Genomic DNA, 218081 nt, shown 5'->3' on the forward strand with positions numbered 1-218081 from the left:
TCAAGTATAGTTGATACACATTGTTACATGTTTCAGGTATACAATACGGTGATTGAACAACTCTGTATCTTAGGGTGTGCTCACCACAAGTGTAGCTACCATCTGTCACCCTCCAACACTGTTACAATACCATTGACTATTTTCCCTATGCTGTACCTTTTATTCCTGTGACTTATTCATTCCATAACTGGAAGCCAGTACCACCCACTCCCCTTCACCCATTTTTGCCCATCCTTCCACTGGCCTCCCCTCTGGCAACCATCAGTTTGTTCTCTGTATTTCTAGGTCTGATTCTGCTTTTTGTGTGCTTATTCATTTTTTTTTTTTAGATTCCATTATAAGTGAAACCATTTTTGATATTAGTTTAATCTTTGGTTGAGGTAGTGTCTGCCAGATCTCTCCATTGTAATTTCCTTTGTAATTAATAATTAACGATTAATATTAATATTTAATAATATTAATTATTAATATTAATAATGGAAAATTAATGATTAGTCATTGCTAGGGAGATGCTTTTGAGATTGCATGAATATACTGTTCTCCAAACATTCAGCCAACAGTTTTAGGATTCATTCATGGTTCTCAATTATTACCATCATTGTTACGAAATAGTAGTTTTTCTATTTCTGTTACATTTTTAGTTAGCATTATTTTGCAAAAAAGAGCTTTCCCTTTCCCCCACATCAGATTTAAACATGATTTTTTAATTGAGATGTAATCCACATACAGTGAGATGCATATATAGCTTAAGTGTTCAATCAGTTTTGATGAATTAACACACACAACTCAGACCACTATGAAGACAGAACATTTCCGTAAGTTCCCTCATTCCCCTTCTAGTCAAGCTATCTCCTCCAGAAGCAACCACTGATCTAATTTCGATCAGTATACATTAACACTGCTTATTCTAGATCTTCATAGAAATGGAATCAAATGGTATCTATTTTAAGTCTAGCTTCTTTCCACTTAGTATGTTTCTGAGATAGACTCATTTTTTTTTTTGCATTCACACCTTTTAAAAATTTAATAAATTTGTATGGACTTATAGATTTTTAAATGTACTGTTTTATTCCTGCCATACATTTCGAAGTCCAAATTTTTCCAAAATTAGCTAGTGGGAGCCTTGTGAAGCTGACGCCTGTGTCTTTCTGACTTGCCTCCATTAGTTTTCGTGAATTTCTTACTTCCTGGCAAAAAAAAAAAAAAAGTGTGATCCAGGTTTACCTGTACTTTTCACGTCTCAGTTATTGGTTCAGCACATTCTCCAAGAGGTTTCAGTGGGGAATGGTATTTAGAAACCAGGATCTAGGTGCTAGGTGAGCGCCTTGCTACAGGAATTTTTTTTGCTTGCAGGATATTTGAGAGGATGTAGCTATATGTTCAAATACACATACAGAAGCCTGTGTGCACACATACAGGCACACAGCACAAACCTCTAAAAACCAGTGAGTTTCTTCTTTTCCCCCGTTCTGTGTTTGCATCTCCTTTCCCCCACAGTGAAAACCCTGGTCCCCACTCCAGCAACATCAGTGATTGACTTGCCAGCTGCTACAACACAGACTAGATACTTTTGGAATTGTAGTAATAATATCACCATTAACAACAAACTTGCTAAGTATAGCTTGAGATTGCTTTTTGAATTAATTTTTTTATCCTTAGTGCCTACAGTGACAGCACTGTGTGTTAAAAATTTATTGGGATGATTTTTTTTTCTGTGTGATTAGTATCAATATTCTATATAGTTAGGTTCATTTGTATTTGTATACAATTTTGTATTCAAGGATAGGGGGGAAACCTATCATTTTTTATTTAATCTTCGTTTTTGAATCTGCAAGTCATTAAAATGATTCGAAACGTAAAACTATTAAAAGGTGTATTCAGAGAAGTTTCATTCCTTTCCTGTCCCTTTAACCCTGTTCCTGTTCCCATAGGTGACGTATTTATTAGTTTCTGGTTAGTCCTTCTTGTATTTATTTTTTCAAAGATAATCAGATACATGTGCATTCTTTTTCTTTCTTACAAAAAGTAACATTCTATATATGCTTTTTCACACTTGTTTCATTTAACATATTCTGAAAGAATCATTCACTCCAGATGAGTTTTTTTTCAGATGCATAGAACTTTACCCTTTGGATGTACCGTAGTTTGTTGAGCTATATTTCTTGTGTAAACATTTAGTTTTTTCCTCCAGTATTTTAATAACTAACTTTGTGCATATGTACTTTATTATTATTAGTGGTGTATCTTCAGTGTAAATTTCTAGAATGGGTTTGCTGAGCCAAAGGATAAATGAATATTAGGTTTTGCTCTATACTATTAAATTCCCTTCCACAGGGGTTGTGCCATTTTGCATTTCTACCAGTAATCTATAAGATAATTTTTAAAAAAGCTTTAAATAATGCTAGGCAATAAAATTCCTATACCAAAATGACAGGAGAATGAGACGGATGGTTTGGGGAAAGTTCAAGAGTCAAAAATTTCAAATCTATGCAAAAACAAGGTCTCAAAATGCCCCATGACATAATAAGTAATAATTTGTTATGAAAGGAGACCAAAAAAAAAAGTTGTTTGGTCTGTGCAACTAGGTTCTATGGATGACCTAAGAATCAGCCAGTTGCTAATCTGTAAATTGCAACTTAATTTGTCTGACGGTATTACTCGTATTTTGGGTTAGATAAGATTACTAGAACCCAAGGAAGGTTGTCAAATAATACCTGGCAGGAACAGCCTAAACCTAGAAACAAATGAAAAACTGAAACCCTGGGAAACTGTTCAAATAAGGATATGAAAAAAAAATTAAATCCATGTAGGTAACATTTTAATGGTTTTGGTATAATTAATATTCTGGGTACATTTTACCTTTTTTTTTTTAAGATTTAATTTATTTGAGATAGAGAATGAGAGAACATGAACGGGAGGAGGGGCATGGGGGAGAAGCAGACTCCTTGATGAGTGGGGAGCCCAATGTGGGGCTCTATCCCACCACTATGGGATTATGACCTGAGCTGAAGGCAGAGATGCCCCTTTTTTTACATTTCTTAAGGTATTTAAAATATTTAATACAATCTTAAATTTTAGGCTTGTGATTTTATTGAAATGTTTAAATCCGAAATCAGTGCTTTAAAGAGTGGGGGTATCTAATTTTAGAAATTCCTAAGCTTTTGTTCATTAGTTTCACAGCTGTGAATAATTAAAGGAATACTGGCTGCTTAAAGAATGCATTTCTTCAACTAATAAATTAAACATTAATCAAAATACAAATAGTAATGGATATATTTCTCCATGCCCACAAGGCCTTTGGACATGAGAATCTATCAACATGGCAATCCTTCAACAATCTGAAGTTCTGAGAAAGTCACACAGATTTTAATGTTGAGCAGCACCTTTTGCTTTATTAACTTTAATATATTCAACAAATATTTACAATGTGTTACAAAACACTGTTCCAGGCACTGGAATCAGTAGACGATCCATGTGCTAGTGACATTTCTATTGAGAAATCCTGAATAAATAATTTATTATCATGTGTAAGCTTAAATATCTCTTTTCATAAAAGAAAGCCAATGACACCTGGTTGGATGGGCCAAATGAACTAATGCATGTGAAAGGGTAATGTCTTGCCCTCGCAGACAGAAATAAGTCATAACTGACGGGTTTTTCAATGAGTGCTATTCCTCTGGTTTCTCTACTCCAAGAGCAAGTATTTTGATGTCATCAGTATACTTAGAGTTCACTCCTTAACTTGCAACATTTTGAAGAGAACAAAGGACATGAAAATAAATTCATCCCAGAATGACATAGTTTACAACTGAGATAAGCATCATCATTTATGACCGTAAAGAATATTTAATAAGCTTCTACTTTTATAATTCCTGTTTATTATGAAGAATTGGTAAAAATCTTTGGCCAACTGTGGTCTGGTTCAGTCCAGACTCTTCTTTTCTAGGATTATCCAAGTTCTGCTGAAACTCTTTGAAAATCCCATTGTTTTCATTTTTCACCTGTGTCGATACACTGCCTGTATGGGAGCCCTTAACACTTTTTGTGGATACGTCTTTTTTTCTTTTCTTTGCTGGTTGCAAAATTAAACTTTGATCAAAGCCTTTACCAATTGTAATTAATCATTACTTCTTTTAATACATTCCTTTACTGCCTAAGATTTCACCTTGGCTCACTCTCTTTCTGAAATCTGAGTACCCTTCTTAAGGCAAATGAATGTTAAATGTAGCTCATTTGGGTGAAGAGATAATTTCCAGAACGGACCTGCCCTGAAAATGGATCCCTACTACACGGATATTTGAACACAAAATACTGTTAAAAATCCTTCTTGACTATAGTAACTCAGGATTTTATTAACTATTTCACATTCACTGATGCGTGGGGCATAAACGTACTTTGAAAAGTTTAACGTCTGTGACGAAATGAGTTCATTATTTTCTTTGTTTTTAGTGTTTTAGGTTTTTAAGTGTCTTTAGATCATTTCAGCTTTGACCCAAGAACTTTATAAAATGTAGTCTTTCAGAGGGAAAAAGTCAGAGAAGTCTTTGAGCTGGGAGCTATGTTGGAAGAAAAAGGGTGAGGAAGCAAGGGGAAATGCAATCCTACCTTAGACTCATGGCTTCTTCAAGCCATGCCTGAGGAAAGAGACAGACAGAAAATCAAGAAACTGGAGAAGCCCCATAGGTGCAGATATCTGTGGCTTATGACAGTTTACATTTATAATGCTTTGTAACATCAAAATGTGATTGTTTGCTCAACAGGGCAGTGTTCACGAAAATAAAATTTAACCACCTTAAATTCTTTTTGGAAAAAGGTGTTACATAAATATATTTCAATAAATAAAATACATTAGTAAGCCAATTAGTAATACTTTCTTTGTTGTTTATATAAGCCAGTTGGGCTCTTCCCTGGTTCTTATCCTTATCATCGTACCACAGCTTAACATCTGGTATAGTCTCCTACTTCTTGTCTTTCACAGTTGTGCAGGGAGCTGTAGGGACTCTCAGCCCCTGGTGATTATAGAAAAACAAAGCAACACAGAACAACAACAAAAAACTCCTCTCTGTTCAAACCCACAAACATAGCAGAAATACCCATTTTAGTGAGAGCAATCTATTTGCTATAAGGAAATTTAAAACTAGAACAAGAGGATAGAAAAGTAGACTTCTCTGAATCACTTTTTAAAGTTCATCACTATGACCCTCAGTCTCCTCCAAGACTCTTCTTAAAGTGATTCTAGGGCTTGTTTGATGAAAATGCAAAAGTTGCTAAAAAACAAACAAATCAACAAACACTGTCAGATCCTGTCACATTGTTTCTCAGATGAAGGTACAGAAGATTTAGGTGGTACATCAAATGGATATTTTTAATTTGGAAGTTAAATATTTTGATAAGTAAGTATGTTTGTTTATTTTAGAACAAATGTAACTGACATATAAAACTCATAATTTCCACAAATACTATTTCCTAGGACAAGATTAAAAATTCTGAGTCCCTTTAAAGAAAAATATTAAGTAAACACTGAATATGATAAAAACTGTAAAGGAAACACACAAATGACTGAAGTTTGAGAAATATTGCTTTTATGTTTATTTCAAGTTTATGTGACTGGTTACACTGCATCGTTGCCTTAATCAATGTTTACATAATTTAAAAACTTTATATCATAAGAGTTACAGGTGAATAATTACAGATTATTGCCTATAAGATTTCTGGTCATTAAAAAGAGTTTTATATCAGATTTGGAACATGACTCAATTTAATTTTATAAAATAAATTATTTTCACTATCTATAACCTCTCCTGGGAATATGCTACTAATTTAAGACCTAAATTTATTTAGTTTCTATGCATTAAAAATTTATTTATAAGCTTTCTCTCCTCTATGAATAATTTGATATTGAATGGGATGAAAAGATCTGACCAAAAGTTTTCCCAGATTTATATATTCATATGATTTCCCCCCCATGAGTTATGTGCTGCTGAGTAAGTGAAGGACTGGGACTTAAGGTTTTCTCGCATTTATTATATTCACATAATTTCTCCCGAGTATGGATTTTCCTATGCTGATTAAGGTGTGCACTTTGGCTAAAGGCTTTCTCACATTCATTACATTTATAGGGTTTCTCTCCTGTATGAGTTCTCTCGTGCTGATTAAGATGTGTCCTCTGGCTGAAGGCTTTTCCACAAAAACTACATTCATAAGGTTTCTCTCCGGTATGAAGTCTATGGTGTTCAGTAAGGGATGTGATACGGCTAAAGGCTTTACCACATTGATTACATTTATAGGGCTTCTCTCCAGTATGAATTCTCAGATGTTGAGTAAAGGATGAATGTTGACGGAAGGCTTTCCCACATTCATTGCATATAAAAGGTTTTTCTCCTGTGTGAATTCTCTGATGTTGAATAAGATGTATCCTCTGGCTGAATCTTTTCCCACATTCATCACACTTATAGGGCTTCTCTCCTGTAAGGACTATCTGAGGTTGAGTAAGAGATGAGTTGTGGCTGAAAACCTTCCCACATTCACTCGGTTTCTCTTCAGTATGAATATGATTGGTAAGAAGAATATGCTGATTGAAGATTTTTCCACACTCATTATATTCATAAGGATTCTTTCTTACATAGTTTCCCTGATAGTAAATCAAGTCTGAATTACGTTTGATGCTATTTCCTTGTGTGTCAGAATTAAGGGGTGTTTTAATGGAAGGAATTCTCTGATGCATAATAAGGTTTGAGTTCACATTATAGTTTTCTCCAAATCTATTACAGTCATGGCTTCTCTCCTGTGTGATCTTTTTGTGGGTGAAAGATACTTGTGCTAAATGTCTCTGCTGGTTTTCTTGGTTAAACTCTAACTGGTAATCAAAATCCCAGAGTCCTCCCAAGATGGAGTACCAGAAACTATCTCCTGTTAGTCTCTCCATTATCATGTCATGATTTTGATTTTCATCAGAAATATTCTGGTTTGGAGTTGATTTTTTGATTTCAGGTCTACTCTCCCCATCTAAAAGAAATTCAGAACATACAAATATTTTGCCATCTTCTCTGTTTTGAAAAAGAAATTTTTGCACAGTGAATTTCCAAGTGAAACTTTTAGTAATGTGGACAAGGCATATGTGGCATAAGTTTTAAAATATGGCCGTGGAACCAGGAAGACTAAAAGGATGACAGAAAGCAGTGAGCAGGGGGAAATTTTAAAACCTGTATGGTAATCATAAGAAGAGATCATCCAGGAGTATCTATGGCAGAAAGAAAAAGGAAAGGAGAGTGAGAAATATCAGAGAAAGATCTGTGCTTAGAGGTGGGAGATGTTAGAGGAAAGACTTGGAGAAGACAGGTCCAGGATTATTCTATTGTAGTGCCAGCTACTTGTTTATTTAAAAAGTATTTCTTCTTATTTTCAATCTTTTGTTTAAAATGATAAAATGAATACTTGCTTATAATAATGCATTCAAATAATGTGGAAGTGCATAAAGGAAGAATTTCACCCCGTTAGAGGTCAGTATTGTTAACAGTTTGGAGCCTGTCTTGCCAGATTTTTTCCCTGTTCATACAAATATAAATGTAAATCATGTTTTGAACAACCATGAATTGTGATAAAAACAAAATTTCATTTCAGTGTCCTACCACTTCTTTAAACTTAATGGGGGCATTCTCATTCTGCTTCTGGATGAAGATTTGGGCAGGTTTGGTGGTTCCCCCTAATTCTTAGATAACCGATACTCCTACTGTTACAGTAAGTTACAAACACAGTCTCTATTCAGTAATTAAAATGTTCAGTTCACCTGTTTAATAATCAAAACTCCAAAATTAATTCATTTTCCTTCCCCTGGGCTGTTAGAGTCATATTCTTCCTTTCTCCCCACCACCTGTGTCTTTTCTCCACCCTACTTTCTTCCTGCTGGTTTTTTCCCCTATTCTCTCACTTCTTTTCCCACTTTAACTTTTTCCCAGGCCACTTCTTTCTTCACTGTCATTTAGTTTCCTTCTTTTTTGGAGGAGGGAGGTGCAGAGGGAGGGGGGAGAGAGAATCTTAAGCAGGCTCCACACCCAGCACAGAGCCTGATTCTGGGCTCAATCTCATTACCCTGATATCATGACCTGAGCCAGAATCAACAGTTGGACACTTAACTGGCTGAGTCACCCAGGTGCCCTGGTTAGTTCCCTTCTAACAAGAGTTTGAGGATAGAAGCTGTGTGGAGGGAGGGATTAAGAGACAGGCCCATTTTGGTGTGACTGGGTAGCTTCACATTCTCACCTTGGCAGAAGATTAAATAGGACTCACTTTGGGAACTCTTATGACTCTTGGGAGGTTTTAGCTGGACCTCTCTTTCTTCTTTCATTTCCATGATCTGGATAGATAAATCTCTATTTTGGATAGTCCCTTGGGACCAGCCCTACAGGCATGAATCCTATTGGACAAGATCGAAGATGTTGGATGACTCATAAACACTCATGATACCTTCTCTTGACCAACTTGGGTAGTGCAAACAGATCCTAACTCAACCGTTTCTCCTGGCTCACCTACAAAAGTCATTTCATCAGTCAGCTGTTCTTGGGCCTTGGACTGCTTTAGCGTTCTCAAATGTAAGTCCTGCACTAGTCTTGGTCTTTCAACCATAGGGAATGTATATAAAAAGCTGAAGAGTGTTTCCTTGAAGCTGGCACATATGATTATCATCCTAATTAGGACATTTGACAGTAAAAGGGAGCACCATTAATAATTATGCCAAGAATCATCCTGGAAAAATAAAATGGAATTACACCATAATACTGTTTTGTGTTTTTCTTTTTCTTTTTTTCTTTTTTTTTTTTTAAAGAGAGCGAGAGCAGGGGAGGGGCAGAGAAAGAATCTTAAGCAGGCTCCACAGTGGGTGGGGAGCCTGACATGGGGCTTGGTCTCACAACCCTGAAATCATGACCTGAGCCAAAATTAAGAGTCTGGAGCTTAACCAACTGAGTCACCCAGGAACCCCTGTATATTTCTTTTTTTTCATTACTGCATATCATGAACATATTTTCATGTCGACAAATACATTTCCATAATTTTTAAAGTTTGTAAAATACCCAATTTTATGGATATATCAAAGTATTTTTAATCAATTCACATTTAGGTTGCATTGGACTTACTGTTACCACAAACAGCATGGCAAGAATAGTTAGTTGGCCAAACATGAAATAGAAATTGTAGGAAGAAAAAGAAAGAAAATTGTGAAAAATAGATCAATATGCTTAAAGATATACAAAAAGATGTACAAAAAGATATACAAAAAGATAAACAGAACTTACTCTGGTCTAAAATTATATGTGGAAAAAATAGTGATTTAAAAGATTTGTTTTAAACCAATTGACCGATTCAACCAAATTATCGACTGGATCACTATTTTCAGCCAAAATGCTTTTGTCTGCCTAAGGACTTTGGCTCTGGCTCTAAAATGTTTAGAATGACTGGCTGGAGTCGGAAGACACAACTCCTTCTGCCTAGGAGTAGAATTCAGGGCCTTCATTCCCTATGGCCTAGCTTGCAAAACTTTGGTTTATTCCTGGAAACACTGCAGCTTGATCAACACACTCATGGCCACTTTTGTTGACTGCCTTCTTTCCATGTCTTGCTTCTGAGTGAAAAGGGGAAAGTGCTGCTGGTTGGCAGACTTGTCATCTACTGATACCAGGAGGAGGAGTGACAATGCATGGATTATACAGGCATTGTTCCCCCACTGTGGATACCCTCAAGGCACATCAGATCTTCAACCACAGGGCTACCTATCTACATCCCAGTGGGATGCCAAGGTAGAGTCTAGACTCCAGGTTGAGACACTGATTATCTTGGGCTATTTGTGAAGAAAATTTGTGAAGAACAAACTCTAATCCATTTGTTCTAGCTCCTTACCTAACTAAGCCCCCTTGTTAGTAGATGTGACTGCAACTTACCTTAAAAGCAGGGTGGGCACTTATGAGGATGAACACGTTCATCAAACTATGTATATGAGAGCATGTAGAGGTGCTGTGTTCTCTCATTATCCACTGCCTACGTTCTTCCTGGTTTGGCCTTACCTGGCTAGAAACCCAGCCATTTACTGAAGCTCCCAAGTCTTTTTTTTTTAAAGATTTATTTATTTGACAGAGAGACAGCCAGCAAGAGAGGGAACACAAACAGGGGGAGTGGGAGAGGAAGAAGCAGGCTCCCAGCGGTGCAGGGAGCCTGATGTGGGGCTCGATCCCAGGACCCTGGGATCACACCCTGAGCCAAAGGCAGATGCTTAATGACTGAGCCACCCAGGTGCCCCTGAAGCTCCCAAGTCCTTCTTTATACTTCTGCTGAGTCAATCCCCTATGACATCTTATATTGCCTATGCCTCTGTTATCTGAGATTATAGAAAAAGTGCTACTTGGGAAGAAAGTGTTTTCAGACATGGAAGTAGAAGAGCTTCCTGTGCCTACACTGTGAGAATGACATGCATTCTATTTTGTGCCCAAGTTCTAAATTAAGTAAATGCATGCAATATCTTGGTCATGGCTACAGAGTAAGGCTCTTTAGCTCTACTGCAGGAGTTCATCAGGCTTTCATCATTCTTGTAGGAGCCTAAGGGCTCTACATCAAGAAAAACCGGGGATTTGCATAGACTTCTGCAGGCTCAGTGTGGTTACTATTTGTCCCCACTGACTCCATATTCCCTGGATCAACTCTTGGGGTTATGAGCCTTTAATAAAATTGGATTTCTAGGGTACCTAGACCTCTGATGTCCTTTGTATCTAGGAAGGGGTACCTTCTAGATAGGATCTTTTTTTTTTTTTAAGATTTTATTTATTTATTTGACAGAGATAGAGACAGCCAGCGTGAGAGGGAACACAAGCAGGGGGAGTGGGACAGGAAGAAGCAGGCCTCCAACGGAGGAGCCTGATGTGGGGCTCAATCCCAGAACCCTGGGACCACGCCCTGAGCCAAAGGCAGACGTTTAACAACTGAGCCACCCAGGCGCCCCAAGATAGGATCTTAATATAAGCATCTTATGATGCCACTGGGCAACCACAACATCTTGAAGGGCCTTCTGCACTACTGCACACATCACCTAGCAGACAGCTCACCCTGCTCAGCCTCATCCAGTGCCTTTTGAAATAAATTATTTTGAAGTAGGAAGAAAGGAAGCGAGAAAGGAAAGAGGGAGGGAGAGAAGGAAGGAAGGGAGGAGGGAGAAAAGAAAAGAATTAGGGACAAAGGGAGGGAGGAAAACATTTTTAAAAGTTTATCCTTTTTTTAAAAAAGATTTTATTTATTTATTTATTTATTTATTTATTTATTTATTTGGTTAGTTAGTTATGAGAGAAAGAGAGCACAAGCCGGAGGAGAGAGAGAAGCAGGCTCAGTCCCAGGATGCCAGGATCAGGACCTAAGCCAAAGGCAGACACTTAGCCAACTGAGCCCCCCAGGTGCCCCAAATTTATCCTTTCTATGTGTAAAGCACTATTAGCATTTCTGGTTCTCTTTTAATTAAAAAATATAGTGGGTTATAATATTAATTTAGTGGATAGAACAATAAATTAAAACTGAAACAATAGGCTAAAAAAGATTAGAAACTATCAGAGTTCAGACATAGCAGTAAGGATAAATGTTGTTTGGTAAGACTTTGTCTCAATTTTATAGATCATACAGATCTTACGGGTTGCAATAAAAATGAATTTCTTAATGAGAGTGGTGGTTATAAATAATTAAAAACTAGTGTTTGGACAGAGGTTGGTAAGTTTTTTTCTGTAAAGGGTCATATAGTAAATATTTAAGGTTTTGTGGGTCATATGGGCTTTATCATTTACTCAACTCTGCCGTAATGGTGTGAAAGCAGACACACACAGTATGAGTGACAGAGCAAGTGTGGCTGGGTTCCCATAAAATTGTTTACAAAAACATGTGACTGTAGACAATGTTTTGTTCATCCAAAGAGTCTACAACACCACACAGGGTTATCTGGAAAGGGAACCCCCCTTGATAATGTAAGACATCCTTATGTTGCCCGGTGGTTCATCTTACACTAGCAATGTAGGAGAGTGCTTTCTTCCCTACAGTCCTATCAGCAGTGTGTGCAGACTAATTTTTGGACTTTTGCTAAACTGATAGGCAAGAATGGGTAATCTGTATTTTCAATTTGTGTTTCTCTTATGAGTGAGGCTGAACATTTTTTCTTGCATTAAACGTATTTGTATTCCTTTATCTAGGAACTGTTCAGACATGTGTATGCTTCTGTTGGGCTGTTGGCCTCTCACTGATTGACAGGAGCCTTTTATTAATGGGAGCTTAGCCATTTTGATATAAATTGCAGATATTTCCCTTTATTGCCATTTGCCTTTTTACCCTGCTTATTATGCTACCCCATGCAGAGTTTGGGTATTTGTATCTGTTGAATGTATACACCTTTTCTTTTATGGCTTCTAGACTTTGAATCATAGAAATGATTTTCCTGTTTCAAGGTTATAGAAGATTTCTCCTGTGTTTTCTTCCAGGTCTCCTATGGTTTCATGTTTTACATTTAAAGTCTCTGATTCCTTTGGAGTATCTTCGTTTAAGGGGTAAGTTATGGATCCAATTTTATCTCTTTCCAGATGGGTACTCACTATTCATTAAAGGGCTACCTTTTATAACTACACTTGTGGTGAGCGTAGCATAAAGACTGATCGCTATGTTGTGCACCTGAAACTAATGTAACATTGTGTCAATTATACTTAAATTAAAAAAAAGGTCTACTTTTTAAATACCAGTTGTCTCAATACCATTTTATTAAGATGTCCACATTTTCCCTCCTGATTTGAACTAATGCCTTTATCGTATACTAAACTCCTGCATACATCTGGGTCTATTTCTGGATTTCCTATTCTGTTCAGTTGATCTGCCTTGTAGTAATAAAATTTTATTGTATATTATCTAGTTGAGATAATCCCTCTTATTGTTTTTCCTTTCAGAGTTTTCTAGATTATTTTTGTTTGACTTTTATTTTTTCTCTTATTTTTTTAATATGTTCAATTAGTCAACATATAATCAATTTGAACTTTAGAATGAGCTTATCTAGAGCCCTCTAAAATCTTGAAGGCACTTTTTATGGGATTACATTACATGTATATTAGGGACACTGACACCTTGGTATGTCCATTTATTCAAGTTTATTTTTGTGTCTGTCAGAGTGTTTTCAAGTTTTCCTCATGCAGGTATTGCACATTTCTTGTTAGAAGTTTATTTCTAGTGCACTTAATTTTGCTCCCTAATTGTTTTGAATTTCTCTTCCATTTGAACCCTGTATCCTGATGGCAGGCCTTTATTTCAAGCAAGCACTGGAGTGTGTGTGAGTCACAAGGTGATTAATTTTGGCTGTGTGTAGATTGGGAGAAGGCAGAGAAATGCTCCGCCTGGCTTGTTTCCACGTGGGCCTTTGTAGCACTGGGTCTGCCTTCCTTCCCTGAGACCTGGTGGCTCAGAAACAATAGATTCTACTTCATGCATAGAGTGCTCGTTTTCCTGGGAAATGCCTGGATTTACTGTACTTGGAGAGAAAGAGAGAGAGAGCGAGCGAGAACAAGCCGGGGTGGGGCAGTGGCAGAGGGACAGGCAGAAGCAGGCTCCCCACGGAGCAGGGAGCTGATGTGGGGCTCCATTCCAGGACCCTGGGATCGTGACCTGAGCCGAAGATAGACTGAGCCACCCAGGCGCCCCATCCACATTCTTGATAACGGTTCTACAGTAATCTAATGTATGTGCATGCCATAATTTATTGAACCTTGGTCAACATTTAGGTAGTTTACAGTCTTGTTGTTTCCCCCAAAATGAATATCCATGTCTATAAGTCAGTTGCCACATGGGACAGTTCACGTGGGTTTTGATACATTGTTCATAGGGACTCTGAACACGCAGTGCTTCCTGTGACTTATATTTATTTTGTGCATAATGACGACTAGAAACCAGCCAACACCATAAATATCTTGATTGAGTAATAAAGGATTTTCTATCAAAAGCAAAAAAAAAAAAAGTTTATTTTCTAGGTGTTTTATTTTTTAGTTACTATTAAATGGGCTCTTCTCTTCCATCGTATTTTCTAACTGGTAGGTGTTTGTGCTTTCGTTTTCACTCCACTTCAACAATTATTTACCTGGTTAGTACAGTTATACTCTGAATTTAGATCCATATAAAGACTCTCAAACTCAGTGTCACACTCTCTTGCTCCGTGAGTAGACTATGCCCTTATTCACATTCTACTTTCTGATCTCATCTAGAACTCCACTGTTTCGACTCTTCCATTGTTTTCTAGTTTCCAGTTTTCTTCAGGCCTTATTTTACTTCTTGTCACTTCTTGGACAAGTGACAAGAAGTAAAATCACCTGAATTAACAAACCCTCAGTTTTTCTCCTTTAGTTCCACCCATCTAACAGGCCCTCAGCCTGAGCTCTACAAAGCCTTTCTGGTGCCGTGTGGAACAGGAGAAATGGCATATGCATGGTCACTGGAAACCACAAATGCATAGAAAAATCTCATTTGGATCCTCAAAGCTGCCTGGTAATCTCTTGATTCATCTTTGGTCAGCTTCCATTGACCTCAGTAAGCCAGAGCAAGTGTTCCTCAAGTTCTGTACTTATCCCCCACCATTCCTTTACATTCAATAGGGGACCTTGCATCCAACTTTACCAAGAAAATAGAAATAACCATGTGTGAACTCCTCCAAATCTCCCACCAACTAACTTATTTACATACAAAATCGCCCTTATCTCCTTCTTTCCAATCCAACACCCATCTCTTCTAGAACCTTGCTCCGTATTTTGTATCTGTTTTCTACTTACTCCCTCTTTTAACCCCTCCCCTTCAGTATTAAAAACAAGCTAAAACCATTCCTGCTTAGAGCAATCCTCTTTTGACATTACCTTCTGGTCTCCCATATATCCTCTGTTGTCTCCCTTTCTCATTCTAGCTTCTTGTAACAATACGGCGTATTTATCAGGTCTACCTTTTTACCTCCTGTTCACTCAACAATGTACTGATTGTTCTTCTAATTACTTCCCTGTTATTTCCCTTATTAATATAATTACTAACCTCTTTGTTGCTAAATCCATTGGACACTTTCCAGGTCTTACCTTTGTGAGGAAGAGGTTTCTAAGTAAATAGGCATCAGTAGATGCCAATAAAGCAAGCAGTACCTCAGAGGGCAAGCCAGAATTAGATGCATCCATCAACAGAAATGTTTTACCACATCCTCATAAGAGGAACCAGTCACTGTGTCCCTGTGTCTTACAGGAAAATGCAAAAATGCAAGCTGTCTCCTTGGAGGAGACTGCCAGGCTGCTTACAACTGACAAGGAGGATATGAGGACATCATTTGTTCAAGCTGACCTGTGAACCAAGAGCCTGAGGCATCCACAAAATAAGTTCTGGAAATTTTCTTAGGTTAGCAATTATTTTCTCTAGCTAGGGATCTGTGGATAGGGACTTAATGGGAGACAGCTTGGATCCTACAAATGGATATGCCTGTGGGGAAAAAATACGTACCTGAGGGAAAGAATAGCTTTGCCTTCTGCTGTAAGTGCCAATGCTGGCAATTCACCTGGGAAGGGAGTTTTTCATTTTCTTCCTTTAGTTTCCTGCTTCCCAGGTTTCAGGGTGTGGAGATTCATAGAAATAGTGTCACCTACTGTTGTCAGGGAAAGTGTTAGGGGTTCCCGAAAAAATGTTTTATTAGCTTCTACCCATGGAATGGCAGCACTCGTCAGATGAAAATTCAGGTTCATTGAGGCTGAAAGAGGAACAGGTTTCCCACCCAAGATGACCTGGAGTGCTAAAAGCAAGGACAGCCAAGTCAAAGCCACCTTGAAAAAGAAGCTGAAGTTTGAATGACAGAACACCAAGTCCAAATGGGAAAACCAGGTGCCAAAGCAAAGAATCGGGGTGGAAATTACATAGAGATGGGGGGCAGGTTAGCCTGGCTTAATAAACCAGGGTGTAAAATACCTAACTCAGTATCTGACATACATTTAAAAGTCAACTACTTACTAATATAACCAGGCAGAACACTGTATAGGTGGTATTCCAACAGAAGGGAGCTAAGGTTTTGGGTTTTGTTTGGTTTTTTTTTTTTGGGGGGGGGTTAAGAACTCTCATATTTAATGGATGCTTTAAAGAGAGAGTATAATGTCAACAGATCCAGGTTTTGAAATAATTAAAATGATAGCATGACATTCATAAGCGAAAATATAACCTAAAATCTGGGAAGAGAGTGTGGGTGAAATCCTGAGGCTAAAAATATAGAAATGGGAAAATGCCATAGAAGGGTTACTTAAAGGCAATGTACTACAGAGATGAACACCAAGTCTATAGGAATACATGCTTTTAGAAGAATAAAAAGGGAGAGAAAGCAGTGAAGGAGCAGATAGAAATACTGGGCAAAGACTACAAGAGGCAAGAATTGTGTAATCACAAGGCAGAGTGGAAGAAAATGTCAAGAAAGTAAAGTCAACACAATCCAATGCAACAAGATGAGAGGAGACAGTAACTGTTTTCTTTTTAAGCCACTGGATTTGACTGAAGGAAGTTATTGGTAATCTCCAGGAAAATGATTTTAATAGTACAGAGAGGATAGGGGTCATATCATAAAGGTAATCAAGAGAATTAAAATTGAGGCTATGGGTTTTAGACAGGTTTAAAGAGTTTGATAATAAAAGGAAAAAGAATGAAAAGTAGATAAAAATGGCAGAAGATCTTTGATATGGAAAAGAAAGATTTAAAGAATACTGAGAGGATGTATGAATAAAAAAACAAAGTGCTGTGTGGAGATTTGCAACAGCAAGGTATTTATGAATGTTAAAATTAATACCTTCACACGAACTTTTGTGTGAATTTTTTAATAGTAAGTATATATTATCTGTTTAACTGGAAAAAAAATAAGAGGGCAATTTCCACTTTGGAACAAAGTCAAACAGAAATTGAATTTTTAAAAAGGCCTCAGTATTCTTAAAATCCCAGAGGCAGAGACCTGGAGCACAGTCAGTTGAATATTTCAGAAGCGACTGCTTCTCTTCGCCGAGCAGCAGATACCCAAGTGCTCGCTCCTCACCTGCGTGAGTGTCCAAGGGGCTGCCTCTTTCCATCACCCACTGCTCCTCTTGCTCCAACTGGGAGATCACCTCTGGCTTATAAAGTTGATGCCCTATTCATGGAAAAAATGTATGTCATAGAAGTCTGTACTAGGAACAGAAATTTCTCTCAGAACTCATTTCCAACATTTTTCGTCTTTAGGGCCTCTGGATTTGGAAAGGGGAAATTTCAGAGGCAGCAAAATAAAGCTACCCACCTCAAACTCAGCAAAGTCATGATCTTTTACCTGAGGACAAACAGCAGGAAACAGAGGTCCTCTGTCTCCAGAACTGAGTAGCATTCCGTCCTGGCCTGAACTATACTCACTGAAGATTTGGAAATTTTCACTACTTAAGGAAATACACCCATTTAGAATGGTTTCTAGTTTTACAGGGACAACATCCTTACCCAGTGCTACCAGATTCCTGTAGTTCTCCAGCATCACGTCTCGGTAAAGGTTCTTCTGCGCAGGGTACAGCTGGTCCCACTCTTCTCTGGTGAAGTTCACAGCCACGTCCTGGAATGTCAGTGATTCCTGAAAATACCAAGTACATCCCTGCTTAGCCGGAAACCAGTTTTTTACAGGGGCCCTTAGGGGAAGGGGCAAAGGTGTAGTAGTGGAAAAGGTCAGGATGTCTGAGCCGTTGTGCTGACAGTCTTTAGGGCTCCCTCCGAGTAATCTAGGTCAAAATTTTTGAAACAGCAATTAGTATCTATTTATCTTTCAAGTCAGACATAAAAACATTCATGGAATAATGCTTGCTTTTAAGCTTTTTACAGTTTGTTGCAAGGGATAGATTCTCATCATCTAAACAATTAAAAAAAACATATGGGAAATTTATGCTGTAAGATTTCACAAATAAAAGAATTCATCGGTTGAAATACTGTAAGGAGGTGTCAAGTTGGTAGATTTTGTGTATCCTTAACAGATTTTTAAACTCTGGACAGAACTGGAGAGATGATATTCCGGTGGGTTAAAAAAAAAAAAAAAAGAGCAACAAGGGCAAACAGGCTGAGAGTAGAAGACACATGAGGCAGTAAAAGAGACTGCCGCCTTACAGTTAGGAGATTCAAATAAAAAAGGGTCCCCTCTAAATTTTCTCTACTGTAAATGCTTTTTAATAATTCTTTTGCTCTAAGAGACACACAGATACAAACACAGGCACATAACGACCAATATATACCTCCCCCTCTTCCCTTACTACCTAATCCCTCCAAAATACCACCCATTTCATGGGTATAATACCTCAACTCTTCAGAATGAGTGTGGGGTTATAAGTAAGCGCTTTCCCCCATAAGTTAATAGTCAATATTTAAGTACAGTACTGGCACTTTACTTAAATTTTCAAGCTTTGATAACATATCTTTCTAAAATATATTTCAGTTAAGTGACATAGGCAATTTACAGATGAATCACCAAGGCTGGAAGAAATTAATTTATCCAAGGACATATAGCTAGTAAATAGCAGGGACTGCATTTCATCTTTGATCTTATTCTAAAGCCTGTGCTCTTTCCATCATACCACAAAGATGTCTTTTCTGCATTTATGAATAATTCCCCTTCGTGACTTTTATTTTTAATTTCCATTCTACTTTCCCCATGCTTCTTGAGGGGTAGCACCAGGGTGAGGAAAACGAGGAATTTATAGTCTACATTCTTTAATACTTGCATTTGTAGTTCCTTTTGTCTGTGTTAATCAGTACTCTCTCTTTCCTTCTATATCTTCTAATGATTATCTTGCACTTGGGTTACCAGTTTCTTCTCTTCTCTTTTTTTCTTCTTTGAATTATATTTTTAATTAGAATATTACTATATATTAGTATAAAAACATATAAAAAAGTACTTAGTAAAAAAACAAATCTCTCTCCCAGGCTTCTTTCCTCTCTATCCAGCTTTTACTCCTAATCACTATTTATAGTTCTTAGTGTATTACCCCAGAATTCTTTATGCAAATATGAATATAGATTCTCATTTCCTCCCACTTTTTTTTTTAACCTCAGAAGTAATGTATTGTATACATTGTTTTTTAACTTAACAATATAATGCTGGACATCTTTCCATTTCAGACATATTAGGATGTAGCTTCATTATTGTTTTTAAACTCAAAATATTTGGACATAATTTCAGACTTCAAGAAAAGTTGCAAGAATAAAAAAAATTCTTCCCTCTCCTCTCCCTTTTTCTTTCTATAATTTTTCTTTTTTTTTTTTTAAGATTTTATTTATTTATTTGACAGAGATAGAGACAGCCAGCAAGAGAGGGAACACAAGCAGGGGGAGTGGGAGAGGAAGAAGCAGGCTCATAGCGGAGGAGCCTGATGTGGGACTCGATCCCAGAACGCCAGGATCACGCCCTGAGCCGAAGGCAGACGCCCAACCGCTGTGCCACCCAGGAGCCCCTATAATTTTTCTAGACTGTTTAAAAGTAATAAGTTGCAGACTTGACGCCCCTTTGCCTCTAAAAATTCAGTGTTTATTCTCTAAAAGCAAGGCAATCTCTTACGTAGCAATAGCACAGTGATCGAAGTCAGGAAACTAACATAGACAATGATACAGTACTGTTGTCTAAACTATACACATATTCAGATTTCACTAAATGTCCTTTATAACAAAAGAAAATTCAAGACCATGCACTGCATTTGTCTTCTACCTTTTGTCTCCTTTGATCTGCAACAGTTACTGAGCCTTTCTTTACATTTTATAACATAGATATTTGGAAAAGTTAGGCTAGTTATTTTGACGATAAACCTCAGTTTGGGCTTCTCTAGTGTCTCCTCATGAGTAGATTCACTACACTTCTGGCAGGGATAGTATGGAAAGGATACTGGATTCTTCTCAATGAATCATATCAGGAGGCACACAGTATTGACTAGTTCCATTACTGGCAATGTTAACTTTGATAATTTCGTTAAGGTGGTTATCTACCAGTACTTTCCGCTGCAAAATTACTATTGCATCCTGTAATTACTAAGTATCTTGTGGCGGAGATACTTTGAGACTGTGTAAATATTTTGTTCTTTCTCAAACTTTCATCCACTAGTTTTAGCACTGATACTTCTTGCCTGAATCAATTGTAATTATGATAGTTGCTAAATGGTGCTTTTCTAAATCCATCATTCTTTGTATAGTTGGCTTTCTACTGTGATGAAGAGGTTTCCCTCATTAATTAATTAATTAATTTATATCGGGTGAATGTGTTCACTTATTTTATTCAATACGTTATAATCATTTATTATCACTACTTATTTTAATGCTCAGATTGTCCCAGATTTAGCCAGTAGGAGCCCTTCAAACTGGCTTCCATGTCCTTTTGACATATCCCTATCATTCTTTTGAGCGTTTTACTTTTGGGGACAGAAAAACATTCCTTCGAGGTACACTTTGTGCTCTTCTGCCTCACAGCTAGAATTAGCCATTTGTCCAAGATCCCTGTTTCCTTCTAATGTTCAAATACTGAACATTATTCTAATGTTTCTGCTTCTAATCAGCGGATCTGCAGGGTTTCAGTCTCATGTTCTGTTCCGTTGGTCAAATACTGAGCATTACGTCTAGTTCCTTTTAATGGAGAATGGCGTTTAAAAATTTAGATGTGGGTACTAGATGTGTTCAATGCCGCTGGAATATTATCGCTTCTAGGCCCTCTCAGTGGTTGTATCTGGGAAACAGGTATGTGTGTAATGATGTATGTATACGTGAATACCCACACAATACCATAACCATTTCTGTACACAGCTATATGTGTTAAGACCCGTGAGTTCACACGGATACCCTTTAATTCTGATCCAACGTGGCAGAGTTCATTCTATCCTCCTCTCTTTTCATGCTAACTCACGCCTCTGCACAAAAGAAGCCTACCAGTTCCGTGGTCAGTGTTCACAGTTGCTTTGCTCTCAGCCTCTGTAGTAGGAGTCCAACTATTTAGGTTTAAAGGTTAACTCCTTTTCCTGTTTCCTTCAGTGTGGCCATACCAGTAATTTGAAAATACAGTTTGGTTCATTTGTTTTTGTTTGCATTCAATTTTAGGCCCTCGTCCCATTCTCCCTCCTTTTCCTTCCCTCACCAACAACCCCCAATCCTTCCATCTATCTTTTTCACCCATTCTCATTCAAGCCCTGTTGGCAACCAATCTCAGACTGAATTTCAACCCTCTGGTGTTCCTTTGTGCTCAAATGAGCAAATACATGTATGTATATATGTTTTTATTTCCTCTTCTTTTTTACACAAAAAATAGTGCACTATAGATACTCTTTTGCATTTTGCTTTTTTCACTGAACAGTTTATCCTAGGAATCAGTGCATGGATATCTTCCTCATTTTTTTTTTTATAGCTGCGTGATACTCTATTGTTTGAATGTTACACAATTTATTTAACTAGTCTATTAAACATTTTAACTGTTTTCTACTCTTGCTATTATAATTAATAGTACAGTGAATTGTCTTGTATGTATATTGTTTTGCAACTGTGAACAAGTGTACCTGACGAATCAATTTCCCAAAATAAGGTATCTCGTAAAAGAACATATGGATCTGGAATTCTGACATATATTGCCCAACTGATCTCTTATAAGGGTTCTATTAATTTACATCCTGTAACAATAGATTGTTACTACCCCAAACTACCCCAAAATTTAATAGCTCAGAACAACCACCACCACGTATTTTGCTCACAAAATCTGAACACAGGCGGGACTCAGTGGGACTAGCTTATCTTTGTCCCATTTGGTTTCAGCTGGGGTGGCTCAACTTTGGGCTGTAAATTCAATTTTAAGATGGCTTGCTCATATGGCTGACAAGCGCTGCTGGCTGTCAGATGGGTGCTCAGTCAGGGGCCTTCGTCTCTCTCCGTATGGGCCTTTGAACAGGCTGCTTCTTCATGGCGTGGTAGTTGGATCCCGAGTAAAAATTCGTAAGAGAATCACCTTTTACGATCCAGCCTTAGCGGTCACATCACTCACTTCTCCTAAGTCACAAGCCTGCCCAGATCCAAGGGGAAGAGACAGTCCCTCACCTCTTGATGAAGTTTTTAAGTTACATTATAAGAGGAGCCTGTGGGATGGGAGAAATTATGCCATTTTTGGAAAATACTCTCTGTCACAGTCTACCTTCCAGAATATAAAAACTCAGGGGTGCCTGGGTGGCTTGGTGAGTTAATTGTCTCAGCTCAGGTCTTGATCGCAGGGTTGTGAGTACAAGCCCTGCACTGGACTCCACTCTGGACATGGAACTTACTTAAAAGAAAAATTCACATCCTTCCCACATGCACAAAACACCCATCTTCTTCCCCAAGACACCCAAATTTCATTCCATTATGGCACTGGCTTGAAGTCCAGGATCTTATCATCTAAATTAGGTCCACATACCAGATCGGGATCTTAGAGTGCAGAGCCTCAGGTTATGGTTCCTTGAATGCTTTCTCTCTATGCCACAACCTGTGGACTAACAAAGTAGTTATTTGGCCCCATCCTCACCCCCGCCCCCCAATTTACAATGGTGGGAAAGGCACAGAAATAACCACTGGACACACCCCCCACTCAAGTAAACAGCTGTTCATCGCAATTCTACAATGCGGCTGAACTGTGCACATGTTGAGAGGTGTGAATGAGAAAGTTTTTTTCCAAACCCAGTAACTCCTAGTTTCTTTATATTTAACAGTTCTTTTTTTAGCCTGTGCTTTTTCTTTTATATTTAACTTAGGTATCCTGAACCCTAAAACAGTTGGGGCTTTAAATTTTCTACCTGAAAATCTCCTTCTATAGATAGATCATTGAGCTTGTAAGTATATTTTCTATTTTCCTTGTTATGAAGATGATAATGTTGCTCAATATTTCTTCTTTGAAGGTCTCCTTTCCCCCAGCTTATAACAACATTTTCTTTACTAGCTTTTAAGCCCTGACAAAGGTCCTTTAGGCTTCCACTAACTCTCCTTGAAGCCCTTCATGATTTCACTAATGGTATTTTCCTTTCTATCCTCTGTCCATTGCTCAACTGGCTCTGTTTAAAAGCCAATGACATATGTTCTAGGTCTCTGTTTTGGCAGTACCCCACTTCCAGGTACCAAAATCTGTAACAGCTATCTATTGATGTGTAATAAACCACGCCAACATGTAGGAGATTAAAACAGCAATTATCATCTGACTTGCTTACAAATGTGCAATTTGGGCGGGACTCCGTGGAGTCAGCTTGCCTCTGATCTATGTGGCATCAGCTGGGAGGGCCTGACTTGGGATTGAAGAAACCACTTTTAAGATGGCTTAGTCACATGGCTGGCAAGTTGGTGCTGGCTTTCAGCCGAGAGCCCGCTAGAGCTGGGAGCATTAGTTCCTCTCCATGGGCTGTCTGGCTTTCTTCGGACAAGGTAGCTGGACTTGGAGCAAGCATCCGAAGAGAATGAGGTGAAAGTCTTACTGCTTTCTGACTTGCCTTGGAAGTCATATAGCTTCACTTCCACTGGTCACAGGCTTGCCCAGATCGATCGGAGGGAATACAGACCTCAATGTCTCTAGATGCAATGTGTATCAAAGTCACATTGTAAAGAAAGTGTTTCCGATGGGAGACGTTTTGGCCGTTTTTCTGAAAATGCAACTTGTCACACACTCATAACCAGCAGAAGAGAGTGCCTGTTTCCCCAAAAGCTTTGCGAAGAGACTAAGTTATCAAGCTTGTGGAAAATCCCTAGCTCATGGCACATTTCAGTGATAAAATATCAAGCTTTCTCTCGTTTTAATTTAAATTTCTTCTTGTTATGAGTATAGATGAACATTTTACTTGTGTTTGAGATCTGAATTTTCTTTCCTACGAATTGCCGTGTTATTTGTCAACCTAATTGGACTCCTTACCTCCTACTGATTTAGAGGAGTGTTTTATATATTTCAAAGATTAGCGCACAGTTAATTTGAGTTGCAAAATATTTTTCTTCATTTGACAATGTCTTTTTACTTTGCTTATAGTTCCTTTTGTTACGCAGACTTTTGGATATTTTTAAGGAGTTGAACCCATCAATCTCCTTTATGGCTTCCGGATTCCCAGTAATTATAAAGTCTTTCCTCAGTGAAGGTTATCAAAGAATTCTCCCATTTCTTATTGAAGTATAATTGAGATACATTATGTTAGTTTCAGGTGTACAACATAATGATTCCACATTCGTATACACTGCAAAATGATAACCATATTAAGTCTATTTACCATCTGTTACCATACAAAGTGACCACCCTTTTTTTCTGATGATGAAAACTTTTAAGAATTACTTTCTCAGCAACTTTCAAATCTGCAGTACAACATTATTGACGATAGTCTCCCTGCTATACATTACATCCCCATGTCTTATTTATTTATTTATTTATTTATTTATTTATTTATTTATTTACTTATTTGCATTTTCTTTTATTTAAATTTTAGGTAGTTAACATACAGTGCAGTATTGGTTTCTGGAATAGAATTCAGTGATTCATCACTTTATATACATCACTAGTGCTCATCATAAAAAGTATCCTCCTTAATACCCGTCTCCCATTTAGCCCATCCTCCACCCACCTCCCCCCATCAACCCTAGTTTGTTCTCTACCCTAAGAGTCTCTTATGGCTTGTTTCCCTCTCTTCTTTTTTTTCTTTCCCCCTTCCCATATGTTCATCTGTTTTCTTTCTTGAATTCCATATATGAGTGAGATCATGTAGTATTTGTCTTTCTCTGACTTATTTCACTTAGCATAATACACTCTAGCTCCATCCACATCATTGCAAATGATAAGATTTCATTCTTTTTTTTTCTTTTAAGATTTTATTTATTTATTTGAGAGAGAGAGAGAGAGCACAGGGAGAGGGAATGGGAGGCAGAGGGAGAAGCAGGCTCATGGCTGAGCAAAGAGCCCGATGTGGGACTAGATCCCAGGACCCTGGGATCATGACCTGAGCCAAAAGCAGATGCTTAACTGACTGAGCCACCCAGGTGTCCCAAGATTTCATTCTTCTTGATGGTTGAGTCATATTCCATAGTATATATGTATCACATCTTCTTAATTCATTCATCAGTCAGTGGACATTGGGGGTCTCTCCATAGTTTGGCTATTGTTGATAATGCTGCTATAAACATTGGGGTGCATATGTCCTTTCAAATCTATATTTTTGTATCCTTTGGGTACCTAGTAGTGCAATTGCTGGATTGCAGGGTAGTTCTATTTTTAACATGTTGAGGAACCTCCATACTGTTTTCCAGAGTGGCTGCACCAGTTTACATTCTGACCAACAGTGCAAGAGGGTTCCCCTTTCTCCGCATCCTCACCAACACCTGTTGTTTCTTGGGTTGTTAATCTTACCCATTCTGACAGGTTTTGATTTGTATTTCCCTGACAATGAGTGATGTTGAGCATATTTTTATGTGTCTGTTAGCCATTGGGATGTATTTTTTTGGAAAAGTGTCTATTCGTATCTTCTGCCCATTTCTTAACTGGGTTGTTTGTTCTTTTTTTGGGGGGGGTGTTGAGTTTGATAAGTTCTTTATAGATTTTAGATACTAACCCTTTACCAGATACGTCATTTGCAAATATCTTCTCCCATTCCGTAGGCTGCCTTTTAGTTTTGTTGATTGTTTCCTTCACGGTGCAGAAGCTTTTTATCTTGATGAAGTCCCAGTAGTTCATTTTTTTGTGTTTCCCTTTCCTATGGTGATGCCGAGTAAGAAGTTGCTATGACCAAGGTCAAAGAGGTTGCTGCCTGTGTTCTCCTCTAGGATTTTGATGGTTTCCTGTATCACATTTAGGTCTTTCATCCATTTTGAATTTATTTTAGTGTATGGTGTAAGAAAGTGGTTTTGTTTCATTCTTCTGCATGTTGCTGTCCAGTCTTCCCGACACCACTTGTTGACGATATTGTCTTTTTTCCATTGGATATTCTTTCCTGCTTTATTGAAGATTAGCTGGCCATATAGTTGTTGGTCCATTTCTGGGTACTTGTTCTCTATTCTGTTGCACTGATCTATGTGTCTGTTTTTGTGCCAGTACCACACTGTCTTGATTACAGCTTTGTAATACAGCTTGAAGTCCAGAATTATGATGCCTTCAGCTTTGAGTTTCTTTTTTAACATTACTTTGGCTATTCAGAGTCTTTTCTGGTTCCATACACATTTTAGGGTGGTTTGTTCCAGTTCTGTGAAAAATGTTGATAGTATTTTGATCAGGATTGCATTGAATGTATAGATTGCTTTGGGTAGCATAGACGTTTTTTTCACCTTTTTTATTATGTTCAATTAGCCAACATATAGTACATCATAAGTTTTTGAGATGTAGTGTTCAACGATTCATTAATTGTGTATAACACCCAGTGCTCATCACCACATGTGCCCTCCTTAATACCCATCACCCGGTTACCCCATCCCTCCACCCCCCTTCCCTCTGAAACCCTCAGTTTGTTTCCTGGAGTCCAGAGTCTCCCATGCTTTGTCTCCCTCTCTGATTTCTTCCCATTCAGTTTTCCCTCCCTTCCCCTGTGGTCCTCCGCGCTAATTTTCCACACATGAGTGAAACCATATAATTGTCTTCTCTACTTGACTTATTTCATTTAGCATAATCCCCTCTAGTTCCATCCATGCTGAAGCAAATGGTGGGTATTCATCCTTTCTGATGGCTGAGTTATATTCCACTGTATATATAAACCACATATTTTAGCATAGACATTTTAACAATATTTCCTCCAATCCACAGCATGGACTGTTTTCCCATTTCTTTATGTCTTTCTCAATTTCATTATAAGTGTTCCATAGTTTTCAGAGTACATATCTTTTACCTCTTTGGTTAGGTTTATTCCTAGGTACCTTATGGTTTTGGGTATGATTGTAAATGGGATCTACTGCTTGATTTCTGTTTCTGCTGCTTCATTGTTGGTGTATAGAAATGCAACTGACTTCTTTGTATTGATTTTATATATCCTGCTATTTTACTGAATTCCTCTATCAGTTCTAGCACTTTTTTGGTGGAGTCTTTTGTGCTTTCTACATAGAGTATCATGTTCTCTGCGAAGAGTGAAAGTTTGGTTTCTTCTTGGCTGATTTGGATACCTTTTGTTTCTTTTTGTTGTCTTATTGCTGAGGTTAGGACTTCCAGTACTATGCTGAACAACAGTGGTGAGAGTGGACACCTCTGTCATATTCCTGACCTTAGGGGAAAAGCTCTCAGTTTTTCCCCATTGAGGATGATATTTGCTGTGGGTCTTTTGTATATGGCTTTTATGATGTTGAGGTATGTTCCTTCTACCCCTACTTTCTTGAGGGTTTTTATCAAGAAAGAATGCTGTATTTTGTCAAATGGTTCTTCTGCATTTATTGAGAGGATCATATGGTTCTTATCCTTTCGTTTATTAATGTGGTTTATCAAGCTGATTGACTTGCAGATGTTGAACCACCCCTGAAACCCCGGGAAAAATCGCACTTGATTATGGTGAATAATTCTTTTAATGTACTGTCGGATACTATTGCTAGTATCTTGTTGAGAATTTTTGTATCCATGTTCATCAGGGATATTGGCCTGTAATTCCCTTTTTTAGTGATGTCTTTGCTTTCAGAATCAAGGTAACAATGCTGGACTCATAGAATGGGCTTGGAAGTTTTCCTTCCATTTGTATTTTGTGAAACAGCTTCAGAGAATAGGTATTAATTATTCTTTAAATGTTTGGTAGAACTCCCCTGAGAAGCCATCTGGCTCTGGACTCTTGTTTGTTGGGAGATTTTTGATTACTGCTTCAATTTCTTTGCTGGTTATGGGTCTGTTCAGGTTTTCTATTTCTTCCTGTTTCACTTTTGGTAGTTTAAATGTTTCTAGGGATGCATCTATTTCTTCCAGATTGCCCAGGTGTTGGCATATAATTTTTTATATTATTCTCTTATAGTTGTTTGTATTTCTGCCATGTTGGGTGTGATCTCTCCTCTTTCATTCGTGATTTTATTTATTTGGGTCCTTCTCTTTTCTTTTTGATAAGTGTGGCCAGGGGTTTATCACTTTTCTTAATTCTTTCAAAGAATCAGCTCCTAGTTTCGTTGGTCTGTTCTACTCTCTTTTTTTATTTCTATATTATTTCTGCTCTAGTCTTAATTATTTCCCTTCTTCTGCTGGACTTAGGCTTTATTTCCTGTACTTTCTCTAGCTCCTTTAGGTATAAGTTTAGGTTGTGTATTTGAGACTTTTCTTGTTTCTTGAGAAAGACCTGGGTTGCTATATACTTTCCTCTCAGGACTGCCTTTGCCACATTCCAAAGGTTTTGGACGGTTGTGTCTTCATTTTCATTTGTTTCCGTGTATTTTTTAAATTTCTTCTTTAATTTCTTGATTAACCCATTCATTCTTAAGTAGGATGTTCTTTGACCTCCATGTATTTGTGGCCTTTCCACATTTTTTCTGTAGTTGACTTTAAGTTTCATAGTGGGGTGGTCTAAAATATGCCTGGTATGATTGAGGGCTGATTTGTGACCCAGTATATGATCTATTCTGGAGAATGTTCCCTGTGCACTCAAAAAGAATGTGTATTCTGCGGCTTTAGGATGAAATGCTCTGAATATGTCTGTTAAGTTCATTTGGTCCAGTGTGTTACTCAAAGCCCTTGTTTCTTTGTTGATCTTCTGCTTAGATGATCTGTCCATTGCTGTGAATAGAGTGTTGAAGTCCCCTATTATTGTATTATTATCAATGAGTTCTTTAGGCTTGTTATTAATTGATTTATATATTTGGCTGCTTCTAATTTGGGTGCATAAATATTTACAATGGTTAGATCTTCTTGTTGGATGTACCTCTTTGTTATGATATAGTGCCCTTCTGCATCTCTTATTAGTCTTTGGTTTAAAATCTAGTTTGTCTGATATAAGGATTACAACTCCAGCTTTCTTTTGATGTCCATTAGGGTGACAGATGATTCTGTACTCCTTCAATTTCAATCTGGAGGTGACTTTGAGTATAAAATGAGTCTCCTGTAAGCAGAATAGTGATGGGTCTTTTTTTTTTTTTCTATCCTTTTTGAATCCCTATGTCTGTTGATTGGAGCATTTAGTCCATTTATATTCAGAGTAATTACTGATAGGTATGAATTTAGTGCCACTGTATTACCGTAAAAGTCACTCTTCTTGTAGATTTCTTTCCTCTAGTCTTTGTTGCTTTTGGTCTCTCTTGTGCTCAAAGGTTCCCCTTTAGTATTTCTTGCAGAGCTCGTTTAGCATTCTTGAACAACTTTAGTTTTTGCTTGTCTTGGAAACTCTTTCTCTCTCCTTCTATTCTGAATAGATTAACCTTGCTGGATAAAGTATTCTTGGCTGTATATTTTTCCCATTTAGCACGTTGAATATATCATGCCACTCCTTTCTGGCCTGCCAAGTGTCTGTGGACAGGTCTGCTGTTAACCTTATGTGGCTACCCATGTAGGTTAAGGACCTTTTGTCTCCAGCTGTTTTGGAATTCTCATTATCTTTATATTTTTCAAGTTTCACCATGATGTGTCTTGGTGTGGACCTGTGTTTGTTGATTTTTTAGGGGAGTTCTCTGCCTCTTGGACTTGAATGCCTGTGTCCTTCCCCAGATTAGGGAAGTTCTCAGCTGTAATTTGTTCAAATAACCCTTCTGCCCCCTTTTCCTGCTCTTCTTCTTTTGGAACGCCTATGATAGGATATTATAATGCTTTGTGGAATTGGTGAGGTCCCTAAGTCTACCTTAGTGATCTAATAGTTTTCTTTCCCTCTTCTTTTCAGCTTCATTATTTTCCATAATTTTATCTTCTAGATCACCTATTGATCCTCTTCTTCCATCCTCATTGTGATTATATCCAGTCACTTTTGCATGTCAGTTATAGCATTTTTTATTTTGGCCTGACTCTTTTTTAGGTCTTTTATCTCTTCAGCCAGGGTATCTCTTGTGTCTTCTATCCTTCTTTCAAGCCCAGCTAGTGTTCTTATGACTGTTGTTCTAAATTTTTGTTCAGCTATATTGCTTATTTCTGTTTTGAGCAAATCCTTGGCTGTGGTTTCTTCTTGATCTTTCTTTTGGGGAGAACTCCTCCATCTTGTAATTATGTCTAGGTTTCTGTCTTTTGTGTGTTATGAAAGCTTGTTATGTCTCCTGCTCCTGCGAGTAATACTGTATTAAGGGGTCCTACACTGTCCACAACCTGGTGCCTCTGGAAGTGTGTCTGGTGTATGCTGTGTGCACTCTGCTGTTGTGTTTTGGCTGCTCTTTCCTTCAGGTCAGTCCTCTACAGAGTTCCTCCTTGCGTGCAGTAGGGAGTGCCTGGATCTTCAACTAGGTGTGCTTTGATTTGTTCGTTAAGATAAGCCTGGTTAAAAACAGAAAGCCTGGTCCTATTTCCATCAGAAGTGAAGCTGATGCTTTGGAGCACTCTATGATCATCAGACCTGGTACATTCAGGGGTGCCTGTGTTGGTCTTCTGAGGGAGAGGCCAGCTGCGCTGGGTCACAGTTAGACCTGCCCTTGCAAAGATGCGCCTGGGGGGAGCAGGGGGCGGGGTTTGCTGTAAGGGACTCCAGCCTCCACCAGAGGTGCTGTGTTTCTCTCTAAAGTCTGACTGTGCTGGTTGGCAGGGAGGTGGGTGGTGGAAGATGGTGCCTCCCTCTCTGCGGAGGCGAACTTGGGGCTGCCGCTGTTCAGGAGGCCCTCACAGAAAAGGGAACAATGTACTGTGTTCTAGGCTTTGGTCAGATTGCAGCTCTCAACTTGTCTCTGCCCAGCCATTGGCATGCCCGGTGTCACAGTTCTCCTGTGTTTCATCTCTGGCTGGTGATTGGGATTCAAAACTCCAAATCTTAAAGGGCTTGGCAAGGCTCTGACCTGCTCCTCTTTCCTGGAGGAGAGCCTCACAGTGCACCTGGCACTGTTCTGTCCCAGAAAAGCAGGTGCATGATGTATGCACAGTGGCTGGAGTCTGTCGTGATGCACAGCGAAAGCTGTGACCAGGTCTGCCTGTGCCTCTGTCCCTGCTAATGAACGGTTGCTCAATGGCTCCCTGCAGGCCCTTTGTCCTTAGAGAGGCAAAATACCCTCTTCCAAATGTACTCCAGGAAGGGGAGTGATCTCTTCCGGTGCAACCCAGGGGATCCCCTCACCATGGTGTATTGTGCGAACCCCCCTCTCTCCCTGACTTTGTTCCACAAAAAGGGTTCCCTCCCCTTTGTGGCTTTTCTCTCCCCCAATTCATGGCTCTGAACCTCGCACCTCCCATGTTCGCTCCCTCCAATTGTGCAGATTGTTTTCTTAAACCGCAGACTGATTTCCTAATTGTTCAAAATGATTTGATCTAGCTGTGTTCAAGGGACAAGACAAGCTCAGGGTCCCCCTCCTACTCCACCATCTTAAACTTCTTTCAGATTGCATTCCTTTTTATGGCCAAATAGTATTCCATGTGTACACACACACACACACACACACACACGCACGCACTGTATTCTCCTAAATCCATTCATCCACTGATGGACATTCAGGTTAATTCCATATCTTGGCTATTATAAACGATGCTGCAAAGAACATAGGGGTGCATATATCTTTATGAATTTCTGTTTTTGTTTTCTTCATATAGATACCCAGAAGAGGAATTGCTGGATTGTAAGGTAGTTCTATTTTTAATCTTTTAAGCAAACTCCATACTGTTTTCCACAGTGGCTGAACTAATTTACATTCCCACCAACAGTCTCCCAAGAGCTCTACAGCCTTGCCAACACTTGTTAATTTTTGTCTTTTTGGTAACAGTCATTCTGACAGGTGTGAGGTAATATCTCATTGTGGTTTTGGCTTGCATTTCCCTGATGATTAGTGATGCTGAGCATCTTCTCATTGGCCTTCTGTATGTCTCCTTTGGAAAAATGTCTATTCATATCCTCTGCTCATTTTTTAAATCAGATTGCTTGTTTTTTTGTTCCTGACCTATATGAGTTCTTTATATGTTTGGGGCATTAACCCCTTATCTGATATGTGATTGCAAATATCTTCTCCCATTCAGTAGGTTCCTTTTTTATTTTGTTGATGGTTTCTTTCCCTGTGCAGAAGCTTTTTAGTTTGGTGGAGTCCCATTTGTTTATCTTTGCTTTTGTAGCCATTGCTTCTGGAGTCAGATCCCCAAAAATATCACTAAGACCGATGCCGAGGAGCTTACCACCTTCGTTTTCTTCTAGGAGTTTTATGGTGTCTGGTCTTACACCTTCCATTTTTTTCTTATAAAATTTTTAAAAAGATTTTATTTATTTATCTGAGAGAGAGAGTGAGAGAAAGAGAGAGTGAGAGAGTGAGCACTAGCGCTGGTAGGGGCAGAGGGAAAGGGAGAAGCACACTCTCCTGCTGAGCAGTGAGCCCTACATGGGGCTCGATCCCAGGACTCTGGGATCATGACCTGAGGCAAAGGCAGATGCTTAAATGACTGAGCCACCTCGGCACCCCTCTTACAAAATTTTTATGGCTTAATTTTTCACATTTAAATCTTGATCCATGTGAAGACTATCCTAGTGTATTGTATGAGTTATGGATTCAACTTTAACTTTTGCCAGATGGCTCCCCAGAAATGTGAACATCAATTACTGAATAAACTACCTTTTTACCACTGATATGAGATGCCATCTGTGTAATATGCCAGTTCCTGTTTGTTCAACAAATATTCAGTACTTCCTATGAGACAATCATGGTGCTTGAGATATACCAGCAGGGGGGAAAAGACTAAAATTCCCCACCCTTATGAAACTTACATTCTATCAGGACAAAAAACATGATAACTGGGTAAATTACACATTATGTTAGAAGATAAAAGAAGAGTAGAGAAAGAGGGTCTGACAATGTGAGGGGTGAGGCAGTTGCAACTTTACATAGGGTGGTCAGGAAAGATGTCACTGGAGAGGTGACATTTGAAAAAAGACTTGCAAAGTTAGCAGTACAAAGGTCCTAAGGCAACACTGTGACATGTTCAAGGAAGAAGAATGTAGCCACTGTGGCTAGAGTGGAATGAGCAAGGGGTAGAAAAGCAAATGATGCAGGTAGAGGGGTAACAGGCCCAGGTTCCGTAGGACTGTTTAGGCCACCATGAAGACTTTGGCTTTCACTCTGAGTGAAATGGGAGCCATGCATTCTGAGCGAGCAGTGAGTGACATGATCTGATTTACCATTACCCTGCCATTTCTTGGGCTACATCTTTTTTGAAATCACCTTTTTTCTTCCTTTGCCTTTACCACTCTTGCTAATCTCTGCTGTTTCCCAAAGCAAAGCCGTCAAAAATCCACCTGTTTTTCTCCACCTTCTAGTTTTAAGCTACTATTTTCTATCACATACAATATGGCAGTAGCTTGCTCAGTGGATTTCTCCTCCTTCCTTTCTTGCTGCTCACAAATTCACTTGTCATATACCACACACCTGGGTGACTTTTTTTTTTTTTAAGACTTTATTTATTTATTTGAGAGAGAGAGCAGGAGGTAGAGGGAGAGAGAATCTGAAGCAGACTGCATCTGAGCACAGAGCCCAATGAGGGCCTTGATCACACGACCACAAGATCATGATCTGAGCCAAAACCAAGTCGAACACTTAATCAACTAAGTAACCTACACACCCCATACCTGCGTGATTTTTAAAGTAGAATTCAGTTAATTATTATTTTACTCTCCTGCTTAACTGCCTTCCAAGGCTTTCTACTGCATTTAGAATAAAACCCAAGCTTTTCTTCATGGCCACAAGGCCCTGTGTACTTAGGCCCTGCATACTTCCCCAAGCTTATCTCAAGTCATTCTCTCCCTCCCTCCATTCCAACAATGGTGGCCTTTTAACTTCTTAAATATACCCATGGTTTTTACACATGATGTTTACCACATGCCTAAAATGCTTTTTTTTTTCCCACTTAGTTTTTATAATGCTTATATATCCTTCTCATCTCACCTTAACTTTTACTTCCCTAGAGAATTCCTTCCCCAATTCCCTAAGGCACAATCACAGCACCTTATTCTTATTTTGTGTAATAAATACCTTAATTTGAATTTTTTACTATATTTGCTAAGTGACTGTTTCTGTTACACTATAGCAACTTGGATTTAGGAATATCTGTTTTGCTTACTGATGTGTATCTGAGGCCAAGCACAATTTCTGGCACATTGTAGCTGCTCAAAAAATACTTGTTGAATGAACCATTTTCTTTTTTTAACATAATAAGTGGTTCTGGAGAATTAAAACAAACTCCTTTGGCTAGAATGCCAAGAAGCAGATATATCACTTTAGTTCTTGATGTCTTTCTAATCCTATCTGTGGGGAGCCTTATAATTAAGGGTAAACTGAATAAATCTATTCCCCGCAACCCAAAGATCCCAAAGCAGTAACATACTGCTCAACTCCAGCTGACAGTCTCCTTATTGTCCCTGCTCTTGCGTAAGTTTTATTTCCTGTCTGCAATGGCCTTGTCTTCTTTAATCTTCAAGTCTAACCAATATCAGCACAAATTCAAACTCCACCTTCTTTATGAAGTCTACCATCATCCTTCTAGTCTCAATCAGATTTCTCCTTTCTCTGAGTACCTCTTGTATTTGTTGTATTTTGTTTTCTTAGTAGCATCCAACATTACACTTTTTGAATGTTGTCTGGTTTAGGTGTGTAAAAATCTCCTCCGATGAGTTTATTGGCTATCTACAGATAATGTTTATCTCATACAATTTGGAACAAGAGAAGTCCTCCTGTCTGAAGCAATTGATACTGGTATCTGGTGTGTTATGCTAAAAAGCTGGTTAAAGTTGAGATCCATAGAAGATATCTTAAACATTTTAATTTGAAATATATAATTGTATATTCATGTGCTCATCTTTTGGTGTGAAACTAAGCCTTTTCTGAGAGTGATTTTAATGACTGAGCGTCCATACCCATAATGCATCAGTTTCTGTTTCATTAAAATGCAACAAGCAAGTGACACTTGGGAAATATTACAGGTGCAGAATCCTCTAAGATTTTTATGATTTTCCTTCAGTGTGTTACAGTTTGCTCGCACATAATTTGATGGCAATTTTTAAAAAAGCGACTGGTATTTATAAGGTCTTTCCAAAGCATTCAACTGGGTTTTACAGGAACAATGCCATGTCATAGTTATACCTCTTCAGTTTACATAATACTTTTTAAAAAATATTTTATTTATTTGAAAGAGAGAATGAGAGAGAGAGAGAACAGGAGTGGGGGCAAGGAGAGAGGGACAAGCAGACTCCTCCAGGGAGCCTGATGTGGGGCTCAATCCCAGGACCCCGAGATCACAACCTGAGCTGAAGCCAGACGCCCAACCGACTGAGCCACCAAGGTGCCCCAGTTTACATAATACTTATTCAAATTATAGAACAGTAACAACAGGCTTAAACAGTTTTTGCAAGAGGTACAACAGATTCTTGATAAACATCAACTCCTGGCAGATGTCCTCAGGCCTGTTTAGTAATGCCATCAGCTCCAAGCAGTCATTGTGACCTGGGCAACATTTGATTGTCTACCGAGAGAACAGCAAGTGCTGTTTCAAGTCTGCTGAGTTGTTTAAGTGATGAGTGATTAAAAGATGGTCTTTAGTTTCTTTTTCTTTTCTTTTCTTTCTTTTTTTTTTTTACAATATCTAGCACAGACATGAGCCCATGATCTGCTAAAAATGCTGGAAGGAGAAAAGAGCTATAAAGGGTGAATGGGAAACATCCTATAGAAATTATTATCTGTCCCAAGAGCCTAAAGGGCTCTGGATTCACTTCTGAGAACTGAAAAATAAAACCGCCCATATTCTTAGAACTATAACAGCATTTCAGAGGAGAGTAAAACTGAACTTACCTGAGACCTGACTATCTGTGATCCATCATTCATTTCTTTTTCCTCCATGTTCTCCCCTTGGGAAAGTATAGCATTGTAAGAGGGCATAACTGGGAAAAAGAAAACAGAAGCATTTGGTAAGTACATGATAAGAATAATGAAACTAACTCTTGGAATTTCTGCTTCCTATTAGAATGGCAGACAGTTTAGAGAGAAGCCCTCTAAGACATAAGCTTAAAGGCTGGATAACTTACTGAGGAATTCAATGTAAGACTTTCTCTTTCTCTTATCGTGGCATATGGGAAGCTCAAGAATGCTCAGTGGTTTTTAGCCCTGATTACACACTTGGGGGATTTTTAAAAAATGCTCAGCCCCTATTCCCAGAGATTTGTTTTTTTGTTTTTGTTTTTTTTTTTAATTTTTATTTAAATTCTAATTATTTAACATATAGTGTGATATTGGTTTCAGGAGTAGAATTCAGTGATTCATCCCTTACATACAACACCCAGTGCTCATCATAACCAGTGCTCTCCTTAATATCAATCACCCATCTAGCACAGAGATTTGGATAAATCCAATATTATCCAAATTGGTCTGGGGTGGGCCTGGGAAACAGCATTTTAAATTCTAAAGTCTCCAAGTGATTCTGAGTAGGAAATGAGAACCACTGAGATGAGATGATACAGAAAACATATGTTGAGGGCCTAATCTTATTCTTTAAGGGGATAAATTCATCCCCAAACTCAAAACTCCAGAGATCTTCTCTCCTTCAGTCTTTCTAAGGTGATCTAATACACAAAGGAGATTTCACTCTTCTCATTTTTCAGAATGTTCACCTTCTTTTTTGAGTACCTGGATTCAGGCCTCCACCAGGATTGCTACACTTCTTTGCAGTTCTTAAGTTGTAATGTCATCAAAGCTTTGCTCTCTTCTAGAAGGACAGTCGGTCCTTACGTGTGCCATGTGTGGTATATCTCCCCTGCCCCTCCTCTAGAGACAATACTTACTCTTCCTTCAGGTCTCAGGTTAAATCAAGGAAGATTCTGGTATCACAGACCAAGTGAGGTCCCTTATTTACACCTTCCTGTTTTTGCTAGCACTTTTTACCACTGTAATTATTTGTAGTCGTCATCTTTATTTATAACTCCCCACTGTGTGGTGTTAACCTCCATGAGGGCAGGAACCTGTGCCCTCTTATTTACTACTCTACTTCTAATTCTCTCAGTATGTGGCTCATAGTAGCTACTCAATAATATTTGCTAAGTGAGTAAATGAAAGGATTCTGGTGTTTACTCTTCTATTTTTTAACTGTTTATTTTGAACCAATTTTAGACTGAGAGTAAAGTTGCAAAGGCAGTACACAATTCCCACATACCATTCACCCCACTTGTCCTAATGTTAATGTTTTATATGACCAGGGTACAATGATCAAAACCAGGAATTTTAAATTGGTACAATACTATTAATTCAAACCATTCCAAATTTACCAGCTTCTCCACTAATATTTTTTCTTTGATCCAGGATCTCACACGGCGTTTCGTCGCTTCCCCCCCCCCCCTTGTCTTCTCCAATCTATACGTTCCTCAGCCTTTCTGTCTTTCATGAGCTTACTACTTTTGAAGAGTACTGATGAATTATTTTGCAGGGTCCCTTTATTTGGGTTTGTCTGATGTTTTCTCATCATTGCAAAGAAGTTAAGTATTCTTAGTGCATCATATTAATGGGTTTATGATGCTGATATGCCTCATTAATGATAATGTTAACCTTTATCGCTGGATTAAGGTGATGTTTACCCCATTTGTCTACTGTAAAGCTACCATCTTTCCCTTTGTAGGTAATAAATATCTTTGGGGAGATACTTTATACAATTATCCAGATTCTTCTCAAACCCACTAATTTTATTTTATTTTTATAGCTTGCCTGAAGTTTTATTTATTTAGAAAAATTTTTAAGTTAACCTACAGTGTAATATTGGTTTCTGGAGTAGAATTCAGTGATTTATCACTTACATACAACACCCAGTGCTTCTCGCAATAAGTGCCTTCTTTAATACCCATCACCCATCCAACCCATCCCCTACCCACACCCCTCCATCAACCCTCAGTTTGTTATCTGTCTTTAAGAGTCACTTATGGCTTGCTTCCCTCTCTCCTTTTTTCCTTTTCCCCCTTCCCATATGTTCATCTGTTTTCTTAAATTCCACATGAGTGAGATCATATGGTACTTGTCCTTCTCTGACTTATTTCACTTAGCATAATACACTCTAGCTCCAATGCCACATCATTGCAAACGGCAAGATTTCATTCTTTTTGATGGCTGAGTCATATTCCATTATAGTATATATATACCACATCTTCTTTATCCAGTCATCAGTTGATGGACATTTGGGCTCTCTCCATAGTTTGGCTTTTGTAGATAATGCTGCTGTAGACATCGGGGTGCATGTACCCCTTCAAATCTGTATTTTTGTATCCTTTGGGTAAATACCTAGTAGTGCAATTGCTAAGTCATATCTAGAAAATGTTGCTACAGTTAATGTCAGAGACATTACTGCCTATGCTCTCTAATAGGATTTTTTATGGTTTTAGGTCTCACAATTAGGTCTTTAATCCATTTTAAATTTATATTTGTATATGGTATAAGAAAGTGGTCTAGTTTCATTCTCTTGCACATAGCTGTCCAGTTTTCCCAATACCATTTGTTGAAGAGACTGCATGACGCTAATTTTCTAATGATATTTAGAGTTTTGTTTTCTGTCCCGAAGTGATATACACAATATTGTCAATTAAAATCCACATTTCAAAAAAGAAAATTATATATGATAATGATATATATATATGTGAATATAATATATACACCATATTATAATATGTGTGTATATTTGCATAGAAAAAGACTGCAAGCACATATATCCCCAAAAAAGTAACTGGTTATCTCTGGGTGATGGTAGGATTTTCTTTCTGCTTCTCTAGATCTACAAAAAATTTTGTTTTAATATTTGTCAGAAAATAAAATGAAGGTATTTCCAAGCTAGAGAAGGGATGTGGAGAGAGATCACTCTGGCTACGGTGTGAAGAAAATACTGGACTCAAGTTAAGGACTAGTTCAATGAGTGTAGCAGTAGTCAAACTGAGAGAGGATAGTGGCTTGAATCAAGATAGTGGAAGTGAAGATGGAGCATTCACTACATATTTAAGGGGATAAATTTACCAGGATTTGACTTTAATTGAAGAGAGAGACTAAGGGAAAGAAAGAGAGGTCAGGAATGGCATTCAGGTTTCAGGCTTGCTGGTGCTATTCACTGAGATAGGGATTTTAATAGAGTTAAGAATAACATGTAACATATAAATATGGCTACCACGTGCTATTATGTTCTAAATGTTTTCAGAATATTCACTCACTTAATCCTCACAACAAACCCATGAGGTAAGTACTATCATTATTAGTTTTGCAGATGAGGAAAGTAAACCATAGAAAGGTTGATTAACTTAACACAACCAAACTCACACAGCTAGTAAGTTGTGGAGCTGGGAATCCAACCCAATCAGTTTGGCGATAGAGGTGGTATTCATACATACTTCACTCTGTTGCAAATCTATGACAAGACGCTTAAGAGAGAATTAGTTTTGGACATGTTAGGTTTAAGAAATCTGAGAGACATCTGCCTGGGGATGTCCAGTAAGGTGGTTGGGTACGTATGGGGTTATGTAGCTCAGAAGAGATGATCAGTGAAACCATGGCGGTGGGTAAAGCTGAAGGAAGCCACCTGAGAGTAAACAGAAGAGAATAAATACAAATACTAACAAATGGACCAAACTGTATTACAAGGGAATGACATAACCACACTGCAGGAAGTGGCAAAGAAAAAACAAACTCAAATACCTTTGGGAAACACTATCTTGGCTGGATACTATATAACTAAAGACAAAAAGAACTCTACATAAATGCTGTAATCAGTTAATAAATGTCTTTCTCACAGGGATATGAGTTAATTCTGAAACTATGTATACACTAAAATTGAACAAATAAGTAAATATATTGTGGATACTAAGAGTCAACAATTTTTTACTGTTGAAGAAAGAAGTTACCAATGAGGAAAGGAGGAAGACTAAAATGAGCCCTGAGGTACTGGATTGGGATCAGAGGTGTCAATATGAACTAACGGGATTTAATACATAGATGAACACAATAGAAGTATATATGTGTATGATTAACGTGCATTGGTATATATCTCTCCTATCTCTGCCAGAGGGCCTAGAAGCAATGATACCCCACTCGCAATGAGCACACCTACACCCAGATCTTTGTTTCTAAGCATTTCTCCAATAAAAGGAACTCAGGCTCTTAGGACAGGTAGTTGATTTCCAGGGCTGGGAAGAGGGCCTGCTTGCTTGCTTGCTTCTTTTTCTTTCTTTCTTTCTTTCTTTCTTTCTTTCTTTCTTTCTTTCTTTCTTTCTTTCTTTCATTCTTTTTCTTCCTCTCTCTCTCTCCCCTCCTCCCTCCCTCCCCCTTCCTTCTCTCTCTCTTTCCTTCCTTCCTACCCCTTTCTTTCTTTCCCTTCCTTCCTTCCTCTTTCCTTCTTTTTCTTTCTTTTTTCTTTCTTTTCTTTCTTTTTCTTTCTTTCTTTCTTTCTTTCTTTCTTTCTTTCTTTCTTTCTTTCCTTCCTTCCTTCCTTCCTTCCTTCCTTCCTTCCTTCCTTCCTTCTTTCCTTCTTTCTTTCCACTGTTATAGACAACAGCAAACATTGTACAGTTTTGGCATAATTTTGTCTGATTATTTCTTTAGGATAAATTCCTAGAGGTAGAACTGCTGGATCAAAATGAAGGTAAAACACTATTGAGGAAGGTTGTATCATTTTACTAATTCATCAACAATATATAAGAATGACCATTAGCCAAGAATAATAAGCATTATTCTTTTAAAATATAATACATAGATAGTATATAATTGCTGCTTTAATATGTAATTCTTAGATAACATGGGAGGCAGAACTTTTATATTTTTAGCTTTCATATTTCATCTTTTATAAATTACCCTTTGTGTCATTTGTCCACCTTTCTACCATTTTGCCTTTTTCTTATTGATTTGTAAGAATTCCTTATTACAAAGTATATTGTGCAGGAAAGGATTAACTGAGTGGTCTGGGTGGTCCAAACCTGGTCTGGTTCCTCAGAGATAAGCTATAATGCCTTGCAACATCCTGCCTGTTAAGAGTGTCGCTGTTTACCTGAGGCTTTCGGACAGGTCAGAAAGTTTATGCTAAGATAGGATTTATGGTGGGATTCTTGGGCCATGTGGTATTAACTTGACCTCCGGAAGGACTGGAGACTGAAGGACCAGTAACACAGGTGGTTAGCTATGCCTACATGACCAATTTCCAATAAATACTCTGAATGCCAAAGTTTAGATGAAATTCCCTGGTTGGCAATACTGCATATGTGTTATTACACATCACTTCTGGGAGAATTAAACACTATCTGAGTGCCTCATTGAGAGGAGACAACCAGAAGCTTTGTACCTGGTCTCTCCTGGACTCTGCTCTACCTGCTTTTTTTGTTGCTGATTTTAAGCTGTATCTTTCCACTGTAATACTCATGCTACTGTAAGTATAACATTTTGCTGAGTTCTATGAGTCCTTTTAGCAAATCACTGAGCCTGAGGGTGGTCTTGGGGACCCCTGAACACAGACGGTAAAGGGCAACTCCCCTGTGATAACATAAATAACAAATGTAGTCTCCATGTTATCATTTGTCTTTTATTCTTTGCTGCTTTTTTTAAAAAGAAGTTAATTTAAAAATTTTATGCATCATAAAATGTTTTTTTCTCCCCTGTGTAGCTCCTAAGTGTATGTAAGGGTTTTGTTTTGTTTTTTCCTTATACAGGTTATAGATGTTCACAATTTTTTACACATTCTACATGGAAGCATAAGTACACAAAATTTGGGAGTATATGAGTAAGACTGAGTGACCTTCAACCCCTCTTCTATTCTACTTCCTGCCCTGGAAGTAATTCACCATCAGTCATTTGGGTACATCCTTTTTCTGGCACGTATGAACGTATATAATATAACACATCCCTACTTAACATAACTCACACCATACTATGTGCCACTGTTCTGCAGCATCTTTTATTTCCTAAATATATTAGAGAGCTTTCCTTGTTTGTTAACTTCAAAATAAACTAGCTTATTTTATTGTAGTACGGTATTCTACCGTATGGATCTATCACAATATATTTAACCATATCCCTAGTGAATATTTAAGCTGTACCCATTACTCACAATGGCAAATAATATTGTAGTAAACATCTTCTTACACACCTCCTTGTGTACCTGTGCAAGTATTTCTGCAAGACTGATTCCAGAATGAAATTTCTGAGCCAGAGTGAGCTCATTTAACATTTTGGTAAGTATTGTCAAATTGTCATTCAAAGTGTCTTCCTCAGTCTTACAACTGGTGCCCTTCCCTGGGCACTTTCCTCAACGCCTTGTATATATTGCCAGGCTACTGGGTGAAAAATATCTTTGTCTTCATTTGCATTCTGTGGTTACCTAGGAGGTTAAGCATTAAAAAAAATTGTGTGTGTGTGTTTTGGTTACCTGTATTTCTTCTATAAATTTCCTATGCGTATCCTTTGCCCGTTTTTCTTTTTTCTCTCCTTCTCTCTTTCTCTCTCTCTTTTTTTTTTTTTTTTTGCTATTAACAGAGGCTCTTTACATATTATGGACATTAATCATTTGTCTCTTACACATGTTGCAAATATTTTCATGCATCTTGTTTTTAGCCCTTTGTTCTTTTTGAATACAGAAATTTAAACTGTTGACATAACCAAATTAATGGATTTTTCCCAGAGGTTTTGTGTCATGTTTAAGTAGCTTGGTATGGCTACAGCATGACGTGCAAGGGTGGTAAGCAAAACAGTATGCAATATTAAGATCATAAAGGTCTTTGAGGGCACTTCTAAGGAAGTAGACTATTACCCTGATTGCAACAGGGAAACGTGTAAAAGTTTGCAACAACACAGTGACTTTCAACAAACATTCCTCATTTAATAACTGTTTACTGAGCACCTATTAAGTACCATGATCAAATCTGTCTCTTAGAGAATTGTAATTTTTGTATCTTTACATTTTTTACAATTTCAAATACATCGAAAGAAATAGATCATTATGTCAAAGGACATAATTAAGGGGGATTTGTTCTGCCCCATGTTAAAACGTATTTTGAATTAAAACAAAATGGTATCAGGGCAGAAACTGTCAGAGCAGTGAAAGAAATTGTCTGGAAACAGATCCCAGTGTGCAGAATATACACGCCTGCAGAATATAATATAAGTGTCATTTTAATTCAGTGGGAAAATTATTCAGTACCTAACAGCAGGACAACTGGGAAAAAGATTCCTACCTAATAACTTAAAACAAAATTAATACCCAACAAAATATAGGTAGAAATGTAAAAAAGACATTTTAAAAAATCCCTTAAAAGCAGTAGAAAAAAATAAAGGTCGATGTTTTAATGATCTTGAGATGGGGAAAGGCTTTCCAAAAATGATACCCACCCTTGCTCACACAAAAATCAATTGCAGAAGATACCAGAGAAAATGTTTATAATCTTGGGATGGGGAGGCCTTTCTACCAGAGAAGGGGTGCGGGTCTCCGGGAAGGCTGAGGGCGCTGCTGGGGGACTCCGGGTCCAACGCGAGCGGCGACCGCGACCCGAGCACCCTCGGGCCGCCACCCGCCCTTCCCCCTCGCCCGCCTCCCGGCCCGCGGCTCGCCGCACTCACCAGCCTCCACAGACAAAGGGCGCTCTGGGCGGCTCCGCCCCCTGACGCCGCCGCCGCCGCCGCCGCCGCCGCCGCCGCCGCCGCCGGCCCGACCGAGGCGGGACAGGGTGATGAGGGCCCTACTGCCTGAGCCAATGACGCCCAGCGGCGGGGCCCCTGGGGCTGGACCAGCCGCCCGCGCCCTCTGGGCTCTGGCGGAAGCTTTCCAGCGATGGCGACCGCGCCGCGCTGGCTTAGGCTCCCCGATACGCATGCGCCAGCGGCAACCGAGGCGGACCGCTTCCCACATGCTGGACTCGGAACTCCCACACGCTCGCCCGACGGCTCTCACTGGAGCGGCGCTCCCCGGGAAGGCTTGGACCTCCGCCCCAGCCCTCGTAGAATTTCGCTTACGGGAGGCAGGGGTGGGGGGCCGAGTAGGGCCGAGGGCCCTCCCATAGCCCCTACCAACCAGAATATCGGACTGCCGCCTTCCCGCCCGCGTAGCGGCTGCATCCGGAGGAGGCGACGACAGAAGTCATGGCCTTCCTGAGTCCTGGGATACCAGTTTCCCGCCCCTTTTTTGTGTGGTGAGACGCAAATTATAATGATAATGAAGGAATACAGTTTTCTTTTTTTTGTAATACGGGTCTACTGATGAGAACAATGAGATTCTTTTAACAGGGGATAACATTTTGTTGCATTTTCAAAATGTTCTCCGTCACCGAAATCGATCGCAGTGGTTGATCTGTTCATGCTAATCTATTTCATCCTTGAAAACTTTTTGAATAGATAGGTACTGTCAAATACTGACCTTCGCAAGGCTATGATTTAAACTGAACATATTCATTGCTTGGAAGGCATTTATAGACTCCCCTAATTTTTTCTCTTTATATTTGCTTTAGCCTGTCAAAAATGGCAGATTAATCACTTCTAAAGGAAGGTTGGGTGGCAGCTCCTCTACTGCACGGTTAAATGGATTGTGAAATACAGAAAGCTCCTTTGCACGTGCATAAAGCCTTTTTTTAAATTAAGTGAAATTAAAGTTTAATTCCACTAGAGTTGATATTGGTTTACATTAGTTTCAGATGTAAAATACAGTGATTCAATAATTCCATATATTACTCAGTGCTTATCGTGAGAAGTGTATTCTTATCCTCTTTACCTATTTCACCCATCCCCCCACTCACCTCCCATCTGGTAACCATATTTCTTGGTTTGTCTCTTGCTCCCCCCCTTTGCTCATTTGTTTTGTTTCTTAAATTCCACATATGAATGAAATTATATTGTATTTACCTTTCTCTGATTGACTTGTATATATACACACACATACATATACATATATACATAGTACTTTATTCATTCATCAATCATGGACACTTGGGCTGTTTCCATATTTGGCTATTGTAGATAAAGCCGCTAGAAACATAGGGGTGCATGTCTCCACTTGAATTAGAGTTTTTTATTATTTGAGTAAATACCCATTAGTGTCATTGCTTGATTGTTGGGTAGTTCTGTTTTTAACTTTTTGAGGAACCTCCATACTGTTTTCCATAGTGGTTTCACCAGTTTGCATTCCCCCCAGCAGTGCAAGAGGGTTCCTTTTTCTCCACATCCTCCCCAACACTTGTTTCTTATGGTTTATATTTTAGCCATTCTGCCAGGTATGAGGTGATATCTCATTGTAGTTTTGATTTGTATTTCTCTAATGATGAGTGATGTTGAGCGTCTTTTCATATGCCTGTTGGCCATCTGGATGTCTTCTTTGAAGAAATGTCTATTCATGTCTTCTGCCCATTTTTAAATTGGATTATTATTATTTTTTTTTTTGGTTTTGAGTTATATAAATTCTTTGTATATTTTGGATACTAATCTTTCATTAGATATGTTATTTGCAAATTCCTTCTCCCATTCAGTAGGTTACTTTCTAGTTTTGTTGATTGTTTCTTTCACTGTGCAGAAGCTTTTTATTTTGATGTAGACCCAATAGTTTATTTTTACTTTTGTTTCCCTTGCTTCAGGAGACATACCTGGAAAAATGTTGCTACAGCCAATGTCAGAGAAATTACTGCCTGTGCTCTCTTCTAGGCTTTTTATGGTTTCAGGTCTCACATTTAGGTCTTTCATCCATGTTGAACTTATTTTTGTCATGTTGTAAGAAAGTGATTTGCATGTGGCTGTCCAATTTTCCCAACACCATTTGTTGATGGGACTGTCTTTTTCCCATTGGATATTCTTTCCTGCTTTGTCAAAGATAAGTTGACCATACAATTGTGGGTTTATTTCTAGGTTTCCTGTTCTGTTCCATTGGTCTTTGTGTCTACTTTTATGCCAGTATATACTGTTTTTATTATGACAACTTTGTAATATAACTTGAAATGTGGAATTGTGACCCCTCCAGCTTTGGTTTTCTTTCTCAAAATTGCTTTGGCTATTCAGGTCTTTTGTGGTTCCATTAAAATTTTAGGATTTTTTGTTCTAGTTCTGTGAAAAATGCTGTTGTATTTTGATAGGGATTTCATTAAATGTGTAGGTTGCTTTGGGTAGTATAGGCATTTTAACAATATTAGTTCTTCCAATTCATGAGCATGGAATGTCAATTTCTTTCACATCAGTGTTTTATAGTTTTCAGAGAACAGGTCTTTTACCTCCTCGGTTTAGTTTATTCCTAGATATTTTATTATTTTCGGTGCAATTGTAAGTGGGATTTTCTTAATTTTTCTTTCTGCTGCTTCATTATTAGCGTATAGAAGTGCAGCGGATTTCTTTATATTGACTTTGTATCCTGGGACATTACTGAATTCATTTGTCAGTTCTAGTAGTTTTTTGGTGGAGTCTTTAGGTTTTCTGCAAATAGGGGAAGTTTTACTTCTTTACCAGTTTGGATGCTTTTTATTTCTTTTTGTTGTCTGATTGCTATGACTAGGACTTTCAGTACTATGTTGAATAAAACTGGTGAGAGTGGACATCCTTGTCTTCTTCCTGACCTTAGGAAAAAAACTCTTAATTTTTCATCATTGAGTATGATGTTCATTGTGGGTTTGTCATATATGGACTTTATTATATTGAGGTATATTCCTTCTAAACCTACTTTGTTGAGGGTTTTTTTTTTTTATCATGAATGGATGTTGTAATTAGTCAAATGCTTTTTCTGTGTCTATTGAAATGATCATATGGTTTTATCCTTTCTCTTGTTGATGTGATGTGTCATGTGGATTGATTCGAGAACATTGAACCACCCTTGCACACCAGGAGTGAATCCCACTTAATTGTGGTTAGTGATTTTTTAAATGTACTGTTGGATTCTGTTTACCAGTATTTTGTGAAGGATTTTTTATCTATTTTCATAGGTATTGCCCTGTAGTTCTTTTTTTTTAGTGGTGTCTTTATTTGTTTTGACGTCAGGCTAATGCTGGCCTCATAGAATGAATTTGGAAGTTTTCCTTCCTCTTCTATTTTTTGGGATAGTTTGAGAAGAATAGGTATTAATTCTTCTTTAAATGTTTGATAGAATTCACTGTGTCACCTTCTATTCCTGGACTTTTGTTTGTTGGGAGTTTTTTGATTACTGATTCAATTTCATTGCTAGTAATTGGTCTGTTCAAATTTTCTATTCCTTCGTGCTTCAGTTTTGGTAGGTTATGTGTTTCTAGGAATTTATCCATTTCTTCTAGGTTGTTAAATTTGTTGACATCATTTTTCATAATATTCTCTTACAGTCCTTTGTATTTCTGTGGTGTTAGTTATTATTTCTCCTCTTTCATTTCCTCATATTTTTAAAAATTTCCTCATAGTTTTTACCACAATTCATAATTATATATTTATACAATAAAAAACAATTTTTGTTTATTTGACTCCTCTCTCTCTCTCTCTCTCTCTCTCTTTGATGAGTCTGGCTAAAGGTTTACCAAGATGTTAATTTTTTTCAAAGAATCAGTTTCTGGTTACATTGATCTGTTCTTTTTTTTTTTTTTTTTTTTAAGATTTTATTTATTTATTTGAGAGAAAGAGCATAAGCAGGGGGAGCAGCAGAAGGAGAAGGAGAACCAGGCTCTCCACTGAACAGGGAGCCCAACACATGGCTTGATCCCAGGACCCTGGGATCATGACCTGAGCTGAAGGCAAATGCTTAACCGACTGAGACACCCAGGCGCTTCTGATCTGTTCTTTTAAAAAAATTTCTGTATTGTTCATTTCCACTCTGATCTTTATAATAGTTTCCTTCCTTCTACTGGTTTTGGATTTTGTTTATTCTTCTTTTTCTAGAGCCCTTAGGTCTAAAATAGGTTGTTTACTTGAGATTTTTCATGCTTCCTGAGGTAGGCCTGTATTGCTATACATTTTCCTCCTAGAACCACTTTTGCTGCCACCCAGAAACTTTGGACCATTATATTTTCATTTCCATTTTCATTTGTCTCTATGTATTTTTTGATTTCCTTTTGATTTCTTGGTTGACCCATTCGTTGTTTAGTAGCATGTTTTTTGTTTTTTGTGTTTTTAAAAATATTTTATTTATTTATTTGACAGAGAGAGACAGTGAGAGAGGGAACACAAGCAAGGGGAGTGTGAGAGGGAGAAGCAGGCTTCCTGCCGAGTGGGGAGCCCAATGTGGGGCTCAATCCCAGGACCCTGGGATCATGACCTGAGCCAAAGGCAGACGCCCAACGGCTGAGCCACCCAGGCGCCCCTCATTTCTATGTTCTGAAACAGCTTCAGAAGGTTATGTATTAATTGTTCTTTAAATGTTGGATAGAATTCTGGGAGGCAGTCTGGATCTGGTTTCTTGTTTGTTGGAAGATTTTTGATTACTGCTTCAATTTCTTTGCTGGTTATAGGTCTGTTCAGGTTTTCTATTTTTTCCTGTTTTAGTTTTGGTCATTTCTATGTTTCTAGGAATGCATCCATTTCTTACAGATTGCCTAATTTGTTGGCATATAATAGTTTATAGTATTGCTTTAGAATTGTTTGTATTTCTTTGGTGTTGGTTGTGATCTCTCTTCTTTCATTTATGATCTTAATGTTTGGGTCCTTTCTCTTTTCTTTTTGATAAGTCTGGCTAGGGTGTTGCTTTAGGATGGAATGCTCTGAATATATCTGTGAGGTCCATCTGGTCCACTGTGTCAGTCAAAGCCCTTGTTTCTTTGTTGATCTTCTGCTCAGATGATCTGTCCATTGCTGTGAATGGGGTGTGAAAGTCCCCTACTAGTATTGTATTATTATCAATGAGTTTCTTTAGGTTTGTCATTAATTTATATATATATTTGGCAGCTCCCAAGTTAGGGGCATAAATAATTGTAGTTGTTAGATCTTCTTGTTGGATAGACCTGTTTATTATAATATATTGTCCTTCTTCATCTATTCTTAAAGTCTTTGGTTTAAAATCTAGTTTGTCTGATATAAGGATGGCTGCCCCAGCTTTCTTTAGATATCGATTAGTATGATAAATGGTTTACCACCCCCTCACTATCAATCTGAAGTTGTCTTTGGGACTAAAATGAATCTCTTGTAAGTAGCATAGTGATGGATCTTGTTTTTTTTTTAATCTAGTCTGATATTCTATGTCTTTTGATAGGAGCATTAAGTCTATTTACACTGAGTAATTATTGAAATATATGAATTTAGTGCCATTGTATTTCCTGTAATGTCACTGTTTCTGTAGATTGTGTCTGTTCCTTTCTGGTCTTTGTTAGTTTTGGTCTCTCTTTTTGCTCAAAGGGTCCCCTTTAATATTTCTTGCAGGGCTGATTTAGTGTTCACAAATTCCTTTAGTTTTTGTTTGTCTTGGAAATCTTTATCTCTGCTTCTGTTCTGAACGATAAAGCCTTGCTGGATAAAGTATTCTTGGCTGCATATTTTCCCATTTAGCACGTTGAATATATCACGCCAGTCTTTTCCGACCTGCGAGGTCTCTGTGGAAAGGCCTGCTGCTGGCCTTTGGTGTCTATCCTTGTAGGTTAAGGACCTCTTGTCCTGAGCTGCTTTCAGGATTTTCTCTTTATCTTTGTAATGTGCAAGTTTTGCTATAGTATGTTGAGGTGTTGACCTATTTTTGTTGATTTTGAAGGGAGTTTTCTATGCCTCCTGACATGAATGCCTGTTTACTTCCCTAGATTAGGAAAGTTCTCAGCTGTCATTTGTTTAAATAAACTTTCTGCCCCCTTTCCCTGCTCTTCATCCTCTGGGACTCCTATTATACGGACATGATTTTGGTTTGTGGAATCGTTGAGTTCCATAAGTCTCCCTTCGTGATCTTCGTGATCACTGATTCACTCTTCTGCTTCATTTATCCTCATTTTTATGGCCTCCACTTGGGACTCCACATTGGTATTAGCATTTTTAATTTCCTCCTGACTAGATCTTAGGTTTTTTTTATTTCTACAGTAATGGATTCCCTAGTGTCTTCTATGCTTTTTTTTTCAAGCCAAGCTAGTATCCTTATAATCATTTCCAGTTCAGTTCAGACATCTTACTTATATCTGTATTGATTAAATCCCTGGCTGTGAGTATTACCTCCCGTTCTTTCTTTTGGGGTGAATTTCTCCATGTCATCATTTTGTCCAGAAAAGAAAAGAAGGAAGAAAAAGGAAAAAAAGAAACAACAACAACGGCTATAACCACCATTACCACCACAACAAAGACAAATAAAAAAAACCTAGACCCTGTTTGTGTTTTGGTGTGCTCGTTAAAGAAACTGATCTCAAAATAAGAAAGAAAGAAGGAAAGAAAAAAAATATATAAAATAAAGTACATTGGAGGGAGACAAAAATAAAAAATATATGAAGTATATATAGAAATAAGAATTTTAAAAATAAAAAATTGAAAAATAAGGAAATATCTGAAAAAATTCTATTAAAGGACTGAGGATTAAAAATACAGAGAATGCTATATACTGTTTTCCTCTAGAGCTGAAGCTTTGCAGACCTCTGTGATCAGTAAACTTGGTACAAGCTAGTTGTTTGTGCTGGTCTTCTGGGAGAGGGTCCTGTTGTGCTGATTCTCAGGTGGACTTGTTCTAGTGGAAATTTGTCTCCAGTGCACTAGGAGGCAGGACATGGTGTAATAGGCTCTGGAGTCCACTAGGTGGCACTGTTTAGCTCCCTGAAGCCTTTCATCACTGATGGGTGGGATGAATACGGTGGTGCCCAGCTCTCTAGCCTCAGAACTGAAAATTCACACCCTCCCATTCTTCAGTGAGCCCTCACAGAAGAGCAGTCAATCACTTGTCTCCCGGTTTCTGTTAGAACTCTGTGTGCATCCTGCCTGTGACCTCGTGTTTTTATCTCAGGCATGGGACTGAGTTTCAAAACTCCAAATTTTAAGGACTCCCATGGCTCGGACCCATGCTGTTTCTCTGGGAGTGTGGTGGAGTTCTCGCCACGCTTCTGCTTTTTGCTGGACCTGTCCCACATCCCCCACTGTAGCAGACTTCTAAAAGTTTGAATTTTGAACTCTGCTTCTTATAATAGTTTGTGGTAGCCTCCATAAGCAGGTTCCCTCCCTGCCACAGTATCCTCAGCTATGTCACACCAGATTCAAGTCTCTGCACCTCCTACCTTCCAAATGGTGGTCACTTTTCTACCTGTGGACTTGCAGCGGTTTTTTCTCAGATCTCTGTTTGATTTCTTGGGTGTTCAGAATGATTTGATAGCTATCTAGTTGTATTTGAGGGACCTGATGAACTTAGGGTCCCCCTACTCCTCTGCCATCTTAACTCCTCACCCACCCTATGTCTTTTGATTGCAGCCTTTAGTCCATTTACATTCAGAGTGATCATTGAAAGATAGGAATTTAGTAATATTGTGTTAGCTATAGAGTTGGTGTCTTTTTTTTTTTTTTTAAGATTTATGTATTTATTTTTAGAGAGAAAGAGAGTACAATCAGGGGGAGAGTTGGAGGGAGAAGGAGAGGGAGAATCTCAAGCAGACTACCTGCTGAGCATGGAACCTGACACAGGGCTTGATTCCATGACCCTGAGATCATGACCTGAGCTGAAATCAGGAGTTGGATGCTTTAACTGATTGATCCACCCAGGTGCCCCTGGAAATGATGTCTTCTTGTGTTTTCTTTTGGGATGAATTCCTCCATCTTGCCATTTTGCCTATATCTCTGTCTTCTGCATGTTAGGAAAGGCTGTTAGCTGTCCTGCTCCTGAGTTTAGTGGGTATATTAAAAAGAGGTCATGTACTGTCAGGGCCTGGCAATTCAGGAAGTGTTTTTGGTGCATGCTGTGTGCACAATGCTGTTGTGTTTTGGCTGCTCGTTCCCTCAGAGCAATCCTTTGCAGATATTCTCCTTGCCTGCACTGGGGAGTGTTTGGATCTTGTCCAGTGTGTGCTGAGTTTTAAAGAGTTGTGTTTTTGGTCAGCTTGTTGAAAAGGCTAGGTCCTATTTCCCCTAGAGCTGAAGCTTTGTAGCACTCCATGCTACAAATAGATTTGGTGCCAGTGCTCGTCTTCTGGTGGAGGGGCTTGGTGGGCTGATTCTTAGGCCGACTTGTTTCAGTGGAAATGCATCTCCAGGGGGCGGTGGGGGGGTGGGGGGGCGGGGGCTTACTGTAAGCAGCTCTGGCCTCCACTAGATGGCGTGCTGTTTTGCGGGAAAAGGCTTTCAGTGCTGAAGGGCATGATGAATATGTCAGCACCCCACTCTCTAACCCTGGAGTTGAAAGTTCGTTTCCCCCACACTTCAGTGAGCCCTGACAGAAGAGCAATCAGTCACACCACATTTTTTTTTTAAAGATTTTATTTATTTATTCGACAGGATAGAGACAGCCAGCGAGAGAGGGAACACAAGCAGGGGCAGTGGGAGAGGAAGAAGCAGGCTCACAGCGGAGGAGCCTGATGTGGGGCTCGATCCCATAACGCCGGGATCACGCCCTGAGCCGAAGGCAGACGCTTAACCGCTGTGCCACCCAGGCACCCCGGATCACACCACATTTGTCTACGGTTTCTATCTGAACCTTGTGTTCACCCTGCCTGTGTCCAAGCTTTTCTATCTCAGGAGCATGACCGAGTTTCAGAACTCCAAATTTTGGGGACTCCTGTGGTATGGACGTGGGCTGTTCTCTCAGGGGAGGCTCTTGCTGCACTTTTGCCATTTGTTGGCTGGTCCCAGGAAAGCAGTCGCACGACCACACAGTGGTTCACAGTTTATGGCAAAACAGAGCAGAAAGCTGGCACCAAGATCCACTGCTTCCATGTTCCTATGTCTGGAAACAGTGCAGTAGTCACCATCCATTCTTCTTGTGACCCAGGAGATCCTAAGACCACCTTGTGACTCCTGGGATTACCCCCTGCTACACCATCTGAGCACCCTTAAGCCAGGCACATCCCCCACATTAGGGAACTTCTAAAAGTTAATGTTTTGCACTCTGCTGCTTATAATACTTTGTGGTAGCCTCCATAAGCAGGCTGTCTCCCTGCTGCTGTATCCACAGCTATATCTTCCCCAAATCAACTCTCTGCACCTCGTACTTTCCAAAAGGTGGTCACTTTTCTACTTACAGACTTGCAGTTTTTGTTCTCTCAGACCTCTGATTGATTTCTTGGGTGTTTGGAATGGTTGGATAACTATCTAGCTGTGTTTGAGGGCTGAGACAAGCTTAGGGTCCCCCTACTCCTCTGATGTCTTAACTTCTCCCCTCATCAGGCCTGTTCCCAATCTCATATATTGCACTCGTCATCTCTGATTCTTTTTTATCTCTTTTATCTCTATGATAAGAGTCTCGCTGATGGGTAATACAATGGCATTAAATTCATATCTTTCAATAATTACTCTGAATGTAAATGGGCTAAATGCCCCAGTCAAAAGACACAGGGTATCAGATTGGATAAAAAAGCAAGATCAATCAATATGCTGTCTGTGAGAGACTCATTTTAGAACTAAGGACACCACCAGACTTAAAGTGAGGGGGTAGAAAACCATTTACCATGCTAATGGACATCAAAAGAGAGCTAGTGTGGCAATCCTTATATCAGACAAATTAGATTTTAAACCAAAGACTGTAATAAGAGATTAAGAGGGACACTATATTCTACTTCAAAGGTCTATCCAACAAGAAGAGTTAACAATTGTAAATATTTATCCCCCTACTATGAGAGCAGCCAATTATATAAAACAATAACAAAATTAAAGAAACACATCAATAATAATACAATTCTAGTAAGGCACTTTAACACTCCATTCAGTGCCATGGACAGATCATCTAAGCAGAAGATCAACAAAGAAACAAGAGCTTTGAAGAACACATTGACCAGATGGACTTCATAGATACATACAGAGCATTCCATCCTAAAGCAAAGGAATACACATTCTTCTCGATTGCACAAGAATATTCTCCAGAGTAGATCACATGCTGGGTCACAAATCAGGTCTCAACTGGTACCAAAAGATTGGGATCATTCCCTGCATATTTTTAGACCACAATGCTTTGAAACTGGAACTCATAAGAGGAAATTTGGAAAGAACTCAAATACTTGGAGGTTAAAGAGTATCCTGCTGAAGAATGAATGGCTCAAACAGGAAATTAAAGAAGAATTTTAAAAATTCACATAAACAAATGAAAATGAAAACACAACTGTTCAAAGCCTTTGGGATGCAGCAAAAGCAGTCATAAAAGGGAAGTATATAGTAATACAAGACTGTCTCAAGAAACAAGAAAGGTCTCAGATGCACAAGGATCTGCAGAAAGAACAGCAAATAAAGCCTAAACCCAGCAGGAGAAAAGAATTAATAAAGATTAGCACAGAAATCAATGAAATAGAAACCAAAAGAACAGTAGAACAGATCAATGAAAGTGGGAGCTGGCTCTTCGCAAGAATTAAAAAGACCAATAAACCCCTGGCCAGAATTCTCAAAAAGAAGAGAAAGGACTCAAAAAAAACTGTGAATGAAAGAGGGAAGATCACAACTGACACTGAAGAAATATAATTGTAAGAACATACTATGAACAACTATATGGCAAAAAATTAGGCAATCTGGAAGAAGTGGATGCATTCTTAGAGATGTAAAAACTACAACACTGAAACGGGAAGAAATAGAAAACCTGAGAAGACCCATAACCAGCACGGAAATTGAAGCAGTAATCAAAAATCTCCCCACAAACAAGAGTCCAGGGCTGGATAAGTTCCCAGGGGAATTCTACCAAACATTTAAAGAAGAACTAATACCAACTCTTCTGAAGCTGTTTCAAAAAATAGAAATGGAAGGAAATTTCCAAACTCCTTCTATGAAGCCAGCATTACCTTGATCCCAAAACCAGATAAAGACCCCACCAAAAAGGAGAATTACAGACCAACACCCTTGATGAACATGGATGCCAAAATTCTCACCAAAATACTAGCCAATGGGATCCAACAGTACATTAAAAGGATTATTCACCACGACCAAATGGGATTATTTCTTGGGCTGCAAGGGTGCCTCAACATCCACAAATCAATCAATATGATACACTACATTAATAAAAGAAAGGACAAGAACCATATGATCCTCTCAATAGATGCAGATAAAGCGTTTGACAAAGTACAGCATCCTTCCTTGATAAAAACCCTCCACAATGTAGGGATAGAGGAAACATGTATCAACATCATAAAAACCACATACAAAAGACCCACAGCAAATATCATCCTCAATGGGGAAAAACAGAGCTTTTCCCCTAAGGTCAGGAACATGACAGGGATGTCCACTCTCACCACTGTTGTTCAACATAGTACTAGCAGTCCGAGCCTCAGCAATCAGACAACAAAAAGAAGAAAAATAAAAGGCATCCAAATTGGCAAAGAAGTCAAACTCTCACTCCTTGCAGATAACATGATACTCTGTGGAAAACACAAGGACTCCACCCCAAAATTGCTAGAACTCATACAGGAGTTCAGGAACGTGGCAGGATATATAATTGATGCACAGAAATCAGTTGCATTTCTATACACTAACAGTGAGACAGAAGAAAGACATATTAAGGAATCGATCCCATTTACAATTGCACCGAAAACCATACAATACCTTGGAATAAACTTAACCAAAGAGGTAAAGATCTATACTCAGAAAACTACAGAACACTCATGGAAGTAATTGAAGAAGACACAAAGAAATGGAAAAACATTCCATGTGCATGGGTTGGAAGAACAAATATTGTTAAAATGTCTATGCTACCTAGAGCAATCTATACATTCAATGCAATCCCTACCAAAATACCGTCAACTGTTTTCACAGAGCTGGAACAAATAATCCCAAAATTTGTATGGAACCAGAAAAGACCCCGAATAGCCAAAGGAATGTTGAAAAAGAAAAGCAAAGGTGGAGGCATCACAATTCCAGACTTCAAGATGTATTACAAACCTGTAATCATCAAGACAGTATGGTACTGGTTCAAAAACAGACAGATAGATCAATGGAACAGAATAAAGAATCCAGAAATGGACTCTGAACTCTATGTAGTGAACAAATCTTCAAAAAAACAAGAAAGAATATCCAATGGAAAAAGTCTCTTCAACAAATGGTATTGGGAAAATTGGACAGCCACGTGCAGAAGAATGAAACTGGATCATTTTCTTACACCATACACAAAAGTAAACTCAAAATGAATGAAAGACCTAAATGTGAGATAGGAATCCATGAAAATCCTTGAGGAGAACATAGGAAACAACCTCTTCACCCTTGGCTGCAGCAACTTCTTGCTGGACATGTCCCCAAAGGCAAGGGAAACAAAGACAAAAATGAACAACAAGGACTTCATCAAGATCAAAAGCTTTAGCAAAACAAAAGAAACAGTCAACAAAACCAAAGACAATGACAGAATGGGAGAAGATATTTGCAAATGTCTTATCAGATAAAGGGCTAGTACCCAAAATCTATAAAGAACTTATCAAATCCAATGCTCAAAAACCAAAAAATCCTGTGAAGAAATGGGCAGAAGACATGAACAGATATTTCTCCAAAGCAGACACACAAATGGCCAACAGACACGTGAAAAAATGCTCCCCATCACTTGGCATCAGGGAAATACAGATCAAGACCACAATGAGATACCACCTCACACTAGTCGGAATGGCTAAAATTAACAAGTCAGGAAATGACAGATTTTCACAAGGATGTGGAGAAAGGGGGAACCCTCTTACACTCTTGATGGGAAAGCGAGCTGGAGTAGCCTCTCTGGAAAACAGAATGGGTGTTCTTCGGAAAGTTAAAAATAGAGCTACCCTACAACCCAGCACGTGCACTATGAGGGATCTACCCCAAAGATACAAATGTAGTGATCTGAAGGGGCACCTGTACCCCAATGTGTATAGCAGCAATGTCCACAATAGCCAAACTATGGAAAAAGCCCAGATGTCCATCGACAGATGAATGGATAAAGATGTGGTATATATACACAATGGAATACTACTCAGCCTTCAAAAAAAATGAAATCTTGCCATTTGCAATGACGTGAATGGAACTAGAGGATATTACGCCAAGCGAAATAAGTCAGTCAGAGAAAGACAATTATCATGTGATCTCGCTGATAGGTGGAATTTAAGAAACAAAACAGAGGATCATAGGGGAAGAGAGGAAAAAATAAAACAAGAGGAAACCAGAAAGAGAGACAAACCATAAGAGACTCTGAATCATAGGAAACAAATTGAAGATTGCTGGAGGGGAGGTGGGTGGGGGTTATGGGGAAACTGGGTGATGGACATTAGGAAGGCACAGTGATGTAATGAGTACTGGGTATTATATACAACTGATGAGTCACAAACCTGTACCTCTGAAATGAATAATACATTGTATGTTAATTAATTAAATTTAAATAAAAGAGTCTTCCTGATGTCTTCTGTTCTTCTTAAGCCCACAGGTATCCTTATGATTGTTACTTTAAAGTATCCATCAGGCATGTTACTTACCTGTTTCACTTAGATCTCTGGCCATGGCCTTAGCTTGTTATCTCATTTGGGATGAATTCCTCCATCTTGGCCTTTTCTCTAAGTCTCTGCCTTCTCTGTGTTAGAAAAGCAAGGTATGTTTCCTGCTCCTGAAAGCAATGGCCTTATGAAGAGGAGGTCAGATAGTGCCCAGTGCCTGGCACTTCAGGGCTCAAAAACCAAAAAATGTCTCTTGAGTGTGCTTGGTGTGCTGTCTGCTATGTGTTTTGGCTGCTCTATCCTTCAGCCAGTCATCTGCAGAAGATTCCCTTTCCTGCAGTGTGCAGTGTTTGGTCCCTGGCCTGAACGTGGCAAGTTTTAACTCAGTGTGCTTTAAGTCTGCTTGATACATGGGACCTGATACATTTCCACTGGAACTGAAGCCCTGCAGAAATCTCTGTTTGGGAGATGCGGTGTGGGCAGGGGTTTGTGCTGGTGTTCTGGGGGAGAGGCCCATGTGCTGGCGCTGAGAAAGCTTGAGTGAGAAGGGCAATCCTGTGGGAGTGCAGGGGGGTGGGTTTTGGTGTTAGCAAGTGAGGCAGCCCATGTCTGTGCTGCACTGCTTCCCGTAGGTGGCTCTGTGTTTATGCTGGGGTGGGGGGTGGGGTGGGAAATGGCATCAACTGGCTCCTTTGCTCCTGGAGAGGCGTCTCCATGAACACTGCCTCTTCAAGGACATACTGCAAGAAGAGTGAATAACTCCCCACTGTGTGCCCCAGGTGTCAGGTGTGCTTCAGATCACTGTTTCCACACTGTTTGCCCCCGGTCGTTTGCCTGCCTTCTATTCAGGAACAGCTCTATCTCAGGCCTCTATACCAGCCAAGCCCACTCACCTTTAAAACTCCAGGCTTTAGGGGCGCCTGGGTGGCTTAGCCTTTAATCATCTGCCTTCGGCTCAGGGCCTGATCCCAGGGTCCTGGGATTGAGCCCTGCATCGAGCCCTGCATTGGGCTCCTGCTCCACTGGGAGCCTGCTTCTTCCTCTCCCACTCCCCCTGGTTGTGTTCCCTCTCTCGCTGACTGTCTCTCTCTCTCTAATAAATAAATACAATCTTTATAAATAAATAAATGCATACATACATACATACCAAAGAACCCTCCAGGCTTTAAGTCTCACTGGTTGCATGAACTCATGAAGTTTAGCCCCTCTTGTTTTTCAAGCCAATGGCTTTGGGGGAAATGTTTTCCTCATGTGTTCCCCTCTGTGTTCCTCTTTCTCTCTTGCCCTTCTCTGTGACCATTGCTCCCTCCCCTCTGCAGCACGCACAATCCATTTTTCCCCGAACCATGTCTCCATACTTCCTACCTTCTTCGATGCAGCCCCCTCTCTCCCTTTAACTGTGGAGTTTGTTCTGTCAGTCTTTAGTCAATTTCTGGGGTATTTAGGATGATTTGATAGTTATCTAGTTGTGTTCATGGGAGGAGGTGAGCCTAGAGTCCTCCTGCTCCACTGCCATCTTCCCCAACTCTCTCTTAATAGTTTTATTTTTAATTTTTTTGAGGAAACTCCATGCTGTTTCTTATGGTGGGCACACCAATTTACATTTCCGCCAACAGTGCACAAGGGTTCCCTTTTGTCCACGTCCTGCCAGTACTTGTTATTTCTTGGTTTTTTGATAATAGCCATTCTGATAGGTGTGATGTGATAGCTTGTTGTGGTTTTGAGTCTCATTTTCACTGGACCTCAGCCTCACACTGCAGGAACATACCCTAGAAGAGTTTGAGAGTGAAGGGAGAAAAGGAGACTGAATCAGATAAGGGGGGCACAGAGCAAGGAGAGGATTGAGGGTCAGGAATTAATGATCCAGCACCTATAAGACCTGAACTTTAGTGGCGGCTGAGAAAACAGGGAAGGGAGGCGTGTTAGGATTGACCCTGAGCAGCTGGAATAGGTAGGAGGCCAGTCAGTCCCCATATTCTGTTTTTCTGGCAGCTTCTAGAATAGCTGCTTCTCCAGCTGCTGGCATATGTAGTGGTAAAATACTATTAAGAGTATGTGCTCTCTCAATCTATTCCTTAGTAGAAGCAAAACTCCCATTGTTACAAATGTGCAAACCAGACTATCTTTTTTATGTAATATAATTGTAATTCTCTGATATCTGCAAACACAACCCAGATCATTTAAGGGGAGAAGTTCCTTCCACTCTTTTCTATGAGATTGGCTTGTATTAAGGGGAAAATAATCATTTGTTTATATAACTAACCAAGGGTCTTTCTGTCCTACATTTTTATCCATGTCACCCTCTCTAGGCCTTCTCAGGACTCTGTGGCTGCTTCCTTTTCCTGACAGACTGATCTATCCATGGATCCAGGTAAGGACTTTCCAAACCACACCTGCCTGTGTATTCCTAACCTGAAGCATCAGAACCCGACAATGCTGTGCCTACGCAGAAGTCTGTCTGGGAAGCCACCAGGTCTGAAACAGACTCTCCTATTCTCTCACTATGTCATTCAAGATCAGGCTTTCCAGAGGAAAGGTATTTGCATCTGACCGCACTGCCCAAGGGATCCATTCTAGATGCTGACTTCTGCTCAGAAATGCAGGTGCTCACAGTCCTCATTCATTTAGGAAGTACTCACGTGGGGCGCCTGGGTGGCACAGCGGTTAAGCGTCTGCCTTCGGCTCAGGGCGTGATCCCGGCATTATGGGATCGAGCCCCACATCAGGCTCCTCCACTATGAGCCTGCTTCTTCCTCTCCCACTCTCCCTGTTGTGTTTCCTCTCTCACTGGCTATCTCTATCTCTGTTAAATAAATAAATAAAATCTTAAAAAAAAAAAAAAAAAAAGGAAGTACTCACGTAAATGCCAGTCCTGTGCCAGTCAGGCTCCGTTTTGGGCAATGAGAACCTATACATAACCATTAAATAAAAAACCTGACAAGGTTTCAGTCTACTTGAACATTACAATCAGACAGACAATAAACCCCCTAAAAACCAGACATTTAATATAATGCCGACGAGTGATAAGTGATAGGATCTAAAACAAAGCCAGATGGCAAGGTTAATAAGGATGAGGATTTGCATTTTTAGCATTGTTGGTTTATAAGCTCCTCTGGAGCTTCCCAGGTGTAATCTCAAACTGGCCCGTATACACGGCAGTGGACAGGGAGAGACCTGCCCAACCTATTCCAGATTGGTAGTTGGCAGGTTTAATAAGCAAGGGAACTTACATATGAGGCTAGTCTTCAGTGACTGCAAGATGAAGAGATCTCCGCACCCATCCAAACCATCTTAAAAGTTTATATAAAGGCCTTGACTGTGTTCAGTCACATTTACCTTCCAGATTGTCTCAATACCACATCGTTATCTCAAGGCCATGTATGTCTTCGGGAAAGCCACTGGGAGCAGGAGGGCAAGTGGAATGCATGTTCCAAGGATGGTGGAGGTGGTAATCTTCAGTTGTTGGAGTCCAGCTCACGTGTGAAATGGCAGTCGCCTCTTCTCAATGACCTTCCCAGTAATCCATCCTTCATGACCAGCTCTTACAATCTTAGGTGCCCCTTTCCGCAATATGCCCTGAGAAGTCAGCAAGGTGTTTCATTAGCACAGAGGTGGCTCCTTTTGCAGCTGGGTGCATTGAAGGCAAGTGCCACAGCACAGGCTCATGTAAGAGAAAACACAGATTAAGACAGTAATTCCCAAAATCAGTGACAGTTTTTCCACCAAAAGCCCCCATGATATGAACCATTGATTTATTAAGTCCTCTAGACCGGGAGTCACATCACTCAGGGTATTCCCTTGTATCCTTGTATAAATTAATTGGAGGATGCATTAACAGAGTTCACCAAATACGAACATACAACATCCTGTTTGGATAATGGCACAGATGCCTTCTTACAAGGCAGTAGTAATGCCCAAGGCCATCTTATTTTGGAGAACAGCTTTTTTTTTTATTAGGGGCATTTCAGTGTTCAGTAAGGACAGGTTCTGTTGACTATTATTTAAACCTTTCTGGGTGAAGTTAGCAAAGGTTTCTACACGTGCTGTAACATACTCCAGGCCAATGCAGGGGAAGAAGACAGCAGCCAAATGATCATTATCGGTGGTAAACAGAACATGCCCACCTGGCCTTGAGGAGCGGGAAGTTTGCAGTTTTAGGAACTTAACCTGGTTGTATATACCATACATACTAGCTAGTGGAGGCAGAACTGTCAGGCATAAAGAGATGAACTGGGGGCAGGATATGCCAGACTAAAACCTTGATTTTCTTCCCTCTTTCAGTGGTGCATGTTCCATTCCAGGTATAGTGCACTTCACCAGGTCCAGCTTGCAGCAGACGATGTAATCCAGGGTAGAATGAGTACTTCCCCCTTTCCAGGGATGCTTAGTAATTCACCCATCCTGATGGAATGTCCCATTTTAAGTTCCAGTAGATAATGGGATTTACCTTTTTCCAGGGGTGATGGAGCTTGGTGTTCTCAGTAACATAGCACATTCATTCACCGTAAGAGCCAGGATAATGACTATTACCAAGACTTTCATACCTTTATGGTATTGGGTGCCTCAACAGGGACTCCAGTCTGACATTAGGCCCTTTTGGTTGATCAAATCTATTAAATCCTGGCACAGTACTTTGGTGCACCCAGCCAAGATGGTTTCACTTGTTAATAATTTAAGATGCTGCTTTAATATTCCATTTTTTCTTTCTACCAACCCTTATAGGAATGATGGAACTTCCATTAAATGTCATATTTAATCTTTTATTGCCCAGTCTTGCATATTATGACCTTTAAAATGTGATTCCTGATCTCTGTCTAGTTGTTAAGGATATCCATCCTGGTGTTCAGCTTTTTTAACCCCCTAACAGTAGCAGCCTGGTTTGCATGGCAATAAGGGAAAGCTTGGGTTAGTCCAGACTCAGTGTTCATACAAACCAAGTCATATTTGGGACCCTCTCTCAGAGGGAGGAGGCAAGTGTAATCAATTTGTCAGTCCCCTGCTGGTTGGGAACTTTGGTGCATGGTCCCAGATTCCTTTGGCAGAAGCCTTGGGAATTGTTTAGAAAATATAGGACATGCTGTTACCGTATTAACCAAGTCGCTGTACTTCCAAGGACAATCTGGTGCACTTGGCAATATGTAATCCCAACAAAGCACTGCAGTGACCTTTCCTTCTGTGCACCCAATGTGCTGTATCTACTGAGGAATCAGTTATTAGAGCTTACACCCAACCTAGGGCATTAGCTTCCTCACGGCCAGGGGTGTCAATGCCTTATGGGCTAGGATATGAAAAACAGTGAAGACTGGCTCTGGCTCTTGTAGATGAACTCAAATGTCTCTCCATATATCCTGACCACACAAAGGTTTATTCATGATTATACATTCCTCAGTTACCCATTGCCCCATTCAAAGGGTTAATCTCTTTAGAACGGTCCAGATTAGTCCAACCGTCAGTGTACAGGGTTAATGGCCAGGGCTCATGAGTGATCACCAGTCGAAACACTCTGAGTTTAGCCATTGACGTACTGTGGTTTATTCCTTCTTGAGAGGTTCCGCTTGGAGAAGCACTGTATACACAGCTAGGAGCTGTTGCTCTATGGGGTATATGGGTTTTACTCCCTTCCAGACAAAAATCCTAGGGACATGCTCTCCTTCTTTGTTTCTGCTACAGTGCCATCCATACCTTCTGGAGTTACAGGCACATCTAATGAAATAATAACCCTGCTTGGGAGATGCTTAGGTTTTCAATTTGCTTCATTAGTATTTTTGTCTTCTCAAAGGTGGTTGCTACTCTAATCCCCATTCCTACCTGTGCCCTTTCTTTACCAGGCAGTATAAGAGACTGAGGCACTGTGCCAGGCAGGGAATAAAAGTCCTTAAAACCCTAAAAATCCTTACAAAGGTTTGCACCTTCTTCACATTCTTAGAGTCGTATAAGCTTGCACCTTATCGATCACAATTTCTCAGATAATGCGAATCTTACCTGACTTAAGGACCCCCAAAACCTTATGGTGGTGCCTGGGCCTCGATTTATCTGTGGGTTCCCTATCCATCCTCTCCCTCCCAGATGTTCCAGCAAAGCCTGCAAAGTGTCATGTAGCAGAGGCAAGGCTTCACATGTTAACATTATATCATCCATGTAGTGGTCTCATTTTATTGATGTGAGCAAGGAGAACAGGGACAGGTCTCAGGTTCCTGTCTCATGATATATTGTGAGGCTATGCGGGTAGCTTTAGGGAAGCACATGGAAGGCTCATTATTGTCCCTCCCACAAGAAGGGAAATTGATCTTCGTTATCAGAAACCTATCAAAGGTTTCTCCTTGAATCTTCTTGATTCCATGAATCTTCCTGAAGGTTGAGGCACTTTTACAGGAACACTTTTTTTTTCTTTTTTTTGCCACAGCATCAGAGTAAAACAATAATTGTTTGCAAGTGACAAAAGACTTTAAGATGGCCGTGTTTAAAAATCTGGTGAAATTTCCTTATCATGCAGTTGACCAGGGTATTTTGGTATTCTGTGACATATATTTTAAAATTATGACTGATAACGTTATACCAGGATATATTAGATTTCAAATATATTCTAAAGAAAGTTTAGGATCACTTCTTATTTGTCGGTGTTTCCCATAAAATGGAACCTATGCAAAAAGTTACATAGTTTTAAAAAAACCTTTATAGAGAAGACTCAGTGTTCTTAATGTTCTTAACTAATCAAAGACCTCATAAAGACTAAACACAGAATCTTTGTTTTCTAGACAGATTTCATTAAGAGTAAAGAAAAATCTTTGTGTACAATTTCTTGTTATTCTCTTAACAAGAGACTTTTGTCCTTTCAACAGAAGGAAAACCCAATTCTAATTTTGCACCAGTGTACCTTTGTACCATTCTCCCTTTTTTTTCTTTTTTTTTTTTAACTCTGGGAGCAGTGTTCTGGTTATCTGCTGGGGTGTTTACATTTCGGAGACAGAAGATTTACAACTTTGAAAGACAGAAAAAGAATGCAAATTTTCTTTTAGGAGTGTTTTGGGAAGTTAATACTCAAAATTTTCCTTCATATTAAGGGCTAGAGAACATGGCATTTCTTTTTTTCATCGACCACCATAGCATTCTCCTCATCATTCTCATTATTTCCCCAGAGATTTCATCCGTTACCATCCTGATTAGGCTTTGTCAAAAGCACCTGGATCTTAATCCAAGACATCTTCTGCCCTTCTAGCTTTGCAAAACAATACGCTAATGCCTCTCATTTATCATCCTGCTCTTCCACCTTATCTGCCAGCCCCAAAGGTAGCAGAGAAGTGGACAACTTCTTGCCCTTCTGTAGTCTCAGTTCTTTAAACTTTCTAATGAGTTTTATCCTTTAGCTGGGCATCAGTGGCCAGTCAAACTGTCAACAGTAGAGGCCAGTCCATTGCAACAGCCATTTGTTTCCCTTCCCTGTGGCAGTGTGTTATACACAGTTCCTCACATGAGCCCCTTAAAGTAACCAGTGTTTTTGGGGGGGTCATATTCATACAGTGATCTATAAGCTGTGATATACAAGCCATCTCCTCCCCATACAGTCATTGATCAACTTGGGATTTTCCCTACAGATGCTCCTTTCCCAAGGCTGGGAACATAATTAAGGTTGTACCGGCCACCACTCCCAACACAGAGGCCAATGGCCAACTCAGAATTTCCCCTATGAATGACTCTTTCCCAAGGCTAGTTTCTTTGGCCTTCTGGCTGGCTTGCAAATTGTCAGTTCCCAAGCTCCTCTAGAGCTTCCCAGGTATAATCTGAAACAGGCCCCCATCTACATAGTAGGCAGGAAGAGACCGAAGAAAGAGGCAGGCCACTAAAGATTGGTAGGTGGCAAGTTTAATAAGCACGGGAAGTTACATTTAAGGCTAGTCTTGGGAGACTCCAAAATGAGTAGATCTCTACAACCACCCACCCAATCCTAAAAGTTTATATAGAGACTTTAACTGGGTTTGGTCACATGTACTTTCCAGGTGGTCTTCACATCATTATCTCAAGACTATGTATATCCTTAGGGCAGCCTCTGGAAGTGTAAAAAGCAAATGGAATGCACATTCCAAGAACAGAAGAGGAATTGAGGAGCTTCTGTGTTGCAACTCACGGGTGAACTGGCAGGCACCTCACCCTTCCCCAGTAAGTATCCTCTTGGAGAATGTAACAGAACACAGGCATAGAGAAGTGAAAGTACAAGCCATGTGAAGGTCTGGGTGAGGAGGATCCCAGAAACACTGACAAGAATGTGGAGCAACAGGAATAGTCCCATATCGCTAGTGGGAATACAAAATGGTACACCCGCTTTAGAAGACGTTATGGTGATTTCTTACAAAACTAAGCATAATCTTACCATCCAATTCAGCAGTTGTGCTCCTCAGTATTTACCCAAAAAAGTTGAAAACATGTCCACACAAAAACCTGCACACAATGTTTATGACAGCTCCGTTCATAATTGCCAAAACTTGGGAGTAACCAGGATGCCCCCTAGTAGGTGAGTGGATAAATAAACTGTGGCACATCCAGACGGTGGAATATTATGTAGAGCTAAAAAGAAAGAAGCTGTCAAGCCATGAACAGACACGAGGAAGCTTAAATGTATACTACTGAATGAAAGAAGCTAGTCTGAGAAGTCTGCATACTCTGATTCCAACTATATGACATTCAGAAAAGGCAAAATGATGGAGCTAGTGAGAAGATCAGTGGTTGCCAGGAGTTGGAAGATGGAAAGGGATAAATTGGTGAAGCACAGAGGACACCATAGTGATGGATATGCATTTACCCAAACCCATAGGCTGTACAACACCAAGAGTGAACCCTAATGTAAACTACGGCTTAGGATGAGGTGTTAATGTATGTTCATCGATTTTACCAGATGTACCACTGTGGTGGGAGATGTTGATAGGGAGGCTATGCATGTGTGGGGAGGGATAGAGAGTAAATGGAAAATATCTGGACCTTCCCCTCAATTTTGTTATGAACCTTAAACTCCTCTTAAAAAATGAGTCGAGAGGGGCGCCTGGGTGGCTCAGTCGTTAAGCGTCTGCCTTCGGCTCAGGGCGTGATCCCGGCGTTCTGGGATCGAACCCCACATCAGGCTCCTCTGCTGGGAGCCTGCTTCTTCCTCTCCTACCCCCCCGCTTGTCTCTCTCTCACTGGCTGTCTCTGGGTCAAATAAATAAATAAAATCTTAAAAAAAAAATGAGTCGAGAAAGAGAGAGAATCCAGGCAAAGGGAACAACACACCCAAGTACTTTGGGTGGGTATTGGCTTGATGAGTTCAAGGAAGAGAAAGAAGGCCAGTGTGGCTGGAGTCAATAATTAGTTAAGGACAGGGAGATAGGGGATAAAAGACAGGTAATGGTAAGGTTATGTTAAGACCTTATGACAAGCAAAGAGAAGTTATAGGTTACAGATTACGGTAAGAAGTCACATTTGTTTGTTTGCTTATTCGTTTGATGAGAAGCTGTGCCAGACCCAGTTGTGGAAATAAACAAAGACCATCTACGTGAGAACAGAGTCTGTTCATTCAGAGCTTGCTATAGCAAAAGAGTCAGCCGCTATCTCCTGTATTTGGCGGAGACTCAAAGGCAAGCAGAGAAGTGGGAAAACTTCATAGCAGAAAAAAGGAAAAGGTTCAGGCATACTTTGATTGGATGTTGTTGGCATGGAGAAGCCGGAGGTGGTATAACTAGGAGAAGGGCATCATTTTTTTTAAAAAACTTTATTTTTATTTTTTAAATTTTATTTTATTTAAATGCGATTAATTAACATATAGATATATTATTAGTTTCAGAGATAGAGTTCAGTGATTCATCAGTTGTATATAACACCCAGTGCTCATTACATCACTGCCCTCCTTAATGCCCATCATCCAGATACCCCATCCCCCCACAACCCTCCCTCAGCAACCCTCAGCCATCAAAAAAATGAAACATTAACGTTTGCAATAACGTGGATGGAACTAGAAGGTATTATGCTAAGCGAAATATGTCAATCTGAGAAAGACAGTTATCATAGGAGAAGGGCATCTTATGTGATAAGTTTGGATAGCATATTCAGCTTTCTTTGGTTGGCCCTAAGTTAGAAGATGAGGCAATTTCTGAGCCAGTGCTTTAGACAGAAATTGTGGTTTGGATTCCTGGAGAATTGTAGATCAGAGTGTATTACATATGCTCTGTCCATGTTAGTTTGTAGATTCAGTCTCTCAGTGTATGTGCCTTCCGGTGTTTTCCCAGGAATGGTTTTCTGCTTGAAGCAAATGCAGACATTTCAGGAAGATCCTCTATTACCACCTGCATTCTTGGAAGCCATAGAAGAGAGATTTTCATCTTCCCCGCAGGGGGAGCTCATTGGGATCTACTACTGATTTCATGGCAGGGGCCACACCATTGTGATGCCTTGCCTCCTTATCCTAGCACTGACCTATTGTTCCAAGTCTTCCATATTGCTCACTGGCGTGACCCAACAATACTTTGCCTCCTACTTCCTAGCTAGGCTTCCTTGATGCCTTGTGTGAAATGTTGTGAAAACACTGGGCATTCTCTACATGTGCACCAGTTTTCCAGAAGATGTGCAAGGCTGCAGGCTGTTGTTGGGAAGCTGCGGGACAGCACTGGGTGAACACTGACCCATGCTGTGGATGCTGCTGTGTTTCTCTCGGGGACTTCCCTCATGGTTGTAACAGCACTCCAGTTGGGCTTAAGGGTTAACTTGCTTCAAGTTAACACACTCTTTGCTTGCTGACCCAAGGCCCTTGATACAAATCAAGGACAACTGATTTACTCTCTTGGAGATTTGCAGACCACTGGCCTTGGGGAATGAAGGACCAGAACTTTCCCAGGCCACAGAGGCCAGCAAGTCTGTTTGAAGCCACCTCAGCTTTCTGATTAGCTCAGCAATCTTTTAGCAAAATGTTTTTCTTGAAGGTCACTCAAATGACTTTACTGACTTCCCTTTGCACATCTGTAGATCTTGCCTTCCTTTGCAGAAAGAACAGAGTACTCTTGCACAACCCCCAGGTACCAAGGAACTAGACCTTCTTGCACAACATTTGAGCACTGAGATAACTGTAGCTGGCATCATCAAGTCTGTACGTAATTGAGAAATGTCACAGACTACTGCACTCCATTAGCTGCTTAAACCTCTTTAAAAGTCGCTGGGACAGGCAGAAACCTTAGATTTGGCTTTTGGACAAGAGTCTGCCTTCTCCAGTTTTCCAGATTCCTGAATAAAGCTCATACTCCTTTCCAGTCAAAACTTGTCTCTTGAGTATTGGCCTTGTGAGCAATGGGCAGCCAAACTTGGGTTCAATAACATGGTTGCCTGCAGAGGATGTGAGGAGCAACCAGGAAATGTGAGGAGTTGAAGCCCCAGTGAGTGAACTTGAACCGGCAAAAGCTAAGAAAAAGGACAGAGATGATGTATCAGTTCTGTATTCCTTTCCATCCAATGAACTTTTGTGAAATGCAATGTTTTATAAATCATCTAGTTTATCTGGAAATGTGCCATGAGATAGAGTAAAAATGATTTCACTGAACTGGATTCTACTGAATATGAGATTCAACTGGCCATTTTGGGGTGCTGTGCCACTGAACCAACAGGAGAGAGAGAGAGAGAGAATGAATGAATTTAATGGGTAGGGTGATTGATCTACATTACCGAGAAGAAATGGGGTTGTTGCTATACAATACAAAAAGGACTATGTATGTAACTTGGAATTCTCTGAGAGTGCTCTTAGTACTTTCATAATTGATAGTGAAGTGCAGTGAAGAAAAGGAGGAAGAAGGAGGGGGAGGAGGGGGAGGAGGAGAAGATGGACGCGGAGGAGGAGAAGAAGGACGTGGAGGAGGAGGGGGGAGGGGAGAGGACGAGTGAAAAGGGAGGAGAATAAAAGAAAAAAGGCAGAATAATTGAGAACTTAAAACTTTCAGGAATGAAGATTTGGGTTACTCAACTAGGTAAAGAACATAGAGCAACTAAGCTGATGGAAAGCAAAGGAAATGTGGAAAGGGTTGAAGAATGAAGTAGTGACTATCAACTATGACCTCTTGACCAATTACAGAAAAAAAGAATGTAGTGTCTTTGCACTTTTTTCTTTGCTTGAAATATGTAGGTTTATTTGTGTGCAACGATCATTTTCTTTTCTCCCCTTCCCATGTTATTTTATATACAACTTGTTGGAGGTTAAATCAAAAGTTAGTCTCCAGGAAATCAAATATTCAGTGTGACTGACTGAATTTGAGAAGTAATTAAGAGCCAGCTACTTTTAGAATTGTGTATTTCCTTATTCTAGGGAAAGAATAAGAACTTACTTTTAAGACCGAGATCTGTATCTTGTTCGGTGAATACATGGGTTGTTTTGTTGATGTATTAGAGTTCAAACGGGTGTTCAAGGGTACATATGAAAACTGAATAGTTAAAAGAATAGAGTGTGCTAATTAACAGTGTGTTTCCTCTCAACTCTCAGTTCACTCTTTATTTTTTGCTATGTGAAACTTTATATCAACCTATTATTTTTCCTTTTCCGGCCAGTATATTAAGCTTTAGCAGCAGAAAGCACTGGAGAAATATTGCAAAAGGAAGGAGTTTTTCCTTTCTAGTTCTGGTGGCTTATAGGCCAGGATATCGGAGAGCACATCTTTTTTTCTCCACTGCTTGGTCAATGTGATTTTTCCAATATTAGATTCAGGTAGGGCACAGCTTTCTACAGCATTTGATAAATGTGTACTTTCTCCAGCCCTTGACTTGGGCAGCAGCAGAGACCCCAGATATTATAGGCTTGTACCCCAGCCCAGGTCTCTACTTCCCACACCATTTTGTGAGTTTCGTATATGTGCATGCCTGTGGCCCTATGGCTCTAGAGCTGGCTGCTTGACCTGCATTTTGAGCAGCAGCCAGTGATGTCCCAGACCAAACCATACACTAGGTTCCCACAGAGGTAGGCTTTGTAAGCTCCCAGTTCCAGCAGTACCTACAGGGGTGTCCTGTCTCCCTCTGCAATCCCACCCTTTAGTCTATACTCACCTGTGCCTCAAAAGTATGCTTCTGCTTGCCCAGATGAAGGAATGAAGGAATGAAGGAAAGACCTGCTCTGACCTAGGCCATCCAGGGCATTTCTTTATTACTGTTAAATAACGTCTGAAACAACCTTCTAAGTTTGTTCTTTCTTGGATACATTTCCTCAGTCGTAGAGTATGTTCTAGAGCTCTCTTTCCATCTTTTTACATATCCCATCATAGCTTAATAATTTCTTATATTAAACTTATTTAGAGGAGAGGAAGATGGCAGTGGAGCAGGAGGACCCGAGGCTCCCCTTGTCCCACAAACACAACTAGATAACTATCAAATCGTCCTCGATTCCCCAGAAATTGACCTGAAGACTGACAGAACAAACTCCACAACTAAGGGGAGAGAAGAAGCCACATCAAAGAAGGTGGGAAGTACAGAGATGTGGTTTAGGGGAGAAACAGATTGTAGGTGCTGAGAAGGGGAGGGAGCCGTGGTCACAGAGAAGGGCAACAGAGAAAGCACACAGAAGAGCATACAAGGAGAACGTTTCCCCAAAGCCATTGGTTTGGAAAGTGGGAGGGGCTGAAATTTCATGAGTTCTTTTTTTTTTTTTTTTAATTTTTATTTTGTTATATTAGTCACCATGCAGCACATCCCCAGTTGTTGATGCAATGTTCCATGAGTCATTATTTGCATGTAACACCCAGTGCACCATGCAATACGTGCTCTCCTTAATACCCATCACTGGGAATGAACCATGAGAGACTGTGGACTCTGGGAAACAAACTGAGGACTTCATGAGTTCTTTTAACCAGCGGGGCTTAAAGTCTAGAGTTTTATTTTACTTTTTAAATTTTTTAATTTAAATTCAATTTAATTAACATGTACTGTATTATTAGTTTCAGAGGTAGAATTCAGTGATTCGTCAGTTCCATACAACACCCAGTGCTCATTACTTCAAGTGCCCTCCTTAATGCCCATCACCTAGTTTCCCCATCCGCCCAACAACCTCCCCCCCAGCAACCCTGTTTGTTCCCTATAGTTAAGAGTCTTTTATGGTTTGCCTCCCTCTCTGCTTTCCTCTTAGTTTATTTCTCCTTCCTTTCCCCTATGTTCAGCTGTTTTGTTTCTTAAATTCCACATATGCGTGAAATCATATGGTATTTGTCTTTCTTTGACTGACTTATTTTGCTTAGCATAATCCCCTCTAGTTCCATCCATGTCATTGCATATGGCAAGATGAAGCTGGTTGGTGCCATTCCTCTCCCAGAGCCCTTTATGATTATATGGTGTCCTCCTTTGTCTCTTGTTACAGTCTTTGTTTTAAGATTTATTTTGTCTGATATAAGTACTGCTACTATGACTTTCTTTTGACATCCATTTGCATGGTATGTTTCTCTGTCCCCTCCCTTTCAATCTGCAGGTGTCTTTAGGTCTAAAATGAGTCTTTTGTAGGCAGCATATACATGGATCTTATTTTTTTTTTAATCTATTCAGTCACCTTATATCTTTTGATTGGGCCATCTAGTCCATTTACATTCAAAGTAAGTATTGATAGGTATGAGTTTATTCCCATTTTATTACTTGTTTTGTGGTTATTTCTGAAGTTTTTCTGTGATCCTTTCTTCTCTTTCTCTCTTTCATGGTTTGCTGGTTTCCTTTAGTGATATATTTGGATTTCTTTCTTATTCTTTGCATATCTTAGTGATTTTTGATTTGTGGTTACCATTAGGTTTGTATATACCACCTTCTGCATATTAATTTGATGGTTGTTTAAGTTTGAACCCACTCTTATTCTCTCCTCCCCATGTTTTAGGTATATGGTGTCATATTTTATATCCTTTTATTTCATGAGTTCCTTTACTGATTTTTTTTTTACAGAAACATTCATTTTATTGTTTTTGTGTCTCCTATTTTTATGCTGTCACTCTTTCTTTCTCCTCAAAGACTTTTGTTTGTCTGGGAAACTCTTTAAGTCTCCCTCTATTCTAGAATGATAGCCTTGTTGGAGAGCTCATTCTTGGCTGCAGATTTTTCCCCATTCAGCACTTTGAATGTATCATGCCACTCCCTTATGGCTTGCAAAAATTCTGCTGAAAAATCCACTGATAACCTTATGAGGTTTCCCTTGTATGTAACTGTCTACTTTCATATTGCTGCTTTTAATTTTTTCTTCTCTCACTACATTTTGCTATTTTATTTTATTTTTTATTAAGTTCAGTTAGCCAGCATATAGTACATCAAAAGTTTTTGCTGTAGTGTTCAATAATTCATCAGTTGCGTACAACACCCAGTGCTCATCACAACATGTGCCTATTTTAATTACAATAGATCTTGGTGTGGATTTGCTTGTGTTGAATTTGTTGGGGGCATTTCTGAGCCTCCTGGATCTAGGTATTTGTTTCCTTCCCCAGATTAGGGAAGTTTTCAGCTATTTTTTCTTCAAATAAAACTTCTGCCACCTTTTCTCTCTCTTTTCTTTCTGGGATCACTATAATGTGAATGTTATTAAACTTGATGGAGTCACTGAATTCCTTACGTTTATTCTCATTTTGCATAATTCTTTTTTCTCTCTTTTGTTCAGCTTAATTACTGTGTCTTCTAGTTTATTATTTTTTCCCTCTGCTTCTTCTAGCCTGCTATTTATTCCATCAAATGTATTTTTTTAAAGAAAGATCTATTTATTTATTTTGAGACAATGAGCAGATGAGGGGAGGAGCAGAGGGAGAAAATCTTCAAGCAGACTCCCTGCTGAGCACAGACCCCCCCACCCCCCCACCCCCCGCAATGTGGGCTAGTCCGCACAACCCATGAGGTCATGACCTGAGCTGAAACCAAGAGTTAGACACTTAACTGACAACCATCCAGGTACCCTGCCATCAAGTGTATTTTTTTTAAGATTTTATTTATTTGAGGAGAGAGAACAAGAAAGCATGAATGCTACACGAATGGGGGAGGGGCAGAGGGAGAAACAGACTCCCCACTGAGCAGGGAGCCCAATGCGGGGCTCAATCCCAGGACCCGGGATCACTCCCTGAGCCAAAGGCAGGCGCTTAATGACTGAGCCACCCGGGCACCCCCAGGATGTGCATTTTTAACTAGGTGATGCTGGTCCTCCTCCACCAGCGACACTGCAAAGCATGCACAGGTGAGGGGTGCAGTTATAACAAGGTGTGTATGTCCTGTGGCAGGTTGGGAGATACAGCATTGGCAGGGTTTGCACAGATTCTCTGGGGAAGAGGATCCACAGCTCTTGAGTCCAAGGCAGGTCTGTTGGTAGAGGCCAGGGCATGGTGTAAGCAAGTTTGGTAGTGAATACTGGAGCCTTGGTGGTTCTGGCAGGTGGCTGTGTGTTTTTGGTGAGGAGTGGGGGAAGGAAATGGCATCTTTTAGCTCCTTTATTCCTGGAGAAGCCCCTCAGGGAACTCTGAGATTGGTCTTCCTCCTGTATATCTGTGAGCTATTTGCTCTGCTGTTTCTTTAAGGTCAGGGGTTCAGCTTCCTGTCACCCTCCAGGTGTCTCAGAGCCAATTCTGCTGGTTTTGAAAGTTCCAGGCTTTAGGTTCTGCAGGTTGTAAGCACTCAGAAATTTGGCCCCTCTCACTTTCAAAGCCAGATGCTATGGGGATTTCTCTTCCCTTTGTAGGCTCCCTGGTGTGATAGTAATTTTTTCTCCCTTCTCTTGCCCGTGGCTTCCTCCCTCTGGTTGTCAGACCTATTGGTGTTTGTGTTCTCACCTAGTCCTCACCCTTCCTACTCTTTCAATGTGGCTTTTTTTTTCTACATTTAGTTGTGGACTTTGTTCAGCTAGTCTCTGGGTCCTTTTCTGTGTTGTTTTCTCTGGTGCAAGAGTTATCTAGTCATATCCATGGGATGAGGTGGATTTAGGGTCCTCTTACTCTGCCATCTTCCCTGTAAGCTCCTAAACCGTATTTTCTCAAAGGAAATTGTTGAGAAGAATTGCAGTTTTTCAAATCTCTAAAATGTTTGGCTTACTTAAAGAAAACTGGTGAAAAAATTTTAAAAAGACAGATATAGACGCCTTCTGTTGATAAACTGGAAAACTTAATATTGTTAAGATGTAAATATTATTCAAAACGACCCCTGTTCAATGTAATCCCTATCAAAATTCAAACATGTTTCTGGAAATAGGAAAATTTGTTCTAAAATTCATGAAGAGTTTTCAGGGGTCCTATATATTTAATGTTGAAAATAGGAAAAGGTTGGAAGTCTCAGATTTCCTGATATCAAACTTATTACAATACTGCAGTAATCAAAACAGTGTGGCATTGGCATAAAGACAAATATATAGACCAAAATGAAATAGAATAGGAAGCCCAGAAATAAACCCTCACATATATAATCAAATGATTGTCTAACTACAATCCCAAGAGCATTCAATGGGGAAAGAATGGACTTTTCAACAAATAGTGTTGAGAAATCTGGATATTCATATCCCAGAAAATAAAGTTGGACCCTAACCCTCCACCATATACAAAATTAACTCAAAATGGATCAAAGACCTAAGTGTGAGAACTAAAATTATAAAACTCAGAAGAATCCATAGGAGTACAACTTCATGACATGCTCCTGGAAATGATTTCTTGCATTTGACACCAAAAGCACAGGCAACAAAAGAAAAAAAATAAATTGGATCTCATCAATATTTAACACTTTTGTAGATCAAAGGACACTGGTAATAGAGTGAAAAGACAATCAACAAAATGGGAGAAATTATTTGCAAATAATTATATCTGATAAGAGGTTAATATCCAGAATATAAAAACTCATACAATTCAACAACAAATAAGAGACAAGCAGATTAAAAAGTGGGCTCGAATAGACATTTCTTCAAACAAGGTATACAAATAGCTAATAAGGGGCGCCTGGTGGCTCAGTCGTTAAGCGTCTGCCTTTGACTCAGGGTGTGATCCTGGAGTCCTGGGATCGAGCCCCACGTCAGGCTCTTCCGCTGGGAGCCTGCTTCTTCCTCTCCCACTCCCCTGCTGTGTTCCCTCTCTCGCTGGCTGTCTCTCTCTCGCTGTCAAATAAATAAATAAAATCTTTAAAAAAAAAAACAACAAATAGCTAATAAGCACATGAAAAGGTATTCAACATCATTAATTATTAGGAAAATGCAAATCAAAACCGTAAGATGACACTTCACACCTACTAGGATGGCTACTATTTAAAAAAACAGAAAATACAAGTGTTGGGAGGGATGTGGAGAAATGGGAACATTTGTGCTTTACTAGTGGGAATGTAAAATTGTACATGTGCTGTGGAAAACAGTTAAGCAGTTTCTCAAAAAATGAAACAATTACAATATGATCTAGCAATTCTGCTTCTGGGCATATGCCCACCCAAAATTGAAATCAGGGTCTCAAAAAGATATTTGCATTTTCATGTTCATTGCAACATTATTTACAATAGCCAAAGAGACCCAGTGTCCACTGACAGATGAATGGATAAGCAAAATGTAGTATATGCATATTATGGAATATCATTCAGCCTTTAAAAGGAAGAAAATTCTATGTAATGAGCACTTGTGTTATAAGCAACTGATGAATCACTAAATTCTACCCCTGAAACTAATAATACATTATATATTAACTAAGTTGAATTTAAATAAAAAATTTTAAAAAGGAAGAAAATTCTGACACATACTACAGCATGGATGAATCTTGAAGATGTTATGCTAAGTGAAATAATTCACTCACAAAAGGACAAATATTATATGATTCCACTTATATGGGATACCTAGAGTATCCAAATTCCGACATTCACAGTAAGTACAGAGATTGCCAGGGGCAGGAGGTGGGGTGAAGGGGATGGCCATTTGCTGTTTAATGAGTATAGTCAGTTTGAGAAAAGGAAGAGTTCTGGAGATGAAAGGTGGTGATGATTGTACAACGAAGTGAATTTACTGAATACCACTGAACTTAAAATGATGAATTTTATGTCATAACATAACCATATTCTAACTTAATATAAAAAAGCAAAAATAAAGACAACTCAATTACCGTATCTGCTTCTACATTCAATCTCTTGAAATATATTGTCTTGGTTGATGTTTCTTTTTTTAATTTTAATTTATTTTTATTATTTTTTTATTATGTTCAGTTAGCCACTGTATAGTACATCATTAGTTTTTGATGTAGTGTTCAAGGTTTCGTTAGTTACGTGGTTGATGTTTCTGAAGAAAATCTGGCTTCATATAGATATGTAGTGGGAGGAAAGGAATCCTTAAGTAGTTTTCTTACATAATTGTTAATGTTTTTCTTTGATACTCCACCAAAATGTGACAAGATATGTTGTAATGTAGAAGCTGAAATCATATTAAAGAACCTTTTGTTTTATTACATTAAAATCTGTTGTTCTATCTCACTCTCCAAATGGATCTTGAACTCCCGTATGACTTTGTAACGTAATGCATCGGTCATTTGGAAAATACCTGTTTACTATATTCAACCCAGTGTTACTTGGCGGAGGGTGATTTTACCCTTTAGGAAATATTTGGCAATATCTGGAAACAGGTTTGGTTGTCACACTCAAGGCTTGCTACTGTCATCTACTAAGTACAGGCCAGAGATGCCACTAAACATCGTACAGCCACTTCACAACAAAGAATTATATGGCCTCGGGCGCCTGGGTGGCGCAGTCGTTAAGCGTCTGCCTTCGGCTCAGGGCGTGATCCCAGTGTTCTGGGATCAAGCCCCACCTCAGGTTCCTCCGCTAGGTGCCTGCTTCTCCCTCTCCCACTCCCCCTGCTGTGTTCCCTCTCTCACTGGCTGGCTCTCTGTCAAATAAATAAATAAAATCTTTAAAAAAAAAAAAAAAGAATTATACGGCCTCAAATGTCAATTTTTGGGAAACCTAGTCTATTTAATGCTGACATGCTTCATTATACAATATCAAAATTTTATATTTGTTAATACTACCACTAATCTTTTAGGGCAAGTTTGTAAGCATTAGGAATCTGTCAGGATCATGATGGTGGATATGAGTGCTCTAAAAACTTTGAGACTCAAATTTTACCATTTGCAACATATATTTCCAGTTATTTTCCTTCATGTTACAAAGCACATTTTATTCATTTTCAAGAAACTGTCCTAGAAATAACAAAGCCTGAAAACTAATGTCGTCAGTTGTTTTTTCAATGGAAATTGTTGTTCCTTGACAAAAGGAGTTACTATTTCTCACATCCACATTACTTGTTTTACCTAAGACATCCATCACACTTGCATAGTATAAATATTCGTGGGTATTCGCTGCCTTTTTCTTTTTGCATGAATGTGTGAAGTGACTAACACAGTGACCAATAATACAATTTGGTGCCACTGCCTTGATGAAAGTAGCAACAGTTTTACCTACCATTGCTTTTGAACCATCAGTGGAAATGTCAACACATTGGAAAAAACAAATCACCTTCATGTTATTAGAAAAATGTTTGACCTGGGGCGCCTGGGTGGCACAGCAGTTAAGCGTCTGCCTTCGGCTCAGGGCGTGATCCCGGCGTTCTGGGATCAAGCCCCACATCGGGCTCCTCACTATGAGCTTGCTTCTTCCTCTCCCACTCCCCCTGCTTGTGTTCCCTCTCTCGCTGGCTGTCTCTATCCTGTTGAATAAATAAATAAAATCTTTAAAAAAAAAGAAAAATAAATGTTTGACCTTATGGACTCCCTGAAAGAGTGTCAGTGATCTCCAGAGTCCTAGGGAACATACTTCAAGAATTTTGGCTCAGACTTATGTGACATAAATAAACTCCACAATTGGTTTAAGGCAAAGTTAGTTAGCTTTTAAAATACAAGATCACTTGTATCTCCAGTTTTCAAGCCATCTTGTACGGGCTTGCCAGAAAGTCAGCAGTTAGAGATTCTCTTTTTCTGAAAATATTCTTCTCTTTTTTGTAGCTTTGTTAAGATGTGACTGACAAATAAAAACTATATATATTTAAGGTGCACAATGTGATGTTTTGATATACATTGTGAAATGATTATCCCAATAAAGCTACCATTACCTCACAGAGTTACCATTGTGGGGGGGGGGCAGGGAAGAACACTTAAGATCTACTCTTTTAGCAAATTTCAAGTATGCAAACACCATGGTATACAGTAGATCTCCAGAACTTTTTTATCTGCATAACTAAAACTTGAAACTCTTGAATTTATAGTAACATTTCAAATTCTGAGAGGATAGATAGAAAAAGTTAAGAAACAGTTCTTTTTTAGTGGTTTAGATGTTTAGTTGGTTGCAATTAAAAGCTGGAAATCACTGCAATTACCTATCATTAAAGTTCTGCTAAATAATATAAATATAAATAATAATAATAATAATATATACTAGACTAGAGTAAATCATACCATAAAACAGAAAACGATTTGTATTACAGGACACTATTTGCTATAAAGGAAAAATATGAGGTCAATGTATATACAAGAGAGGAATAATCCTCAGGATGTATCAAGTGAAGAAACCATGGCACAGAGCCATTCTTTGATTCTGTTTGCTTTTCTTTTTGCTATACTTGTATATAATATTTCCTTTTAAATCATGCTTCATATTCTCATATCTTTGTGCTGTACTCAGAAGTAGGGTAGCATGTCCTTCTCAGGCAGTTCTGCTTAGAAATCAGCACAAAATGCTCTTTTGTACCTCTCCTCCCTTGTTCCACAGTGTTGCAAACAGAGTGAATATTTGGTCCATAACTGGGGACAGTAGAAAGAACACCAGCTTTGGATCAGTTCAGACCTGTGTCTGCTGCATAGTTGAAATCTTGGGCAAGTAAGTTACTTGAATTTTTCTGAATCTGAATTTTCTCACTTGGCATATGGCAACAAAAATATGTGTATATGAGGACTAAAGGAGCTGAAGCGCATAAGCGCTCAGCACAATGCTGGGTGCATAGTAAGAGCGTCATAAATGACAATTGTTATTAATTTAGTTCAATGTCTAAGGGACTTGTTTAGATTTTATAGGCTCTTCTTTCCCAATTCTCCTTAAATAAGTACACTATAACACCCTAGTCTTCCCTGATAAGCTACTCAAGAAAGTTAAGTAATTATGTACTTTCCTGATTCTTTTAAGCACCTTTCAAAGCAAAATTTCCTATTTCACATCCAGATAGTACTTGAAAGAAGAATGCTCTCTGTTGTCTTGATTTCAGAAGAGAGTTCACCTTTCTTTGGATGATTTTGCATGTTTATGGTTAAATGTATCTCTGTACATTGTAAGTTAAATATTACATATTATTTATTATATAGGAACCTGTCTAGGAAAACAGCCACAATTTAAAACAGGTCAATTGTCTGGACTGAAAGCCGAAACCTGGGATAAATGTCCTATTAGAATCGCTTATTGATCTAAATTGTATTACAGGAATATAGCCTTCTAAAGTAGTTTTTAAAAGATTTTTATTTCTTCATTTTCAGCTTTTTCAACCTGGCATGGCAGAAAAACCAATGTGTATGCCCACGCAAATACCCCGTGGTGAAGATGTAGTTGAGTATATCTTTCAAATAGAACTTTACATTTTGTACTTTAATGAGATTGGGTGATTTTAAAATATTGACTCAGTAAAATGATATAGACATAGATGATACAGGCTCATGTTTGTTATGTTTGCACATGAATTAACTTTTATATTGATTGGAGTTAAATACCAATAATGGTTTAAATAACTGTTGCCTGTTTCTTGAGTTTGCAGACCTTTTTAGTAGTGCAAAAGAGTATTCCTATTTAACACCAAAGAATAACAAATCAGAACTTCAGAAATTCCCATTAGATGAGGAGAATAGCATTATTTTGATCCATGTATTTGTGGAACTTTATGTGCTGATAATAAATGACATTAAAATGAAGTTATTTTAGGAAATGGTTGAGTGACTGCTTGTTAATTTCTTTGCTTAGTGGGAGATTGAACCAAGTTTCATTTTAAGATGAGCGTCTATACTAGGGACAATATATAATAATTCACATAAAAATTTACACTAAAAAAGAGAGTAATATGTCTGAATGGGTGAAAACTCAGTTTTGAATTCTTTTTGAGCAGAATTTCAAATATATACATGAGTATTGATCTATGTTAAATCGTGTTCATTTATGTTTTTTGTAATTTAAATTCAATTAGCCAAGGTATAGTACATCTTTGGTTTTTGATATAATGTTCAGTGATTCATTAGTTCAGTTTAACACTCAGTGCTCATCATATCACGTGCCCTCTTTAATGCCCATCACCCAGGTACCCCATCCCCCCACCCACCTCCCTTTCAGCAACCCTCAGTTTGTTTCCCGGAGTCAAGAGTCTCGTATGATTTGCCTCCCTCTCTGATGTCTTCCCATTCGGTAACCCCCCACCCCTATTGTCTTAATAACTAATGGCTCTCTTCTTGGTGTTTTCTCTTCCTCCAAACATGTAGGTTTTTCTGTATCCAAACTACAACTTTTTTTTCCTTTTCCTTCTCACTGGTACTTCTCTGGAGTGAATGACTTATTCAATTTTATTTTTCTATCAGTCATACTTTAAAAATCACACTTAATCCACCTTTCATCTTCACTGTTTTTCAAACTACTGTCAAAGTTTTGTTTCAGAAACTAAACCACTGACTTATGTCCATTCCATATTATCTTTGGTTCCCCCTTAGTGTTAAATCATGGTGAACACTCCTTTGTTTACGTGATATTAAAATAATAAAATTTTTGAATTAGAAGGGATCCAGAAGGCCAATAGCGAAACTTTAATCCGATATATAAATACATGCTACACATTTTTTAGGAAGTAATCTTATAGGGTCTTTTTTGTGGAACCCTTTTGCAATTAGCAACTAGTTTATTCTCTCATTTAAATATTAAAACTATCATGTTCAAACAGTAGGAAAGAGAAAACACTTCTCTCAATCTAGTTTTTTTTTATTAACTTTTTTTTACCAGCAGTAACTAATCTTTGGACAACTTTTTATATCAGCACACAGATCAACCTCATTCATTTTAATAGCTTAGCTCTGTACTTCCTAGTACACAGTTGTTATGAAAGTACTTTTCTTCAATAACCAGTCCCCTCTAGGTAGCGATAGGGTAACTCCCGCTTTTTTTTCCTTTCCTTTTTTTTTTTAAATTATGATGTTAGTCACCATACAGTACATCATTAGTTTTTGATGTAGTGTTCCATGATTCATTGTTTGCGTGTAGCACCCAGTGCTCCATGCAATACGTGCCCTCCTTAATACCCATCACCGGGCTAGCCCATCTCTCCACCTCCCTCCCCTCTGAAACCATCAGTTTGTTTCCCAGAGTCCATAGTCTCTCGTGGTTCATTCCCACTTCTGTTTACCCACGCTTCATTCTTCCCTTCCTTCTCCTACCGATCTTCCTGCTATTCCTTATGTTCCACAAATGAGTGAAACCATATGATAATTGTCTTTCTCTGCTTGACTTATTTCACTTAACATAATCTCCTCTGGTCCCATCCATGTTGCTGCAAATGTTGGATAATCATTCTTTCTGATGGGCAAGTAATATTCCATTGTATATATGGACCACATCTTTATCCATTCGTCTGTTGAAGGGCATCTCGGCTCCTTCCACAGTTTAGCTATTGTGGACAATGCTGCTATGAACATTGGGGTGCATATGGCCCTTCTCTTCACTACGTCTGTATCTTTGGGGTAAATACCCAGTAGTGCAATTGCTGGGTCATAGGGTAGCTCTATTTTTAACTTTTTGAGGGACCTCCACACTGTTTCCCGAAGTGGCTGTACTAACTTGCATTCCCACCAGCAGCGTAAGAGGGTTCCCCTTTCTCCACATCCTCACCAACATTTGTTGTTTCTTGCCTTGTCAACTTTTGCCATTCTAACTGGTGTTAGGTGGTATCTCAGTGTGGTTTTGATTTGAATTTCCCTGATGGCTAGTGATGTTGAACATTTTTTCATGTGTCTGTTAGCCATTAGTATGGTTTTTTTTGGAAAAGTGTCTGTTCATATCTTCTACCCATTTTTTAATTTGATTATTTGTTTCTTGGGTATTGAGTTTGAGAAGTTCTTTTTTTTTTAATGATTTTTTATTATATTATGTTAGTCACCATACAGTACATCCCCAGTTTCCGATGTAAGGCTCGATAATTCATTAGTTGTGTATAACACCCAGTGCACCATGCAATACGTGCCCTCCTTCCTACCCATCACCGGTCTATCCCATTCCCCCACCCCCCTCCCCTCTGAGGTCCTCAGTTTGTTTCTCATAGTCCATGGTCTCTCATGTTTCATTCCCCCTTCTGATTACCCCCCCTTTCTTTATCCCTTTCTTCCCCTACCGATCATCCTAGCTCTTATGTTCCATAGATGAGAGAAATCATATGATAGTTGTCTTTCTCTGCTTGACTTATTTCACTTAGCATTATCTCCTCCAGTGCCGTCCATGTTGTAGCAAATGTTGAGAACTCGTTCTTTCTAATAGCTGAGTAATATTCCATTGTATATATGGACCACAACTTCTTAATCCAGTCATCTGTTGAAGGGCATCTTGGCTCCTTCCACGATTTAGCTATTGTGGACATTGCTGCTATGAACATTGGGGTGCATATGGCCCTTCTCTTCACTACATCTGTATCTTTGGGGTAAACACCCAGTAGTGCAATGGCTGGATCATAGGGTAGCTCAATTTTTAACTTTTTAAGGGACCTCCACACTGTTTTCCAGAGTGGCTGTACCAACTTGCATTCCCACCAGCAATGTAGGAGGGATCCCCTTTCTCCACATCCTCTCCAACAATTGTTGTTTCTTGCCTTGTCTATTTTTGCCATTCTAACTGGCGTAAGGTGGTATCTCAGTGTGGTTTTGATTTGAATTTCCTTGATGGCTAATGATTTTGAACATTTTTTCATGTGTCTGTTAGCCATTTGTATGTCTTCATTGGAAAAGTGTCTGTTCATATCTTCTGCCTATTTTTTGATTTGTTTATTTGTTTCTCGTGTATTGAGTTTGAGAAATTCTTTGTAGATCTTGGATACCAGTCCTTTATCTGTAGTGTCATTTGCAAATATATTCTCCCATTCCGTGGGCTACCTCTTAGTTTTTCTGACTGTTTCCTTGGCTGTGCAGAAACTTTTAATCTTGATGAAGTCCCATAAATTCATTTTATCTTTTGTTTCTCTTGCCTTTGGGGATGTGTCATGAAAAAGGTTGCTTTGGCCGATGTCGTAGAGGTTGCTGCCTATGTTCTCCTCTAGAATTTTGATGGATTCCTGTCTCACATCGAGGTCTTTCATCCATTTGGAGTTTATTTTTGTGTATGGTGTGAGATAGTGGTCAAGTTTCATTCTTTTGCATGCAGCTGTCCAATTTTCCCAGCACCATTTATTGAAGAGACTGTCTTTTTCCCTGAGAAGTTCTTTATAGATCTTGGATACCAGAATTTTATCTGTAGTGTCATTTGCAAATATCTTCTCCCATTCTGTGGGTTGCCTCTTTGTTTTGATGACTGTTTCCTTTGCTGTGCAGAAGCTTTTTATCTTGATGAAGTCCCAAAAGTTCATTTTTGCTTTTGTTGCCCTTGCCTTTAGAGACGTGTCATGAAAGAAGTTGCAGTGGCCGATGTTGAAGAGGTTACAGCCTATGTTCTCCTCTATGATTTTGATGGATTCCTGTCTCACATCGAGGTCTTTCATCCATTTGGAGTTTATCTTTGTGTATGGTGTGAGAGAGTGGTCGAGTTTCATTCTTCTGTATATAGCTATCCAATTTTCCCAGCACCATTTATTGAAGAGACTGTCTTTTTTCCACCAGATGTTTTTTCCTGCTTTGTCAAAGATTAGTTGACCATAGAGTCGAGGGTCCATTTCTGGAGTCTGTATTCTGTTCCATTGGTCTATGTGTCTGTTTTTGTGCCAGTACCATGCTGTCTTGGTCATTACCGCTTTGTAGTATAGCTTGAAATCAGGCAATGTGATGTCCCCAGCTTTGTTTTTCCTTTTCAACAGTTCTTTGGAGATTCGGGGTCTTTTCTGGTTCCACACAAATTTTAGGATTGTTTGTTCCAGCTCTTTGAAAAATGGCGTTGGTATTTTGATTGGGATGGCGTTGAAAGTGTAGATTGCTCTGGGTAGCATAGACAATTTAACTGTGTTTCTTCTTTCAATCCATGAGCATGGAATGTTTTTCCATCTTTTTGTGTCTTCTTCAATGTCTTTCATCAGTGTTCTGTAGTTTCTAGAGTATAGATCCTTTACCACTCTGGTTAAATTTATTCCGAGATATCTTATGGTTTTTGGTGCTATTGTAAATGGAATGGATTCCCTAATTTCTCTTTCTTCAGTCTCATTGTTTGTTTAAAGAAATGCAACTGATTTCTGTGCATTGATTTTGTATCCTGCCACGTTACTGAATTGTTGTATGAGTTCTAGTAATTTGGGGGTGGAGTCTTTTGGGTTTTCCATATAAAGTGTCATGTCCTCTGCGAAGAGAGAGAGTTTGACTTCTTCTTTGCCATTTGTATACCTTTTATTCTTTTTTGTTGTCTGATTGCTCTTGCTAGGACTTCTAGTACTGTGTTGAACAATAATGGTGAGAGTGGGCATCCTTGTCATGTTTCTGATCTTAAGGGAAAGGCTCTCAGCTTTTCCCCATTGAGAACGATATTCGCTGTAGGCTTTTCATAAATGGTTTTTATGAAATTGAGGAATGTACCCTCTATCCCTACACTCTGAAGGGTTTTAATCAGGAAAGGATGCTGTATTTTGTCAAATGCCTTTTCTGCATCAATTGAGAGGATCATATGGTTCTTGTCTCTACTCTTATTAATGTTATCTATCACACTGATCAATTTGTGAATGTTGAACCACCCTTGCATCCCAGGGATGAATCCCACTTGGTCATGATGGATAATCCTTTTAATGTACTGTTGGATCCTATTAGCTAGGATCTTGTTGAGAATTTGGGCATCCATGCCCATCAGGGATATCGGTCTGTAATTCTCCTTTTAGATGGGGTCTTTGCCTGGTTGTGGGATCAAGGTAATACTGGCCTCATAGAATGAGTTTGGTAGTTTTCCTTCTGTTTCTATTTTTTGAAACAGCTTCAGGAGAATAGGTATTATTTCTCCTTTGAATATTTGGTAGAATTCCCCAGGGGATCCATCAGGCCCTGGACTCTTGTTTTTCGGGAGGTTTTTGATCAGTACTTCAATTTCTTCACAATTAATCGGTCTGTTTAGATAATCAATTTCTTCCTGTGTCAGTCTGGGTAGTTCATAGGTTTTGAGGAAGGCATCCATTTCTTCCAGGTTGTTTAATTTATTGGCATATAGTTGTTGATAATAGTTTCTAATGCTTGTTTGTATTTCCTTGGTGTTGGTCGTGATCTCTCCCCTTTCATTCGTAATTTTATTAATTTGGGTTCTTTCTCTATTCTTTTGAATAAGTCTGGCCAGTGGCTTATCATCTTATTAATTCTTTCAAAGAACCAGCTTCTAGTTTTGTTGATCTGCTCTACTGTGTTTCTGGTTTCTAATTCATTGATCTCTGCTCTAATCTTAATCAGTTGTCTTTTCGTGAGTGGGTTAGGTCTGTTCTTCTGTTCCATCTCCAGCTTCTTAAGGTGAGAATATAAGGACTGCATTTTAGATTTTTCTATTATTTTGAGTGAGGCTTGGATGGCTATGTATTTTCCCCTTAGGACCGCCTTTGCAGTGCCCATAGGTTTTGGACCGATGTGTTTTCGTTCTCATTGGTTTCCATAAATTGCTTAAATTCTTTAACTTCCTGGTTTACCCAGTCATTCTTAAGCAGGATGGTCCTTAGTTTCCAAGTGTTTGAATTTCTTCCAAATTTTTCCTTCTGATTGAGTTCCAGTTTCAAAGCACTGTGGTCTGAGAATATGCAGGGAATAATCTCAGTCTTTTGGTGTCAGTTAAGACCTGTTTTGTGATCCAGTGTATGGTCTATTCTGGAGAAAGTTCCATGTGCGTTTGAAAAGAATGAGTATTCTGTTGGTCTAGGGTGTAGTGTTCTGTATATATCTATGAGGTCCATCTGGTCCAGTATGTCATTCAAAGCTCTTGTTTCTTTGTTGACTTTCTACTTAGATGATCTGTCTGTTGCTGAGAGTGGAGTGTTGAGGTCCCCTACTATTAATGTACTGTTATCTATATGTCCTTTATTCTGATTAAGATTTGGCTTATGTGGGGCGCCTGGGTGGCACAGCAGTTAAGCGTCTGCCTTCGGCTCAGGGCGTGATCCTGGCGTTGTGGGATCGAGCTCCACATCAGGCTCCTCCGCTATGAGCCTGCTTCTTCCTCTCCCACTCCCTCTGCTTGTGTTCCCTCTCTTGCTGGCTGTCTCTATCTCTGTGAAATAAATAAAATCTTTAAAAAAAAAAGATTTGGCTTATGTAACTGGCTGCTCCCCTAGTGGGGGCATAGATATTTATAATTGTTAGATCCTCTTGTTGGATAGACCCTTTAAGAATAATATAGTGTCCTTCTGTATCTCTAACTACAGTCGTTAGCTTAAAATCTAATCTGTCTGATATGATAATTGCTACTCCAGCTTTCTTTTGAGGTTTGTTGGCATGAAAAATCACTCTCCATCCCTTCACTTTCAGTCTGGATGTATCTTTAGGTTCAAAATGAGTCTCTTGTAGACAGCATATGGATGGGTCATGTCTTTTTATCCAATCTGCAACCCTGTGGCGTTTTATGGGAGCATTTTGGTCATTCACATTGAGAGTGATTATTGAGAGATATGATTTTATTGTTGTCATGTTGCCTGTGAAGTCTTTGTTTCTATAGATTGTCTCCGTAAATTTCTGTTCTGTATCACTCTTGGGGTCTTTCTCCTTTTATAGAACCTCTCTTAATATTTCTTGCAGGGCTGGCTTGGTGGTCATATATTCTTTCAGTTTCTGCCGGTCTTGGAAGCTCCTTGTCTCTCCATCCATTCTGAATGACAGCCTTGCTGGATACAGTATCCTCGGCTGCATGTTCTTCTCACTTAGTGTTCTGAATATGTCTTGCCAGCTTTTTCCAGCTTGCCAGGTCTCTGTGGACAGGTCTGACGTTATTCTGATGTTCCTCCCTCTGTACGCGAGGAATCTCTTCCCCCTTGCCACTTTCAAGATTGTTTCCTTGGATCTAAGATTTGCGAATTGTACTATTATATGTCATGGTGTTGGTCTGTTCTCATTGATCTTGGGAGGGGTCCTCTCTGCCTCTTGGACATGAATGCTTGTTTCCTTCACCGGATTAGGGAAGTTCTCAGCTACAATTTGTTCAAATATCTCTTCTATACCTCTCTCTCTCTCTCTCTACCCCCTTGGGGATGCCGATGATTCTGACATTGGAACGTTTCATTGAGTTAGTAATCTCCGGTAGTCTTTTTTTCTTGAAAGTGGAGTTTTTAAAGCCATGTTTCTTCTCTTTCCTTCTTTTCTATCATCTCTTCCTCTAACTCACTAATTCCTTCTTCTGCCTAGTTTTACCCTGGCAGTCAGAGCATCCTGTTTAGACTGCATTTGATTCATAGCATTCTTAATTTCTGCCAGATTCATTCTCATTTCAGCCCTTAGAGATAGATTTTTGTTAATTTTTTTTTCAAGCCTACACATCATCTTGACAATTGTTACTCTGAAATCCATTTCTGACAATTTGGTTATATCCATATCCATTAGTTCTGTGGCAGAGGCCATAGTCTCTGTTTCTTTCATTTGTTGGGGGTTCCTCCTCCTTGTCATTCTGATGAGGTGTGGTTGCGGGGATGTACAGAGCCCAAATTATTGACCAGAACCCAAGCAAGACGCACCTGTTTTATAGGGACCTTAGGGATGTGGGCTTCTTGTACTTCCAGCCTGCCTTCTGGGGGAGGGTCCTGCCGCGCTGATAATCAGGCAACCCTGTTTGGCCAGAGTTGCCCTACCCCCTGTGGAGGGATGGACTCAGTGAGAACTGGTTTTTTGGGGCTTTTGTTCTCTGGCGGCTTTCCCTGACGGCTTTTTGTGACTCTTCTGAGAGTCAGAGCAGCAGTGACCCTATCCAAGCCTCTGTCTCAGAACAGAGAGATCACAGTCTGCCCTCCACTGAGCTTTCCTGGCCACTTTAACTCTTTTTTTGTCAGTGCTGCAAAAACCCGCAGCGTCCCAGGTTGTGCGCCCCACAGCCACTGTCCCAGTCCTCGCTCCCAGGGCCGGCCCGTCTCTGTCCTTTGTGCTTCTAACACCACCAGCCGCCCCAGTTCCTGCGCGCGTTCCTGAGCTCCCGGTTTCAGTCTGGTTCACGCACGCGCTCCGGAGCTCCGGTTTTCAGTCTGGTTTCCTGGCGGCTACCGGTCTGCGAGTCTGGCCTGCTCCCCCATGCAGGTGGCTACTGCTTCCTGGCGCCCAAGCACGGCGGCTCCCTCCCCCCTTCCATTTATCTTCCGATATCTGCATGTAGACCCTCGGCTCCCCACTTTGTACCTTGAGACCCAGCGCTGGAGATGTTCGTTTGTAGAGATCCAGATGTATCTTCTTACGTCTCAGGCTGATTTCGTGGGTGTTCAGGATGGTCTGGTAGATATCCAGCTCGATTCAGGGGAACAGCTGAAAAAAGGTCCCCCACTCCTCTGCCATCTTTTTTTTGCCTCTCTTTTTTCCTTTCTTCCCCCACCCCCTCCTCCTCCTTCTTCTCCTTCTTTCTTCTTCCCAATTCCATATAATGCCACATTTAATATCCTTCTACATTCTTTTTCAGGTATATGTTTGAATACTTTGCTAGAAATGGAATTGTTGGGTGAGAAAATACACGCAATTTAAAATTTGATCAGTAATTGCTAAATCACTCTTATAAAGATACTATGCCAATTTATACTATAACCATCAATATGTGAGGATGCCTAGTTTTTTTTTTTTTTTGATCTCTCTCCTGTATTGGAATGTAAAGCTTAAGTAGACTCACTTAATTGTTATTAAAGTGTAATTAAGATGCAGTGTTGTATTAGTTTCAGGTATACAATATGATTCAAAACTTCAATACATTACTCAATACTCATAATGATAAATTTACTCTTAGTCCCTTTTATCTATTTCCCCATTCCCCCACCCATCTTTTTTCTGAGAACCACCAGTTCCTTCACTGTATTTAAGAGTATTTTTTGTTTGTCCTTTTTTCTTTTTGTGCTTTGTTTCTTAAATTTCAAATATAAGTAAAATGATATAGTACATGTTTTACTCTAAGTGACTTATTTCACTTAGCTTTATACCATCTAGGTCCATCCATGTTGTTGCAAATGACAACACCTCATTCTTTTTCATGGCTAAGTAATATTCCATCTCAGATAAATATACCAATCTTTTCTCCTCAAAATTAGTATTTAAATTCCAGTTAGTTAACATACAGTGTAATATTAGTTTCACGTGTGGAATTTGGTGATTCAACACTTACATACAATACTTGCTGCTCATCAAAACAAGTGCCCTCCTTAATCCCCATCACATATTTACCACATCCTCCCACCCAAATTCCGTCTGGTAATCATCAGTTTCTTCTCTATAGTTAAGAGTCAGTTTCTTGGTTTGCCTCTCTTTTTTCCCTTATGTTCATTCGTTTTGTTTCTTAAATTCCACATATGAGTGAAATCATATGGTATTTGTCTTTCTCTGAACTAACATATTTCACTTAGCATAATATTCTTTAACTCCATCTGTCGTTGCAAATGTAAGATTTCATTCTTTTTAATGGCTGAGTAATATTTCATTGTGTATATATACCACTTCTTTATCCATTCATCAGTTGATGGATATTTGGGCACTTTCCATAATTTGGCTATTGTTGATAGTGCTGCTATAAACACTGGGGTACATGTATCCCTTCAAATCAGTATTTTGGTATTCTTTGTGCAACTGCCTAGTAGTGCAATTGCTGGATTGTAGTGTAGTTCTACTTTGAACTTTTTGAGGAACCTCCATACTGTTTACCTGAGTGGCTTCACCAATTACATTCCCACCAACAGTGTAAGAGGATTCCCCTTTCTCTACATCCTCACCAAAACCTGTTGTTTCCTATGTTGTTAATTTTAGCCATTCTGCCAGCTGTGAGGTGACGTCTCATTGTAGGTTTGATTTGTATTTCCCTGATGATGATACATCTTTGCATGTGCCTTTTGGTCATCTGGATGTCTTCTTTGGAAAAAAATGTCTATTTATGTCTTCTGCCTAATTTTAACTGGATTATTTGTATTTCAGGCACTGAGTTTTATAAGTTCCTTATATATTTTCGATACTAACCCTTCATCAGATATATCATTTGCAAATACCTTTTCTTATTCCATAAGTTGCCCTTTCAATTGTTGATTGTTTTCTTCACTGTACAGAGCTTTTTATTTTGATGAAGTCCCAATTGTTTATTTTTGCTTTTGTTTCTCTTGTGTCATATCTAGAAAGAAGTTACTATAGCTAGTATTAAAGAGGTTACTGCCTGTGTTCTCCTCTAGGATCTATTTAAAAAAACTTTTTTTAAATTAACATATAATGCATTGTTTGTTTCAGGGGTACAGGTCTGTGATTCATCAGTCTTACACAACACACAGCACTCACCACAACACATACCCTCCCCAGTGTCCATCACCCAGCCACCCCATCCCCCCCCACTCCTTACCCTCCAGCAACCCTCAATTTGACTCCTAAGACTGAGAGTCTCTTATGATTTCTTTTTTTTTTTTCATTATTATGATGATGTTAATCACCTCCTATGGTTTCTCGCCCTCTCTGGTTTCATCTTGTTTCATTTCTTCTTCTCTTCCCCTATGATTCTCTGCCTTCTTTCTTAAATTCTGCCCATCAGTGAGATCATATGATAATTGTCTTTCTCTGACTGACTTATTTCAGTTAGCATAATACCTTCTAGTTCCATCCACATTGCTGCAAATGGCAAGATTTAATTTTTTGATGGCTACATAATATTCCATTGTATATATATACCACAACTTCTTTATCCATTCATCTGTTGAAGGGCATCTCAGCTCCTTACACAGTTTAGCTATTGTGGACATTGCTGCTATGAACATTGCGGTGCCTATGCCCCTTCTTTTCACTACATCTGTATCTTTGGGGTAAGTACCTAGTACTGTAATTTCTGGGTCGTAGGGTAACTCTATTTTTAACATCTTGAGGAACCTCCATACTGTTTTCCAGAGCGGCTGTACCAGCTTGCATTCTCACTAATCGTGCAAGAAGATTCCTCTTTCTTCATAACCTCACCAACACTTGTTGTTTACTGTCTTGTTGATTTTTGCCATTCTAACTGGTGTAAGCTGGTATCTCATTGTGGTTTTGATTTGCATTTCCCTGATGGCTAATCATGTTGAATATTTTTCATATCTATTATCCATTTGTATGTCTTCTTTGAAGAAGTGTCTGTTCATGTCTTTTGGCCATTTCTTGACTTGATTATTTGTTTTTTGGGTGTTGAGTTTGATAAGTTCTTTGTAGATCGTAGATGCCAGGCCTTTATCTGTAGTGTCATTTGCAAATATCTTCTCCCATTCTGTGGATTGCTTCTTAGTTTTGTTGACTGTTTCCTTTTCTGTGTAGTAACTTTTTATCTTGATGAAGTCCCAAAATGTCATTTTTTCTTTTGTTTCCCTTGCCTTCAGGAGACGTATCTTGAAAGAGGTCACTGTGGCCAATGTGGAAGAGGTTACTGCCTATGTTGTCCTCTAGGATTTTGATGGATTCCTGTCTCACTTTGAGGTCTTTCATCAATTTTGAGTTTATCTTTGTGTATGGTGTGAGAAAATGGTCCAATTTCATTCTTCCTCACGTGGCTGTCCAAGTTTCCCAACACCAGTTGTTGAAGAGACTGTCCTTTTTCCATTGGATATTCTTTCCGCTTTGTCAAAGACTAGTTGACCATAGAGTTGAGGGTCCATTTTCTGGATTCTCTATTCTGTTCCATTGATCTGTATGTCTGTTTTTGTGTCTGTACCATACTGTCTTGATGATGACAGTAATAGAGTTTGAAGTCCGACATTGTGATGCCACCAACTTTGGTTTTCTTTTTCAACATTCCTTTGGCTCTTTGGGGTCTTTTCAGGTTCCATACAAATTTTAGGATTATTTGTTCCAGTTCTGTGAAAAAAGTTGATGGTATTTTAATAGGGATTACATTGAATGTGTAGATTGCTCTAGGTAGCATAGACATTTTAACAATATTTGTTCATCCAATTCATGAGCATGGGACGTTTTCCCATTTCTTTGTGTCTTCCTCAATTTCTTTCAGGAGTGTTCTACAGTTTTCTGAGTACAAATCCTTTGCCTCTTTGGTTAGGTTTATTCCTAGGTATCATATGGTTTTTAGTGCAATTTTAAGTGGGATCAACTCCTTCATTTCTCTTTCTTCTGTCTGATTGTTGGTGTATAGAAATGCAGCTGATATCTGTGCATTGATTTTATATCCTGCCATGTTTCTGAACTCCTGTATGAGTTCTAGCAATTTTGGAATGGAGTCTTCTGGGTTTTACACATAGAGTATCGTGTCATCTGCAAAGAGTGAGAGTTTAACTTCACAGCTGCTATTTCTTCAAATAAAATTTCTACCTCTTTTTCTCTCCCTTCCTCTGGGACTCCTATAATATGCATGTTATTACATTTGATGGAGTCACTGACTTCCATGAGTCTATTCTTGTGCAATACTTTCTCTATGCTGTTCAGCTTCTTTAATTTCTGTTACTTTTTCCTCTATGTCACTAATTCACTCTTCCAGCCTGCTGTTCATTGCATCAGGCCTGTTTCCAATCTCGTTTATTGCACTCTTCATCTCTGACTGATTCTTTTTTCCTCTTTTCTTTCTGCAGTAAGGATCTCCCTGATCGCTTCTATTCTTTTTTTTTTTTTTTAAGCCCGGAGAGTATCCTTGTGATTATTGCTTTAAATTCTCCATCAGACATGTTACTTATTATCTGCTTTGCTTAGATCTCTGGTTGTGACCTTATCTTGTTCTTTCATTTGGGATGAATTCCTCCATTTGGCATTTTTGTCTAAGTCTTTGTCTTCTTTTGTGCGTTAGAAAAGCCCATTATGTGTCCTGTTCCTGATACTCTCAGGACCCCTGAATGGCTTTATGAAGAAGAGGTCATATAATGTCCGGGGCCTGATGCTTCAGGGAGTGACTCTGGTGTGTGCTGCATGCACTTGCTGTTGCTCTGTTCTTCATATCAGTGGTCTGCAGAGGCTCTTCTTGCCTGCAGTGTGCGGTGCTTGGTCCCTGGCCAGAATGGTTTTAACCAGTGGTGCTCTGGTCGTCTTGGTAAATGAGACCTGATACTACTTCCACTAGAACTGAAGCCTTGCAGAACTCTCTGGGCAGGAGACATGGTGTGGGCAGAGGTTTGTGCTGGTCTTCTGGAGGTGGGGCCTGTCACAGTGTGCTTGAGGCAAGCTTGACTGGGAAGGGTAGTCCCACCAGAGTGCAAGGGGTGGGGCTTTGTGCAAGCAAGTTAGCCAGTGTTGGCACTGTGCTGCTTCCAGCAACTCTGTGTTTATGCCGCGGGGCAAATGTGGGAAATGTTGCCAGAGAGCTCTTTTGTTCCCAGAGCTGTGTCTGTGAACAATGCCTCTTTGGTATGTGCATGGAGAAGAAGGAATCATCTCCCCCCTGTGGGCCCCAGGCAGTCATCAGACCGCTGTTTGCATGGGATCTGCCCCCGGGTTGTTTGCCTGCCTTCTCTCCAGGAGCAGCGCAGTGCCGTTGGAGCTCTACCCCAGCCAAGGCAGCTTACCCTTAAAACTGCAGGCTTTAAGCCCCACTGGTTGCAAGAACCATGAAATTAAGCCCTTCTAGTTTTCCAACCCCATATCTTTTGCAAAACATTCTCCTTGTGTGTTCCCCTGTGTGCTCCTCTCTCACCCTTCTCTGCAACTCTGGCTCCCTTCTTACTGCAGCAGCCATGATCTTTTTCTCCCCTATACCACTTCCCCACACTTCCTACCTTTTTTGATGTGGCCTCTTCTCTCCTTTAGTTGTGGAGTTTGTTCTGTCATTCTTCAGATTGATTACTGGGGTATTTAGGATGATTTTGTAGTTATCTATTTGTGTTGGTGAGATGAGATGAACCTAGGGTCCTCCTACTGCACCACCATCTTCCTCTTCCTCTTCCAGATTTACTATTTTTTAAATTGAAAGCAAAATCTATGTGTCTGGACAAGGACTTATTTGCTCACAAATTTACTTCGTTTGAATAATGTCTGAGTTATGATAATCAAATGATAATTCTAATTTTTTAACATATTAAAATTATATTTTCAAATGATATTACTAATTCTAATTAAAGTATATATATTTTTTTAAGCCCAAAGGAGATAGTGTCCGTTGTTTAACAATGCTTGGTCATTTTGGTTTTGAATGTTTGCCTCATCAGTTGGTGAACCGATCTATCCAACAAGGATTCTCTTTTAATATTCTCTGTGTGGGTAAGTGCCTGACTCCTCATTTGAATTATTACTTAATTTTCTTAATGCTCATTTCAACTTATCTTAAGTAGTATAACACTGGTGCTGTTACTTCAAGACCATGTCTGTCAATCTGGTTTTGTTTCCATCATGTTAGTCATGCTCCTTAGACTTTTTCTTTAAATGTTTCAGTGCTCTTCAAAATCTGATTATCTTTGTGTACATATTTTCTATATTATATTAATGACTGATAGAGTCAAGAGAAACTTGTATACTTTAAAGGACATTATAGTCATTGATATATTTGAGACCCTTTAAACCATTTTAGGGGTTAAGAGTGTTACTTCTCAGCCATCTTATGCTCCTAGATAATGTATCTATGTTTATTACAGGGGAAACTGGGATTGGAAAATCAACACTCATTGACACATTATTCAATACTAATCTGAAAGACAAAAAATCCTCGCATTTTTACTCAAATGTTGGACTTAAAATTCAGACATATGAGCTTCAGGAAAGTAATGTTCAGTTGAAATTAACTGTTGTGAAGACAGTGGGATATGGTGATCAAATAAACAAAGAAGCCAGGTGAGTGTTTTCTTATTTCAATTATAAAAGATTTTCTTATTTCAAGGAATTTAGTTTCTTTGTTGATATTTCCTCTGGCTGTATCTCTCCCATCTGCCTCTCTCTTCACACAGCCTTCTCTGCTCCCCTTGTGTCTCTTTTAAGGACATTTGTTGTTTGATATAAGATGTACCGAAATAACCCAGGGCGATCTTATTTATACGAACACTTTATTTTCAATAAAATTAAATTTACTGGTTTTATGGATTAGAATGCAGACATATCTTTTTGGATCTCACCATTGAATCCACTGTTCCTACTTTATAAGATAGGTTTGATTCTTAAATAATTTTTAAAATAGATTTTCCCATTTATTTACTTGTTGTTTGGGGCGCCTGGGTGGCTCAGTCGGTTAAGTGTCTGCCTTCAGCTCAAGTCATGATCCCAGGGTCCTGGGATCAAGCCCCAAGTTGAGCTCCCTGCTCAGTGGAGAGCCTGCTTCTCCCTCTCCTTCTGTCCCTTGCTCCCCCCTCCCCGCTTGTGCTCTCTCCTTCCCTTTCTTTTACTCTATCTCAAATAAATAAATAAAATCTTTATTTACTTGTTGGATAACTTGTTTTCTATCACTTATCCAAGTTATAAATAAATTTATTTCTGTAAAAATTTAAATGCACCGCACGAAATGAAAACCTACTTAGCCAAACATAAGTACTTTGAGCCTTTTCTTTTTCCAAAAATAGCCACTATTATAAGTTTAGTAAGTGTCCTCTCAGACTTATGTTGTCATACAACTACTGAATTTTTGTAATAACTAACATATGTGTGAAATAATACAGAATAAACTTATTTAAACTATATTGTGTATAATTAAGAATGCATAAAACATTTATGAACAGGTTAATAGATAATTCTGAAACAAGCATCCTATGTAAACATCTTCCTATTTAAATTAAGACCTGATGCCCATGGGCCTTCCCTTTCTTGATCACAACTTCTCATCAAACTCATAGAAGAATGTAAAATGTTTGCCAGTAGGTGGGGAGAAGGAGGAATTAAGAGTTACCGTTCAATGGTTATAATATTTTAATTATGCAAGATGAACAAGTTCTTGAGGTCTTCTGTACAATAGAAGATTTAACAGTACTTTATTGTACATTCAAGAATTTGTTATGAGAGAGTAAATCTCCTGTTAAGTGTTCTTATCACAAGTAAAAAGAAAACCTATGGGATGCTGCAGAAGTATTGCTTAGAGGGAAATTTATAACATAAAATACTTATGTTAGAAAAAAAAGGGGAAAAAAAGACAATGCCAAGTATTGTAAATTTCCATGTTAAGAAACTAGGCAAATAAACAAAAATTTACCCTAAAGCAAGAAAAAGAGAGGAAAAGTTATACTACAGTAGGAATTGATGAAAACAGAAAAAGGTCAGAAAATCAATTAAATCAGCAAATTAATTTTGCTTGTTATATACAAAGGTTGATAAAATTGAAAACCTTCAACCAGACTGAGTGAGCAAAAGAAATGAGAAGTCAAATATCACCAACATCGGGAATAAAAAAGCAGACGTTATTACTGATTTTATAAAAATTAAAAAGATAAGAATACAACAAACAATTCAATGCCTATAAAGTCAACAGTTTATTTATTTTTTATTTTTAAGATGCAAGCCACTTGGATTTGAATTTAAATTTTTTCATTATGTTCAGTTAGGCTGTGTATAGTAAAGTCAACAATTTAGATTTCATATGTGGCCTTTATTGTGTTGAGATAAATTCCTTTTATACCTAGTTTCATGAGTTTTTTTTTTAATCATGAAAGGATGTTGAATTTTGTCAAATACCTTTTATGCAACTATTGAAATAGTCATATGATTTTTATTTTTCAATCAATGTGGCATTTATAAATCAATTTGTCATGTTGAATAATCCTTGCATTCTGAAGATAAATCCCTCTTTGTCATCGTGTATGATCCTTTTAATTTGCTATTGAATTCACTTTGCTAAGTATTTTGTTGAAGACTTTGCATTTGCGTTTATTAGAGATATTGACCTGTCATTTCTTTTCTTTATTATTATTATTATTATTATTAGTAGTAGTAGTAGTAGTAGTATCAGGATAATTCTGACCATTCAAATGAGTTTAGAAGTTTTTCCTTTAATTTTTTGGAAGAGTTTAAGTACTGATGTTAATTCTTCCTTAAATGTTTATTAGAATTCAATACTGAAGCCGTATGGTCATGAGTTTCTCTGTGTTGGTAGATTTTTGATTACTTATTTAACCTCATTATTTATACAAGAATACCTCATTTTATTACTTTTCACTTAATTGTTCTTGTCAGATATGTTTTGTTTGTTTGTTTTACAAATTGAAGGTTTGTGGCAACTCTCTATGAAGCACGTCTATCGTCATGGTTTTTCCAACAGCGTTGGGTGACTTTGTGACTCTGTGTCACATTTGGTAACTTTGGCAATATTTCAAAAATTTTCATTAATGTATTTGTTATGGTGATCTATGATCAGGGACTTTTGGTGTTACTATTGTAATTGTTTTGGGGCACCATGACCTGTGCTCACAAAAGACAATGAATTTAGTTCAAAAATTTGTGTGTGCTTTAAGTTTTTAATTCTATTTAGCTAATATACAGTGTTATATATTTTGAGGTTTTCAATATAGTGATTCAACACTCCCTTTTTCTTCTTCAAATTTTTAAAGAATTCTAGTAAGTTAACACATAGTGTAATATTGGTTTCAGGAGTAGAATTTAGTGATTCACCACTTACTATAACACCCAGTGCTCATCATAACATGCGCCCTCCTTAATACTCATCAGCCATTTAGCCCATCCCCCACCCACTTCCCTCCATCAACCCTCAGTTTGTTCTCTGTCATTAAGAGTCTCATGATTCATTCCCTTTCTCTTTTCTTCCTTTGCATATGTCCATCTTTTTTCTTCTTTTCTTTTTCCTCCTTCCCATATGTTCATCTGCTTTGTTTCTTAAGTTCAAAATATGAGTAAATCATATGGTATTTGTCTTTCTCTGACTGACTTATTTCACTTAGGATAATACACTCTAGCTCCATCCATCATAAAGGGCAAGATATCATTCTTTTTGATGGCTGAGTAATATTCCATTATATATCTGCATATGGGTATTTATTTATTTTTATTTTATTTATTTTTTATTGAAATTCAATTAGCCACATATAGTAAATCATTAGTTTCATATGTAGAGTTCAATCATTCATCAGTTGCATATAAGAACCAGTGCTCATCACATCAGGTGCACTCCTTAATGCCCATCACCCTATCACCCCATCCCCTTACCCATGTCCCCTCCAGAAACCCTCAGTTTGTTTCCTATAGTTAAGAGTCTCTCATGCTTTTTCTCCCTGATGATTTCCCATTCAGTTTTCCCTGCCTTCCCCTATGATCTTCCGCACTGTTTCTTATGTTCCATATATGAGTGAAACTATAAGATAATTGTCTTTCCATTGTATATATGTATCACATCTTCGTTATCTATTCATCTGTCCATGGACATCTGTACTCTCTATAGTTTGGCTATTGTGGACATTGCTGTCATAAACATTGGGGTGCAGGTGACCCTTCAGATCCATACATTTACATCTTTGGGGTAAATACCTAGTAGTGAAATTACTGGGTCATAAGGTAGATCTATTTTAACTTCTTCAGGAACCTCCGTACTGTTTTCCAGAGTGGCTGTCCCAGCTTGCATTCCCACCAACAGTGCAAGAGGGCTCACCTTTCTGTGCATCCTCGCCAACATTTGTAGTTTCCTGACTTGTTAGTTTTAGCCATTCTGACTGGTGTAAGGTGGTATCTCATTGTTTTTTATTTCTATTTCCCTGATGCCAAGTGATGTGGAGAATTTTTTTATGTGTCTATTGGCCATTTGTATGTCTTCTTTGGCGAACTCTCTTTCATGTCTTCTGGCCATTTCTTGACTGCATTATTTGTTTTTGAGTATTGAGTTTGATAAGTTCTTCATCGGGTTTGGATACTAGCCCTTTGTCTGATGGGCCATTTGCAAATATCTTCTCTCATTCCATAGGTTGCCTTTTAGTTTTGCTGACTGTTTCCTTTGCTGTGCAAAAGTTTTTATCCTGACGAAGTCCCAGTAGTTCATTTTTGCCTTTGTTTCTCTTACCTTTGGAGATGTGTCTAGCAAGAAGTTGCTGTGGCCAGGGTCAAATAGGTTGCTGCCTGTTTTCTCCTCTAGGATTTTGACGGATTCCTATGTCACATTTAGGCCTTTCATCCATTTTGAATTTATTTTTGTATATGATGTAAGAAAGTGGTCCAGTTTCATTCTTCTGCATGTGGTTGTCCAAGTTTCCCAACACCATTTGTTGAAGAGACTGTCTTTTTTCATTGGGTATTCTTTCCTGCTTTGTCAAAGATCAGTTGACTATAGAGTTGAAGGTCCATTTCTGGATTCTCTATTCTGTTCCATTGATATGTGTCTGCTTTTGTGCCAGTACCATACTGTCTTGATGATTACAGCTTTGTAATAGAACTTGAAGTCTGGCATTGTGATACCACCAACTTTGGTTTTCTTTTTCAACAATTCCCTGGCTATTTGGGGTCTTTTATGGTTCCATACAAATTTTAGGATTGTTTGTTCCAGTTCTATGAAAAATGCTGATGGTATTTTGACAGGCTTTGCATTGAATGTGTAGATTGCTTTGGGTAGCATAGGTATTTTAATAATATTTGTTCTTCCAATCCATGAGCATGGACTGTTTTCTTTCTTTTTTTAAAAAAAGATTTTATTTATTTATTTGACAGAGATAGAGACAGCCAGCGAGAGAGGGAACACAAGCAGGAGGAGTGGGAGAGGAAGAAGCAGGCTCATAGTGGAGGAGCCTGATGCGGGGCTTGATCCCATAACGCCGGGATCACGCCCTGAGCCAAAGGCAGATGCTTAACACCTGCGCCACCAGGCGCCCCATGTTTTCCATTTCTTTGTGTCTTCTTCATTTCTTTCATAAGTATTCTATAGTTTTCAAAGTACAAATCCTTTACCTTTTTGATTAGGTTTATTCCTAGATATCTTAACAGGTTTTGGTGAAATTGTGAATGAGATTGATTCCTTGACTTCTCTTTCTGCTGTCTCATTGTTAGTGTACAGAAATGCAACTGACTTCTGTGTATTGGTTTTATATCATGCAACTTTGCTGAATTCTTGCATGAGTTCTAGCAATTTTGGGGTGGAATTTTTTGGACTTTCAACATAAAGTAGCATGTCATTTGCGAAGAGAGAGAGACTGACTTCTTCTTTGCTCTTCTGGATGCCTTATATTTCTTTTTGTTGTCTGATTGCTGAAGGTAGGACTTCCAGTTGAACAACAGTGGTGAGAGTGAGCATCCCAGTCATGTTCCTGACCTTAGAGGAAAAGCTCTCAGTTTCTTCCCGTTGAGGATGGTATAGTCACTGTGGGGGTTTTTTGTATACGGTATGTTCCCTGTATCCCTATACTGCAGAGAGGTTTTTTTTTTTTTTTAATAAGTAAAGGATACTATATTTTGTCAAATGCTTTATCTGCATCTGTTGAGAGGAACATATGGTTCTTGTTCTTTCTTTTATTAATGTGGTGCATCACATTGATTGATTTGCAGATGTTGAACCACCCTTGCAGCCCAGGAGTAAATCCCACTTGATTATCTTGAATAATCCTTTAAATGTACTGTTGGATCGTATTAGCTAGTATCTTGGTGAGAATATTTGTATCCATGTTCATCAGGAATATTGGTCTGTAATTCTCCTTTTTGGTGGGGTCTTTGTCTTATTTTGGGGTCAAGGTAATGCTGGCTTCATAGAATGAGTTTGGAAGGTTTCCTTCCTTTTCTACTTTTTGAATCAGCTTCAGAAGAAGCAGTACTACTTCATCTTTATATGTTTGGTAGAATTCTGCTGGGAGGCCATCTGGCCCTGAACTCTTATTTGTTGGGAAATTTTTGATTACTCATTCAATTTCTTTGCTGGTTATGGGTCTGCTCAGGTTTCTATTTCTTCCTGTTTCAGTTTTAGCAGTTTATATGTTTTTAGGAATGCATCCATTCCTTCCACATTGCTAATTTGTTGGTATGTAATTGCTTATAATATTGTCTTAGAATTGTATTTCTTCAATGTTGGTTGTAATCTCTCCTCTTTCATTCATGATTTTATTTATTTGGGTCCTTTCCCTTTTCTATTTGATAAGTCTGTCTAGGGGTGTTAATTCTTTCAAAAAACCAGCTCCTAGTTTCATTGATCTGTCCTACTGTGTTTTTTTTTAATTTGTCATTGATTTCTGCTCTAATCTTTATTATTTCTCTTCTCCTGCTGGATTTAGGCTTTATTTGCTGTTCTTTTTCCAACTTTTTCAAGTGTAAGCTTAGGTTGTATATTTCAGACTTTTCTTGTTTCTTTAGAAAGGCCTATATTGCTATATGTTTCCCTCTTAGGACCACCTTTGCTGCATCCCAAGGATTCTGAACTGTTGTGTTTTCATTTTCATTTATTTCCATTTATTTTTAAAACTCTTCTTTAATTTCCTGGTTGACCCATTCATTCTTTAGTAGGATGCTCTTCCATGTTTTTCTTGTAGTTGATTTCAAGTTTTAAAATTGTGGTCTGAAAATATGCATTGTATGATTTCAGTCTTTTGTACTGGCTGAGTCCTGATTTGTGACCCAGTGTATTATCTATTCTGGAGAATATTCCACGTGCACTTGAGAAGAATGTATATCTGCTGCTTTAGGATGAAATATCTGAATATATCTTCTTTGAATCTATCTGTTCCCTTGTGTCATTCAAATCCCTTGTTTCCTCATTGATCTTCTGCTTAGATGATCTGTCCATTGCTGTGAGTGTGGTGTTAAAGTCACCTACTATTATTGTATTATTATCAATGAATTTCTTTAGGTTTGTTTTTAATTGGTTTATATATTTGGCTGCTCCCTATTTAAGGTCATAAAGATTTACAATTGTTAGATCTTCTTGTTGTATAGATAGTTTTATTATGATATATTATCCTTTTTCATCTCTTATTACAGTCTTTGTTTTAAAATAGTTTGTCCGGTATAAGGATGTCTACTTCAGCTTTCTTTTGATGTCCATTAATATGATAAATGCTTCACCACCTCATTTTCATCCTGGAAGTGTCTATGTGTCTAAAATGAGTCTCTTGTAAAAAGCATATCGATGGGTCTTGTTTTTTTTTCCCCCTTATCCTATGTGATACCCTATGTCTTCTGATTAGAACATTTAGTGCATTTACATTCAGAGTCATTATTGAAAGATATGAATTTAGTGCTACTGTATTACCTGTAAAGTCACTGTTTCTGTAGATTGTATTGTTTGTTGTCTTTATTAATTTTGGTCTCTCTTTTTGCTCAATGTGTCCCCTTTAATATTTCTTGTAGGGCTGGTCTAGTATTCACAAATTCCTTGTTTTTGTTTGTCTTTGAAACTCTTTATCTCTGCTTCTATTCTGAATGATAGCTTTGCTGGATAAAGTATTCTTGGCTGAATATTTTCCAATTTAGCACATTGAATATATGATGACAGTCCTTTCTGGCCTGCCAGGTCTTTGTGGACAGGTCTGCTGCCAGCCTTATGTGCCTACCCTTGTAGGTTGTGGACCTCTTGTCCTGAGTTGTTTTCAGGATTTTCTCTTCATCTCTGAAATTTGTAAATTTCACTATTACATGTGGAGGTATTGACCAATTTTTATGGATTTTGAGGGAGTTTCTCTGTGCCTCTTCAAGTTGAATACCTTTTTCCTTCCCCAAATTAGGGAAATTCTCAGCTATAATTTTTTTCAAATAAATCTTCTGCCCCGTCTCCCTCTATTCATATTCTGGGACCCCTGTTATCCAGATACTATTTCACTTTATGGATTCACCAAGTTCTTTAAGTTTCCCTTTGTGATCCAGTAGTTTTCTTTCTCTCTTCTTTTCAGCTTCTTTATTTTCCAGCATTTTACATTCTATATCACTGACTCTCTCTTCTGTCTCATTTGTCCTTGGTTGTAGAGCCTCCATTTTTGGCTGCATGTCAGTAATGGCATTTTTAATTTTGTCCTGACTAGATTTTTGTTCTTTTATTTCTACAGTGTGGAATTCTCTAGTGTCTTCTATACTTTTTTCTAGCCCAGCTAGTATCTTTTAGTTGTTGTTTTAAATTCTAGTTCAGACCTCTTACTTATATCCATGTTGATTAAATCCCTGGCAGTGAGTACAAGCTCCTGTTCTTTCTTTGGGGGGATTTTTCTCTGTCTCATTATTTTGTCCAGAAAAGAATATTAGAAAGATACAGAAAAGATAGCCTCAACAACAACAACAGAAATCAAAACAAAACAAACTGGAAGAAAAGAAAAACAAAGCAAAATTAGAAAATATCAAACAAGAAGCAAAACAGAACAAAAGAAAGAATGGGATCCTGCTGTTTTGGTCTACTTGTTAAAGGAAACTCAATTCCAAAATAGAAAAAAATGAAAAACATATGTATCCAATGTAAAATACAATAAAATATAATGAAAAGAAACCAACAGTAATAAATATATATATACTTGTATATATATATGTATGTATACATGTATATATATGTATATATATATGATGTGTATATAAACATAAAAGTTAAAAAGGAATTAAAAAATAACTGAAAAAATACAAAAATTACTAAAAAAAAAAAAAGACCCTGAAGAATTAAAGAATTAAAAAAAACCATGAAAGCTATTATGTTTTACTCAAGAGCTGAAGCTTTGTAGCTCTCTATGATTGGTATGCTTGGTATGGGCCAGTTGTCCTTGCTGGTCTTCTCGGGGAGGAGTCTGTTCCACTGATTCTCATGTGTCCTTGCCCTTGTGGAAATGTGCCTCCCTTGCCAGGGGGCTGGGCTTTTTGTAGGTGGCTCTGTATTGCACTGTGTGGTGCTGTTTTGCTCCCTGAAGGGTTTCAGCACCAATGGGCTGAATGAAAATGGTGGTGCCACGAGAGTCTGGGATGATCTGCTTTTGTTGATTTTGATGGCAGTTTTCCATGCCTCCTGAATCTGGATATCTGTGTTTTCCCCCCAGATTAGGGAAGTTGTCAGCTGTTATTTCTTGAAATAAATTTTCTGCCCCCCTTTCTCTCTTCTTCTTCTGGGAGTCCTATACTGTGGATGATATTATGTTTGATGGAGTCATTGAATTCTATAAGTCTATTCTTGTTTTGCATGATTCTTTTTCTCTCTTTTGTTCAGCTTGGTTACTTTCTTTCATTACTCTGTCTTCTTGGTCACTAATTCATTCCTCTGCTTCTTCCTTTCTGCTGTTCATTCCGTCAAGCATGTTTCCCATTTAGTTTATTGTGCCCTTTGTCTCTGCTGTTTGTTCCTTATCTCTTTGTTAATGTTCTTACTCATGCCTTGAACTCTTTTCTCAATTCCAGTGAGTCCTCATGATCATTGCTTTAAATTCTCTCAGGCATGTTTCTTTCATTTGTTTTGCTTTGAAAGGGCTGTGTCCTTGTCCTATTCTTTCAATTTGGGTAAGTTTCTCTGCCTCCTCATTTTGTCTGCGTCTTTGTGTCTGTTTGTATGTGTTAAGAATGTCAGCTATGTCTTCTCCTCTTGAAAGTAGTGACTTTATGAAGGGGAGGTCCTGTACATCCTGCTTTTGTGTCTGAGTCACTTTTCCTTTCAGTTCAGTCACCTGAGCTGACTCTCTGCCTATTGTGGGCTATGCTTGTTCTGTATGCTGTTAGTGGGACCTAGGCAAGGCAGTTCTTAGGGATTGCACCTGCTGGAGAACTTGGGGGTGGAGCAGAAGCTTTAGCAAAAATTTTTTTATGCAAGTAGTCTTATGCTGGATCCCTTGAAGTGCTGGGGCAGCTGGGGGCTGGGCTTCAGTGTGAGAGGCTGTGGGTTGCTGGGTACAGTGTGTGGTGATAGGTAGGCATAGCTGAGTCAGGTGTGCAATGGTGGCTATGCACCCAGCAGCTGGGCAGGGCTCTTATGCAGCTTAACAAAATTTTCCCTGAGCCCAGGCCCGAGGCTAGCAGCATTGGAGTGTGGGAGTCCTCAGGAGAACTTGTGGGCATGGCACATTGCTAACAAGTTAGTTAGCTAGTGTCTGTGCAGCCCAAGGTCCTGCAGCTGGCCTGTGTTTATGCTGGGAAATGGGGGTAGAGAGTGGCACCTGCCAGCTCCCTCCTTTTCAGTGAAGTCTCCAACATGCTCTGAAATCAGTATAAACAGGTGTGTCTCCTGTTTGCCCCCAGCATTGTGTAGACTGCCATTTCTTATGTTACCACCATGCACAGGCTGCTATCTTTTAAGGGTAGTAACACAGCTATTACAGTTATTACTACCCCTCTGGGCTTGCCCAGTGCTGAGTCAGCTGGCATTTAAAGCTCCAGGTTCCAAGTCCCAGTGGTTATGCAAACTCATGAAATTCAGCCCCTCTGGTTTTTAAAACCAAAAGATATGGGGATTTGTCTGCCCTGTGTGAGCTCCTTGGTGCGAGGACCTATTTCTCTCCCCTCTCTGCACATGCAGCTCCCTCCCTTCCGTGGGCAGTCTTCCTCCACGCTTCTGACCTTCCTAAACTTTCAGAGGCAGCTGGTTCTTCTATTTTTTAAAAGATTTTATTTATTCATTTGAGAGAGAGAGAGCACAAGCAGAGGGAGGAGCAGAGGGAGAGAGAGAGGGACAAGCAGTTTCCCCACTGAGCAGGGAGCCCGACCTGGGGCTCAATCCCAGGACCCTGGGATCATGATCCACGCTGAAGGCAGATGCTTAACCTACTGAGCCACCCAGGTGCCCCAGATGTAGCTTCTTCTCTATATTTAGTTGTGGAACTTGTTTTGCCAGTCTTGGATCTCCCTCTGATTTATTGAGTTGGATGTGGATGATATCTCTTTGTAAATATGGGATGGGGTGAGCCCAGTGTCCTACTCCACCATCACCCCAAGCTCCCCATATTAACTATTTATTAAATGGTAAAAAGAGAGACAATAGGTGTTATTAACCTGTCATGCTAATCTGTTGAAATAATCTTTTTTTTTTCAGCTATCAACCTGTAGTTGACTATGTCGATGCTCAATTTGAGGCCTATCTTCAAGAAGAATTGAAAATTAAGCGTTCCTTCGTCGACTACCATGATTCCCGTATACATGTGTGCCTTTACCTCATTTCACCTACAGGACATTCTCTGAAGTCCCTTGATCTATTAACTATGAAGAACATTGACAGTAAGGTGTGTTAGATAAATGCATCAACCTATCCAAATTTGATAATTATTTTGTGATGATATATAACTTGAAGGTATTTGCATACAAGAACTTGTTATTTTTAATACGTTAACATATATTTTTTCTTTAAAAAAAGATTTTATTTATTTATTTGACAGAGAGAGGGAGAGAGCACTAGCAAGGGGGAACAGCAGGCAGAGGGAGAGGGAGAAGCAGGCTTCCCTCTGAGAGGGGAGCCCAACTCGGGGCTTCATCCCAGGACCCTGGGATCATGACATGAGCTGAAGGCAGGCGCTTAGCCAACTGAGACATCCAGGCACCCCCAAATATATTGTTTTCTGTTAATCTTTAAAGCACTGCTCCTATTTTCCAAGCGATAGCATTGCAACATACCACAAACTTAGTAGTTCAAACAACAGAAATTTATTTTCTCACAATTATGGGAAGGAGAAGTGCAAGATGAAGAAGCCATGAAGGTTTTCTTTCTTCTAAAACCTCTTTTTCCGAGTGATAGATCGCTGCCTTCTCACTGTGTCCTCACATGGTCTTTCCTCTGCACATATCTGATGTGTCTGTAAGTCTATGTTTCTTCTTATAAGCACACCAGTCACATTGGATTGGGCCTATTCTAATGACTTTATTTTCACTTAATCACCTGTTTAAAGAGTCTTGTTCTGAGATGCTGGGGGTTAGAGCCTCAACATATGCACTGGGAGAGGGATGATACATTCAACACATAACAGCATTTAATAAATTTCAACCTTAGTTTGCTTTCGAGAAAAATTTAATTAGGTATGTATTAGGAAAATAAGATAAAGGTTAAAAAATATTAAAATAAAAATTTATGGGTTTTTGTGATTAAAGTCATAGAGGTTGTGGTTCCATTTAAAAATTTGTATTTTTAAAATTGAATTCATTCTACAGTACTATAAAACAGCTCCATTAATATTTACCTGTTACCACTGATTGTGTGAATCGTGAAGTTTTCATGATCCTGGCTAGTGATCCTATCACAGAGGATTCAGAATGCAATATGTATGTATATATTTTTTCCAATAGAGGGTAAATGTACATATGAAAGAAAGTTTATGTCATGTTTTCTATACTTTATTAAGTTGAAGAGAGAAAAGTTCTAAAATTTGGTTTCTTTTTATCAAAGAAGGTCTGACTTTTGCTATGTATTGTTCAAACTGGAAAGAAATTTTGCACCTAATCTTATATGTCACCAGGTTGTTGAAAGAAGTTAGATTTCTAGTTAAAATCAAGGGCTACCTCAATTTCTTGGTTATTAGTATATTCAATCACCAGGGACATACAGTTTTATTTTTAATTTTATAGATAGCTGTTATTATCAAACAATTTCCAGATATAGAAAATTACTTTTTTTTTTTTTACAGAAACATTACGTAAAGGGGTGAGCAATGATTTGTGTGCGTGTCTTTTGTCTTCTCTTCTAGGTTGCTCAGTTCCCTTCTGCAATAAGTGACTTTCATTCCTTAATTCTGAACACCTAAAGAATTATTAACATGGAAAATTTCTATTTGTTATGTATTAAGGCTTTACTATCATTAGAAGATAGCTTTCTCAGCAAAACAATCCAAGATATTTATGTTAGACTTGAACCTACCTTACTAGTTGTCTGCTTTTTACTGTGGAAGGTATTATTTAAGACTCTAAATTAGATAAAAATTTGAAAATCAGTGTTATATTGAGGCCTTAAATTTGTACAAGGATTTTTTAAAAAGATTTTATTTATTTATTCGACAGAGATAGAGACAGCCAGCGAGAGAGGGAACACAAGCAGGGGGAGTGGGAGAGGAAGAAGCAGGCTCATAGCGGAGGAGCCTGATGTGGGGCTCGATCCCATAATGCCGGGATCGCGCCCTGAGCTGAAGGCAGACGCTTAACCGCTGTGCCACCCAGGCGCCCCTGTACAAGGATTTTTTAAAATGCACTTTGAGAATCTAAAACAAAAACAATATACCTAGAACTGACTTTTATACACTCTTACTATATTACAGAACTTGACATTGTGTAGCTATGATTTAATAAGATACTTTATTTTAACAGTAATAAAACATTTTATAATTTTACATATTTTTAATTTCTACAAAGTTTAATTATTAAAATGTAAATGCATGGAGACAGGAGTAATCCTTTTGTAGAACTAGGAAGAAAAGTTTATGAATAAAAATTTCATCCTCAAATATGCAATATAGAAATAATACCTTTTTGGGGCACCTGGATGGCTCAGTCATTAAGCGTCTGCCTTTGGCTCAGGGCGTGATCCCAGGGTTCTGGGATCGAGCCCCACATCGGGCTCCTCTGCTGGGAGCCTACTTCTTCCTCTCCCACTCCCCCTGCTTGTGTTCCCTCTCTTGCTGGCTCTCTCTCTCTGTCAAATAAGTAAATAAAATCTTTAAAAAAAAAAAAAAGAAAGAAAACCTTTTTACAAATTACAAATGAAGATATTTGTGAGCAAGGTATTATACACATATATACATACACTCAGTCTTTATTGTAACAAAAAAAAAGGCCTATTATTTTTAGGTGGCCTTTGGAAAACACAAGCAAATATATGATTTACGGAGAAGGTGTTGCAAATGAATGACAGGTAGAAGGATGAAATTAATTTAGTGTATTGATGAAAGTCCCTTCTGACTTTTAGTAAAGAAATCAAATTGATAATGAATTAATTTGACTCTCTTATTCTACTACTTACATTTTACTAACTCGAAATGTGTTGAAAGTGTAAGAAAGTTTGAGAAAAGAAATTTGAAACTTTTCCCCCCCTTTTTTTTCTTTTTATTATGATATGTTAGTCACCATACAGTAAGTCATTACTTTTTGATGTAGTGTTCCATGATTCATTGTTTGCATATAACACCCAGTGCTCCATGCAATACGTGCCCTCCTTAATACGATTCACTGGGCTAGCCCATCCCCCTACCCCCTCCCCTCTAAAACACTCAGTTTGTTTCCCAGAGTCCGTAGTCTCTCGTGGTTCATCTCCCCCTCTTCTTACCCCCCCTTCATTTTTCCCTTCCTTCTCCTAAAATCTTCACAAATGAGTGAAACCATATGATAATTGTCTTTCTCTGCTTGACTTATTTCACTTAGCATAATCTCCTCCAGTCCCATCCATGTTGATGCAAATGTTGGGTGACCATGTCTTCTTTATCCATTCGTCTGTTGAAGGGCATCTCAGCTCCTTCCACAGTCTGGCTATTGTGGACAATGTTGCTATGAACATTGGGGTGCATGTGGCCCTCCTTTTCACTACATCTGTATCTTTGGGGTAAATATGCAGTAGTGCAATTGCTCGGTCATACAGTAGCTCTGTTTTTAATTTTCTAGGAACCTGCACACTGTTTTCCAAAGCAGCTGTACCAACTTGCATTCCCGCCAACACTGGGAGAGGGTTCCCCTTTCTCCACATCCTCTCCAACATTTGTTGTTTCTTGCCTTGTCCATTTTTGCCATTCTAACTGGTATAAGGTGGTATCTCAATGTGGTTTTGATTTGAATTTCCCTGATGGCTAATGATATTGAACATTTTTTCATGTGTCTGTTAGCCATTCGTATGTCTTCATTGGAAAAGTATCTGTTCATACCTTCTGCCCATTTTTTTATTTGATTATTTGTTTCTTGGGTATTGAGTTTGAGAAGTTCTTTATAGATCTTAGATACCAGCCTTTTATCTGTAGTGTCATTTGCAAATATCTTCTCCCATTCTGTGGGTTGCCTCTTTGTTGTGTTGACTGTATCCTTAGCTGTGCAGAAGCTTTTTATCTTGATGAAGTCCCAAAAGTTCATTTTTGCTTTTGTTTCCCTTGCCTTTGGAAACGTGTCATGAAAGAAGTTGCTGTGACTGATATCAAAGAGGTTACAGCCCATGTTCTCCTTCATGGTTTTGATGGATTCCTGTCTCACATCGAGGTCTTTCATCCATTCAGAGTTTATCTTTGTGTATAGTATGAGAGAGTGGTCAAATTTCATTCTTCTGTATATAGCTGTCCAATTTTCCCAGCGCCATTTATTGAAGAGGCTGTCTTTTTTCCACTGGATGTTTTTTCCTGCTCTGTAAAAGATTAGTTGACCATAGAGTCGAGGGTCCATTTCTGGAGTCTGTATTGTGTTCCATTGATGTGTCTGTTTTTGTGCCAGTACCATGCTGTCTTTGTCATCACCAGTTTGTAGTATAGCTTGAAATCAGGCAACGTGATGCCCCCAGCTTTGTTTTTCTTTTTCAACATTTCCTTGGCAATTCGGGGTCTTTTCTGAATCCACACAAATTTTAGGATTGTTTGTTCCAGCACTTTGAAAAATGTCATTGGTATTTTGATTGGGATGGTGTTGAAAGTGTAGATTGCTTTGGGTAGCATAGACATTTTAACTATGTTTATTCTTCTGATCCATGAGCATGGAATGTTTTTGCATCTTTTTGTGTCTTCCTCAATGTCTTTCATCAGTGTTCTGTAGTTTCTAGAGTACAGATCCTTTACTTCTCTCGTTAAGTTTATTCTGTGATATCTTATGGGTTTTGGTGCTATTGTAAATGGAATCGATTCTCTAATTTCTCTTTCTGCAGTCACATTGTTAGTGTACAGAAATGCAACTGATTTCTGTGCATTGATTTTGTATCCTGCCACATTACTGAATTGCTGTATGAGTTCTAGTACTTTGGGGGTGGAGTTTTTGGGTTTTCCACAAAAAGTATCATGTCATCTGTGAAGAGAGTTTGACTTCTTCTTTGCCAACTTGAGTGCCTTTTATTCCTTTTTGTTTTCTGATTGCTGTTGCTAGGACTTCTAGTACTATATTGAACAATAATGGCAAGAGTGGGCATCCCTGTTGTGTTCCTGATCTTAAGGGAAAGGCTCTCAGCTTTTCCCCATTGAGAATGATATTTGCTGTGGTGCTTTTCATAGATTTTTTTATGAAATTGAGGAAAGTACCACCTATCCCGACACTCTGAAGGGTTTTAATCAGGAAAGGAAGCTGTATTTTGTCAAATGCCTTTTATGCATCAACTGAGAGGACCATATGATTCTTGTCTCTTCCCTTATTAGTATGTTCTATCACACTAATTCATTTGCGAATGTTGAACCACCATTGCATCCCATGGTTGAATCCCACTTGGTTGTAATGGATAATCCTTTTTTTTTTAATAATAATTTTTTATTATGTTAGTCACCATACAGTACATCTCTAGTTTTTAATGTTAAGTTCCATGATTCATTACTTGCATATAACACCCAGTGCACCATGCAATATGTGCCCTCCTTAATACCCATCCGTTTTAATGTACTTTTGGATCCTATTAGCTAGGATCTTGTTGAGAATTTTGGCATCCATATTCATCAGGGATGTAGGTCTGTAATTCTCCTTTTTGATAGGGTCTTTGCCTGATTTTGGGATCAAGGTAATGCTGGCCTCATAGAATGAGTTTGAAAGTTTTCCTTCTGTTTCTATTTTTTTGAAACAGCTTCAGGATTATAGGTATTATTTCTTCTTTGAATGTTTGGTACAGTTCCCCCAGGGAATCCATCAGGCCCTGGACTCTTTTTTTTTTTTTATTTTTTATTATGTTATATTAGTCACCATAGAGTACATCCTTAGTTTTTGATGTATTGTTCCATGATTCATTGTTTGCATATAACACCCAGTGCTCCGTGCAATACGTGCCCTCCTTAATACCCATCACCGGCCTAGCCCAATCCCCCACCCCCTCCCCTCTGAAACCCTCAGTTTGTTTCCCAGAGTCCATAGTCTCTCGTGGTTCATTCCCCCTTCTGTTTAGCCCCCCTTCATTCTTCCCTTCCTTCTCCTACCAATTGGACTCTTGTTTTTTGGGAAGTTTTTGATCACTGCTTCAATATCTTCACTGGTTATTGGTCTATTTAGGTTGTCAGTCTCTTCCTGTTTCAGTCTAGGTAGTTCATAGGTTTCCAGGAAGGCATCCATTTCTTCCAGGTTGCTTCATTTATTGGCATATAGTTGTTGATAATAGTTTCTAATGATTGTTTCTATTTCCTTGGTGTTAGTCATAATCTCTTCCCTTTTATTCATAATTTTATTAATTTAGGTCCTTTGTCTTTTCTTTTGGATAAGTCTGGCCATAAGTGATTTATTGATCTTGTTAATTCTTTCAAAGAACCAGCTTCTGGTTTCATTGATCTGCTCTACGGTATTTCCAGTTTCTAGTTCATTGATCTCTGCTCTAACCTTAATTAGTTCTCCTTTGTGCATGGCTTAGGCCTGTTAATTTTTTTCCATCTCCAGTTGTTTAAGGTGTGAGTATAGGGTCTGTATTTTAGATTTTTCTGGGTTTTTTTGAGTGATGCTTGGATGACTATGTATTTCCCCTTAGGGCCTCTCAGTATCCCATAGGTTTCGGACCAATGTGTTTTCATTCTCATTGGTTTCCATAAATTGCTTAAGTTCTTTAATTTCCTGGTTTACCCAATCATTCTTAAGCAGGATGGTCCTTAGTTTCCAAGTGTTTGAGTTTCTTCCAAATTTTTTCTTGTGATTGTGTTCCAGTTTCAAAGCACTGTGGTCTGAGAATATGCAGTGAATAATCTCAATCTTTTGGTATTGGTTGATACCTGTTTTGTGACCCAGTATATGGTGTATTCTGGAGAAAGTTCCATGTGCGTTCGAAAAGAATGAGTTTTCTGTTTTAAGGTGGAATGTTCTGTGTATATCTATGAGGTCCATCTGGTCCAGTATGTCATTCAAAGCTCTTGTTTCTTTGTTGATTTTCTGCTTAGATGATCTGTCTATTGTGATTCTTTATTTTGGTTAACAGTTGGCTTATGTAGTTGGCTGCTCCCCTGTTGGGGGCATAGATATTTATAGTTGTTAGATTCTCTTGTTGGATAGACTCTTTAAGAATGATATAGTGTCCTTGTGTATCTCTTACTATAGTCTTTAGCTTAAAATCTAATTTGTCTGATATGAGAATTGCTACCCCAGCTTTCTTTTGAGGTCCATTGGCATGAAAAATGGTTCTCCATCCCTTCACTTTAAGTCTGGATGTATCTTTAGGTTCAGAGTGAGTCTCTTGTACACAGCATGTGCATGGGGCATGTATTTTTTATCCAGTATGCGACCCTGTGGCATTATGGGAGCATTTAGACCATTCACTTTCAGAGTGATTATTGAGAGATATGATTTTCATGTCGTCATGTTGCCTGTGAAGTCCTGTTTCCATAGATTGTCTCTGTAAATTTCTGTGCTGTATCTCTCTTGGGGTCTTCCTCCTTTTATAGAACCCCCCTTAATATTTCTTGCAGGGCTGGTTTGGTGGTCACACATTCTTTCAGTTTCTCCTGGTCTTGGAAGCTCCTTGTCTCTCCATGCATTCTGAATGACAGCCTCGCTGGATACAGTATTCTTGGCTACATGTTATTCTCATTTAGTTCCCTGAATATGTCTTGCCAGCCCTTTCTGGCTTGCCAGGTCTTCATGGACAGGTCTGACGTTATTCTGATGTTCCTCCCTCTGTACGTAAGGAATCGCTTCTTCTTCGCTGCTTTCAAGATTGTTTTCCTGGATCTAAGATTTGCGAATTGTTCTATTATATGTCATGGTGTCAGTCTGTTCTCATTGACCTTGGGAGGGGTCCTCTCTGCCTCTTGGACACAAATGCTTGTGTCTTTCCACAGATTAGGGAAGTTCTCAGCTATGATTTGCTCAAATATATCTTCTAGACCTCTTTCTTTACCCACCCCCTCAGGTATCCCGATAATTCTGATATTGGAACGTTTCATTGACTCAGTAATCTCCCTCAGCTTAATTTTTTGAAATTGGATTAGTTTTACCAATGTCACCTGTTTTTCCTTCTTTTCTATCATCTTATCCTCTTAACTCACTAATTCGTTCTTCTGCCTCATTTACTCTGGCAGTCAGAGCATCCAGTTTAGACTGCATTTCATTCATAGCAATTTTAAGTTCGACCAGATTAGATCTCATTTCAGCCCTTAGAGAGTCTATATATTTGTTACTATTTTTCTCAAGCCTAGATATCATCTCGATAATTGTTATTCTGAAATCCATTTCTGATATCTTGGTTATATCCATATCCATTAGTTCTGTGGCAGAGGCCATAGTCTCTGTTTCTTTCATTTGTTGGAGGTTCCTCCTCCTTGTCATTCTGATGAGGTGTGGTTGCGGGAATGTACAGAGTCCAAGTTATTGACCATGACCCAAGCAAGATGCAGCTGTTTTATAGGGACCTTAGGGATGTGGGTTTCTTGTACTTCCAGCCTGCCTTCTGGGGGAGGGTCCTGCCACACTGATACTCAGGCAACCCTGTTTGGTCAGAGTTGCCCTGACCCCTGTGGGAGTGGGGAGATGGGCTCTGAGAATACATTTTTGGGGGCTTTTGTTGTCTGGCAGCTTCCCCTGGTAGCTTTCTGTGTCTTTTCTGAGATTCAGAGCAAAAGTGACCATATCCAAACCTCTGTTTCAGAACAGAGAGATCGCAGTCTGCTCTTCACTGAGGTCCTCAAGCCACACTGACTCCGTTTCTGTCGGTGCTGCTAAAAACCCGCAGCGTCCTGGGTTGTGCGCCCCACAGCCACTCTCCCAGTCCTCGCTCCCAGGGCTGGGCACATCTGGGCCCTTTGTGCTTCTAAAACCACCAGCTGCCCCCGGTTTGCACGCGTGCGCCCAAGCTCCAGGTTTCAGTCTGGTGTGGTGTCCAAAGACCTTTCCCTGGTGCTACTGGTCTGCTAGTCTGGCTGCTCCCCAGTGTGGGAGGCTCCGCCTTCCTGGTGCAGGAGCATGGAGGCTCCCTCCCCCTTCCATTTATCTCCTGATATCTGCCCACAGACTCCTGGCTCCCCACTTCATACTTCGAGACCAAGCGTCAGAGATGTTCTGTTTGTAGAGAGCCAGATGTACCTTCTTACATCTCAGGCTGATTTCATGGGTGTTCAGGATGGTCTGGTAGATATCCAGCTCAATTCAGGAGACTGGTTGAAATAGGGTCCCCTACCCTTCCGCCATCTTTCCACAGCTCTCCAAATTTGAAACTTCTAAACTTGAATTCTGATAAAAGATTAATCTTCAAAAGTACTAATGACTTTGGAAAGCCATTTTGTGAGGAACGTATGGTAGTAGCCAATGATTATCTAGCTGTAAGAATTTATTGTCAGAGCTTGTGAGGTTTTGACATAAAAATTCCAGGATTGACAACAAATCCTCAATGGTGAGATTTTGTTTGCTTCTTTATTTACAGGTGAACATTGTGCCATTGATTGCCAAAGCAGATACAATTTCTAAAAATGATTTACAGAAATTCAAGTGTAAAATAATGAGTGAATTGGTTAGTAATGGCATCCAGATATATCAGTTTCCAACAGATGATGAAACTACTGCTCAGATGAACTCCTCAATGAATGTAAGCTTTTAACTACTGAATATCAATTCTGTTTTGTGTGGGAATAAAAATATAATTTATAAGTAAAAATATTAGTAATAAATTGTCACTTGTATCTGACAAAGAGACTTTAAAATCTATTGTGGGAAATCTCTTTTCTCTCCTCCCCTCCACTCCCCTCCTCTTCACCCCTTCCCTCCCTCCCTTCCTCTTTTCTTCTTTCTTCTCTCCTCTCCCTCTCCTCTTCTCTTCTCTTCTCTTCTCTTCTCTTCTCTTCTCTTCTCTTCTCTTCTCTTCTCCTCTGCGACCTGTCAGACCTCCTCCTCACCAACCCCAGGCAACCACTAATCAACTTCCCTCTCTGTAGATGATTTCTTTGTTCTGGACATATCATATAAATAGAATTAATGATATTTGGTCTCTTCTTGTACTTATTGGCTATAAGCATATCTTCCCAGGAGAAATGTTTGCTTATATCCATTTAATAAGGATCTAGAAAATGGAAAAAAAGATCCATTTTTAAGTGAGCTTTGTCTTTTTATCACTGAGTTGTAAATTCTTTATGTATTCTTGATACAAGTTCCTTATGAGACATATAACTTGGAAGTATTTTCTCCCAAGCTGTTGGTCATTTCCTCACTTTCTTTTTGCTATCATTTGAAACACAAACGTTTAATTTTGATGAAGTCCAATTTATCTTTTTTGTTGTTTGTATTTTTGGTGTCATATCTAAGAATATTTCGCCAAATCCAAGGTAATAAATATTTATGTTTTCTTTTAAGAGTTTAAAAAACTATGGAAAATACACCTAACATGAAATTTACCATCTTCAATCTTCTACCGTATACAGTGGAGTGGTATTAATCATTCACATTTTTGTATGTCCGTCATCACCATCTATCCACAGAACCCTTTTCACCTTGCAAAAGTGAAAGCCTGTATCTAAGAAACAGTAACTCCACATTACTCCTCCCCTCAGCCCCTGGAAACCACTGTTGTATTTTGTCTGTCTATAATTTTGTCTATTTACAGTCTGTCTATAAATTTGACTATTTATGGTAGTTCCTAAGAACAGAATTATACGATATTTGTCCTTTAATGTCTATACAAATATCTCTTTGAGTCCTGCTTTTAATTACTTTGAGTACATGCCAAGAAGTGGAATTGTTAGAGTTTATGGAATTCTATGTTTAATTTTTTTGAGAACTGTCATACCGTTTCCATAGCATCTGTGCTATTTTTCATTAACAACTGCAGTTTATCTACATCCTAACCAATGCTGCTTTTCTGGTTTTTTTCTTTCTTAAATAATAGCTAGTCTTAATGGATGTGAAGTAGTATCTCACTGTGCTTTTGATTTGAATTTTCCTAATGATTACTGAAGTTGAGCATCTTTATATGTGCTTTTTACATTTGTATATCATCAGTGGAGAAATGTCTAAATATCCATTTTATTTAGTTGTCTAATTTGTTGGTGTGCAATTGTTCATAGTATTCATTTATGATTATTTTTATTTCTGCAATGTTGGTGGTATTGTGTCTCATTTCTGATTCTAGTAACTTGAATCTCTTTTTATCTTGGTTGATCTGGCTAAAGGTTGGTCAATTTTGTTGATCTTTTCAAAGAATCCACTTTTAATATCTTTGATTTTTCTATATTTTACTGAAATATATATATATGTCACATCTTCTCTATCCATTCATCATTCAGTGAACATTTAGGCTGTCTCAATAGTTTAGCTATTGTTGATAATGCTGCTACAAACATCAGGGTGCATGTACCCCTTCAAATCAGTATTTTTTTATCCTTTGGGTAAATACCTAGTAGTGCAATTACTGGATCTTAGGGCTGTTCTATTTTTAACTTTTCGAGGAACCTCCATACAGTTCTCCAGAGTGACTGTACCAGTTGGCATTTCCACCAACAGTGCAAGAAGATTCCCCTTCTCCGCATCCTCACCAACACCTCTTGTTTCTTGTGTTGTTAATTTTAGCCATCCTGACAGGTGAGAGGTGGCATATCATCATGGTTTTGATTTGCATTTCCTTGATGATAAGTTATGTTGAGCATCTTTTCATTTGCCTGTTAGTCATTTGTATGTTCTTTGGAAAAGTGTCTATTTATGTGTTCTGTTCATTTCTTTTTTTTTTAAGATTTTATTTATTTATTTGACAGAGAGAGAGAGAGACAGGCAGCGAGACAGGGAACACAAGCAGGGGGAGCGGGAGAGGAAGAAGCAGGCTCCCAGCAGAGGAGCCTGATGTGGGGCTCGATCCCAGAACGCCGGGATCACGCCCTGAGCCAAAGGCAGATACTTAACGACTGAGGCACTCAGGCGCCCCCCTTCTGCTCATTTCTTAACTGGATAGTTTGTTTTTTGGTTGTTGAATTTGGTAAGTCCTTTATAGGATCTGGATATTAACCCTTTATCAGGTATGTCATTTGCAAATATCTTCTCCCATTCTGTTGTTTGCCTTTTAGTTTTGTTGATGGTTTCCTTTGCTGTGCAGAAGCTATTTATCTTGATGAAGTCTCAACAATTCATTTTTGCTTTTGTTTCCCTTGGCTCAGGCGATGTGTCTAATAAGAAGTTGCAAGGCTGAGGTCAAAGAGGTTTCTGCCTGTGTTCTCCTCTAAGATTTTGATGGATTCCTGTCTCACACTTAGGTCTTTCATCCATTTTGAATTTATTTTTGTTTTATGGTATAAGAAAGAGGTCTGGTTTCATCCTTTTGCATGTTGCTGCACAGTTTTCCCGGCACCATTATCGAAGAGGTGTTTCCTTCCTTCTTTTTCCCTTTGGATATTCTTTCCTGCTTTATTGAAGATTAGTTGGCTATAGATTAGAGAGTCCATTTCTGCGTTCTCTGTTCTGTTCCATTGATCTATGTGTCTGTTTTTGTTTTGGTACCATACTGTCTTTTTCTTTTTTTAATATTATTTATTTGATAGAGAACACAAGCAAGGGGAACTGCAGAGCGAGAGGGTGAAACAGGCTCCTCACTGAGCATGGACCCCAATGCAGGGCTTGAACCCTGGACCCTGGCATCATAATCTAAGCTGAAGGCAGATACTTAACTGACTGAGCCACCCAGGAGCCCCAGTACCTTACTATCGTGATGGCTACAGCTTTGTAACATAGCTTGAAATCCAGAATCGTGATGCCTCCAGTTTTGTTTTTCTTTTAAACAATTGTTTGACTATTTGGGGTCTATTCTGGTTCCATACAAATTATAGGATTGTTTGTTCTAGTTCTGTGAAAAACGCTGGTAGTATCTTGATAGGGATTGCTTTAAATGTGTAGATTGCTTTCAGTAGTATAGACATTTTAACAATGTTTGTTCTTCAAAACCACGAGCACAGAATGTTTTTCCATTTATTTGTGTCCTCAATTTCTTTCATTAGTGTTTTATTATTTTCAAAGTATAGATTTTTTTTACTTTTTTAGTTAGATATATTCCTAGGTATCTTACCGTTTTGGGTGCAATTGCAAATGGGATTGATTCCTTGGTTTCTTTATCTGCTGCTTCATTATTGGTGTATAGAAATATAACAGGTTTCAGAGGAAGATGGCAGAAGAGTAGGGGACCCTTGTTTTTGTCTGGCCCCTGAAACTCAGCTAGATAGCTCTCAAATCTTTCTGAACATCTGTGAACTCAACTGGAGATCTAAGAAAAGAATTGCTGCAATTCTACAAATAGAAAAGCAACTACTTTTTGCAAGGAATCCCAGGCCATATATCTGAAGACAAACCACGGAGCTAGGGGGAGGGAACCTCCATAAGCTGGCTACTGGAAAGTGATAGAGCAATGGAGCACAAAATAAAAACTTGTGGACGTCTGCTCCGTGAGGGACGTTCCTGTCTGAAAGGCGCTCAGGTGGCAAAGCGGGCAGAATCCTAGGTGGAACAGTGTGGTCTCAGGATCCCTGGGGTCACAAAAAGAATGGGGGTCCCTGAGTGCTGCAGAGTTCCCAGGCATTGGAGCAAGGAAGCTGGCTGCAAACAGAGAGCCAAAGAATGGGCTGCTTGGACATGAATGCTTGTTTCCTTCCGCAGATTAGGGAAGTTCTCAGCTACGATTTGCTCAGATATATCTTTTAGACCTCTCTCTTTCTCCACCTCCTTGGGGTTCCTGATAATTCTGACATTGTAATGTTTCGTTGAGTCAGTAATCTCCCTCAGCTTAATTTCTTGAAATTGGATTTTTTTTTTCCCATGTCACTTTTTCCTTCTTTTCTATCATCTCATCCTCTAACTCACTAATTCGTTCTTCTGCCTCATTTACCCTGGCAGTCAGAGCATCCAGTTTAGACTGCATTTCATTCATAGCATTTTTAAGGTCAGCCAGATTAGATCTCATTTCAGCCCTTAGAGATTTTATATTTTTGTTACTATTTTTCTCAAGCCTAGATATCATCTTGATAATTGGTATTCTGAAATCCATTTCTGACATCTTGGTTATATCCATATCCATTAGTTCTGTGGCAGAGGCCATAGTCTCTGTTTCTTCCTTTGTTGGGGGTTCCTCCTCTTTGTCATCCTGATGAGGTGTGGTTGTGGGGATGTACAGAGTCCAAGTTATTGACCAGGACCCAAGCAAGATGCAACTGTTTTATAGGGACCTTAAGGAGATGGGCTTCTTGTACTTCCAGCCGGCCTTCTGAGGGAGGGGCCTGCTGCGCTGATACTCAGGCAACCCTCTTTGGGGAGAGTTGCCCTACCCCCTGTGGGGGGGATGGACTCAGTGAGAACCAGTTTTGGGGGGCTTTTGTTCTCCGGCGGCTCTCCCTGGTAGCTTTCTGTGTCTTTTCTGAGAGTCAGAGCAGATGTGACCATATCCAAACCTCTGTCTCAGAACAGAGAGATCGCAGTCTGCTCTTCACTGAGCTCTCCAGGCTACACTGACTCCATTCTGTCAGTGCTGCTAAAACCCACAGTGTCCTGAGTTGTGTGCTCCACAGCTGCTCTCCCAGTCCTCATTCCCAGGGCTGCCACGTCTCTGCCCTTTGTGCTTCTAACACCACCAGCCGCCCTAGCTCGCACACGCGCTCCCGAGCTCCCGGTTCAGTGTGGTGGGTGGTGTCCTAAAGACCTTTCTGGTCTGCAAGTCTGTGCCTGGTCCCCAGGGTGGGAGGCTTTCACCTTCCCAGCACAAGTTCACGGAGGCTCCCTCCCCCTTCTGTTTATCTTCCGATATGTGCCCACAGATTCTCAGCTCCCCACTTCATACCTCGAGACAAACCACCAGTAATGTTCTGTTTGTTGAGATCCAGATGTATCTTCTTACATCTCAGGCTGAGTTTGTGGGTGTTCAGAATGGTCTGGTCGATATCCAGCTCGATGCAGGGGACCGGTTGAAATAAGGTCCCCTACCCCTCTGCCATCTTTCCCCCCGCCCCCTGGTTCATTTACATTCTGAGTGATTATTGAAAGATATGAATTTTGTGTCATTGTGCTACCTGTAGAGTATGTTTCTTGTCATGTTCTGTTGTCCTTTCTAGTCTTTGTTGCTTTTGGTCCTTTTTCTCCACTCAATGAGTCCCCCTTAAAATTTTTACAGGCCTGGTTTAGTGGTCACAAACTCCTTTAGTTTTTGTTTGTCTGAAAAACTCTTTCATCTCTTCTTCATTCTGAATGACAGTTCTGCTGGATAAAGAATTCCTGGCTCCCTGTTTTTCCCACACATAATGTTGAATATATCTTTTCTTCTGACCTGCCACAAATCCGCTGTGATTCTGATCTGTCTTCTTTTATAAGTTAAGGACTTTTTTTTTTCCCTTGCTGCTTTCAGGATTCTTTCCTTTTCTGTGTATTTTGTGAATTTGACTATGATATGTGTTGGCGATGATCGGCCTTTGTTGAATTTAATGGGAGTTCTCTTTGCTTCTTGGGTTTTAATGTCTGCATCCTTCCCCATATTAGGGAAGCTTTCATCTATAATTTGTTCAAATAAGCCTTCTGCCCCATTTTCTCTCTTTATTTTCTGGGACACCCATGATGCAAATGTTATTATATTTTAATAAGTCTCTGATTTCCCTAAGTCTACCTTTGTGATCCATTACCTTTCTTTCCCTCTTCTTTTCAGCTTCATTATTTTATAATTTTATCTTCTGTATAAATGAATTGTTCCTCTACTCATCCATCCTCATTTTTATAACGTGCATCTCGGTTATAGTATTTTTAATTTTGGTTTTACTAGATTTTAATTCATTTATCTCTGTATTAAGGGATTCTTTAGTTTCTTCTGTGAATTTTTTCAAGCCCAGCTAATATCCATATAATTGTTGTTTTAAATTTTAGTTCAGACGTCTTTTTTATATCTGTTTTGATTAAATCCCTGGCCATTAGTTCTTTCTTTTGGGGTGAATTCCTCTGCCTTGTCACTTTTTCCAGAAAAAACAAAGCAAACTAGACCCTGGTTGTATTTTGGTCTGCTTGTTAAAAGAAGCTAAATTAAAAGAAGAAGAAGAAGCAGCAGCAGCAGCAGCAGCAGCAGCAGCAGCTAGATCCCCCAAAAATCAAAAACAAAGATAAAATATAAAAATATATATAAAAATAAAGTTAAAAAATAATAAACAATTAAAGTAGCAATAAAAAATAATAAATAATAAAAAAATAGAAATAAAAAGGTAGTTAGATTTCCCCTATTTCCCCTAGAGATGAGGCTCTGGCGTCCTCTATGATCAGTAGACTTGTGTGTGAGTTGTTTCTGCTTGTCTTATGGGGGAGGGCCTCGCTGATTCTCAAGTGGACTTGTCCAAGTGGAGATGTGCCTGCAGGGTGTGGGGGGCAGGGCTTGGTGTAGGCTGCTCCAACCTCTACTAGCTGGAGATTTGCTCCCTTAAGACTTTTAGCATTGAGGAGCTGGTGAAAATGGCAGCCCCATGCTCTCTAGCCCTGGAACTGAGAGTTCACATCCACCACTCTTCAGGAGCCCTTCACAGAAATGCAAACAATCACCCCTCTTGTCCCTGGCTTCCTTCAGATCTCTGCCTTCACCCTGCCTGTGTCTGAGTTGTTTGTCTCAGTTGTGTGGCTGGGTTTCAAAACTCTAAATTTTAGGGACTTCCGTGGTGCAGACCCATGCTGGTCCTCTGGGTCAGGGTCTCATGGCTTTTTACCCATTTACTGGCCCATCCCAAGAAAGTGGCCATGTTACTGCACAGCAGTTTAGAGTTTATGGCAAGGAAGAGAAGAGAGCTGGCATCCAGTGTCACGGCCCTCAGCTGGATTCCCTGCTCCTATGCCTGGGAACAGTGTAGCATGTTGGCACCACCCGTTCTTCTTGCGACCCAGGCATTCTCAGGCCATTCCTGGGTCTCTGCCCTCCTTCTCTACTGCAGCAACTTTTAGCTAGTCACGACCTGGTGGTGGCTGACTCCTAACCTTCAAATTTTATGCTCTGCTGCTTAAACAGAGCTGTAAGCAGGGCTCCCTCCCCTCCGCAGCCCGCAAAGTTCTTATCTCCCCCAGATCCACTCTCTGCACCTCCAGCTTCCAGAGGGTGCTTGCTTTTCTGCTTGAAGACTTGTAGTTTTGTTCTTTCAGGCCTCAGATTGATTTCTTGGCTGTTCAGATTGTTTTGATAATTATCTAGCTGTGTCCAAGGGATGAGGGAAACTTAGGTTCCCCTTACTCCTCTGTCATGTTAACTCCTCCTCAAATCATATTTGAAAAGATAAACCTTGTAGTTAGACTTAAATTTCAGTTCTACCTTCTGTACTTAAAAGTCGTAGCATGCTTGGAACAAACAATTCTAAAATTTGTACAGAACCACAAAAGACCCCAAATAGTCCAAATAATGTTGAAAAAGAAAAGCAAAGCTGGAGGCATCACATTTCCAGACTTCAAGGTATATTACAAAACTGTAATCTTCAAGACACGATGGTACTGGTACGTACATAGACACATAGATCAATGGAACAGAATAGAGAACCCAGAAATGGACTCTCAACTCTGTGGTCAACTATCCTTCGACAAAGCAGGAAAGGATAGCCAATGGAAAAAAGACAGTCTTTCAACAAATGGTATTGGGAAAATTGGACAGCTGCATGCAGGAGGAGGAAACTGGACCACTTTCTTATACCATACACAAAAATAAATTCAGGGGTGCCTGGGTGGCTCAGCCAGTTGAGCATCTGCCTTTGGCTCAGGTCATGATCCTGGAGTCCTGGGATTGAGCCCTGCATCAGGCTCCCGGCTTGGCGGGGAGTCTGCTTCTCCTTCTCCTACTCCTCCTGCTTGTGCACTCTCTCTCTCTCTCTCTCTCTTTCTTTCTGCCAAATAAATACATAAAATCTTTTTAAAAATTCAAAATGGATAAAAGATGTAAATGTGATACGGAATCCATCAAAATCCTAGAGAACACAAATGGCAACCTCTTTCACCTTGGCCCCAGGAACTTCTTCCTAGACACGTCTCCAAAGGCAAAGGAAACAAAAGCAAAAATGAACTATTGGGACTTCATCAGGATAAAAAGCTTCTTCACAGCAAAGGAAACAATCAACAAAACTAAAAGGCAGCCTATGGAATGGGAGAAGATATTTGCAAATGACATACCAGATAAAGGTCTAGTATCCAAAATCTATGAAGAACTTATCAAACTCAACAGCCAAAAAACAAAAATCCAGTCACGAAATGGGTAGAAGACATGAACAGACATTTCTGCAAAGAAGATATACAAATGTCCCACAGGCACATGAAAAAATGCTGAACATCACTCAGCATCAGGAAAATATGAATCAAAAGCACAATGAGACACTACCTCACACTGGTCAGAATGGATGATATTAACAAGTCAGGAGACAACAGATGTGACTCTTAGCTATACGGAATGAACTGAGGGTTGCTGGTGGGGAGGTGGGTGAGTGATGGGGTAATTGAGTGATGGGGGCATTAAGGAGGGCACTTGATATAATGAGCACTGGGTGTTATATGCAACTGATGAATCACTGAATTCTCCCCCTAAAACTGATAATAAAACTATATGTTAACTAACTTGAAGTTAAACAAAACAAAACAAAAACACCCATACCATCCTACCCACTAATATGAGTCAAGAATTCATAAGATAAAAGGATGTAAAGTATGACATCATATATTTAAAATGTGGGGAGAGGGGATAGAAATTTCATTCTTTTAAGATGGGTTCAAACTTAAGTCACCATCAACTTAATATAAGCTACTATACACATAAGATATTATATATGAAACTCATGGTAAAAAAATAAAAAATCTAAAATAGATATTAAAAAGATAAAGAAATAAAAGAATAACACTAGAGAAAAACATTAAACCACAAAGGAAGAATGCAAGAGAAGGAAGAAGGAATAGAGAAGAAGTATAAAAACAACTGTAAAACAATAACTGCCATAAAAACAACTGTAAAACAATTAATAACTGCCAATAAGTACCTATTTATCATTGACCGCCCTAAAGGTAAATGTTTTAAATACTCTAATCCAAAGACATTGAATTACTGAACGGATAAAAAAGCAAGACCCATATGTTGTCTATGAGAGATTCACTTCAGACCTAAAGACACATGCAGATTAAAAGTGGAGGTATGAAAAAACATTTAAGATGTAAATGGAAACAAAAAGAAAACTGGACTATAAGAAGCAAAACAGGAAAAACAGTATGTAAATTCCTCAGACGATTAAAAATAGAGCAATCCTATGATCCAAAGCTGCACTGTTTGGTATTTACCTCCCCCCCGCCAAAAAAAAAACAACCACTAATTCAAAGGGATACATGCACCTCTATGTTTATAGCAGCATTATTTACAATAGCCAAATTATGGAAGCAGCCAATGTGTCCATCAATAGATGAATGGATAAAGAAGATGTGGTTCATATATTCAATCGAATATTATTCAGCCATAAGAAAAATGAAATCTTGCTATTTGCAATGACATGGATAGAGTTAGAGCATATAATGCCAAGGGAAATAAGTTAGTCAGAAAAAGACAAATACCATATGATTTCACTCATATGTGGAATTTAAGAAACAAGACAGGGGCACCTGGTTGGCTCAGTCATTAATGTCTGCCTTCGGCCCAGGGCATGATCCCAGGGTCCTGGGATTGAGCCCCACGTCAGGCTCCCTGCTCTGCTGGGAGCCTGCTTCTTCCTCTCCCACTCTCCCTGCTTGTGTTCCCTCTCTCGCTGGCTGGCTCTCTGTCAAATAAATAAATAAATAAAATCTTTAAAAAAAAAAAAAGAAAGAAAGAAAGAAGACAAATGAGTAAAGGAGAGGGGCGCCTGGGTGGCTCAGTCGTTACGCGTCTGCCTTCGGCTCAGGGCGTGATCCCGGCGTTCTGGGATTGAGCCCCACATCAGGCTCCTCTGTTGGGAGACTGCTTCTTCCTCTCCCACTCCCCCTGCTCGTGTTCCCTCTCTCGCTGGCTGTCTCTCTCTCTGTCAAATAAATAAATAAATAAAATCTTTTAAAAAAATGAGTAAAGGAGAAAGAGAGGGAAAGAGAGAGAGAGAAAAGCCAAGAAACAGACTCTTAACTATTGATAACAAACTGATGTTTATCAGAGGGGAGATGGGTTAAATAGGTGATGGGGATTAAGGAGTGCATTGTCATGAGCACTGAGTGTTGTATGGAAGTGTTGAATCTCTACATTGTACACCTGAAACTAATATTACACTATATGTTAAGTAACTGAAATTTAAATAAAAACTTTAAGAAAGAGTAAAACTCTTTAAAAAATAGGCTCTTAATACAATTCCTATCTTCCCTGAGGCTGTTGACTTATATACACTATGGGATCACTAAGATGACTATTGAGGCTTCTTGTGAGGTATAAATGCTATAATCTTTGCAAAGTTCCTGATACACAGTGTCTGGTTATAACAAATAAGTACGAATTCTGTTTCTTCCATTTTCTTTTGTTATTTTTCATACACCATTTACTTTAAGACTTCACAAACTAAACAGTTTTCTGAATTGAAAAGCTGAGTAATGTAAACTTTTTATTTATCTTCTGTGTTATATTGACTTTAGATACTGTCTTAAAGATTTTGACCTCTCTAATTTTACCTCTAGGAATTCATAGGGAATACTTTTTTTTAACCAAAATTAATCCGTAAATTAAATACTGTTAATTATTAAATATTTAACATGGTGCTTAATAATTTTTATCTTTGACATTTCTTGTATATCAACCCTTCTATTCAGACAATCTATGTAACTTCTGACAGATCATGAATTTATCTTGCATATTTCTGCTGTCTTTACATCCTGCTCAAAACCCTATTTTACCTGGGATTATTCTTCTTACTTTGCTTTTCATCTTCCCCAATCTCCTGTGGGTTCCACATTAATTTTCAGATCCCTCTGACTCTCACCTCCAAGAGTGACCCTTTAATTTTATTTAGAATTCATTGAGACATATTTAGTATATTTATTAATATATTCTAATTGTATATCCATTAACTAATTATCATAGTTTTTTTCCTTAATATTTTCCATTTTAACTTGTATACTAGAGTTAAAAGTTGTTTACATATCATTTCCTCAACATATTTGTGTTTCAGGGTAAAGATAATGTGAAAAAAATTGTGTCTCGTAAAAATATTTTTTATTTGTATTCCCCACAGCAGAACCCCTTGCTTTAGGCTCTGCTCAGTAGATAGTTTTCAGTTGTGTGCATGGCCTGATGATAATGCTTGCAAAAATTAATTTGCACAAATTTACCTCCGCATTTAAAAATCTGAGACAGGGTAGATACATTTTTTGAATAAACTTACTATGATATTCTTGTCTCTTTTGATTTCCATAACAGAAATAAGTAACAGAGTAGGCCATACTGTTGTAAGAGAACATAATTAAAGTTGTTTTACTTTTAGGGACAATTACCTTTTGCTGTAGTAGGGAGTATGGATGAAGTGAAAGTTGGAAAAAGAATGGTCAGAGGCCGTCAGTACCCTTGGGGAGTTTTACAAGGTAAATGTGATGAAAGTGAGCAGGCTTGCTCTGGAAAGTGTGTGTGTGTGTGTGTGTGTGTGTGTATTCTCATAGTCTTAAAATATTTTAACTTGAGTCAATATTGGTAGTTATTGCTAAACAGTAAATTAAAGGTTACTAATGAAGAGCACAAATTCTTTTCCATTTAAGCAAATTCTTACTTTGACTATAATTCGTTCTCATAGGCGTTTGCTAGGTGGTGCTCTAAACAAAAACTCACAGAGGTTTGGTACAACCTCCTCATTTACCCCAATCTCACATTGGCAGAGTATCTCTCTATGCGTAAACAATTACATTCAGAATGTTGGAAAGTGGTTTGAACAAAAGAACTTTGAACAACATTAAAGCATAAATACCGGTGTTTAAAACCTGTTACATAAATTAATTACTACTTAATTAAGGCATTTTTAAGTGGTCACTAGACAAAAAGGATGGTAAACTATTTTTAAGATAAAAACATGTAATTTACCTTTGGAAAAATTACGCTTAAATATTTATATTAGCTATCTAACATTGTCATGAGTTGATATAACAACAGGCAGTCATTTATTCTCTGGTTTATATAGTTGTAATACAAATTATTGGGGATTGGATTATTATCTCCACTTGTACTAGTTTCCAAAATGTTGTTTTATTAATTCCTATATTAAAAATTAAATTTATGAAACACACTTAAAAACAATATATTTTAATGAATATTAAATTTGGTTACAATATCATGCATGATAAAATATATATAGTGCCCAGTAGTATGGATACGACAAACATAGGAGAGAGGCATGTAAATTTATTGGTTGATTTTTAAACTTTGACTAATTTGGTCTCATAAATACAGGATATAAATAGTATTTGAGAACTAAAACATGCATAATTTTTAATGCCTTCATGGTAGCAGGATTACATTAATGAAATTACTTACTTTAGTGAATTATATTACATTCTTTCTTAGTGCTCTGTGAAATACCTTGGGGGTAGTTTGTAAAATACTAACAGTTATTAACAAAAAACTATGCCATACAGTAATATAACATGTTAATTCACTGTTTCCTATTTATTCTGTGGCTAATACATTTAAAGCAAATTTCCTGATCCAAATATAAACTCTCCCTGTAATAGATATGTACCATATAATCATAGTTACAGTTACAAAGAATTATATCTATTAATTATAACAATCTCTCAGCTGTTATTTTAAATGTGTTTTTCATGCATACATTCACTCAGGAATACTTAGTGGGTGCCAAGGATTGATCATGAGTGTTGCTGCTTTCTTATTTTTCTGCCTAGTGGAAAATGAAAATCACTGTGATTTTGTCAAGCTCCGGGATATGCTTCTTTGCATAAATATGGAAGACCTGAAAGAACAAACCCACATTCAGCACTATGAACGTTATAGGTGCTGCAAACTGAAAAAAATGGGCTTTACTGATGTGGGCCCAGATAACAAGCCACTTAGGTGAGTGGAGGAGATCTTGTCAGAACAAGCTAATGGGTGATTTAGAAATCCCTTACAACCATGAGATTCAATCATTTGGGAATGAGAATAGCTGTACATTTCACATTCTGGGTCATCCTGAATTGTATGTTTTTTTAATCATCAGACTTGGACGGAGTTATTAACAGCAATGTAATTCAGGGGCCCATTTATATGCTCAAATATGAGTATTCAGTATGTGTATATGGTGAAATGTGTATCCAGAAGAAAAATACTATTTTGTTTTTATTTTTGTATTTCATATGAAATAGATGTTCATGGAAGAGATTTTCAAATATTGGCAAAGATTGATAAAGGCTGGCAAAGGATATTGAGAAGGATGGCAAAGGACATTGAATATTGGATGAAGGAAAGAGAAAAAGCAACCGTAACATTGTAGAAGTCAAGTGAAAATAGTTTGAGAGCAGGTGTATTTAGTTATATTTAAGAGGAATAGGATTTGTACTCTAAAGAATTACAGTGAGGTATGATCCAGGTATATCGATTTTTTAGGTACTTCGAAGACAACCAAAATTGAACTGGCTATCTTAACTGAATTGAATTTTGAAAGATGCCTGACATAACTTTCATATTTTTATTTTGGGAGAAGAGATGGACTTTTTAATAAAGATGTTGTGGAAACCGGATTTTTTCCACTCTTAAAGTCAATTTTTATTTATTTTTTATTTTTTATTTTTTATTTTTTTTTAAGATTTTATTTATTTATTTGACAGAGATAGAGACAGCCAGCGAGAGAGGGAACATAAGCAGGGGGAGTGGGAGAGGAAGAAGCAGGCTCACAGCAGAAGAGCCTGATGTGGGGCTCGATCCCATAACGCCAGGATCACACCCTGAGCCGAAGGCAGACGCTTAACCGCTGTGCCACCCAGGCGCCCCTAAAGTCAATTTTTTAAAAAAATGAAGTATAGGGGTGCCTGGGTGGCACAGGGGTTAAGCATCTGCCTTCGGCTCAGGGCGTGATCCTGGTGATCCGTTATCGAGCCCCACATCAGGCTCTTCCGCTATGAGCCTGCTTCTTCCTCTCCCACTCCCCCTGCTTGTGTTCCCTCTCTCACTGGCTGTCTCTATCTCTGTCGAATAAATAAATAAAATCTTAAAAAAAAAAAAAGAAGTATAGTTGATACCCAATATTACATAACTCTCAGGTTTACAAATAATTACTTGATAACTTTATACATTATGCTATGCTCACCACAAGTGTAGTTACCATTGGTCACCATACAACACTATTATAATACCACTGACTATATTTCCTGTGCTGTACCTTTCATCCCCATGACTTCTTTATACCATAACCAGAAGCCTGTACCTCCCACTCCCTTTCACCTATTTTGCCAATCTCCCATTACCCTTCCCTTTGGCAATCACCAGTTTGTTCTCTGTATTTATTCTTCTGTTCCTCCTTTTCTTGTTTCTTTATTTGTCTGTTCTTTTGCTTTGTTTTTTAGATTCCACATATAAATGAAATTATATGGTATTTTTCTATGTCGGACATTTCCCTTAGCATGGTACTCTCATAGTACTCTCTAGGTTCATTCATGTCACAGATAGCAAGATTCTTTAATATTCTTTACACACACACACACTCACCCACACACCCCACATCTTATTTATCCATTCATCTGTTGATGGAAACTTAGGTTGCCTCCACATCTTGGCAACAGTAAATAATGCTGAAATAAACATAAGGATTCATATATTTTTTTCAAATTAGCGTTTTCATTTTCATTAATGGAATTACGGGAACCTATGGTATTTCTATTTTTAATTTTTTAAGGAAACTCCATACTGTTTTCCACAGTGGCTGCACCAATTTCCATTCCAGCCAACAGTGCATGGGGGTTCCTCTTGGCCACATCCTCACCAAAATTTTTTTATTTTTGTCTTTTTGAGTCTAACAATTCTGACAGGTGTAAGACAATTTCTCATTGTGGTTTTTGGGGAATTTGCATTTCCCTGATGATAGTAATGTTGAGCATTTTTTCATGTGGTTTTTGGCCATCTGTATATTTTCATTGGAAAAATGTCTGTTCGTGTTCTCTGACCATTTTTTATCAGTTTATTTTTTTAGTGTTGAGTCATATAAGTTCTTTATAATATTTTGGTTATTAGCCTCTTATCAGATATATCATTTACAGTTTTTTTTTCCATTCAATTGGTTGCCTTTTCTTTTTGTTGATCATTTCCTCCACTCTACAAAAGCCTTTTATTTTGGTGTAGTCATAATAGTTTATGTTTGCTTTTGTTTCTTTTGCCTGAGGAGACATAGCTAGAAAAATGTTGGTAGAAAAATGTTGGCCAGTGTCCCAGAGATTACTGCTTATCTTTTCTTCTGGGAGTTTTATGGTTTCAGGTTTCACATTTTGGTATTTAATTAATTTTGAGGCTTTTTTTGTGTATGGCATAAGAAACTGGTCCAGTTTCATACTTTCACATATAGCTGTTCAGTTTTCCTGTACCAGTTAATGAAGAGACTGTCTTTCCCCCATTGTATAGTCTTGCCTCCTTTGTCATAGATTAATTGACCATATAAACCTGGGTTTGTTTTGGGACTGTCTACTATGTTCCATTTATCTATGTATCTATTTTTGTGCTAGTTCCATACTGTTTTGATTATTAGATGATAGTGATGATGATGATGCCTGGCTTTATTTTATTTTATTTTATTTTATTTTTATTTTTAAAAGATTTTACTTATTTATTTATTCATCAGAGAGAGAGCACAAGCAGGGGGAGTGGCAGGCAGAGGAAGAAGCAGGCTCCCTGCTTAGCAAGGAGCCTGATGTGGGACTCAATCCCAGGACCCTAGGATCATGACCTGAGCCGAAGGCAGATGGCTTAACTGACTGGCCCACCCAGGCATCCCTGCCTGGCTTTATTTTAAATAAGAACCTTATAAAGTAGAGGTTTCCCTAAATTTTATTATCAAAAGATGTGAAGAAGTGTGATATATTGAAAAGTGGTGGTAACAAGAAATCACTAATATATTTGTCTCACAATTCTAGTACTCTTTAGGCATACTCTCTATATATTATTTAATACCGCGCCTCACTTTTTTACATCTCATGATATAGAAATTTCTATTTCTATACATGAAGAAAATGTTGGTAAATGCCCTTTCATGGGACTTAACATACAATATATATATTTACAGGTTTATTTATATTACCATTTTAATATGAGAGTAATAATATATTTTTTATAGTTTTCAAGAGATCTATGAAGCCAAAAGACAAAAGTTCTATGATCAATGCCAGAGGGAAGAAGAAGAACTGAAACAAAAGTTTATGCAGCGAGTAAAGGAGAAAGAAACAACATTTAAAGAATCTGAAAAAGAGGTAAGTACACTAGTCTGGTATAATTTGTATTCATTTTTATGTGTATTGTTAATTTGGAGTTTTAGTCTCAAAGGTTTAGTTGATGATTTTGGAGAATATTTGCTGTTTTCAAAAGGTAGCTATTTCCAATATAAGTTTTGAATACAAGCTTTAAAAATTATAGTCAGCAATTTTATTTTTTTCTAGAATATGTAATTTGCTTTTTTAAAAAGTGAAAATAATTTTGTAAAAACTATTTACCTTTATTTTACAATTTGAATTTTCCTGCATGAATTTTAATTTATAGCAAATTCGAGCTATTGACTTCTATGAAGAGTCATTACTTTCTAACACTACTACTGCATTAGTAAATTTTCTTCACTTTTATAAGTAAGTGGGTAAATGTTGACTAACACAAGACTTAGAGAACTTTAAGTTGGTGAATTATGTGAGTTTCTTTTCATTTCATTCCTTTATATTTCCAAAGAAATGGGAAAAAGACTACTTATATAGTTTTGATTTTTTGCACCAATGCCTTTTAAACAAAAAATATATTTGGAATCATAAATATTGTTCTCTAAGTGAATGTGGTTTTAACTCAAGAATTTAGTTTTGAGCAGAAATAGGTAAATTGAAACATGAACTTTTTCAATAGAAGCAAGATAGTGACTAGGTGCTGTATACCAGACGTCTCAATCATGGATAATTGAACTGTATGTAATAAAAATTCTATTAGCTTAGGGATGAAGGTAAAGTTTTAGAAGTATTCGAGGGTTTCCTATTGAATCCAAGAATAGGAAGCATAGCTGGATCTTACGATAACTTAAACCCAGAGTAGAAAGTGACCAGAAACCAAATCAACCATTGAAATTCTCTGTTTTTCCTCTGCCTTACTTGTGTACATCTGCTTCATTTTTGCCCTCCGGACATCAGTTCTTCTCCAATTCTTCAGTTATATGTTCCCTCAAGAAAAACCAAACACAGTCTAAAATTGGTTGTGCAAAGTGATGAGGAGCCAAAATTCTTAACAAAGATTAATAAACGACTATAGAAAAAAATTCTGGTAGAAATAAAATGACCAGGATTGTAAAAAGCATCCATACAGAACGAAGTGAGAGGGAACAGGCCCACCAGGCTTTCTCAGAAAAGGACCAACTTAATTATTGAAAACATGAAAAGTAGACAGAAACTGGGATTAGCCGACATGGAAAGTGGAGGCTTACAGATGTAAAGGAAGCTTTTTAAGCACATCTAGCAGACGGATTAGTCAGAATTCAAAATTACAACTTTATAATTTTAAATACTTAAAAACTGGTAAATTTGTACATTTCCCACATTACTAGAGATTTGCTCATCTTTTCATTTTTTTAAAGTTTTTAATTTTAGTTAGTTGACATACAGTGTTTTATTAGTTTCAGGTGTACAGTATAGTGATTCAACACTTCCATGTGCCATGCTGTGCTCATTACAACAGCTACAGCCCTTAATCCCCATCAGTCCTTCCCCTCTGGTAACCATCAGTTTGTTCTCTAGAATTAGAGTCTGTTTCTTTCTTCCTTTTTTTTTTTTTAAGTTGTTAATTAACATACAGCTCAATATTGGTTTCTAGAGTAGAATTCGTTACTTACATAAAACATCCAAACTCATCACAACAAATGCTCTCTTTAATACCCATCACCCATCCAGCCCAGCCTCCAACCACCTCCCTCCATTAGCCTTCAGTTTGTTCTCTATCATTAAAAGTCACTTATGGCTTGTGTCCCTCACTCCCTTTTTTCTTTTCCCCCTTTCCCGTGCATTCATCTGTTTTCTTTCTTAGATTCCACATATGAGAAAGATCATATGATACTTGCCTTTCTCTGATTGACTTATTTTGCTTAGCATAAACCCTCTAGTTCCATCCATGTTGTTGCAAATGGCAAGATTTCATTCTTTTGATGGCTGCATAATATTCCATTGTATATATATATATATATACCGTATCTTCTTTATCCATTCATCTGTTGAAGGACATCTCAGCTCCTTACACAGTTGGGCTGTTTTGGACGTTGCTGCTATGAACATTGGGCGCATGTGGTCCTTCTTTTCACTACATCTGTATCTTTGGGGTAAATAACTGGTAGTGCAATTGCTGGGTCATAAGGTAGCTCTATTTTTAACATCTTGAGGAAGCTCCACACCATTTTCCAGAGTGGCTGTACCAGCTTGCATTCCCACCAACAGTGTAAGAGGGTTCCCCTTTCTCCACATCCTTTCCAACATTTGTTGTTTCCTCCCTTGTTAATTTTTGCCATTCTAACTGGTGTAAGGTGGTATCTCAATGTGGTATTGATTCGTATTTCCCCGATGGCTAGTGATGTTGAGCATTTTTTCATGTGTCTGTTAGCCATTTGTATGTCTTCTTTGGAGAAGTGTCTGTTCATGTCTACTTCTCATTTCTTGACAGGATTATTTGTTTTTTGGGTGTTGAGTTTGAGAAGTTCTTTATAGAAACAGAGGGGGAAATGAACCATGAGAGACTATGGACTCCAGGAAACAAATTGAGGGTTTTAGAGGGGCGGGGGGGGGGGGTGGAGTGATGCGCTGGCACGGTGATGGGTATTAAGGAGGGCACATATTGCATGGAGCACTGTGTGTTATACGCAAACAATGAATCATGGAACACTACATCAAAAACTAATGATGTACTGTATGGTGACTAACATAATAAAAAAAAAAAAGAAAGAAAGAAACTAGGTCCCAAAATAAGAAATAAAGTAAAATATATATAATACAATGAAAGGAAATAAAAAATAAAATAAATATATAAATTATATATAAATAGAAAAACTTAAGGATAAAAATTGAAAAAAGAAGAAAATAACTGAAAAAACAATAATAAAAAAGAATAGAAGTACAAAGGATGCTAGATACTATTTTGTCCTCTAGTTGAAGCTTTGCAGCCCTCTGTCATCAATAAAGTTGGTGTGAGAGAGTTGTTTGTATGGGTGTTCAGGGGGAGGGACCTTGTTGCGCTGATACTCAGATGATCTTGCCCTAGTGGAAAGGTGCCTCCCATGCTCAGAGAGGCAGGGCTTGGTGTAAGCGGCTCTGGGCTCCACTAGGTGGTGCTGTTTTGTTCCCTGAAGGCTTTAAGCCCTCATGGGCAGGATGAATATGGTAGATCCCTGTTCTCTAGCCCCACAGCTGAAAATTCGTGTCCCTCGCTTTTCAGTGAGCCCTCATAGAAGAGAAATTAATAAGTCTTGTCTCCCCAGTTTCCGTGAGAGTTCTGTGTTCACCCTGCCAGAGTCCAGGCTTTTTTATTATCTCAGGCACGTGACTGATTTCAAAACTCCAAATTTTAGGGACTTCCATGGTATGCATGCATGCTATTCTTCACAGAAAGGGTCTCACCATGCTTCTGTCTTCTGCTGGACTTGTTCCAGGAAAGCAGTCACACGACCGTGCAGCAGTTCACAGTTTAAGAAAACACAGAGCAGAAAGCCAGTAACTAAACTGGCTGTTCTCAGCCAGCTTCCCTGCTCCTGTGCCTGGGAACAGTGCGTCACTTAGGCACCACCCATTCTTGTGACCAAGGGGATCCTCGGATCATGGTGTCACACGTGACATTCTGCCCCACTTCACCACCTAAGCACCTTTAAGCCAGGCTTGTCTCCCACTGTAGCTGACTTGTAAAAGTACCAATTTTGCACTCCACTGCTTATAATATTTTGCAGTAGCCTCCTTAAGAAGGTTCTCTCCCTGCTGCCTTATACTCAGCTGTATCACACCAGATTCAAGTCTCTGTACCTCCTACCTCCCAAAAGGTGGTCACTTTTCTACTTGTAGATATAGCATTTCTTTTTTCTTTCCCCAGACCTCTGATTGATATCTTGGGTGTTCAGAATGATGTGATAATTCTAGTTGTATTCGAGATATGAGACAAACTTAGGATCCCACTACTCCTCCACCAAATGCATCTTAACTCCTCCCCAAAATGCAACAGATTTCTTTACACTGATTTTGTGTCCTGCAACATTTGTATTTGTGTATCAGAAATGCAACTGATTTCTGTGCGTTGATTTTGTATCCTGCCACGTTACTGAATTGCTGTACGAGTCCTAGTAATTTGGGGGTGGAGTCTTTTGGGTTTTGCACATAAAGTATCATGTCATCTGCAAAGACAGGGAGTTTGACTTCTTCCTTGCCAATTTGAATACCTTTTATTCATTTTCGTTGTCTGATTGCTGTTGCTAGGACTTCTAGTACTGTGTTGAACAATAATGGCGAGAGTGGGCATTCTTGTCGTGTTCCTATCTTAAGGGAAAGTCTCTCAGGTTTTCCCCCATTGAGAATGATATTCGTTGAGGGCTTTTCATAGATGGTTTTAATGAAATTGAGGAATGTACCCTCTATCCCTACACTCTGAAGGATTTTAATCAGCAAAGGATGCTGTATTTTGTCAGATGCTTTTTCTGCATCGAGAGGACCATACAATTCTTGTCTCTTCTCTTATTAATGTGTTCTGTCACACTGATTGATTTGCAAATGTTGAACCACCCTTACATCCCAGGGATGAATCCCACATGGTCTTGATGGATAATCCTTTTAATATACTGTTGGATCCTGTTGGCTAGGATCTTGTTGAGAATTTTGGCATCCATATTTATCAGGGATATAGGTCTGTAATTCTCTATGTTTAACTTTTTGAGGAACCTCCATATTGTTTGCCATAGTGTCTTCACCAGTCTGCATTCCCACAGACTGTACAAGAGTGTTCCACTTTCTCCACATCCGCGCCAACCCCTGTTGTTTCTTGTGCCATTGATTTTAGACATTCTGCAGGTGTGAGGTGATATCTCATTGTAGTTTGGATTTGTATTTCCCTGATGATGAGTGATACGGAGCATCTTCTCATTTGTTTGTTGGTCATCTGTATGTCTTTTTTGGAAAAATGTTGGTCCATGTCTTCTGCCCATTTTTTAATTGGATTATTCATTTTGGGGGTGTTGAGTTTTATATGTTCTCTATATATTTTGGATAGTAACCCTTTACAGATCTGTCATTTGCAAATATCTTCTCCCATTCCATAGGCTGCCTTTTAGTTTTGTTGATTGTTTCTTTCACTGTGAAGAAGGTTTTATTTTGAATTGTTATGGCCAATGTCAAAGAGCTTACTGCCTGTGTTCTCCTCTAGGATTTTGATGGTTTCGTGTCTCACGTTAGGTCTTTCATCCATTTTGAGGTTATTTTTTTGTGTATGGTGTAGGAATGTGGTCCAGATTCATTCTTTTGCATGTTGCTATCCAGTTTTTCCAACACGACTTGTCGAAAAAACTGTCTTTTTTCCATTGTATATTCTTTCTGCTTTGTCAAAGTTTAATTGACCATAGAGTTGTGGGTTTACTTCTGGGTTTTCTATAGTGTTCTATAGTTTCATGAATAGATATGGTACTTTGTCAAATGCTTTTTCTGAACATATAGTGTTGATCTGTGTATCTGTTTTTGTGCCAGTACCATACTGTTTTAATCCCTACAGCTTTGTAATATAGCTTGAAGCCCAGAATTGTGATGCTTCCAGCTTTTTTTTTTTTTTTCTTTTTCAAGGTTTCTCTGGCTATTCAGTTTCTCCGTGGCTCCACACAAATTTTAGAATTGTTTGTTCCAGCTCTGTGAAAAATGCTGTTGTTATTTTGATAGGGATTGTATTAAATGTGTAGATTGCTTTGGGTAGTATAGACATTTTAACAGTATTTGTTCTTCCAATACATGAGCATGGAGTGTTTTTCCATTTCTCCGTGTCATTTTCTTTTTTTTTTTTTTTAAGATTTTATTAATTTATTTGGCAGAGAGAGAGACAGCCAGCGAGAGAGGGAACACAAGCAGGGGGAGTGGGAGAGGAAGAAGCAGGCTCCCAGCGGAGGAGCCTGACGTGGGACTCGATCCCAGAATGCCAGGATCACGCCCTGAGCCGAAGGCAGACGCTTAACTGCTGTGCCACCCAGGCGCCCCTCTCCGTGTCATTTTCAATTTCTTTCATCAGTGTTTTATAGTTTTCAGAGTACAGATCTTTCACCCCTTTGGTTAGGTTTATTCCTAGATATCTTATTGTTTTTGGTGCAGTTGTAAATGGGATTTTTTTTTTTTTAATTTCTCCTTCTGATGCTTCATTGTTGGTGTGTAGAAATGCAACAGATTTGTGTACATTGATTTTGTATCCTGCAACTTTACTGAATTCTCTTATTAGTTCTAGCAGTTTTGGGGAATCTTTCAGGTTTTCTATATAGATTATCGCGTCTTCCGCAAATACTGAAAGTTTTTACTTCTTGCTTGCTTACTTGGATGCCATTTATTTATCTTTGTTGTCTGATTTCTATGGCTAGGACTACCAGTACTATATTAAATAAGAGTGGTGAGAGCGGACATCCTTGTCTTGTTCCTGACTGTAGGGGAAAAGCTCTCAGTTTTTCCCCCTTAAGGATTGTATTAGTGGTAGCTTTTTCATATATGGCCTTTATTATGTTGAGCTATGTTCCCTCTAATCCTACTTTCTTAGGGGCTTTTTCATGAATAGATATTGTACTTTGTCAAATGCTTTTTCTGAATCTATTGAAAAGGTCATATAGTTCTTATCCTTTCTTTTACTAGTGTAGTGTACCACATTGATTGATTTGTGTATATTGAACCACCTTTGCAGCCCAGGAAAAAAATCCCACTTGATTGTGGTGAATGACCTTCTTAATGTATTGTTGGATTTGGTTTGCCAGTATTTTATTGAGAATTTTTGCATCTGTGTTCATCAAGGATATCGGCCTATAGTTCTCTCTCTCTTTTTTTTTTTTTTTTTTTTGGAGTCTTTATCTGTTTTTATCAGGGTATAGCTGGCTTCACAGAATGAATTTGGAAGTTTTCCTTCCTTTTCTGTTTCTTGAAATAGTCTGAGAAGAAAAAATATTAACTCTTCTTTAGATGTTTGGTAGAATTTGCCTGGGAAATCATCTGTTCCTGGAATTCTGTTCGTTGGGAGTTTTCTGATGACTAATTCAATTTTTTTGCTGGCTATGGGTCTGCTCAGGTTTTCTATTTCTTCCTGTTTCAGTTTTGGTTTGAACTTTATCCATTTCTTTTTTTTTTAATTTTTATTATGTTATGTAGTCACCATACAGTACATTAGTTCTTGATGTAGTGTTCCATGATTCATTGTTTGTGTATAACACCCAGAGCTCCATGAAATACGTGCCCTTCTCAATACCCATCACCAGGCTACCACATCCTCCTAAAACCCTCAGTTTGTTTCCCGGAGTCCATAGTCTCTCATGGTTCAATTCCCCCTGTGTTCCCCACCACCTTCATTTTCCCCCTCCTTCTCCTAATGATCTCCCTGCTATTCCTTATGTTCCACAAATAAGTGAAACCATATGATAATTGTCTTTCTCTGCCTGACTTTTTTCACTTAGCGTAATCTCCTCCAGTCCCATCCATGTTGACGCAAATGTTAGGTAATCATTTTTTTCTGATGGCTGAGTAATATTCCATTGTATATATGGACCACATCTTCTTTATCTGTTCATCTGTTGAAGGGCATCTTGGCTTCTTCTACAGTTTGACTATTGTGGACAATGTTGCTATGAACATTGGGTGCATATGGCCCTTCTCTTCACTATGTCTGTATCCTTGGGGTAAATACCCAGTAGTGCAATTACGGGTCATAGGGTAGCTCTATTTTTAACGTCTTGAGGAATCTCCATACTGTTTTCCAGAGTGGCTGTACCAGCTTGCATTCCCACCAACAGTGTAAGAGGGTGCCCCTTTCTCCACATCCTCACCAACATTTGTTGTTTCTTGTCTTGTCAATTTTTGCCATTCTAACTGGTGTATGGTGGTATCTTAATGTGGGTTTGATTTGAATTTCCCTGATGGCTAATGATGTTGAACATTTTTTCATGTGTCTGTCAGCCATTCGTATGTCTTCATTGGAAAAGTGTCTGTTCATACCTTCTGCCCATTTTTTGACTTGGTTATTTGTTTTTTGGGTGTTGAGTTTGAGAAGTTCTTTATAGATCTTGGATACTAGCCCTTTATCTGTAGTGTCATTTGCATATATCTTCTGCCATTCCGTGGGCTGCCTCTTTGTTGTGTTGACTGTTTCCTTTGCTGTGTAGAAGCTTTTTATCTTGATGAAGTCCCAAAAGTTCATTTTTGCTTTTGTTTCCCTTGCCTTTGGAGATGTGTCATGAAAGAAGTTTCTGTGGCCGATGTGGAAGAGGTTACTGCCTATGTTGTCCTCTAGGATTTTGATGGATTCCTGTCTCACATCGAGGTCTTTCATCCATTTAGAGTTTATCTTTGTGTATGGTGTGAGAAAATGGTCGAGTTTCATTCTTCTGTATATAGCTGTCCAATTTTCCCAGCACCATTTATTGAAGAGACTGTCTTTTATCAATTGGATGTTTTTTTCCTGCTTTGTCGAAGATAGGTTGACCATAGAGTTGAGGGTCTATATCTGGGCTCTCTCTTCTGTTCCATTGAACTACACATCCGTTTTTGTGCCAGTACCATGCTGTCTTGGTGATCACAGCTTTCTAATATAGCTTGAAATCAGGCAATGTGATTCCCCCAGCTTTGTTTTTCTTTTTCAACATTTTCTTGGCGATTTGGGGTCTTTTCTGGTTCCAGACAAATTTTAGGATTTTTTGTTCCAGCACTCTGAAAAATGGCATTTCTTCTCAATTATCCAATTTGTTGACGTATAATTTTTAATAATATTCTCTTAGAATTGTTTGTATTCCCGCAGGGTTGGTTCTTATTTCTCTTGCGTCATTTGTGATTTTATTTATCTGGGTCCCGTCTATCTTCTTTTTGATAAGTCTGGCTAGGGGTTTATCAATAGTATTAATTTTATTTCCAAGAACCAGCTCCTAATTTCCTTGATCTGTTCTATCATTTTTTATGTTTCTATATCATTATTTCTGCTCTAATCTTTATTATCTTCTTCCTTCTGCTGGCTTTAGGATGAATTTTTTGTTCTTTTTCTAACTTCTTTATGTGTAATGTTATGTTCCTTATTTGAGATTTTCCTTATTTGCTTGTTGAGGTAGGCCCATATTACTATATCCTTCCCTGTTAGGACCACTCCAACTGCATCCCAAAGCTTTTGACAGTTGTATTTTCATATTCATTTGTTTCCATATATTTTTAAATTTTCTTCTTTGATTTCCTGTTTTACCCATTCATCGTTTAGTAGCATGTTGCTTAACCTCCATGTGTTCATGGTCTTTCCAGATATTTTCTTGTGATTGATTTCTAGTTTCATAATATTGTCGTCAGAAAAGGTGCATGGTCTGATTTCAATCTTTTTGTACTTGCTGAGCCATGATTTGTAACCTAATAAGTGATCTATTTTGGAGAATGTCTCATGCACAGTAGAAAAGAATGTTGTATTCTGCTGTTTTAGGGTGAAATGCTCTGAATATATCTGTGAAGTCCATCTGGTCCAGTGTGTCATTGAGAGCCCTTGTTTCCTTGTTGACTTTCTGTTTAGATGATATGTCCATTGCCGAAGAGGGGTGTTAAATTCTTCTACTATTATCAGTGAGCTCTGTTACATTTGTTATTAATTGATTTATATAGTTGGCTTCTCCCAAGTTAGGGGCATGAATATTTGCACTTGTTATATCTTCTTTTTGGATAGATCCTTTTATTATGATATAGTGTCCTCTTCATCTCTTATTACAGTCCTTGGGGTTTTTTTTAAGATTTTTTATTTACATATTTGAGAAAGTAAGCGAGAGAGAGACCACAGGAACAGGGGCAGAGGGAGAGGGAGAAGCAGACTCCTCTGCTGAGCAGGGAGCCTGATGCAGGGCTTGATCCCAGGACTCTGGGATCACGACTTGAGCCAAAGGCATAGGCTTAACAGACTGAGCCACTCAGGTGCCCCAACAGTCCTTGGTTTAAAATCTAGTTTGTCTGATATAAGGGTGGCTACCCCAGCTTTCTTTTGATGTCCATTAGCGTCACATAAATGATAAATGATTCTCTACCCCTTCGGTTTCAAGCTGGAGGTGCCTTTGGGCCTAAAATGAGTTTCTTATAAACAGCATGACGTTGGGTCTTGTTTTGTTTTGTTTTGTTTTAATTATCCATTCTGATACCCTATGTCTTTTGATTGGAGCGTTGAGTCCATTTACATTCAGAGTAATTGTTGAAAGATACGAATTTAGTGCTGTTGTTTTACCTGTAAAGTCGCTGTTTCAAAACCCCAGAGACAAGAAAACTTCAGAGACAAGAAAAGCAGACCCACACTGATTCTCTGGAGGAGGGTTTCCCGATGTCATGGCTAGTGCTCGCTTGTAGCAGAAGGTAGTGGCAGGATCACGCCGCAGTTTGGAGTTTATGGTGAATTGCAACACACAGCTGAGCCACTGGGGTTTGTAGCCCTCAGCCAGCGTCTTTGTTCCTGTACTGGTGGGCAGGACCTTTCGATAGTGCCCTCAGGGTCCTTTGCCCATGGCGAGGCTATGTCACCTCTCCCAAACTCACTCAAGCTCTCAAGCTGTGGCTGCAGTTGGCTTGTTACAGAAGGCAGTGGTGTGGGAGTGTATGGTAAATTGCAGTACACAGCCAGAACTGCCAGGGTTTGTAGGCCTCAGCCAGCATCTTTGTTCCTGTACTGATGGGCAGGATCTTTTGATGGCACCCACGGGGAACTTTGCCCACGGAGAGGCCATGTCACCTCTCCCAAATGCACTCCAAGCCGGGGAGTAAGGGTGGTAAGGGTCTCACTGATGTCTTCTATTCCTTTCTGAAGCCCAGTGAGTATCCTTATGATTGTTCCTTTAACTTTTCCATTAGGCATGTTACCTATATCTGTTCGGCCTAGCTCTCTAACTGGACTTTATCTTGCTCTTTCATTTGGGATAAATCCCTCTGTTTTGGCATTTTGTCTAAGTCTCTGCCTTCTTCTCTGTGTGAGAAAGTCCAGTTATGTCTCTTGCTCCTGAAAGTAACGGTCTTACGAAGAAGACATGTAGTGCCCAGGCCTGGCACTTCAGAGAGTGTCTCCAGTGTGTGCTGTGTGCACTCTGATGTTGTGTTGTTGTTGTTGTTGTTTTAATTTTTTATTATGTTATGTTAGTCGCCCTACAGTACATCATTAGTTTTTGATGTAGTGTTCCATGATTCATTGTTTGCTTATAACACCCAGTGCTCCCTGCAATACATGCCCTCCCTAATACCCATCACCAGCCTATCCCATTCCTCCACCTCCCTCCCCTCTGAAACCCTCAGTTTGTTTCCCAGAGTCCATAGTCTCTCGTGGTTCACTCCCCCTTCTGTTTACCCACGCTTCATTCTTCCCTTCCTTCTCCTACCGATCTCCCTATTTCTTATGTTCCATAAATGAGTGAAACCATATGATAATTGTCTTTCTCTGCTTGACTTATTTCACTTAGCATAATCTCCTCCAGTCCCGTCCATGTTGCTGCAAATGTTGGGTAATTGTTCTTTCTGATAGCTGAGTAATATTCCATTGTGTATATGGACCACATCTTCTTTATCATTTCGTCTGTTGAAGAGCATCTTGGCTCCTTCCACAATTTAGCTATTGTGGACAATGCTGCTATGAACATTGAGGTGCATATGGCCCTTCTCTTCACTATGTCTGTATCTTTGGGGTAAATACCTAGTAGTGCAATTGCTGGGTCATAGTGTAGCTCTATTTTTAACTTTTTGAGGGACCTCCACACTGTTTTCCAGAGTGGCTGTACCAACTTGCATTCCCACCAACAGCGTAAGAGGGTTCCCCTTTCTCCATGATGTTGTGTTTTGGCTGCTCTCTGCTGGAGGTCATTCATCTGCAGAGGCTGTCCTTACCAACAGTGCGCAGTGTTTGGTCTCCGGTCTGAATGTGATGAGTTTTAACTAGGTGTGCTCTGGTCTGTTTGTGAAATGAGACTTGACACCACTTCTTCCAAAACTAAGGCCCTGGAGTACCCCTTGGTGGGGAGACATAGTGTGGGAGTGGGTGGGTGGAGTTTGTGCTGGTGTTCTCAGGGAGGGGCCCACCACACTGGGACTGAGGCAAGCTTGACGAAAAAGGGCAGTCCTGCCAGAATGCTTGGTGTAAGGAACTTTGGCAGCCAGTGTCAATGCTGTTCCAGCAGGTGGCTCTGTGTTTATGCTGAGAAACTGGTAGGGAAATGGTGCCAGCCAGCTCCTTTGTTTCTGGAGAGAAGTCTCAGTGAATGCTGGCTCTCAGGTATGCACTCTGAGAAGAGCAAATAATCTTTCATCTGTGTGCCCCAGGTGTTCTTCAGATTGCTGTTTTCAAGCCATATGCCCCTGGGTTGTCTGCTTGTCTTCGCTCCAGGAGCAGGGCTGTGCCCTCAGGGCTCTAGCCCAGCCAAGACTGTTGACATTTAAAACTCCAGGCTTTAAGCCTCACAGGTTGCAAGAACTCACAAAGCTCAGTCACTCTTATTTTCCAAGCCAATGGCTTTGGTGAAATGTTCTCCTGGTGTGTTCCCCTGTGTGGTCCTCTGTCTCTTGCCCTTCTCTGTGACCACAGCTCCCTCCCCTTCACAGCACCTGTGATCCATTTCTCCCCTAAATCACATCACACTTCATACCTTTTCAGTGTGGCCTCCTCTCTCCCTTTAGTTATGTAGTTTGTTCTCTCAGTCTTCCGGTTGATTTTTGCCATATTTAGATCGTTATTTCGTTGTTTGTGGGATGAGGTGAGCCTCTGGTCCTCCTGCTCCACTGCCATCTTCCTTCCAAGCCTCACGTTCCCATGTTTAACTGAAACTTTTTCTCACTGATTTTGCTCTCATTTATAGATACCACACTCTCTCATCCCCAGCTTTTTCAGTTGTGTGTAGATACTCATTTCCTTCTCAGGCATGAAAATGTAATTCTGAGAGATACCAAACTTCAGCAGAGGAAAAAGAAATCTTTATTTAAAACCATGGCTCTCAAACTTGGCTGCCCATTAAAATCACCTAGGAATTTCTAAAAGCAGTGATGCTCGGGTTTCCACTCCGGGTAGTGTGGTGCAACTGATCAGTGTGCAGCCTGTGCGTTGGGAGATGGGCGAGCTGACCCAACGATTCTAATGGCCACCTAGCGTCGGGAATCACTAGTGTTAACGTCGCGCTTGGGTTCTTCACAGCCATATAAGCCAGCTAATTAATAGTGTGGCAGTTTAAGCTCCTAGTCCGCTTGTTTTTCAAAAAGTTAAACTGAAAACAGGTCTGTCCTTCATACTTCTATGCCATAGTAGCTATAGCTGTAAAAATCATAGTCCTCTGATGCATATAAGCAATTCTTATGTTGAATAAAGTCATGCTGAAGACCTTCCTCGAATGGAAACTAAGGTGATATTATCTCCTTATGGTTAATTAGGCTCATTTTAAGTCCCACAGATCAAATAAGATCTCAGAAGCAAAAACAAAGTAACTGAAGGAGGTTTTTGTTTCTTCCTGTAATTACGCTAATCTTACTTAACAAGGAAATTATCAGACTTTCTTTCGATATGCCTTTATCAATTAAAGTGTCAAGAAACACTTTATAATCCATGTCATATTTTAATGTATGTATTTTTAGTGGACATGGGTCTATCAAATTTTACTGAAAGAGATTTATGGGAAAATGTAGTGTTATGGGAAAATGTAGAGTTAAAAATATATACCTCATTAGGAAAAATTTCTACAGTTGAGTGTTTTTCATAACTTTGTGTTTTATTGCATTTGGTTCAATGGGGACACATTTAAAATTAAAAGAAATTCCATATCCGATTATTTACTTTAAATATGAAATGTTGAAACTGTTTTTAAAATCAAGCTCTGCTATAATGTAGGCTATGTTTGATAATCAGTAGAAAAGACAAACATATTCCTGGGAAGGTACCACAATAGTGTGCTTCAAGTCATAACTGCACATTTGTTTCACAGCTACAGGAAAAGTTTGAGCATCTTAAAAGAGTCCAACAAGAGGAGACAATGAAACTTGAGGACGAGAGAAGACAATTGGAAGAAGAAATAATAGATTTTTATAAAATGAAGGCTGTTTCTGAAACATTACAGACTCAAGTGTGCACCAATGTAAAGAAGGAGAAAGAGCGTAAGAAATAGTCCTCTCTTCCCTTTCTGTATAGGGTAGAACCCTGTCACTCTCCATTCTGTCTTCCTGTGAGACGATCTTTGTAGTTCTTAACTGTACTAATTTTTAAAATATGTTTTCTTACTGTGTATGTTCCCCAACTAGAATGTTGCCTCCTCAAGAGCAGGTACCCTGACCATCTTGTCAGATTTGGTATCCTCAGTGTTTATAATAAAGACTAGCGCAGAGTTTCCACTCAATAAATATTTGCTAAAATTAAAAAAAAATCAAAGGCATATATAGCACAGTGTAAATAGTGTTGATTAGCTGTGGGATTTTTTTTTCCATACCTCTGGCTGTACCTCCAGTGCATATTTTTAAATATATCTAAATATAAGTCGGGGATTTGTTTAAAAAAAAAAAAACTAGGGGATTCGTTCATGAGCCATAGGCATAAAATATGGTGTAAAAAGGTAATCTTAGGAGAGAGGAGTTAAGATGGTGAAGGAGTAGGGGGATTCTCGGCTTTCCTTGTCCCTCAAACAAAGCTGTATTTGGAAATACAAATATCTGGAATATTTGGAAAACCAAATATTGGCTTTTGGAAATCCAGGAAATCAATCCGAGGATTGGAAGAAGGATCTCCACAGTTGGAGGCAGGTGCGAGGTACATGGAAGTGAATTGGGAGAGAGGAGAACTGCTGTGCTGCGGAGGGGAGGGAACCGTTCCCACAGAGAGAGGAAAGGGAGAGTGGGAGAGAGGGGATGAGAGAGTGAGGAGTCAGGTTCCCACAGGAAGAAAACCTCTTGGACCAACACTGAGGAGCGGGGGGAACTGAGTGGCACAGGTTTTTCGCAGTGTCTGGAGCTCGTGCTCAGAGATTTTGAAAGCACGTGATTTTCGCAGGAGCCGAGCTGTGGCATGGGCTCCTGGAGAGAAGGAGGGCTCTGGCCTGGGAGTGACACAGAGTGGGGTAGGGATCAGTCACCAGGGAGAGATTGTTCCCCTTCCTGGAGTACATTTGGAAGAGGGTATATTGCGTCTCCAAGGACAAAAGACCCTGCAGGCACTAGCAAATGGCCTTCCATATGCAGGGGACAAAGGTGAGGGCAGGGGGAGGATAACCTGGTTGCTGATTTTTGAGGTGAACCTACCACAGATTCTGAGCACTGCAAAGGCAGGGGACTGTTTTTCTGGGGGCAAAGGGCACTAGTAAGAGGACAGCCAGCCTCTGATCCAGAGAGAGGAGTGGACTCCAGTGGTCAGCTCCTTTAAGATTTGGAGGGGTTTTGTTTGTTTGTTTGTTTGTTTGTTTAATAATAATTTTTTATTATATTAGGTTAGTCACCATACAGTAAGTACATCCCTAGTTTTTGATGTAAAGTTCCATGATTCATTACTTGCGTCTAACACCCAGTGCTCCATGCAATATGTGCCCTCCTTCATACCCATCACCAGCCTATCCGATTCCCCCACCCCTCTCCCCTCTGAAGCCCTCAGTTTGTTTCCCAGAGTCCATAGTCTCTCGTGGTTCCTTCCCCCTTCTGTTTACCCCCCCCTTTCTTCTTCCCTTTCTTCTCCTACCGATCTTCCTACTTCTTATGTTCCATAAATGAGTGAAACCATATGATAGGGGCACCTGGGTGGCTCAGTCGTTAAGCGTCTGCCTTTGGCTCAGGGCGTGATCCCGGCATTATGGGATCAAGCCCCACATCAGGCTCCTCTGCTGGGAGCCTGCTTCTTCCTCTCCCACTCCCCCTGCTTGTGTTCCCTCTCTTGCTGGCTGTCTCTCTCTCTCTCAAATAAACAAATAAAAAATCTTAAAAAAAAAAAAAAGAAACCATATGATAATTGTCTTTCTCTGTTTGACTTATTTCGCTTAGCATTATCTCCTCCAGTCGCATCCATGTTGCAGCAAATGTTGAGAAATCGTTCTTTTTGATGGCTGAGTAATATTCCATTGTATATATGGACCACATCTTCTTAATCCAGTCATCTGTTGAAGGGCATCTTGGCTCCTTCCACGATTTAGCTATTGTGGACAATGCTGCTATGAACATTGGGGTGCATATGGCCCTTCTCTTCACTACGTCTGTATGTTTGGGGTAAATACCCAATAGTGCAATTGCTGGGTCATAGTGTAGCTCTATTTTTAACTTTTTGAGGGACCTCCACACTGTTTTCCAAAGTGGCTGTACCAACTTGCATTCCCACCAACAATGTAAGAGGGATCCCCTTTCTCCACATCCTCTCCAACATTTGTTGTTTCCTGCCTTGTCAATTTTTGCCATTCTAACTGGCGTAAGGTGGTATCTCAATGTGGTTTTGATTTGAATTTCCCTGATGGCTAATGATCGTGAACATTTTTTCATGTGTCTGTTAGCCATTTGTATGTCTTCATTGGAAAAGTGTCTGTCCATTAAGATTTGGAGTTTTGAATTCCAGCCCTGCCAAAGATAAAATGCAGAAAAGCTGGGCACTGGGTGCGCTAACAGCCCTTGTTCTTCTGCGAGGGCTTCCTGAACAACAGGGTGTGTGAGATCCCCTGTCTGGGGAAGAGAGAGGGGGGTGTCACCATTTTGCTCCCACTGCCAACACAGACATGAGAGAGCAACACAGTGGCCCCAGTGGAGGTGGGAGCTGCTTACATCAAATTCCATATGCCCCCCACCCCGATCTTGGCAACTGTTTTTTGTTTTTGTTTTTGTTTTTTCACAAGGGCAGGATTGACTGAGCCAGCACAGCAGGCCTCTCCCCCAGAAGAGCAAAACAGGCAGCAGGCAACATGCCCCAAGTCTACTAATCACAGCATGCTTCAAAGCATCCCTTTCAGTTCTGGTGGAAATAGGACCAGGCTGTATTTTTTTTATTTTTATTTTTTTTACTTATTCTTTTGTTCTTTTCTCTTTTTCCTTTGGAATTAGGCTTATATTTTTTTGTTTGCTTGTTTGTGTTTTCATTTCCTTTTTTCTTTTTTCTTTGGATCAGGCTTCTTTTTTTTCTTTTCCTTTATTTTTTTCTTTATAATCAGGGTAATAGTTTTTTTTTTTTAATTTTTATTTATTTATTTATTTTTATTATGTTCTCTTAGTCACCATACAGTACATCATTAGTTTTCGATGTAGTGGTCAATGATTCATTATTTGCAAATAACACCCAGCGCTCATTACCACATGTGCCATCCTTAATACCATCACCGGGCTACCACATCCCTGCACCCCCCCTCTCCCCTCTGAAACCCTCAGATTGTTTCCCAGAGTCCATAGTCTCTCATGGTTCATGTCCCCCTCTGAGATCCCCCTTCAGTTTCCCTTTCTTCCCCTAATGTCCTCTGTGCTATTCCTTATGTTCCACATAGCAGTGAAACACATGATAATTGTCTTTCTCTGCTTGAATTATTTCACTTAGCGTAATCCCCTCCAGTTCCATCCATGTCCATGCAAATGGTGGGCATTCATCTTTTCTGATGGCTGAGTAATATTCCATTGTATATATGAACCACATCTACTTTATGCATTCCTCTGTTGAAGGGCATCTCGGTTCCTTCTACAGTTGGGCTATTGTGGACATTGCTGCTATGAACACTGGGGAGCATGTGGCCCTTCTTTTCACTACATCTGTATCTTTGGGGTAAATATGTAGTAGTGCAGTTGCTTGGTCATAGTGTAGCTCTATTTTTAATGTCTTGAGGAATCTCCAAACTGTTTTCCAGAGTGGCTGTACCAGCTTGCATTCCCACCAACAGTGTAAGAGGGTTCCCCTTTCTCCACATCCTCACCAACATTTGTTGTTTCTTGCCTTGTCCATTTTTGCCATTCTAACTGGTGTAAGGTGGTATCTCATTGTGGTTTTGATTTGTATTTCCCTGATGGCTAATGATGTTGAACATTTTTTCATGTGTCTGTCAGCCATTCGTATGTCTTCATTGGAAAAGTGTCTGTTCATACCTTCTGCCCATTTTTTGACTTGGTTATTTGTTTTTTGGGTGTTGAGTTTGAGAAGTTCTTTATAGATCTTGGATACTAGCCCTTTATCTGTAGTGTCATTTGCAAATATCTTCTCCCATTCCGTGGGTTGCCTCTTTGTTGTGTTAACTGTTGGCTTTGCTGTGTAGAAGCTTTTTATCTTGATGAAGTCCCAAAAGTTCGTTTTTGCTCTTGTTGCCCTTGCCTCTGGAGATGTGTCATGAAAGAAGTTGCTGTGGCCGATGTGGAAGAGGTTACTGCCTATGTTGTCCTCTAGGATTTTGATGGATTCCTGTCTCACGTCGAGGTCTTTCATCCATTTAGAGTTTATCTTTGTGTATGGTGTGAGAGAATGGTCGAGTTTCATTCTTCTGTATATAGTTGCCCAATTTTCCCAGCACCATTTATTGAAGAGGCTGTCTTTTATCAATTGGATGTTTTTTCCTGCTTTGTTGAAGATTAGTTGACCATAGAGTTGAGGGTCTATATCTGGGCTCTCTGTTCTATTCCATCAATCTCTATGTGTCTGTTTTTGTGCCAGTACTATGCTGTCTTGTGATCACAGCTTTGTAGTATAGCTTGAAATCAGGCAATGTGATGCCCCCAGTTTTATGTTTCTTTTTCAGCATTTCCTTGGCGATTCAGGTCTTTTCTGATTCCACACGAGTTTTAGGATTGTTCCAGCACTTTGAAAAATGGCATTGGTGTTTTGAACGAGATGGCATTGAAAGTATAGATTGCTCTGGACAGCATAGACATTTTAACAATGTTTATTCTTCCAATCCATGAGCATGGAATGCTTTTCCAATTTTTTGTGTCTTCCTCAATTTCTTTCCTCAGTGTTCTGTAGTTTCTAGAGTATAGATCCTTTACCTCTTTGGTTAGGTTTATTCAGAGATATCTTATGGTTTTTGGTGCTATTGTAAATGGAATTGATTCCCTAATTTCTCTTTTTTCCATCTCATTGTTAGTGTATAGAAATGCAACTGATTTCTCTGCATTGATTTTGTATCCTGCCACGTTACTGAATTGCTGTATGAGTTCTAGTACTTCGGGTGTGGAGTCTTTTGGGTTATCAACATAACATATCATGTCATCTGCGAAGAGAGTTTGATTTCTTCTTTGCCAATTTGAATACCTTTTATTTCTTTTTGTTGTCTGATTGCTGTTGCTAGGACTTCTAGTACTATGTTGAACAATAATGGTGAGAGTGGGCCTCTTTGTCGTGCTCCTGACCTTAAGGGAATAGTTCTGTTTTTCCCCAAGGGGATGATATTCGCTTTGGGCTTTTCTTTGATCGTTTTTATGATATTGATGTATGTTCCCTCTGTCCCTGTCCTTTGAAGAGTTTTGATCAGGAAAGGATGCCGTATGTTGTCAAACACTTTCTCTGCATCAGTTTTTGACTTTTCTTCTATTAATTAATTCTACCTCTGCTTAAATCCAAAAAATCATTGCTAAGGCTGATGTCAAAGAATTTATTGCCTATTTTTCTTCTAGGAGTTTTATGGTTTCAGATCTTATATTCACATCTTTAATCAATCCATTTTGAATTGATTTTTGCATGTGGTGTAATGTAGTGGTCCAGTTTCATTCTTTTATCTAAGACTGTCCAGTTTTTCAAACACCATTTATTGAAGACACTCTCCTTTCCCCATTGTATTATCTTGGTTCTTTTGTGGTAAATTAATTGACCATATATGCTTTGATTTATTTCTAGGCTATAGTTATTTTTAATAGTCTTTTCCTTTAAACTTTACATTATAGTTAGTTAACACACCATTCTAATTAGAGTTACAGTTTTCTATTTCTGGCTGTCTAAATTTCATCTTTACCAGAATGTTAGTTACTTTCACATGTTTTTATGTCTCTAATTAGCATTTTTTCATTTCAGCTTGAAGAATGCATTTTAGCATCTTGCAAGGCAGATCTAGTGGTGGTGAAGTCCTTTAACATCTGTTTGTCTGGAAAAGCCTTTATTTCTCAGATACAGTGGAAGCATGACTTTGCCAGATAATATATTCTTGGCTAGCAATTTTTATCCACTAACACTCTGATTATGTCATTCTGCTCTCTCCTGGCCTATAGCATTTCTGCTGAGAAATCACTGATAGCCTAATGGGGGTTCCTTTGTAGGTTACTTTCTTTGTTCCTGGATGCCTTTAAGATACTTTATCATTGATTTTTAGCAGTTTCATTTTAATGTGTCTTGGAAAGGTCTTTTTGCACTGAGATAATAGGTGTTCTATTAGCTTCATGGACTTTTATGTCCAAGTTTTTGCCCAGGTTTTGGACGTTTTCAGCTTTTATTTCTTTAAATAATCTCCTTTCTCCCTCTCTTCTCCTTCTGGCACATCGATTATTTTTATATTTGCCCTTCTGGTTGAATCAGATAACTATCATAGGCTTTCTTCACTTTTTAAAGATATTAGTTCTCTCTCCTAACTGAATTATTTCTACATTCCTATCATCCAAGTCACTTCTTTTTTTCCATCTGGTCTGTCCTGTTACTGGTGCTCTCTATTGCATTTTTACATTTTATTCATTGAATTTCTCAGCTCCAGAATTTGTTTGGTTTCTTTTTATAATTCCAGTCTCCTTGGTAAAGAACTCCTTATGTTCATTGATTTTATTCTTTATGCTAATTGAATTGTCTTTCTGAGTGTCCTTGTAGCTCACCGAATTTCTTCCTAATGGGTATTTTTAATTCTTTATCAGTTAGATTGCAATATACCATAACTTTACTTTTAATCACCGGAGAATTATTATTTTCTTTTGGTGATAGTATATTTCCTTTATTTTTCATAGTGTTTGTAGGAATGGACTTGTGCTTTCACATTTGAAGTGGCAGACACTTCTTTAACTAAGCTTTTATGTCTTTTTTGGTTCTTATGACTCAATAGGCTGACTATTAGAAACCTTTCTTTTGTATTCCAGAAGGTGGTGTTATAGCTCAAGTTCATGATTTCTCCCTTGCCCACATTTCTTGGCCTGTTATCTAAGCACCCTCTGTGTCTACTGGAGTTCACTCTGGCAGATACATTTGTAAGCACACAAGGAGCTGACAGCAGAGTGGGGGAAGGTATGGGTTTAGCACATAGTGCTTTTGGAGTGCCCACAGCTGGTGGGGGTATTCTCGAGTGGGGAACTACCAAAGATTTGAGTGGACTTCTCACTGAAGTCCTGAAGTAGACAGTAGGAAATGTTCCTTTAATGCCCTTTGATATATTTATATCTGCTTTATTCCCTTTTTTCTCCTTTCCCAGACATAGTGGTCCTCAGAAATCCAGGTGCTGCTGGAGAGAAATGGATTTCTCCAGCAGCAACCTACACAACTAGGATAGCCAAGAAGTCACTCGCCACTTTCACTTTCCACCTACCGTGTGAGACAGGTCACCACTTTCCACCTCTGCTGCCAGAGAAGTGGCCACTGCTGTTTCCAAAAGTCCACCCCTGTATTGTTCCTGGGAGAGGTGTCCCCTTGGTGAGTTTCTCTCTCTCATCTGTGTCCAAACTTGTCCTTATCCTGCTCCAATGGCATGATGGAATCTCCCCTTAGGCAGGCTGAACTTCCACAAATTTTCTCTTATTTGTGGGTATCTCCCAGTTTTGCCATCTCTAGGTTCTTTTTCCCCCCAGTTGTGGTGAGTGGGGGTGGAGCAGGTTTGCTGACTCCTTTGGATCTGCAGCCTTTACCGAGGTTCTCTTTCTTTCTTTTGAGATGGAGAGGTGGGCTAGAAACCTCTTAGATTCTTTGCTGTAATGCACAGTGGCACATTTGTTCAGTTATGGATGTCTAATTGGTTATTTTTAAAGGGGGAGGAGAAAAGTGGAACACCTTGCACTGCCATAATGATGACTTCACTCCTACTAGTCTGTTCACACTGTTTCTAACCCATCACCACATGGGTAATTCTTAACTTTCCCCCTTGACTGTCTCTCAGTTCCCACTCTAACATTGAGAAACCAAACTCCAACCATCTATTTACGTGTTTCTTTAATTCCAATGTGCATGTATAACAGCATCAGAATTATTAACGTGCATTTCTGTGGGAACTAATTTTGTCAACTCTCTTATGTGCAGTTACTTCTGCCTTAGTCTTTTAGACTCCATCATTTCCAAAGTCACTTAGGTTAACACATTTTATTCCCCCATCCCCTTCAGTGAGGCTGTCTTGTACATTTGTAATACATTTGGATTCTCTTGTCATGTTCTGTATTCTTTCCTGCAATTCTTTAGACTTCTCTAAATATTTTTTCTCTAAATTTGCATACATTACAATACATTCTTTGTGTCATAAAGTTCTATGGATTTTGAAAAATGCATAATGCCATGTATCAACCGTAACAGCATCATACAGAATAGTTCCACCACCCAAAGAAATCCCCTATGCATCATATAGTTAACCTTCTCTGCCTCCTGCTTCATTCCTGACAACCACTGGTGTTTTTGACCATCTCTATAGTTTTACCTTTGCCAGAATGTCACATAATTAGAATCATGTATTATGTAACCTTTTCATATTGGCGTCTTTCACTTAGCAATATATTTAATGTTCTGTCATTTATGGCTTAACAGCTCATCTCTTTTCATCACCGAATTATATTCCATTGTATAGATAGATGTAGATAAGTTTATTTATCCAATCACATGTTGAAGGATAGCTTGATAGCTTCCAGTTTTTGGTGATTATAAATGATGTGCTTGTTCCTATTGAGTGTTTTTACTTTTTGGTCCTCTCAACTGACAGAGCAAAGAAATATGTTTGCATACAACACATGTACATATGCATATCCATAAATATTTCTATATTTATCCATTTGTGTGCAATGGCTGAGAATTTCTGTTGCTCCACATCCTCACCAGCATTTGGTGTTCTCCCTGTTTTGGATTCTAGCCGTTCAAAAAGGTGTATAGTGGTATAACATTGTCGTTTTAATTCGTACTTCTCTTATGATAGATGATGTGAAGCATTTTTTAATTTAAATTCCATGAGCCAACATATAGCAAGATGTGGAGCATTTTTACATGCTTATTTGCCGTCTGTTTATCTTCTTCATGAAGTGTCTATTTTTTTCTCTGCCTATTTTTAAAAGTCAAGTTGCTTTCTTGCTGAATTCTAAGAATTATTCATATATTTTGGTTATAAGTCATTTATCAGATATGTTTTACAAATATTTTCTCCCATTAATTATAATAAAATCCAACTTCTCATATTTTTCTTTCACAGATTATGCTTTCGGTGTTATATCTAGAAATTCATCACCAAACCTGAGGTCACCTAGATTTTCTCCTATATTTGCTCATAAAGTTTTATAGTTTTGTGCTTTACATTTAGGTATATGATACATTTTGAAATAACTTTTTTAAAAAGTATAAGATCTTCAAGAGAATGAGAAAACAAGCCACAGACTCAGAGAAGGTATTTGCAAGAGCTTTTCATGAATTATTCACGAAGAGGCATGGATCAGGTTTAGGATGTGTTTAGGTTTAATATTCAGTGAATGGTTTGCGTAAAAGTAAGTGTCATGGTGGGGATCAGGGTCATGGTCAGATTCAGAGTCATGGTAGTATCATAGTGAGTCATATAAGGGTTAGGGTTAGAGCTAGCATGAGTGAGGGAAGGAAGGGTCAGGGTGAGAATGAGTTTCAGTCTGTTTCAGGGTCACAGTGATGATCAGGGTCAAGAAGAGTGTGAACATGAGGTTTCGGTCAGGTTCAGGGGATGGCTGGGGCACGTGTCAAGGTCTTGATGAGGATCAGTATCTGAGTAATGTTAGGATAGAGGTAAGGGTAAGAGTTATAGTTGAGTTTAGGGATGGTGAATCTAGTGTCAGGGTCAGAGTAAGCATTAAATAAAGGTCAAGATAAAGATGAGATGCATCTTTAGAGTGAGGTTTGTGTCAGAGTTAAGGTGATGGTCCCAGTCAGGATCAGGTTGATCGTCAGCATCATAGCAAGGGCCAGGATCAGTGCAATGGTAATGGTCAGGGTCAGGAACAGTGTGTGGCATCAGTTCAGGGTCATGTTGAGGGTGAGATCAGAGTCAGTGTTTGTGTGAGAGGCAGGGTCAGAGTCATGTCAAACATCAGGAACACAGTCATAGTCAGTGTTGGGTGTGGTTTGGGGTCGTATTCTGTGTAAAGGTCAGGGTCAGCTTGGAGGTCAGAGTCAGGATAAGAGTTAAAATGAGAGTCATTTGACAGAATTGGGTCTGTATCATATTTGGTGTCAGGGTCAAGGTCAGTCATAAGTCATCCTAGTAAGACAGAAAAACTAAAGGGACCCCCTGCAAAACTGCTTTTTTTTTGCTCCTTTTCCTGCTTCTATTCTTGCTAGGACCTACACCCCCACCTTGCACATGCCTTATAGAACACATAATGTATGTCCTTCTTATAAAGGTCAAGGATTTAATGATTTCTTTGGAATCGGCCAGCACAGTAGATAACATCTAAGGAGTGACTAGGTGAGGTCATCATGAAAGTTTACCAAGACCACTGACTCATCAAGACTCCTGGCTCCAGGGTATAAATGACTTATCAGGAACACCTAAACACTCATCTTTGTTCCTAGATTACTAAAAAGACACATGCACGAAACCACCATCCTCAATAAAAACCCCAGACCCCAAGCAAAGATGAGACTCACTCTTCTTTCCTTTCTAAGTCTTCCAGACACTCTGTCCATATCTACACTCCATATATATCTTTAATAAACTCTGCTTTCACTTCCTTTCACTTTGCATTTGATTTCTATCCTGTACAAATCCAATGAACGTTTTGGCTGGTCCTACGGGCCCCCACTCTGGGTCCTCAGACCCAGCAGCCTGCATCACCAGGGTCAGTTTCAGCATGAGGGTAACCAAGTCAAATTTAGGGTCAGGGTGAATGTCAAGATGAGGGTGAGGGTGAGGGTCAATGTAAAGTTCAGGGTCAGGGTAATTGTCAAGTTCAGGGTCAGCCTCAGAGTGAGGGTCATATCAAGGATTAGGTAAGGCTGAGGACAGAGTAAGGACCAGAGTCAGGGTAAGTGTGAGAGTATCAGGCTTATGGTAAAAGTAAAGGCTAGTTTCAGGTTCAAGGTCAGGAAGAGGGTCAGTAAAGATTCAGTAAATATGACTACAGTGTCTGGGTCAGTATCTGCTTCAGAATCAGAGTCACAGTCACCTTGTTTTTAGTGTAGGGTGCTGATCAGAGTCAGGTTCAGGGTAGGGTCAAGGTCAAGTTGAAGGTCAATTTCAGTTAAGGCTCAAGGGAGAGAGGAGGTCAGAGTTAGTGTCAGGTTACATCAGAGTCAGTTTTGGGAGATGGTAATAGAGAGGGTGAGGATGAGTGTGTTTTTTAATGTAGGGTTATTATTGTTCAAGTAAGGTGAGGCCAACAAATCAAGATATGATTACCATTGAAAAGATATTGTGCTGGGGCGCCTGGGTGGTTCAGTTGCTAAGTGTCTGCCTTTGGCTCAGGTCATGATCTCTGGGTCCTGGGATTGAGCCCCCCATCGGGCTTCCTTTTCAGCAGGAAGTCTGCTTCTCCCTCTCTCTCTCTCTCTCTTTCTCTCTCTCCACCCCTCTGCCCCTCCCCACTGCTCATTCTCTCTCTCTCTCTCTCAAATAAATAAATAAAATCTTTAAAAAAAAAAAAAGATATTTTGTTACTTGCAGCTCCCAAGTGGAAGGGGCATGGCACGTCACACAGAGCCACATGGGGAAGCACTGGGGTTAGGAAACAGAGTGAAGGCAAAGCATAGGCTTTATTATAGTTTTCATGGAAAGGAGTGGGCCAGGCAGGGTAAGCAAGCTAACCATTGGCTAGTTTGAATAATTTCAGGGGGTTCTGAGGCATAAGGGTTGTCCCAGGTTGTCTGGTACCTGGCCCTGGGATGATTAAGGCAGAGGAATACTGGCCAAGAATCTAAGAGCTCTGAGAACACCCGGTAAAGGAAGTAGTTGGGAGGTATGGACTTTGGATTGGTTGGTTTGCATATGAAAGGTAGGCTTCAAGGGAAGTCATTTGCTCTCTGTAGGAGTTAGCTAGCCCAGGGAATGGCAGTCTCTCCCAAGTCTGCAAAACTCCAATTTAAAGTGTCATAAAGTACAAAAAATTATAAAACAGGATTAATACAAAGTGTCAGGGATGGCAAGGATTAGGTTCAGGGCAAGGTTCTTATAGTAATGATCAGGTTGAAGGTCATGGTAAGGGCCATGGTCAGAGTAAGTGTAGCACCGGGGCAGAAGTCAGGTTCAAATAATCAGGGTCAGCATAGGTAAGGATAAGAGCCGAATATAGATCAGGTTCAGGGTAAGAATGAGAGTCAAAGTTCCAATCAGGGTAAAGGTCATAGTGAGTATAAAATTTGGGGTAAAATCACAGTTAAAATCAGGGTGAGGGTAGATCACAGACAAGTTAAGTATGAAGATGGTAATCAGACTGAGAGACCAGAGTAAAAGGGTCAGGGTGATGATGGTCAAGGTCCTGGTCTGGTTGAAGATCACCTAGAAGCTTCAAGGTGAAGACAAGAATCAGATAGTATATATGTGAGGACCAAGTTTCAGAGCCAGCATGTTTGTTATGGTCAGAATCAAGGTGGAATGATAATAAAGGTCAGAATAGTGGTCATTGTCAGGGTCAGCGTGAGGTACAATTTCAAGATCAGGGTGAAGGTGAGAATTAGAATTACTGTCAGGATGAGCCTCTGGATCAGAGTCAGGGTGATGATCACAATAAGGGTCAGCATTTTGATCATGGTAAGGGTGTGGAAGAGTACAAGGGACAGAGTGAGTGTCAAGTAAAGATTAGGGTAAGGAGGAGGGTCAGAAGCAGGATCGGGGTCAGATTCTACTATATTGTTATTGTAAGGTCAATGTGAGAGTCACAGTCAGGGTCATGGTCAATGTGAGGGACTCCATACACGTGTGGATGAGAATGTGAGTTGGTATCAGGGTGAGCACTGGGGTTCAGTCGGGGTGATTATCAGTGTCAGAGATATGGTCATTGTCAGAGTCAGTGACTTCTGGGTGAAGTTCATGTCAGAATTGGGTGACGGTAAGTGTCAGGTCAAGGTCAGGTTAATGATGAGGGTCAGAATGATGTCGGGGGGCGTGTGGGTGACTCAGTCATTAAGCGTCTGCCTTCGGCTCAGGCATGATCCTGGCGTTCTGGGATCGAGCCCCGCATCAGGCTCCTCTGCTGGGAGCCTGCTTCTTCCTCTCCCACTCCCCCTGCTTGTGTTCCCTCTCTCGCTGACTATCTCTCTTTCTGTCAAATAAATAAATAAAATCTTCAAAAAAAAAAAAAGGAAGAATGATGTCAGGGTGAGAGTGAGGGTGAAGGTCAGGTTTAAAGTATGAATAAAATGAAACTAAAGTGCATAGTTAGGATCAGAGTCAGAGTCAGGGTAATGGTCAATGTGAATTGCACTATCTTGGTGAGGATGAGGTTAATGATCAGGGTCAGAGTCATAGTGAAGATCAGGGTCATTTGAGTGTCAAAGTGAGGTTTTAGTTAGGTTGACAGATTAGGTGAAGTTCAGAGTGCAAGATAAAGGTGAATATGAGGGTGAGGATCGCATTAGGGTCAGGTTCAGGAACATGGTAAGGTTTAGAAACAAAGTTATTTCTAGAGTAAGAATCAAGGTATGATTCAGAGTATGATGTCAGGTTCAATGTCAGGAGAAAGGTCAGAATCAGGTAAGTGTAAGGGTGAAGGTCAGTCTCAAGTTCAAAACAAATTGCTGGGTCATGCTCAAGGTCAGGTTGAGAGTCACTGTGAGGGTCAGAATGGTGGTCAGTGTCAGAGTGAAGATGAGAAGTCAGGAATATGAGGCAAATATTCAGAGTCATGCTCAGGATGAGAGTCAGGGTCAGTATCAGCATCAGAATCAGGGTGCGGTGCCAACCTGGGTCAGGGTGAGGAAGGATTAGCGCCAGGGTCAGGCTGATAGTCTGGTTCGGGTTCAGCATAAGTTTCAGATTCAAGGCTCTTTCACGGACATAATGAAGGTATGTGTAAGGGTCGTTGTAGAGTCAGGGTGAGGTCGGGGTCAGGGAGAAGGTTGTGGTCAAGTCAGGGTAAGTGGAGTGTGAGCATCAGAGTTAGGGTCAGGTAAGGGTCAAGTTTATGGTCATGGTGAGGTTGGATTCAGGGGCAGGGTGGAGGGTCAAATTGAATGCTGATGTAGGGATAGCTTCAGGATGAGAAGTCAGAGTGAGTGTTATGATCAGACACAAGATGAGAGTAAGCATCAGGGTAAGGTTTAGGTAAAGAGGAGAGGTAGAATCAGAATGAGAGTCAGAGTCAAGGTGACAGTGACTATATACTTCAGGGTCAGAATCATGGTCATGATCAGTATCTAGATCAAACTGAGGGTAAAGGTCAGGGTCATGGTGACAAAAAGTATGAGAGTCGAGGTCCGTGTGAGCATCCAGTAAGGGTAAGAGAGACATAAGCGTTCGGTGTCAGTGTAAAATTCAGGGACATGGTGAGGATCACAGTGGATCAGCATCAGAGTACGGTGAGGATCATAAGAAAGTCACAAGCACAGTCAATGTCAGGTTGAATATCAAGTCAGTGTTATAGTCACAGTCAGTTTGAGCAAGCAGTTCAGGGTCAGGGTGAGGATTAGAGTCATGTAGCGTATAAGGTTAAGGGTCAGAATCTAAGTCACACACTTAGGATCTTAGTCACACACACCAAGGTCAGGCATGAGTCAAAGTAAGGTTTAGGGTCATGGTGATTATGTGTGTCAGAGTAAAAGTCAACTTCAGAGTTAGTGCCTAGGTCAGGATATCAGTCCAAGGTCAAAGTAATCAGAATCAGGGTCAGTATTAGGTTCAGATCAAAGACCAAATTCAGTTTAAATTTTGAGGGGTGGAGAGTATAGAGTCAATGTTGGGATCAAGTCAGGGTCAAAGTTAGTTGAAGGTCATGGTCATGGAGAGGGTGAAGATGAGGTTCAAGGACAGAGTGAGGGTTGGATTCAGAGTCCGATTCAGGGTCAGGATCAAGTTGGTCAGGTTGAGTGTGAGGTTCAGAATAATGATCAGCTTGAGCGTCAGTATTAGGGTGAATGTGAAGGACTCAGTACATTTGAATTTCAGTATTGGCTTAGATTTAGGTTGAAGGTCAAATAAAAGTTAGGTGTATGGTGAAATTGAAGAAAATGGATCAGGTGTACAGTGAAGTTGAAGATTAGGGTCTGAGACAGGTAAGCTTTAGGGTTGAAATCAGGGTTTGGGTGAGGGTCAGTATAAACATGATCCTTGGTGACAGGATCAGGCAGAGGATGAATATTATGGTCAGGATTAGTGAGAATAGGGATATACTGGTGTTGAGTCTGTTTCATGCTCATAGTCAGGGTCTTGGTGAGAAGCAGGTTCAGGTAAGGGTAAGGATCAAGTCGAGGGAGGAAGGGTCAGTGTCAGGATGAAAATCAACATCAGGAAAGTTTGATAGTTAAGGTCAGTGTCAGGGTCTTGGTGATAGTAGTGTCAGGATCAGCTTCAGGATCAAAGTCAGCACATTAGTGTCAGGTTGACGGTGAGGGTCAGGGCGAAGGTCAAGTTAAGTGTTGGGTTCGGAATCAGAGTCAGTATGAATTTCAGAGCCTTAGTAAGGGTCTATGAGGGTCACGGTCATGGTCACAGGGTCAGCAACATGTTGAGAGTTAAAGAGTCATGTCATGGTTAGGGTGAGGTCAAAGTGAAGGTCAGTTTCAGGATAAGAATCAAAAAAGAATCCAGCTTGAGAGTCAGGGGCAGAATCAGAGTGAAAATTCGGGTCAGGTAAGGTTCAGGGTGTAGTTAGGCATCAGGATCCATGTGAGGGCAGGGTCCTGGGATCGAGCCCCACAACCAGCTCTCCGCTCAATGGGGAGCTTTCTTCTCCCTCTCCCTCTCCCTCTGCCTACTGCTCTGCCTGCTTGTGCGCTCTTTCTCTCTCTCAAATCAATAAATAAAATCTTAAAAAAAAAAAAAAAGAAAAGAAAGAAAATGGGAGAGGTCAGCATGAGGGTCAGGGACATTTGGGAGAGTAAGGGTGTCTGTCATTGTCAGGATCAAGGTCAAGTAGGACTGGATGTCAAGGTCAGGGCGAGGTTAAATGTGGTTAAATTTCAAAGCCACCCCTGGGTTAGGTGAGATTAAAAGTAAGGTTATTAAGTTCAGAGTCAGACCTAGGGTCAAGGTCAATGTTAGGGTCAGGATTAGAGCAGGGTTATTGCTGTAATATTTCATTCTTCTGTTTACAATCTTAACTTCCAGCATTAATTCAGGTACTGCTGTCAAAGCAAAAGAAACATTATTCTTCCTGCTAATTTTGGTTTATTTTTCTGCAGGAATAGTAATGGATTTGGGGTACTCATTGGCCCAGTAATTTTAATTGTATTCTTATGCACCATCAGATCCTTGTGATTCACACCTCTGAAAAGTCAAAATATTCCAAATTTTACTTCTTTGTAGATTTACAGTCAGATGCTCGGGTACTAGGAACGCAAGAACATGCAGTGCAATTTTAACAGGTTTCTATCCTTAAAAAAAAAAAAAAAAGGTTTGCAACTTGTAAATTTCAAGATTATGGAATGACTGGAATAGAATTTGGCCATTGAATTTCCCATTCTATCTTCCTTTGCGCATTTGAGAAATGGCTAGCTAGCAACTCCCAAGGTTAGAGAGTTTCAAATTTATGGAAAATTTATCGTCACTAATTGAGCCAAAGTGGCTTCTGACCATTCTTTTCACCTTCATACAGCAACAGAGTAAATCTAATACTTTTTTTCATATGGCTCCTCAGTCTCTCTCCTCCACTCATGCACAGCAGTGTAGGTCTTTCTGCAAAGGTAATGCTATGACCACTGTCCCATCTGAGCAGGCCCTGCATCCCATTAACTGGCTGAAATTTCCTGAAGGGCACAGTGGGTAGGCCCCGGCCTCCACCTGGATCACCAGCCACACCTCAAAGATGTTCACCACCTGGTTCCCAGGAAGACTGCAACTCTCTTGATGGGTCCTGACATCCTCACACCCTAAGTTTGGAAGGATGGTTGGGGGTACTGGGCTTGTTCCCTTTGGACCCTGTGATGTAGGACAGATGACGTTAGGGTTTGAAGCCGACGGCCAAGAAAGAATTCTTGAGACCTCTTTGGTGCAAAAAAGTGATTTTATTAAAGCACGGGGATAGGACCCGTGGGCAGAAAGAGCTGCAATGGGGTCAGAAGTGGCCCATTATATACTTTCAAGTTGGGAGAGGGTTGGGGATAGCATAAGTCTCTAAGGAATTTTGGAAGCAAGGTTTCCAGGACCTTGAGGGGCTAGCTATTGTTGGGAAAGGTCATTTATTACCATCTAATAAAACCTTAGTCATGAGACCCTTCAGATATATATCGGTGGGCCATATGCTTGGGGGATGATTGCCAACACATATCTTGGGGGGTTTAGAGATAAAGGAAATTTCTAAAGGAATTTTTATATGTTAAAGTAGACTTACAGGATGAGGGGGATGGTGGGTGGATCAAGCTAGGATTGCCTTTTGCCCTCAGCAAACGGTTGACATTGAGGTAGTTGAGTCCCTAGAGGAATGCCACTCTGCCTGTTTTAAGGACTTGTCAGTGGGCTGTAGATAATAAGGAAATTTATCATTTTTCTTCTGCCTTTGCTCCCCACCCCACCTGAACTAGTCTAACGAAGCCCCCAAACCAGCTCAAAAGTCGGAGGTAGGAGCCCACAGATCCGAAGGGAAGACTTGCTGAAGATTGGAATGAGAAAACAACCCCTCTCACCACCAAACCTTTCTGGCTGAAGAGAAAACAGGAAATGACAGGAGAGCTCCTTGTTCCCTCCTGCCAGCCCAGGCTCTTCAGGCAGCCTCTGATTGGCGCGCGCGCGCGCACACACACACACACACACACACACACACACCCCAGACCAGTGCTTCCTGCCCCTTCCCCACCTCTATCCCTCCTCCCCTGCTCACTTGTGCTGGGCACCTCTGATGCTTTCTGAAGATATCACAAAGCTTGTGGGACATTCCTCTTTCTAACACCTTCATTTCATTTTTTAAATACCGTGAGCCTGACCCCTCCGTGATTCCACCCTGCAATGAAGAGGTTTACAGGGTTTAGAGGTTGAGGAGAAAAGAAGTCTAGGCCAGGGAACAACAGGAAATGGTTGGGGCCTCAGAGACAGGCAGGAATCTCTGTTTCCCACACCTGGGATCTGAGGTTTTCCTATCTGGAAACTAAGGGATGTATTGAATGGTTCCCAAGATCCTTCCCAGCTCTAAATCACAACGATGCTCCAGGGAGGTATTTGTGGCAGTAGAATCGTTAGTTCCTAGAACTTTGTTCAAGCTGGGGCAAAGGGCAAGGAATTGGAAAATTGAGGTGGGTGGCCTCTTGATTCCACCTAGCGTAGGATGAACAAGACTGGGAGTCTTCAACAACTTTCTTCTAGACAAGAATGCCCAGGGCCACAATTTCTGGAGAGCTTTTTTTTTTTTTAGTTCTGTTTTGTTTTACTCCTCCCCCCAGCACTTTCTCTGTAGTCTCTGCCAGCCTGGCCTCTCCTTCAGGCTATTTTATTACTGCCCAGTGGTTACTTAAGGCTGCTAACCTCTGCTCTAAAGAAATTAAATATCCAAGATCATATGTAGGAAGAAGGGCTAAAGGAAAAGGAACCAATTGCCTCCACAAGTCAGGGACCGACAACTGAAAAAGAACAGAAGAGCCAGGAAGACCAGCAAGCCAATTTGGTCTTTATTGAGGTGTCAGGGTCGAGTGGCACCATGAAGGAGCAGAGCCTGAGCACTTGAAGAACACAGAGGCAGGATTTAAGGGTTTCTTTAGAGGCAGACCTGGGTATTTGGGCTAGGAGAAGGGCAGTGGTTGATTTAGGGAGTTCAGGAATGCCCTATACTTGACCAGGAAAGGGGCGGACAGAGCATTTAGCTCTTGCTGAAGTTCCTGTAGAGCCCTCTCCTGCTCTTGCTGCTCCCCCACCATCTGCCTCCGGTAATAGTTGATGTAGAAGTTCACCCAGTCATCCACCATAGTCATCATGGCTTCTTCAGGGATAGGAGGGTTAGGGAAGACCTGCAGGGTGAGGGGGTGGCAAGGGAGAATGTGGTCAGCAGTGTGATTCAGAAATAACTCACAAACTCCGACATCCTCCTTTCCCTGATTTGCATTCCCTGTCTCTGTTTCCATCAACTGCACCATTGCTCTCCCAGCTCCAGATTATTCTCCCTTCTCTGCCCTCACCCACCTGCCAAGAGTCTAGGCCTGCCCTTTGAAACAGTGCCTGGGCTTACCTGTTGATTCAGCAGAACATTAAATTCCTTCATTCCTGTAGAAATGAGATCCTTATTGGCCTGAAGAAGAGCCATCTGCCTAAGGTAAAGAAAGAGATAGAATTTAAGTATCCTTTTTCCTCATTTCTGGGTATTTCCCCCAATTCCCTCATTCCCCTTAAAGATCTCTGGTACCTTGCAGAACCCCCTCCCCAGCACCTCTCAAATCATGCCCTGCTCTGAGATCACATTTCTCCCAGGCTGGCTCACCTGCAGGTCCAACAGTGCTACGTATGCCTCACCCACACTTTCTGGGGTATGTAGGTCCCTCTCTGAGCTAAATGTAGGCAAGGAGTCAAGTATCAGCCTAAGAGGGAAACGCCCTATGTCTAGGTCCTGAAGGAGGGTGATAGGTCAACCAGGGGATGGGAAGGAGAGAGACGTTTCCCTGAAGTTAAAAGATAGCAAGGCTAAGAAAAACAGATAAGTGGGGAGACCCAGAAAACCACACTCAGGAAAGATCCTTGCCATCTGCCCCACATCCCCGTATCCACACTCCAAAACTAAAATTCAGGCCACCAAAACTAATATTAACTGACTCCCCGTTACATGACAGACACTTTTTTTCATTTTATTTTAACTCCAGTATACTTAACATGCAGGGTTATATTAGTTTCAGGCGTATAAGACAGGGATTCAACAATTCCATATGTCACCCTGTGTTCATCATGACAAGTGAACTTCTTAATCCCCATCATCTGTTTCACCCATCCCCCTACCTACTTCCCCTCTGCTAATCATCAGTTTATTCTCAATAGTTAAGAGTCTGTTTCTTGGCTGGTCTCTCTCCCTCTCTGTCTCTGTCTCTCTGTCCCTTGCTCATTTGTTTTGTTTCCTAAATTCCTCATATGAGTGAAATCATGTAGTGTCTTTCTCGGACTGACTTATTTTGCTTAGTTCCACTTATATTCTCTAGCTCCATCCATGTCATTGCAAATAGCAAGATTTCATTCTCTTTTATGGCTGAATACTATTCCATTATATATACATTCTCCAATTCATAGATGGTATATTATAGCAGCTACAGTAATCATTTGTGTCAGGCACTGTTTCAAGCGTTCATTAAGGTATTTATCCTTATAAAAAAAATCCCATTGGGCAGAGACTAATAGAAGCCACATTTTGTAGATGAGACACCTGAAAGATGTGGGCAACTGGACTCTACCAGGCTGTGCTCCATAGGAATGGAGACACATTTGTGGCACCTGGGTGGCTCAGTTGGTTGTGCGTCCAACTCTTGGTTTCAGCTCAGGTCGTGATCTCAGGGTGGTGAGATGGAGCACCCCCATTGGGTTCTGTTCTCAGTGGGAAGTCTGCTTAAGATTCTCTCCCTCTCCCTCTGCCCCTCCCCTCCAAAATAAATAAATAAATAAATAAATAAATAAATAAATAAATAAATAAATTTTTAAAGAAGAATGGAAACACGTCTTATTCTCTACCACATCATCAGGTATTCAACAAAGCAGAAATACTTTTTTCCTTTGAAATATTTTCCTAATGTTTTCCATTTTTAGTAGATGTTTTTCAAATTTTGAAATCACCAAATGCTAATTGAAGTAAGTGCTTTGAAACAATTGTTTCAAAACAATACAAAAATGTACACTGAAGAAGTTGGTCATTTTTGTTTCCTCCCCCAACAGAGTAACCAGCATTAAAGATGTATTTATTTCCTGTCACATCTCTCTCCATTCAAAAACCAACATTCACAGGCACCTACATACTCATGAAGGCTTTGTTGATTTGCTTTTTTGTTTATCGCATGTTCTTAATTAACATACGACAAAATTGATTTCTCTTTGTGTACATTTATGAATTTTATCACATAGATTCATATAACCACTACCACAATTAGGACACAGAATATTTCTATCCACCCCAAAAAAGCTCCTCTATGCTACCCCTTTGTAGTGACCCCCACTGCCATACCTAAACCCTGCCAACCACTGATCTGTTCTCCATCACAACAGTTTAGTGTTTTTGCAGATGTCCTATAATGGAATTATACAGTTTATAACCTTTGAGAGTGGTTTCTTTCACTCAGAATAATGCCCTTAAAGTTCATGCAAGTTGTTGCAAGTAGCAGTAAGCTGTTCCTTTTCGTTGCTGAGTATGCATCACACGGATGCACGTAGTGTGTTTATTCCTTCACCCACTGAAGGACATCTGGATTATTTGCAGTTTGGGGCAAGCACGGATAGAGCTGCTACCAATATTTGTGTACAGATTTTTGTGTGCACATGTTTTCATTTATCTAGGGTAGAAAATACGTGTTACCACTAGGAGAAAAAATTGCAATACAACCTGACAAGGAACATGGATACAGAATTGATGACAAACTCTTATTGTCTTATTATCAGACTACAATCTAGTCTTTTTTTTTTTAAGATTTTATTTATTTATTTAACACAGATAGAGACAGCCAGCGAGAGAGAGGGAACACAAGCAGGGGGAGTGGGAGAGGAAGAAGCAGGCTCATAGCGGAGGAGCCTGATGCGGGGCTCGATCCCATAATGCTGGGATCACATCCTGAGCTGAAGGCAGACGCTTAACCGCTGTGCCACCCAGGCGCCCCATACAATCTAGTCTTTTAAATTGCTAAGCGACTAATACAGACATTTCACAAAGAAGATACACAAATAGCCAATAAGCATATGCAAAGACATTCAACATTATTACTCGTCAGGGAAATACAAATTAGAGCTACAAGGTGATACCATGACATGGCCACTACAGTGACTAAAATTTTAAAAGATAGATTAAGTGTTGGGGAGGATATGGGATGAATAGAATCCTGATACGTTGCTAAGGGAGTGTAAGATGGTGCAACCACTTTGGAAAACGATTTGGCAATTTCTTATAAAGTTCAACATACGCTTACCACATGACCCATCAATTTCGTGAGAAATGAACATACATGTCTACAATAACGCTTGTATGCAAATACAAATGTTCACAGCAGGTTTATTCATAATAACCAAAAAATGGGAACAACCCAAATGTCCAATAACCACTGAATAGAGATACAGATAGTGGTACATTCACCCAATTCTATACTACTCAGCAATTAAAAGGAACAGACTAATGGTACTCATGACAACATGGATGAATCTCAGAATAATTATGTTGAGCAAAAGAAGTCAGACATACAATAAAGAGGAAGAAACGGGAATAAAAAAGACATGAAGCGGGGAGGTGGGTGGGGGGATGGGTGAAACAGGTGAAGGGGACTAAGAGTACATTTATCCTGATGAGCACTAAGCAATATATGGTATTGTTGAATCATTATTTTGTACACCTGAAACTTAATATAACACTGTATGTTAACTACCCTGAAATTAAAATTTTTAGGAAAAAAAGAAACCAGATATAAAATATGATATACAATATAATTCTATATCTATGAAATTCTCAAGCAAAAATAATCGATAGTGACAGAAAGCAGATCCAAACACAAGAGTGGAGATTAAAATGCAAAACTGCCCAAGGGAAATTTTTTGGACAACAGAAATATATGTATCCTGATTATGACAAGCAGTTTCATGCACTGTTACCAGGAGTGTGAATTGGTAAAGCTTTTTAGAAGGATAATTTGACAATACTTGTTCAAATTAAAAAATACATATGCTTCAACCCAATGATTCTGCTTTGAACTCTGTTTTAAAGAATTATTCATATTCAATGCCCAGAAAAGCCTGTACAAGGAATTTACCATAATAATAATGAAATTATTTGTAATAATGAAAAGGCAGAAAAACCCAAACACTCATTAATATGGGGAGTCATTAAAGAAATTATGGCACATTCATCCTATGGCATGACATGCAGCTATTGAAATAAATGAGGTAGATATTTATGTGCTGTTATGAAAAGATATCTAGGATAACATTAAAAAGGGGTCCCTGGGTGGCTCAGTCAGTTAAGCATCTGCCTTTGACTCAGGTCATGATCCCAGAATCCTGGGATCGAGCCCCGCATCAGGCTCCTTGCTCAGTGGGGAGCCTGCTTCTCCCTCTGCCTGCTGCTCCCCCTGCTTGTGTGCTCTCTCTCTCTCTTTCTGACAAATAAATTTAAAAAGTCTTTAAGATAATATTAAATGAACCATAGTTAGAGCAGACTACCCTACAGGAGTAAGGATTAAACATAAAATTATATGTTTCTCCCCCCCCCCCTCTGGGTGTGTGTGTGTGTCTAGAATAATAAACAATGTTCACTTCTGGGGATTGGCTAGTATTTATCGGTAAATGGAAAAAGGAATAAATGTCAAAGGAGAAATTGATCTTATCTATCTCTATTATTGTTTGAATTATTTCACAGAAAGAACACATCCTTCTATTATTTTTATAATTCTTACAAAGAATACAAAATTTAAAAGATAGAAAGAAGATGGTGTAGTTCTAAAATCATTAGCCTCAAATTCGAATCCTGCCTCAGTGCCTGGAAGAATGAGGCCTAGCAGCTGTTCACTAAATACTTGTTGAATGAATAAAGAAATGAACGCTTTTGCCACTTTTCAGCTCTGTGACCTTGGTGAAATCACTTCACATATACAAGTTGCAGTTTCCTTGTTTGCAAAGAAGGAATAAAATAATAACTACCTTACAAGGGCTATTGAGAAAATAGATTCACGCATTCCACAAATTGATATTTGACATCTACCTTGCACGAGGCACTGGTACAGGGCACTAGGAAAATACTCAGTGCCAAAGACAAAGCTCCTGTCCTCCTGGACTTTATGTTCTAGTGGGAGGAATAAGCGGGTGAATGGTAAGGGCAGCATCTGAGAGACAGGACAAGACCTGATCTACAGAGCTTTGTGGCCACAACAAGAAGTTGTGTTTCATTTTCAAGTGTGTAGAAAAACCACTGAAGGGTTTAGAGGAGAATGTTGCAATCTTCTTCCACAAAAGTAATAGGAAGCCACTGAAAACTTTTAACAGAGGGGATCAATGAGGTTAAAGTCAAGGAAACAAGCAGCTTGGAATATTCTGCCCAGTGTTTGGTATACTGTTGCATGCAGACTACCAAGAGGTTTCATGGGAGTAGGAAAAGAGGAACCATCACTCATCTCTTTGTCAAGCCATTGATCTGGACACTTCTCAAAGAAGTATATGATGCATCCTTGTCCTCACAGTTCAGTTGGGAAGACGGGACATAGGTACGTAATAAAAGCAAATACAAACTGGCTCCAGAAAGCATATGCTAAGGGCTAAATAAGTGATACAGTGAACAAGGGCTGCCATGATCTCTGAGCAGGAGAAACCAGTGTGGATAATGGTGGTCAGTAAAGCTGAGAGGTCCATAATTAGTGTGGCAAAATATACCAGAGCAGCTCCAGTCTGTTCCCCCAATGTAATTGTTAATAGTGCCTCCTTTAATGACATGCTCAAAAATTCTGATTTGGATAATGAATTCTATGGTGATGCTAGTCATGAGGGCCATTTGCCTCATATGGAGCAAAAAGCCCCATATTTGAATACTTGACATTAATGCCAAATAATGGTCAACACTTAAATAGCATGTACTGTGTGCCAAATAGAATTTAAAAGTTTTACACATGTGACTCATTTAATCCTCAATCTTAACCTATTGTGGTAAGTATTAGTATTATTCCATTTTATAGATGAAGAAACTGAAGGACAGAGAGATGAGAAACTTGCCCAAGATCTCACAGATACTAAGTGACAGAACCTGAATTCAAGCTAAGGCCCTCTGATAGAAGTCATTCATAGAGGTTGGCTTCATTCACAGAGGCTAACATTTAAAATACTACACATTTTTCAGTATGAAGTTTCCTCAAAAAGGTATAAATAGAACTACCCTATGATCCAGCAGTTGCACTACTAGGTATTTACCCAAAGAATACAAAAATACTAATTCAAAAGGATACATGCACCCCAATATTTATAGCAGCATTATCTGCAATAGGCAAACTATGGAAATAGCCCAAGCGTCCGATGACTGATGAATGGATAAAGAAGATGCGATACATACATATATATTTATTAATTAATATTTATATATTATATATAAAATACACACACAATGGAATATTACTCATGCATTAAGAAGAATGAAATCTTGCCATCTGCAACTACATGGATGAAGCTAGAGTATTAGACTAAGCGAAATAAATCAGTCAGAGAAAAACAAATGCCATATGATTTCACTCATATGTGGGATTTCAGAAACAAAACAAATGAGCATAGGGAAAAAATAGGACAGAGAGAGGCAAACCATGAAACAGACTCTGAACTATGGAGAACAAACCGATGGTTACCAGATGGGAGGTGGGTAGGGGACGGGTGAAGCAGGTGATGGGGATTACACAGTGCACTTGTGATGGGCACTGGGTGTTGTATGGAAGTGTTGAATCGCTGAATTATAAACCTGAAACTAATATCACACTTTGTTAACTAACTGGAATTTAAATAAAAACTAACTAACTAAATAAATAAAATATTACACATTTGTAACCCTTCAATTTTTCACTCTAACACAGAACTCAAAACTTAAAAAGATAATAATGAAGTGTCCCAGGTCTATCTTAGCATCAGAGAGACTCTGTGTAGGTCTCAGATAAGGTGAGGCGGGGTAGAAGGGTGTTCCAGGCTGGGGTCCAAGAGGAAGGTGATAGTCTGGGAGAACCAGAAGTTTAAACCAGGGAGTCAGACTGTGGGAGTCCAAGAAAGCCAGGCTAAGAAACCAGGATGTTTTATTTTCTGCTAAAAAAGAGGGCACTTTCAGCAAATTTCTACTTTGGAATCAGTACGTTACACTAGATGGAAGGAGAAAGGGAGAGAGGGAAAGAGAAAAAGAGACGAGTTGGGAGAGAGAGAAACACTCTGTCTTTAGACTGTCACCCCAATTTCATGGACACTTTCCACCAATCAACACACAAGAACTTCTTGCCTATTTCTCATTTTCTGAGACCATTAACTGTAATCCCTTGATTTTCTCCCTCAGATGCCTTAAGGATCCTTTCAGAAATAATACTCTTCCAGGAAAAATAAGATGAAAACAGAGAGGGAGGGAAACCATAACCCTAGGTTCTCAACTCTAGGAAACAAACTGAGGGTTGCTGGAGGGGAGGTGTGTCGGGGGAAGGGGTAATTGGGTGATGGGCATTAAGGAGGGCACTTGATGTAATGAGCACTGGGTGTTATATGCAACTGATGAATCACTAAATTCTACCTCTGAAACTAATACAGTTAACTAAATTGAAATTAAATTTTAAAAAAAGAAAGGAAAAAAATACTACTTTTCCAGCCTTGGGTAAGGCCCAGGACCTCAGGGATCATTTGCTCCAACTTCTCATCATGCACTTGTTCGTTTGTTCATTCATTCTTATCTTTTAAGCACCTACCATGTGTGAGGTACCAGGGATAAAATAAGGAGTAATAGTCCCTGCTTTCACAACAAAGGCACCTAAGGCCCAGGGAGGGACACTGACTTACCCAAAATTTAAAAAAACCTGTGTCTGTACTGGGTCTCAAACACAACGGTTCCCCAAGGGATGCCCTCTTCCCTTCTGCCCATAGCTGAAAGTTTGGGTTACAAGCAGGCAGGTATCTCCAGGACTTGGCGGGCTAAAGGGCTCCCCTTGCTCCCGCGGCCCAGCAACAAAATGCTACAGAGTACAAAGGCAGAGACCAGCCCTGCGGTGTCCGCAGCGGGGCCTAGAGGTCCCAGAAGAAATTGTGGGATCCTGGGCTGCACAAAAGGAGGACGCAGAGGCGGGCGGCCTTTTCGCGAAGAAAGATTGCACCTCGAGAGCCGCCGTAGCCGAGCCGGAAATAGAGTTCTGCCACGTTCCGCGTTTAGAGGTTCGGCAGGAAGATTTCGGAGATGGCTGACGGCGCGAACGTGGAGCCCCAGCTGTGCTCCGAACAGTTCGGTTCCGGGGCGGCCCGCGGCTGCCTCGTCGCCGCCGACGGGAGCCTGCAGTGGGAGGCTTGGGGGTGGCGCTGGTGGGGGTTCCCTGGGCCCTTCACAGTAAAACCCCAAGGACGGGATGGCGGCGGAGTGGGGACTCCCAGGACTGCTTCACCACCTCTCTCCGGTCTCATGGCCGTGTTCCTGCCGCAGGGCTTCCCCGATAGCGTCAGCCCGGACTATCTGCCCTACCAGCTATGGGATTCCGTGCAGGTCAGCCTGGCCGCCTGGGGTAGGGAGCAGCATATAGTCACGGGCGAGGGAGACCATGCAGGCCACCTCTCTCCATTTAGAGATGGGAGACTGAAGCCAAGAGCGGGGCTGTGGCATGTTTCAGGTCACACATCTATGAGAGCTGATGATAGAACTTAGACCTCCGTGCCGCTGCGCACACTCCTCACCCCACCTTTTTTCTTCTCCAGGCCTTTGCCTCCAGCCTCTCAGGCTCCCTGGCCACCCACGCAGTCTTGCTGGGCATAGGGGTGGGAAACGCAAAAGCTTCAGTTTCAGCTGCCACTGCCACCTGGTTGGTGAAAGGTGAGCTGGGCCCCTGGAACCTCACCTGTCGCTGCTGTCAGCCCTCCTATCTCACTGCCTCTTTTTCCTCCGACTGGGAAGCCCAGCCCCTCCTTGCCCCCATCCCAGTGTTCTGGCCACTGGTTCTGGGCTGTGATGTGTATGTGTATGGACTCGTTCCTGATTGGATCTGGGAGCCAACCCTCCCCAGTCCCTAAAAGAGTATTTTTATTGGTTTTATTCAACGATTAATTAGTCGCCCACCACCAGAATATCCTCATCCTGAGCACCAGCCTTGCAGCCGCACTCAGGTCCCCATACTGTTCAGAGGTCCTTAAATCTTCTAGAGGTCAGATCCCTAAGTTAATCATCCCCTCTCATTGACCTCTAGGCTTTTTGTGGAGCACTGCCTAAGAATGCGGTTACTCAATAAAACGACCAGCTGCTTGAAATGGGGGAAATTGCTCAGTTCTAGAAAAAAACAATTTTGTAGTTAGTCCTGAGTAGGAAAGAGGAGGTTCTGGGAAAGGGGAGAGGCATTTTAGAACCTCAGGGATACTGTATGATGCTAGAAATAATAACTGTAGTAACCGTCTGTTGGACGTGTACAGCTTTTTGGAAAACCACTAATGAAAAATAAAACACATGGTTTGGTACCATGCCACCTAAAGAGTGAGGTAGAGAAGAAAAGGTTCCACGGGTTCCACATCAGGAGGGCCTATGGCTCTCTCCACTGTCCTTTGTCTTTCATTACTGTTTCCAGTGGGAACTTACAGACCCAGGGGAAGGCTCTTTGCTCCTAGCATGAGCCTGGCCACATCTCTGGTGAGTCTCCATGGATCTTTAGGAGGGATCCGGAGGCTCCTGCTTACATCCTTATTAAGACTGAGCAAACTGGCCAAATGTGAGTCACCCCTCGAAAGAAGCCTTTCTCTGTGGCTTGTTGTCCTAGCTGTCTCTTCTTTTAATAATAATAGTTCACACAAACAGTGTTTATTGTTTGCCAGTCTTTAAATATGCTGACTTCACAGTAGCTCTGAGATAGGTATTGTCATTATACCCATTTTACAGATCAGGAAACTTGAGGCACAAAAAAAGTAACTTGGCCAGGGTTACAGCCAGTAAGTTGTAGGGCATGGGTAAACCCAGGAGGTTTCGTTCCAGGTTAATTTTCATACCAGCAAACTGTGCTTAATTTGGACCTTTTCTGTTGCTCTCCTGTTGGCTGAGTGTTTGAAATGCGGCAGGAACATGGATCAGTAATTGATGTTTTCATGTCATTTCTAAGCACCCTAGTCTTACCACCAACATGTTGCCCATATATGTGTTCAAATTATTAAAAAAATAAAACCATTTTAAGATAGGAAAAGCTACCCCCTTTTAAAGCCTATTGTTGATATTAAAAGAAGCCTTAACTAGAAAAGAGTTTACAAACTCATTTCCGTCAAACCTGGGAAATTTGTATGCAGAGCTTTATATAAGAAACTCCCCTGGAATTTTTTGAAGTCATTTTCAGTTACAGATCTCTCTCAGTGGAATGTGATGTTAATTATCATAACAATAGTAATACTAGCAGCTAGTATTTTGATAGCCTACCACTGTATGCCAGGAATTTTGTGCACTTACATGTAATATGTAACTTAATCTCTACAGTGGCCATACTAGGTAGATACCATTACTAATACCTTTTTCAGAGAGTTTTTGTAAACTTGCCTAAGTGAACGTAGAGCCGGGATTTGGACCCAGACCGACCGACTCCTGTGTCCCACTCTGAACTACCACATTCTTGCCAGTGGGATTTAGAGTGGAGCCTTGTACCATTTGTGGACAGCTGATCCCTTACTACTCAAAAGTTTTTTGGTTTTTTTTAAAGATTTTATTTATTTATTTATTTATTTGACAGAGACAGCCAGCGAGAGAGGGAACACAAGCAGGGGGAGTGGGAGAGGAAGAAGCAGGCTCCCAGCAGAGGAGCCCGATGTGGGGCTCAATCCCAGAACTCCGGGATCACGCCCTGAGCCAAAGGCAGATGCTTAACCACTGCACCATCCAGGCGCCCCTCAAAAGTTTCTAGATCGTAAAGCTCAGCTAACTGTCAGTGAGGCAAAGAAGAGCAAGTGGGAATTAAGTTTCCTTGTCTAGTGGACAGTGTTGACTTTTAGATACAGGGAGGGTATGTGTCCTGATTGCATCCTGGTGCCAACTCCCAGATTCTGACGAGGGCCCTGCAGACTGCTGCTGAAAGATAGAGTAGGTCCCTTTTCTACCCAGTGGCCCTTGTATGCAGGACATACACCTTATTGGATATGAGTGTGTAGTCAGAGGGACGAAATAAATAAGAGTCTGGCCCAGTGAGCCGGCAGCAAGTAAAAGTAATCTCGGCATGTTCAGAGTCACCAAGTTGATCCAATGCAAGAATCTTATTCCTGGGCGCAAGAATAAAATTTTTGTGGAGAATAAAATACAGTTGAAAGAAAGAGGGTGAAGTACGTAATGGAGGAAGCCTGTAAAGCCACCTGGTGGGTCTTACTTCCAGGGACATACAGGGGACAGAAATAGACAAGCAGAGCAGGCTGGATGAGAAATGTGTTGTACATATGCCTTCTGTAAGGTAGCCACCGCTCGGGCCCAGCCGAGGTGCTAAGGGAAGACAGGCTCGGTGTTGCCATGTCTTCGGATTCTTCCAGAAAAGCTGGAAATCCAGATTTTCTCATAAAATGGCCCGTTTTTGTTGACGTATCTTCTCTGAGCTTCAGTTATTTCATCTGTGAAAGGGAGTGATCTCTCAGAAGTTCATAGGATGGTGGTGAAGATTGAAAGGGATTTCAGGTGTCCACCAGCGTGTTTACTGGTGTTCCTCGGGCCCAGAGTTGCGTAAAGATATCTAGGTCGAAGGCGTCACTGCCTAAGGAGAGAGGCTGTGGCAAGGGCTGAGTACCTCTCTTTCCAGGGAAGAATGGGGAAGGCCAGCCTGTCACCATCTTTGTATGTTGTAGGGTACTCCCATCCCTCCCCACAACCTAGTTCCCCTTCTTGCATTCACTTAAGGGTCCATGCGCTCAAGTTCCAACAAGTTAGGAGCCCCCGGCCACTGTATCTTTCCTTTCCAGTGCTCACTGTATGAGGCCTTCCCAGTCGTTTGGTTCTAAAACAGTCCTTTGTGATTTCCCCTGCTGAACGTAATGCATGCTACTCTCAGTATAGGGGGTTTAAACCCGGGGCTGGCAAACCTTCTGTAAAGGACCAGGTGGTAAATATTTTACACTTTGCAGGCTGTGTAGTTTCAGTCACAGCCACTGATTGTGCCGCTGTGTCACAGAAACAGCTGTAGACAGTCTGTAAAGAATGGGTACAGTTATGTTCCAATAAAACTTTATAAAACAGGGAGTGGAAGATTGTAGACCACAGTTAACTGATCCTTGGTCTGAATCAGTGTTTTTCATACTGATTGCCGTTTGCTTTTACCCTGTATTCTCGGTCTGGAGCCATGACTTTCTGGGTCACGGTATCCGCTTACCTCATATGAGACCTGGCACAAAGTAAGTAGCCAGTACGTTTGTTGGGCAAATGAAGGTCTAGCTGATTCTGGAGACTTCTCTGACTCTCTTTAGCCTGAGGAGGCCTCTCCCTCTCCCCCACAGCCCCAGCCATCTGTCATCAAACTGAAATTCAAATCCCTTTTTTTAAATTGATAGTCTAATGGCCACCCGTGAACCCATTGCCCAGCCTAAGAGCCAGAGTATCAACAATGACCTCAACTTCCCACCCAGCATTTCCTTTCCTGCTTTTCCTTTTTTTTTTTAATAGTTTTGCCATATATATATATATATATATATATACCTAAATACTGTATTGTTGCGTTTTAGAGCTTTATGAAAAGTATATTTTGCCGTCTGTTGTCTTCACGGCTTCCTTTTTCATGCTATGACATAATACTAGGATTCATCCGTTTTGATGTGGGTAGTTGTGCATTAGCTTTCTGCTGCTGTCTGATGTGCCCCTGAGCGAATATACCAGAGTCTCTGCATCCTCCCAGTCTTTGGCTGTTCAGGAACAATGCTGCAAAGAGTAGTTGTGGTCCATGTCTCTTGGCGTGCAGAGTTCTCCTGGGGACATACTGAGGAACTGCTAAGTCTAGGCACTTTCTTTTTTTTTTTTTTTTTTTAAGATTTTCTTTATTTATTTGACAGAGAGAGAGACAGCCAGCGAGAGAGGGAACACAAGCAGGGGGAGTGGGAGAGGAAGAAGCAGGCTCCCAGCAGAGGAGCCTGATGTGGGGCTCGATCCCACAACGCTGGGATCACGCCCTGAGCCGAAGGCAGACGCTTAACGACTGCGCCACCCAGGCGCCCCAAGTCTAGGCACTTCTGACCGCATCCTACAGCTCCGTCTATCCAATATTTATGGTGCCGAACTGAGTTCCTAAGAGCAGTGACGCAAAATGAATCAGCCATTTCAGTCCAGCAGCCCCCAAGGCTCTTCCTTGTCCCTTACCAGTGCCTCTCTCCCCCAGATTCAACTGGCATGCTGGGCCGCATCCTCTTTGCCTGGTGGAAAGGGTGAGTTTGTCGTCCTGGTCTGGCCACTCTCCCCAGATGGGGGTCACATCTGACTCATCCCTGGCTGTATTTTCAGCTCCTCCTCTCTCCTCCAGTCTCCAGGGGAGGGGAGATTAGCAGTTACGTCATCAGTGCTAAGGAGTCCTTAGTAAGTACCCAGTCCCGGGGGCTCGCCCTCGCAGTGAAGTCTCAGAGCCATGGCTGCAGTCGCACCTGTCTTCAAGAGCACTGATAGGCCATTCTGCTGCCCACCATGGAAAAATACAGCCACCAGGTTCTAAGTGTCCTCTGTTTGCTTGTTGAAAGAGAATCCTGAACAGGACAACGCTTAATTCAAAAGGAATGATTTTCCCCCACTTTGGTGGCTCAGTTACTTGAGTGGCCTTTGCCGAGCCTAATGGAGGGTGGACTTGGGCAGCTCATCGGGATCCCTGTCCCACATGGAGTCAGCATTACCATTTATCTAGAAGGAATTAAGGATCTTGTGCTGCCTTCTTCCTCCGCATGTCAGTATTGGGCCACCTCAGGAGTGATTTAATATCTGCAATTAATTGTAGGCAGACACTACCGACAATGTGTTCAGTGATTAGTTTATGCAAAGTGCATAGTATCTTGTGGCACGTAATAAGTATAATAACACTTACGCTGCTAACAGCTCTGTGCCTCACAAGCTCTCTGCATATCATCTCTAATCCTCAGAACAACTTTCTAGAGAAGAATTGAATGTGGACATTTTAGCACACCTAAAAAGGGAAGTCACGTACCCAAGTCGCACAGCTTATCACAAATAGTATCAGGCTGCTTTATTGGGCAGAGCCCGAGACCAAGCCCACGTGTTCTCGTCCTGCCTTTGCCATTTATTCCCGCAGGAGTTTCTAATGTGTGCCCCATACCCCACCTAGGAATGCTCCTTTTCCTTCCAGGAGATTTCGAAGTAAGGGACAGGGCTAGTGCTGCAAATTCAAAGCTGGTCTGGGGGTTCCAACGTCCCCTGCTAGCGGACTCTTGGAGGAGAGGTCCCTAAGCGTTGGTGCATGGGCCAGGGAGTCCCTCTGCCTGGCAGAAGAGGCATCCATCCTCTTGGTGAGAGAAATATCCTAGGCCTGGATGTCAGAGACTGCCTATTTCTCTTGGCCTTTTTTTTTTTCCCCCTTGGCCCCCACTTTCCATGTGATCTGAGGGAAGTCACGTCCCCTCTCTGGGCTACTCCTCTGTAACCTGTGGGGGTCACACTAAGTGTAGTTGTTTAGCAGTCCAAAATATGTGGACTTCTTGCTGGGTACCCTTGATCAAGTGGGAGGAGGGGGTGGGGAGATGGCAGAGGGACCCAGGGATGGCCTCTCCCAGAGGAGGGCCAGAGGGTGGGGAGCAACTCAAGACAAGTCAGTTCTTTTCCCTGACGGACGCATCATGGGTTAGTGAGGGGGAGACACTAAGTGACCATGGAAGGTCCTCCCAACTAATGGTATTTCAGGCATCAGCGACGGGGTGTTGGGAGAGATGTCTGCCTGGGGTGTGGATTTTGCTGGGCCCTTCAGACCTTACCTCAGCCTAAGGATGGCCTGCACTGCCCACAGAATGTGTTTTCTCCTTAAGTTCAGATTGCAAACCAACCTCTCCTCCCCAACAGGAGTAGACTGGACTGCAATGCCAAGCAGTGGAGGTAAGGAGGGGCCGAGACAGAGGGGAGGGAAGTCTTCTATAATGAAGGTCTCTTACCTCTGATCTCTGATCCCTTCCCCCCCCCAGGCTTTTTGCTGACATCCTCAACGATGTAGCCATGTTCCTCGAGATTATGGCTCCCATATATCCCATCTTTTTCACCATGACCGTCTGTACCAGCAACCTGGCCAAGGTATCCACCTCTGGGGCCCCCCCATACCTGCCTTCGTGGTGCTGTGTGTGGGCTTCCCTGGGGCCCACAAGTGAGACCAGCCTGGGCCCTGTGTTCAGAGCACTTGTAGCAAAGTGAAACGGTTCAGATTTTCCCACTCGAACTCAGCCACAGTTTCTGATTCTCCTCCAGCCAGATAGTGCCTTAGACAGTCTAAGACGGTGTCTGAAACCACAGGATTGGTGAGGAGCTCTGAGCGGAAAGATAGAAAGTGTGCTCCAATGTCAGCATCTTGGGACCAGCTCCCTGGCTACCTTTCGTTCTTCCAGTAAAATATTTACTGAGTGCCTACTGCATGTTTGGCATCAAATACAGGCCCTCCCGTTTTTTTCTTTTGAAGAAAGCTGCACATGATTAAACAAATATTTACAACATTGTAGCTACAGGTATTCCAGATGAGAAGGGTAGGGGGCTACAAGAGGGTTGAGCAGGGATGCTGGCTTAGTCAAGGGATGGGCCCCTTCCCTAGGCCTGGGTCCTGAAGAATGAGTTTCAGGTGAAGGGTGGATGTCTTTTAGGAGAAAGAACAGTGGGGGTCAAGGTTCAGGGGCGAGACAGCATGAAGTGGTGGTGAGGCTGGAGGGTCACATGGGGTGAAGGCGAGCTCTTCCTCTCTGCCAGGCTGCTCACCCTCACCGTTCCTTCAGGTTGGCCACGTCCGGGTGAGGAACCTGAGACATGGCAAAGTTCAGTTGAGAGCGTAGCCTGTCTTCACCACAGGGTTAAGTACCTGGCACAGAGCAGGGACTCCAGAAGCCGTGTAAGATCCGTCTCAGAAGCCCATGTGTCCAAAATCACTTGAGAGCAGTGCTTCTCCACAGGGCGCCAGTGACATTTCAGATACAGCGGTTCCTTGTGGTGGGTTACATTTAGCCCGGGTACCAGTCCCTGGCCCAGGCACACTGCCCTGAGCACCCCCTCCAACCCCAGGGCAGGAGACACCAGAGGAAACCAGTGCTATAGCCGTGGACCTACGATTGTGACCTCTGCCGTCTGTTTCAAATTAAGCATGACGCTTTGCCTCTGGGGCCTCCGTCTCTTCACCTATCAAATAAAGGAGTAGAATAGGGCCGTGAACTTTCCCTGACCACCTCCCACCCTCTCTAGAGTTCTAGTCTCGGTGACTAGTACCTCCGTACCCCAGGTACAGCAGTCGGAAGCCTGGCTGTCATCCGAGCCTTCTCTTCCCCGCCCACTATTCCCTTCAGCTAAACCTCCGTCTGGCGGTTCCTCGTGGCTAAAAAAGCATGGCTGCTTCCTAGTTGGTCTCCCTGCTTCCATTCTCACCTCTCTTCATGACTTCTCAGAGCAGCCCAGAATCCTGTTAAGAACGGAAATCAAATCAGGTCACTTGCCTGCCCTCGTTGCTCTAGGCCAAAGACCTTAACAAGGTTTGCCAGATTCCACACCATCTGGTCACTCCAGCCTCATTTTGGACCACATTCCTCTTACCTTCGAACAAATTATTTCTGCCCGCATGACAACTTGTGTATTTATTGCCTATTGATTTATAGACTTCATGAGGGCAAGGGTTCTATCTGAATTACATCACAGCACTAAGTCTGTGTCTAGCGTCTAAAAAGAGATTCGATAAATATGAAATGGGTGACAGTGATCAGTGACCCTCATTGAGGAGTTCTGCCATCCTAGATCTCAGGGATTGAGGAGGTCCAGGTGCCCTGGGAGGTCAGGGCCATCACCGTGGGTTTTGAAGTGGCCTGGAAGACTTGACCAGGCCTCCAGTGGGACAGGAAGGGAGTGGAGTTAGTTGCAGACAGAATGGAAGCATAAAGTTGGAGACCAGCCTGGGCCTGGGAGCTTAGCAAAGAGGCGGGTACAGCCAAAGTAGAAGTTATAGGCTAGAGAAGTTGTGGGCTAGAACAGTCTTTGGGCCTCTACCTTGGGGAAAGAAATGGAGTTCCTTGGGACCAGGCCACAGGGAGGTATGACAGGCAGCACCTTAGTTTTCTCCAGAAACAAGAGGGGAGTGAACCTGGTGGAAGTGTGGGGATGAGAACAAGATACCAGGGACGGCATTCAGCGTTTTGCTGTTTGGTCACCTCATGCCTGGTTTTCTCAAACTGGTTTGAGTCCTTTCCTTGGCTCAGCCACAGAAGCGCCTATGTTGCCACAGCACGTGGCCATTCTGACCTTCCTTCTCCCTTTCCCCCCCAGTGCATTGTGAGCGTAGCTGGCGGGGCCACCCGGGCTGCCCTGACCATGCACCAGGCCAGGAGAAACAACATGGCTGATGTGTCAGCCAAGGATAGCAGCCAGGTGAGCAGCCGGAATTGGGGTTGGGGGGAGTTGGAGCAGGGAGGCAGGCTGGGCTCTGATTTGGGAGTAGGAAGAGAAGCACCTGAGTTCTGTCTAGTCCTACACTCTGTCCTTCTCTTAAATTGTTTTGCTCCGTTTCTAAACAGAAAATTTTTTTCATTTAAAATTAACTCCTTTCAACGATATTAACACAAGCTAAGATATATATTAACGTAAGCTAATATTTATTAAGCCCTAACCACATGCTAAGTATTTCATTTATATGAACTTATTAAATCCTTACAGTGGTCTTACCCAGGAGGGACTCATTGGTGCCATTCTACAGATGAGGAAATAAGTCACAGAGAGGTTCAGTCCCCCGAGCGCCCTTGGGCACACCCCTGCTCTCCGGAAATGGTTGCAGTAATTCTTCCCCCATCATCTCTTCCGTAGGTTGTTAGGAAGGGAGAAATCAGTACAAGCCAGGACTTGCACTTCATGCCCGCTGCCTCTCACCTCCTCTCTTTATAACCCCCAGCCCTCCCCAAACCCCCAGGCTGTATTTCCCAAGCCCCAGGTCTCCCCTCAGTCTGCAGAAGCAGGAACACATCACAGGGCAACACAGGACATGTGCTCAGTCCTGTACAGGCCCCTGCTTTCTGCTCGTGTTGCTCTGTTGACACTTGATGTGGCTGCTGGAAATGACTCTTCCCACCTGAGGGAGAGGAGGTCCTTCTGCTCCTGCGCAGCCAAGGCCTCTAAGCTCCTATTTGCCGTCACACCCACAGCCCACCCCCTTGCCAGGACAGTTGGGTAGGAAGAGCTCTCCCAGCCTCAGGCCTGCTTTGTGCCCACACCAGCTCTCCCTTGGATCCCAGTATCAGGGGCACCAAGCCAGACTCTTCCTCCCTTATGATGAGTTGGGGACAGGTGGCCTGGTGTCTGTTCCCCTTGGGTGAACTCCGTCAGGCCATCAGAGGGTTCTGATGACATGGATTCCCAAGGGAAGAGGTTTGGCTCTTGTGCCTTTCTTCCTGAGGGGTTCCTTGAACCCTTTGCAAATGTGTCTGCCAGTGTTTATATACCAAGGGGCTCAGGGGGATCAGTCTTTAAACCACCAAATAGAAGAACTTATTCCGAGGACATTCACCTGCCTGCGTGTAGGGCTACTCAAAGGACTCTTGCAAAACAAGGAAGCTGTATTCCAAGGGCACTGTATCTACCTAGACACAGAAGCAGCTGGTATCTTAAAATGACAGCTCACTCATTAAAAACTTACTAAGCGTCCTCATCAGTGTAGGGAGCCCTGGGAGGAACTGGGTGGGGCAGGGAGGAATGTGGTGAAAGGCACTCAAGGATCTTCACCCTGGCCTGGAAGGAAGCCCTCCAACTCCCAGTCCTTCTGCCATTTTCTAGGAGACACTGGTAAACTTGGCAGGGCTCCTGGTCAGCCTCTTGATGCTTCCCCTGGTGTCTGCTTGCCCTAGGTAAGCCGGGATCAAGGGCAGGGAGGCGGTGCCCAGGCGGGCCTCCACCCCTGTTGACCACCTCACTCTCCCACCCAGTTTCAGCCTCGGTTGTTTCTTCTTCCTCACGGCCCTTCACATCTACGCCAACTACCGGGCAGTCCGAGCCCTTGTCCTGGAGACCTTGAATGAAGGCCGGCTCCGGCTGGTCCTGAAGCACTTCCTTCAGAGGGGAGACGTCCTTGGCCCCACCTCAGCTAATCAGATGGAGCCACTGTGGACAGGTGACCCAACCCCTTGGTCTCAAGTATTGTGTCTCCCAGCCTCTCCCCCTGGCTAGGCATCCTGACTCCAGCTTCCCACAGGTTTTTGGCCGTCTCTGTCTCTATCCCTGGGGGTCCCCCTACACTGCTTGATCTCCAGGTAAGTGGCCCCGTGTCTCCCACCCACCCCTGCTGCCACCCCCACTCCCCGTACATGCTCTTTATTCTGATAACACACTGGCCTCCCCTGACCGGCCTCACCTCTCTATTCTAGGTTCTTTATTGCCACTGACCAGACTTGGGGTCAGCAGGGGTGTGACACAGAGTAGATATAAGGGACACATTTGTTAGATGCAGGAAGAAAAGAAGGATGGACGTGGCATGCAGGGGTAATGGCTGAGAGAGAGATGGGAAGTAGGTGAAGAACAGATGAAGTAAGGACAGTTCAGCTGACTGCATGGTTACTCCTGCTTTTGCTTTCTCCTCCCCCACTTCACTCTCTTCTTCCCTTCAGTGTCTTTGAGCTGCAACAGCTGGTCGAGGGACACCAAGAACCCTACCTCCTTCGCTGGGACAAGTCACAGAGTAAGTGTGCCGTGCTCTCCCAGCCCTCTGGGGTCAGCTTCTCATTCCATCAGCTCCAAGGCCTCAAGCCCTGGACAATTTAGAGGCTGCCTGGTGTCCTGGAGGGAGCTCTAGACGAAGACTTGGAACATTCACATTATAACTGCATGCCCCAATGGGATTCGCTTGGTCCCTGTGTAAAATGAGACTGACAATACCTGCTTTATTGTCTGCATGTTTTTATGAGAATCAGGTAAGGCGATTGTGTAAAGCACTTGATACATTGCAACGTAGTCAAGATTTATGACCTTTGGTTACCCCTAGAGAACTTTTCTCTCCCATCCAGAGTTACCTGGTGAGGACACATGTACTGGAGTTTACCAGTCTGCTAGTTGTGTGCTAAGAGGTGCTTATTCTTACTAGACATGCCACATAAACCCGCCTCAGTGGTCTCCTATAAAGTTGTATTTGGAAGTTAGGCATTTTTTTTTTTTTAAGATTTTATTTATTTATTTGACAGAGACAGCCAGTGAGAGAGGGAACACAGGCAGGGGGAGTGGGAGAGGAAGAAGTAGGTTCCCAGCAGAGGAGCCTGATGTGGGACTCGATCCCAGGACTCTGGGATCACACCCTGAGCCAAAGGCAGACGCTTAACGACTGAGCCACCCAGGTGCCCCAGAGATTGGGCATTTGAGTTTGGCCAGGACATTGGGACAACAGGAGATGAAGTTGGAAGGGAAAGGGTGAAAGATAGCCTCCATCCATGTCAGGCCAAGGCCTCAGGGCACACAGGGATGAAACAGGATGGTAGGTTTGAGGGGGTTTGGGGAGGTGGCCCTTCCCTAGTACCAGCCTGTCCCTGGGTTTCTCCAGGGCAGGTGCAGGTCGTTTTGAGCCAGATGGCAGGCCCCGAAACCATCCTAAGGGCTGCCACACACGGACTGGTGCTTGAAGCCCTGCAGGGAAATGGGCCCCTGCCAAGAGAACTGGAAGAACTGAGGAACCAAGTACAGGCAGGTAAGCACCTCACAGTCTAGACTGCTGGTGGCTCGAAGAGGGGCGGGGAGAAGGACTCTGTTCCACTTGGGGACCTGACAGCTTCTGGTTCTGCACCCGCCTCCAGGTCCTGAGAAGGACAGCTGGGTCATCGTCAGGGAGACACACCAAGTGTTGGACGAGCTCTTCCCTAAGTTCTTGAAAGGTAACATCCTTAAGCTCCATGGCTCCTTGGCCTCTGAGGCCTTCTCCCCAGAGCCCCTGCCTAACCAGTCTCCCTGTCTGCAGGAGAGGGAGCTCAGGGATGCTGAGGCTGTGTCAGTATTGACAATCTGTATAATCCCCATCGGCACTGAAGAACTGGGGGCGGGGGTGGCGGCGTGGCTCACAAATGAGTGATGGTGGCCTTTCCTTTAGCACCTGTTCCATTCCAGCTCTTTCCCATGTGCCAAGTCAGCGAATCCTCGCTACAGCCAGCTGAGGTTTTAGCCTTGTTTTGTGCCAGAAATGAGCCAGCAGAGGCAAGAGGAGCCTGGGCAGTGGACAGAGCGTGCACCCGGCCTGTGCTGCTCCTTACCACTCTCCCCAGATTCCCTAGAGCCTTCTCCCCAGCAGTCCCAGCGGCGCCCTTATTATGACCTCTCCCCAGGACTGCAGGATGCAGGCTGGAAGACTGAGAAGCACCAGCTAGAAGTGGATGAGTGGAGGGCCACATGGCTTCTCTCTCCGGAAAAGAAGATCTTGTGAGCGGCCCAGATAGAGGCCCAGGTCCCCGGACGGGAGCCTGGAGCAAGCACACTTCGGCCACAGCAGGATGTGGGAACGGCAGCTTTATTTTTGCTTCGGGGAGCTGCTGTGGCCATTCGGCCAAGGGCCTCCTGAGCTGTAACTGCCAGTCAGATGGACTAGGGCCCCAGACAGAGACAAGGTGGAGAGCAGGGGAACCAGGCCCCCCCCCCCACTCCTGCCCTCCTCCCTTCTCACCACTGCAGGCTCCTCACCCCCATTCCCTGGGAGGCTGAGCCCTGCCCTGGCTGTGGCTCATGGTATCCAACAGAGTTGGCCTCAGGCGTAAAAGCCCCAGAAGAACGTGGCCACAGCCATCATTAGCAGGGCATTGAAGTTGACCACACGGGCCCAGCTCGAGTCCTCACTGATGTCCTCCAGCCGCCTGGCTGCCACAGCCACCTCCTCCTGGGTCGGGGCTGGGGGGCCACCTGCCCCAGCCCCGCCCATTCCACAGAACCAGAGCAGGCACCTGCGGAGCAGGCCTGGTGCTGGGGACTGGGGCTCTAGGAAGAATCGACACTGTACAGTTAGTTTGGGGGAACTTGGCTCCCCTGGTCCCTCTCCCCAGCTCCTGACGTAGTAGTGCCTTACCCTCCATCTCCACTGCGTGCTCGGGACACCCGTTCTGTGTAGGGGGTGAGGCCGGACCTTCCAGCTCGTCAGCGTCCAGATCCTCTCGCTCCTCCTTGCTGTGCCGCAGACTGAAAACCAGGCGGTGGAGCTGGGGGAGGGAGCAGGGACCAAGTGAGCCTGCTGTTCCCCCCCCCCCGTCCCCCTCCCCCAAAGTCTCTTGTCTCTCGTCAGCCTGGTACTCCCTAAGCTCCCTTTGTCCGCCCTGTACACATAGTTCAGACTCAGTTCCCTCAAACCCGACCTTCCACGGCTGCCCTTTGCCCTCCGACTAAACCTAAGCTCTTCAGCTGTGTCTTTGAAGCTCTTGGCCTGGTCCCCCCGTGCTTCATTACCCGAAGTCCCCGTCTACACTCGAATCGCAGTCCTTGAGACTCTGGTCTTCTAGAGCTGCTAACAGTGTTCCTTCCTGTGGGTGTTTGTTCATGTAGTTTCCTCCTGCTGCCTTTACCACCCCCCCTGCAGCCCTGCCCATCCTTCGGCTCAGCTCTTCTGTCCTGGCCCCCAGTCAGCCCTGCCCTGGGGCACCTGGCCTGCAGCAGCACAAGACCAAGCCCTTCTGTGGGCCTCAGGAGAGTACTCTGTCCCTCTCGGCCGCGGATCAGATCCGTGTTTTGAGTCCCACGGGCCATTCCGGGGGGGGGGGGCTTTAATCACCTCCCCCACAGTCTTCAAGCCACCCTCCCCCAGACCACCTCGAATAAATGTCATTTAAATAAAACATTGTGCTTGCTTTGCAAATGCAGCTTCCAACTGGATTCCCAGTCTATCCTCATGACCCCTCAGGATGGAAATCCACGTCCTCCTCACGGGGCCTTCCTGGAAGTGGACTGGCAGACCAGGGGTAGAGAGGGCTGCCTGCCCAGAGGCTCGCACTTACGTGCTTGCGTGGGATGGGTGCTGTGCACAGCGAGACCACAAGGGTGAGGAGGCCAGAGCAGATGAAGAGCACGATGGCGAAGTAGAGGTAGTGCATGCCGCAGAGGAGCGCTGGGCACGCCGAGGGCCGCACACAGCTGCCCGAGCCAAAGGAGAACTCCGGGATCAGGCGCGCCAGACCCATGAGCAGGCCCCCAATCAGTCCCCAGAAGGCACCCTGCCGGGGGAGAGGGTGTCAGCCTCTTCCGGATGTCCCAGTTCTGCCCCAAGCTCACCGCCTCCGCACAGACGCACCTTCTCGTTGACGCGGGGCACGAAGAGCGCCAGCACGAAGACGGCGGACACGGGAGGCGCCAGGTAGCTGGAGACGGCCTGCATGTAATCAAAGAGCTGGCCGCCCTGCGCCGCCTGCACCACGGGGAGCCAGGCCACGGATACCGCCACGATGAACACCACCCAGAGCCTGCAGTGGGTGGCCATCGGGAGATTGCACCCAGGACTCCCCATCTCCCCCTAATCCTACGAGTGTTCCTGCCCCCACCCCGGGGCTGATCGGTGGGGCAGGACCTGGGGGAAACCCAAGACGCACCGTCCTACTAGCAGCAGCTCGCGGTCGCCCGCGCGGGGCCGCAGGCGCGTGTAGATGTCCATGGTGAACAGCGTGCTGCTGCTGTTGAAGATGGAAGCCAGCGAGGACATGAGCGCGGCCAGCATGACCGCCAGCATGAGTCCGCGCAGACCTGCAGGCCGATGGGAGCCGTGAGTCCCCGGCCGCCAGGGTATCCCCGGGAGGGTGCGTGCGGACTTGGCGAGGGGTGACTCCTCGCAGTGGCGGTGTCCGCAGCCGGCCAGCCCTTACCATTGGGCATGAGCTTCACGACAAGCCGCGGGTAGGCGATGTTGGAACAGCCCACCTCGGTTCCGCACACGCGCTTGCACACCTCGGGCACCACGCACGCCACCTCGTCTGCGGGAAAGAGGGCACGACGTGGCTGGGACGGGACCTGGTCTGGGGGCACAGATCCCTGAAGTGGGGACGGGAAATCCTAATGGAAGACAGATGGGACCTCTGGTGGGAGGTGGGACTGGATGATGGATTTCCAAATCAAAGGACAGTAACGGAAAGGGGAAATAGGCCCCTGTAACCATACGCAAGAAAGGGGCTGGGTGGGGCACAGGACTCTCGGTGGGGGCGGGGTTGCAGACGTTACCCGGATAAAGAATGCGGCTGATCATGCCTGGCATGACCATGAGGAACATGGGCATCAGCTTCAAGTAGCCGCACAGGATGCAGCCCGCCTTGATGTGGGTCAGGCTCTTCCCGGCCAGACAGCGCTGCACGATGACCTGCGGCGACGGCCGTTCGACTACCTGCGTCCCAGCCCCGATACCTCGCCCTCGCAGGCCCTGCCTCTGCGCGCGGCTCTAATTCAGGCCTGCCTCCGGCTCAGCGGTGCGGGCAATGCAACTTCACTCAGACCCAGAGTCTGGATCCCGCTGTGTCTCGTTTAGCTCCACCCTGGCCAGGTTCCTGACCCCTCAGACAGGGCTTTTGAGCGCCCCGGATGGGTTCCCGTTCCACCCATCTCAGCTCCGCCCGCAGCGGTTCTGGTTCTGCCCCAGTCTCCCTCCCGGCCTAAGCCCTGACCCCGCACCTGGTCGCTGCACCAGTACCAGCCCGAGACGATGGTAAGACCCAGGAGCAGAGCGGGCCACGGCAGGTCCCCCGTCACGGGGTCCCGGAGCAGGTGGTAGGAGTCCGGCCGGGGTCGATAGCAGGAGCTCGAGATGTTGCCCACCGCCGGATCCTCAGAAACCGTCAGCGACGTCACTGCCTCCAAGTATTTGTCGAAAAGCCCCGAATACCCGCCCACCTCGTGGAAGGCTGTGAGGGCAAGGCTGTCAGGGGACCCGGCGCCCGCGCCAGGGCTGGAGACGCGCGGTGTCTCTGCCCCCAGGCTGATAGCCCTGAGAGCTCTGTGCCCCGCCCCCCTGGCTGAGCTCCGTACCGTAACCCATGAGGATGAAGGCCCCCCCAAGAATGACGAAGGTCTGCACGGTGTCCGTGTACATGAGCGCTGCCAGCCCTCCTGCAACGGGCCTGGGTCAGTGGAGATCTTTGTGCGAATTTGAAACATGTGCCCCTTCCTGGAGAGCAAATTTCAAAGAAATGGCCCATTCTCCAGGCTCATGTACCCGGGCATGGGGAGGCAGGACTCAGTGAGCAGAATGTGCTTCAGCGGCGCTCCCAGAACATCTCTCGAGCCCACTCCATCCCTAAGCCCCTGCCACAGCCACCTGTCACGGTGTAGATCATGGTGATGCCGAGAAGGGCGATGACGGAGGCATAGATGTTCCAGCCCAGAGCCTGTTGAATGAATACTGCCCCGGAGAACATGTCCACCTTGGAGGAAGGAGCGATGGCCCCGGTCAGGACCCAGGGACCCGGGCAGCGACCCAGGTCTACCTCATGCCCAGACCGCGACCCAACGTGGCCACGCTTCAAAGGGTCTCTTATTTTTCGATGGTCTGGCCTTCCCAGGTCCCACCCATTGTGGCTGCGGCCCCCAAACGTATTCCTTCCAGACCCTCCTCCAGACACGATTCTTACAAGCAGTTTCTCCTTGGTCCCGCCCCCACCAGGACTTTCTAGAGACCTCCACCCCGTGGTCCCTCCCTTCCCGGGCCCCGCCCCGCCCTCCATGAATGCGCACCGAAATCTTGGTGAAGATGTACAGAAAGAGCGAGAGCATTGACAGGTAGAGGCGGATGCGATGGCCTCCGAAGCGCTTCCGCAGGTACTGCGGCATGGTAATGACGCCCGCGGTCAGGTACACCGGCGCGAAGACCCAGCCCAGCAACAGCACAACGAACAGCGCCTGCGGGCACAGCTGGCGCCTGAGGACCGCTGAGATCCTGCCCTGAGTGCGCCCTCGACCCCGAAGGGTCTAAGAGGCCTCCTCCTGAACGTGCTATGCCGAGGAGAGGTCTCACTGGGGACCCAGAGAATGCAACTACAGAAGATGTCCCTGGGCTCGGGACACGAAGGGACAGGGTCTTGACACCTCCATGGGCCCTTAACTAGAGCCCACCTGGTCCTCCCAGGCCATGACCCCCGGCCAGTCCCTCCCAAGATGGTCCCTATCCCTTCACCCCCCAGCACATGAATCCAACCACAGACCCCTCAGCCTGACCACAGCTTCTGCCAGGAAGGGCTGCCTCCCCTCTCCTGTCCACCCAACCAAACCTTCTGTCCCTCAAGACTCAGTGCAGAGACCTCCTCCTCCAGGAAGTCCTGATCTCCCCAACCCTCAAAGACAAGCCTCAGTCCCAGAGCTTTGTCTCCTTCCCACTTCTGTGAGGGACTTTAATTTGGTCCAGAGATCCACACAGGCCACAGCTTCAGAGAGCATCAGAGCAAGCACTTCATTATCTTTGTTCACCCCACTTCAGAGAGGATTAAATCAAGGCCACAGAGGGTAGTGGCTGGTCCAGGCTTCCACAGCAAGTCAGGAGCAGGCCCTGAAAGTCGTCATCTCCGACATCCCCCTGCCTGCAAGCTGGACGTGCAACCCTCACTCGAAGCCCAACCACACCCCACCGCTGGAGAGTCCCACCTCCACTCTTACATCCCTCCTGCTTGGAGCCTCCCCAGGTGTGACAGTTCCAGGGGTTCCCACTGGGGTGGGGGTTATCTGCAAAAAGGGGGTCTCACATTCCACTCAAATCCTGCCACAGCCAAGCCGCTCGCAGCACCAGTCCCTGCCAGGCCCACAAAGTGGCCACTGCCGATGTTGCTGGCAAAGAGGGAGGCCCCGACCTAGATGGCCAGAGGTGGGGGTGAGCCAGGCTGCTTCTCCGGGCGTCCTCCCCGCACCACAGCACAGCCTCTCTCACCGGCCACCACACCATGCTTCGTCCTGCCAGGAAGTAGCCGCCAACCGTGCCTCTGTTGGTTCTGCACATGGACTGAGGGACAGGAGTGGGGGGGAGACTTGGGTTCGGAGCACATCTTTGGACCCCATTAGCCTTCTCAACACATTCCTCAGCCTTGTTTCAGGCTGAAGATTAACCAGCCCTGGGCTCTCTTGATGGTTCCCAGCCAACCCCCTGCCCCAGCCTCCTCCGAGGCATCTAGAGCAACCCGGGCCCTAACCTAGTGCCCAACTACCCAAGCTTGAGCATGGCTGGATTCAGCCGGATTTTTCCTGGGGCCTTGGATACGATGGGCTTCTGGTCAGATATTGTGTGGACAGGGGGACAGAGACCTCATTTAGAATGCTGTCCCTGGTGAAAATCCACTCATCCCTTCAACTAATCCAATCCGAAGGCGGGAAGACAAGGAATGAGTATTGGCTGGGCCTTCCTGAGGCTATCAAAAGACTTGCTTGCCCCCCAGCCCCAGGTTTCTTCTTCAAAGATCCAGGCATCCCACCCCTACTGAACATGGGGTCTCCCCGAGACCTTCCCCCCTGGCCCCAGAAGCCTGGCCCCCAGCAACACCCCAACTTCTCACCCACAAGCCGACACCAATGACCAGCAGGAAATAAGCAGCAATGACCAGGATGTCAGCAAAGTTGTTAATTAGGACCCTCTGGTTTCCCAGTCCCGGTACGGAGCCTGCCTCTGTGTATTCCTCCATTCTGCCTAGGATCTGGCCCTCAAGGGACCAGCCCGTGGATTTCCTCACGGGAGGGATTAATGGTTACCTCAGGGGCAGTGAGCCGACAAGTCCCCTAGGTCTTGTCCCCCCTCCCCAGCTTTGTTTAGCTGAATCAGGTCTCATCAAGGCCAAAAACTCGTCCTATGGAGCAGACACTTTTAAGTTCAGGAGCACTCCTTCCAGGGCCTTAGCCCCCCACCCCTTCCCCACTGCCCCAGGCTCAAAATTACTCCTTTCCCCCATGCTTACCCTTCAGCCTTGACCTAGGGAGCGTGGCTGAGCCAGCCTCCTCCTTTTGACTAACCCGGAGGGATCCTTTTCAAACCCAGATCTGACAGTGTCCCTCCCCTGCTCGGAAACCCTTCCTCGCTCCCCATCATACTAAAGGAAATAGGAGCTCTTCAGCCTCATGTTCAAGGCCTGCCATCCCCTGACTCCTGCCCGCCCTTCCCCTTGCTCCTCTACACCAAATCTGGGGTGATATCCCATTTCCCTCCAACTCCCTTGCCCTGCCCAGCCCCTGTATTTTCACGCGCTCAAACTTTTGCCTAAGCTGTGCGTTCTGCTTAGAGTGCCTCCCTGCTTCCCAAATGGCGCACTCCTACCTCTCAGATGTGGACCTTCAGTACCCAGCCCATGTCAACTCTTCAGGAAAGCCTTCTCTGACTTTTCTGATACAGTTATGAGCACATAGTGTTGTCCTCGTATGGGTCCAGGTCTGCCTTCCCAACAGACTAGAGATTACCCCCAAGCAGGAAATGACCTGACTCAGCCCTGGAGTCCCATTGCTCAGCACAGGGCTGAACAGAAGAAGGGAGGGTATTGATAAATATCAGTACCTCTGCCTTTCTAGAAGAATTGGCCAGACTTGGATATCTGATTAGGACAAGTTGGGCTCATGCCTGAGATGGAGAACAGAAAACAATATTTTAGGGGGATATATTTAAGCAATGCCTTAGTTTGGGTCCCTTTAAAGCAGACCGGAAGTTGAGAATCAAGTGCAAGGGCTTTCCTGAGGAGGTGACCCCAGGAAGGAAGTGAGGGGAAGTGAGGCAAAGAAAGAAGAAAAGCCAATAAGGGCCATGTTGATTAAAAGGTCGCTACTGTGAACAACCCCAGTGGGGACTCTTTGATACACTGTGGAGAACACACCTCAGAATTGACCCCTCAGAGCCAGGAAGCTGGAGTATTTATTCACCAATTCCTGTCTCGAAGGTTACAGAACCTCCCCCTCCGGCTTCAGGCCTGCTGGGGGCAGGAGCACACTCGTTTCTCCCGAGAGCACCCTCAGACAGCAACTCAGGGAGCAGCTGGGGAGCCCAGGTGTCTGGGAACTGTCTACCCAGGGGGGCGAGTGGATGTGGGCAACACACCCACAGCGTCTGCTTCAGGGGGTGATAAATTTGAAATGCCTGAGAGAAATCCTGAAAGTGTCAGAGGACACATTGGGGTTTAGGCCCTTAAAATCCATATGCCCTCTTCATGGCCTACAAGGCCCTCCATGATGACTCCTACTTCCTCTTAGACCTCATCTCCTACTACTCTCCCCCTTCCTCACCCTACTCCGGCCCTACCGGCCTTCTTTCCTTTTGGTCACTATACCAGGCCCCCTCCTACCTCCTGGCCTTTGCACTTGCTGTCTCCTCTGCCTGGAATGCTCTCCTCAGGCCCTTTGCCTGGCTGTTTTCTTTCCTCAACCTTCTAAGTCTCAACTTCGACGTTACATATTCACAGAGACTGACTATCTGGTTAGAAGTCATCCCTTCCTCACTTTCTCTAACTTATTTCTCTATTTTTCCCCCCTTTTCACCCTCCCTCCTTTCCTTTCTTCCTCATTCCTTCCTTCATTAACAAACATTCATCCAGCACCTACCGCAGGCTACACGGACTTCTAGACTCTGGAGAGACAGTGGTCAGCAAAACAAACATGTAACCTGACAGACAAATTCTCAGGGGCTCGCCTCCCAGTTCCAGAAACAGACATAAACAAGCAACAAATAAACACCTATTTGCAATAGTGATAAGTGCCTTGAGGGACTAGGGAGGTGCTATGGAGGGAAACAAGGGGGAAGAGTGAACTTTACTTAGGCCATCGGGAAGGTCTCCATTAGCTCATCACGTGTGTCACTTGGTACTTGTCATCTGTCTCCTCGACTAGACTTCAGCTCTACGAGGTCGAGAAGCATGTCTGCTTGGTTCCCTATGGTCTCCCCAGCGCCTGCTATAGAGCCTGGCTTAGTCCATACTCAATAAACACTTGGGGAAAGGAATGACTCGAGACTAGAGATAGCCAATGGCGGCGTCCTCAAGACAGGAAGGTGGTTCATTGCCAGGAAGCAGACAGAATTCTCCAGGGAGAATATGTGGAAGGAGAAGAGCAGGAAGCCTGGGAAGACCTAGGGAGAGGAGCCTCAGAGAGGAAAGAAACCGGGGGTCAGGCCGAGGTGAGGACAGAGAACACCTCACCTTTGCCTTGCCCGCACACGCTCTCCTTGGCTACCAGCTCCTCAAGCAGGAAGGGCCTCTGAGAATCCATGGTTTCCAGCTTCAAAGGTTCCTACAGTTTGGATCCAGGAATCCAAGCCCTGTCTCTAGGGAACTGCAGGGTCCAAAGTGAAGGTTCAGAGGCTCAGAAAGGCTCTGGGGCTTGGGGATTCAGATGGAGCCTAAACTCCACATCTTAAAATCCCTGGCCCACGAATTTCTGCTGGGGCTTAACTCAGGTGTCACCTCCTCCAGAAAGACTTCCCGACTCCCGGTCTGAGTGAAAAGCCTCCTAGTGCTTCCTTTGGTCACTACTCTGACCACCCCAAGTATCATCCTCTGCTTAGGGGAGATGTTATGAGTCAATACAAAGAAGAGGGAAGCTGTGCCTTAGCGCCCAGATCCAAGGAGCGGGCATACATGGCACTTCTGGATGGAGCCCCATCGCTGAGGGTCTTTTCAGGAGCGGAGAAAAAATCTGAAAATTAGACAAGGTGACAAGGGTGGGAGGGAGTGGGAGTGGGCGGTGGGGGTGGAGAAAGATGAAGGCCTTATTTCAAGGATACAGGTTGATGAAGAAGTGGGGAATGAGGGTGGGAAGTTTCCACGGGGCCCAGCCTGACCTCCCTGTTCTGGCTCCCCGCTACCTGTACAATCCAGCGCAGGCGCATTTGATTCGTGAAGGACCGCCCGCAAGGGCTAGGCTGCAGGTCCCACCGCGGCCACACGGCGGGGACCTAGAACCCCCGGCCGCCGGAGCGCGCGCCAAAAGCAGGCAGTCACCGCGCAAGGCCGTCCCGCGCAGTCAGAGACACCGCACCAGCATCATGTGGCATGTGTTTTTATGTAGGTAGAAAAAAAGTGCACAGAAGAGTGAGGGAGCGGGGAGCAGGTATGTCCTGGCCTGTCCTCTCGTTAGTCAGAATTGCAAGGGCCCGCCCCCAGTCCGGGGGCTCCCTCGAGGGTGGGGATCAAGTGAAGACCTCAGGCGGGGTTGCCCTACGGCGTACGACCCACGCGTGCGGTCTCGAAACTGGCCGGACCGTTGCTGAACTTGACCGTGGAGAACTCGAGAGTCGAGTACCTCCGGGGCGGGTCTCTCCAGTGGGTGGGGCCTCACCGGGTGGGCCGGGGAGAGAGCCCCAGGCTCAACGAGCAAGGCCGTGGGGTGCGGAGAGCGCGATTTTCGGGGAAGGGTGGGGTCCCCAGGGCCTTGGGCTGTGGCAGGGGCGAGCCCCGCCGGCGGTTAGCCGAAGAGCTTGACGAAGCAGGGCTGGCAGTAGGGCTTGCCGGCGCGCTCCTGGAAGGAGCCCTTGGTGAGCGGGCGCAGGCAGAAGGTGCAGGTGAAGTGGTCTGGGTGGAAGCGGCGGCCCAGGGCTGACACGCAACGGCCGGTCACGGGGAGGCCACACGTGGCGCACAGCGAGCCACGCCGCGCGTGGAAATGGTTCTCGCACAGCGGGCGGCCCTCGTGCTCGAAAAAGCTGCCTCCCGAGAAGGGCGCGAAGCATTCCTGGGGGAGGGCGGCCGCGAAAGGATAAGTCAGCCGCCAACCCCCCGCCCGGATAGCCAGCTTCAGGGGCTTAATAACCCACCGTGGCAACCCCACTGCCCACAACCTGAATACCCAAGTAATCGCCCCGCCCCAGGCTCCTAGCTGGGCTCCGGGTTGCCCCCGCCCCCCCGCCCCCCGGCACACCCCCTGCCGCAGCAGCGCACCCTGCAGACGAAACAGTCCGGGTGCCAGAGGGCGCTGAGCGCGGAGATGTAGTTATCCAGAATGGGGCCTTGACAGCCCTGGCAGCGGGGGGCGAACAGCTGCAGGAAGTCCCGGCGGCAGTAGGGGCGGCCCTCTCGCTCGTGGAAACCTGGGGGCGGAAACCGAGCGGAAAGAAAAAAAACTGTGCCCGGGACTCGCAAGATCTGAGACTGTGGGGCCCGATGAGGGGCTGTGGGAAGGAGCAGTAGAGAGGGAGGGATCGGGTCTAGGGTGGAGGCCGAGTGGGAGGGGATAGGGCGGGCCCCCGCGTGTGGGAGGGGGGCAGAGCACTGGGGAGGTTGTAGTAGGCTGGACCAACGTGGGCGAGGCGGGGGATCGAGCAGACGGGTATCTTTCAAGACCGGCGCCAAGCTCTCACCCTCATCTCCGAAGGGCTCCCCACAACTGACGCAGCAGAAATGCTCCGGGTGCCAGTGGGTCCCCAAGGCGGTCACCATTTTCTGCGGAGAATGAATGGGGATATTCAATGTGGCCCTCCAACACTTCTACCCTCCCTCGCCCGTCATGAACCCATGTAAGCGGGTTTAAGCAGGAGTTTGAGGCGCTGGAGACCTAACGGGGAACTTGGAAGTCAGAGACAATGGGCGGAGTCCGGAGGGCCTTGGACGAGGCCGAGGGGCGGGGCATGGGTGGGCGGGGGGGGGGGTGCGAAGGGCTGGGCTCACGTGTCGGATGGGTTGATTGCAGAGGCCGCAGCGCGGGGAGAAGCGCTCGAAGTAGCATTCAGGGCAGAAGGGGGCTCCGTCCTTCTCAAAGAAGCTGCTTCCTCCCAGGGCCATGGAACAGCCACCGCAAATGAAGTGCTCAGGGTGCCAAGCGCGGCCCAGCGCGGTCACCACCTGCGAGTTGGGGGTAAGGCCTGGGTCAAGAGTGGCCCTTGGGTCGCCGTGTGCCCAGCGAGCTCAGCAAGATTTACATGGCGCATTTCAAGTTTTCTTTTCTTCTTTTTTCTTTTTACCATTTGCCTCCCTTCACTCATTTCTCCCCACCCACCCTGAGAGGTCAGTCTCTGAGTGACGGAAATTCAACCCAGGTCTTCCAGCACAGTGCCTAGGGCCCTCCATAATTTTAGGAGCCCATGAAAATGTTGGAATTACTTTTAAAATCAGAAGAAGAAAATGAGCTAGAAAATAATTTATGTATAATATTAATAGATTCATCTTCACACCAACAGTCATACAATACAATTAAAAATTTTTTTTTAAATGGAGGAAGGGACTCATGAAGACCAAAGTGCCTAGGGCCCACAGGAATCATCATGCCATCCTGCTTTGCTAAGATTGGAAATTTCGGGGTGGAAGCAGGGTGTCAAATACAGCAAGGGGATCTAGGTCAGTCACTGGGCTCGGTTGTTATCGATAACATGTACTCCGTCCGGAAGCCAAGAACCAGAGCTCGCAAACCAGATGCTGGGGGAGGAGAAACGGTCTTTGTTGGTGCCCAAGAGGTGGTAGTCTTTTGTGAAGACTGAGGTTTGTAAAGGAGCTAATACAGTGCCTGCACACCACAGAACCACAACAAATGGTAACTGGGTTGGAATTCTCATCCTGCCACTTACGTGCTGTGTGACTCAGAGACTTAGTCTCCTCATCTGTAAAATATGAACAATGGTAATACCCACTTCCCAGAGTCATTTATCAAAAGCGAACAGCACAAAGTCTGGCTCTCAGTAAGGATGGGTCCAAGGGTCTCTACCACCCCCCCCTCCCCCCGCCCCACAGGGCTCCACTTACTTGCCCAGCAATGGGTTTATTGCAGGAGCCACAGAGACCCTTGGTCTGGGTGGGAACACCACGGCGGCTGAGGTCAGACTGCAGCAGCCCCAGCATGGTGTCCAGGCTGCCTTTGCTAGCTGGCCCCGGCGAGGACGGGGAGCCCTCATTCACAGAGCTTGGCACTGGTGGCTGCGTTGATCCAGAGGCTGGAAGCTGCAGCGAGGAGGACATGAGAGTTGAGTCAGCAAGGCAGCAGGTGTGGAAGGTTCTACAAGGGGTTGGGAAGCCACAAATGCGCACTGGCCCACACCCCACCTGATTCACGTGGTTTTGGACACGGAAGTCAGACAGGGAAGCCATCAGTCTATCCAACTCCAGGGTGGCTGAGGTTGCTGAAGGCTTTGGGAGAACCGGGGATGGGCTGGGAGGGCTGTGAAGAACACAATTTGTGTCAGCTCCGAGCCCCTCAGAGTAAAGCATGCTGCCCTCCAGTAACTCAGGTATCCAACACATCTCTCCCAGCTCCGCCAACTATGTCAAACTCACAGGCTGGGCCTTTTTTTGTCCTCAGATTGGTCCTCCTTCTGTTCCCCCGCAGTCTCCTTGCTTGATGGGAACTGAGACATTATTTCATCTGTGGAGAGGAAAGAAGGGCACTGGACATGGGACCATACTCTACCCCCTCCCAGTTAAGGCTTGTGTCCCTTTAGCGGCTACTCTGCAAAGAGTCTACCCCTCCGTCTCTGCCCTTCCCTGCCCTGTCCCCATCCCATCAAGGCCTATCTCCGTAACCTGGTACCTGTGATGTTGAACTGGGTAGCATTAAGTTCCTGAAGCAACCGGTCTAGCTCACAGAGCCCTGTGCCCAAGACACCGCTGGAAGAGGAGAACGGAGGGGCTGCAGGGGCCGCAGGCTTTGGGGACCGAGGCTTGCAAACCGTACTGAAAAACAGTGTGGGAGTCTGTGTTCAGGGGTGGGGAGTCCAAACCTCCTTACCTAAGTCTCAGTTGGTTTCCCCATCCCCCAGTTCCCAGGCCCCTCACCTGTACAGATGGTCCTTGTCCCCAGAGGCCCCTGAAGACTCCCCGGATCCTGTCTACAGAGAGAAGGACACACGTGTGGGATGACAGGCCTGTCCTTCGCCCCACTCAAGACCAGATTCCCCGTACCCTAGCCAAGCTTGGCCCTAGTGTTGCCCCAGTCCCTCGTATTTGATCTCACCTGTGGCTGGTGGCCATAGGGCAGGGGAGCTGCGAGAGGCTCTGGGGACCGCTCTTTTGGAGCCCCTGACCTTGGCATGTGTGAGGTGGTGGTCTCCAGGTCAGAGAGCAGGGCATCTGCAGGGAGGAGGCCATCAGGGTGAGAAGTGGAGAGGTTAAGGTTAGAGCAGAGACGGGGCCTTAAGAGATTAGATTAAGGGTTCCAAGTAGGCAGTAGTTAAGGAGGGCAGAAGACAGTATTAAGAACAGAGGTCAGGAATCAGATGGAAACACAGGCCAGACCAAGGCAGAGAAGTAGAAGGGCAGCAAAGAATATTTATGACCAAAACGTCCCAAATGGCTCATCTTGGGGAATCACGCACAAAAGCTGCCGGATTCTTTTATTCTCTGCATCTTCTCTGATGCAGTCAAAATTGACTCTTTACTCAAGTCAAATTTGGCTTCACCCCAAATTGCTCAACTGGCCGTATGCCTGGCACCCAACTTTCTGGTTGGCTGCTCTTTTGGCCCACTAATTCCTGCCCCCTCCGGCACCTAAACAGGCCCGCCCCGCCCTGGCGCATCTCCAGCCCCTGGGTCCCACCCCAGTCTCCTCATTGGCAGGTCCGCTGGGACCTGCTTTCTGATTGGCTTATTTTCCGCAGCGCCGGTTACCCCTGCTGAGCAGCACCCCCTATCGCAGGGTGCCTGAACCCCTTCTCTCTCATGGAGAGCACAGCCTTCCATCCGTTTCCAACAGACCAGAAGGAGGAGATGCCTGGGTCCTCCTTCCTCCACCAAGACACCCCCCCCCCACACCTCCCTTCCTCAGATCTAGATCCTTTAAACCCTTTCCTTCCCAGAACCTATAAGTCCCTGCTCCCTTACTCATTTCTGAGGACCAGAGTGGCACCCTTAACCTCTCCCTGGCATCTTGGCACTCATCTATTCTCTTTCTGCCCCCCAAAGACCCGAGCCCTACCATATTTAGGGGTCCTTAGTTCTTTTCTTCCCCAAACTCTGCGACGGGCCGGTTTTCTTCCCCAGAATGTAAAGTCCTATTCTCCCCCTCCTGTCTACTTCCCCAGTGCCCGGACCCCAGACCCCTTTAACCCCTCCTCTCCCAGCGCCCCTGAGCCCAGGCGCCCACTGGCGGGCGCTGCACCTCCCTGCCCATCCGTCAGCAGCGAGTGATGGAGGAGCTCAGCGAGGGAAGAAGGGAGGGAGCGGCCAGTCCAGGAAAAGGCAGGAAGGGAGAGGCAGGAAGGGGGACGTGGAGTCGGAAAGGAGGCGCGGGCAGAGACCAGAATCAAGAAGACAGGAGGCGGGGATGGGAAGATGCGGGGAGTGCGAGGGGTTTCCAGCCCGGGGAAGCGGGTCCAGACGGCGGGGAGGAGCTGGGGACAAGGGGACCCGAGCCCCACTCACCCAGGTCCTCCATGGCGGGGCGCGGGCGCACCGCGCGGGGCGAGCAGGGCGGGGGCTGTGTCCGGTGGGGGCGGGGGGCGGGGGGACGTCCGGGAGTTGGAGGCCCGGCCGTGACCATGTAAGGAAGCCGGGACCCGCTGGGATGGGGCTTGGGGGGTGGGGTGGGGGTGCAAAGAACGGGAGAACTCGGGATGGGGGCGTGTAAGGGAGGGAGGGCCCCGGCCCACCCAGGCCCAGCCCGCCTCTCTGCCGCGGAGGCAGCCACACCCCAGCCTTGGCCGCAGCTGCCGGGAGCCCCGGGCGGCCAGAGCCAAAGTCAGAGAAGTGGCTCTCCCGGACCAAGCTCGGGATCCATGCTCTATAAGACTCTTAGACACAGACTGAGGACCCCAAGCAGACACCTCCCAAAGCTAGCACCCCGAGTCCTATACAGAGCCCCTGTCCACTCGGGCCATTCCCGAGCGACTTGTTGCAGACAGAATTTTTGGGTTGAGGGCAGGAGTGGTGGTTCTAAGGATCAGACAACAGGTTCAGAGTCCTTCCTTTAGAGAACCTGACAATGACATGAACGGAGATCCCAAAAGGCACACGTACCAGACACAAATCTCTCAGAAACAGAGACAGACACAACGACCTTCCCTTCAAGACTTGGAAACCGACTGAACCCAGGCCCAAACCCCATGCAGACTCAGGCAAAACATTCCCAGGCAGCCAGACCACAGCCAGCCTTGAAGACAAAGCCCTTCCCCAACACTGAGGCAATGCAGACCTGTTCCAAAAGAGCCCTTGCCCAAGATACTGGGGAACACAGACAAACAAGACACAGACTCCAGTCACAAAAGAACAAGAGGCCTTCCCTGGACCGAGACCCTGAGAATCAAAGTGGAAATGAACACTTAGAGGTGAGTAGGGACAGACATAACTGTTACAGCCGCTGGGCTGTGGGTCCCAAGCCAGCCCTCAGTCCACACATGAGTATGGACTGTGGGTCTCAACCCAGCAGCATATTAAACCGACCTGGGAAGCTTTTTAAAAATACTGATGCCCAGGGCATCCTTTCCTCTGTCCAATGCAGTGAGAAAGTACCTAGACATCAACGTTTTGAAAAAGCTCTCTGGGTGGTTCTAACGCATAGCCTGAGACCAGAGAGCCAGACACAGCGGCACAGAGATAACCAAGCATCGACCTTAGCTCGCCAGAAGCTAACGGGCAGGCCCAGTCCACGCACACTCCGTCAGGCTGCCACCTGAGTGGCTGTGATCCGGGACCCAGGTGATGGAGAGACCCTGCCCCGAGAGACCATCGCACAACATAAGCCCCTCCCTCACCCGAATGCCGCCCGGAGCTCTGGCTATCTCTGAGCGAAACTAAGACAGGGCTTCAGGGACTCCAGGAACACAGCAGGTCTTCCCTTAGGCTAATAGCAGAAGGACACTTGGCCCAGGAGATGGTAACAGACCCAGAGACTGAAAGCCCAAGATGGGTGAAAGACACACAGGAAACGGGAGTGCCAAGGCCTTGGACGTACCTCGTCATGCTTACTGCATTCCCTCAGCCCAGCCCCTTCGTGCCTGACCCAAGTCTGTGTGGCTGGCTGGGTATTTGTCTGAGCGATGACGCTGCACGAGCGGGAAGCAGGCTTCCCCCGGTACTCTATTCTACCCCAGGACTCCAGGAACTTACTTATTAAACTCCTACATGCCAGGGGGGGCCTGTACTGAGATACAGCGACCTGAACGAGACCCTGTTGGTTGGTGGAGTGGGGGCGGGGGGACTCCCACAGCAAAGGAAGCAGAGACACCATGCAATAGGGGTATCCAACTCCAACGTTTTTAATCTCAACTCTGGAAGGCTGGGCCCGGCCAGGTGCCTGGGGCCCTGGGCTGTTCTCCATCCGTGGGCTCCATACTCCAACTGTGGCCTTGGCTCCTCACTCCTGTGTCTTCAGACCATCATCCTGGGGTACGGTTCCATTCTCTCATTGATCCTTGATGGTGACTTCTGCTCGGCCTCCTCTCGCGCTGCTCCGAGGGAGTCCTCCTTCATAGCTCAGCCTCCTCTCCCGCTGCTCCGAGGGAGTCCTCCCTCACAGCCACTCATCCCTGGATCCCCTCCCAGGGGACATCAACACTCTAAGCTGGAACCCTTGCCCCCCAATTCGACCCCCATCACCACAGCCAGTAAAGCCTCCGTCAGGGGCCCTGCTTCCTCTCCTGCTGCCTCCACAAGCCCCACTAAGGCCAAGGCCCGCTTCCGTGGGCACTGCCCTGGCCCCAGGGTCCAGCGGGCACAATGGGCAACCAACCGGGGCCGGCCCAGGCGGAATACCTCACCCACCGACTCCGGGCCACCATGGGGTCCCAGGTGGATATGGCCCACAGCCTCTTCCAGCTCCTCCTCCAGCCCAGGCAGCAAGAACCGGCCAGCAGCCTCCAGGGCTTCCTCAGCCTCTGAGCCCAGCAGGGGCTGGCCTGGTGGGGGAATGGGCCCCAGGGCAGCCCCACAGCCCCGGCAGCCATGCAAGTGATGCAGGATGGGCCAGGCTGCGCTGGGTGACAGGCCTCGAAGCGGCACCAGGTCCATCTGGGCTTCGGCAAAGCTGCCAGCTAGCAGAGCCCGGAAGAAAGGCGAGGCGGTAGCTGAGGCAGCTCGCTGGGCAGGGAGCCGCAGGCCTGAGTCCAGTAGGAAGTGCAGGTCAGGGGCTGGGATGGGGGCTGGGCCCAGCAGAGGTTCATAGAGGCAAGGGGATGGGGGATCTAGGTCCAAGGGGATCGGAGGCGGAAGGGCTGGGATCACAGTGGGAGACACCAGGCCTTGGAGGCAGGAAAGGGAGTCCGCAGCAAAGAAGAGGAAGAGAGGATGTGGAGCGGGCCGAGTCAGTGCCGAGAGGAGGAGACGGAGGCCACCCTGGTCCAGAAGGAGCCGACGCCACAGAGAAGGCTTCCTGTGGGAAGAAAGGTGAAAAAGCGTGACGCCGCGGAATAGCAACCTTGCTCCCCTGAGCCCTGTGAGACGCCCACATCCCCCTCACCGACAGATGAAGGGCAGGGTCAGTGCACAGGCCACACGGTCCTCGGGGCTTCCAGAGAGCAGCAGGTGCGTGAGGGCGCCCACTCCAAAGGGCGACTCGGCCTGCACGGTCAAGTTCTGCAGCAGCATCTCACCTGCAGAGACGGACAGAGCAGGTCAGGTTGAGAGGTGATGGCCCGACTCTGGGTCCTTGAAAGGAGGCTAAAACCTCAAGGCACGGAAGAGGGGATGACTGCAGGCCCTGGAGGGAAAGGGTCCAGATGCTAGGAAACGGGAGGTCAAGGGCAAGAACAAAGTCTGATGGTCAGGGAGTGCCGTCGGAACACAGAAGACAGGGCAGTCCCTGGTGGTGTTGGGAGGAGTGGGGGCGGGGGTACTGGGAGGACATGGGGACCGGAGCCGTGGGTTTCCAAGTCAGTATGGCCAGTGGGAAGGCAGTCAGGACAACGCAGAACCAAGAGCAGATCGAGTAAAGAAGTACAGACGAGCATGATTCTAAGTTGCTGGGGCCAAGCCTGGCGTTGGGGTATCTGGGTCCCAAGACTTGGGCAGAGGATGGAGCAGAACTTTGCATGCTGGGAGTCCCTCTCCTCCTCCTGTGTGGTGACCGAAGTGGGATGGGAGGCTGGAGAGGGCAGTGAGAGCCACGAGCAGTAAGGTGAGGTTCTCGGTCCAGAACTAGAGCGGGGATGGGCCTCCTAGGGGAGACGCACCCAGCTCCCGGTGCTGGCGGCGAGCCGGCCGGGCCCGCAGCGTGGGCCAGTCATCCGGGGCAACACCTAACACGAGCCAGGCACGCAGCAGTGCGGCACCATAGCTGCGTACGAAGGCCTCGAGGCAGGCAGGGTTGCAGGTAAGGCGTGCCAGGATGCGCAGTGCACGTGGGCTCGGTGGGCCTGGTGAGCCCGTCACATAGGCCAGCAGGCCACACAGGGCTGGGCCGGTCACCAATGCGCCACTTGGGTCAGGAGCCTGGGAGAATCGCGACAGTAGCAGCAGCGCGGGCCCCTCGCGGCCCCAAGGCTCCTCAGGGGTGGCAGCAGGGCTGCGGCCAGGTGTGCGCAGCACGCGAGGCGTCCGCAGCGAGGTCGGGCCCAGGGTGGGGCTGGTTGGCTCAGCGGGCTCTGGCGGTGGGGGAGGCGGGGGACATCGCTCAGGGGACCAGTCAGGAGAGATGTCTCCCGGGCCTGCGGCATAGCCCTCAGAGATCAGCCACGACCTGCAGAGGGAGAAAGGAGAGACTGAACCCCGAGCCAAGGTAAAGGAGCAGGGCCGAAAGAGGTGACTGAACCCAGGAGGAGGAGGGGAGGCTACGGGGAGATAGGACAGAAAGAGAAATGGGTCAAAAACAAAACCCCAACTCATTTAGCAATACCGATGCCTGTTAGGTGCCAAGCCCAGTATTAGGTACTGGGCACAAACAATGAACAAAACTAAAGTCCCCATCCTTCCAGAATTTATATTCTAGTGAGGGGCACGCAGACAACAAAATAAAAAAGGCCCAGTGAACCCGTCTGGGTCCCAAAGTTCAGAAGTGCTGGGGTAGAGCCACGGCTAAAGGCAGACCCAGGAAGAGAGGACATGTGTTTAATGGTGACCAGAAAGTGGTCTTGTCCTGGGAGAACAAGGAGTCGATCAGAGTCCTACTGAGACAGAGTGGGGGATGAGGGTAGTGAAGAGAGCCAGGGCCCTCAATCCGCAGCAGTCAGGTGGGGACTCACCTTAGGCTTCGGAAGCTTCCAGCCTCTGCCCGCTCAGGGGTCCGCTCCTCAGGAAAGTCCCACGAAGCAGCTTCTCTTCCCTCTTCTTCCTCATCACCAGCATCACCACACAGCTGCCCAGCCAAGAGCGGTACAAGTCCCAGAGCTTGTAGCCGGCCCAGGGCTCCAGTGTCATAGAGGAAGCCCACGAGGGCAGCCACGACACGAGGGTGCCACGCACTGGCACGGGGGTCCCGTAGCAGACCCATCAACAGCTCCAAACCACCTGCGTCCCGCAGCCGGGCCCGGTTGATGGCCTCCCGGCACAGCAGGCACACGGCCCGCACCAGGGGCTGCTGGGAGGCTGGGCCGGCTCCGCTGGGCCCCCTGCGCCGCCGGAGCTCACCCAGTAGTACCTCCACGCCACCAGCATTGCCCAGTGCAGGCCGTACAAGGCCCTGGGCACACAGGTTGGCGAGGATCAGGATAGTTGCCTCTCGTACTGCCTTTTTGGGGTGGGAGGCCAGGCTGACCAGTGGTCCTAGTCCCCCGCCCAGACTTAGCTGCTCAGCACAGGCCCGGGAGCAGCCTCGACTCAGCTCCAAGAGTGCACGGACAAGGGCCAAGGTCAGCGCAGGGTCTGGGGCAGCGGCCAGAAGCTCAGCCAGAGGGCGCACCGCTCCCTGCTGTGCCAGGGCCAGGCGGTGCTGGGGTGAGTCGGCCAGGTTGCGGAGGGCGCGCACCACACTCTGCAGGCACTGTGAGTCCTGGCAGGCTGTCAGGCTCTCGACGAGCAAGGGAACAGCACCTGCAGAGGGAAGAGGAGGCCAAAGAGTGAGCGAGGAGATACCCAAGCCCCTCTCCCACCCCAAGCCCTAGCTAACTCCACACTCATAGCCTTCTCACCAGCAGAATGGATGGCCCCACAGCTCTCAGGTTCCATGGCTAAGTTCCCCAGAGCACGGGCTGTGCGGTTCTGGATGCTATCTGTCTTCACACATTGAAGAATAGTCACTGCAAGAGAATTTGGCCTCTTGAGGGTCCTGCCCCTTCTTGTCTCTCTCATTAATGACCTCAACAATGTGACCTGAGAGAGTCGGGGAAGGCCTCCAAAAGAGGCTAACACTTAATGGGTCTGAAAGGTTAAACAGGAAGGTATTTGTTACAAAGATGGGGGGGTGGGGCTGTTACGGGGCATTTCAGGTTTGGAAGCAGCCTTTGCAAAGGCCCAGAAGTGAGATCCAATGTCTGTGCTGGGCCTCGAATGCCAGGCCAAGGGATCAGGCAGGACTTGAATACGAGGGCACTGGGAACCACAAAGGGTTTTAAGCACAGGAGTGCTATGATACAATCTGGTAGCCATGGGGAGAATGGATTATAGAGAAAAAGAATAAGGCAGGGGAACAGCAAGGAGGCTGTCCCTATTGTTAAGATAAGAAAGGACAGTGGCTTAAACCAAATCAGCTACCAGCACAGCCCAGCACATGGACACCAGTCCCTGGGCACATAACAGGAGAAGGATAAATGCGGATGGATTCAGGAGATACTTAAAATGTAGAATAGTGACTGAATGATGAGGGTCATATGCTAATAACAAAACCTGTAATTTATTGAGCACTTATTAATGTGCCAGGCCTCTTGTCAAACACGTTATGGTCCAGATGCATTTTATACAAGTTTAAAATACGTTAAAGTTTCGTTTTATCCAAAAAAATTAAGATTTCGTCAAAACTGGCATAATTTCCTAACAGGCGGCAGTGTGTAAACTATGTTCCCAACATTGCCACTAGGAGGCGCCAACTTAGCCGGTAAACAGAAAAGCTTGTTGTTGTATTTTTGTTTTGTTTTAAGATTTTATTTATTTGACAGAGAAAGAGACCACAAACAGGAGGAGCAGCAGGCAGGAAATAGGGAGAAGCAGACCCCCTTCTGAGCTGGGAGCCGGATGCGGGGCTCCATCCCAGGACCATGGGGTCATGACCTAAGCCCAAAACAGACCTACTGAACCACCCAAGCGCCCGCTTGTTATCTTTCGTTTAGTATTTGTTCTTATTGTACTAGTTTTTAATAACTCAAAGTACCCAGTCCATGCTTAGAATACGTGTGTTCTCTATTTGTATTTCATTTTCTCCCTACTTCAATTTTCCAAGGTAGCTATTATTATTCCATTTTACAAGCAATCCTTTCTCACTGCAGAGAACCATTACGACCCAAGTTCGTCCAATGGTAGCCCCCATTAGGCATTGAGTGTCTGCTATAAACCTCATAAATGGAGAGTAAGAATCACCTAGAAGTCACCATATAACCCTTTGGTCTCCACTGGCCCAGATTCGAGGAAACAACCAATACGCAGGTCATGGCTGTAATTATCTGATCTGGTCAGGTTCGGGTATAATCTATAAAGAAGGCTTGAGGGCTTGAGAGGTACGGGTGTTGAGCGGTCAGAAGGTACGTTCTTTCAGGCTACAACACAAAGAACCCAAAACTCCGCCCAGGCCCAGAGAAAGAAGTTGCTGTGCCTGGAATCCTTCTAGGAAATGAGGGCGGAGCACTTACCCAAAGGGAGAATGCCTCCGAGTCTGCGCACTTCAGTCCGGCACGCCCCTTCCGTACAGCAGTTGGCTAGGATGCTGAGCGCCAAGTCCAGAGTCTTGCGCAGGCGCGCTGGCGGCGAGGGCGCCGACGACGACGCAGCGGAGGGGGCAGAGCCCGGCGAGGGGGCGGGGCCAGCAGAAGTCGCTGACTCGGCGGACGAGGGGGCGGAGCCGGGGCCAGCCTGGGACGGGGCGGGACCCGCTGCAGCCGCTCGCCGTAGCAGCGCGAGAAGGGGGCGGAGCCCGCCGCGCGCCCGGAAGCGCTCGATTCCCCCTGCAGCCTTGACGTGGCGCGTGCGGAGGGCTAAGAGCGCACGGCCCAAGGGTGTCTCGTTGGTAGCTGTGTCCTTTCCCCCACCTAGAACCTCCCCGGCCGCCGCCGTGAGCTGCGCGAGGCAGAACGAGAGCGAGTCCGTGAGGGTCGGTTTCGCAGCCGCCATCTTGGCTCAAGCCTAAGGCTCCGCCCCCCTCCTCGCCGCTCCTCCAAGGGAGCGGAACTGGAAGAGAGGGGCGTGGCCAGGCACCTCCTCTCTGACGCTTTTTAAGTAGCGCCGCCGCGGTTATTTTGCAAGTTGGAAGTTGTAGTTCTGGATCCGGTACTGTGTACGGTCGCAGAAGGCACGTAGAGAGTAGTAGTTATCTAATCGTTGTGCGAACCCGAGAGGCGCGTGCGGTGCATGCTGGGATATGTAGTCGCTCCTTGCTTAGAACGCCTGGCTTAGGACGGAGGAGAAACTCGGGGGGCTTCGCAGCCTTGGAGAACCCAGACATCCGACCATGCAGTCTCAGTACCGTGCTGCTCCAGGTGGCGTGGCTACTCCAACCCCTCCTCCCCTCCTTCCCGCGTGTTCACGACAGCGACCGCCTTTTCCTTCCAGCTCGCTTCGCTGCCCCACAGTGATGACCCGGGCAGCGAAATCCGCGCTGACGGACTCAGGATCGCAAACCAGGCCCAAAGTATCAAGTTCCTGACAGCGGCCGCAGATGGGGAGCTCTTGCTCAGTCAGGTGAATGAGAGGGTTAAACCTATCGAGACCGTTCGCTGCCACTTCCTAGAGCGGCACGGGCTAGGGACATTTCCGGTTCCGGCGGTGGACCATTCCCCCCCCCCCCCCCCCCGCTCCCCCTCGTGAATGTCCTCGCCCGGCCTCAGCTTGTGAACTTAGTGGCCGGTTTTTGGAACTTCAGGATCCCAGGGAGCCCAGAGGTCCGCCCTCCTTAGCGGAGTTGTTCCACCTGAGCGGCCCTCCCTGGTGTGTATGCGGCAGCCGGCCTCCTGGGAAATGCTGCTGGTCCTGAAATACCTACGTAAGTCAGGCTGCGGCCCAGGGAAGAAGCCTCTAACAGGACCAACTGTCTTGCAGTCCCCAAAGCCTTAGAGTGCTGGGAGTGTGGACTGACCACAGCCTACCTCCCTAACCTCCTTCACCACCAAAGTGATGTGGGAAACAGGCAGAAGAGAAATTATTACATTTCCTTATTACTTATAGCCCATTGACAAATCCTTGAAACAGGCGGAGTGACATTCTTCTAGCGACTCAACTGCTTCAATGTTAATACTTTGCTAAGGGCAAAAAACAATCCTAGCCCCGCCCACCCCCAGGATCCTATAAGTCTACTTTAACATATAAAAATTCCTTTGGAAACTTCCTTTAGCTCTACCCCCCAAGATACATGTTAGCAATCATCCCCCAAACATATGACCCACAGATATACATCTGAAGGGTCTCATAACTAAGTTTCTACTAAATAGTCGTAAATGACCTTTCCTAATTATAGCTAACCCCCTCAGGACCCTGGAAATCTTGTTTCCAAAATACCTGGGAGGCTTGTACTATCCCTAACCCCCTCCCAACTTGAAAGTATATAATAGGCCACTCCTCATGACCCTGTGGCAGCTCTTTCTGCCCATGGGTCCTTTCCCTGTGCTTTAAATAAAACCACCTTTTTGCACCAAAGATGTCTCAAGAACCCTTTCTTGGTCATTGGCTTCGAACCCTAACCTTCTCTCCTACATGAAAAGCAGCCAGGCAGTTAATCCCTATTGTTGTTGAGAGTGTGACAAAAGCTTCCAACGTGGCTCAGATCTAGTTAAGCACTACCAGGTACACACTGGTCAGAAACCATACCTCTGCTCTGAGTCTGGCCGTTGCTTCAGCCTCAGCTCCAACCTTGTGCAACACTGTGGTTTCCCACTCAGGCCTCCAGCCCTACAAGTTCCACAAGTTCCCAGAGTGCAGGGAGGCTTTTGGCTGCAGTTCAACCTGGTTAAACACCAACGGAGCACACCAGTGAATAGCCCCATACCTGCTGAGTGTGGTAAGACTTTCAGCGTTAGCTCCATTCTGATCTAGGACCCGCGCAGACAGAGTGCCAAGAAGCCTTGCAGCTGCGGGGACTGCAGTAAGAGCTTCAGCCTTAGCTCTACTCTGTTGCAGGACCAGCGCTCACACAGGGATGTGCAGCCCTTACTGCTGTGCCTGATGTAACAACTTTGGACGCAGCTTTACATGCTCAAACACCAGCATTCACACACTTGGGAGAAGCCCTGTAATTGCTGTGAATGTGGCAAGAAGTTCACCAACAGCTCCGACTGCCTATGGGACTAGGTTACTTATAATGAAGAATGGCCAATCATGGCCATGGCTTTAGTGAGCACACCCAATTACTGAGCACCAGTGCATTCACTTGGGTGAACAGCCCTATGCCTGCTCAGAATGTGGCAGAACTTTCTAGCACAGCTCCAAGCTCCTTAAACACCAGTGCTCGCACACAGGCGAGATGGCCTAGAAGCGCTCAAGTTGCAGCGAGAGTTTTGTAGACAGTTCAAAGCTGCTGCAGCACCAGCATACAGAGTGTGGCAAGAGCTTCAGCCGGAGTTCCCACCTGCTCATCCACCAGGTGGCCCACGGTGGTGAGAAGCCCTGTGTCTCTCTGCAATGTGGCATTCGCCAGCAGCTCCAACCGAGGCCAGCACCAACAGACGTGCCAGGGTGGCAGCCCCTGCCCACACCCCTGGCTTCGGTTTCAGTCCAAACTTCAGTTCTAACTTTGGCCCAGTCCTCAAGGAGCCTGAGCATCGCTGAACAAATCTCCTTTCCGCTCCTCTAGGGTTGTTGATTCGTGGACTGAATCAGGGAAACACAGGCTGGAAGAATTAGAACAGTAGAGCCTTCCCCAAAAGGAAGGCTTAACCCTGTTTTTTGAGGCCCCAGAGACAGAACGTCAGCTGGAAGGAGAGTTTGGATGGTAGGAGCTATCCTGGACTGGCCCAGCTGCTTCCAGATGTAGGGCAGATACCTTTGGCAGCTGCTAACTAGATCTCTTCACAGGCCTAACGAATGACGGGATTAATCATTCCAAGAGCAACAACTGCCTCATCCCAGAGGGATGGGACCAGATATCAGGCACCCCTGTAAGGAACACAGTTGGTGGGGGGTACCTAACCTCCAGAGGGGATCATAAGGAAGGCTGTGTTCTGGCAGAAGGACCAGAGAATTTGTACTTGGGACTACTATGTGAGCTCTGGGGTATATGACCCCTGTGAAAGCGAACAGTCTTTATGGAGGAAGACTAGGGCTGGGAGGGCCCAGAGCCAAAGCAGAGGACCAGGAGACCTGTCTGTTGAGTTCATGCTTTGTGACATCTCTAGGCAGGGGCAAAAGGTCCAAGGTTGGTCATCTGCCCCTTTCCCTTCTCTAGCCCCTTCCCTTGTGTGTTCCCCAGATCCTTTGTCAGATCCCTCAACAGAGAAAAAGTGGTCAAGGTTCACTTGTGCATCTCATAAAGTTCACATTGAGGACTAAACGTGGCTCTTTTGCCTGGGCGTTGGAGAGAGATGCCTAAATAAATACACTTTTATTGGTAAAACATATAGAAGCCAGAGGGAGGCTTCCCAAAGCACTACATAATCCATGCCCAGAGCAGAGTCCAAGCTATGAGGGACTTCTCTTTCCTTCCCATAGCTGACTGTGTTCCTGGAAGAGGCACAGACTAGTCTTTTTGAGGTTGGAGGAGGCTTAATGCCCCCCCCCCCCGCCGTGGGACCATCCTTCCACCATTGGCCCCATGTCTTCTTTTATCAGGTTTGCTGCTTCTAGAATCGTACTCAGATAGAACAGGGGTAAAGGAGAGGAATGTGAAGCAACCCCTCTCTCAGCTTCTAGCAGAATGTCCAGGTCTATCTCTTCTAGCTGTGTGACCTTGGACAGGTCTTCTTCCGATCTTCGGTTTCTTCATCTGTAATACAAGAATGATGATGGCTACCTCACAACACTGTGTTGATCCCATGGGATCATGTACATGATACCCCCGGGTCAAAGGGGTGACTCTAAACCTCAATTTTCCCATCTCCTTCAAGTCTGGAGCCTTTTTGCTGGTGGTGTCAGTCAAGAAAAGCATCGTGCCAGCTCATGTGCTCGCTCCTCCATAAAGTTACAGATGTGAGCAAGCAGCCCTGGTCCTGGGGTAGCTTGGTGTCATGAGGGAGATGGACTCAGGACCAGAACAACACAGAGCGCACAGTCCGGGCAGTGGAGAAAGGGCTTTATTAGGACTGAGAGGCTTCATTGAGGTGATATCTGATTCATACTACCTGTCTCCCCAAGCTGGGAGCAAGAAATGCCTCTGGGCATGGCGTCCTTGATGAAAGGAAGGATTCTTGCTATGGTCCCCATCAATGGCACTTCAAAGAGCACAAGTTAGGGTCCGAGTTGGAGGCCTGAGCCCCCAGCACATACAGAGTTGGCACTCAGTAAATAATTGGTATGATGGGGTCCTGTTTATACCGCTTACCTGTATTGGTCCTTGCCTTCTTTGAAGCTCTATGACGTAGGCTACAAAATCTGTAATTGGATATGAATATTAGGTGCGTGGTAGAGTTGGGCATGGGAGGGGATTTGTTTGCAAAATCCCTTTCAGAGAACTGGAAGCCAGTTTCTCACTTTAAGGCCAGTATCCTTGGGCACCATCTCCTCTCAAATTGTTATGTGCTTGTAAATCTCTTATCTTCTCCTTTAGGTGATGTTTAACTTTTTTATAAGTGTGTGCATTACTTTTATAATCCTAAAAAGATTAAAGTCGGGGTGCCTGGGTGGCACAGTCGGTTAAGCGTCCAACTCTTGGTTTTGACTCAGGTCTGATCTCTGGGTCATGAGATGGAGACCCATATTGGGCTCTACACTCAGGGGGGAGTCTGCTTGAGTTTCTCGTTCACTTTCCCACTGCCCCTCCCCCTCCCCTCTAAAATAAATAAATCTTTTAAGGAAAGATTAAATTCATATGATGAATGTTATCCATTTATCCCTCATCTATGGAGAAATTAAAATACATTATTTAGTGTTTATTTTAAATGGTTTTTACTACAAGAAGAATAAAACTGCCATAGCTCAATTTTTTAAATACACACACACACACACACACACACACACACACACACAGTGAAATTCAAAACACGCAGTGAAGTTTGCCATCTCTGGCTAAGCACTGTATGTGTGTGTGTTTACACAGTGGAGCCAACATTTAAATTAGGAGATTTCACATCACAATCTAGATTTCCAGTTTGGTGTTTTGGAGGAAGAGCGTAGGGAGGAGGACTGGAAAATACCCCACTCCAGCTGCAGGGTTGAAGTTGCCAGGGCTATTAACTTCAGGGCATGGGATAGGTGAAACCTTGGGCAAGGGCAGAGACTAGGGGATCATTTGGAAGCAGGTTGGGGGGTGGCTAGCCAGATCCAAGACCTGCAAAGAGGGGAGCTCAGGGAGTCCCTGATCCCAGCTATTCATGGAGGGTGGGACAGGAAGAAGGGGCAAAGAAGTCCAGGAATATGACAGCCTTTTCTAGCATAGTAAGACACTGTCCTCTCCACCTTATCTCCTGTCTGATTTTGATCTCAGTGGTGTGAAGATCTCTGGAATGTCTGAGGTAGGTTCTGGGTTAAGGGCTAGAACTCATGGCTTAAGAATCTGTGATACCTGGGAAATGCCCATGGAGACTGCCTCCCCCCACATGCTGTTCCGGGTCATGAACATGCCGCGTCTCACCTCCCGCTTTAGCGCTTGTGCTGCGGCTGCTCACGGTTGGAAGGGAGGTGAGGAGTGACAGAGCCTCCATTTGTGCCATGACTGTGAAGAACTTGAGGACAGAGAAGTTTCATGAAAAAGAAGGAGCCCCCACTCCTGGTATCATCTCTGAGCAAAGTTCTGACCCGGAGGGCCCACTGTTTCTCCCTAGGATTGGCTGGAAGAAGCCAGGATTGGCATTTCAGCACCCATAGCTCGGGATACCTACCAGCAGAGAATCCCATACTCCTCCTCTTCTGGACCCCAGGGGTCCCACCCACACAACTCATCTATCTCTCTCCACCAGTGCCAGCTCTCTGAACTGACCACAGAGCCTAAGATCCTAGAGGTTCCCTAAGTGATAAAGAGAATGTCCAGTTGGCCATGTGTGATATGCTCACCAACGTCCCGGGCTCAAGCAAAGAGAGCCTATGGAATTTCAAATGTTTCCAAGTCCATGCATCCAAGCTCAGTCAACTCACGTCCCAGGAAAGTTCTCACTCAGAACCTAGGGCCTCTCAGTTTACTCGGCATAAAAAAATTTTGTATCATGAAAGAGTAAATGAATGGATTAATGAATCTGGTTTCTAAGACAATGACTTACTAGAAATAACAAATTGGAAGAAGGAAGAACGTTAGAATTAGGCAGACTAAAGGGACAAGCAAGAAGGAAATGGGGAAAGAAAAAAAATTTTCAAAGGAGATAGGCTCTTTCTCCTTCTACCCCGCCTTCCCTGCCCTCCCTTCCTGAAAAATTAGACCTTAAAGCCTTTGGGGGCAGACAGAGTAAGGAAGGCAATTTCTGAGGGTGTGTGTCAGGCCTGGCAGGGTGAAGAGGGTGTCCACAAGAGATGGTGGCCTAGCATGGGTGTCAGAGCCTGACAGGGCTGGGAGGGCATCATGGATGGGAAAGAGATGGTAGGAGAGATAGAAGCCTGCTTATACCAGCTATTGATCAAATAATTACATATATTAAGGATAACGAGCCAGGTTTCTCAGTGTCAGAAAAGGAAGACACAAATAGGGAAAAGGAGAAAACTCAGTCCTTATGGTTCTGGGTTGGAGTTGGAGATAGCAAAGTGGCTTTATGATTTTCCACAGACATGTAGATAGATACAGAAATATAGATATAAATGTATATATGTGTACTTACGCCCCCGTGTATGTGTTCATATATTCCATAGCTCTGAAGGGCCTTGGAGCAGCGCCATCCCAGTAACAAAAAGTTCTAACATGCTCAACATCAAGAAAGCCTGAAGGACTATTGTAGAATAATGGAAACTAAAAAGATGTGACAAGTAAATGCAACATATGCTTTTGAAATGGATCCTTTTGCTGAAAAGGACGTTCTGAGTTAATTGTTAAAACTCAATGGTGTCTGAGGTTTCAACGGCAATTTCCTGATTTTGGTGGTTGTGTTGGGGTTCTATGGGAGAGCGGTCTTGTTTATAGAAAATACACGCTGGAGCGTCCAGACGTGATAATGCACCAAGAGAGCAATTTATTCTCCAACAGTTCGGGGGGCGGGGTGGGGGGGAGTTCTTTGTACTAGATTTGCAACTTTTCTGCAAGGTTTTTGTTTCAAAAAGAATTTTAGGAAAATAAATCTAGGTACTCAAAGCGTATGATCGTTTGGGAATGTTTAAGGGTGCTTAGACCTACACCCCCCCGCAAAAAAAAGCCATTGTATTAAAGGTTGGCAAGAAAGCTGATGTCCTTATTGGTGGCCCAGAAGTCAGAGAGAGACAAGGAGAGCACAAAGAACTTCTAGCACCTTCTTTCTCACATCTACTTGCCACTGCTGCTCCGTACCAGCAGTTGCTCCTATTTCCCAAGTACTTGGGCACAAGTCACTAGATTCTCACATATAAGCAGATGTGAAAATATCTGCAACCTTGAGATTTTGAGCTTAGTCAGCACCCTGGGCAGACTTGGGGGGGGGGGGCGCGGGAGTAAGAATATCACTGTATTTCTTCTCCTACAGGTGGTTTTTCTATTGCTTCAACATTTTCCCCTCAAAATTAAAAGAACAAAAAATCCTGAAGCTTAGACTTGGATCACTTAACCCTTTCTCTTCTTATCTATTCCCAGTTCAAAATGCTTACATCTCTTAATGGCCAGCATCCTCTTGGATCTGAATTAGAATCAACACGTTCAATCTTTGTAAAGTCAGAAACTCTTTGGACACCAAGTTTCCTGAAGATTTTTCTTCCAGCCTATCCATGCCAGTGTCTTTATGCCATTCTTTACCCACCGCGCCCCCCAATCACTTCCTCTCTCTGGGCCTCAGTTTCTTCATTTGCAAAATGATGAGATAGGATGACATTGTCTTCAAGGCCCCTTCAATGAGGCAATGATTCTACTATGCGTAGGGTGCATCCTTACGCACAGGGGTTCAAACTTGGCT

The 218081-nt window shown here is 42.3% G+C and overlaps 7 protein-coding genes across 15 annotated transcripts; 2 read left to right on the top strand and 5 right to left on the bottom strand.

Moving 5' to 3' along the window:
* Positions 1-4790: 4790 nt before the first annotated feature.
* Positions 4791-43979, bottom strand: ZNF713 (zinc finger protein 713). The gene is made up of 5 exons (XM_045786260.2): positions 43642-43979; positions 35878-35966; positions 17506-17632; positions 17078-17170; positions 4791-7005 (listed from the first exon to the last, which is right to left on the bottom strand). The coding sequence occupies exons 1-5, from the start codon at positions 43928-43930 to the stop codon at positions 5948-5950; spliced, it is 1656 nt and encodes a 551-aa protein (XP_045642216.2). The 5' UTR covers positions 43931-43979; the 3' UTR covers positions 4791-5947.
* A 107-nt stretch (positions 43980-44086) lies between these two features.
* Positions 44087-156105, top strand: SEPTIN14 (septin 14). Of its 3 annotated transcripts, XM_087868534.1 has the most exons (14): positions 44087-44210; positions 59768-59829; positions 65495-65612; positions 79158-79265; positions 79913-79981; positions 94792-94912; positions 95284-95479; positions 106524-106710; positions 115956-116117; positions 127957-128053; positions 129362-129530; positions 132775-132907; positions 146821-146989; positions 154201-156105. In XM_087868534.1, the coding sequence occupies exons 5-14, from the start codon at positions 79928-79930 to the stop codon at positions 154491-154493; spliced, it is 1581 nt and encodes a 526-aa protein (XP_087724660.1). In that variant the 5' UTR covers positions 44087-44210; positions 59768-59829; positions 65495-65612; positions 79158-79265; positions 79913-79927; the 3' UTR covers positions 154494-156105. The 3 variants fall into 3 exon arrangements, with proteins under 3 accessions (XP_087724660.1, XP_045642050.1, XP_087724661.1); XM_045786094.2 differs by lacking the exon at positions 154201-156105 and having other exon boundaries at positions 146821-148905; XM_087868535.1 differs by lacking the exons at positions 44087-44210; positions 59768-59829; positions 65495-65612; ... (2 more) ...; positions 94792-94912; positions 95284-95479 and adding an exon at positions 104472-105001.
* Positions 156106-165661: 9556 nt separating this feature from the next.
* On the bottom strand, positions 165662-166614 carry AHSP (alpha hemoglobin stabilizing protein). The gene is made up of 3 exons (XM_045786259.2): positions 166487-166614; positions 166238-166316; positions 165662-166019 (listed from the first exon to the last, which is right to left on the bottom strand). Exons 2-3 carry the CDS (start codon positions 166310-166312, stop codon positions 165795-165797), a joined length of 300 nt encoding a protein of 99 aa, XP_045642215.2. The 5' UTR covers positions 166313-166316; positions 166487-166614; the 3' UTR covers positions 165662-165794.
* Positions 166615-174070: 7456 nt separating this feature from the next.
* RUSF1 (RUS family member 1) lies at positions 174071-188862 on the top strand. 6 transcript variants are annotated; one of them, XR_015727033.1, is made up of 13 exons: positions 174071-174421; positions 174631-174745; positions 179238-179283; positions 180914-180946; positions 181033-181138; positions 183353-183454; positions 184850-184920; positions 184999-185183; positions 185265-185322; positions 185677-185747; positions 186600-186743; positions 186825-186927; positions 187372-187442. XR_015727033.1 is itself a non-coding variant. In XM_087868541.1 (13 exons), the coding sequence occupies exons 1-13, from the start codon at positions 174122-174124 to the stop codon at positions 187411-187413; spliced, it is 1413 nt and encodes a 470-aa protein (XP_087724667.1). In that variant the 5' UTR covers positions 174071-174121; the 3' UTR covers positions 187414-188862. The 6 variants fall into 6 exon arrangements, 5 of the variants coding, with proteins under 5 accessions (XP_087724667.1, XP_045642045.2, XP_087724663.1 ...); XM_087868541.1 differs by having other exon boundaries at positions 186850-186940; positions 187323-188862; XM_045786090.2 differs by having other exon boundaries at positions 174072-174421; positions 186850-186927; positions 187372-188862.
* On the bottom strand, positions 187538-193691 carry SLC5A2 (solute carrier family 5 member 2). The gene is made up of 14 exons (XM_045786087.2): positions 193537-193691; positions 192918-192989; positions 192736-192840; positions 191735-191899; positions 191319-191424; positions 191030-191110; positions 190676-190905; positions 190232-190367; positions 189880-189987; positions 189610-189760; positions 189315-189483; positions 189022-189237; positions 188103-188232; positions 187538-188014 (listed from the first exon to the last, which is right to left on the bottom strand). The coding sequence occupies exons 1-14, from the start codon at positions 193660-193662 to the stop codon at positions 187788-187790; spliced, it is 2022 nt and encodes a 673-aa protein (XP_045642043.1). The 5' UTR covers positions 193663-193691; the 3' UTR covers positions 187538-187787.
* A 3301-nt stretch (positions 193692-196992) lies between these two features.
* TGFB1I1 (transforming growth factor beta 1 induced transcript 1) lies at positions 196993-202383 on the bottom strand. Of its 2 annotated transcripts, none has more exons than XM_045786092.2 (11): positions 202291-202383; positions 200885-201000; positions 200707-200759; positions 200462-200604; positions 200209-200296; positions 199978-200092; positions 199681-199875; positions 198613-198786; positions 198306-198387; positions 197887-198035; positions 196993-197680 (listed from the first exon to the last, which is right to left on the bottom strand). In XM_045786092.2, the coding sequence occupies exons 1-11, from the start codon at positions 202301-202303 to the stop codon at positions 197414-197416; spliced, it is 1395 nt and encodes a 464-aa protein (XP_045642048.1). In that variant the 5' UTR covers positions 202304-202383; the 3' UTR covers positions 196993-197413. The 2 variants fall into 2 exon arrangements, with proteins under 2 accessions (XP_045642048.1, XP_045642049.1); XM_045786093.2 differs by lacking the exon at positions 202291-202383 and adding an exon at positions 201845-201974.
* A 1715-nt stretch (positions 202384-204098) lies between these two features.
* Positions 204099-210724, bottom strand: ARMC5 (armadillo repeat containing 5). Its single transcript, XM_045786086.2, has 6 exons — positions 209577-210724; positions 207927-208034; positions 207042-207828; positions 206034-206539; positions 205322-205454; positions 204099-205234 (listed from the first exon to the last, which is right to left on the bottom strand). The coding sequence occupies exons 1-6, from the start codon at positions 210052-210054 to the stop codon at positions 204415-204417; spliced, it is 2832 nt and encodes a 943-aa protein (XP_045642042.2). The 5' UTR covers positions 210055-210724; the 3' UTR covers positions 204099-204414.
* Between the last annotated feature and the right edge of the window lie 7357 nt (positions 210725-218081).

Source organism: Ursus americanus, chromosome 2 (assembly GCF_024610735.1).
Source record: "Ursus americanus isolate L20-20 chromosome 2, mUrsAme1.1.p, whole genome shotgun sequence".
Classification (NCBI taxonomy): Eukaryota; Metazoa; Chordata; class Mammalia; order Carnivora; family Ursidae; genus Ursus; species Ursus americanus.

What these genes read in the sequence shown, in the direction of transcription:
- ZNF713 (XM_045786260.2), bottom strand. Translation starts at nt 43,930, where the DNA reads ATGTGGGAAGCGGTCCGCCTCGGTTGCCGCTGGCGCATGCGTATCGGG. An exon ending in CACAGATAGTCAGGTCTCAG is followed by an intron (nt 17,633 to 35,877) that starts GTAAGTTCAGTT and finishes TGGTATTTTCAG; the next exon opens with GAATCACTGACATTCCAGGA. An exon ending in CCCCTTGGACACTCACGCAG is followed by an intron (nt 7,006 to 17,077) that starts GTGAGGAGCGAG and finishes AATTTCTTTTAG; the next exon opens with ATGGGGAGAGTAGACCTGAA.
- SEPTIN14 (XM_087868534.1), top strand. Translation starts at nt 79,928, where the DNA reads ATGGCAGAAAAACCAATGTGTATGCCCACGCAAATACCCCGTGGTGAA. An exon ending in TTTTAATATTCTCTGTGTGG is followed by an intron (nt 94,913 to 95,283) that starts GTAAGTGCCTGA and finishes TGTTTATTACAG; the next exon opens with GGGAAACTGGGATTGGAAAA. An exon ending in TGTAAAGAAGGAGAAAGAGC is followed by an intron (nt 146,990 to 154,200) that starts GTAAGAAATAGT and finishes CTCCTTTCCCAG; the next exon opens with ACATAGTGGTCCTCAGAAAT.
- AHSP (XM_045786259.2), bottom strand. Translation starts at nt 166,312, where the DNA reads ATGGCTCTTCTTCAGGCCAATAAGGATCTCATTTCTACAGGAATGAAG. An exon ending in ATGTTCTGCTGAATCAACAG is followed by an intron (nt 166,020 to 166,237) that starts GTAAGCCCAGGC and finishes CTCACCCTGCAG; the next exon opens with GTCTTCCCTAACCCTCCTAT.
- RUSF1 (XM_045786089.2), top strand. Translation starts at nt 174,122, where the DNA reads ATGGCTGACGGCGCGAACGTGGAGCCCCAGCTGTGCTCCGAACAGTTC. An exon ending in TGCAATGCCAAGCAGTGGAG is followed by an intron (nt 180,947 to 181,032) that starts GTAAGGAGGGGC and finishes TCCCCCCCCCAG; the next exon opens with GCTTTTTGCTGACATCCTCA. An exon ending in GATGGAGCCACTGTGGACAG is followed by an intron (nt 185,184 to 185,264) that starts GTGACCCAACCC and finishes AGCTTCCCACAG; the next exon opens with GTTTTTGGCCGTCTCTGTCT.
- SLC5A2 (XM_045786087.2), bottom strand. Translation starts at nt 193,662, where the DNA reads ATGGAGGAATACACAGAGGCAGGCTCCGTACCGGGACTGGGAAACCAG. An exon ending in GAGCTGCTGCTAGTAGGACG is followed by an intron (nt 189,484 to 189,609) that starts GTGCGTCTTGGG and finishes CACCCACTGCAG; the next exon opens with GCTCTGGGTGGTGTTCATCG. An exon ending in CACCCATCCCACGCAAGCAC is followed by an intron (nt 188,233 to 189,021) that starts GTAAGTGCGAGC and finishes TCCCTCCCCCAG; the next exon opens with CTCCACCGCCTGGTTTTCAG.
- TGFB1I1 (XM_045786092.2), bottom strand. An exon ending in TACCCAGTTCAACATCACAG is followed by an intron (nt 200,297 to 200,461) that starts GTACCAGGTTAC and finishes TCCTCTCCACAG; the next exon opens with ATGAAATAATGTCTCAGTTC. An exon ending in CGGACTGTTTCGTCTGCAGG is followed by an intron (nt 197,681 to 197,886) that starts GTGCGCTGCTGC and finishes GCCCTCCCCCAG; the next exon opens with GAATGCTTCGCGCCCTTCTC.
- ARMC5 (XM_045786086.2), bottom strand. Translation starts at nt 210,054, where the DNA reads ATGGCGGCTGCGAAACCGACCCTCACGGACTCGCTCTCGTTCTGCCTC. An exon ending in TGGGGCCATCCATTCTGCTG is followed by an intron (nt 207,829 to 207,926) that starts GTGAGAAGGCTA and finishes TTCCCTCTGCAG; the next exon opens with GTGCTGTTCCCTTGCTCGTC. An exon ending in GGAAGCTTCCGAAGCCTAAG is followed by an intron (nt 206,540 to 207,041) that starts GTGAGTCCCCAC and finishes CTCCCTCTGCAG; the next exon opens with GTCGTGGCTGATCTCTGAGG.